Genomic DNA, 253855 nt, shown 5'->3' with positions numbered 1-253855 from the left:
GTGTTATTCTACTTAATTTAAAAATAGGTTTCTTAATTTTTTATTGTGTTTAATTTAAAATGGTTTTCTTAATTTCTTTCCTACGTACTTTGAACATTATCATAAATTGCTGATTTGCTGTATTTTTAAGATCTTTGGTGTAGTTTAGCTTTCCTTTAAAATTTATGTGGTAACCTCTTTCCTGATCTGAAAACAGAATTACATAGATGAATTCAGAAACATTATCACACTGGTTTATTTGTGTACTTTACAGGGTTAGGAAATTTATAAAAAAAAATGTTCTCACTTTACTTTTTTCCAATAAAAATTATCATTTGGAAAAATTTCATATTTAATTATATTATATTTATAGTTAATAATTCATGTAATATGAATTATTTATAGAAATAACTTATAGTAGGACTAATTATTTTCATCATTAAATTTTAGCAAGAGCTTATGTTTTTTATGGTACTCTCCTCTTAATCCGTCCATTTGAAGACATTGAATTTAGGGGAAAGTTAAGTTAAAAATGCCCCAAGGAAGAAGGAGTGCACTTCTCTTTACTTAGGTTGTCATACATAATTAAGTTGTCATATACCTATTAATTTGTATGGCCTTTGAACCATACAGTTTAAGAGGTGAATACCGTAAAAAACATAAGCTCTTGCTAAAATTTAATGAAGTTGGTTACTCAGTTTACATCACAGTTTTAACCATGTATGACAACCTAAATAAAGAGAAGTGCACTCCTTTTTCCTTGGGGAATTTTTAACTAAACTTTTACTTAAATTCCACGTCAAAAGATTAGTCCAAAATAGCTGTATTTAGCTTGATATCATTTGATTAATGCACTTTATATTTCATTGTGAGCCTCCAAGGTTTCTTGACAGTCTTCACAAGTGTACATATGGTTACAGGTAATCAGAAATTGTACAATTCTGTTCTGTTGAAACAATTTACTTTTTCAAAAGCCTCCCAGAAGAACAAAATTAAATTATTCCAGCTCATTTTTGATGAATCTAATCAAAACAATGTCACAACAGTGCTCCTGTTTGAAAGTAATACCTGTTTTCATTTTTAGAAAAATAGGTACCAGTAATTGCATGACTGGAAATTGGTACACTCTATTGTTTGCACAATCACTATACAAAGGCTTCCAAATAGTTCATTTGGTTGCTGGAAGCCTAGGAAATGTGTTTTCTGCTTGTTGATATATCCTGACAGCTGTATGTAACATTTATCAGAAACCAAATGTTTTCAAAAAAACTTTCTTTTACGTACTAGGTACTGTATCTGAGCAGAGTGGATTGGTTAGAAATGCAGAGAGAGACCCCCCCCCCAAGTGTAATTATTTTTTCTGGAGCAGAAGATGAAATTTGGAGAGTTAGGACTGAGATATGTACATTAACTGAGTGGAGAAAGCATTGGAGCACATTCACAAATGATATTTAGTAAAAGACAAATAGCCATTATTTCCATCAGTCTCAGTAGGAGGAAATAAGACTAACAGAAAAATGGCAGAACAGAGACCAGTACTCCAAACTAAGAAATGGCTGTTAAAAAATACTTTTTAATATAATCACTTAATGGCACTTAGTTGCTGTAGGATTAGAGATTACTAATATCATGGTCTACTGGTATATAGTAGAAATGCTGGATGGTGCATTTTTTTATATAGGATGTTTCAAAATTGCATGAAATAAATGTAGGAGCATATTCGTCATCTAAAAATAAGAAATATATTCCTATATTATAAGTATATGTCTTAAAAAGTCCCTATTTCCAAGATATTAATTATAAATTACAAAAGCAACTTTTTAAAATTGGCTTTAAACAGTACAAAGCATACATACCAATACCAACATGAATAACATTGTTATAGTATGTGAATCATGGTTAACTACTCAGCTATAACTAGCGTGGCAGAGTATAAACTAGCATTGTCAACATGTCCGTTACTTGAGTTTTAGGCCATGATGACTGCTATGTTATTTAAAATATGGAATTTTTTAAATCTGTTATTATGGCATTTGTTATTATGAGAGACACTACAAATCTGTTTACTTTAGCAAAGTTAACTGATATGATTTTAATTTAGGGTAAGGTTCACAAGAATTCCATAGCTGTTTGCAGATATGATAAAAAACATTTTAAATGAGTACCAAACTGTAAAACATTTGCTGCTGTGAGAGAATACCGAGAAAAACAGGTATGCTGAGACCATTATCAGTTAACGCTGGTACAGGAAGATTTCAACAAACTACAAATGTTGAGGAGCAAATACTTTGTGCTGTACAAGTATCTCCTACCTGAAGTACCAGAAAGTTGTCAGGTCATGTAAATATTTTATTTGAAAGCTTATGGAAGATATTATATGAATGTCATTTATATCCATTTCACAGTCTTGTTCTATTGATAACTAGTGCAGTCCCTCAGAGATCAGCACTGGTCCCTCCCTCATGTTGACAATCTTCCTTAATGACATTGACAATGAAGCATAGGAGAAGCTGTCAAGGTTTTCTAATGATCTGAAGGTAGGTAGGGTGGTTAACAACCAGAACCAGGTCACATTTCTTAAAAATAATAGATTGGTTGTAAATATGATCTGAAAAATGACAACTAAAGTTTAATGCCTCTAAATGTAAGGTTTATATCTAGTGAACAGAAATCCAGGAGTTACTTATAAGCTATGAAGAGAGTTAAGTTAGAACCTTTTCAAATAGGAAGCATAGTAGACTGCATTTAGAATGTTGTATTCAGATTTGGAGGCTGCACCAAAAGAAAAGACAGAACATCTATAGAGGATTCAAAGGTGGGCAATCAAATTAGTAAGGAATGATAATCAATATCTGTATAAAGAATAGCTTTAGAAGGTGCAGCCTGCAAAGCTTGGGAACTAGATTTCTTTTGTTTAAGGCCTGGCTTAGGTCTTCGAGACAGAATTTGATGATAATTTTTTGCATTAGGAGAAGTATGATCGGGAATTCCCCCCATGGCAGATGCAGGAAAAGCATGTTTCCCTGTATCATATGGTTGTAATACTAATCCAATACTCTCACAATGCAACTTCCCTTGCTGCTTCATCTCACTAACTTCATTCAGCTTTCCTGTCCATTTTGTTGACTTGGCACAATATAACTTCAGATGCTGATGCACTGTAAAACCCCTAAACAACTATCCTTTCCATTGGCATAATACTTGCATGTGACTGTGGTTGCATGCCGAAAGTAATCAGCAAGCATTTCTCACTGAACATCCTAAAAAATAGTGGCCATCACCTTGCCTGCTGACTGTAACAGAATTTCAAGGGGTGGCAGATGATGCATTTGTGCTTTAATGCTTAGACTTTGGATCAAAGCAGTGCATCTCACCCATAGATTATTATGAACCAGTAAAGGTCTCTCTAGGATTCTCATTAAATCTCTCTAAAAGGTATTTTATTTGTTATACTGTATTTATTGCTTTAGATATGCCCATACCTGAGGTGTTTTACAAATTGGGCCATGTCATTCACCTCCATATCCCTCCATTTAGATGAAATTTGTTCTTGTAAAGGAGTGGGAATTATAGTCACAATGCCTTATTATCATCAGCCTTGTAAGTAGCATGAGAGTCGTTTGGTTGTCACAATAATCTTTCTCCCTGTTAAATGCCTGAATTATGCAGTGCTGGCTTTTCAGTCTTTGGTAGTAGTGTTTTCATGATAATAATTCATTAAAATAGAGATATATTTATTGCCAAACTCAATATAATTGAGTCTTATAATAAAACTCTTTTATAAAAGATTTGATAGAATTCCATCAAGTACATGTTTTTACTGATATCTCAGATTTTATTATTATAATTTGGGGACCAACGTATAAGATACTCAGCAGTTGTTAGTAATCATTTAATTGGCTTTAAATTATAAATTTTGATTTTTTTTAAACAGTTTTATTAATTCAAATGTTTTTCCACAACTTAAATTTTACATTTTTTCTAATACCTCATTATTTTAAAGATTTAATACTCTCATAAGTATGAATGAACTTCTGATTTGTTTTTGTTTTGATATTTTATCTTCTTCTTCCTCTACTTTGTTTGCCTATGGGTCTCCATTCTGCAATATTTTTGTCCACCTGTTTTTCCCATTCTTTTTTTTTTTTTTGCTATATATCCACTTATTAATAGGCTGTATTTTACATTGTTTCCTTCCCCCCCACTTATTTTTAACTTTATCTCCTAATGTTTTATTAGTTATTTTCCTTATTGTTTCATTTCTGTTATTTTATTTATCTGTTCTATTTTTGCTGTTATACCTCTTATCTCAGCTGCATATGTTATTACTATTGTTTTTATATATTTTGAGTTTAGTATCCATATTAATGTTTGGATTGTTCCAAATTGTATTATTTAACCTCCATATATTGTTACTTGCTTTAAATGTTTGTGTTTCTACTTCTTCAGTTATTCTTAAACTGTTTATCTATATTCCTATTCATAAATAGTTAAACTTCATTACTTGTTTCTATCATTTATCCTTCTAAGTCTAATTTATCTCAGAGGTTCTTTTGTTATTGATATTTGATTAATAACTTTAAAAAAATATATAGGAACTAAACTTTTTTTTAAATTCTAGATACGTGCAGCAAATTTAATGCATTGTTCCTTTCTTGGTGCTGTTAGCATGAAAAATGCATCACCATTTGAGATCTCTGAAAGGCACGCTGTAAGTAAAATTTTCTTTTTAAGATTTAACTTTCCAGTCTTTCAGAAGGCTGTTTATTTTATAAGTGTAATTAAGTAATCTTCTAACAGTTGATGCACTACCCTTTCTTTGAAAAAAACAGGTTTTAATTACTTATTGCATTATTACTTGTAACCCCTATCAGTATATGAATAAAATACATTTAGGATTCTTTTTTAAAATTTTGTGGTTTAAAGAAAAAAGAAGTTTATATTATTATATCTTCAGGATTTAATAAATCTATCAGTGTGTAGATTATATAAACACCCTATCATCTAAATAAATAAATTAGTAGTTTATTATTTGTGATTCTCTGATTAAGTTAGTGAATTTTTTCATTACTTGGCTTTTGTAATTGCTTAAGAAACCACAGTGGACTTCTGCCACTACTTCCACTTCTGGCACATAACGGCCTTTAGCTGCCATTGCACCGTAAAACCTCCAACAACAACTTCTGCCCGCTGTCAATAAGAACGTTTGAATTTTGCTGCCATTGTTATAGTATTGATATAGGCAAAACTTGGAGGTTTTCTACATAGTTTTGTAACACTGTAATCAGTAATTAGGCACAATAGGAGTACATGCCAATCAATTCAGCCCTGGAAAGACCGTGCAAGGCTCATGGGGTAGAATTTTTCTCAGGGTGTACTTTTCTTGTTAACAGGAGAGAGAGTTTTTACAGGGATGGGATACACTTAAATAGAAGGGGTGTAAGAATATTTGCTGATGCTATCAAGACAATGTTAGATGATTAGGGAAACTCTTAGCTTGGGGGAGGGGGAAGAGGCACAGACTAATAGATTAACAGCAGCCACAGGTGAAAGTGATTCTTGCACTGCTTCTATTAGAACATGCAGCAGCCTGAAAAGCAAGGCATCTGGGATGAGACCTGCAGGTGTCCTTGGGGAACAAGCAAATACATGGGCTGTGTTAGGATTACTAAGAGTAAAAGCAGTTGCAGGTATACTGTATGTACACTAATGCTAAGAGCATAGTAAATAAATTTGATGAATTTGAAGTACTGATCAAATCATCAAATGCAGACATTGTAGATATCAGAGACATGGTGTCACTCAGATACAAGGGATTCAGAATTTTAATATGGGGAGTACATAGTGTGTGCAGTGTTAGGGTCAAGGTGCTACCTGTGGTTTCCCACATCTGCACCACATGTATGCTGTAAAGAAATACAGTACTACTGTAAATGCCGGAAAAGTGTTGTGTTGAATGTGTAGTATTGTGTTGGGTTCTGTTGTGTCCTGGCATTTGGCTGCAGGGCATGTGGTGGGACCCCACATTGCCTGAACACACCACTGGGAGGTAGCCAAGCTGCCCATAATTCTCTGGCTGGCCTCCGTCAGGGGCACTTCAGCTTTCCGAGCGGAAGCCAAATAAAAGAAAAAAAAAGCGATTAGGTAGAGTGCGGTAGTACAAGGTGCATGGAAGAGGTGGGGGAATGAAAGTAAGGGTAAAGGGACGTAGGCAGCGGCATCCCCAAGCGGTCAATGGACACTAAGTTCCATCAGGCAAAGAAAGGGGAATGGATGGGGTCGAAAGTGACTGTGCAAGGGAGCACAGATAGAATCGCCATTCTGGGCATTGTCCAATCCAGTTGTAGCTATCGAACTCCAGTGGTTGGGTAGTTGTCCGTTTAGTGGCGTGATGGTCAAGTTCATGACTGTCTAGTCTGGATGGTAGTCCATCATGGTCTCAAACCGTCTATTACCTTCCTTGGGACCGTTGTGATGCCAGTACAGGAAACTGTGGATAAGGATTTCCTTTGGCTGAAGAGCTCTTGTGCAAAATGCATAAAAGCTGTATATTTCTCCCTACTATTGAGTAGGTGTGCTTCTTGATCTTTGGATATGTAGGTGAAGGAGGTGATGAAGGTGCAGCGGAGATCCTCATACAGGGAGCAGTCGTACATGAGGTGGGACCAACTCTCAGTCCCACCACAGGTGCAAGTGGGATCATCGATGATTCCCAAGGCTGTCAGTTTGCCTTTTAATGATCCATGGCCAGTTAACAGGTATGTTAACTGGCCATGGATATAAGCCAGATGAAAACTAGGCGGGAAGCCCCGAGGGAACACCCTGTCAATGTGAGGGAAGAACTTTCTAGTGATTTCACCTTTGTTGGAGGTAGTCCATCTCGCTTGCCATACCTGCTGCAGATGTGTGAGAAGACACTTCTTTTCTGCTGTTCTGTCATATGCGAGGTCTGTTTTGAAGTAGAGGATGGTCTTGGAATGTGCTTTGGAGAGGCAGAACAGCACTCCACAGTGGGCAACCTCCAGGTCTAATGGCATGGTGCCTGCCAGGATTTGCAGAGCATGGGTACTGACAGTGCAGCAGGCTTGCCACTTCTCAGCCCATCTACCCAACTTTTCTAGATCCTATTCTAGTAGCACACTGCCATTAACAATGTGCCCATGTTGGTTGACTGTCATCAGCCTGTCTGCCTGTGGACCTGGTCCGAAGAATTAAGTTTCAGCTCTATCATGCCGATGGATGGGTGCATATTTGATGGCAAGCAGGTGAACAGCTGCAACCACATTGCAGTTGGGTGAAGAGGCTGGCAGCGGTGGTGTCATGGTTTAGGGGATGTTTTCGTGGAAATCATTGGGTTCCCCTCATCCTCTTTGAACACACCCTCAGATCCTACTTCAGCATTCTTTTGGACCAAGTTTTGTCCTACATAGTAACCATGTATCCAGATGGCACTAAACTCTTTCAGCAAGACAAATTCCCCATGTCATAAGGCCTGCATTGTGTAGGAATAATTCAAGAATCATGTCCAAGCATTTTGTGTGCTCTCCTGACCACCACATCAATCCCATTGAATATTTGTGGGATGTGCCAGAATGCACACTTGCCAGTATCTCGCTCTGTTGCCTTACTCCAGGATGCCCTTTGTTCAGGTGGTTCAGGATAACTTCCATGGGTCTCATGAAGTATGTACCCATGCTGGGTGCAAGCAGTTATCATGGCAAAAGTTGGCCTAATGTGCTATTAGGTGAGTGGTCATAATGTTTTGGTTCATGAAAGTATATCCCCTTGAGTTCAATACATGTCCACCATTTTGAGGATATAGAGAAAATGCGTGTGAGGAAAGCCAATAAATGTTTTGTCTATCCATGGCACAGTGTAATTTCATTCTTTTAATTGTCTATCTGCATGTTACCAGCCATGCCCTTGTTGATCACATGAGAAATTTTTATGATTAGAGTTTGCTTTATTTTCTTTTATTTTTATTATTTGTCACTTATGATTAAATTATTTGCTAATTTTAGGAATGTGTGAAAGCAAAAGCCCTTGCTTCCATTATTGGCATACGAAAAGATTCAGGAGATGAAGCAATTGCAGCTGTAGAGAGGGTATTCCCTAGATGCTATAATGACCTCGAACCTGTAGGCAGAAGACTACGAAGAAATTCTCCAGACATGGAAAGAGCATACCGCGAGCGGTACCATTATGGCTACTTCGATTGACAGCAGTAGTTTTTTTTTATAGGTACATATTATAATTCTTAAGTTAATTAAAGAAATTTATATTTTCAGTAGTAAGAAAACTGCTGCAGTAATAAAAAATGTGTTGTAATACTTGCAAAAGCTCATTAGTAAAACATTCTCCACGATAAAATATGATAGAATCAATTTCTTTAAATTTAAGTATTAAACAAAAATAGGAGAAAATTCTTTTGCTTGCATTTTATTGAAAAAATGCAGTACTGTTACTCTTAAATACAGAACCAAGTCCATTTTGAAAATATGTGAAGCATTCTGTGGTAAGGCCTGCTGCTTTCAGAATCATGACAGATAAAATCTGGTTGTAGTGCCAATTGAAAACAACATATATATTGGGAAATTGTGCATCTGAAGAAGATGGAGAATAATTTACTGAAAGTTATGCGTAAAATTAAGTTGGTTTTAATTGAAGCCGCACACAAGTATTTACTACATATGAGGAAGCATTGCTGATTTATATAGATCTGCCAGAGCTTGCCTCTAGTGGAAGTGGTGGCAGAACTACATATTATAACACAAGAGCATTTTCAAGCCATTTTGGATGTCTCCAAGTCACATCGAGAAAATTATATCAGTGTATGCTAAAATTTTTTCTTATAAGATTCATTATAAGAAAAACATTTTTCACATTGAAACAAAATTGATCACATGGTTTGTAATATCCTCTGGATTAATGATGAAGAGGTTCATCTAGGGTTACATATATATTGGTCAACATGAATAAAAATGCTGTTGAAGCTATCTTAACTTCATAACCCAAGTTAATTTGTGAGAGTTTTACTAAAAATAATACCTGTAAAATTGGAAATAGCCTTGAGCCAATCATTATAGTAACTGAGTTGTTTTAATGGCTCTTAATTTTGCCACCCTGTTTCATAGTCCATTGGATCTTCCCAAATAATCAAGTGGCTCAGACTGATATATAAGGAAAGTGTTAGTTGTTATCATTATGGCATGTAGAGTACATGGTTCCGATTAAGTAATACATTACATATACAGTTATGTAAAAAAAAAAAGTATATGTCGTCAAAAATAACATGCTCTATTATATATAATGTTGTTCAAAAGGATAAGTACTTTTCTGAATATATACAGTTGTAATTGTCATTGCTTCAAATAAAATTAAAATGCAAAGGGCTGATATAATATCAATAATTTTGTTTCGATAATGGCCAATTTTTTATTTCTTTTCCTTTTTAACTCTTTGTTCTTTCTAATTTTTGAGGGTACATGATAATAGTTACAAATGTAACTGTTTCAGTTTATTTTTGAAGAAATGGAACTTAAAACTTCTAACTGCTTGGTTAAAGTACTGGAAGAAAAAAGTTAAAATTCTGAATCACTTGGGGGGGAAAAAGTGCACCTTCTCCCAATGGCTTCTTTTAGAACTTCAAATCATAATAAAATCACTAAAAAGTTTTAAGAACCAATTAGTGATTTTATTATGATTTCAAGTTCTAAACAACAAACTGTTAAGAGATTTTTTTTTTTTTTTACACAAAAGGATTCAGAGTGGTAGTTATTTGGAATTTTAACTTTAATTTCTTCTGTGTAATTCTCACCTTTGTGCTTTTACTGAATTCTGTTTCTTCTAAAATTATGCTAATTATAGAATTGTCACATTCTCAGAACTTAAAATAAGCTGTGACTTTAATCAATATTAATGGGTTGTTTTTTTTTTGGCTGATGCTGTATAAGCTTGCTTTCTTGCATCATGTGCCCCTGTTAATGCTAATTATTAGCAGTCCTAGTAATTCTAGTGAAGCATTTAAAATAGCAAGAGCTAGTCATGGCATAATTTGGTGTTAACAGTTTTTATTCTCTTAGACTTCTAGTCAACACACTGAAGTTTAAAAGAGAAATAAGCTTGTCATTGGTTATTATTCCATTAATTAGAAGTACAAAATCTGATATTTTTCCATTCTGAAGTGTGTCCTCCCCAAAGTTTTTATGCCAGTCAAAGCATGTTTTTTTGTTAATGTAACATACATTTTTCACAGGACATTTTTTTATTTTCTTTATTTCTTGCAGTCTGGTGAGAACATGTCTGTCTCACTTATGTGAGAGAGATGTTCCAGTACTAGTGAAATGTGGACTTTATAGGCATGTAAGCATAGTTTGGAGCTTCTGAACTCTTCCGAGTTCAGAAGCTCCAAAATTATCAAAAGAAGCTCCATATTTCTCAAAAGATCAATTAGTAATTGATCTTTTGAGAAATCCCATTTTCTTGAATGCTGAGCCTGTTATATATTGTTTTTCAAAAGATGCAGAATTCATGAATAACAATGCATTGAGATTATTCTCTATGTAGTGTTATTGGTTTCTTTCTAGAATTAAGCTGAAACATGCAGCACTTATATAACAATAAAAAGAAATGAAGTCTAATCTGATGCAGAATTATTGCATCTCTAAAAGTTGTGCTGCTAACAAGCCAAGCATATCTCTAAGTGGTGTGCTCACTCTAAAATAATTATCTGTATACAGTTTCATTATTCTATTTATTTCAAAATCGGAGATACTTATATTAGTTTCTGGATAACTTTTTATGCATAAAATACAAACCTCTTTAGAAAGAACAGTTTCCGTAGACTAGAGAATCCTACTTTTTTTCCTTCTTTAATCTAATGACTGATGCTACTTGATTAAAAATGATAATGGTAGTTACTTTAGGTTGACCCATGAATAAACATAGTTGTTTCTAAAGTATGGTCACCAACAATAAAGACAAAAACATAATGTAGTACAGCATTATTTTCTCAAACCATTTCAGTACCTGTTTTGAAATAATACGCTGCTTCTTGATTGCTTTTCTTGTATCACTGACAAAAATGATCATATTGTTGAACTTTTTCAGTGAAGATTCCTTCGTTGAAAAAGTTCAAAGTAATTAAACAGTCGGGACCCTGGCCAGAAATTAGTTCTCTCTTAAAAATACTGGTTACTAACCTAACAGCTTTGTATTGGTTAAATGTACTATTTGTCATATCTATATTTTTGAACTGAATTTATCAGCACTGAGAGGATATAAACTCCCTCATAAAGTATAGGCATAAGGGAGTGATGCAGGGAATTCATCATTCCCCTATAACTTTGAATCAAAGGAGAATGAATGAACAAACTCATTTTTATAGGGTGGGCATTTTTTTGTATATAGGGAAAAAATGGGTGTGAACTCATTTATTTAAAATGTTTCACTGAAAAAAAAAAAAAAAAAAGGTTAACATACTCTTTGACTCTGAAAAAAGAAAAAAACACACTCATATTGTTAATTGATTAATTTATTCAGTGGCATAATAAATACAGCATAATTTAAAACATTCTATCTATAAGTTAAACTTTTTCTTTTAAATTTTTTCCTATATCAAAAAAAAAAAAAAAAAAATACATAACCTTAGGTTATGCAGAGTGTATCATGTAGATCATAATAGGAATCCAAGCAAATACATATCAAATTAATATGCATTTGTTTGTATTCATTTGGGATGAAGGACTAAAAGAATCCTTCCCCCCCCCCCCAATCTATGCAAAAGTCAGTTACTTTTTACATTCAAAACAATGAAATAATCTATACATGGCAGTCTCTAGGAATTTCAGTTCTTATTGTGCACCATTTCACTGCTGCTTATAATTTTGTTGTCTGATTTGCTACTCATGTCCTTCTGCTTCTATTAAAAGATCAGATAGCTTTATAGGATCTTATCAGTCATATGAAGCACCCCGTTGGTTGCAGTAATATCGGCATACAGAATATTAGAACCATTTACTGTTACACAGTCTGAAAAAGAAATAGATGAAAATAGGTAAATACTTGTTTATAATTAATAAAATATTATTTTAAATTAACAAAAGATAAATGAAAGAAATTTTTGTTTGGTTTCTTCACAAAATTTGAAGCTTTTTTTTATCTATGCAGTGCTTGTTATATGCTTTACAGGAAAAGAAATAATAGTAATTATTTTAACCACAGTTATACAGACATACAAGTTAGTGCAATGCATCAGTTCTGTATATAGTAAATCACTGAAGTCGGTGAAATGGCATCGTTTTCATTACATATAATATTGTGAATACTTTCATGAGTTGCCTGTCTTTGTACTACTTCAAATAAGTGACACTTCTTCATTAGAGAAAACTATTTGTTACTTATTCTCAGTGCATACCATCACCCAGATGGCCCTTCATCAGTGGGGTGGGTGTGTACCTGGTCGTATAACGACTGACACCCCAGTTATAAATTTAACTCCACAATATGAGAGATGCCAAATGGTTTACAATAGTTAGACTAAATTTTATTTTAGTCTTTAACCACAGTTATACATTATGTGAGACATAGAACTATGAAAGGCATTCTAAAATGGACAGCTGAAATATCTTTTATGAAATATACTATAATGAAAAATAAAAAGCTAACGAAGAAACAGTGCTATGTGGAACAGGAGAATTAAATAATTGGGAACAAGTATTACATCAGTGGTTGGCATCTGTAACATGCAACCACAAGTTGTTCCCAACCAGATAAGTAAATGCTAAAAAAAAAAATGGACTAAAATTTATTAAAAAAATTGAATACTTAACTGATTAAAAATAAATATTAAGATACTGGCAAATATAAAAAAATAAAATTTTACTAGAAACTATTCTTAAAAACTCACAAGAAAAAGATGAGTAATTTGATTCTTTCCACAAGCTGATGGTGCCACATTATGAGCTATGTTTATGGATGTAAATAGAATGCTGTAATTATGTATATGATATGTAGCTTATGAATTATCTTGTGCACTATGTCTATGTAGGTGTATAAAGATGGTATCCCAAGTGTATGAACTGACGTTAGGTATATCATTTTCATTCAAAAACTTTAAATATGCTAACTTGTACTGTAAAAATGGTTGCTGATCAGTGATTTATTTAAGGAGGGTAGCATTAATTAGCTACTCTTACTGATCTATCTGAGCAAAGCAGTTTAGAAAATATTGTGATTGTGTAATCCTATTACACAGATTAGTTCATACAAGTGAAATAAATAAAAGGATTAAGGATGAGCATGGATTCTATTTCTTTTTCATTGCTTGTTCAATTCTGTGAACATTAAGTAACGACAATTTTAAACACATGAAATAACAATAATATTATTAAGATACAATATTGATACCATGTTTTCTTAAGCTATGTGCAATTTTTTTTTTCTTAAAAAAAACAAAAAAAAAAAAAAAAACAGAATTTGTGTACATGACTTATTCATGAATTTAATATGAAGCTTGATTTTCTCCTTGGGCTGTGGCAGACAAGCAAATAAAAAAGGTTACTTTTCATTCACCCTTCTGCTTGTAGCTGAAAAGAAGTAGAATAAAATTTTGATTTAACAGATTATATGCAGATAAATCATGTCCATTAAACTCAAAAGAAATACATATAGTTATAAGAATGTAGTGAAAAAGTGCAGTATTGTTAAATAATAAAACATTGCATCTTGTAATACTGTATTTTACTGCACTTGTCTTGTGTAGCAGAAGAGCATAAAAAAGTTTTCTATATTGTATAGTGGCGGTAGAAACTCCAACTAAAGCTTATTGTGAGTCTGAAGAGTTCTCGCTTGAGGTCAGATGATGTCTGTTATTTCCACGAGTATGCTAAATCAAGGTCCATTAAATTGAGGGTTCATTGTATTTTGTTCATCAGTGATACAAAACAACTTGGAATGTTGTGCAACATAGGACAGATTAACTAGCCTGTAGTTACCGATTTATGTCTCTAACTACAGACTCCAATTAGTCTGACTTCAGTGGTAGGGAAAATCTTAGAGGAAATGATTAAGAGTGCAATCCAGGGACATTTAGATAGATATGGTATTCTGAAGGACACACACAACATAGTTTTGTTAAGGAAAAATCATGTTTAAATAACATAATAATAGGCTATTTTAACAAGGCATTTGACTTAGTCCCTCATGAGAGGTTACTGTATAAGCTGGGACGTGGTGGGATTACTGGAAAAATTCTAAGACAGATTGTTTGGTGGTTTCAGGGCAGAGGGTTGTGTTTAATGGATATTCTTAAGATTGGTGTACCCCAAGGATCAGTTCTTGGACCACTATTGTTTCTGATTTCATAAATGACATCGATGAAGGGATAGGGGGCATGATCTAAAAATTTTCAGACACTGTAAAGGTTGGTAGAGTCATTAATGATTAGTGCCAAGCAGCACTCCTTCAGGATGACTTGAACAGACTTCAGAATTGGTCAGAAAAGTGGCAGCTATGTTTTAATGCAGCAAAATGCTAGGTCTTACACTTGGGGGAATACCAACCCCAAAATAAATTGTACACTTGGTGAGGTTGAATTAAAAACAGTAGATGGTAGATATGAAGTTTTCTGAGCAGTATAAACAGGTGGACTTGAACAGACTTCAATAGCACGCGCACACACAAGTATTCCCATTTTAATCTGATTTCAGTTAATGGTTTCAAGTTGCTTTAGGAAAGCTGTTGTAAATTTTTAATATTTATAAACATATTTACCACATTCTCTCTATAGTATTGTCTTATTCTTTTCAATGGCACTCAGCTGGAAACTTTTTAGTACATTTTATTAAAAAAGAAAACTGTCATAGTTTTATTTTTTAGTCTTCTGCCCTGTACAAACAATCTCTGCAAAACAACATTGTTGTTTTGCAGAGATTGTTTGTACAGGGCACAGGGTGTAGGTTCCCTGTAATGAATTATAACACACATGATTTTAAATTCCTTAGGGAGCCAATTATAATTTAAAATGATATTCTCTAAGTTTAAAAAGTGTGCAGCTGAGATAAATTTAAACCAAATGAAAACTGTTTATATTTACCCTTTTATAAACAGAACCCTCAGTTTTTGGAAAATTTTCAATGAGATTAATGGATATGGAGAGAATACATTGTTGTAAATATTATTTTTTCTTTTCATTTTCATAATTTCCCTTTTCACTTGCTTGCACTTTCAATGCTGACTGTGTTGGTATACTGTCATGAGTGTGAACTTTAAATATATGAGATCAAGTCCACTGCCATAAATTAATACACAATCCATTGTTGGCTGTTGTGCTGATTTATCTGACTGAAGCAAACCTGTTATAATGAAGCTGTAAACCTCTCTGGCTGTAGTGATCATACAGTATAAATGAAATTTGTACAAGGTGTTTCATAAACATCTGGACCATACTTTCTAGATCAATTCAGAATATGAAAACAATAAAAAAAAAAAAAAAGAAGTTTATATAAATGTGTGTCTGATTCTGAACAATTATAGAGCTTTGGTTGTTTCAATTTTAAAAAATAGCTATGGAGTTTTTAATGGTAAAAAAAATCCTTTACTTAAGGTAATCTTTACTTTGGCATCATGATGTGATGCCAAAGTAAAGATTTGGCTATGATGTGACAGCATCAGAGTACTTCAGCTCCAACCTCTAAATAAACAGTGATTCCAGCCTGTTATATTCTGATGGAACATTTGTGTTGCTCACTCTGTTTGCCTGTTTTTTAGTGTACCTTCAATAATTGAGGTGTACAAGGACTTGAATGGTTTGAGCAGGCTCAATGCTGATGGGATACTTCCACTTGCTGAGATTAAAAACCTGAGGGGGCATAGATTTAAATTGAGAAAAGACAGTTGTAGAATAGATGTGTAGTTGATTGCTGAACAGACTTCCATCTGTTGTTGTGGAAGTTGATAGCTTAAATAAATTTAAGGCTGAAGTAGACAAACATTTGGAGTGACTGGATGGGTGAAATGGGAAGGTTTTTTTTTTTGGCTGATTCTCTTATAAGCTTGCTTTCTTGCATCATATGCCTCAACTAATGCTAATTCAGGAAGAACTAAAAATTTTTTTCTTTCTGGGAATTTAAACTTGCTATTGAGAGCATACATGTTGCCCCCCCCCCCCAAACATGTGTATGAAAGAACTAAATTTTTTTTTTTTTTACTGTTAAGGATTACCAAAAAAAGCTGATTTTTTTAAAAAAATTCTTTCTAAATCACTGAAGGTATGGCACAAAGCATGGAGACAAGCAAACATGAGTGACATGCATGTTCTATCAGAATTAGTGGTTCAGTTACAGGTTGGAGCTGAAGAGTTCCAATGCTTTCATAATGTGATGCTAAAGTAATGGATTACCAAAAATGATAAACAATAATAAAGACATACACCTAGTAAAATGTTGATTTGTACTAGGTATGTTTGCTTATGCTTAACCAGCTTGTTTCAGTCTTTCAGAAAGGCAAGAAATAGCCATTTTTGCTGTGCAGGACTTCAGTTCCAAGAATTAGTGGAAGGAAGGTAAGCATCCAAATAATAGTATATCACAAGAGCCACTAGCTGGCAATAAATGTGACAATATTGATGGGTTAAAAATAATATCCAGTTCACTTGAACCAGCTAAATGCATATGGGTCTGGAGGCCTCATTTTAAGAAGGATGTAGAGTTGTTGGAATGAGTACAGAGAAGGACAACAAGATTAGTGAACGAAGAAAGGCTTAAGTTTTGCAAATTACAGTGTCTGGAGACTAAGACTTGTGAGGTGATCTCATTGAGGTGTATAAAGCCTTGAATGGTTTGAGCATGCTCAATGCTAATGGGAGTCTTCCTGTTGCTCAGAATAATCGCCTGAGAGGACATAAATTCAAATTGAGGAAAGACAGTTGTAGGATAAATGCCTTTGTTGTAGGAAGTTTGCCTTTAGCCAGTGGGTGGTTGATTACTAGAACAAACTTCCATCTGTTGTTGTAGAAGTTGATAGCTTAAATAGATTCAAGGCAGAACTAGACAAACATTGGGAGCGAGTGGATGAGTGAAATGAGAAGGGTTTATTTTTTATTTTTTTGACTGATGCTATATAAGCTTGTTTTCTTGCATCATGTGCCTTTACTAATATCACCCTAAGTGATATATTATGGTGTGCTCTTTGTAGAATTTTTGAAATAAAAAAGGAGGCAAAATTATAAAGATTACGTCAAGAATGTTATAATATAAGGAATATTGTTACTTTAAATATGCAGTCTCATGTTTTCTTTACTTTCCATATCACCAGCTGAAAACCACTACTATAGAGCATGTATATGATGACATTGAAAGAGTTATCCAGATTCAGGGACTCCTGCCATTCACTGTACAGGGATTGCAAGACTTGGTTCCATGTACATGGACTATTTAGTATACTGTCAGAATGTTACTGGAACTTAGTGGAGTCTGTGCCAAGATGAATCACTGCTATGTGGTAGGCAAAAGGGAGTCCTACATAAGATTAGGTAGGTACACCTAATAAAATGGGCACTGAACATGTAATATAAACAAAACTCTTATTTCATTTCTCCAACATTTTCTATCTTCTTTTGAAGACTTTTGACTCCTCTTCGTTTATTTTTGACTCTTCTTTGTCTATTTTTTGGCGTTCCCTGGTTTTTTATTCTTTGCAGAAACCTTGTTGATGTGGTAATAGTGTGATAATCTGTTCATCATTAGATCTGTAATTAAATAAGAAGCAAGGCTTGCAACATTTGTTGTATAGTGAGCTGCTATTGTGTCCTTATCAGATATATTAAAATAATTATAAAAAAACAGATTATCCATAGTTTATCATTTTTTTCCATTTACCCACTTGTTGATACATACTTGGAAGGATATTTAATAGTAAATCACTGTCGTCTTCTGCTTTGACTACCATTTCATCTTCAACACCAGTTGTGTACAGTGCTCCTTTCATCAAGTGGCGTAAAATAAAATCTAGAGAACAAATAAAAGAATTTGATTTATAACGATATATGAATCAATTTATGTTTTGCCATTATTATATAAACAGCAATCTATTAATAATATTATCACTGACCAGAGAAACAGTTAAGGATAGTGGTCATTGCATCACATTACAAATAAATGGCAAATATATTTCTCAAAGGAGAAATGCTGTTTATTTGTAATGCATTGCAGGCAACCCAAAATGTCCTTTACTTTTTTTTCTCCTAGATTTATTCTCAGTGTATCCCAATATATAATTTATTAAATAGGCATGCCTGGCTCATTTGATAGGGTTGAGTCTTTTCTAAGTGTTATTTTGAAGTGTAAACTTCTCTCTAAATCATTAGGTTGCTAAGCACAGAACTGACAGGGTTCATAGCCTCCCTTCTATGTGTAAGACTGGTGCTGCATGAAAAATAAATAGTAATTATTCTTTCTTGAAAAGAAAGTGGTTACTTTATGGTGCAACAATGAGACAACTCATGGTGATGACATCACAATTTGCCAGAATGGTACCATAAATTTAATGCCGCTTTCACAAGGAATGGTTTGTTAAGAAATTATTATGAAAAAAAATTTTCTTTAGTTATTTGTTCCAAGACCTTGGAAATTGAAATTCTTGCTGTATAACTAAGCTATTTATCACTCTAAAAGTTAATTTTATAATGTAAATTGTATTAGTTACCAATTCAAATCACTACACTACACTTTCATCGTTATCATATGTTCTGTTATAAGAACCAGTTTTGAACGGCTTTGTGATATTTTCCTAAAGCTCATTTCTGGAAGTCACGATCATAAAACAATAAAAATAATTTGCACATTTCGGTTTATTGTGCTTTTCTGTTAGTGTAAGCAATTATAAATGGGTCGTAAACTCGATGTTATTGCATTTGTGAAAATACCGATAGCTTGAATTTTATGGGTTTTTACGTTATTAGGGTGAAACGTGTTTCCCCTTTACTGCAATCTTCAATCATATAAAAAATATAAATAAATTTTCAGAATCTTCTCTTCATTCTTTTTTTTTAAGCTTTGTAAACTTGTTACTCCCTGCGAATTGTGTTAGTTGCAATCTCACTTGCACGTATCTTGTTAGTTAGTTGCAATTTGTGCGTGCCTTTAAAAAAATACTTATGCATGCTATCGTGAAATTTATAAATAAAAGAGATTATCTTGGAAACAAATGCCTCTTGAAGCATTTCTGAAGACGACCACTCCTTGTGTAACAAACCAACAATCAACAAGTTGTCATAAATAATTTCTTTAAATTATAATTTACTTGATTTTACAGGCTATGTGTTCATTTCTTTGGATAAATCAATCACTGTTTAAACATAAACTAATTAGCTAACTAATTTCATTGTTGAGAACGTAACTCCTGTTTTTAACATTATATATATGGGAATAAATTCCCGTTTTACGAGCGCGTGCCAGGAACGAATTAACTTTAAAGTTGGGAACTACCTGTACATATAATAAAAATAAGCATTGTAACTACAGTCATTTGAAATAATTTGAAAATTGTATGCATCTCTGCATTCAATTTCTGTCTTGGGACACTCTAGCAGTGAAGGAGACTAACATTCTGACTTAAAGATGACTTCATTAGTAAATCAGATAACCTAAATGACTAATATTATTTTAATATAAATAGCATCACTAAAAATTATGGTATTATCAATTTTGGTCAAGTCACGGATGTTATCTCTAATGTAAGCAAAAGCTCTAGCCTTGAAAGTCAATTATTTCAGTCTGTGTCACTGTTTGTGTAAGGACCAGAGTCACTGCCTCCAATTTTCAAATTATTTCAGTGCCTGCATTGAAACATAATCCTGCAGCCTTTACTGCTTTGTTATGTAGAACCAATGCAGCTCATTATTAGGGGTTAAATGTACACAACTTTTGTTGTGTTTAATTCGAAGATTTTCCTCCATTCACTATGTGGGTATATATAGAAGAAAAACATTAGACTCACTACATTATTAAGATATCAGTATAAGTTTGCTAATAACAGGCTACCTGTGAAAGATTAATATATCATGATGATATCCAGAGTTTTAAATGAACAGCAGATTCACCTTTTTTTGTTTATGCTATTTATATTAAAACAATATCAATTTAGGTTGACTTGTAGATAACAGTGTTTTGTCTAATCTGGGCATAAGCCCAAGCTTTGAAAGCTGGATATTAAAGTTTAATCTCTCTGCCAATAGGGGATCATAGTGTCCCCAAAATAGAAACTGAGTGCAGATGCAGATGCAGACTACTAATGTAATTTATAAGGAATTATTTTTCATAATAACATTACAGAAAAGAAGTGTCATTGCTTATAATGAACATGCAAGTAACTTTATTTTCTTTATGGTAAAACAGCATCCACTGGTTGTGATCCTTGTTACTGGAATAATCTGACAGAGTTAGCTTACTGTGATTAGGAAGCTATAAGAATAAGAATTAATGAGTGTCAGTCTTAGGGAATATTTGGATACCTTTAGCTGCTTTAGAATCCTTCTGTAGTCTTTTATATTCTTCATTTGGTAATGTCTCAAAAGCACACTCACTTGGTGCAAAAAAAGTATATGGCCCATTACCTATTCAAGGAAAAAAAATTTAGTCAGAATGATAAATATGCATGTGGGATTTTATACTATCAAGAATTATTCACTTAATAAAGAAATCTAAGTTGCATAGAGCTCAAATAATCATTAGTAATAACTTTAATGTTGAATAAACTGATAGAAGACTTTTACTCAACTACCTAAATCATTAATAAAAATCAAAAGTTTCAGAACTGAAGCATGGTTGTTGTATAAGCTTTGCTTTGTTGCATCATGTTGTCAATACTAAAACTATAATGATTGTCTTCATTAGCATTTTTCTTTTCTGTGAATGTTTCTTATCCTGTTGAAGTTTGGACCATTCATGTTTTCCTAATTTCTTGAATATAGCATGCACCTTTTTTTACTAGAATAAAGGTCCAAAATAAAATGTGTATTATAATTAAGTGCATATTCATTTTTTTTTTTTTTTTTTTTTTTGCTTCATTAAGCAATGAAAATTATATTCAGTGCTTCCGAAAGTTTGTAAATAATGGTTGAAAAGAAAGTCTGGAATTCATTGCTAAAAGTGAATCAGAACAAAACTCAGATTTTTATAAAAAGTTTATTCTATTACATAAAGTAACCTAAACACACATACAAAAAATTAAATAAAATAAATAAAAATGTGTACAAAACTATAAACAAAAATTAATCGTTATTGCTAAATAGCCTAGAGTTCAATCTCTGTGATGACAAAATTGAACAGTTCATTTCGTGTACCTTTACTTTTATGCTACAGGTATAGTGATCACCTATACACATTATGGCATAGCACTTGGGGCACTGTTGAATGTTTATATGAGTCAGATGCAGCTAATGTGTTAATAAATACACCTGTCATAATACAGTGTAAAGGCTGAAAAACGACTGGTGGGCCAACTGAGATTTCCCAAAATAGTTGAATTTTTAGCATTTTATACTCTGAGAATCCAACACCTCCTTTTTTTCATAATGTTGCAAAGTACGTTTTTTATTTATTTTTTATATAACTATTTCTATATTTGATTTATTAATATTTCTTCTTAATAGATCTTTAATAGTAAAGTACAATTAAACATCTATTAAATGGAAAATATCCTTATATAAAAATGATTGTTTTCTAGGGCCCCTTGAGGGTCTCACAAGGTGAGGGCTATGAGCTGTTCATCACTATGTTAATGTGTGATATATTATATTAGTTAAAAAAAAATCCTACCAATGGTTTCATTTTCTTTTATACATTACATTTGCATTCATGTGTGTGTGTTTTTTTGGGAAGAGGGGGTTAAAACACTGCAAACTGTACACCACTGTGAATCAACCCTTCTTAATCAGTAGAAGATGCCCTGTGTGAACAACAACACTTATTTTTGAATACACATTTTAGGGAGGTACTGGATATTACTATTTTTTATCTTCCCAGGTTCACGTTTCAGCATTTCCAAGAGGCAACTACACATCTTAATACGGCATTTAACCAAAACTAAAAAGAAACTTCTGAAAAATATACTAACAGCGAATTCAAAATGGGAATCATTCAAAGAACTTATCTTGGAAGCTACTAGGCTTTACATACCAACTAAGAAATATTGTTCAAGGTTTAGGCCTAAATGGAGTCAGATGAACTAATGAGACACATGGCAGAGAAGAAAAATGCATGGGATACTTACAAATTAACACATGACACAGAAGCCTATGATAGATATAAGCTGGTCTGTAACCAAGTCACAAAGGAGATTAGGCAGGCAAAGGCAGATTATGAGAAATTTTTGGCAAGGGATGCAAAGAAAAACAGCAAAGAGTTCTTTACTGATGTAAACTCTAGAAGGAAGGGGATGAATCAGATTGGTCCACTTGATATTGATGGTTCAACTGTTGATGATCCTGCTCAGGTAGCTAACAAACTAAATGAATATTTTGTGTCGACATTCACACATGAGGAGTTATTCAGTGAGGGGAATGCCAGAGGTGTGTTCAACTCTGGCAGTAAGCTAGATAATCTTGTAATAACTGAGAGTAAAGTGGAGGAGAAATTGTTGAAGATAAACACAAGAAAGGCACCTGGGGGTGGATGTATATTAAAGGAGGCAGCAAAGGAAGTAAGCAAACCCTTAGCCATAATTATGAGATCTTCCTTGGACTCAGGGGAGGTACCCATAGACTGGAGATGTGCAAATATGACCCCAATTCACAAAGGAGGATTAAAAGCTGACACAAGTAATTATAGACCTGTGAGTTTAACTTCTGTTCCAGGAAAATTAATGGAGGCACTGCAGGCTCATCTAGACAATACTTCAGTTATAGCTCAGACACAGCATGGTTTTCTTAAGGGGAAGTCTTTCCTGACCAATTTGATTGGATACTATGATGCAGTCACAAAAGAACTGGATGCAGGGAATAACTTTGATATTATATACTTGGATCTTAGAAAGGCTTTTGATACTGATGTACATGGAAGACTGCTGCACAAATTGGAGTAGTGTGGCACTGGAGGCAAATTGCTGTTATGGATAAAGGGGTGGTTGAGGGGGAGAAGAAAGAGAGTGGTAATCAATGGACACTGCTCATTGTGAACTAATGTTATTAGTGGAGTCCCTCATGGTTCAATGTTGGGTCCATTATTGTTTTCTGTATTTATAAATAATATTGATGCTGGCATATCAAGCTTAATGTCCAAGTTTGCAGACGATACAAAGGTTGGCAGGGTTGTTAAGGACACTACTGACGCGATGCTGCTGCTGCTGCAACAGGATCTGGAAAGGTTGAGCAGATGGGCTGAGAAGTGGCAAATGAAGTTTAACATTGACAAATGTAAAGTACTACATATGGGGAAACAGCAACCCCAGAGCAATGTATCAACTCTGTGGTACTACACTGACAGTGGTAGAGAATGAAAAGGGCCTGGGGGTGGTTGTGCAGGCAGATATGAAGTTCTCTGAGTAGTGCAGATGGGCTGCAAGAGTAGCTCATGGTGTCTTGTCAATGATATATAGGAATTTTTCTAGCAGGGATAAGGAGGTGATTATTCCCTTGTATAAGGGAATGGTCAGGCCACACCTTGAGTACTGTATACAGGTCTGGAGGCCTCATTTCAAGAAGGATGTAGAGCTACTGGAACGAGTACAGAGAAGGGCAACAAGAGTAGTGAATGGAACGAAGGGTTGCTCTTATGAAGAAAGGCTTAAGTTTTGCAAATTACAGTGTTAGCTGGTTGGTGGAACAGACTTCCCTCCCTTGTTGTGGAAGTTGATAGCCTAAATAAATTTAAGGCTCAGCTGGATATCTATTTCGAACGAATGGAGGGGTGAAGTGGAAGTTTTTTTTGTTTTTTTTTGGCTGATGCTGCATAAGCTTGCTTTCTTGCATCATATGCCTCTACTAATGCTACTCTACCCACCTTGCTTTCTTTGATATGTTATTTGAACTCCTACCTATGACTGCAATGAAAAAATTTGTTTTTAGAACATTTTTATAAAGCAGTTAAAGATCATTCAGCAGTGCACACTAGGATTATTTTTTAAACCCAAAGTGGTGATTGAAGACAATCTATTTTTAATTTACCTCACATTTTAAAAAAAATAATATTTCATAAAATTAATTCTTTTACTTTTAAGCTCTTTCTCTAATCTTGCTGCTTTGATAAGCTCAGCCACATGCCTTAGACGGGGTGATTTTGACACGGTCAAATAGAGGTCTCCAGCTGGTGGAATTAATGTTCGATTTACAACTGTCAATGTGACCTCACCTGAATGACGAATTGCTACAATTGGAGCTCCAGAGACTGTAGTGACCTAAAAAAAAAAAAAAAAAAAAAAAAAAAAAAAAGAGGGAGAGAGAGAGAGAGAGAGAGAGAGAGAGAATGAGATATGAATTTACTCCAGTAATATTAACTGAAAATTTAATCAAAATGAAATACCAAGTACAAAACAACTCATTTTATGTTGTAAAGAGCATTTAAGCTTATGCAACTAATTTTGAAATTCCAAGTAAATTTATTCAATTTATTTTTGGTGCCAGAAATTTGAATATGAAACATTTTTGTATGTAGCAAGTATGAGCTGAGATAAATCAGATATATTTATTTTTGTCTTTCTTAATATTGTTGTTAGAAATAAATTCAGTGCAAGGCTTGTGCATGTATTTTTATGTTTAAATGGGGGTGCTAGAAGAGAGAATGCCCACATGGTCAGAGTGGACAAAAGTAATTATTGCCTTAGGGACAAAATAGTTGCTCCTTATTATAGTACCCAAAGGTCGCGGGTTCGAATCCCGCCTCGGGCTTGGATCAAAGTACTGCAAAAACCTTGGAGGTGCATTATGGCCACAGAAGCCGATGCGCCAACAACTACCAAACCTTATTATAGTACATAGTTGAAATATTGTGTATGCAGGGTGTTTCAAAATTGCATAGAGCACATTCTACAGCTAAAAGTAAGAAAATAAGTTCCTACAAAACACATATGTAAAGTATATTTTCAAGATATTAAACATTAATCATAAATTACAGAACTGTGTAAAATGGCAAAACATTTTTATGTTCAAATCTATCATAAAAATGTGACTCTGTAAAACAGGCTTTAAACAGTAAAAAATGTGTATCAACACTGACACGAATCATACCTACTCGGTTGTGAGTAAATAGTGTCCGAGTACATACTAGCAGTGTCAACTCGTCTGTTTACTTGACATGGTGACACTTTGAGTTTTAGGTTCCGCAATGACTGCCTTATTTACAGCATGGCACTTGTTAAACTGATACAATGGGAGCTACTATAAACCTGCATACTTCTACTGAGTTAACAGATATGATTTTAATTTAGGATGAAGTTCATAAGAATTCTATTGCAATGGGGGGAGAGGACTTAAGAAACGAAAATGCTGAGACCATTACAAGTAAATGCTGGTAGAGGGAGATTTCAACGAACCGCAAATGCTGAAGAGTGAATACATTGTATTGTGCAAGTATCGCCTGACAAGTTCCAGAGGGTTGATAGGTCAATTAATGTTTCATCTGTATACTATACTGCATATAAGTCATTGTTTTGAGTATGATAAAAGCTATATTTACATTTTACTTATTTGTAACTGTAAACGAACAGTTATTATTGTTCAGTGAAGGTTTTTTAAAAATGATTAAAATTTTTATAATTTTATTCAATAATTAAAATATGATATAGTTGCTGAGGCATTTGCATATTTTAACTGTGGACTTGATTCTGCTGTGTTGGCCATGTGATGCACTTTAAATGAGTATTTTGAAGTGTATCAGAAGGATTCCATTTTGAAGGCACTTAGTCAAAGCTTAACACGTGGAATTATCAAAAGGAATTAAGCCTGAATTGAAACATCAAAACAGACAAAAATGAGGATTGTTCACTCCCTGGAATTTAGTACTTGTTTTATTGTGAATTGCTTCCTTCATATTTGGTGTTGATTTTTCTTAGGGCCATCATCATTGAAAAAAAGAGGAAACTGAAACAGCCCTAGAAATCACCAGCATGACATGAACAATTCATAACTTTGTGAACACTAGTTAGATAATGAAGGAACTGAATCCTAATATTTCATTTATAGAAACTCAAAGTAATGATGTGAAAGGAAATTTATCTTTAGGCTATCAGTAATAATTTATATGTATATAAAGTAAATCTGAAATTTTGACTTAAGCATTTCAATTTTATTCTGTATTTGCTGTAGAATGGTTTAATTTTTCTGAAATATACAAAAAAGCTCTTAACTGAAGCAAAAGAAATGTTTATTTTGTTGTATAGAGTGAGTGTGTTTAACTAATTCATAAGTAGGAATTAAACACCTTCTCTACAGAGAAGTGGAGAAGGAAATTGGCAGTTTTTTGTAGAAAATGCTCTCTCAACAGATTTTCTAAATTTCATAAAACAGTTAACAGTGATACTCTGTAAATACCAAATTAATTATATGCCTTTAAACAGAAAAAAAGCATATTTAATGTGGATTATTACCATATCCTTGCTTAAATATATATTTGCCTAATATAATATATTTGCTTAAATATGAACTACACTATTTTCCTCAAAATTGCAACTTTTAAAATCAGGGTGCTACTTGATTAGTACAGGTACACGGTTCATTGTTATGATAGACAGATGACAATTTAGCTTTGATTATATGATGCACTGATGCAAACCAATACTAATGGAAGCAAATCCTGCCTATTTTTTTTTTTTTTTTATGGTAGAGCCTCTCAAAAATCCAAACATGTTTTAAGTAATGTATGGGTGAGTCAAAAAAGATTTGTATTCACCCAGAAGTAGTTGTGGTAGAAAGATAATTTTTTTTGGTTGATACCTTGAAATCCTATGCAACCGTACAAATTTTGGTTTTGATTGTCAATTCATTTTTTTTCTTTGCAGTGCCACAATGGATAAAGTGGAATACAGATCAATGATTCGGTTCCTCTTTCTGCAAGAGAAAATACCCAAAACAATCTGTGAAGAAATGGTACCTGTTTATGGAGAAGACTGCCCAGGTTACAGTGTTGTTGCACATTCATATAAACAATTCAAACGTGGAAGAACTTCAGTGTATGACAAAGAATTCCCAGGATGCTAGGCATCCTGGGATTTCAGAAGGATTTCTGTAACAGAAGAGCATGTTGCAAAAATTGAGACGACATTAATCCTGGAAGATCACTGTATTATTGTCAAAGAAATAGCTGAAGAGCTCCAAATTAGTGTAGGGTCTGTGGAGAACATCATTCATCAACAGTTGCATATGAGTAAAGGGTGTGCTAAATGGGTTCCCAGACTTCTGACCCTTTACCAGAAAGGAAAGGGCACAATGTGCATATGAAATGTTGCTAATGTGCCAGGAAAAGCGAGAGGAGTTTTTTCATGGCTAGTCATGGATGAAACTTGGATCTATCACTGATTCCCAAACTAAACAAATGTCAAAACAATGGAAGCATGCAAAATCCCACTCCCCCTGAAAGACAAAGGTGCAACCAAGCACTGGTAAGGTAATGCTGTCAGTTTTTTTTTTTGTTTTTTTTGGGATCAGCATGGTGCAATACTAACAGATTACTTTCAAATGGGGCTGTACTGTGACAGAAAAGTATTATTCCAACCTCCTTGCTACTATAAAAGAAAACAGATGAGGAAAACTGTTAAAAGGTGTGTGCCAGCTCCACGATAATGCCCCTGCACATTCCTCACATGCTGAAATGAGGTATGCCCACAAAAGTAGGTTTGACATATTGCTGCTTCCTGCTTATTCCTCCCAACCTTGCACCTTCAAATTTCTTCCCCTTCCTGCCCTCAAAGTCTTTCTTCATGGGAAACACTTTGCTGCTGATGATGAGGTGATTTCTACTGACAAGTTGTGGTTTTAAGGACAACAGAGGACTTCTGGAAGTGTATTGAGAGATGGTGAAAAAAAGTGTCATTTTGTCTGGTGACTATATTGAATAAGTGTAATACATGGTGTTTATTTCAACCTTCTATCACAACTACTTTTGGGTGAATACAAATACTTTTTGAGCCTCCCCACCTCATATGTAACTACATGGAGCAAAGTGAAACTTGCTTATTCTGAGTTGTTCTAATTGTTGCATATAGACTGTTGAACTAGAGTGTATTATAATGCAACAATATTAGTGATACTGATCACCAGAGGATATTTCAAGTATTCTAATTTATATGCCAATATTCTACATTATGGCTTTCTTGATGAGCTTGGCCTTGAAGCTAGTGGCATTATCGTTGCATTGTACATATTTTTAAAGTCAAAAATGAAGTAAATGTATAATATATATTTTTTTCAATTTCAAGACAATTTTTGGAGCGTGGCTTATATTCAAGAAAGTATGTATTATATTAAAATAATTTAATTAGACAAAGCACTCTAACAAATATGACATACTTTGTTTTTAATGAAGATAACACAGTGTACTTATTTTTCTCAGAATATTTCATTTTGAAGGTCAGTCAATTGTCACAGAGCTTAATGGAAATTAACAGGTAGAAACAGGGGATATCACTTACTGTGCCATTGTGGTACAGATTGTATCTGATGGATTTCCCATTCAATAAGGTTGGCATCAACTGCTCATTATTCACTCTGGTTACATCAATGTTTTTTGGTACTATGTGGTACTTCACTAAAGGTCTGAGACGTTTGAGATCTGTAGTGACAGCCACTCTTAATGTTGGTGTTAAGGCCTTGATAGCATCATCAGTTGGAATATAGATGGTGTACTTTCCTTGGGAACAAATAATAAAAACAAGGACTAAGTTAACGATGACTTCAGTATTAAGAGCTAGATGAGTCAAATTATTAGTTCTTGAAAAGAGAATTATTATCAAACAGAACAAAAATTGCTGAAACTGAGGCAAAAAACAAAATGATAAAACTGTAAAGTCTAATAGTATACATATGTCATTTAACCCTTTCATGTGTGGACTCTGTAGAGTGTGCACGCACATGTAGTGAATTATGTCACCAACAGAAGAACTTCAATTCTTGCCTTAAATAGGTTTCATTTTGGTGTGGGCAAGAAGAAGTTTAGGTGCTCTATCAAATATTAAAATTATTAAACATCAGCATAGTAGAACTTAAATTCTAATATGAATGTTCATCATAAAACAGTTGCCACAGCCAAACATTAATGTTTTTTGTTGTAACACTAGTCATTGAGAAAGTCATGGTCACCCTAGTTGTACCAATGTTTATTTTAACCATCCATAATGCAGAATGGAATAATGTTTTGTTATAAACATGTCCATACATAAACAGTTTTTACTTTTGATTAAAGAAATAAAGAAAAACATTACCTCCATCTTGGATCACCTTATTGAGTCCAGTTTTTACCATCCAGTTGAGAAAAGTGTTTGCACTGAGGTCCCTTCCAAGATTAACCACATTTGCATCCAGCCCAATTTGTGATGGAACTATTTGAAAAAATAAAATGTGTCATCTCTAAATTTAGTTATGTATAATATACATTTGAGACAGAGATCCAGAATTTATTTGTATAAAATGTACTGTATACCATAATCTATAGATACTCCTAAATTTCTAATCATGTTGAATCTGCTAAGGTTTATGTGGTTCCATAACACTGAAATGATATGGCAGCATTTGATGTTGCCAGTAAATTTCTGGATTAGTTGTTCTTTATGTTGATGATGAGTGAGATTTTTTTAAAATCCTTTACATGCAAATTGAAATTTAGTATTGCATGGAACATATGCATCTGCTAGAACTAAAAAATAGTTCTGAATGAACTTGAAATAATGTTTTCAACTCAACTCATACAATTTTTTAAAAGACACAAAGGTGCTGATAACTTCTGTGAAAAAAAAATTAACTTTCATCACTACATTATAAATAAATTGATTAGAATCTACTATATTTTATAGCAACTGATTTTAGTTTCATTGAATAAAACAAATTAAATAGCATAAGGTTTAATAATATATATTAAATTCATCTCCAGATTAGATTCTTTATTGCATTAGCATTTCAAGAATGAGAGTGCAAATTCCCATAATCAGAGTGATCTATTCTTATAATGGATGTAAATTTTTTCCATCAACACAAGATATATATTCTCTGTGACAGTATAGTATAGTGGGTTGTCACTTGCTTGGAGAGGTTTAAATCCTTTCAAATCCTTTTGGAGATTAGAGGAATTCTTAAGTCTTTTCAATTTGGGCTTTAGTTAGCTGATCTTAGGCAGGGGAAAGTAAAGCCTCCCTATTCAAGGCTTTTGAACCCACACATCTATACAAAACGTGAACACACTTATTACAAATGTAATGCATTATAAACCTTATGAACTAGTCAACTGTGACCAAAGTAGTTAATGAGGCAAAAAAAAAAAAAAGGTCCCAAAAACAAACTACACTTGATTAATCACTCAAAAAACAAAATATATTTTATATCTATTGACAAAACAAAGTTCTTAATGTTAAAAAAAAAACAACTAAAATCTCTTCTTAGGAACAATTTGTGGGATTTTTTTTTTTTTTTTTTTTTTGTAGGAACAATTGTAAATATTAATGTAATTATTTGCACTTAACAAGAAGTTAGCAAAATGGCTGTTACAAACTGATTTTTATCAGTTATATATAAAAATATGTGAAGAACTAATGATGCAGTTATCTAATACAATTCACAAGTTATCGAATTCAGTTCAAAAGTTCTAGCTATTGTCTTTCAGAGCCCTTGAAATGAAAATGTTCAGTTCATTACAAAATCACAAAAAAATCAGTGTGAGTTATAACATGAAATTCACAGTGCATAACATAACTTTTCCTATGATACCATTATGGAAATTTGTTATTACACAAGTAATAACACTTAAGAGACAATACAGGAGAGTTAGTACAAGGTACAAAAGAAATTAGCATAAAGATGCATATGACACTGCCATACATATCTGGCTACATTGTTTCTGCTTGCAAGTTTTGCAGTTTATACTCCTCAGCAGTGGGGCAAATCTCTGTAATGTAGGTTTTTTTTTATGTGAATATATTAGAATACAGTAAGGGGAACTGTTATGATTGATCATTTTTAATTACGTATGATTACAAAAAGTAAGAATTCTTACTTGGCTTTGGAACTGGCGGAGCAGGAAGTACTTTGTCAATGACATAGATAATTCCAGTTCCAGTAAAGATAGGTGGCGCAAGGATTTTTACTCCATTGACAAATCTTCCTTCTGTTAGGAAAAAAAAATTAAGTTTGGTATCTCCTCATTCTGCAATAATAAAATAAATTTATAGTACCTATAAAATTATCTATTTGAATGGCTGTCTTCTGCTGCACACACACATTGTTTGTTTTTTACTGTAAAATCTAGAATAGAAATTGAAATTGTTGTTCTATCCAAGTTTTTATATTATAGTTTATATAACTTTTTTATTTCCTAGTTATTTCCCAGTATAAAGAAAATTAACTTTCTACATATTTATACCAGCTAAGACCAAAGGAAACATTTGATTTACTTCAAATAATCCTGACATGGCTAATTTTTTGAATAATAATAAAAAAAAAGCACTAATCACTGATAAGGATTTGTTTCTTCAAAGAAAAATATAAAAAAAATTGATTAAGTCCTTGTATTGCATTAGGTTTCTACAATATATGCAAACCAGTTTATTCATATATAACAAAAGTTCTACCTATTAGATGTTTTTTTATTATTATTATTTTTTATGTAAACCTCAAACACGATGGGTATTAGAACCTGTAGTACTTAGTACTGTGCTTGCGTTGGAGGTTGAGAAGATGAAAGAAGATATTTGTTGACAATGGACTTGAACTTCTGTAGACTATAATTTTCAGGAAATACATATGAAGGAAAGTTCTTCCAGGAAACAGCAGTTGAATGAATAAATGAGGAAGATGAAAAGTTGGTTCTGTAAGTTTGAAGTTGGACAGTAAATGGATGTTGGTTGGTGGCGGCACGTGTTCGAACTGTTTTGAATGAGAGAGCGTGAATTATAGAAGCCAATTCAGAAGAACAGTGCCCATGGAAATATCTATAGAAGAGGCATGCAGCAGAAACAGTACGTCTATGAGACAGCTAGTGGAGAGACTCTGTTAGAGATGAATCATTAATTAACCTAACTGACCTCTTCTGAATGAAATCAAGAAGCCTGAGAGAGGTTTTGGGGGCACCACCACACCAGATGTGGGAACAATATTCCATGGTAGGGTGGATTTGCGATTTGTAAAGAGTGAACAGCTGTTTGGAAGAAAAGTAACGGCGAGAGCGAAAGAGAAAACCAAGTTTTTTAGATGCAGAGGAAGCAATATTTGTAATGTGCTTGTGCCAAGAGAGATTAGAAGTCAGGGTAATCCCCAAAAGAGATACATCATTTTTCCTAGAAATCGGAGTGTCGCCAAAGATAAGCATAGGACCAGAAGAATCCTTTTTTGCGAGATACAAGACAAGACTGAGTTTTAGAAGGATTGAAATCAACTAAGTTGTCTTTGCCCCACTGGAGAATTACCTAGAGATCGACATTTAAGGAATTGGTAGCAGATTTTCGAGAAGTTGAAGCTGATTGAGCAGGATAAGGTTTCTCAAAATGGAAAGTGGAATGCAATGTGCTATCATCAGCAAAACTATGGATAGGATTTCCAGTCAATGGAAGACGGTCATTAATATACAAGAGGAAAAAAGTGGGGGAAAGAACTGAACCTTGGGGGACACCAGCATTAGTGGAGAAGATAGAAGACAGAGCCATCTACCATCACCTTCAGTGAGCTATCAGAGAGAAAACTGGATAACAAATTACAAAAAAACAGTTGGCAAACCATAAGATTTTTTTTTTTTTTTAGTAGTTGTTGGCGCATGGGCTTCTGTGGCCATAATGCATCTCCCAAGGTTTTTGCAGTACTTTGATCCAAGCCCGAGTGCGGGATTCGAACCCGCGACCTTTGGGTTGCCAGGCAGGCATTTTACCCACCTGGGTAGCCCGGTCGGCACAAACCATAAGATGGAAGCTTGTTTAGAAGACTTATGCCAAACACGATTGAAAGCCTTTGAGATGTCAAGTGCAACTGCTTGTGTTTTACCGAACTTTTCCATTGAAATTGAATTAGTCCATAAATGGGTAACATAAGCCAGAATATCACCAGTGAATCGACACTGATGGAATCCATGCTGGTGATCGTTGATCAGATGGAAGGTTTCTAGGTAGTTTGAGTTGGCAGTTAATTGATTTCTCCATTACTTTAGAAAGAGTAGAAGTAATTGCAGTGGGACGATAATTGGATGGGAGGGATTTGTCGCCCTTTTTAGGAACTGGCTGGATATGATCAAATTTCCAAGCAGAAGGAAAAACACCTTTGGAATAAGAAAGTGAAAAAAGGGGGCAAAGAATAGGAGTAAGTTCAGGAGCACAGGTTTTGAGAACAAATGGAGAAATACTATCGGGACCTGGAGCTTTCTTAGCATGAAGATTCGCCAAAATCCTTCTGACATCCTTTTGACGTTAGACCACAGGAGGTATTGAATGGAGCATGTTGGGAATGGCGGGAGGTGTTTTACTAAGATCATTAATACATGAGTTGGAAGAAAAATGGGATGCTGGCATCCCATTTTTGGGAATTTTTATCCTTGGCTGAAGTGATAACAGAACCATCCGGTTTGGACAGAGGTGGGCAAAAGTTGCAGCCAATAGCTTTGGCAAGAGACCAGAATGCTCAGCTACCATTAGGGCAAGAAGCAAGTTTTCTACTCTTAGCCTGTTCAAACTCTAGTTTGGACTGATTAATAACTGCTTTACAATTGTTGTGAGCTTTGGTGTAGGCAGAAAATAAAACTGAAGAATTAGAAACAAGCCAATTACGATATGCAACATTCTTCCCTTGAACATTGGAAAACCAAGGTTTAGATAAAGGACGAGATTTTAAAGTGAAGTATGGGATAAAGGATTCCATTCCTGCAAGAATAATTTCACTGACACGATCTGAGCAAACAGTGACATCAGAAGTTTTGAAACAGTAATCCGACCAAGGAAAAGAAGACAAGAAATCTCGCAGGTCATCCCATTTTGCATTCTTATAATGTCAAACAATACGAGGTTGGGAATAGCCATAAGATAAAGGCTCCATTGGAGAAGAGACAATCACCAAGTTGTGATCTGAGGTGCCTAACGGGCCTCTCACTTCGACCGTGTACTTAGAAGGGTTGTTTGTGAGAAAAGATCAAGTATGTTGGCTGTATGGTTAGTATTGTCCTGTATTCTTGTAGGTAAATGAACAATCTGTGCAAGGTCATTAGTAATTGCAAAAACCTCAGCAGCTGGGTTGGTGTGACTAGAAAACAGAAGCCAGCTGGAGTTGTTAACATTAAAATCACCAAGGAAAATTACCTCACTGTTAGGAAAGTTGGACTGGAGAAAGTCAAGTTGCAAAGAGAGGAAGTCAAACAGCTCCAAGTGATTAGTGGAGTTGGGAGAACGGTAGAGACAACAAATGAATTTGACACAATGAGGTAGAGAGATTTTAAGCCAGAGAAGATCGAAAAGAGGAGATTCCAAATTACCAAATCTCTGACAGGGAATATCGGAACGGACATAATGCACAAGTACCACCTTTGAGGCGAAAGGAATCATACAGCAAATAATTTGGGCAACTGAGATGAGCAGTAGTTGAATCAACCAATAACTGAGATTCTGTCAGAAAAAGTACATGGGGACTGCAAGTGGAAATGGACATCATTGAGATTAGAATTGAGACCATGTATATTTGTGAAATGAATTAGGAAGTGTTTGGGAGGTTTACATCTTTTCACTGATAAGCTTACTCTATTAGTTTGACAATTCATGGTGTATTCAATAGTAAGAAAAAGTGGGTGGGACATGCTGTATGAAGTAATGAAATTTTTGGATATGCCATACACATGGTAAGAATATACCCAGATCCTTGACATAATGTGGCCTTGACAATGCGCCCCTTCCCCGAACACACTACTCGGTCTCCTTCCAGTCACTATCTGGCAGAGTAGAGGTAGCAAGATTATACACTAGCTGATTCGGAAGCCTCCTAGAGAGTTACCAATAGGTTCGGTCCGGTGTACTAACTAGTGGCCGGCCTGCGAACACTGTTTTAGAGCTGTACCCTCGAAATGTAAGGAAGATTGGATCTCCCTACGATGTTCATCATAACCTCAAAAGTCATCAATCATACTGCATGATGGAAAAGATCGGAAAGTGTTGACCGGAACTTAGCTCTGGAGACTAAACATGGGTTCCACCACTTCAAGCCTCCAATAAGCAAAGTGGTGGTATTGCACCGGTTGATGAGAGTCATCTACCACCTAATACTGCCTGGTAACACAAAGGGGTGGCATTCCTCCATGTGGTGTGGATGCCACATCTCAACCCCTGCTTACGTTGGTTAACACCTGGGTGGTCACCCGGGTGTTAACACCTGTGTGCTTGTGCATGGAGGTTATACCCAGGATTACTAACAGTCCCACCATCGTGAAGGTGCAAGCAGAGGATTTGGTTGTCATGGACTTTGCCAAAATTGGGTCCACTTGACTTGAGTATCACCCGAATATCAGTTCCATCAGCATTTTAGATTCCCAGGTAGCAAGTACAGCTTGTCTGGCATATATGAGAGAATGTCTATGACAACCTAAAGGAACAGGTTATTGTAAAAATATCTAAAATTTTTAGAATATAAAGACATTGACAATTGTTTTTATATTGAAAACCATTTTCAGTTTATTTCTACATAACTATTTTTATCTATATGTCATTTTGAGAATTTTAATGTAGCATGTATAATTAATGAATTTTAATTTATTTTTTATATTTTTTAAGCTAGATATTTGATGCTAGGTCAGTCCCTTAGTTCATTTTATTTATTTATTTTTTTCATATCTCAAGTCAGCCCAGTAGTTTATGACAAGGATCTTCTAATGCTAAATGCATTGGATACTTTAACCATGGAAAATACATGACAAGGATCCTCTAAAGGCACCTGAAACTTTGACCATTGAAAATACCTCTGTAAATGAGTCCTTCATTAAGGCTGTTAGAAGACTTTTGCACACACCTGGATGCAAAGAAGAAAATGCCACCTCTTTCCACTATATGAAAATAATACTGTATTCATTTTGTTGCTATTCCACTAGATGAAAAGACCCCAATGATACCATTCCTTTTGCCATCCCTGAGATCTGGTACCTGGATGATGTTGTCACTTCTAGATTTCCATTTTAACAGGCTCTGTACGTCACATCAACAGAATCAGAAGAAAAGTTACCCACCCATGGTTGTCAAAGTTTGCAGATGATACAAAGGTTAGCAGGGTTGTTAATGACAGTAATGGCAGTACACTACTGGTACAGGATATAGAACATTTGGGCAGATGGCCTGAGAAGTGGCAACTGAAGTTTAACATTGACAAATGCAAATAACCGCATATGGGTAGACGTAACCCCAGAGAAATGTACAAACTGTGTGGTACTACACTTAGGGTGGTAGAAAATGAAAAAGACCTGGGAGTAATTGTGCAGTCAGATATGAAGTTTTCTGAGCAATGCAGATAGGCTGCAAGAGCAGGTCATGGGGTTTTGTCAATGATATACAGAAATTTTGTTAGCAGGGAAAAGGAGGTGATTATCCCTTTGTATAAGGCAATGGTCAGGCCACACCTTGAGTACTGCATACAGGTCTGGAGGCCTCATTTTAGAAAGGATGTAGATTTTCTTCAGCGTGTACAGAGAGGGGCAACAAGATTGGTGAGGGGAATGAAGGATACTCTTACCAAGAAAGGCTTAAATTCTGAAAATTGCAGTGGCTGGAGACTAGGCACCTGTGAGGTGATCTGTTGAGCATGCTGAATTCTGATGGGATTCTTCAACTTACTCAGATTATGAACCTAAGGGGGCATAAATTCAAATTGAGGAAAGACAGTTGTAGAATAGATGTGCGGAAATTTGCCTTTAGCCAGCGGGTTGTTAATTGCTGAAACAAACTTCCATCTGTCGTTGTGGAAGTTGACAGCTTAAATAAATTCAAGGAGGAACTGGACAAACATTTAGAGGGAATGGTTGTGTGAATTTTTTTTTTTTTTTTTTTTAGCTGATGCTATATAAGCTGATACGCTTGCTTTATTGCATCACATGCCTCTATTACTATTACAGCACATTGATTTTGCATTGTGTTTTGCTTTCATTACAGCACAATTTTGTTCAATAGCATTCTCCAAAGCCCTATATTACATCTTAATTATGTGGCTGAAGAACTCATGTCATATTAGGTGGCAGGTACTTAACAGTGATTGCAGATAGGCTGTTCACTTGGCAATGAGAATTGCAGTTATTTACATTGGGGCTTCTGGGCTTTCTCAAAAGCCTCAGTGCTCTCAAGGAAGCTTCTCTGTGCTAGACATGGTTACTGGAAGAATGCGAATCCATTGCTTTGCCTCCCCCCCCCCCCAAACACTACATTTCTCACCTTTAAATGTAAGCATTTTATGCAGTAACAACCTAAAAATAAAAAGGCCAGCTTCATCACTATTGCAGTTGTTCTGGCCATACATCAACAAAATGTTTTTTAAATGATTCTCCTTCCATTCCTCTGTAGCTTCAGCATCAATGGTTGCACTTTTGTTGTATGCTTTTTTGACGACAGTTCATGACAAGTTGTAAAATCCTGGAACCATCCATTAGAGGACTTTTTTTTAAAGCATTATCAAATTTATTTCTTATTTTCTCTCTTGTATCTCCAGGAATGGCTGAAATTTCTAACTAAAGAACTGGAAACAACTGCCTTAGAAATTCTGATAGCTGTAGTATCCAAAGCTTCAAATTTTTTTTTTTTTTTTTCTTTAGCGAATCAGTTTTCAGATAGTCATGTGCAGCATTAAACAATGCTGCACATGACTATCTTCCCCACCTTTTCAAAACAGGCTCTGGTAGAAGTGAAAGGCCAGGTTGCATACCCCCATATGTCGGTATGCATGCAAGGACTTTTATGAAAATCTTTTTTTGCACAAGAAATAACTTTATTGACGTCAAAATTTTCACTAATTGTTTCTACAAACCTGTGTAAGCCATGAGCTAAGCAAGAATTGTGGATTAGGTTTGGAAGAAAACTTGTAATGCAGAAGCTGCTTTTATCATATATGTAGAAATGTCTATAACAAATGAAATTTTTTTTTTTTTTTGCCATAGGTTGATTCTCAGTCTGGCCATAATAACTTCAAAGACTCATTCCCAAATCTTGCAGGTGTGGTGTAATTTGTATTTTTGAGAACCTTACAAGCCATCTATAGTGAACTGTTTTGTGATTAATGATCCATGATTCTATAAATTTAGCAGCAATGATTTTTGGCATTTTGAATGAAAGCTTGAACTGCCTATTCTGTAAATTTTTTATGGCAAAACTGAACTTTTATGTTACACATTAAAAAAATATACTCTCATCCAACATTTTTGATGGCATGAGAATTAAAGTAAAACATTGTCAACAGGTTTTCCTCACTAATTGAAATCTTTTCACATGCTAATGTTATTGCAATAGTGTGATGGTTTCAATGACCGAAGTGGTCTCTGAGTGTAATGTCTGAAAAACTGAGAGAATTAATGAAATATAGAGTGTTGCTAGTAATATCATGTAATGTGCATTTATATAAATAATAAATAAATAAATTCTTTATTGCTAATAAGTACAGGACATGTACTAGAGACAATAATACTCAACACGGCGACATGGCCAGGAGTTTTACATTATAAATGAAATTATAAATAAAATTAATTGGCAAAAAGGAAAAAAATACCGTTACATGGAAATTATGAGTTACAAACATGTAAATTATAATAATGAAAAATGAGGACTAAACGTCATATGGAGGAAATTATCCCAGTTCCACAGATGGAATCCACTCGAGGAGCATGTGACGGTATTTGTAGTTGGTAGCTAATTTCTGAAGGTTGACTCCAAGACGGAGCAGTGCCTGAATTTTGGGGAGTGCCTGGGCAGGTAGGAACCAACTACACAGTTTCAACCGGTTGTATTTGAGGATTAGTGTGGGCTCTGACCTCAAGGATGGCGTAGGATTGTGCCACTGACAGAAATCCCAGATGTTTGGGACGTTTATTACTCCTGTGTACATTTTTACTGAAGTCATTAAACGCCTGCTGTCAATTAACCTCGGGAGCCTGGGTACATTTAGCTGCTCAGCCATGTCAGTTGTTCTCAATTGAGAGGGTCGGCGATGCTTATTTGTGGCCCATTTCAGGGTCCAGTATTCACACGGAGAACACCGGTTTTTTGAAGTGAAGGCGACGCAGATGCCCAAATTTCAGCAGCGTATAAAATAGCTGGATAAACAGTGGCTTGAAGATATCTGGTAGTGGTTGCGGCATCGTTGGAATGAAGTAAGTGTTGTTTCGCTTTCCAGCGTAGGGTGTTAAAACGCTTCCGGAGGTATTCTGTGTGATCATTAAATTTCAGCTTCGATCAAAATAGACCCCGAGATCTTTATGGCAGGTAACCACTGGAATTAGAGTACCTAAAACTGAAGGTTGAATTATTGTTGGTTGCTGTTTCAATGAGTAAGTCATTATTGCAGATTTTGACGGGTTAAGGTTTAATCCAAACATCTTCAAGTAAGTTGAAAGAGTGGTCAAGTTCTCTATGATGGAAGACGTGATTTCCATTGGGTTTGCAGACGGTGAGATTAAGGTAAGAAACTTTATATCGTCGGCATATATTAGAGCATCATCACGATGACTAATGAAAGGAATCAGAATTGCTGAGAAGAGAAGGCCAGACAGGACACCACCTTGTGGGACTCCTGCATTCATTTTTCTTGTAAAGTGGGTTTTCTTCAAAGTGAGGTGGACACGTCTATTCTTCAATAAGGCGGTGAGGAAAGCTAGTAGGTCTCCATTAATCCTGAAGAAGAATTGCAGGAGTCTGAGAAGGGCTGTGATGTCTAGGCTGTCAAAAGCAGCTTCAATGTCAGCGTACACTATAGCTAATTCAGATTTAGTTTCGAAGGCTTGAAGAATTGATGTCTGTGCAGCCATGAGGTTTGTTATGGTGGATCTATTTTCGACTGCGAAATGGAACAGTTTCGGCTTCTGTGGCATCAGCTGTTTGTTTAATGCTGGAAGGAGTACCTTTTCTAGAAGTTTGAGGAGGGTGGAAGAAGTTGAGATTGGTCTGAAATCTTTTAGGCTTGTTGGTGCTTTGACCTTAGGCAGTGGCCTCACAGAGTATTCATTCCACTGAGCAGGGAAAACTCGTGTGGAAAGAATAGAGTTGTAGATTGAGAGTAATGCATCTAGGATATAGGGGCTAAGGCATTTAATTATGAAATGAGGTATCTTATCACGGCCTGCGGTACTATATGGTCGCAGGGAGTTATAGCATATATCGGTTGCTGTCTTGTGATGGATATTATGGAAAGGTCATCAGTAGGAGCAAATTGGGAGTTTTGGAGAGGAATTTCGGCAGAGGCGAAATTGGTTTTGAATCTTGAAATGTAGTCCATCCAGTTATCTAAATCAAGATTTTAATTAATGCAACTGTGTCTTGATGAGTATGGCACTTTTCCTTTAGACAAGGTAGCATCAGTGTATCTCTTTAATGCTGATGCCTTGAGTCTGTTGAACATAGCTCTTGCTCTGGAGTATAGGATTCGATCTTGGGTTGTGCCAGAGATTTTCCACTGCCTGTGAAGGTACTGTTTGTTGTGGAAACTGCACGCTAGATCTTTGGTCCACCAAGCTCTAGTTCTTGGAGAAATGTGTACGGTTTTAGCTGACGCATAGAGGGTGACTGTATTTATCCACCTGGTGATTAGATCAACTGTGAGGATTGGGTCACATCCATCAAGCACATGCCATGGAATAGACTGCGCTGCCTCGAGGCACTTTTTTGGATCCAGAAAATTCGGAGAGAATATGCACTAATAATAAAAACAGCCACAATACCTATTTGCATATGTAGATAATCCAATGTTTATTTATCACTTTTACATTCTTTCATGCACTTCCAGCTCTTATTGTATTGTTCTTTCATTCATATGCTTTTATATTGTTCATATTATTCTTTCATTTATATTCTCTTACTATGAACATGGGCATCAGCTGATGCTCATTTTCATCAGTGTAACAATGCTGAATTCACTTAATTTTAAGAGAGAACAAAAACACTGACTTGTTTTCTAGATTATTTATCTATTTTATATAAAACAGATAAATAATCTGAGTAAAATACTTATTAGCTAATAAGTATTTACTCAGAACAATTAATGGCAAAACTTATAGTGTATAATAATTTTATTTCACAAAAGTTCATTATACTTCTCATTTTGAAAAATGTAAAATGTCGTTATTAAAAAACTTTAGTTGTACTATTTAAAAATAATTTATTGTCAAACAGCAACTGCATTTATTTAAAAGGGCAACACTAAACTGATCTTTACATTTTGGTAGTTGCATTTACTCATCTCTGAATAATTGATTTTTTAAAGTCACGCTAAACTTTAGAAAGTTTTACTCCTAATGCTATTTATATAGATCTTTCATTACTTCAGTATAGCTTTCTCCATTTATCTTTATGTTTACATTTCACCTTTTTGTAATAAAGAATTGGAAATGTCTTTTTGCTGGTCTCATTCAGTATTTACCAACGTGTTAAAACTTACCCTCAGACACTGTGATCCGCAGTTTTCCACCTCTTACTGAAGGTAGTACCACAGAAGGTGTTAAGGGATCAATAACATAAGCACCATCTACCACATGATTTAAAATCACTTCTGAAAAAAAAATAAATTAAATAAAATATTTTTATTACTATTAAATATGAATAACAAATAAACAACTGAAGTACAGGAAATAAAATAAGCATCATATGCAAATTTTTAATAAAAACAGACCATCTGCCATTAGACTTCATCTCTAACCATGTTAAATATTATTACCCAGCTGACAGTTTCAGCTCATTAGAACAACAGTGTATTATTATTCTGAACACCACAGCAATTAGTTGAAACAGAAGTATACAAAGAGTAATACATGTACATCATTACAGTAAGATAGATGATTATTCCATATCAGCCAATAGCCAGAAATAAAAAAATTTCCAATATAATTGTTGGATAGAATGATTAATGTGTTGGTGGACTATGCTGATTTAAATAAACAATTCTTTGTGTGAAATTTCAAGACATTTTATTAACTTTACAGAGACTGTAAAAAATTTTTTTTGAAATTCATAACTTCATACATTGCAATCTAGTTTTATGAGTCTTCCTTGGTGGGCAAACAACAAAGTTAAATGAAATAAAGGACTCAATGCAGTCGGCCTCGGTAAGTGAACCACATGCAAGTTCTCTGATTTAAAATCAGTGCCATCTGTCAATCTGCCAGCTAAAAAGTTATAGAGTATTAGAAATTCATTTATTACTTCTAACTGTTGGTTGATAGGAAATAATCATCTATCTCTATTGTACTATAATAATGTTTATATATTACAAAGTGCAGTGTATAGCTGAGGCTATGCATCTGTGATGTTTGGCCTGTGGATGGAGTGTAGAAACTCTGACTAGTTAGATTTCACTAATGCCATTCCAGCCCTAATTGTTTGCCTCAGTGCTAATTATGGCTAAGGGTTTGCTAAGCAAACCCTTAGCCATAATTATGAGAGCATCCTTGGACTCAGGGGAGGTTCCCACGGACTGGAGATGTGCAAATGTGTCCCTAATTCACAAAGGTGGATCGAAGGGTGACACGAGTAATTACAGACCAGTTAGTTTAACTTCTGTTCCGGGTAAAATAATGGAGTCGCTGGTTAAAGATGCATTGCAGGATCATCTAGACAAGACTGCAGCGATAACTCAAACACAGCATGGGTTTGTTAAGGGAAAGTCTTGTCTGACAAATTTGATTGGTTATTATGATGTGGTCACAAAGGAACTGGATGCAAAAAATAATTTTGATATCATATACTTGGATTTCAGGAAAGCTTTTGACACTGTTGCGCATGGAAGACTACTGTACAAATTGGAGCAGAATGGTATTAAGGGTAAGTTGCTACAATGGATAAAAGGATGGTTAAGTGGGAGAAGACAGAGGGTGGTAATCAATGGGTGCTGCTCTTCGTGGACTAATGTTATTAGTGGAGTCCCACAGGGTTCGGTGTTGGGTCCACTGTTGTTTTGTGTATTTATCAATGATATTGATGAAGGTATATCAGGCTTAATGTCGAAGTTTGCAGATGACACAAAGGTTGGCAGGGTTGTTAATGACAGTAATGGCAGTGTGCTACTGCAACAGGATCTAGATAATTTGGGCAGATGGGCTAAGAAGTGGCAACTGAAGTTCAACCTTGACAAATGCAAAGTACTGCATATGGGTAGAAATAACCCCAGAGAAACGTACCAACTGTGTGGTACTACACTTAAGGTGGTAGAAAATGAAAAAGACCTGGGAGTAATTGTGCAGTCAGATATGAAGTTTTCTGAGCAGTGCAGACAGGCTGCTAGGGCGGGTCATGGGGTTTTGTCAATGATATATAGGAATTTTGCTAGCAGGGAAAAGGAGGTGATTGTCCCTCTGTATAAGGCAATGGTCAGGCCACGCCTTGAGTACTGCGTACAGGTCTGGAGGCCTCATTTTAGGAAGGACGTAGATTTGCTTGAGCGTGTACAGAGAAGAGCAACACGATTGGTGAGGGGAATGAAGGGATTCTCTTACCAAGAGAGGCTTAAGTTCTGCAAATTGCAGCGGCTGGAGACTAGGCACCTGCGCGGTGATCTGATTGAGGTCTATAAGGCCTTGAATGGGTTGAGCACGCTGAATTCTGATGGGATCCTTCCACTTGTTCAGATTACCAACCTACGGGGACATAAGTTCAAATTAAGAAAGGACAGATGTAGAATAGATGTGCGGAAATTTGCCTGTAGCCAGCGGGTGGTTAATTGCTGGAACAAACTTCCATCTGTCGTTGTAGAAGTTGATAGGTTAAATAAATTTAAGGAGGAACTGGACAGGCATTTGGAGGGAATGGTGTGATTTTTTTTTTTTTTTTTTTTTTTGGCTGATGCTGCATAAGCTCCTACACTTGCTTTCTTGCATCATGTGCCACTACTACTACTACTACTACTACTACATTCTTGGGAAGAACACTAGCGAATCATTGGTAACCAAAGTTCACAACTAATAATTCAGTGCAGTTCAATCGTATTCTACGTTTCAGTTAAAAAAAATTCCCAAGAAATAAAAAATAAATAACAAAAAAAGAAGCTGCTATAGTCACAATAGTGAGCAACATTTCATCATTAGAGAAGACTCTAATGATGAAAAACATGAAAGATCAATACCATTATGGGAAAAAATCTATTTTAAATTCATGTAAACCAATGTAACTGTTCTGGGCTTGGGAAAAATTTTTTAACTTGCTTGTAGTTCATATTACTTTATATTTTCATATGCATCACAAAAGTCACAAATTTAGAGTCACATGTAATTAATAAATATGATCTTTATTGTAAGGTTCCTAGGTACACGCAGGTACCCTACCTTTACAAATCCTTCATGGCACTAAGCCAGGGGTTAGTATTCACAAAACTAAATTGTTTTGTTATTGAAGAAACAACTGAATAATTCATAAATTGGCATTGTTGTCATTATGTAGATTTTGCTCGAATTAAAAACAGCTCTGGCAAACTTTATTCTGAGGTGCCCCTGTCAGAGGGTCAACTATTGTTAGTAAGAAGTAAAGTCTACCCAATGTGATCAGGTGATGGTACCAGTCAATGGTATAACAATATAATCCATTTAGGAAGTTATATGAAGGTATTTCATTAAGTGATATCTGAATGATCTCACTGGTAATTGAAAAATCGGTTGCTTCTTAGAGAAGGATACAAGTTTTTTTTTTTTTTTTTTTGTATGCTTAAAATAGTTTTACTAGTCTCTGTAAATTTATATGAGGGGTAATAAAAAAATTTAGGGCTAATTTTACTACACAAAAGGTAGAATGATTATTAATGAAACTATGTACATTTAAACTTATTAGATTCAGTGAAAAATTTTCTTGTTTTGCACTGAATTAATAAATATCACTGAAGATATCTTAAATTGTTTCTCAAACAATGACTTCTACAAGTATTTAGAAAATGGGTGGAGAGAGATGGGGCAAGGCTGTCTGATGGAAGTTGTCTAAAAAGAATAACAACTGAAAAAATATATATATTTTTCTGTCTTTGGTCAACAGTAATTACTGAAGGTCAGCATTAAACTCAAACAAGGATTGCATATCCAACAGGAAAATAATGAATAAACAACAAGCCAGTGTGAAATTGTGTTCTACTGAATAAAACGCAATAGAAATATTAGAACTTTTGAAGAAAAAAAAAAAATGCCTACGGAGAATCTGTCACAACCAGATCCACTGCATTTAGAAGGCATATACGGTTCAAAAATAGAAGAATTGGAGGCATAGAATATGACCCTATCCCAGGATGTCAATCAACATCAATATATGATGGGATGACGTAACTTTTGGAACAGCATCTGTTGCCATCCTTGATGAATTATAGTCAGAAAACTTGCAGAGGCCTTGAGTATTAGTTATGGGGTTGCACAAACAACTTGAAAGAACATTTAGGAATGACACATATTTGTTCATGTTGGGCTTCTTGACTTCTTACTCTCAAACAAGGCAAGTTAGAATTGACATCTGTTTTTTTCTCTGAAAAACCTATTAACATCAGAAAAATGGTAGAATAATCACTGGAGATGAGGCCTGGATCTATTGTGTCAGTGAAAAACTCTTGTTTTGCTTAAAAATTAAATATTTTAAATTTAATTTGTTTCAATCTTTTTTTGATAATTTCTTGTATTTTTACTTGCCTATATAGTCAGTCCTCGTATAACACTTGTTTACACTACATGAATTCGATCATACACGATTTATCAATAGAGGAATGATATCGTATATAGCACGAACTGAATTCACTTATGCATGATTCGCCTTTGTGTTTACAAGAAACGGCAGCCGAACGCAGAATCACCCGAACTGAATGCAACACGATAGAAATGAAGAGAAGATTCTGAAAACGTATTTATGTTTTTTATATCAGTGAAGGGGAAACACATTTTTCACCACAATAACGTAAAAACCCACACAATTCCAGCTATCGGTATTATCGCAAATGCAATTAGATCGAGTTTTACTACCAGTTTATAACAGATTTCACTAGCAGAAACACTACTGGAAATTGTTTTATGGTAGTGACCTCCAGAAATGTGCTTCAGTAAAATGTGAGCTAGTGAGGTGTTAATAGTGTGTCTCTGCCTTTACTGTGTTGTTTATTTAATTGCTACATGCGCACGCAGCTTTGTTTATGTTAGACACTTTGTCTTTGTTTAGACACTAAAAATGAGTAAAATACTTAAAAGGTGTGAAAAGGAAGCGTCCTGGTGAAGACACTACAGATTCAGAGATAAAAAGAAAAGCAATATCAATAGACAGGTGGACTGGATCAAAAATTCTTACCCGGGAAAATATGTAGCAGCCTCATATTTGCATTTATGGGCAAAATCATACCAGCCTCCATCGTCTTCTGGCCTCCGGGGCCATAAGCTTTACCAGGGTTTCCCCGGTAAAGCTTATGGCCAGTCCACCTCTGTCGATAGAGAAAAAATATGAAATTGTGAAATGCTTTGAGCGAAATGAAAGAACATATGATATTGCATGTGCTACAGGCCTAAATGAGGCAACACTGAGAATTAGAAAGAATGCAGAGAAAATGAAAACAACTTTCATAGCAGGAACAACTGAAAGTGTAACAAAATCCATTAGATCAAGACACAAAGAATTGGAAGAGATGGAACAGCTGTCATCTGTTTGGATAGAAGATCAAACAAAGGACAAGTTTGCTTACGATAGAAGCAAAAGCATTAGCAATATTTTATTACATAATAGTTGTAATAAAATATGTATTTTATAACAATTATTTATTGTGTTTGGTAATGTTTTAGTTACAAATGTGTGTTCAAATCTTGGGTGGTTGGCACCTAACCCTATTTTTCCCATAGGCCTGTTATTTATATTGCACGATTTTGCATTGCACAAGGGTTTCTAGGAACACAACTATCGTGCTGTACGAGGACTGACTGTGTATATATATATATATATATATAGGCTGACCTTATATTTTCCTAAAACTTGGATTTTCTTAGAGCAAACTTCAATTTGCTTTCATCAGATACAAGTGTTCTGTTTTTATTAATTATGCCACCTGTATAATTAGTTATGTGCATTGAATTATTAAAGATTATCAAAGTGATTTTGGTCTCCTTTAATAAATATTAAAATTTCACATGCAGGTGTGAATATTAATATCATATGAAATATGATGGTGTATTAATAATTCTGTACTTGTCCATGGTTGCTATTTTATTTAATTTTTTAAAGGTTGAGATAATTTGTAAATTCCCATTATTATATATTAAGCCACTTATTGTTATTTATACATTTACTTTTTACTTGGTTAATTACAGTTAATCAAGAGATAAAAACTGCCTGTGAAAAATGTTTCTCTCCCAACTGGAATAAAGAACATTCCCTATTTTTTTTGACAAATTTAAATGAATGTTAAATTTGTGCAATCAATACCTAATACTGGTTTGTTTGTTATTTGGTTTTTAAGAGCATTAGCAACTAAGGCCATATTGCTCTGGGATATGCGGTGGTTATTCCCTGACCTTTCCGCATCCTCCGTATTTGGTGGTGACGGGCTCGAACCCCAGTCTAATCCAGAAGCGTGTGCTACGCACTGCTGCTCCTGCCCACCTGGCTATGGAGGTGCCTCACCTAATACTGGAGCTATACATTTATACATATAAAGGACAATTTCAAACTAGCTATAAGAAGATTTACTTTTAGAAAAGAAGTAACTGGTTAATGGAATCAACAGATTATCCACTAGGCATGTGCCTCGGGGCAAGAGTAGTGAGCCTTCTCCCACAGTTGATTAATATAAGAGGTATTGTTGAAAGCTAAAAGAATAAATAAAAATTCTACCAACTTATTCTAAGAAATTAAAAGAGTAATTAACGCTATAAACCTCTGCATGTAATTTTACTTTGATTTAACTCGTGCAATTCATTTGTTTCATGCACTATTTACCTGTTACTCATTTGACTTCCACTTGTGGAAGCCCAGACTTCTGCTGCCTGATGCACAGTACAAGTTTGTTTATATCATACATAATGCAATCACACATCTCATGTGGGCTGTTCACATGTCTTGGGAGGCGCACTATAGCCATATACTTGCTTCGGCAGTACATATACTAAAATTGGAACAATACAGAGAAGATTACCATGGCCCCTGCGTGCACTATAGCCATAGCAGCTTATGCGCCAATAAACAACCATAACACACACACACACACGTCTTGGGAGAGTATTAGTCCACCCCTGACTGGAATAAACTCAGAGGTAATCTTGTGTTATTTTTAAAGAAGATATTATATAAGTATTTCTTCCTCACTTCATTTTGCTATTATTAATATTGATAAGATTTTATTCATTGTTATATCAAAATATAAGAAAAAGGGAAAATTAGCATTAGCATTAGCATTAGTAGAGGCATTTGATGCAAGAAAGCAAGCTTATGCAGCATCAGCCAAAAAAAAAAAAAAAAAAAAAACCACTTCCACTTCACCCCTCTGTTTGTTCAAAATACCTGTCCAGCTGAGCCTTAAACTTATTTAGGCTATCAACCTCCACCACAAGGGATGGAAGTCTGTTCCACCAACCAACCACCCGCTGGCTAAAGGCAAATTTCCGCACGTCTATCCTACATCTGTCTTTCCTCAATTTGAATTTATGCCTTCTCAGGTGATTTTTCTGAGCTAGAGGAAGAATCCCATCAGCATTGAGCATGCTTAAACCATTCAAGGCTTTATACACCTCTATCAGATCACCTCGCTGGTGCCTAGTCTCCAGACACTGTAATTTGCAAAACTTAAGCCTTTCTTCGTAAGAGCACCCCTTTGTTCCATTCACTAATCTTGTTGCCCTTCTCTGTACTCGTTCCAGCAGCTCTACATCCTTCTTGAAATGAGGCCTCCAGACCTGTATACAGTACTCTAGGTGTGGCCTGACCATTGCCTTATACAATGGAATAATCACCTCCTTATCCCTGCTGGAAAAATTCCTGTATATCATTGACAATACTCCATGAGCTACTCTTGCAGCCCGTCTGCACTGACGGAGTGCAGAATTAATTACTACCTCTCTTATGCCATTCAGTATTTTATCCAGGAAGCATTAAAAATATTTTGAGATGTTAGTGTATGTGGAGATATATATATAATTGCATAACTGTAAAACTAAGACATACCTTGAAGTATAGATTTGTTATTGAACATCTGCAGCTGCACCAAGCCAGAAATTTTATTAAATGCTTGGTTTCTTGGAGCGAAGATAGTATATAATGTTGGCCCTGAAAAGACAAATAACTAAATTACTTTATAGATCAACTGGCTATGAGAAATACTAGCAGGTGATGCACAGCATTTCTACCCTAATCATTGAAATAACACATCCCAAAAGCAGTCCAACACTTACAGTAACTTCATGCACTATTTACCTGTTACTCATAGTTGTGGCAGTGGGGAAAGCACTACCATAACCACTGAGTTGTGCTACACATAGCACTGACTAACATAGTATACTTAAGCTACTGTGAATGCACTGCATTTTATTACAAGTTAACAATAAGTGTGTCTATCAAAAATCCTGCCAAATGTGAGATTTATTCTTTATCAGATTTTTAAATGATAAGAATGTTTGGCCTGTTGACATTCATCATCAGTTACTAGAAACTTAGAGAGAAAATGTTATGACTCACTAGAACATAGGAAAGTGGTGGTATGCATTTAAAAGAGAGGAGGACTGGTGTTCACAATCAAAAAGGAGTGGAAGGCATTCATAAAAAGGAATGGAAAACGATGATAAATAGTCTGATTCAGAGAGTTGATGAGAGAATTTGGGATGACAGGAGCCAAACAATTTAATTTCTGATTTTCATATCAGTTTCCCTGATATTTCAAGGTCATTACTTCGTGAAATTTTGAAACAGCATGTGAATTACCATAAACTGGGTGCCAAATGAGTAATGAAAATATTACTGATGTTCACAAAGCAAAATAGGTGAAAAGTACATTTCTGCACTTTTAAAGAATCATCCCTCTTTGTGTTACACAGAGGAGAGCGATTCTTTGTTAGAGAGGATAGTGACCAAAAGGTACTCTCCGAGGGCAATTTATTTCTTGTATGATAATGCAAGACCTCACTCTGCCATTTGTATGCAAAAATTGTTAATGTATTTTTGCTGCGAAATCTTTGACCATCTATAATCACATTCTTTTCATGATGAGAATCATCATAATTTGTAATAAAAAATAATAATAATAAAAAAATCATGCCACTGTAATCTTTGATGAGAATGCTGAGAAAACAAGATGGCAACCCAATAATAAAAGACTTCCCACAATTATCATGACTCCAATACAGACATAAGTTGAATTGAACTGTGAATCAGCAAGTGTTACATAAAAAAAAAAAAAAAAAAATCCTTGTTTATACTCTGGCATGACCTCCTCTGGTCAAAGGAGTTTACAATAAATCATCAATGCAATCGTTAATCATATTTAGCTGTCACGTGCTTGAACCACAGTCCACTCTGAAAAGAGTGAACTCCTCCAAAGAGTATATATATATATATTTTTAAGAAAACCCCGAACAAGCAGATTAGAACTTATAGTACTTAGTACTGTGCATAGGTTGGAGGTTGAGAAGACAAAAGAAGATATTTGTTGACATTAGACTTGAACTTCTGTAGACAGTAATTTTCAGGAAATACATATGAAGGAAAGCTGTTCCATAAAACAGCAGTTGAATGAATAACTAAGGAAGATAAAAAGTTGGTTCTGTGAGTTTGAAGTTGGACAGTAAATGGATGTTGGCTGGTGGCAGCATGTGTTCAGACTGTTTTGAAAGAGAGAGCGAGAATCATAGAAGCCAATTCAGAAGAACAGAGCCCATAGAAATATGCTACTGCACTCTCACCTACGTTAAGCTTATGTATTACTGATGTTAGCTTATGTAATTAGCTAACATAAAAGTAAATTATTATAACAGAATGAAGGGCAACTTTGGTAATACTTAATGGATGTTAAAATACTAAATATTAGTTTTTATACTTCTGACTGTTATGAAAATCCATAAATATGACTCACCTATAAAAGTGTTCCGTAAATGGGTCTGTATGATGAGTGACACCAGAGTACGAAGGTCTGGTCGAGATTGCAAGCCAGTCAGAATATCCAGTGGTGGGGGAGGCATGTAAACTTTATCAACGACAATTACTCCACCATTGGTTGCTGGTTTTATGTGTTGAATTTTGGCTCCTCCAATGAGGATGACCTGAAGAAATAGAAAATTCAAATTCAGATATTTTGACACCTCTCTTTTTTACCATGTCAGTACAAAGAATGTATTGCCAGCCCTGCTTTAGTTATTGCAGCTTTGGATTTATACTTTCCAAATGAGCAGGGTTTGAATATCTTGTATAAGGAGTAATCAAGCAGTATTTGTAGATTATTTGTGCATAAACACTGGATATTTCTTCTGGAGAGTATAACCCAACCCCTCACAGTACCCTTCCTGAATTTAGTGGCCTGTTATATTATTGAGTGTCATATATTGTGTTGGCTAGTAATGATAATCTTGAAAGTTACCAGCTAATAACTTACAGAATGTAACTTTGTATCTAGTATGCTGAGAAAACATACTAGATACTGTACTATCTAGTAGTATAATATCTACTAGATACTATACTATCTAGTAGTATAATATCTACTAGATACTATACTATCTAGTATGCTGAGAAAATGAGATTGTTAGAAAACCCTGGTGAAAAGTCCTTAAAGGCATCCTTCTAGTCAGCAATAAGATTTGAACAAACCTTTCCAAATGGATGAAAAGTAATAAAGCCATCATGCTATGGAGGCTGAGATGTAACTAATCCACATGAACAGTCCTCAGTCTGCACTTATGTTAATTTAGACTCACACTAGTCCCGAGCTCTTTCTTATTTGGTCATAATTATGGTTGAGATGAGGTACATAACTTTGATCCCAAATCCAAGTGTTAAAGTATAACTTGCAAGGACATATTGCCACCACCAACCACGAAATATTGTCCAGTCAGTGGGCAAGGGTGAGGACCTTCATTTTGTGGGATTCTTAAGAGAGTGGTGCTTCTTACATTACCTTGCACATGCAGCCATAATCACAGGCTAGTATAATGCATAATTAATAGTAAAAATTGCATGAAGCCATCAAGATGAAGCAGCAAGGGAAGTTACAGCATGATGTCCTTTTCCACCAGGACACTGCACACATTTAAGTCTCTTGCTGCAGCATTTGCTATTGTAGATACAAGGTTTGAATTGTCTTTACCCTCTTCCCATATTCTCCAGACCTGGCCCTAGTAACTGCTTCCTCTTTTTAAAATATAAAGATTGTGATCAAGTATTTTGCTCAAATGAAGAGGTGATGTGTGCAAACAGAGAGTGATGAAGTCTAGTTTCACTATTAGTTGCAGAAAACATGCACTCATGAGCCAAAACATTATGACCATCCTGTCTCCACAAGTGGATGCATCTCAAAGCACCTAGGAGTGACATCACCAAGCAGCACAGCATATATAGTGAGTTGATCAGTATGAAACCCATGCAATGGGGAAAAGAAAGGACCTGATGGAATTTAAATGGGGAATGATTTATGGCACCAGGAAGATGGGGCCAGCATCTCAGTAACCACAGGCATTGAACATCTGAGGGATGCAATGGAATGCAGTATTCACCAGTCCACGCTGGTGCTCATCCGTTGCTGAAATGCGGGATGTCCTTCTGTCCAGGATACCTGAGCACATCTTTGGCAGTCTTGTGGAGTTGATGCCACACCAGGTGCAAGCAGTTATCACAGTGAAAGGTGGCCAATAAGGTAGGCAGTCATGGTTCACATGGTACTATTGGGAAAAGCGCATCAGAGTTTAAGGGACTATGCTGAAACACTGAAATTAAAAACTTTTTGAAAGTTTGTATTTTTTTTTTATAGTCATTCTCTGTTGTAGATTTTTTTTGTAAAAATTAAAATTTCTTGAATGAGTTGTATGAAAAGTAATTTTTATTTTTGCAAATGCTGCTGGAAGTTCTGTTTAGAGTGGGATCATACTTGTGGATACAGATATGCTTGTCAAGAAAATGGTGATTTCTTCCCCCTTTGATTTTCCAGGGTATGGATGTTTTCTATAGATATTATAGGAAAGAATTTTGGATGATACTGTTTTGCAGTGTAGTGCTTGCCACCAGTTTGGAAAAATATCTGTTTGAATTCTGTGGTAGGAGGGTTTTTTTTTTTTTTTTTTTGAAACCATGTTTCAAACGTGGTTGAATTAGTTACCTCAGATTGGTTACAAAGTTTTTTTTCACTGGAAAAATCTCATCCACAAATCTCGTTAAATCTCATCACTTGGCATTTTATAAATTGTAATGTTACCAGTGGCTTAGCTACCATGTAGGCAGGCAAGGCAACTGTCTCCGAGCCTGGGCCCTTTAGGAGCCCGGCGTCTTTGGCTGTCTCCTGTTTTTGAAACTTTTATTACTTAAGTAGGGACTCGAACATGTTCTTTGCCTCTGGGCCCAAAAAAGGGTAGCTACGCTAGTGAATGTTACATACTGTGAAGTTTGTCTCTGCCAGCCAATTCACCAATTCATGTAACACTAGCTGTACAGTTACTCCAGACTATAGAATTAAATTTGAAATTAAAAGAAAAATGAAAAAATATGTTTTTTAATTGATCACTTGCTTTTAATGACATAACCCCAAAATTTCAACTGTAACGTAGATTAACATTTGTAACAGCTCTTTTAAAAAAATTATATCAACTTAACCTGCTTTTCTTAGGCTAACTTTTGAATTCCAAGTAATTCAAAAGTTAGCCTAAGTTACAGTTACAGTTGTTCTGTAAGGAAAAAAGAAACAAAACTGTGTCGTAGTTCAGAAATTTTTGAATCTACTGATGTGCAATTATGGGATTTCTAAAGAATTATCATTATAATCTACTCTGTTAAAATTAATTGTTATGTCAAATTTAATTGTGATGAAAATGGTTCATTCGGATCAAACGTAAAAATGATGCTCTTCGGAGTTCGTTATGCAATGACAATTAGACATTGCATAATGAACATTAACATCCCATGACAAGAAATTGAATAAACAAGTGAATCCTATTTATTCAATTTGGCCAAGATGATATCTGAATTCCAGAACAAAATTCCAGCTTTCCCTTGCTGTTTTACCATATCTTTTGAAGTTATAATGAATATCAGCATTCTTCACGTTCTTTAAAATGGTTCTTCTGAATTAGCTGCTCAAGAGCTTATTTTTGAGTTCCATCTAGATGAAAGGAAATTTTTGGAAGCTTTTCAAATTATGGTTGAGTTACGTATGTGAGGAAATTTTTCTCAGAAATCTCTCTCAGAAACTTGTTCTTTTCATTACACAAAACAGAAACACTGACCAACGAATTAACACCTATTTCCATATACAGTAAACCCCCGCTATTTGCAGTATCTGTATTCGCGGTCGCTGATTGAACATAAAATGAAACCTTAAAAAAATGTGAATTTTAAAGCGCCGTGAACATTTTCGCCATAAAAAAGCATGGGCATGGCTCAAATTATCTTTCCCTGTCAAAACAGCGCTCACTGTGTTGGGGGGGGGGGGTGACAAAATCGCGAGCGTGGTGTTTCTCGCTAATCCTTGTTCAATATGTGTTATGCGCTTGTCATGGAAGGTTTCGTCGTTTGCTTTTAATTTATATGCTTATAAATTGAATAAATTTATCAATTTATAAATTGATATGCTTTCAAAAGTGATAAATCTACTGTTTTGCAGTGTAAAACACACTTTTTCGAGTGTGTTAACGGAAGAAAGTGACTTTATTGTGGACAAGTTCTTTCTAACCCCTACAAAAATATGGCTACGAATAACAAGGGAAATGTGAAAAGATCAAAGAAGGTGATGACATTAGCGAATAAAATTGAGTTATTAGACAAAATTTCTAATAGTGAAAGTGTCTCCTCAGTGGCAAAACATTATAAAATCAATGAGTCAACGGTACGATCAATCAAGAAATCGGAAGAAAAAATCTGCCGTAGTGTCTGTGAAAACGCGCTAATTGTTTCAAAAATTTGCTCTGTAACTCGTGATGGTAAATTAGAAAAAATGGAAAAAGCTTTAAATCTGTGGATAGAAGACCGAACTCAAAATAAAATTCCGTTAAGTTCACTCATCATTCGTGAAAAGGCAAAACTCCTTTATCAACACTTTAGCAAAACTGGTGATAACAGTGGCAGGATAGGTTTTAGCTAGCAAAGGCGCTGGTTTGAAAGATTTGTTTGAAATTTCTAATAAACATTACATTTAATATTAAACTGTTTCTTATTTTCATTTCGATGCCAAATGCTTGCATTTCACTATGTGCTGTCTATGTACATAGTCATATTATGAAGGTACATATGATACATACATAGACAAAATTTTAGACTAGTTTTTCTTATATATTTCATACTTTGGAACGGAACCCCTTTATTACTATGGGAGCCATAACTCAGTATTTGCGTTTTCAGTATTCGCGACATTTCTCAGGAACGTAACCCCCGCGAATAGCGGGGGTTTACTGTACTGATATCATGGCTTTTGCTCAAAACAAAAAAAAAAAAAAAAAGTTAAACATTTAAATCATATACTTTAAAATGAATAAGCATATAGGTGAAAAAAAACGAGTTCCTCCAAACGTTAGTTCACCCTATGGCAAGGCTTGTTTAGGCTTTTGTTATCACTAATGACCTTGTACAAATTTTCTATTTATTAGAATAGCAGATGGTTTTGACCAGCAGTGTTACTCTATTTCTCTTTTACACAACTAGTTTGCTTTGATTATGCTTTTGTAAGCAGTAAATTATAAGAGAAATAGTTTTTTTTTTTTTTTTTTTATTTATAACAACCAATGTACACTTGATGGATTACTCCACTGATTCTTACCAAGAAATAAAGTTTTTGATTTTGAAATGTTGGAAGGAAAGGGATGAACCACATTGGTCCACTGGGTATGAATGTCATGCCTTGATCCTGTTTAGGTTGCTGACAAACTGAATAAATATTTTGCATCTACAATCACATATGAAGTTTTTAGGGATAGCAGAAGTATACCAAATTCTAACTGGAAGCTAAGTGATTTTATGACAACTGAGAGGAAAGTAAAAGAAACTGTTGGAGCTAAAAGTAATTAAGAATCTCTGGGTAGGTGAAATCTATCCAATTATATTGAAAGCAGTAGTAATAGAGGCAAGAAAACCTTGAGCCATAATCAAAAGTGAATCCTAGGATTCACGGAAAGATGGGTATACCTCCCCTGAATCCAAGACTGGAGATACATGTGCGAATGCCTTCTTATTCATAAAGCAGATCAAATGGCAAAATGAGTAGTAATTACAGTCAACTTCTTTTCCAGGGAAAATAATGGAAGAAGATGGACAAAATAATTTTAAATCATATACTTAGATTTCGCTAAACCTTTTGTTACAGTCCCACCCAAACAACCTGTACAAATTGGAACAACGTAGCATTTGAGGGGCATTACTGCTACAGATAAAGGTATGATTGAGTGGCCAGAAACAGAGTGGTTCTTCATGGACTAATGTTGTTAGTGGAGTACCTCAAAGTTTAGTGCTGGCTCCCTTACTGTCTTCAATATTTATTAATGATATGGATGAAGGAATATCAAGTTTAATGTTTTGGTTTGATGATATAAAGGTTGGCAGGGTGGTTAATGACTAACCAGTGTATGCTACTCCAACAAGATGGATAAATTAGATAGTTGGGAAAAGTGACATCAGGATCTAATAGTGATAAATGCAAAGCACTGTGTTCTGGTATTAGTAATTACAGAATATCATACCAATTGGGTGATACCACACTCAGAATAGTAACAGAAAATGAAAAAAAAAACTAGGGTTAGATCCATCATGTTGAAGCATAAAGCAATGCAGACAAGTTGCTAGGACAGCTCATGGAGCTCTGTCAATGATATACAAGAATTTTGCCAGCAGGAATAATCCCATTTTATAAAGCAATGGTCAGGCAGGCTGCATCTTTACATTGCACACACAGGCCAAAAGGACTTCAGTTCTGCAAACTGCAGTGTATGGAAACTAGGCACCTCCTCAGGGGTGCCTAGTTTCCTAATGCTGATGGCATTTTTACTCTTTCCCAGACAGCACATACATAAGGGAACATAAATTTAATTTGGTAGAGGATGATTGCAGGATAGATGTGCAAAAATTTCCTTTCAACCAGAGAGTTGGAGCTTCTATCTGGTGATGTCAAAGTGGGTAGTTTGAATAAATTGAAAGAAGGGTTAGACAAGCTATTAGAAATGATGGACAAATGAAATTGGAAGCATTTTTTGGCTGATGCTGTACAAGCTTGCTTCCTTGCATCATTTTTCCATTACAAATGTTCAACTAACACAATGTTTGCCAACACAGTTGATGTTAACTGTTTTTTTAGTACCTCGGATCATAACTTGGTAATGATATATTCTCCAGTAGAAATTCCTCATTTGTTATCAACTTTTTTTGGTATTATAGTGGTGCTAAACTGCATGATTTATTTTCTTTGGCTGGAATGTTGTTTTAAATCTTCTAATCTTAGTACATGCTCTGTTCAGTATTAAGTTCCATAACAGCTAAAGCCATGTTTTTGTTTGACAGCGAATAGATAAATGAAATGAATAGATGAAAAACCGAAATTTCTGGGAGATAAAATCATTTGATCCTCACTCAAGACTGACTGAATCAGCCAGTGTTAATATATGCCTATAAAAATTCCTGAATCCAGATATTTTCTAAAAAGTGTGAAAGAAAAATTGATTACAATCACTGTGCTAGCCATTGAGAGAAATACTTTCTGATTCCAGAAACATTAAATTTCATTTATTACCTAAACCTAGGTTTTTCCAAGAGATGTGTGAAGGCTTTTTGGAAGAAGAATACAGCATACCACAACTTTCTTATATCCAAATCTCAGCTTCATTTCTGCATATAGCTTGTACTATTTGCAAAAAAATTGTTAATAAGTGATAGATCAATCTCTAAAAGTCCAAATGGCAGTTGGAATTTCTAATGTGTTGCTAAAGCTACTATCTCAACTTCTGCCCATTCCTGTTGCCAGTTCTTTCAGTTTAATAATATCACAACCAGAAAGTCTGCAGGTTGTGACACTATTAAATATATATAGTCCACAGTTAATCCCTATTTTGTGTTACTCTTTGTACTCTCTTAATGCATTTGTGTGTTTTTTTTGTTTTTTTTTTGTGCAAGAAAGCTATTCCATTTCTCTTCAATCCTATCCAAACTAATAGCAAAAGCCATTACTTTTGATATTGATATAAATATTTATAAATACCAATAAATATTTCTTTAATTTAAATTCTGAACTGTTGCACAAATCCAACAATTCAGTTTTTAATTTTTACATTCTGTAAATCTATATGTAAATGAGAAGTAGTTCTGTACTTTCCTCTCAGCTACTGTATTTTCCTCTAGATGTTCAAGCTAGTCCTATCTGGCATCACACCAGTTTTACTCCATGTTTTTATATCGTACTTACCCTTCCTCCATACATAACATCGATAATTAGTGGTCTGCTTGACATTGGGACGACAGCAGTATTATCTTGTAATTTAATTTGCTCTAAATCCAAGTCTATCAGATGAGTCAGGATCACTTCTCGGAGGAGGCTTGGATTATTACGCAGTTGTTCAAGAATATCCTCCGGTAACTTGCAAAATGCCTCGTCAGTAGGCAGTAAAACAGTATGAGGGCCTGGCAAAAAGGTTTAAAAATTTTTTAAAAAATTCATTAATTTAACATTAAGTGTAAAATTTACTCAACATTTAATTTTATTTACATGGTTTCACAAGAATTTAGTTTTAATTTAATCCCTAAAGAAGTTTAAATTTGAATGATTAAGTAACAAGACATTTGTGATGAGATGAAATATTTAGATCTAATATAAGACTTCAGTTTCATGCTTTAAATAGTAACATACCTGGTTCTGCTATTATGATATCTGATAGGCCTGCTTTCTGAAGAAACTCTAGGAACATACTAAAACTAGCATTTGTTCCATCTGGTAGCTGTTGTCCTGTAGCACGAATGATCTGCTCAACAGTTTTTTCTCCACTTATTTGAGTTGTTTGCTGAACAGTTGATGCAATAATGGATGACTCGGTAGGTTCAAATTTTAGCTCTCTAACCTCAGTGACACCTGGGGAAGCTGAACCAACAATTGTGGTGAATGAAATACCACCAATCAGAAAAGATGTAGTTGGTTCTTCTAATTCTGCAGCTACAGTCTCTGGCATAATTTCTAGAGTTTTTGATGTCTCTTCAGAAGTTTCTGATGTAATTTCAAGTTTGGATGGCGTTTTTTGAGTACCATCAGAAATACTAGGCAATTTTGATGGCAATGCAGGAACTGCAGTTGGCTTTGTTTTAGGAGTTTCCTTGAGCATGGTTGATGTTTTTGCCTTTTCTTCAAATGTAGTTATTTTTGGCGATATAGTTATTGTGGTCATTTCTTTATGAGCAGTTTCTGTTGTTTTGGGTGTTTCTTCAAGGGCTTTTGGTGTTGTTTCTTGCATTTCTTCAGAGGTAGCTAGCGTGGTTTTTGGAGTCTCTTCAGGTGCAGCTTCTGTTGTCTTTGGTGTTTTCATAGATGTGGTTTCAATGGCTGTTGATGTTTTGGGAGAAGTTTCTTTGGGTTGAGTTGTCTTTGTTTCTTCAGGAGTTGTTGGTGTTGCCTCAGAAATAATCAGTATCGTTGCCGTTGTTTCAGGTGTCATTTCTTCTGGTGTTGTCGCCGTTGTTTTGGGTGTCGTTTCTTCAGGTGTCATCGCTGTTGTTTTAGGTGTGGTTTCTTTGGGTGTCATCGCCGTCATTTCAGGTGTTGTTTCTTCCGGTGTCGTCGCCGGCGTTTCTTCCGGTGTCGTCGCCGTCGTTTTAGGTGTCGTTTCTTCCGGTGTCGCCGCCGTCGTTTTAGGTGTCGCCGCCGTTGTTTTAGGTGTCGTTTCTTCCGGTGTCGCCGCCGTTGTTTTAGGTGTCGTTTCTTCAGTCGTCATTGCCGTTGTTTTAGGTGTCGTTTCTTCAGTCGTCATTGCCGTTGTTTTAGATGTCGTTTCTTCAGTCGTCATTGCCGTTGTTTTAGATGTCGTTTCTTCCGGTGTTGTTGCCGTTGTTTTAGGTGTCGTTTCTTCACCTGTAGTTGGTGTAGTTTTAGGTGTCGTTTCTTCAGGTGCAGTTGGTGTAGTTTTAGGTGTCGTTTCTTCAGGTGTAGTTGGTGCGGTTTTAGGTGTCGTTTCTTCAGGTGTAGTTTTAGGTGTCGTTTCTTCAGGTGTAGTTTTAGGTGTCGTTTCTTCAGGTGTCACCGTTGTTTTAGGTGTCTTTTCTTCAGGTGTAGTTGGTGCAGTTTTAGGTGTCGTTTCTTCAGGTGTAGTTTTAGGTGTCGTTTCTTCAGGTGTCACCGTTGTTTTAGGTGTCATTTCTTCCGGTGTAGTTGCCATTGTTTTAGATGTTGTTTCTTCAGTCGTGGTTGCCGTTGTTTTAGGTGTAATTTCTTCCGGTGTCGTTGCTTCTGATGTCGTTGGTCTAGTTTTAGGTGTCGCCGTTGTTTTAGGTGTCATTTTTTCCGATGTAGTTGCCGTTGTTTTAGGTGTCGTTTCTTCGGGTGTAGTTGCCGTTGTTTTAGGTGTCGTTTTTTCCGATGTAGTTGCCGTTGTTTTAGGTGTCGTTTCTTCGGGTGTAGTTGCCGTTGTTTTAGGTGTCGTTTCTTCGGGTGTAGTTGAGGTTGTTTTAGGTGTCGTTTCTTCAGGTGTAGTTTTAGGTGTCATTTCTTCTGGTGTAGGCGTTGTTTTGGGTGTCATTTCTTCTATTGTAGGTGTTGTTTCTCCAGGCGTAGTTAGTGATGTTTTAGGTGTCGTTTCTTCAGGTGTAGTTGTTTCTTCAGGTGTAGTTTTGGGTGTTGTTGTTTCAGGTGTAGTTGGGGTTTTGGGTGTTGTTTCTTCAGGTGTAGTTGGTGTTGTTCCTTCAGGTGTAGATGGGGTAGTTTTAGGTGTCGTTTCTTCTGGTGTAGGTGTTGTTTCTCCTATTGTAGTCGGTGATGTTTTAGGTGTCGTTTCTTCAGGTGTAGGCATTGTTTTAAGTGTTGTTTCTTCAGGTGTAGTTGGGGATGTTTTAGGTGTCGTTTCTTCTTCAGGTGTAGACGGCGTTGTTTTTGGTGTCATTTCTTCAGGTGCAGACGGCGTTGTTTTAGGTGTCGTTTCTTCTTCAGGTGTAGACGGCGTTGTTTTAGGTGTCATTTCTTCAGGTGCAGTTGGTGTTGTTTTAGGTGTCATTTCTTCAGGTGCAGTTGGTGTTGTTTTAGGTGTCATTTCTTCAGGTGCAGTTGGCATTGTTTTAGGTGTCGTTTCTTCAGGTGCAGTTGGAGTCGTTTTTTCTGGTGTAGTTGCCGTCGTTTTAGGTGTCGTTTCTTCTGGTGTAGTTGGTGGTGTTGTTGCTGTAGTTTTAGGTGTTTCTTCTAGTGTAGTTGGCATTTTAGGTGTCGTTTCTTCTGGTGTAGTTGGCGTCGTTTCTTCTGGTGTAGTTGGCGTCGTTTCTTCTGGTGTAGTTGGCGTCGTTTCTTCTGGTGTGGTTGGTGTTGTTTCTTCAGGTGTAGTTGGTGGTGTTGTTGCTGTAGTTTTAGGTGTTGTTTCTTCTAGTGTAGTTGGCATTTTAGGTGTCGTTTCTTCTGGTGCAGTTGGCGTTGTTTCTTCAGGTGTAGTTGGCGCTTCAGGTGTCGTTTCTTCTGGTGTAGTTGGCGTTGTTTTAGGTGTGGTTTCTTCTGGTGTAGTTGGCGTTGTTTTAGGTGTGGTTTCTTCTGGTGTAGTTGGCGTTGTTTTAGGTGTGGTTTCTTCTGGTGTAGTTGGCGTTGTTTTAGGTGTCGTTTCTTCTGGTGCAGTTGGCGTTGTTTCTTCAAGTGTAATTGGCGTTTCAGGCATTGTTTCTTCTGGTATAGTTGGCGTTTTAGGTGTCATTTCTTCTGGTATAGTTGGCGTTTTAGGTGTCATTTCTTCTGGTGTAGTTGGTGTTGTTTTAGGTGTCATTTCTTCAGATATAGTTGGTGGCTTAGGTGTCTTTTCTTTGGTCATGGTTTCTGGTGTGATTTTGGGTTTTCCTTCAGGCGTTGGTGTTTTTACTTCAGGTGCACTTGATGTTTCTGCAGGTATAGTTGGTGGGGTTGTTTCTGCTAAATACTCTGGTTCAGCATATGTAAAATGCGGCTGTTTTGGGACTTTAGGAGTGATAGAGGTACCAGGTAAGCGAGGCATACATCGGCACACATCAATAACTTCAGGAGGTATGAGCACCCTATTCAGGGCATGAATAACTCCATTCGTAACAACGATGTCTGGTCTGGTTATTGGGATTCCATTCGCAAGGATGAGGCCTAGAAAGAAAAGGAGCATGAGACAGCATCGAAATGAAACAAAACTTCTAACTGATTATATCCCATTTCCCAAAAACATTGAAATGGAAAAAATCTCCTCGGCAGAAACAGTTCACAATTTACTTATTCTCAGTAGAGAGAGCACTAGTGTGAACAATTTAAACATGGAAATTTACAATTCCTATAACTGTATAAGGGATTCGTAGATTTTAAATTTCTTTATATTTTATATGAAAAGCCAATATATTCCACTATATTCAATTAAAAGGTAGAGTCTAGCACGCTTATTTTTAGGTTTGTATTATTGGCCCTGAAATTTTTGAATTTGAACTAAGTATTTATTATTATTTAGATTTTACGATTTCTAAATATAACTTTTGCCTAATCAATTTTTCCCCTTTCCCCCCTCAGTGGGAAAACAGCCTTTCTTTAAAAATAAAAACGTCAACAGTGTACTTCTGAAACAATATAAATCTATTTTATTCAAAGAAAAAACACAACGGGTGTGTGAGAAGACGCGACACACGCTGGTCTTGTAACTGTTGTGCAGTGTATTGATGATCAAACATCGAATGAAACCACTGTGTATTCGTTTTGCTCTTTCCTTCAAATAAAGTCGGTTTATATTCATTTCAGAGGTATATCGATGATGATGTTTATAAAATAAAACGAAGACGGAGAACAACTTCTCTATTCTTAGAGGGTGGGAGAGAGATAGCTAGGAAAATTTTAAATTTAAAAGTTGCAAAACATAAACGGTAATTTTAGTATAAACACAAATTTCTAAAAAACAAATGCAGCAACTTAACACAATTAGAGATATACTTTACAAAGTGCGATTCTGCTATTTGGATACTCAGATAATCCAATATTCAAAATAAAATAAATCCATCAAAATAAGAAAAAGTGAAAAGCAACACTCACTCTCAGCAGTGCAAACAAACGGCACCCCACCCAAGGAGACACCCTCACACTCACCGGAAACATAAGTGCCACTTTCATAACAAATAAGTGCAAATTAATCAAATAAATAAATAGAAATTAAGTCCGTCTTATTTTCCATTTATTTATTATGAAAAGTGTCGCTCATGCTTTAGTGAGGAGTCGCTCATTTGCACTGCTGGAGGTGAGGATTGGATTGTTGTTTTTCTTCTCTTTATGATTTTATTTTATTTTGAATATTGGTACTCAGATAGCAAAATTATACCTTTCGATTGTTGTAGCATTCGTTTTCTCCATCTTATTCGTGGCAATTAGTATTTACTTTTTCTGTAATAGTCTAAATAGTAATACTTAGTTCAATTTTAACATAAAATTCAAAAGTTTCACCCAAAATATGAAAACCAAGTTAATTAATATACGCAGTGTGTTACATTTTAGGCGCGTTAGAAAATAGTAATAACATATGATTCATAAGAAAAAAAAATGAGCTTTTATGCGCGAACCGAGAACATTCGTTTCTGCGCATCCGCCATATTGTCTATTCATTCCTCATGAATACACAATGAAATCAAAAGTATTTTTCACCCGAATTCGCAAAACTCAATCTGTTTACGTTCAGCAAGGATAAGTATATTTTATATCCCACCTTCCTCACTAAAGTTTGACACAACTAGTTAAGTTTCAAATGAGAAAGGACTTATGTCAATTCGTTCAAATATCTTTGTCGATAAACACAGTCAAGCAATTGGTCAAATTATTTTGAAAACAATACTAAAAACGCGGAATTTATCCAAAAGATATTGATCAATATCGCGAAGTCAGACTTGCCAATTTTGGAGTTAAGACTTTTTCTGCCTTATATGTATAGAAAAATTTTCGAAATGCATAGTATTAGAGTTATATGTTCACTACTCTTATATTAATTTTATATATCATATTGATGTTAAGCATTTTATAATTACGATTTATTTGCATTTTATACATGATATAACAAATATTAAGCTAACTTTACTATATCACTTTACTTGATATATGTATAGCTTTCTTTTGTACTATATCAGTGGAAAAATCAATTCACAACTTTGTTAACAATGATGAAAGGATTCATTTTGTGCAACAGTTGAAGTAACCAAAACATGCAAGTACATTATAGTTAGTTTAAAACCTGAAAGCTTTATCCTGAAATACAAGATTGCTATTACAAGACCATTAAAGCATCCAAAATTACAAGCGGACTAATGATATCGATTATGCATATCCATATCATTAGTCGATATGCATTCATACGAACTTACCTCTTCGAGAAGTAAAAGTCAAAGGTACCCCTCCTAGAGATTTAAGCATATATCCATTCGCTAAAGCAGCACTGAAGTAAGCTCCTGGAACAATGTGGCTGAGAACAACCTCTAAAAAATGTTTCGCAATTACTCATAATAATAATAAAAACACATGAAATTTCATGACACTAGCAACACACCAAAACATTATGACCAGCGAGTCGTTAAATGCAAATCGAAGCAACTGCAGGTGAACTACAGCGCGTACGCGGATCGAGATACGGTATAAAAAACACCTGATACGGAGCTTCGTTAATCAGTATTACTCTTGTCTTCAGATGGGAAAGGCAGCGGACTTAAGCGAGTTTGACAAAGGCCAAATTTTAATGGCCTGATGACTGGGTCAGAGCATATCCGAAACGGCACGGCTGGTGGAATGCTCACGGTCAGCCGTGGTTGGTACCTACTGAAAGTGGTCTGGGGAGGGGAAACCCACGAACCGCCAGCGAGGTGTTGGCCGATCACGGTTCATTGATGCTCGAGATGAGTGAGGGCTCTCCTGGATGGTGCACGGCAACAGAAGGGCAACTGTGGCGCAACTCGCCGGTAATTGGAATGCTGGTGACGGGAGTAATGTATCACAACGCAGTACATCGAACCCTGCTGAAATGGGGCTGCGTAGCTGCAGGCTACTCCGAGTGCCCATGCTAATCATGGTTCACCGACGACAGCGCCTACAATGGGCACGTAAGCATCGAAACTGGACCTTGAGTGATTGGAAGAAGGTCGTCTGGTCCGATGAATCGTATTTCCTGTTGCACCATGTGAACAGCCGGGTACGTGAGTGTCGTTTACCTGGGGAAGTGATGGTGCCTGGATGCACCGTGGGACGAAAACAAGCCGGTGGCGACGGTGTCATGCTTTGGGCGACGTTCTGCTGGGAACTCTGACGTCTACCACCTACCGAAATCAAAGAGGTCCGTCTAAGTGTAAAGTCTATTCGTATCAAACGGCACCAGGGGTTTCCCCCATCTCCGTGTAGTTTTCATTGTGGGTGTAACAGATCACTGTCTAGGCCAGAGATTTAAAAGTGTATGGGTATGGAAGAATTGTGTTGTGTGTCGTTCCTCTGGCCATTTAGCCGCTAGACCCCTATTGAGGCCCAACGTTGCCCCACTTACGCCCAGTGGAGGCAGAACAAGCACCCAGTAAATTTTTGTATACTCTGGCAGGCCCTGTAACCTAATTTCCTGAGATTTCAGTAGCTAGGGCCTGAAAAAAAAAAAAAAGTTTTCTTTTTTTTCCCCTTTTCCGTGGGGTAGTTCGCTACCAGGATTTACGTAGAAATTGGTGCGAGATTTGGCCTTCAGAATTGGGAAGTATATTTAGATTTTGTTGTGTGGGGCATACGCTGTGTTGTATAGGAAGAGTAAGGGGGGGGGGAAGACTGAAGAGAAAGGTAGAATAGGGAAGGCGACCCCAGTTTTCAGTGTGGCATGCATGCCACACCAGAAGAGAAAGTAGGGGTGGCGGGAGAAGAGACTATGAGATAATCACCTCCACCCCGCTGAGGATTTGGAGTGAAAAAGGACCGTGCAAGGGTGCAGGTCCAGTTCGCCAATAATGCGTCAGCATCGTGACAGCTGTATGTCTGTCTGGAGGTCCTTCCTAGGACCACGTCCCTTTGTTACTCATCTAATCGTGGGTTTCCGTCATTGGTATCTTCCTTGGTGGCCTTTTGTCCCGCTCTGTTGGCCGGTTATTTATGGATTTAGTCGTGGATGTCATCTATTGGTTTGCCTCTATCAGTGGTGGTCTTTCCCTACGTTTATGTCATTGTTCGTTTGAGTTGATGTGGATGGCTATTTCGGTTCTTCTTCTGTTGAAGATGTCCTGTGCGAAGCGGCTGAGTGCAGTGTACCCTTCTTCCGAGTCTAATAGGTGCTGTTCATTGTTTTTTGGTATATATCGTATTCTGGTGATGCGTAGTGCTCATCTCCTCATAGCATTCGCGCATTACGTGATGCCATGTCTCTATATTACCGCAGGTACACGTTGGATCTTCTGTTATTCAAAGTGCATTTAGTTTAGCCTTAAACGGCCCATGGCCCGTCAGTAGAAAGGTGGTGTTTAACCCTGGGTAGAACCACTTTGGGGCAGGTTTTGTCCACTCGGGGTATAAAACGCCGTGTGATTTCTCCCTTGATTGTCTCCTGCCATCTTTCCTGCCATTTTCTTTTAAGGTATTCCACAATTCTCTGCTTTTCGTTTTTGTGGTTGTTTGTGGGGTCTAGCGTGAATGCTTCAAATGTAGTCCGTGTGCCCTTTGCTAAGAGGTACATTAATCCGCATTTAGCCACCTCGAGGTCCATGGGAAGGGCTCCCGCCAGGACCTGTAGAGCGCTGGTACTTACAGTGTTGCTTGCAAGCACTGGTGATTGTTAGGAGGATGTTGTGCTGGATTGTTTCCAAGTTTCATTTGTTCACGGTGGTTCCCGCTTTAGTAAACCATATTGGGACTCCGTATGTTACAGCAGGGACAAATATAGTTTTGTAATACAGGGATAGGGTTTTCTTGTTTAGTCCCCAATCCCTGCATACAGCGTAGTTTCTCATCTTATCCTTTAGATTTATTAAGTGCTGTTTGAAGGACAGGTTTGAGTCCAGTATGATACCTAGACATTTCATGTGTTTTGCCAGCTTGACTGTGGTATCTGCGACTTTAATTTGTGGTGGTCATCTGATGTTGAGGGCCCCTTTCAACAAGATTGAGTTGGTTTTAGTGGGGGAAATCTCTAGTGTGTGCAGTTTTGCCCAGCTTTGTAATAGCTTGATTTCCAAGAACTTCAAGTTGTGATCTAGAGTCCGCTGTTATAGTTAAGACAAGATCGTCGGCAAACGCTTGTGAGCCTACTTCACCCAGATCCAGGGCCAGGAACTCGTAGAATACGATGTTCCACAGGAGTGGCCCTAGGACGTATCCCGGCAGGCAGCCCCTGCAGACCGGTCTGGTCAGGCTTCGGAAAGGTGCTATTACTTTGATGTTTCTGTCAGAAAGGTAGGAATTCATGTAAGAGGTCCGTCTAGTGTAAAGTGTGTTTAGGGTCAAACGGCACCAGGGGTTTTCCCCATCTCCCTAGTTTACATTGTAAACTAGTGAGATGGGGAAAGCCTAGAGCCCAGAGGAGCCCTAGTTTACATTGTGGGTGAACCAGCTGACTGGAAAAGACTTTGTATATGTGTGATGCCTTGTACCGTTGTTCATCTGGTCATTTAGCCGCTGGGCCCCTACTGAGGCCCAACGTTGCCCCACTTACGCCCCGTGGAGGCAGATCAGGAATCCAGTAGTCTGTTTCACTCTGGCAGGTCCTGCCGCTTAATTTCCTGAGATTTCAGCGGCTAGGTAGCCCCAGTTTTCAGTGGGCATGCCCCTGCCCCACCAAAGTAGAAGATATGGGGTGGAAAGGAGGGGTGGACGAAAACGTTCCCCCCATGGAAGTAGATATAAAGGTGAAGGGGGCTAGAATGCCCTGTTCAGATCGCCATATGACTATTGGCAGCTACTGCTGCATTTCTATTTTCAAGTTTCTTCACTCATGGGGCAAGCTCCGTCCTTGTGCCCCTCATCTTTAGTTTCAGCCCTTACATTGTCCTGGCTGGTGTCTCAATAGTGGTACTTGATGTTAGTCATTGTAGATGGTGATTAATGTCCTTCTCCTGACGAAGAGGTCTTGTGCGAACTGAGATAATGCTCTCTATTCATCCTCAGTATCTATGAAATGGGATTCCAATCCTTTTGATAGGTATCTTATTTTTATTATAAGTACCCCTCTGAGGTCTTCATATTGTGGTTCCAGCTTTGTGGTTCCAGTATGTGTAACGTACACTATGTGGTTCCAGCTTTCTGTCTCCCCGCACGTACAGTTGCGGTCCTCAGTGAGTCCGAATCCGTGCAGCTTCTCATTGTAAGGTCCGTGTCCTGTTATTAGAGATGTCAAATGGTACCCTAAGAAGTACCAGGTCTGATTCACCACAGACCCAGCAAACTCCAAAACCGTGGAGAACAGGCGGATTTTACAACACGTGAAATCACTATGGAAAAATTGCTGGAACCTCACTAACAAAGGCTCCATTACCAAGCGGTTTATACCGGATGTCGAACAAGTTTATCCATCTCCCCGGCCTGGTTTCCGCCCAGACTCCAAACCACCTATCTATTGACTGGACATGGCTCATTCAGAAAGAGGCTATATGACTTTGGAATCTCAGCTACTCCATGGTGCTCCTGTGGACAAGAGGAGTCCTGGGAGCACCTAGTCTACGAGCGTGACCACTGCGAGGACCTCAGATGTCAACTATACACCAACATTCACTCGCTTCTTCGAAACCAGGAGGACATCGTTCTGCAAGAGGAAGAGACCTACAAAGCCTTCACACTTTTTGCACAAAATCTGTTCACAAGACAACGGATCCTACTCTTCCCTTGAGTGGAGGGACAATATCAATCACGAGACAACAGCCATCCCTCAATGGCCCAGAGTAATGGAAACACAACTAAGACTGTGACTCAACTCGGTTAGACACCACAGAAGACCAGAAGAACCTCACTTGCCTTGTTGGGCACCTGAACTAAAGGACATCCACGGTGGTCATATGACTCATCATACACTGTTTCTCTCTTGAACGGTGCTTTTTTCCCCTCCCGTGGGAAGAGGGGGGGGCTTTTCCTCCAATTGCTCCCCTTCCCCAAATCTCTTCCATCTGGTGGGGCACGGGCCTGCTCCACTGCAATCGCGGGGCCACCCTCTCTATCGGCTCCTTACTTCCTTTTCTTCTCTCCAGTTTTCAGGTCTTCCCACCCCTTTTACTGTTGACTTTCACAGCATTTCTTGCCCGACCCATTTAGGCATATAGAAAATATTATTTCAGCGTATAGCCCCTCGCAAACTTCTAAATTATTCTAACAAACGCTAATAACTAACCGCGAGCACCTTTTTTTTAGGTTCTAGTCACTTAAATCCCAAGAAAATAAGGTGGCAAGAACCGCCAGAGTACTATATAGGTAACACCTGGCCGGCCGCCCCGTGGCGACGTATGGTAACGTCGGGTCCCATTAGGGGCCCGGCGGCTAACAGGCCGTATGAACAAGGGCACAATATGTTACATATCACATGACCCATATACTTTTAAATCCTTGGCTTGTCCGATACAGTGTACATATGCGATGGGAGAAATCCCAGGAGCCGTTAGTCCCAAATATATCTATCTATACATCATTGCTGACTAGGTATACCCTTTCATGGCACTCTGGCGGGGCCGTCTTGCAGCAGGATAATGCACCACGCCACACCACCAGGATTGTTCGAGACTGGTTCGCGGAACACGAGGAAGCGTTCCAGGTATTGCCCTGGCCTCAAAATTCCCCAGACATCAATCCCATCGAGCATCTGTAGTTTGGGTTGGAACAGCAACTCCGATCTGCGGCATCTCAACCACGGACCTTACAGGACCTGCTGGTTACGATTCAAGACACATTTAGAAATCTTGTAGCGTCCACGCCTCGCCTGGTACGAGCTGTTTTGGCTCTGCACGTGGAGGACCAACATCATATTAGGTAGGTGGTCATAATGTTTTGGCTCATCGGTGTATATATTCCTAAATGTGAGGAGGAATTGAACACATGGTGTTTCCACAAATTTAGAAGTGGCACTATAGTAAATTTTAATGTGAGTAATGTGTTCAAGCATGTATCATGTTAAGCAAGCATATCCCTTATAAGAAATAACGGAAAAAGTGTGGTTACACTTTTTCTGTTTTAATATACGTTATAATCCTACCAAAAGTCATGGAAACCTTGTAGATATGAACAAGACTACTATTTCTTGATATTATTAGTGTGTCTACCGTAATGACTGCTTTAAATCGACGCAGAAGACTTTTTACTAATTTTTGTAGAAAGTTAATGGTACTCTTTTCTACTACCTCTTCAAAATATCTATCAGCTCCACAATGAAGAGCGGGGTCTTGTCTTAATTATCTGTTCCAGTTCATCCCAAAGTTGTTCAATTAGGTTCAGGCCATGGCAATGTTCCGATATTATTCTCTTCAAACCACAGTTCACATGCTTTGCTTCGTGACCTGGGATGTTGTCATGCCTAAAGGTGCTAGGGTCCTTTTATTAAATTTCCACAGCGTTGCAAATTTCTAAATTGTGTGCACACAGAACTGTCCAGAACATTGATATACGATGGTTCCATGTAGTGCCGCCTGACGACCAAGTCGATACCATAAAAACATTTCCAGATCAGGCCTCCTCAGTGGGAGCAACAAATTCACGTTGTGAGCATTTTCCAAGAATCTTCAAACGAGCGATTGTAAACTCCCCTAACATTATAATGATAAGTTTTCCCAGTAGTAAATTCTCTTAATCCTTAAACAGGCACCATGCTCTGCTGTTGTAAATTTCCCTAATTGAAAATTTCAGAACCATTTGTCCTTATCCAGAGGACCGCACGAGGAGGCGGTTCTGGTGGTCCTAATGTTTTTTTTTTTTCGTTTTGCTTTTTTTAAACAGCTTTATTTCTTGTATTTATTTTTATTTACTCTTTGTATTATTTTTTCTCTTTTCATTTTTTATTTAGTTTTTTTATTTCTCTTTATATACCCAATTTTTTGTTTTTTATCTCTATTTTTGCTTTTTTTAAACATATTTATTTCTTAAATATATTTTTTGTCTTTATTTACTTGTTTATATTTCCACATTTTTTCTTGATTTTTATTATTTTTTCTCTTCATATAATTAATTTCTTGTTTTTTTCTTTATCTCCCCCCCCCCATAACGTGGCCCGGTTAGTCGGTCTCGAACAAGGATTACATAATTTGATCTCCAGAAATTCGCACTTTTCCTGAAGCAAACCAACAGAAGAAAAAACTACTCTAGAGACAATATACTGACACCTCATAGTCTTAGTCACTTTGGTGTTTAACACACAAAAACAAGAGTTATAAATCAGGTGTGCTGCTTTGATTTTGGAAACTTCTATAGCTTATTTTTATTTTTTAATTTCCTTTTACAGGAATTTGTTTTTTACTGTTTTAATTCGATATTTGAGATAATTGAGTTAAAGTTACCTTTACACTTTTACAATTTCTAACTTTAAAATTGACTGATCATTTGCAATTTTTTGAAAGGGAAAGTTGTTCATTAAGGGAGATAGATAATGGTAAACAACAAGATATTTTACCTAAATCCTTATGAAATGAAACTGCCATTCGACAGTACAGCCAACTTTAAAGGGGCAAGGTGTCTCTTTTTTGACGAATAAATTCAGTTTGCCTTAGATTAATAGGAAAAACTACGTGCGCACAGTACTGAGATTATCCAAGAGATGCTTAAAAAAGACTTGTAAAATGATGTCCACAGAATGGATTTTGATAAGAGATTTGTAAATATCATTGCCATTTTCAGCCATACGCATATGGCTGAAAATGCCCATTAAAGCTCCTTTCGATTTGACTTTGACATAGAGGCGCTGGTCGTTGTTACTGTGCTAATAACGGGGACAGGCAGGGGCGTGTGAGAAGGGACAACGGTGCCACCTACCCGAACTCGTTATATTTGGTCGCTACCCAATGCACTTTGATTAATTTAAAAAATTATTCAAATTAATAAATTTAATTGATTAATAAATTTAAAAGAAACACCGCGCCTGCGTACAGAATTGGACTTTACTATAATAGCCGTTCGATTTAAATCGTACTTACTTCTCAGCATTGTGATATTGGAAATAAGCGTGTCCATTACTTGCTGTGGTAAGGATTGAAAGGCATCATCAGTTGGGGCAAAGATAGTGAAAGTACCACCTGGCGAAAGAAAAAAGAATTTGTTATATGCATTGTATCAAATTAATATCCATTAAAGTAACAGATATATGCATCAACAAATAATTCTAAAACAAAACTGACGATCGATAGTGTGGTTCTTAGAATGTAGAATCACCACTATCATATTATTTGCGAATGATCTGCATTTCTAATAATTTGAATTATACTTTTACATAGGTTTCGCACTACACCCATTTGCAAGTACACATACATGCGTGTGCGCTTTAAGATTTTGAGCACACTCAATTTCCGACGTCCTTGTTATTACATAATGTTGCACAGCATACCAATTCTTCCTATACAATACAATACAATAACAACATTGTCTTGTTGCACATACTTCCGCAGGGATAGTATGTGGAACATACTATCCCTGCGGAAGTATATTTTAGTACACACATCGATATCTGGAGACTGGTGATAGTGATGTGTGTAGCACAATAAAGCTCCAGGCCACAGCATCTACACCTGAAATTTGCTTCTGAAGCCTAGAGCTCGAATCTAAATTGTGCCATCTAGTTACAATCCTTGTCTTCGCTATAAAACCTCTAGTAACTGGCGTGATGGGTGTTATTGCTACGCAAAGGAAAATAAATAATCAGAAAATAAAATCAAATGAAAATAAATAATCTGAAGATTATTTATTTTCATTTGATTTTACGAAAACGTAGTTGCAGAATTGGCCCGGGTGGTATAGACTATAGAACACTGGAACATCGTTAGGATGTGGAACTCCAGATTACTGTCAACTGCTTACTACACCTAAATTAATTGAAAGTGATCCGAGAACGATCGAAGAAAGGTGCTCGAAAACCTTTGAGGGTATAATGGATATTGTACTACTTTATGGTTCTTTTCTTTTCTCAGAAGCATTAATTTCAATATAAACATCAGTAGCTATATGATACATTTGATAATTTTTTTCGAGTGTGCCAAGGCCAGTTAGTATACCTGCAGAATGAAACAAACAAGTCAAAATATCCCATATCACCATCTGAGACCGGTTTGAAAAGGCCTCGGTGTGTTGACTAAATAGAGTTATTAAAGAGTGGGGAGGAAATCAGGATCTTGGGTTGGAAGTTTTAATTTATTTTTTTTTTTAAGTAGGATAAGCTCATTTTCTTTTACCAAATAAATAAATACTCGTTCTTCTGCACTCAGAAATAATTTTTGCTGAAATAGGCATCTGAAACTATCCATCGGAAGTGATCAAAGACTATCTACCTATGACTACATATTAAGAAAAAGTCAGCATTTAAATAAGTTTTTTTGCCATTAATAACTACAAAACGCTGACATAAAAAAAGATAGAACTATTCATTCTCACAACCAACAGTCAACTCTAAACACGTCATTTTGGTCCAGAAGCACTATTTTTTTTTTTGAAAATTGTTGAACAAAGGCATAACCGCTCTGCTGTTTCAGTGGTATCCATTTCACGCAATTATATCATCGGCAAATAACTGGGAGAAAATCGATATCATATGTTATCGAACTATATTCATAACTGTTATATACTAAATATAAACAGCCTAATCAACTTGAACATTAGGAGAGATTACCATAGATTAATTAACTATAAATATCATTTAAGATTGATAAAGTTATGTCAATTTTTAAACAGGTTACCATTAGCTAATTATAAACATTAACACCCTTGTTAGTGGCAGACATGGCCCTCTGTCCTATAACTCAAGGATTATAACTATAATATAACTGTGTTTGCCGAACAAATAATGGAAACGACTGATATGGCATAGTATACGGTTCTCATCACTATATGGCGAGCATGCCAGTTGGTGCTGGTGCGCATTCGAACCTATTGAAGTCGTTCTCCTCTTTTACACCTGTATTTGACACAGCCTAGGATTGCCTTTACAATGGTCAAGAATCTTTTGCTCGCATTTTGAATCCTTACTTCAAGTCATGTGTGATATGTGAAGTGTCGTCCCGAGTTTCTCCAATTCCATACATGTGTTTGTTTCTAAATTCGTAAGTCCGATCATTCTATTTAAAATTGCTTCGTAACTTGAATTTGTTCCTCTGCGATGTTAGGAATTTTCTGACTAAAGGTTCTACATACCAGATGAAATTCCTTGTATATAAGTTAAAGCGAACCAATAACTGGGGAAGGAATTTTAATGGTACTCCATAGTGTTTTTCTGACATAACGATATGTGATTGTCAGGATTTGTTGAATTTCTGCGTGACTACAGACATCACTTGGGGCATCATCGTTAAAGCGGACTTGTCCATTACGCAACATTACATCACCAGCAGGTTATCTGGTGGCGTAAGATACCACAATCACTATTTCTTGAAAACGATAAAGCACAGCATCTTTATTTGCCTCTCAATTACTGTTTTTGTCACAGCAATGACCATGACATTGACTTGTATTCAAGGTAGGAGTGTCCATCTACTGTGTTTTTTCTAACAGTGGATTTGTCTGAATGCTTCGTGGAATATTTGTCACGATCTGTTGCTTAATAAGGGTTGTATCCGGGATGGTTTCATCGACCAATTTGACAGTACTTAGCCTTTCTTTAATGCAGGTCATTACAACATATTTCAAATATCCTGTGGGTGGAACCCATTACGGCTGTTGAAATTCCCCAGCTTTCTTTGCAGAAAAGTAATCATTACTTCAAATGGGTATGCAGCTTCGAACAGCCGACTTTCAAGAAGTCTCCTCTCGTAGATACTATGACCATAAGCTGGCAATCGCAAATAGCTCCTGTTTTGTTGAAGATAATGCAAAGGACTACTAAATCAACGCAATAATTGTACTGTCCGTTCTTTAACTATATATGCATACGACTTAAGTTGCTTTTTCAGAAGGCAACCATGATAAATGAATACTTTTCTTGAGAGTGAAAAAAAAAATGTGTCCACATTAAAAAAAAGATACTGTCGCTCTTTTGATTATAAGAACTGAGTATGATTTTATCGAGATATTCGAAAAAGTCCCGGATTTTAGTTCATAATTTTTGATAAAAAAAATCTTTTCCCGTGCTAGTAGGTGTGGCTTCTTGAGTCTACTCTGCTATTTAGAAAATGATAAATTTTATTGGACGAGTTCTCCATTTTAATTTTTCTTTATATCTTTCCAGTTATGGTGGGGTGGAGGGTGGGATTTAAGATAACTGTCAGAGATTTAAACATGATTTTTTTTTTTATATTTTCGATCTGAAGAAAGAAACTTAGTCACGACCGCTGGAGAAGCAATGCCCAATTAGGTTTATTGAACTGAGCACGGCGCATAGTAGGAGAACAATCATCTGAAGCTGTACAAGATTCACGTTTTTGGTTTGTTATTTGAGAGTGCAGTACCATTTTGATAGGGGGTCCTTTTGCTTAAATATAAACTTTGCGTTATTAGAAAGTGCTTAATTTTGCAATTAAAACTATTTAGTTAAAAACGTAATGGGAAAACAGGGAAGTATTTATGACTTTAGCAAGCTTCCCTGAGGTTTTCCTTTGGAGAAGAGTGATTAATGAGCAACCTTTGGAAAGGTCAGTCACGTTTCCCTAAGCTAAAAGTACTGTTTTTCACCCCACCTTACCTAAATTCCATCTCTTTCGCTTATATAATTACTGTTCATATTTATATGATATAATGCCATCTAACAGCGCGCGCTATTTTCTCGTTATTGTAATTATTTCCCCCACTAAAATATTTAACCCATTTCCTCTTTCCCTCCTCATAAGTATGCTCAAACATTCGCTCCCTGCCTTATGTTTACTTCCTTCTACTGTGGCGTGCCCAGGAATTTCATTTGGACTTGAGTGACTCAATTATAGAGATTAATGAAAATTCTTAGTAGAGGCACCTTCTTTTTCATACACAAGCTGTCTTTGGGAGATACTCGTAGCACTATTGAGCACTTTCACTTGTCTGCTCATTCACATTTTTTGCAGTTCATCACATTTTTGTGTAATGCTGCGAGCCTCCCAATTTATTTGCATTATATTTTGCAAATTGCATCTCGCGTTGTGAATATTTTTATTCGGAAACAAGTGAAGAAATTTCATTGGCATTTATGTTTATGGGAAGGAATTGTCGGGTTTTTTTCCATAGCGTCACGTCAAAATGTTGATATTTAGAATAAGAGGTAAGCCACGAGGTGTCATTACACTTTGTATGTAAATTATAAACATTGTGATATCACCGCTATAACCTTATATAAATATTGTGGTATATTCTTTATTGAACAAATTAAACGTAATTTTACCCGATACCTTTGTTACAAGTTAAATTTAGATGCCTTTAGCCAGCGGGTGGTTGGTTGGTGGAACAGACTTCCATCCCTTGTAGTGGAGGTTGATAGCCTAAATAAGTTTAAGTCTCAGCTGGACAGACCTTTGCGTATTGCCGACCCCACTTTTCAGAATTATAAATGCTCAAATAGACACCAGAACTTTATTAGAATCAATTAATTTCAATTGTCCTCAGAGAATCTCTCTATATATAAAAAGTTTAGGTATGCTGCCCAAATTTTCCAACTGCTAATTGTTGCCAGCACCCGTTCACCTCGCATGACCACCATACTGGGCATTCTTTATTAATTTTTGTACTAACGTTTTTCGGCTGAAGAAAGGCAACCTATGCCTGAAAGCTATCGATATCTGTTTATTTCATCTGTCTTCAATTTAAAAAACCGTTCTAAGTTTTAAGAAGTGTAAAAATGGCTGAAGAACTTTGAAGCGTGTAAGAACTTTGAGAAAATGTAGAAGAAATGCTAATGAAACATTAGAGAGATCTAATAGACTAAGAGACCTAAAGGAGACTCGACGACTATGAAGACGGACAGAAAACATTGAAGAAAGAGAAGCAAGATTGTACAGCTTCTTAATGTATTATTAGAATTTAATTTACTGTTGTTTTAATCTGCTTTGCTTATTAGTTTATCTATTTATTTCATTTGATTTTGGAACTTCTCTGTAAAGTTGAAGTAGAAAATAAAATAAATATTTAAAAAAAATTGCGTGTATTGTAAAGTCGGTTTGTCCGTTTCTCGGGATGAAAAACTGAAGTCTCTAAGAGAAAACAAAATATGCAACCATTGTGAGACACTTGCCAACTTGGATGTGGTGCGAAAAAACACTTATAAAAATCCCTTGGGATCGAAAGTGTTTGTCAACCTCAGTAAGTTCAACGCAATAAAAATTTACGTTTAAAAGATAAGGATGAAGAATGTAAAGAGTAATACATCCAGCAGAACATTACTAAATAAAAAAAACCGGTTTATTATTATATACATACAAAGGGTACTAGGAAAGTTTTGCAATATGACGCAACAATGAATCACAGGAAGCTGCTTGTTGCTGCATGTTGAGACATGTTCATACGTGCATAGTAGCCGCTGCGCCAAGTCGATGGGCTCAGTTATTCATTAGTAGTGAGAGTGTAAAGTGCTTGCGATGGCATCGTGGTCACGAAATGAGATAAGGACAGTTTTGCGGTATAATTTCGTGCGTGGTTTAACCATAGACCAGTGCTTAGAAGAAATGACTCTTGCACTAGATGATGATTGTCCACATCGTACAACGATATTCAGGTGGTATAGAGAATTCCAAAGGGGAAATTTCACTCTGGAGGATTCTGAGAGGCCGGGAAGGCCACGAACGTCAGTTACGGAGGAAAACGTTACTGCTGTGAGGAAAATGCTTGACGAAAACAGGCGAGTGACCTACCAACAGATAGAGGATACTTTGGGCCTAAATGCACCAGCAATTCGTTCGATTCTGCAAGATCATTTGCACGTGAAGAAACTTTGTTCTCTCTGGGTGCCGCATCAACTGACTGAAGAGCAGATGACACGACGTGTGACTTGGTGCCGGGAGATGTTAAAAAAGTTTGATCAGGGACAATCTCGGTATGTGAACAACATCGTGACAGGTGACGAGACTTGGCTGTACTATTACGATCTGCCGACCAAGGCTCAAAACAAAGTTTGGGTCTTTGATGATGACGACACACCCGTAATTGTCAGAAAATCCCGATCTGTAAAGAAGAAAATGATAGCTGTATTTTTCAAATCGAGTGGAATTGTGGAACGTGTCGTTTTGGACAAGCAGAAGACAGTCACAGCTAAGTGGTACACTGAACAATGCCTGCCTAAAGTCATTGGATCTATGAAGAACCTGCGGCCAAAGTCAAGAATGGACACCTGGTACCTCCATCACGATAATGCTGCAGCTCACCGCGCCAAAGCCTGCACCGAATATTTGACCACGACAGGACTGAAACTTCTCGAGCACCCTCCCTACAGTTCAGACCTTGCTCCCTGCAACTTTGCACTGTTCCCGCATGTGAAAATGAAGCTAAAAGGGAGGCGGTTTTCCAGTGATGAGGACCTTCTACGGGCTTGGGACAACGAGTGTGCTTTACTCCCTAGTGAAACTTGGCAGAACTGGTTTAAAGATTGGTTTCGGAGGATGGAGAGGTGTATTGAATGTAGAGGAAATTACTTTGAAAAAATTAAATAAACAAAGCTGTATTGCAAAACTTTCCTAGTACCCTTTGTATACTGAAAATGGCCTAACTGAGTGACTGATCAGTTCACACATGTATTATAAAAGCATCTTCATTGTACAGATCATTATAAAATCTTCATTTATGGAGCATCGACTACTTTGGTCATAGTACACCGGTTCCGATATTCGTGGCTTTTTTTTTTTATCGTACATGCGCGTTTTCACCAACAGATCTGCATGTTGTGCTGGCTGAAAAAGCTGAATAACTGAAGAGGAAACTCTACTCCCTCGGCCTGAAATCAGGAAAATAAAACTCCGATCGAAGAGGCCTTTAAGAAATTCCTTCAGTGATCGGCTGGAATAAACGTAGACCTCTCCAAACGAGTGGAAACTATCGAGTTTTGTGCTTATTTTATTCTTATTCAATCACTCATTTAATGTCTTCGTGATTTTTCTGAACAATATCTTGTCTATTCGTATACATCACCCTGCTCTTTTAATATGTTCTCACTTTTCACAGATTTCATTTTAGATGAATGGAACTAGTGATAAATTAACCTACTTATGTTTAATAAGCTTAATTCAACTTTAAAACGTCTATCCTATAAAAACTTGCCTTGCATTGTTAAGGAAAGAACGTACACAAAGGTGAGATAACCGTGATCTATGTCAGTAATATATTAACAGTAGTAGGAGTTCGAACTATTTCCTATAACTGAGTTATACGGGAAAACCTTTGTAGCAAATATTTTTAATGTATTCCCTATTTTCAACGCTTTTCCAAGTGTTGCATTCATAAAAATCCAAGCATGTGGTGCAAACAGCAGCATTCCAAAAAGTGGGAACCTGTTGAAATAACTGTACGGAAACATCTTATTACAAATAATATACAGCAAGAGTCTTTAATATTCCCAGAATCTTTCGCTATACTCTCAATACTGAAAGTTACCCACTGAACGTCAGAGGAGGACATTTGTTGGTTGCTGCTGTTTGCACCACATGCTTGGATTCTGACAACCTCTACAGAATGTCATAGACCAGATTGTAAATACCATTAACCATTGCGGATCATAGTTTTAAACGATTAAAGCTACATATGATGGATGCACAAAACGATTTTCAATGCGAGGTAACTCTCCATTGCAGCCTAGTCGGCACGATACATCACCTTTTGTCTCTCGTTTGGAGTCTATCGTCAACTGGTGGAATTTCTAAAGTTTATAATATCTTTATTGCAATCAGCGAAAATAAGTAAATTTTACATGGATGCTTGATGCAATGCCCATAACAGAAAAAATGCTAAACGCTAATAGAAACGAACTAAAACTCTAAAAACAAAACAAAAATATAATAAATAAATAAGTTTTAAACACATGAAAACAGTTTTTTTTTCACAATATCAACAAACCGATCAAGGAAAAACAGTGACAGTCACTCGGTTGAAGACGAGAGCTGCTCCCTGATGATACGTCTTCTGTAGGCTTTGTCCTCAGCATCCATATCTTGGACGTTTTGGAGCATCTCCATTGGCAGGAATCTATCGCCCTTCCTGAGCCTCCACGCCACGGACTGTAAAGAAGGGAGGGCCTTAAGGGTTTCGGGGGGATTCTCCAATTAAAAATCTGCCAAAAACTTGCCGTACTGATTTCATCCGCTATCATTTTAATGGTGACGAGTAAGTGGAGGGTGAAGATCCGTTCTGAGACTTTTCTGTAGTTTAGAAGTTTGGTCATTTCTGAAGTGTGTGAGGGGTGGAAGCTTGTGCTTGAAAAGCACCCACCAAAGAAGTCAGTACTCATCAGATGAGATGGTTTTTAGAGTGGCTTTTGCTGCCGACGCCCAGATATTGAAGGGTGAACTGAGACTCTGTGACATGAAGGAGGTGTTATTTGGCAAGCCATCTGGATCGGCAGACCTTGTTGTGAATATCTGCGACATGGTGTTTAAAGCTGAGCTTAGGGTCAAAGATGTCCCTGAGATCTCTGTGCTTGATTACTGGAGGTTCCATGGATTTTCAGGTTTAGTTGAGTTGGGTGTGATATGAGTGAGAACACAATTTGTGCAGATTTATTTGGGTTAATCTGAAGAGAGAACTGAACAAGAGTTTTTAGGCTGTTGATGATGGTGTGCTAAGTAACAAGAGTTTTTAGGCTGTTGATGATGGTGTCGGAAGCAGTCTCAGATTGGTCGGTCCCATGGATCCGATAGGGGAGCTTCAAATCATTTGCGTAGCTGAGAAAATCAGTTTCCTGGTACAGGAATGGGTGGATAGCAGCAGTAAAGAGGAGCCCAGAAAGAACTCCGCCCTGGGGAAACGCCTACACTGACTTTCCTAGCGAAGGATTTTTTATTCACCGTCAGATGAAGAGCCCTGGTTGTAAGAAGTGACTTTAAGAATTCAAGAATATTTCCTTTAATCTGGTATCCCTTCTCACATAGCTGAAGGGCTGGACGTCAATGCAGTCGAAAGCAGACTGGATATCTAGATACACAATTGCCATCTTTTCCCTGTCTTGTAGAGCCTCCAGAATGGTGTTAGTGGTTGCCAGCAGATTGGAGATAGTGGACCTGCATTTCAGTGCATAATGGATAAATTGTGGTTTACATGGGAGAACCTGGTTGGTTAAGATGGCAAGAAGGCACTTCTCCATAACTTTGAGGATGCATGACGCTTTTATAATTGGCTCGAACTGTGATACTGAGGTAGCTCCACGTGTTTTTTGAATTGCCCGAACTATATATTGGTTCCAGGCTGTTGGGAAACTTTGAGTTGTGAGAAGGAGGGAGATCTATCATTGCGTTGATAATTATTATTCGCTCCAAACGTTTGTTTCTTGAATGGTGACATATTATTACTGAGTGGGGAGGGTGACATCCTTTTCTCTTGTTTGTGAGATGGCATTCATCAGTTGTCTTATCTTCTGAGTGTGTATGATGTTGTTCCTGGGAAGAAAAAAGTTCGTCCTTGTCAGTTGAAGTAGGCTGTCGGAGACACGTAGATTGGGCCCGATGAGTGATAACGATCGGGATCTCAGCGGAATCATTTCTCCTGGGAATAGTGGAGGAAAGAACATGACCAGATTTCCTTTTACAATCAGGACAAACTAGCACATTATTAGTCTTCTCAACGTTTTTGTCTGCGCGGGTAGCACAGTGGTATCGTCACCGTCCTCCCCACACCGGGTGGAAAAGGCCTGGATTCGAATCCCGTCGATGACGCGAGGAACTTTAATGGGCTTTTTTCACTCCGTGGCTGAGTTAGTTGGTCTCAGGCGTAGATAGCAAGGTTTTTCTCCCCAGTAACTGGGGTTTTTTCGTCCAGCAAAACAGGCAAATCAACCATAGAACATACGCAATTTACAGACACAAATACGGGTTAATGTATTTAATTACGGGCAACCCTAAAATAATAATAAAATAATAAAAAATATTTTTTCTCAACGTTTTTATACATCTTAATGAGTTCCTGCGCGTTAAGAAGGTTTGAAATGTCCCTCGTATTCTCGAACTTATTCAGTTCGATCTTATTGAAGATGTAGAGAAGGATAAGCTTAATGTCTTTGTTACTCCGGTGTAGAATTGTGACATTATCTTGCAGTTCTGCAAGGTTCGCTTTCATTTTATTAGAGGCTGTAGTTAGCGGATCTCAGGCGGAGGGCGCAGGGTTTGTTCCCATGAGTTATTCCGCGTTTTTCAGCCTGCACTACATGAAAATTGGCCCGTGAACACCTTTTCTACAGGCATAATACATTTTAAGTTATCGGGGCACGCTTGGCGATTAATACCATTTAATGGCCGTTATACATATTTTTTATGCTAAGTAAAACTTTAATCCATTTTTACTTAAATTAATCAAGTTCCTTTTACTGTATCATTCCCTTCTATCTTATATGATGAGCGTTATTGAATGTCCGCTACATTCTTGACGTGCCTGTAAGGTTCTAATTCTCTTTTTGCGATGAAGAAGATAGAAATTTTCCATCAACTTTACTTAAGTGGATTTGGTAACTGCCAAAATATACGTATGAGCTATTGAAAATCTGCACATACCGTACGAGGAGCCACTCTTTTCACAAAAGATTTTGGTCTGGAGTATGGTGTCATGATACTGAACAGCTAGATAATTAAGAATGTATCTAAGGCTGATCAAACAGGATGGTACTATTTCCCGCAGCTCTACAGCTTCAATGCCGTGGTGGAATCTTATTTTCACAGATCGATAACTGGATTGGGTATTGGCCGCCAAGATTACCAGATTTACTTCAATTGCCTTCTTTCTGTGGAGAAGGTTTATGGAACACGTTAAAATAAACAATTCCAACACCCAACCGGAATTACAAGACATTGCTATGTCCGTTAGTGATTTTACTTAAGATATGTTTTTAAATGTCTAAGAATATGTGTCGCCACGTGCTTAAGCTAAGTGTCCATCCGAGGATGGGACACATTTCAGCACCTTTTGCATATTGTTTCTTCAGATAAAAGTGTAAAATATGTAGAAATCAATCTGCATAATCCTAAGTTTATTCATTTTTGGTTTATAGCGAAAATTCTGGGTGGCAGAACTAAAGAATGATCCTGTACTTGTCAAAGAGAAGCATCGTTTACTCGTGGTGCAACTCCTAGATAAGTCATGGTGTTTACCATGGATCAATGCCATTTAGGTAAACACTAGATTACTAGGGGACACATTTATAGGTAAAATACGGTCTTATTATACAGCCTTAACCAAATATTAGAAATCACATACTGAGTTATCCAATTTGGTAGCGAAGTGCATAATGTAATCAGCCAATGGCTCTGATGCGGTTTTCTTGATAATCTTTAAATTATCAAGAATAAAAAAAAAAAAATCATCCATATCCAGGATTTTAAAATAAAATTAAATTCTGGGATCGACATAAGCGTTTTATATATTACTCACTTGTTACTGACTATAATTATATTGGTACTTGCAAATTAAAACAGAAGTTATTAGTACTTACTGGATAGTTGATTAGTGACACCAATTAATGCTAATAAGCTATACAATCGGTTGTAGTTTAGTTTGGCCTGGCCGACCAGATCCAAATTTGGGTATGGATACAGCACTCTGTCCACAGGTTGGACCATTATTGGTCCAAATTGCTGAGGACGACTCTGGAACTGAGCACCTGACACGGAGATTATCTGAAACGAGAAGAAATATAAACCCGAAACATTCAATTTATATAGAATGTTACTAAATTGCATAGGATAATGTAGGAGCATATTCTACGGTGTAATATTTAATGCTAGCAAGGATAAGGAAGTGATTACTCCATTGTATAAGGCAGCGGTTAAGCCGCATCTTGAGTATTGCATAGAGGTCTGGAGGCCACATATTAGGAAGAATGTAGATCTGCTGGAAGGGGTGTAGAAAAGGGCAGAAATTGGTGAAGGAAGCGAAATGGTATTCTTAATAAGATAGGCTTCAGTTCTGCAAATTGCAGTGTCTGAAGACTAGGTACTTGCGAGGTGCTTAAGACTTTGAATAAATTGAGCAAGCTCAATGCTAATGGTATTCTTCCGCTTGCTCAGACTACACAGTGGAGGCATAAAGAAAATTGAGGAAGAATAGTTGCGGGATAGACGTGCGGATAGATGATTTTTTTTTTTTTTTTTTTAGCTGAGCTATATAAACTTGCTTTCTTGTATCAGAGTGGCATAGTGTTTGAGTAAGGCGCACAGGTGGTTTCCCACATCTGCGCCATAAGTACTCTTGTGAAGAAATACAGTACACTGTAAAAGCCAGAAAAAAGTGTGGTGTGTAGTATTCTGGCTACTTGGCCGCAGAACCCCTAGTGGGCCTATACGTTGCCCGCCACCACCGCTAGGAGGTGAGCCAGGCTGTCCACTATACCAGGCTGTACGCCAGGGTTGTCTCGCTTTCTGACGGAGAACAAACAAAAAAAATAATAATAAATAAAATAAAATAAAATAAAAATTATTATTTTTTATTTTTAAAGAGTAAACAGCGAAGAAAGGTGGGTCGAAATGAAGTTTTAAAAGGTAGTAGGTAGCAAGAAAGGGAGCCTACTAGAGTTTGAAGCTCCAAGATCCAAGAGTTATGGGAAACAGGTGCTCCCATTAGATCGTTATAAGAGATCCGTATGGCGGAATCAATCCTATCTCCCAAAGGAGTTAGCAGATAATTCTACCCCAGATTGGGTTTGCAGCTAGTCTTACTCCAAAAAGAGGTAGTATTTACGTTGTCTTAAATCAGTCTAGGTGAGGAATGTGGCTCCGTTCATCTCGCTATACGCATAATCCAATTTTAATCTGGATGTCGGAGTGTCAGTGGGCGTGCTGGCAAGTTCTTCACTCTGCTTTCATACCCGTGGTGTCGAATGTCACTGCCGATGGTTTAAAGTTAGAGGTTCTATGTTAGTTGGTAAATATAGTCATGTCCGGTGTTGGGCCTATACCAGGAGCGGATTAAGGTCGGTTGAGGCCCCGGGCGCAGAAGAAAATATTGGGCCCCTTAAAAAAAAGAGAGAGAGACAGGGAAAATAAAAATACATGTTAACCATTTTTTTAAATAAATAAAAAATATTATGTACTATTAATGTTTTATTTCCAATAAAATTTGAATATAATATATGTATAATATAATTAATAATAGCATAATAATAATCACAAAGTTTTGAACTAACATGTTCAACTAATTTGTTCGGGTTTTGCGTGGGCCCTTCAGAAAGCGGGGCCCAGGGCGCGCGCCCGGTGCGCCCGCCGTTAAATCCGCCTCTGGCCTATACTAAGACTTGTGATGGGGCTCACACAGGATGGCGTCATTCGCGTGTAGATATTCATCACAGCTTGTAAGCTTGGGATGAAGTTACTCTATGGAATATTACAGTGCAACTGCCTGAATGTTTCTCTTCTGGTTTTCACATCGGAGTTGAAACACCGACTATATGGCATATGCAATAACCATCCCGATCATCGCGTCAACCACCGGTATGGTGCTAAAGACCCCACACAAGAGCCTAGCAGCAATAGGTCTCTAGGAACACCTACAAGGAACTCCAGAATTCGCAATCCTGAACACCTGTAGGACAGTCAGGGAGTTCCTCGATCAACAGTAATAACAGCCCAACATAACCACCCTGTGTACTTGGTACCAGTACCTGTCACGGGGTGGAACCCCCCCCCCATCAGGGAGAAATAATAATAAGATCATAATAATACATGAATCGTACCAATTACTTAGTCGTGAGAAACCAGTGTTGCGAGGAATATACTAACAGTCAATGCTAATATTACTTGAATTTCAGATTTCACGTTGACCGCCTCGTTGTTTTACATTTGTTAAACTGATATTATGGGCGACTACAAATCTGTTTACATTTGACGAATTAACTGATAAATTTTTAATATATGGCGAGGTAAGAATTCCATTGCTGCTGTTTGCAGATACGCCGACAAATTTCCAACTCGACGAATAGCAAATCATAAAACTACTGTGGAAAGACGAATTAAAGAAACAAGCATGCTGAAATATGAATAAACGCTGGTAGAGGGATGAAATATTTACGCCAACAGATGTTAACGTTTCTTTTACAGGCATTACATAAACAATTGTATCAATTTTACATTAGGAAGAACTGTTTGTTTGTTTGTTATTTGGTTTTTAAAAATCATTAGCAACTAAGGCCATATTGCTCCGGGAATATGCGGTGGTCATTCCCTTGACCTTTCCGCATCCTCCGTATTTGGTGGTGACGGGCTCGAACCCCGGTCTAACCAAGAAGCGTGTGCTACGCACTGCTGCTCGTTCCCACCTGGCTACGGAGGCGCCAGGAAGAACTGTTCCCACAAGATACGATTAAACACAGAAACTTTATTAAGTAACTAATTTTACAACATACCCGTTGTCCTCAGTTTCTCAGTCACATTCTGGTTAAAGATTAATGGTGTTTTACAAGAAATGGAATTCTCAACTCTCGAAATACTCGTACCTGGGCCAAGGAAAATCGACATACGATTCACAATAGCAATATATCTTTTCCTTTTTAATGTTAGGTGTGGTGTTCTTGTGGGGGGGGGGCATTCGTACTGGTCCTTATTTTTTATCCGCAAGGCTTTCACAGAGCATACCTAAAATTTTCGCGAAACAATTTGTAAGAACTTTGAAAATTATTTAAGGATATGGTTTATGCAAATAGGATGCACAATCCAAGTTTTCGTGATATTTCTGACTTTTTAAATACGGAGTATAATTAAAAGATGGATTGGAAGGTACGGCCCTATACAATGGCCACGATGACCACCCTTGCACTACTTTGTGTGGGAGGGGTAAAGTGGAATCAATGGGTTATTCCACGCAAAACGAACTAAAAATCGCATTTTGGAAACTGTCCTGAAATGATAAGACGGCAGGGAATTGTGGATACGTCACCCTGAAAATGCTACATTGAATAAAATGTCACCTTGGGAATATCTCCCTGTTTCTATATCTATAGAAACTCTTTTTTTTTTTCTCGGTTTTAGCAGAAGAACCTACATTTGTCCCTTAGTTTTACGATTCTGAAACACTTGTATATTTTGAATTAATTTACATATATTTATAAGTGGAGAATACAAGATTATAGAATGTAATGGACACTGTATTCTTTTTAGGTAAAATGCATGTATAATATAAAAAACACATCTGTTTAGCACTATCCGATTGTTCCACATTTTCTTAATTAGCGTAATTATGAAATGTAATATTATTTAACGCCATAAGCAATAAAATTATTATAAATTAAGCTTAACCATAATGCCGTGACCGTTTATATGGGTCTCTGGCCCAGGTGGCACACTAAAGAGTCAATTAATGAACATTGTGCACCCTCGTCCCGTAAAAATAACAGTTTAAATTTATTATATTAGTAGTATTAGTATTAGAAATGGCCAAATGGTGCAAGAAAGCCTATGGCTTATGCTGCACCAGCCAAAAAATAAAAATAAAATAAATAATAATAAATAAATAATAATAATAAAATAAAATAACAAAAAAAAATAATAATAAAATCTCAAACGAGAATCTCACTGTTTTTTGTATGCATTATTATAATGTATACAAATTCATGAATAAATTAAGGATCAAACTCGGTCAAGGTTAAAAAATTTAGAAATCGTTGTATTGTCAAGGGGATGCATTTGCCGTTTATTATTTTTTAAGTGTTCACCAGCTCCCAACATTTAGTGCCCTCTTCCTGAATATTGCTGCATCATTTTCCTCAATAAGTGTAACCTCTAATTCAAGAGAAGTATTGCATCTCTAAACCAAAATCCCAGTTTTTTTAAAAAATTCCTTGAAATATGGATATTCAAGGAAATTACCGAGAATCCTGAATGTGTGGGAAATTTTTTCCAACTGTTCTCATACAACAACACATCACTGTTGATCAATAACAGGAAGATAAGTTTCTAGTGTGTGTGATTCAACATAAACCTGTATTACAAGTGTATGATGAGTACTACTTGCAACGAATTCATAGAAAAAAGATTTATCTAATAGCAACTAATCACTGGGTTTTACCTAACTAATGATAATTTACAAAAATCAATGAGTATATAATGCTAAGCCTCTTTATTTCATACACGACAATTATTTGGAAAATTGAGTGTTTGGCACAAGAATTAGGTGGTTCTTACCTGGCCATTATTATACATGTTTAGTCGAAGAGGTGAACCAAGCATGCTGGTCACCATGACATCTCTCCTCATCATAGAGGGGAGGATGTGTCCAGGCATCATGTGATTCAGTAGGAAACTACGTAACATCTGTTTGTTACTGCTGATTTGATCCACAGTGCTGCCTGGCAGCAGGGCAAAAGCCTCGTCTGTTGGGGCAAAGAGCGTCAATGGGCCTGAAAAAGTAAAAAATTTAGACATTTAATTCCACTAATAGCCATTCAAATATGGTTGGTAAGAAATCATAATGTATCAATATTTAACTGGTTCACGATAACCATTGTGCTTGCGTGTGTGGAAAGCTCTCTGCTTACATATTAACTTAGTATTATGTAGCAGAAACCCAGCAGCGGAATACCTTAGACCAGGGGTTGGCAAACCTGCGGCTCTAACTTTTAGCCCACATGAAACACAATATGAAATGGAGTTAGAGGACTTAAAAATCAAGGACATGTGTAGTGCAAGACTAAAATGCCTTAAAACTGAAATTGAAGAATTGGAGAGGCAAAAGGCTGCCCTTGCAATTCAACACAAATGGACGGCGATAGATGAGTTGAAAATACAAAACCAAGTTGTAGCTTACCGGGCATGTATACAAATTTGAAAATTTGCGTTTGGACTTCTCTCAGTTTTTGGTTTGATGAATTTCTAAAGGCAATATTTTCGAACATGAACTATATTAAAAATAAATCAAGAAACGGTCTGAACAATGCGAGTCTCTCAGCATGTTTAATGGAGATGGAGGAAATCCCCGGTGGCGTCAGACAACTAACAAACACACTTTACCCACAACACCAAATGGAAGTTTGTTCAAACAATTACTCTCTGAAAGCAAATTTCAGCCGACCGGGCTAGCCAGGTGGGTAAAGTGCCTGCCTGGCAACCCAAAGGTCGCGAGTTCGAATCCCGCCTCGGGCTTGGATCAAAGTACTGCAAAAACCTTGGGAGGTGCATTACGGCCACAGAAGCCGATGCGCCAACAACTACTAAAAAAAAAAAAAAAAAAGCAAATTTCCACATACATCCTGCAACCACACTTCAATTTAAATTTATGACCCCCTTTATATGAGTTGTCTGAGCAAGCAAAAGAAGCATGTTTAATGATGAAAATTACGGCATACTCGCCTGATGTTGAGAAACTCGTTCAAGAAGTTCAGCAGCGAAAGTCAACATTAATTTGTACCTAATTGGATGTTTACGTGTTTTCAGTAATAATATTTCAAAAAATATATATATTTAATAAAACACCTTCCCACTCTATTCCCTTATTTAAAAAAAAAAACAACTCACCCACCCCTCCCCCTCCTCGAGCTGAGGTGCGGCTCTTCGGATTCTCTCTTTTTTTTTTTTTTTTTTTAATTAGATCAAAAATGGCTCTTCAATCAAAAAAAAAGGCCGACCCCTGCCTTAACTATTTATGGTATACATGCACACCATAAAGAGTTAAGGAGGTTTTCGAATTTTATTTTATTTCGAGCAATATTCATTGAACCATTGAGGCTAATTATGCGAGCATCACTAGACTCTGGGGAGATTCCCTTGGATTGGAAAAGTGCAAATGTATCTCCCATACATAAGGGTGGCTCTAAAAGTGAAGTTGGAAATTATCGACCTGTCAGTCTGACTTCAGTAGTAGGGAAAATCATGGAGGCAATGATCAAGGGTGGAATTCAGGATCATTTGGATCGAATTGAAATTCTCAAGGATACTCAGCATGGTTTTGTAAAGGGAAAATCATGTTTAACAAATCTGGTTCGCTATTTCGAAAGGGTCACTCACGAGCTGGATTTAGGGAATAATTTCGACATTGTTTATTTAGATTTCAGCAAAGCTTTTGACTCAGTCCCACATGAGCGGTTACTTTATAAGCTGGAACAGGTTGGAATCACTGGGAAAATCCTTAGATGGATACAAGGATGGCTTCAGGGCAGGAGGCAGAGGGTTGTGATAAATGGCTATTCCTCAGATTGGGTTGATGTAAGAAGTGGGGTTCCCCAAGGATCAGTATTAGGACCACTGTTGTTTTTAATTTTCATAAACGACATTGATGAAGGGATAGAGGGCGTGATGTCTAAATTTGCAGATGATGTTAAAATTGGTAGAGTAGTTAATGATCACTGTCAAGCTGAGCTTCTTCAGAGAGACCTAGATAGACTTCAGGAATGGTCAGAAAAATGGCAGCTGTGCTTTAATCCAACAAAGTGTAAGGTATTACACCTGGGAAACAGTAATCCCAAAAAAACTTATTCACTTGGTGGAGTTCAACTAAACCCAGTACTGGAGGAAAGGGAGTTGGGTGTTACGATACGGTCAGACATGAAATTCTCTGAGCATTGTAAACAGGTTGCAAGGAAGGCCCATGTTGTCCTATCGACGATCTATCGAACTTTTGCAAGTAGAGATAGGGACGTGATAATCCCATTATATAAGGCTTTTGTCAGACCACACTTGGAATACTGTGTTCAAGTATGGAGACCGCACCTAAAGAAAGACATCGAGCTTCTTGAAAGGGTGCAAAGAAGGGTAACTCGCCTGGTGAGATCGGCAAAAGGGCGTCCTTATGAAGAAAGACTTCGAATATGTGGGTTGCAGAGTTTGGAAACTAGACACCTTAGAGGAGATTTGATTGAGGTGTTTAAGGCTCTGAGAGGCATCAGTAAAATGAATGAGGACAAAATTTTCAAGATTATAAATGATGCTAGAACTAGGGGACATAAATTCAAGTTAAGGGGGGAAATGTTTAGATTGGACTGCAGGAAGTTTTATTTTAGCCAGCGAGTTATAAATTACTGGAATAAGTTGCCTTCATGGGTGGTAGAGGCCGACAGTTTGGGGAAATTCAAAGGTCATCTGGATAGTACTTTCGGGTAAGGGAAGCGCATAGGATGATAGGTTTAATTTCCTTTTTATTTATTTTTTATTTTATATTATTATTATTTTTTTTATTTATTAATTATTATTATTTATTTATTAATTATTATTATTTATTTATTAATTATTATTATTTATTTATTTTTTATTTTTTTTATTTTTTTTTTTTGTTTTTATCATTGTTTTGTTCGGATTTTTTTTTTTTTTTTTTTTTGGCTGGTGCAGCATAAGCCATAGGCTTTCTTGCACCATGCGGCCGTTACTAATACTAATATATATATTGTTAAAAAGAACAACATCGATACACTCCATTAGGTCAGCTTAATGCTTCATGAAAGAGCCGCACTGTTAGTCGGTCTCCCCTGAGACCGACTAACTCAACCACGTTGTGATAAAGACCCATAAAAATTAAATCACGTCGAGGACGAGAGGAAACTCCGGTCTTTTCCATCCAGTGTGGAGAGGGCGTTGATTATACCCACGAGGGCACATAACATGACTGCTAGCTGAGTTTTTATGTGCTCACTATTATGGCTCATGAAATATGAATTATACTTTGCTTTCGGCTCCAAGAAATCTAAAGATCAAATTTAGTCTACATATAGTGATTTAATTTTAGAGTTTTGAAGGTGCGTTTTGTTTTGAAAGTGAGTTGAGAATTAAAATATATATCCAGATCTTTATGTACTGGAACCTTTTGAATTGGTGTTGCCAATGAGGAGAAAACTGAAGCGGAAAAGATTTCCTAATTATTGAAAGACGAGTAGACTTTTGAGGGCTTCTTCCATAGAATGCGTGATTGACCAAATCTTGAAATCATCTGCGTAGGCAATTAGGAGAAGATTATTCTGAATTAGCGGAAGGATTAAAGAGGAGAAAAGCAGGGTAGATTAGTGTAGTCCCCCCCCTCCAGAGGTATTCCTGCTTATATGGTTTTAACCGAGGTCATTTTCTCAGAGCCAAGGATAAGTTTCCTCTTAAATATGGAATTTTGAATAAACGAAAGAAGAAATGGAAGAGTAGTCGTGCTGGGAATAAACAAGTCTTTGGGAGTTAACTACACCGAAGGCAGCAGAGACATCAAGTTAGGCCACCCAAATGAGCATTACTGTTAATTGCTTGTGTAGAAAGAAAAGAAAAGTAATAGAAAGTAAATTGGGACTGTGGAGGGTTTTTTTTTTTTTTAACGTAGTGAACCTGGTCAAAGTTTAAGGACAGGATTTGGGAGGGAAGAAATATTTTCTGAAGAAGTTTTAATAAAGTGAGGAGGGAAGGAAGAAGAGTGGGAGAGGAAAAGAGGTCTCTGATCTTTGAGTTGCGTAGGATTAGGAATTTTGTTTACACAAACGATGGCGTATTAATTTCAGCAGTCAGTAAAGTATCTCTGTTCCAGGCATTCGTTAAAGAAAGCAGCAAGGGGATTCAGAGATGAAAGGGATAACAAATTTTAATATAAAATTGGATCATGTCAGTACCAAAGGTGTTGTGAACGGAAGGCTGTTAATGCCTGCCCTAAACCATTTCAGAGTTAATAAGTACAGTATTCAGGAATTTTGTTACCAAGATGACAGAAGCTCTTTTACATTCTCTAAAATCAACAGACAAAATCAAAACACTGTTTTAGGATTCTCAGGTGGCAGTGAATGGAATGCATTTTGAAGGCAGAATCTTTTTGTTGTAAGGGAGTTTAAATTAAGAATATTAGAAAATTTAACTTTTTTACCTGTACAAAGCACGCACTTGCTTGACAATATTCGTGGCATCATTGGAGAGTTTTAAGTTTGTTTTTCGCTGAAGCACTTTTTATTTTATTTTGTTTTTAGCTCAGTCGGAGAAACAGAAGAGAATTGAGAAGCGTTATTTTGCAATAATACAGCGTTTCCCAAACTGGGGTCAGAACAATACAGTAATACTCATGAGTCTGGTCTACGGACCCTGGGGGTCCACAGACCAGTTCCAGGGGTCCGCGAAACGGCGGTCGACCGTCCACAAAATTTTTTTGATTTTTGAAAGGGTCCGTAGATCTCAGTAGTTTGAGAACCATTGCAATAATAGATAGTCACACCGATAATAGTTGAGTTGCAAGTTCACTACGAGCTGATAGTTCACCATATACTTGAGAAAATGAGTGATTTTTCATACCAAGACGGAATGTGATCCGCGTCAAAGGTAATATTACTGACAACAAGGTTAAATGTCAAATGTTTTTTTAAGTTAGTGAACAGAAGCGCTAGATTTTGACTTGTCTCTAGTGGAAAAGATAATAATTTCAGACAAGGGCCTTGAACTGATTATCAATTAATTTTGGCGGTTAATCCATTAAGACATAAAGGAAGATTAGTCTCCATAGACAGGTATAGGCAGTTTTAAATTACAGGAAGAAATAATGCACATTATAAAGGCATTGCATACTTGAAGAATGTTGTTGGGAGGGAAAGCATACATTAATGAAATTGCTGCGAAACACTTCTCGCTTTGCCTAAACATAAATTTCTTCAACGCAATTAGAAGCAGAGCAGACTTTATTAAAAACAATTTACATACATTAAGCTAATAGTCTATAATAAAATATAAATTTACTTCCTTGATTATAATAATTACTAAGTGCAAATTAATTCAGACACTTTTTTTTTATTTGACCATTTGCTAGTTGTACTCATGAGTATTACTGTACTATAATAAGTAAGATTACTCATCGTAGGGAATTTTTGTTTCATATGATAACGATGTATTAACGACACCCTCCCTACAAATCTTTGATTTAGAACATGTTATAGCCTCAATCAGTTTGTAACAAGACTAACTTAATAAAAAAATAACGAGTCGTTCTTGAAAGAAAATTGAAGTAATACAGACTGCATAAAAATAGAATCATTTTAAAGATTAATAATAATCTTTACAGTGGGGAGACAAGATGCGCCGAAATTGGGCAAAATGAAGACATTTCCTTGGGTAATTCAAAAAAGAATTAGTGGTGAAGAGCAACATCACAGCTGGATAGCCCGAGGGTATTCTTCATAACACACACAACTAAGGTTTTCGGTGATCTTAACTCTGACCCACAAAACCATGTTCAAATAACTGATACAGGAGGACAAGCTTTAGGAATATATTCTGAAAGTCCAGGTGTAAACCAAAAAACAAAACAGGAACAATTTCGTATCAGAAGAGTGGAGACGAATTTTACAGCTCCCTGGTTATTTGGAGATTCCAAGATGAAGAAACTGTTCAAAGATAAGATAAGCTCAACATCTAAAGAGGTGTGTAACTAAAAAGACCTACGAGAATAGCATATAAAATGAGGCCTGCAGCAAATGCAACATAATTAATATGAAGGAAGATAATAGCTAATTGGCATATTCGCTAATAGCAGTATCGCCTACCACATCTTAAATTATCAAATGTAATAGCTAAATGTATGTATCCTGATGGAGAGCCACACGGAAAATAATTTGATGATAAAAATGTGTTACATTACAATCCGTTTTGCTTAACTTAATTATTTTGTACCTGTTAATGGTACAATTTATTTGTCTTAGTTTAATATTATTTTACACACATCCGCTTTATGGAGTTTGTAAATTAGATTCTGAAATAATAGGTTGAGTCAATTTGGTAAAGGCCTAAGTATGTAAACACTTTCTAGTCAAAAGATCTAAAAGGGGTGTAAATAATAATAACATTTTTGATGCAACTCTATTATAGATGAAACTCTTACAGAATTCAGTGCATTAGTTATTGTGGTATTACTGTTCTTTTGAACTTTTTCGGTATTAACATAATTCCGGCAATTAAACAACAGATAATACTGCCGTTTTTTCAGAATCGGGCACACGAAGTACAGAACAGCACGGTGAGTGTCATTTTGTACTTAGCACTGTGCGTGCTAAGGTTGCAATACCTTTCGTGTTTGGGGTTTTCATTAAAAAAAAAAAAAAAACATTGGGCAGAAAGATCATCCTATATTCCAACCGATTCTTTTAAATACTTGACAGATGGCGTTAGAAATATAGGGCGACGCTTTAGTCGAGCCATCCAGAATTTTTTTTTTAATAAAAATCCCAAACACGAAAGGTATTACAACCTGTAGTACGGTGCGTGGTTTGAAGGTTGAGAAGATGAAAGACGATACTTGTTGACATTAGACTTGAATTTCTGTAGACTGTAATTTTCACGAAATACGTGTGAAAAGAGGTTTTTCCAGAAAACGGAAGTTTAAGGAATAAATGAGGAAGAAGAAATGTTGATTCTGCGAGGTTGAAGTTGGACAATAAAAGGTTGCGGAACGTGTTCGGACTGGTTTGGAAAAGACAGGGGGAATTACAGAAGCCAATTCAGAAGAACAGTGCTCATGGAACTATCTACAGAAAAGGCATACAGCAGAAACAGAACGTCTATGGAACAGAGAGTGGATAGACTTTCTAAGCGATGGATCATTAATTAACCTAACTGCCCTCATTTGAATGGAGTCTAGAAGCTTGAGAGAGGTTATGGGGGCACCACCCCAGATATGTTTTAACTTCTCCACTAATGCTTTTGCTCCCCAAGGTCCAGTTCTTTTTACTACTCTTTTCCTCTTGTATATTGACTGGAAGTCCTATCCACAGTTTGCTGATGGCAGCGCAATGCATTCCACCTTCCAGTTTGAGAAACCTTGCCCTGCACAAACAGCTTCAACTTCTTTAATATATTCACTACCAATTCCTTAAATGTTGATCTCCAGGTAATTCTCCAATGGGGCAAAGATAACTTAATTAATTTCAATCCTGTCTTATATATCGCAAAAAGGATTCTTCTACTCATCTTCGATGACACTCAGATTTCTAGACAAGATCATATATCTCTATTAGGGATTACTCTGATGTCTAATTTCTCTTGGCATAAGTACATCACAAATACTGCTTCCTCTGCATCTAAAAATAACTGGGTATTCTCTTTGGCTCTCGGCGGACTTTTCTTCTAAACAGCTACCCACTCTATACAAACCTCAAATACGCCTTCCATGGAATATTGTTCCCACATGTGAGAATATTTACTCTAAATGCGAAAGTTGTACAGGGTATCCCATAAGTCTGGAACCATATGGAAAAAATAACTAATTCACGTATTTTCATCTTTGCAGCCCCAAGATGTCTTTGAGTAAGGAAGAACAAGTCCAGATAATTCTTCTTCTAGGAAATCGGGGTCAGAGAGTGGTCGCCGCACAATTTCACAGACTGAATCCAGGTCGCGAGCCAATAACAGAAAGCTGTGTTAAGAAACTTGTTGCAAAGTTTGGGAAAACAGCATCCATTGTGGATAAACCATGCAGTTAACCTTCAAGAAGTGCCACTGATGCCAAGGCCGAAAAGTCTCTGGGAAAATTATTCTCGGAGACAAAAAGCATCGAAAAGTAGCATTCACCGCGTCCATTTTTCCCTATGATTCCAGACTTCTGGGGACCCTGTAGACAGGGGAATGAGTACGTATGAGTACATTTTTTATTTCAATTTATATCAATATAAATATATAAATAAATATCAATTTATTTCCAAAGAAATGTCCCTTTATAGCTATCGAGCTAGAGGACACGAGTTACATGATAATAATGAATGAATAAATAAATATTACCATACTATTTACAATCTATGTACAGAGTACTCAAATTAATTGATACAATACATGGCCTAAAACATGGATAATATAACACCCCAGAAGTTCTTTCACCTACAGTTTGACCAGGGCACACATATCTGCCAGAGGCGGATCTGTATGTTTTGTCCTTGCAGAGCTTCTGAGAGTCAGTTAAATATTTCCATGGAATTAAATGGAAACATGTTATCCAGGGAGGTCATGGTGCGTAGCTTGGATCTGAATGGCAGTGCGCTGGCATGAGTTCTATTACGATCTGACGGTCTAGCAACGATATCCCAGATATCAGGTGAGCTTAATTTTTCGGAGAGAAGCTGGGCGAAGATAACAAAGTTCCTGAAGATTATATGATACTTCCAAGGTAGAATATTTAGATTAGAACAGAGGCGGATCTGTATGTTTTGTCCTTGCAGAGCTTCTGAGAGTCAGTTAAATATTTCCATGGAATTAAATGGAAACATGTTATCCAGGGAGGTCATGGTGCGTAGCTTGGATCTGAATGGCAGTGCGCTGGCATGAGTTCTATTACGATCTGACGGTCTAGCAACGATATCCCAGATATCAGGTGAGCTTAATTTTTCGGAGAGAAGCTGGGCGAAGATAACGAAGTTCCTGAAGATTATATGATACTTCCAAGGTAGAATATTTAGATTAGAGAGCATGACAGATTTTGAGATTGTAGGCATGCGACCTTATTCAGCCATTTTAAAATCCAGAATTCCAGGAATAGGAACCTGGTTTGGTAAGATGGAGGTGCCGAGGACCATATCGTTGAGGCATACAATGGAATTGGGGTTATACAACGGAGAATATAGTTAGTGATAAGATGTGGGTTATGGAAGTTGGAGAGCTCCTGTTTCACTGCCCATATAGAACAGCATATGTTTTTTTCCGAGTGGCATTAAAATGAGGCAAGAACGTGAGGTCTTTGTCCCAGGTGATGCCCAAATCTTTATGCTGGGTGACTTTTTCTTTTTTTAACTAGGGAGTTGCCAATCATGATGTTCACATCGTTTATATTTCTCTTTTTGGTTATAGTAAGTTGAGCAGTTTTCTCGTTGTTAATGGAGAGCCCAGTCGCGTTCAGGTAATTTTCAAGTTGTTGTACCTGTCGGTTGGCGATCACTGTGGTAGACTGAAGAGACTGTTGGCATTTTGTAACAACAAAGAACTTTATATCATCGGCATACGTGGTAAAGTTAGCATGATTTGCAAGGAATGGTTCTAACGATGCGGCAAAAGAGGGCGGCAGAGAGGACACCCCCCTTGGGGGAGCCCTCTGGAGCAGATAATTTGATGATGATGATCTCTTATCCATAGGGTTCTGGTCTGTAAGAGCTTCTTAAAGAGATCTAATAGATGGCTAGAGATTTTGAAGTAATCGCCCAGTACGGTGCACAGTGCATGGATGGACAGCTTGTCAAAAGCCGCCTTGATGTCGAGAAACACAATATCGAGTTGTTCTTTGTTGCTTAATGTATGTTCTACTCTGAAAAGTGTGTCCATGAGGTTGGTAACAGTGGATCGTCCAGGTAGAATACTATGGAGGTATGGAGGGTTGTGGCCAAACATATGATGGGTGAGAACGGGAAGGATGGCTTTTTCCTTGATTTTTGAGAAAGGTGCACCCTACAGTAATTGATCTGTAATCGTTGGGCGTTTTTGGATTAGACTTCTTTGGGATGGGAGAAATATATGTGTTCCAGATGGAAGGGTATGCTCCTGTTGCAAGGATGGAGTTGTATGCATCAAGCAGAAGGTCGATGATGTATGTGCTGCATAATTTGATCATAAAAAATAGGGAATCCATCAGGGCCAGTAGTAGACTTGTTGGGAAGACTGTTGATGACTTCAATCAGGCGTTCCTTGGAGATGGCCATTTTATCGAGTGGTATTTGGTTTGATGGTGGATTGACCTTTATTAAGGGGATGGGGGCAGGCAGGGGTTTGGTTTCGGGTGACTTGATCCACTCGAGGAAGACGTCGGTCGTCATAGGGAACTGTTGGTTCTTGTTGGTGTAGATTCTTTTCCCTAGTTTCATTCTAAAGGAGATCCAATCATTCTGTACTTTTCTCCGTATGCGTAGGAAATGTGCTCGGTGTTTTTTATAGAGTTGATAGTGGGCTGGGTCTTGCGTCTTTTTCCATTTCCGGTTGGTTTCTGTTTCTTGGTGAAGGCGCATTTCGCGTCACTGGTGAACCAGATCTTGGTCTTGGAGGACACGCGGACGGATTTGGAAGCCGTCCGCGTGTCCTCCTTTGTATGATGATATGTGGTTTTATATCCTTTATTGAGAAGATCCTCAGTTGAGTTTCTTTATGGTTATATTGTCCTAGTTGTTGGGGACAGCACAGGTTTTCGCAATCAAAGGCAATTGGAAGATGATCCGATGTGAACTTAAAAACCGACGTTGTGAGAGTGAGATTGTCCAGGTTATGCAATAGAAGGTCGAGGTTTTGATGTCATCTTGTAGGTCGCGTATGGGTCAGAGAGAGGCCTAGAGATGAGGAGTGTACGAGGTCACTCATAGCCACATCATGCCTTGGGGAGGGCATGTTAAAGTCTCCTAAAACGAAGGTGTACATGTGAGGCTTGAGGTGTGTTATAATCCAGGTAGTGAGTTCATCCCTTGTGTCTGGATGAACTGCCTTATGATCTGCAGGTAAATAAAACTCAGGTTGTGGCGTGAGGACTCAGCCACAACCTGAGTCCTCACGCCATGGACTACAAAACATGGCAGAAATGGCTTCGAATGCTGGCGAGTCACTGAGCTGTGCACTCAAAAGATGGTGGATGTCTTTGCATATATATCAATGAAGAAGGATTGGCACTACATTGTACACCTATGGGCACGTGTTGATATGCTCATAGGTGTATAATAGCGTTAACCTCAGCAGAGCGTTGTTTCGTTCTGGAGAATTATTTTAAAAGTAGTTTAAACGTGAATTTCATATAAACCCAAGAGTTAAAAAGTACATTTAGACGATGGTAAAGAAATTTAGAGAGACAAGAAGCTGGACTGACCGTCGATGTAACGGTAAACTATTCTTTCAGAGTACGTGCCGAAAACATGAAAATTCGTTTCAGGGAGTTGTCGCAAATATCTTGAAAACTAGTTTTTCCAAAGAACGGTATAAAACGAAGATAGTGAGCAAATTTAAAGAAGCTGGGAAAGGAAAGCAGTATACAACTGATTTTTTGCAACACGTCGAGCTTGGGATAGACATTCTGGACAAGACAGTTTATTATTATTATAGATGTGCTTGTTTTATCTAAGTGGATTTATCAAAATACATACACACACACAGCTTTACACATCGAAACGTCTAGGAGGAAACATATAAAAAAATATTCTTCAGAATTCATTATTAATAACAGTCACAATTCACAGCAACAATCACAAACTCCAAAAACAACCTTTAACGTTATTTAACTAATTTGAATAAGAAACAAATGCATATTTAAAACTAGTCTCACACAATTGATTAGCTGTACATTGGGCCTCATGGGGATCATCAGGCAACGAGATAAAAGTTCTGTGGGTTTAGTACGTCTCAACAGGTCAATTTGAATAAGAAACAAATGCATATTTAAAACTAGTCTCACACAATTGATTAGCTGTTGGGCCTCATGGGATCATCAGGCAACGAGATAAAAGTTCTGTGGGTTTAGTACGTCTCAACAGGGGTCGCCACAAGTTTTGGATCTTTATCTGTACATTGTGAGCGAATGTAGCTTGCTATACAGAGTTTCTTGTAATCCTTAGAGTAAAGATTCGTGTCGGTATGACCCTGGATGTCGTTGGTAGCGCTGGCGTGGGAACTTCCAGGGCTGAAGACTCGTGTACGTTTCTGTAAGCTTCTGTATGTTTCCTGTTGGTAGAATTTGTCTAGATCAACGGCCAGATTACTGATGAAATATATGTTTTCGGAACATGCATTCCCCAGCTTTCAAAGACTGCTCAAATAGGCTACTGAAAATCCGCACATGCTGCGCAAGAAGTCGCTGCATTCACAAAAGCACTGGGGTTTGCTGCATGGTGTCACGTCTCAGCATCATTAGAACTATCTTACGGTGACAATAATCTCTGCAGTCTTTAAAAAAGCCAGACAATGAAGAATGTACTGAAGTCTACTTTCAATAGGACAGTGTTTCTTCTCACACGATCAGAGTTTGGATATCAGCGGCAGAATCCATTTCCATAGATCGAGTAATTTCTAGTTGACTTTGGCCACCACACGGTCATCGGTTTTGACTTCGACTGACACCTTTCCGTGCGAACACTTGAAGCGGCTCATTCATATAAACAACCCAAAGCCGTATACCCAAAATGATACAAGAACATTAAGAGTCTGTTAATGGCATTACCCAATATATGCTCCAGCGTGCTACCAAATTTTCATAGCATACCCAGCGTTGCCAACTCTTAATAATATTTCCCGCTAGCCGCATACTCAAAATCCGCTATTTTTAGCACTTGACCCGCCAAATTTTTTAAATTTTCATTTGTTTGTACTTTGCAGCGAATAAAAACAAGCAAACAAATAGTATATATAAATAGTTATTTATTTTTCTGTTTTTAATATAAAATCAATATCTAAAAATCTAAATTAATTTCGAAATTCAATACCTCCTCATCATATGCTTCTTGTGTACCTATTTTGCGAAGCACTTCTTCAGGTAAAACATAATTTCTACAACACTTTCCAACTATTTTGAGCCCGTATCTACTGATAAGATTGCATTAACCATGCCAACACTCATTCTGTTGCGTGTTTTGTTTTTTACTAGATTTAAGTTGCTGAATATTCTTTCCACATCTGCATTGGATAATGGCAAAATTAAAATACCCAATGCAAATTCGCTAATTTCTTTAAATGGATTTTCACCGCTTGTATCTCGATATTTCGAAACTTCTGACCAAAACTTCATTGTACTGTTGAAGTTTTCCCATTTAACGAGAGTAATGTTTATATACTGTTGCTCAATTTTTTTATTTTTCTACTTCAGACAATTTTAAATTTTGTAATAAATTTATCAGTGGTTCTTTTTGTTGCTTTAGTAAATCTATAATGCTTTAATATATTGTTAACTGAGATTAATGACATTTTTTCTAATTCTTTTATGTTTTCCGGAAGGCGTTGTTTTAATTGTTGATACAAATCAATCAAGAAATTACGGCATCTCTCTCTTATTGCCATTTCATCTGTTGTTGTGATAAGTTTATTCATTATTAATTCATTTATTTTTATTTCAAATTGGTAACCTAAATATGGCTTAGGGTCTAAATAATTATTAATGTCCTCTTCTATCCTTTCAATATGTGTATTTGGTAAAAACATTTTATTGGCAATCATCGACAATAGCATGTTTAAATCATGTAGTAATAATGTAGGATCGGCAGTATTTGATTCAAAAGATTTGTTTACTCTTTGTACTTCAGATAAGATAGGTTTTAAAAATAAAAGATACGCTAAATTACTTTCATCTTTAAACATTGAATAAAGAAGTTCTGCAGTATAACATTTGTCAGTCAAACGAGTTATTTCAAAATGGGCTTTTAATTCAATATACTGTTCTAAAATTCTTGTTATAGCAACTTCAATGGATAACCACCTTGTTTGACACGAATGAACTATCTTTTTCGGATCTGCACCATCGTTTATGGCACTGTATAAATATTTGAATTGATTTTGTCAGCTAGTGGATTTACTAAACCAATTATAAGTTTCAGCGATCATGAATTCTAGACTTCTAGGGAATGTTTCGCGGGTTGCATGACATACTGCTAATTGCAAAGAATGACATACGCATTTAATTAATGCGTATGTCATTCTTTACAATTGTGAAAAAGCTAACCATTCCTTCCGAAAATTTTGGGTATATTTCGTTTTGTTTTTGTCCGCCATCCCGTAAGGTAAGGCTTATGGCCAGTCCACCTCTATCGATAGAGAAAAAAAATATGAAACTGTGAAACGCTTTGAGCGAAATGAAAGCCCATGTGATATTGCACGTGCTACAGACCTAAATGAGGCAACGCCGAGAATTACAAAGAATGCGGAGAAAATAAAAACAACTTTCATAGCAGGAACAACTCAAAGTGTAATTAAAATCCATTAGATTAAGACACAAAGAATTGGAAGAGATGGAACGGCTGTCATCTGTTTGGATAGAAAATCAAACAAAAAACAAGTTTGCTTACGATAGAAGCAAAAGCATTAGCAATATTTTATTACGACCTTTACGTAATAAAAAAATACGTAATAATCGTAATGAAATACGTAAGTATTTTATTACGATTATTTATTGTGTTTGTATGTTTTGGTTACAAATGTGTGTTCAATCTTGGGTGGTCGGCACCTAACCCAATTTTTCCCATAGGGCCTGTTGTTTATATTGCACGAGGGTTTCTAGGAATACAACTATCGTGCTATACGAGGACCTGACTATACTAAGATATTATTACACTGTGGTTATTAGAAATAATTATTACTTACTCTTATTACTTATTGCTCTGTGGTTATTAGAAACGTTGAAAGAGATGTCGGTAATTCGGATCGCATTTCTTAGAAGCCAAACAAATACGACGAAGAAAAATTATCCAATGCCATTCCTTCGCGGTTTCAAAAAAAGGCGTCATTAGAATTTTTTCCACATTTTTAGATTTGATCCAACAATTTTAAGCTATGACCCAATGATCAGGTCGTTGTTCCCTGAGCGTAACTACGTAAAATTGTTGGGGTTCTCCTCAGGGAAATCCAGAATAACATAAAACCGATTCGTCGCTTTATAAAAAAATAACTATGAAATATGATATACCTACTATTTCAATTATGAATTATTTTTATTATTAATTAAATAATTAATTGAACAATTAATTTAATATTTCTTAAATGAATATTTCTTAATTTAAATGTTACATTGCCAAAATATATAAAATGCTAAACATTTAAACTCTTCCCGCTAAAAAATCCGCTATCCGCTATTTCATATTTTTATCCGCTAAACCTGAAGCAATTCCGCTAAATCTAGCGGGAAAACCGCTAAAATGGCAACACTGAGCATACCTCGTGGGTAGCACAGTTGGTAGGATCGCCACACCGGGTGGAAAAGACCCGAGTTCGAATCCCGTCGATGACGAGAGGAATTTTATGGGTATTTTTCACAACATGGCTGAGTTTGTTGGTCTCAGGCGAGGGTAGCATGGTTTTTCCCCCGGAAACTAGGGGAAAAGTCCAGCAAACAGAAAATAGACCTCAGAACACACAATTTACAGAGAATATACATGGAGCAACATGGCCTTAATTGCCGATGCTCCTAAAACCCAACAACCAAGTGCATATGTGCTTATCTGAGGATATTTTCTTCGAATAAATGAAAATTTTCTATAAATAAAATTTCATGTTCCTATGGCTGTTCATTTCTGGTTTACAGCAAAAAAAAAAAAAAAAAAAATCATGGTGGCCCAACTAAAGAATCACCCTATATGATGACTAATATGACTCGCAGAAATTCCAACAGGCATTGAATCACTTGATAAATAAACCAGTAATTAATTATTATAGATATTACTTAAACCACTGAAGTGTAGTCAGTAGGAAATTATTTCTTGAAAGTGAGATTTAGGTCAAGGTCACACAATTAGAAATCAGGCATAACCTTAATTGCGTTAATAATCAAAGCACGGCAGATTGGAGAAGTAGCTCGGTATAGTGGTGGAATTCCGATCCTGTTAGCCAATTCCAAATATTAGTTACAATTATGTGTTGGGAAACTTAATTCTTTATAAGCACTTCCTTATTGTGATGAGCTGATCTGGGTCATATTATATTTGATCAAAGAGGAAGAACTCAGTATTTGCTGTTTGGCTTCGAGCAATAACGTTCCTTGAGACCTCGTACTGAAATCAGGCCATATTTTCAAACGAGCAGGTGTGACCTTACCTGTAAGAGTCGCAACATTCTAATCTCTTATTAAAATGGAAAGTTGTTTTTAATCCAAGAGCTATAACACTATTTTAAGGATAGGTTATGTTAGGTATGTGTGTTAGGCACCAAAGTGACTAAGGTTAGAAGATATTAGTACTGTATATTGTGTTAGTAATTGCGCTGTAACCTTCGGTCAGTTTGCTGTTGGCTACGAAAAACCCGAGTTTCCGGAATAAATAAAAAAAAAAACCACGCAACCTCACTTGGGTTCTATAAAAAGCTCATAAAAATTTTTCGCGTCGTTAACAGGATTCGAACTCAGGCTTTTTCCACCCGGTGTGGAAGGATGGTGATTCTACCGCGAGGGTTGTTTTACGGTTCTAAACGATAGGGTATTTCATTATTTATATTCCATTAATAGCATCTTTATTCGATTCGCAATATTAAAAACAAAGAGTGATTATCATTGAAGTACATCTGTATCACTTTTAGTGATGTTTTATTTCTTTTAGCAACCAGTACTTCATTGGGCTTTTACTTTCAAAGCAGTAAATAAAATGATTTCTTCTACTTTATATAGTTTTATATTTTATTTTATTAAAATCTTAGATTTTCTCGTCAGTGTTTTGACTGGTGGACAAGTTAATTGTAAGGTTATGAAATGTTTTGGATCAAAGAATTAATTTCCGAACTTCGTATGGAAAGAAGCAAAGTTGTTCCTCGTGTCATTTTAAAGTAAAAGGTGTATTCTAGCGCAGCTGCTAAACAAAAAAAAAAGTTGTATGGTGTATATATATTTTATTGCTATTGTCTCGTGTTCAGTCACTTGCTATTATGATTCCAAAATCTGTTAATATTCATATAACTCTTACTCTATCTAAGCAAACATGTCTGACATTGCAGCTAAGTCGTTTTAGGATAATCAAACAACGAGTTTAAAACAACTGACATTTCCGTTCATTATTAAAGAGTTCCAAAGCGGATTTGTGCACAAAGGCATGAAATTTGCTGTCAAGCACACGTCAATGATGGTGTCAACATAAATGATGGTGTAAGGCTAATGGTATTGCATAATTTAAACTAATCCTCCACCAGCAGCGCAATCATATTATTTTAATGAGAAAATATCGAAGGAGTGGGAATAGGGGAGAGAGACAGAAACAGGAGGGTTTAACATATTTAACTATACTTGGGTCAAAGTTGTGTATCTCTTTTGAGAGCCAGAAGTTAAATGTACAAATACGATAAGTTTTGGTACGAGGTCATTGTAGAAACTTACCGCTAGAGAGCAGCACATCCTCCAAATTGCCTAATCGCAGAAAATAGCACATCTTGTTGAGGCCTAGTCTGAGTAGATAGTTATAGAAAGGCTGGCCAGTTTGTTGTCTGACTGGCTGGGGACGACTGTTTGTCCTAGAGGGCGCCACCACAAATACGGACTGTAAATATAAAGAAACCAAAGGTCAGAGGAGAAACTTATAATTCATTTCGTTATAGTCTGTAAAGATAATTCTTATGTGAAAATAATGTAAGTGAACAGTACTCACAGCGTGTTTATTTTCAGTGGACATTAAAGTGAGACTAAAAATAAATCTCTTGTTAAGATGGTACTGTACAAAGAACTTCGGATGTTCCACATGCTCATTCATTAAACTGTCTGCCTGTTTTCTTTATTCGAGTTTTAGCATGTCCTCATTCCGACTATTATTTGTAACTAGGATTCATTTTTATTAGTGTTTCCCCGTAAAGATCTTAAAGATAACGAGGTGTTTTGTAGGATGTAAAAGCTATATGGGAAAGACTTTAATAATAAAACAACGCGCTTTACCTCAGTTGAATGCATGAGACTTGAATGCATAAGGGAAAAGTTTTGTAGGGGTAATTATGTTATAAAATCTCCCTACCATCTAGTAGAGAAACATATATGAAGTAGCGTAGATACCATTTATAATCCAGGGAGGAGCAAGTGCCTCACCTTTCGACGTCTCTTTTATGACAGCCCAGATGAAAACTCGCTGAATTAGAGACTTCCTTGTAAGAATTCCTTCAAAAGACTCAAAATGTTTATTTGGTTGCAATGTTTAGTATTTTGACAATCTGGCTGTCGGCCTTCGTGAAACTCTCCAAACACTTCAGTATATTTTGGAAATACGAACTGTAATATGATACCAATGAATTTCTCCGGCGGATATTCTTGCTATTGTACAATTTTAGGTGCAGACGATTCAAAAACTGATCCAGAAAATATGTTAGCAGAACCTAATAAGATTTCCTACCGGTCAGCTGATCACCTGCCCTCAGCAACATTGCGCGAAAAAAAGATACGGAGATCTATCCTACTGATGAACCCAATGTTCTGGATTGTCGCTCTTCGAGCGAATGTCTATCCAATCTAACATAAAAACCAGGATGCTTCCTAATATTTGATAGGAGTGGAGACAGCACTTCTCATACATCTGTCTTTTGGATCGCTACGTACATGTCGATAATGAGTCTTCAGTGTCTCGTAATGAATAAAGTACTGCACATGGGTAGCAGTAACTCCAGAGAAACGTACCAACTGTGTAGTACACTCGGGGTGGTAGAGAATGAAAAGGACCTGGGGGTTATTGTGCAGTCAGATATGAAGTTTTCTGAGCAGTGCAGACAGGCGGCCAGAGCAGGTCATGGGGTCTTGTCAATGATATACAGGAATTTCGCTAGTAGAGAAAAGGAGGTGGTTATCCCTTTGTATAAGGCAATGGTGAGGCCACGCCTTGAATACTGCGTACAGGTCTGGAGGCCTCATTTTAGGAAGGATGTAGAGTTACTAGAAAATTTTCCTTTAGTCAGTGGGTAGTTGATTGCTGGAACAAACTTCCACTGTCGTGGAAGTTGATAACTTAAATAAATTCAAGGAAGAACTGGATAAACTTTTAGAGCCAATGGATGAGTGAAATGAGATTTTTTTTTTTTTTTTTTTTTTTTTGGGCCGATGGTGTATAAGCTTGCTTTCTTGCATCATATGCCTCTATTAATGCTAATATGAAATGCACCTCAAACTTTGTAATTACGTAACACTTTTATAGATATCAATGAATTAAATAACAGAGTGCAAATATTTCTCTTGTAACTTACTGGTGGCGGACTGCTAATCCGAGAGTACGTCGGTCTGTAAAAAGGCGTTCTTCTTGGTGCTCCATCCACAACATGGATCAGAATCCTCTCTGGCGTTCTTGTCCTTCCTGAAAAATAAACATGTAAATTTTTCTGTTTATACTCAGGCACGACAACCAAGTCAGTAGAGTTTACAATAAATCGTCAATACAAATGTTTATCGTATTTAGTAGTCACGGGCTTGAACCCCGGTTCACTCAAGGAACGCGTGCTATGCACTTTCGCTCCTGACCACTGGGCTACCTCAGGCGTATCTTATTATCATCATAAAAATTACTCCAAACATGATGTTGAATTAAATGCCCTCAAGGGTAGTAAAGACACTGGTTATAATCACCAATCTCCTACACTAGGTGGAAAAGGCCTGTGTTCGAATCCCGTTAATTACACGAGAAACTTTCTTTTTTTTCAAATTGTGGCCGAGGTTTCATCCAAAAAACAAACGGGCTGACCAAACGAAGAATACATTGAAGACTCACAGCCTCAGTTGTTTTGGAAACTAATCCACACCTAACGTGATCATGAATAAGTTTTAACTAAACATTTTGCTCTGACTGGAAAATTATTCTTCTATCCAGAATAAGGAACTGCATTCGGAAGCTTTCAATTTTCCTTTTTCAAGAATACACCAGTTACATCGATATGCAAAGACTAAAATATGATTCACCCAACGTATTTTTCAGATACTATCCTGAACAATACGTGGGGCGAATCATATTTTCCTGAAAACAAAGGGTAGAAAATCTTTCCGAAACCTAATTCTCCAGTTTGGATAGTGCTGGTAAGAATAAAGGGTTTGATTAATGTAGTTGTTTACACCGGTGTTCAAAGAAAGTGCATCACCTAGAAATTTCACATTTCTAACCATTTTTCGCGATGGAATGTTACATTAATGACTAGCATCACAAATAGAAATATAAACAAAAGATATTTATTAATAGTTAAGGCAAAGCTAAGTAATATTTGACAGATGCTCTCAAAATATTCCAAAACGAGCATTTGCAACCTTCATACAACAGTTTTGGTAAACACGACAATTATGGCTAAAATGTTGTTATCAGAAGCCCTCAGTTTGCTTCAGTTTATCATTTTAAACGGAAAACAAAATTAAAAGTTCACCAGGTGCAAACTAATATTTAGTTGAACCGCCTCTGACCCTGATGACAATAGCACACCGTCGAGGCATTGACAAGTTCAATTTCTGAAGATAATCAACTGATAGTTCGTGGTTCCAAACACGAATTATGGCTTCCTGAACTTCACGAAGAGTCTTTGGTTTCTTTCTGGCAACTGCAGATTCCACACGATACCAACAGTTCTCTATAGGATTCAGGTCCGGGCTGTTTCCTGCCCAGCTAACAGTTGTAATGGACCGTTCTTCCAACCATTTTTTCACCAGTAACAAATGTAAACACATTACTGTTGAACCTCTAATGCAGAAATGAAGCTAAAGTAACTATAGAAGTGCCTACTTACACTTTTCGCCCGATGACAAGGAGCAGAGTCCTGAAAGATGCATTTACTTGGCAGGTTGAAATGGTCTCTAATGGTTGGCAGCAATTTGCCTTCCAATATAGCCAGGTATCCATTGACATTTACGGAACCTTTTATAAACTGCAGGTGACATACTCCGCGATACGAAATGCACTCCCATATCATTTGGCTGGTAGGGAATTTCACTGTAGACACCATACAGTGTGGATGGTATTATTCACCACGTCTACGGCGAATCGTTTGTCTCCCATCAGAGCCATGCAGGTTGAATTTCTTCTCATCCGAGAAAATAACTGACTTCCACTGCTCGAGGGTCCATTTGACACGCTCCTTACACCAAATTAATCGGGCCTTTTTTTTTTCATTTTTTTTTTTTTGTGTGAGGAGGGGCTTCTTCTTAGGACGACGGGTTACAAGTCTATTTTTGAAGAGACGTCTTCTGACTGTTACTGCACTTGCTACCACTCCTGTTTGATCTTCCCATTCTCTTTTCAGCTCAGATGAAGAAGCTTTACGGTTTTAATGCATAAGAGCTTCAAAACGTGGTCCTGTTTTGGCGTAGAGACTCGTTTGCGTCCGGTTCCTTTTTCCTATCAGCAGAACCAGTATTCTTGAGTTTGGAAAGAAATCTACTCACTGTCGACTGATTAGAAGACATTCTATAAGCAATATGACGGGAAGAACATCTTTCCTCACGTAAAGCAACGACAGCACTCTTTCTTCGAGGCGTCAACTGCACGTAACTCGCCATGCTGACACAAGCAAGGAATTACTGCAACTGTTGCAGAGCGTGCTTATATAGATGAAAGTAACAGCTGATGCAATATTACGTCATCACCTACGCGTGTCAATCTTATCTGATGCAAGCTGTAAGAAATATTGCCATATACAGTACTGTACTTACGTTATTCAGACGACAATTGCAACTTTAAGGGGTGATGAACTTTCTTTGAAAACCAGTGTATGTTCATAAGGAATTCCCATTTATTATCCATCTATTTCGAAGTGAATACCGTGGAAAATACAAATGCTTCTGCCAGATTAAAATATTTTAAATGACCCACTATAACAATTTTCTTATTTTTCATTTCATTCCCTGCTAGTTAACTTTAAAATGCGGCTTCTGCCACATAAAACGATTAAAACATAACCATAACAGAGAGGTTCAGATGGATTTATGACTTGTATATCTTATATGTTCTAAACTCACCGAGTTTTAAAATTATTTTAGCAAGAACCATCAGGTATGTTAATTTGGTTAAATAGATAAATCAGACGTTTTTGCCTTATTTTAATTAAATATTAATCTTGAATACTTAATTCAAATAACAATTACGCAGAAATAAATTCGTCCATCCCGCTAAGATTTATTCCAAAATTCAGTAGAATTCATGGTTAAGGTTTTTGTCCCTTTTTTTAAAACTCTCATTTTACTATAATTTCCATAACATATAACTTATGTGTTAAGAAAGATAAAACAACACACTGGTAATATATGACACATTTTTAGCTGAATAAACGATATAAATTCTAAATGACATTGACATAAATACTTGTTAAAATTAATTGTAATTATTGTAAAGTATAAGAAAGCTTCACTCAGATTTCGACACATAAAGGACCACGATATTAAGGACCTCTAAGAAAATCCATGTAATCAAGATTCAACAACCTTCGTTAGTAGGTCATCGGAACATTTGCACAATAAAGATACTAATCGAAAATTTCTGAGGCATTGAGGGAAAATAATTTGCGAGATTCGCAGATTAGGAGAGACTCCAAAGTGTTGACTGAACAAATTATGCATGAAGGACGAGAGTCTTCATGAGAGTTTCCAGTCTAGGAGGAAATTCTTTTCGCTGTTGCTAGTCAATAACCCACACATGAATACAGTGTACGCTTAGCGGGCTTTAGACAGATTTAAGAATATCATTGTGTTAAAGGAAAGCAATGAAAGATGCAAAGAAAATAAGGAAAAATAAGGCTTGAGAAAATGTATCAGGAAAGTAAATAGTAAAAAAAAAAGTGAAAATGAAATCAACCAAAAGAACAGAAAAGAATAGAACAAAAGAAAATAATAACTGATTATGAATAACCATTTGCTTCTTGGTTAATGCCCCATTACAGAAGTTAAAATTTTTCAGTTTCATAGAAAAAGGAAGCATGGAAGGTTTTATGCGGCCAATTTTAATGTCAACATCGTTAATGCTTGGGCACAAAAGATAACTATCCTGCTTGCAAGAACTTGAAACAGTTTTAATGAAAGTTTACCCGACCTATATACGTTTCTATAACTCTAGTACTAAATTATCATCGCATAGGAACTTGGAGAAAGCAGATCACTTAATGTTTGACTAATTCTTCATCTCTGGATATCGTGAGAGAAAAAATAAAGAAAGTCCTGTTGCGCATGGAAGACTACTGTACAAATTGGAGCAGAATGGTATTAAAGGTAAGTTGCTACAATGGATAAAAGGATGGTGAGCGGGAGAAGACAGAGGGTGGTAATTAATGGGTACTGCTCTTCGTGGACTAATGTTATTAGTGGAGTCCCACAGGGTTCGGTGTTGGGTCCTCTGTTGTTTTGTATATTTATCAATGATATTCATGAAGGTATATCAGGCTTAGTGTCGAAGTTTTCAGATGATACAAAGGTTGGCAGGGTTGTTAATGACAGTAATGGCAGTGTGCTACTGCAACAGGATCTAGATAATTTGGGCAGATGGGCTAAGAAGTGGCAACTGAAATTTAACCTTGACAAATGCAAAGTACTGCATATGGGTAGAAGTAACCCCAGAGAAACGTACCAACTGTGTGGTACTACACTTAAGGTGGTAGAAAATGAAAAAGACCTGGGAGTAATTGTGCAGTCAGATATGAAGTTTTCTGAGCAAAACCCCATGACATGCCCTAGCAGACAGGCTGCCAGGGCAGGTCATGGGGTTTTGTCAATGTTATATAGGAATTTTACTAGCAGGAAAAAGGAGGTGATTGTCCCTCTGTATAAAGCAATGGTCAGGGCACGCCTTGAGTACTGCGTACAGGTCTGGAGGCCTCATTTTAGGAAGGATGTAGATTTGCCTGAGCGTGTATAGAGTTGTTGTTGTTGTTGTTTATGGGGTTTTAAGTGCAATGGCTACTTAGGCCATATTGCACTTAGAAAAGTGGTTCATACTGCCTGTTTGTTTCATGTAGAAGCAATTAGAAACGGCTATACATTCCTATTTGTTTTAGGAAGGAGAAGAATTCTGCGATGTTTGATTTTTCGCCTATGATATGGCTAAGTGACAATGGTACCTTTAAGCTTGCTAGAGAACTGAATGACATTAGTCGAGCATTATGATACAGAGTACATTCTAGAAGTATGTGTTTCACTGTAAGTGGTGTATGACAATGATTACACTCAGGAGGGTCATTCCCTGAGAGGAGGAACAAATGAGTTAAATGAGTATGACCGATTCTGGCTCTGGTTAGGATTACTTCTTCTTGTCTGTTAGTAATGAGGCTAGAGGCCCATAATTTTGGTACAGGTTTAATTTGAAAAAGTTTATTATGAATTTGTGCTTGCCATTGTAGAGTCCATCGATCTTTACATATACTTCGGATCTTCATTTTATAATCAGTAAACGGTATTAAGAAATTTGTTGGGGCTGCTCTAGATGGATGTTTGGCAGCATCATCCGCAATTTCATTTCCTGGTATTCCAGTATGACCAGGTATCCAGCAGAAAATAACTTTTTGTTGGCACTCTCTCAGACGTATCAACTCTGTTCTAATGAGCTTTAATAGAGGGTGAGTAGACGGGGAATTGTTTTGCAAGGCTGATAAGGAACTCTGCGAGTCTGTGTAAATTAAGCTCTTTTGAATTGACATATGGAAAATACTTTCTATAGCAAGCTTTATGGCATATAATTCAGTTGTGTAGCTACTGCACTCTGTTGGGAGAGATAGAGAAATGGTAGCATCTGGGAGTACTACTGCTGCGCCTGATCCACTCTCAGACTTCGATCCATCTGTATAAATTTTAGCGAAGTCAGGATAACGTTGAGTATGCGCTATGTGTAGCTGCTGGATATTAATATCTGATAGAGAGTGTTTACCCCACTGGTAGAAATAATTGTCACAAGATGGTGTGATGACAGACCATGGAGGTTCAGGATCTATAGGATCTCGTAAAATTTTATTGAAGTGTACATCCCAATCTTCTGCTAGCTGTTTTAACCTAATACCAGCAGGCCGAACTGTCTGTGGTTTGTTTCTGTATAAGGTCATAAACTGTGGATTGTAGAGTATTGGCCAATTAGGATGGGTCATCTGGCTTTGGATCTTGGTTGCATAATTCAGCAGCAGCATCTTTCTCCTGATATTTAGGGGAGGTTCATGAGCTTCAACATACAAGCTTTGCACTGGAGATGTTCTGAACGCACCTAGTGCTGTTCTGAGAGCTGAATGTTGAATAGGATTGAGGCGAGATAAAGCGCTCTCCCTAGCAGAATCGAAGACAGGGGCACCGTAGTCCAGTCGAGATCTGATTATGGATCTATATATATGTAGCAGGCTTTGGCGATCTGCTCCCCATGTTGTGGCTGATAAGACTCTGAGAATGTTCAGTTTTTTTTGACAAGTAGTCCGGAGATGTTCAATGTGCTTTTGGAAATTTAACTTATTGTCAAAGAACAATCCCAGTAGACGAGTACAGTCAGTTATGGGAAGAGGATGGTTATTCAATTGCAGCTCAGGTTCAGGATGCATATTGCGTCTAGAGCAGAAGTGTATGGCAGTAGATTTCTGGCTGGATAGTCTATAACCATTTTGTGTCATCCATGTCAGGATGCGATTCATTGATATTTGAAGTTGGCGTTCAATGTAATGCATGTTTTGAGAATGACAGGAAATCGAGAGATCATCTGCGAAAAGGTATGAATCCACCGTTTTCGGAATGAGTTCAATTATATGGTTTATTCTCATTGCAAACAAGGTAGCGCTGAGAACAGATCCCTGTGGAATTCCTTCTTCTTGGATAAAGATTTTAGAGAGGGTTCCCCGATAACGAACTTGAAAGGATCTCCGTTGAAGAAAATTTTGGATAAAATATGGTAAATTACCTCTCAGGCCAAGAGAATGTAGATCCTTTAAGATTCCAAAACGCCACGTAGTGTCAAAGGCTTTCTCAACGTCAAGACAGACCATGACGAGATGTTCCTTTTTGATGAAAGCATTTCTGATATTTGACTCAGCTTTGATCATAAGATCCAAGGCGGATCGGTTTTTCCGGAATCCAAATTGTTCTTTATTTATCAAGTTTTGAGACTCGAGGAACCAGGTGAGACGGCCATGTATCATTTTCTCAAGAGTTTTGCTGAGACAGCTGGTGAGGGATATCGGTCTGTAATTTTGAGGAACCGAATGATCTTTACCGGGTTTTGCAATCGGTATTACATAAGAATGACTCCAGGAGCTGGGGAGGGTATGTTCAGAAAATATTCGATTATAAAATATGAGCAGCGAAAACAGTGATCTTTGATCCAGATTTCGGAGCATTACATAATATAACCCATCAGGGCCAGCAGCACTGTTTCTTGAGTTGGTAAGAGCTTGCTGTAGCTCGAACATGATAAATGGCTGATTATACGATAAAGCAGAATTGTCAGCGTAATTCAGTTTGGATCTCTCTGCAACGGTTTTACGTTTTTGGAATGATTGATCATAAGCATTACAAGAAGACAACAGAGAAAATACAATTCCCAGTGCATTTGATATATCTGTGGGATTAGAGAGTTCTTGTCCATTCCAGTTTAGTAGCGGGGTGGATAGAGGAGGAAATTTATTGTTTAAACATTTTATTTTTCTCCAGATTAATCTGATATCGGTATTTTTATTAACTGATGAGGCGAATTTAATCCAAGTTTCTTTTTTTGCTTTGCGTCTGATGTAGCGAGCTTTAGCTCTGAGCCGTTTATAGTTAATAAGATTGGGGGTGGTAGGATTTTTGCGGAAAAGATTCCATGCTTTGTTTTTCTCTTTTTTTGCATTATTGCAATCTTCATTCCACCAGTAATTTAATTTTCGTCTATTACTTGCTTGATATTGAGGAACTGCGACGGATGCAGCTGCCAGCATTTGATTTGTGATATGCTCAGTAACGCTATTGATGGAACCGGACTGAATGATATCGTTGTCAAATGAGATGTGCGATCTGTATTTTTCCCAATCAGCCTTTGAAAATTTCCATTTAATTGGACTTTCTATTGGGTAGGAACAGGATGTTTGAATTTTGCAGATTAATGGATAATGGTCACTACTATAAGGATCATTCAGAGGTATCCAATCTACACTTGGAAAGAGGATTGGGGAACATATGGAAAGATCTATAGCAGATATTGAGCCAGTAGGGAGATGCACATATGTAGGAGACCCAGTATTCAGTAATGTTAAATTCTGCCTATCAATCAACGTTTCGATCAGCTTACCCCGTCTGTCTGAGGTGGGGGAACCCCATAATGGGTGATGTGCATTAAAGTCTCCTAGTAAACAAAACGGTGATGGTAACTGCATAACAAGATCTTCAAGTTCCTGAATAGTATATTGATGATTGGGCGGAAGATAAATGGAAGCCAATGTCAAAGTAATACCACTAACAACACGCGTGGCAACAGCTTCTAAGGATGTTCGTAAGGGAATACGTCTGGCGGGGATGGTGGAATCCACGAGTATCGCTACTCCGCCATGAGCGTTATTAGACACAGTCCTGTCTTGCCTGAATACAGTGTAATTTTTGATTGAGACTGAGACCAGTGATGTCAAATTAGTTTCTTGTAAGCACATTGCAAGAGGTTTATAGTGATGAATTAATTCGTATATATCATCTAGGTTACTGCGAAGACCTCTACAGTTCCATTGTATAATATGTTCCATTATTTGGTTTTGTAAGAGGAAGCTGAATCTGTCTGCTTTTTATGCGTAGGTTGTTTGTGACGGTCAGATTTAGATTTTTCTTTTCTAGGAAAAGAAGGGCGTCCTGAATCATTTTTATCCTCCATGTCTCCATCTGCATATAATTCAAGAAAATCTTCTTGGTTGGGCATATCATCTGTATCCATGCTTGTTGGTTGTTTCACCTCCACACTATCTGATTTATGTACTTTTTCTGCCACTGTATTGTGGGTTAGGTTTTGAGTTGGAATTGTGAGTGGCGTATTATTACTTTGGTCCACTAACTGTGATTCAGATGTAGGCTGAGTTGATAGTACGGATCGAGCCCAGTCGGCGATCGATTTATCTGGAGAGACTGACACTTCTGTTTGACATGCTACCGATTTGTAACTATGGGCAGCCGAAGCATAAGTAGTTTTTGGAATACTTGATTTTACTTGTCTTCTAGCTTCTTGAAAAGATACTTTATTTTCTGTCTTGTATTTCTGTATTTTTTTTCCTAACTTCCAAAGATCACAATCTTTGGAGTAGGCTGGATGATTGCCCTTGCAATTAGGACACTGCGGAGTTTGTGCCTTGCATTCAGATTGAGTGTGAGTTGTGCATCCGCAGTTTGGACATGTTGCATCTCCACGGCATGCTGTCTGGGAGTGGCCAAATTTCTGACATTTGTAGCATCTCAGAGGGTTCGGGATGTAGGGCCGAACACGACAGTTTAAATAGCCTGCTTTAACCGAGGATGGTAGATTCGGCGAACTAAAGGTTAAAATTATGCTACGGGTTGGGACTAAGATGCCGTCTTTTCGTATCATGATTCTCTTGGCCTGAGTTACATTTTGATCTTTTAGTTCCTGAATTATTTCTTCCTCGGAAACGTTCAATAAGTCCCATTCACTGATCACTCCCTTGGAAGAATTCAGGGTGTTGTGTGGAGTGACTTGGATTGGAATTCCACTTAAAGATGTAAGTTTTAACAGGAGGTCAGAGTGTCTTGGAAGAGAGGTCTCTATTAGCAAGTCGCCAGATTGAAGGCGTTTCACCATTTTTGGAGATGCTGCTGCATTTACAAGGCATCGTTGTATGATGAAAGGCGAAAGCTTGCTGACAGATTGTGAAGACAGAGAATGGATGATCAGGAAAGCTGGAGCTTCCTGCTTGTTTGCATCCTTTTTTAGTCTTTTCGACAATGAAAAGTCATGATCAGTTTCGTGGTTGTCTTGTTGCGAGCTCTTTGGCTCTAATCGTGGGAAGTCATTAGTATCCATGTTTACTCCTTTTAGCCCTGGGAGAAGTACTTTCTTCTCCCAGACTACCAGCCCCGCCACGTGGAGGCAGGAGCAGTGCCACCAGTGACCAAGCGGATATTAAGGTTAGTAGAGTGTGAGTATTTAATATAAATACTAAGAAAGAAAGGTAGATTCCCTTTCTGGGTTCTTACGTAAGACTTTTTAAGTGAAGAACCGCTTTAAGTGAACAAAACAGGAGAAAATCGTACAACAAAAAATAGAACTATATCACTTTCAAAGATCACTTTATGAGTCGCAGAGAAAAATCGCTTGTCACTATCGCTTGGCACTCGGGGCCGCGTGTATAGAGAAGGGCAACAAGATTGGTGAGGGGAATGAAGGGATCCTCTTACCAAGAGAGACTTAAGTTCTGCAAATTGCAGTGGCTGGAGACTAGGCACCTGCGAGGTGATCTGATTGAGGTGTATAAGGCCTTGAATGGATTGAGCACGCTCAATTCTGATGGGATCCTTCCAGTCGTTCAGATTATGAACCTAAGGGGGCATAAATTGAAATTAAGAAAAGACAAATGTAGAATAGATGTGCGGGAATTTGCCTTTAGCCAGCGGGTGGTTAATTTCTGGAACAAACTTCCATCTGTCGTTGTGGAAGTTGATAGGTTAAATAAATTTAAGGAGGAACTGGACAGGCATTTGGAGGGAATGGTGTGGGTTTTTTTTTTTTTTTTTTGGCTTATGCTGCATAAGCTCATACACTTGCTTTCTTGCATCACATGCCACTACTACTACTAAGTCATAAACCATTAGTATACCGAACCTTTTGTTGGATGAAACACTCAGCTAACGAGGATGCTTTTTTTTTTTTTTTTATTTTTTCCTACACCACAAACTGGAGGAAGTATCTTGGATATAGCTACAACCTGGTATTCCATTTCTATACAGAGACGGTTTTGGTTGGAGTTCAACTAACAACGGCGGATTTCATTTCAAGTTGAAAGAGATATATCACTGCATCAAATAAATCTATGAATGAATAATAAATCTCTAAATGATTACATGAAAAACTTTATATATAAATGTACCATAATATAATTTTGAGAAACCCTGTTTACTAAATTACAATCATCTTCCAATAGAAAATCCTAGATATTTTATTTTACAACGGATTTCTTTTGCTATTCACTTTAGACATGCTGCTAATCTCAAATCCGTATATTTTACATTTTTAATTACATTCCACAGTTTTATAGAAAACGAAAATTATTTTGTAATCACATAAATTTAAAGAACTGCCGCCACTACTGCGCACTATGTAAGATGGAAAGAAAAAATAATCATATCTGAATCGATATTTTATGGACTTTAATTGAGGCTTTTCTAAATCTTGTACATGGCCATTTTTCAAGTTCACTAATGTGGATTCCATTGTCTGAAAAGTATTATATCAAACAATCACTGCATACTATTGTGCATGAAATCCTTAAAATTGGTATTGCATCTAAAAAAAGGTAACTAACTTCTTCAATAAAAGGTGTTATTACGAAAGAAAAGGAAGATTTAGAAAGTGAGTTTAAAAAACAGATCCTACATGCTGTTATAGCATGTAGGACCTTTTTTAAACTTCCTTTAAACTATATGCGAATTTATATGGTGCCATATAAACCCAATAACCTCTCTCCTTGTAAAAAATTTCTATTCAATGACGTGTTAATATTGGGTCATGGCTCTTCGTTTTTGAAAAGGATGGTGTAAGATTTGGTTGAACTGCTTGTAGGTCAGCCAAATAATACGGACATTATCACTCTATACAATACGCCTATTCACATTATTGGAAGGCCATAGATACCTGCAGCCAAGGGTAGCAGTAAAGTTTATTACCGTTATTCAGGAATATACCTCACACTAAATGTTGTGAACAAACAGACACTTAATAATAATTTTAAAATTTCTAAAATTGTTCTTTCGTTGTTCATTGTTTTTCCATTTTGCCCTTTCTATTTTAATTTTTTTTTTTTTTTGAAATATGAAGTCACATTTTTTAAGTCAGGTGACACGTTGATACTCAACTTGCTCTGGCTCGCGAATTCTACAATATTGTTAATATGTTTCGTTTGCTGTGCCAGCTATTAATAACAGTGACTTCGAAAGGGTGATATAACTAGCTAAAATGACAAGCGAGGACGTTAAATTTTGCTGTCAAGCTTTTGGCCACTGTATAACCTCATAACCTATCATCACTGGCGTTTTGAAATTATGAGACACAGCTAGATTTGTGTTTCTGAGCAAGATCCGTTTCACCTTAAGCCCCGTACGTCTCTTGTTTAATGGATGACATGTTGATGTATAACTACGGGGGGCTTTGTAATGGAAGCTCGATTTATCTTGGAAACGCGAGGTTGTGGGAAAAGATGAGTCATCGTGTAGATAGAAAGCTTGGAACTTTGACAGCTATATCCAGTCACTATTTCATCGCAGGAAATATCCTCGGGAACATACGTTCCCTTGTTTAAAAAGTATGTAATTACTTACACACACACACTTCGTAGGTAAACAAGAGAATCCACAAAAGGCAAATATCAAGTTTAAAAGCACAAGTGTACAGATAGGAAACAAGAATCCTGAAGACAACACAATCCATCCCGATGCAGAAATCTGTGGGCAGAGAGAAACTTAAAGAATACTGTTTATTCACGCAAAAATAATCTCGCTGTAAGTGCTCTGTTGGCTTCTGACCGGCCAGTACGTAATATTCGCTTTAGTGTACCTCTCAATTTTTTATCACACTACACTGACTGTCCCATTACGTGTATTATTTCACATTTTATGAATCAAAACTAATATGTCAACATACTATCCCAAGATTTTGTTAACGTAAATTGCAGACAGACATTGATGAGGGATGATAAAAAATTACGTCTACATGCCACGTGAATGTTAGAAATTCGTATTAGTGTTATAATGGCTAAATGACGCAAGGAACCTCACTTTTTTCAGCATCTACAAAGAAAAAGAAAAAAAATTCAATAACTAGTACCTTCCCCATTGCCAAAAATACCAAACCCTCAGCCTTGACCACGGTGACAGGCAATTCATTTCAATGATTCACAATACGCTGTCCGAAGGTAAATTTCCTGAAATCCTTCTGTTGCTTTCCAAAACTTTGTATTTGTGACTCCTAGTTCTTGTTTCTTTTAACAGCATATCTCTCTCTCTCTCTCTCTCTCTCTCTTGTTCATTTTACTGATTCTCTTCAGGGCATTAGAGACCTCAATCAGTACCCCGGAGATGTCTAGCTGCCAAGCTTTGCAGTCCCACCTACTAAGCCGTTCTTCAATGGACATCGATTAGCATTTACCGATATTTTGAGATATTTACTTGCTTCAAAACTTCGATCGTTCAGATATGGAATGCCCAAAGAAAGAGCCCGTTAAAAAAACAAAAGAAAGCCACATTTCTTCGATCGTTCAGATATGGAATGCCCAAAGAAAGAGCCCGTTAAAAACACAAAAGAAAGCCACATTAAGAAAAAGGTTAAGTAAGAAAAGTCGACAGACATATAAAACAAGTCAAGTACAGTAATGTACAGTGCTATTATTTAATCTTAAACATCACACTTTTGCTACAGAATATCATTAAAGAATATTAATCTTTATTATCATATTTTTAGTATTCTTTATAATATTAAGAATATTAAGAGCTACAGAATATTAATTTACGCACTACAGTTAACCTGTCTGCATGTAATCTCAACAAAATTATTTTATTTAGTAAAATGATATTTTACCGTACATTTTTTCGATCTTGGAAATCCCTTCCCTTCTGTAAATGCATTTTCCTATATTTTTACACAAAAAAATTACATAGAATTAAAAACTTGGGGAAAAACATGCCAATATTTCTGAATCGTGGAGATTGAAATAATACTTCCAAAAGGATGGATATGTAGGTTACACAATGTTTCCATCCATTCTGGAATCTGAAAGCACACAGATTATCAATGGCTCGTAGGGTATCACTTACATGCACCACAAGTAGAAAACAGTTAATCATTTAAACATACGGAGACCAAAATAAGATTCACTTGAAATCTAGAAACAAAACCAAGTTTACTTGCAGCAAATGAAAAGACATCTTCGTGTATCTTGGACAAGAAAATGTTGTTCAAGATGCACGAATGCATTAAAGCTAAGAATGAGCCAACCATCTGTGGTACAAATAAAATGAATTCTCACGGGTGACGAAAAGCTCAAGATGGTAAGAGCAGAGAATATAAATTGCCTTAGCCAATAAGTGTTATACCTAAAACTTAAAGAAAAATAGAACAATTGTAAAACTATCCAAATTCTAAAAAAGAAAAATACAGCATTAGTTATGTTTCTGGGGTGCACTTTGTGTGTAATCTAAAACCCAATTATCAGAACAGGAAAGAAATCGGAGAATCCCGAGGAAAACAAAGAAATAATCAAATTTGTATTTTTTTTTAGGTTGACTCATTTGAAAGTCAATATTTTTAGAGTCAACGTACAACAAACATGAATTTTTATTTGAATAAAAAATTGAAACCCACAATAACACTTTAGTTTTTCCATGGTTAATGACCTGTAATTTAAACCGGTAACTAATGCTAATCCATTGCACAATCAACATGTCAGTATGGTGTGGAAGGACAGCGATCTTAACTACCATGCTACCCGCGAGGAAAGCACATGAAAAAAGGTTGTTCCAAAGGAACTAACTTGTCTTACTGAGGGGACTCAGTAAGACAAGTTAGTTCGTTCTGTTGAGACTTAAAATGGTGCATGGATGGCAACCATCCCATCTCTCTCTCTCTCTCTCTCTCTCTCTCTCTCTCTCTCTCTCTCTCTCTCTCTGTAAGATACGCACGAGATACGTGAAATATAGTCAACTGACTCATCTGTACTAAAAAACGCAATTTACTCGGAAACCGGTTCGACGAAAAAAAAAAAAAAAAAGTGGTGCCACTAGTTTGAAGCCTGATAGAAAATGGGATGGGGGCAGGACGTAATCTGTAACAGTATGATACGCAGTAAGCGACAATCTCACTTTCTAACCAGACTAAAAGAGAAACGGAGAATGTTGTAATCGATGGAGTCAAAATGATGATAGACCAATTAATCAAACAATCACAGTTTCACAGTGACTCAATCCGGGGAGCGAAAGGTGCTTAAGACAGCACTGAAAACCTCGCAGATGGCTATTTGGAATTATATTTTACATTCCATACAACTGTTATTGACGAACTCATTGCTGAAATGAGAGAGAGAGAGAGAGATTAAAGCTAATTGTTTTGAATACAGATTGATAACTTAGTAAAGACACTGAATCTCTATATGCATGAAAAAATAGTCGATAGAACTCTTTTGCATTCAAAAAGCTTAGTAGAAATTTCTCTTTAATCAGAGTCTCGGATAACAAAAAAGAACTGCATAGTAATATCTAAGCTCCTACATGCAACAAAAGATTGTTGAATAATTTAATTACGTGTTTTTTCTTTGATAATCGCCAGTCTATAGACAAGTTGCACTGTTTCGTAATTCTATTCCGAACTCAGTGTTATTCCATCAGTTGAACTTATATCAGTAACATGAAGGAATGTTCCCTCAGGATTCTTCAATAAATGGTTGTAATGAGTGAGCACTGTTTCATAGTCCGCCAGCAGGAAGGACGCTGAGTCACTGGAGTCCAAAAGAGTTCCATGTTGATGCAAGTGCGGAGAAAATGACGGTTCCTGTTTTTTTGAATAATGATGAAATGATCCTTTCAGATTTTGTTCCCAAGGGCACTATAGTGAGTGGAAATTTGTATGAAGATCTGAAGAAAAGATGTTTCTCCCAGCGTTTCAAAAGAAACGTCCACATGGACTGAATAACATTCGATTCTACAATGACAAAACTAAGTCCCAATCGTGCTGCTAGGGCGCAGTTTTTTTTTTTTTTTTTTTAACAGAAAATAAAACTGAGGTTATCTCACACCTTCCATAGTGCCTACCGTTGCACCTAATGACTTTTAGTTATTTCCAACTATGCAGGATGCCCTTCGTGGCAGAACGTTTCTTAGACGACAAGCAGCTGCTCCGGCCATTCACCAATGGATTAAAGACAAACGCAGTGGCCTTCAACAGCTTGGAAGAAAAGGTGCGAAAAAATGTATATTCTGGGAATTATATTGAAAAATTATGTTTCATTTCTGTATCCTACGTATTTTATGAGAAATAAATTTTTAGAACTTATAACTTAAATAGCTTGTTTGTTTATATGCTTTACAGCGCAAGGGCAGCAAGGCCATAATGCGTCTTGAATAGCTTCAACTCACCTCGTAAAGCAGGTGGATAGATCTCTCTCTCTCTCTCTCTCTCTCTCTCTCTCTCTCTCTCTCTCTCTCTCTCTCTCTCTCTCTCTCTGTAAGATGCGCACTATTATATGCTGGGATATAATAATAATTATGTTTACGGTCCCAAGCGTAACATATCCGTATAAGTGTGCTCGGACCGATTTGCATGCTGTGCCACCTTGGGATAACCCACGGGGTAAAAATCCATACTATCTCCGCTTGAGATCAGCTAACTATAGCCTGAATTGAAGAAGACTTTAGAAATTCCTCAGTCGTTGACGCTAATCAACTCAGACTTCACACAAACCAGTGACAAGTGGCGAAACTACTTTCATGAAGGGCAGATATGTAAGGATGCTATATGGGTGCAATTCAGTATGAGAATCGACAAAAAGTTAAGTGACTTTGAAAGTGGCACGACAACCGATACTCAAACCAAGCGCGCAGGTATGAGTATCAAGGGAACTACAATCATTGCTACGGTTTTCGTGAAAGACCGTCTCTCGAGTGTATAGAGATTGGTCCAATAACAACTAGACAATGGCGAACCTGTCGGAAACAACTCGTTGATGCAAGAAGACAACAGAAGCTGACAAGACTGTACAAGGTAAAAGAAAAGCTATGGTCAGTCAAATGACAACCCAGTACAACAGTGGTAACGAAAGAGGCATTTCACAATGCACAACTCGTCGTACCTCGTCAGATGGAGAACCGATGACCGAACCAGGCTTTACTGTTGCCAGAAATAAACAAGAAGCTTCGGTTACAGTGGGCTCAGGAACATTAATACTTAACCGTGGAGGATGTCCAATCCTCCACTTACAGTACAAGAGCCTTGTACTGTAAGTGGAGGACTGGAAGAAAAAAGTTGCTGAATCCTGGTCCCTGCAGTGTCTCGCTGATGGAAGAAACAGAATATGGAGAAAACAGCATGAGTTTATGGAAATTATAACTATTGTTTTAGGCTCGCGATTGGGCCATTGTACATTGTCTGTAAAAGTGTGCGTTCGTGGGTCGATTTAGATGTACGTATTGATGTTTGTTTGTTTGTTTGCTATTTGGTTTTTTAGGAGCATTAGCAACTAAGACCATATTGCTTCGGGGATATGAGGTGGTCATTCCCTGACCTTTCTGCATCCTCCGTATTCGGTGGTCACGGGCTCGAACCCCGGTCTAATCAAGAAGAGTGTGCTACACACTGCTGCTCCTGCCCACCTGGCTACGGAGGCGCCGTACGGATTGAAAAACTCGGAATAACTTGCTAGAAAAATTGCTACTTCCTTCGCCTGAGATCTGCCAATTACAGAGTCGATTGAAGAGGAATTTAAAAATATCTTCAGTGTCCAGTGGAATCGAACCTAGACTTCTCCAAAAGAGTCACAGGTTGTGAAACCATTATACTGTCATGGAGGACACGAATCCGTGGACCCATCCTGCTAGTTGACAATGATGCGGAGTTGGTAGTAGCGTTGAAATGGTGTGAAGGTTTCGTGGTGTACAATGGGTCGCTTGATACCAGCAAAGGAACATTTAAATGCCACAGGTTATCTGGAAATCGTCTCAGACTAGGCGCATCCCTTCATGACTGCAGTGTATACATCTGTGAATGAGTGGTTATTCCAATCGGATAATACACCTTGTCAGCCAGAACTGTGCAGAACTGGTTCCAGGAACATGACAGTGAATTCGAGTCTACTGAGTGGCCTCCCCAGTCACATATCTCAATCCAATCCAGCACTTTATAGGATGGGGGCGGAACGAGCTCTTGTAACAAACACTTTCAACACCACCTCGATGAGTGAATTCCAAGACGGATTCAGTCTATATGACGTACTGGCTATTAGGTTAGTGTATCTAATAAATGGCCACACGGTGTATATTAAACTGCATGTTAAATTGTTATTGTATTAAGGAGATTAAGTGGACAGAAATCATGGGAAACCTACCCAGTAACGGGTAGGCCCACCTTTAGCCCGGATAAGGGCAGTGAAACGGCGAAGCACAGAGTCCACCAGTTCACGAAAGCGTTCCACAAGTATTTCCATCCATGCTTGCTGCACCGCTGTCCAAAATTCCACTGTTCAAGATCTTGGGCCTATGCAGACGATTTGATCCTTTCTGTGCCTGCCAGCTCAAGGGCTCAGCTTGAAATTTCTGCTAACCGGGGATAACCACTCTGGCTCCTTCAGGGTAGACATGTATAGTGTCTTATGTAAGGCGGCTCCCAAACTCTAGTTCAACTCCGCTGTGGTACACTGTGATGTTACAAAAACGCTACAGAAAGGCCAGAAATGTGTGTAATGCTATGTTTGTGCCGTGTATGTGTTTGTTATGTTGTTTAGTTGTTTCTGGCCGCTTTGCTATCAGGAAGCAACAAGCACCAAGGTAGTGCGCGTCCTGATACCCGTCTACGCCGCGAGGAGGCGGGGCACAAATGAGCTCGAACCGCAGCAAACCTCGAGTGTCACGTACTGAATGTCGAAATCATTCAAAGTATGAGCAAATAAAGTTAATTTTAACAATAAATTTAAAAAAAAATAATAAAATAATCAGGGCAGTGAATTAGAGTCTACGAAAGATAAAAATAAGTAAAAAAATAAATTAAATAAAAATAAAATTTAGTAAAAATACAGTAAAAATAAGTTAATAAAATGGGAAAAAATAAGTTAATAAAATGGGAAAAAATAATAATTAAAATAAAAAATAAAAAATCATCCTGCACCAGTGTAAGGATGCAGACCCCGCCTCAGGACCAACCTGAGGTTAGCAGGAAATAGAAGTTAAGAAGACAGTGACGTCGCTCGGCATCATACACGTTTGTTAACCAACTGTCCAAGTAGATGGTGGTGAAGATGGTACTTGAGCTTAAAAAAAATGGTGGTAGTGACGATGGTGGTGGTGGTATCACGAGGTGACGATTGTGGTGGTATCACGAGGTGACGGTGATAGAGATGCTGGTTTGGACTGGAGGTAGAGCTGGAATAAGAGTAGTTCCTGAAATTGGGACACTACTGATGATTTTTCCACGTCTGGCAAAGGCTTTATGTGCAAAATCTTGAAGAAGATGAAATTTTTCTTTGGAGTCCAAGAGAGAAGACTCATTGCCTGGGGAGAATGGTTGACACAGAGTAGGCAGAGGCTGACGAAGATCCAAGTAATATGGACAAGCGAAAAGAACATGCTGCCAGTCTTCTGGGCTGCCACAGTTACAGAGGGGTGAATCAGACAGGTTAAACATAGCAAGTTTAGCACGAAGGGAACAATGGCCAGTTAGAAGAAAAATAGTGCGGAGACTCGGACTGAACCATTTTAGAATAGACTTTTGTAATGCAAAGGACACAGATGGAATAAATTTCCTTGTGACCATACCTTTTGAAGAAGAAGACCACCGATCTTGCCAGAGTTGAACCAGGTGGTTCCAGCAACAGGTTTTTTCGGTTTTAGGATCGCAGTGGAGATATTAACAGTGAAGTCTAAAAAGTCAAGTGGAATGGCATGTCTAAGGTAATAGCGATAAGCGATTTGGAGATCCAGAGGTAGGCAACCGTTTAAAACCTGGAGCGCAGCTGTCGAGACAGTGCGACAGGTACGGCTCATCATTAAGAGCATACGTCTTTGGATAGAGAGTTTCTTTTGCATGCCAATCTTCTAAGTACACCAAAACCAGGCACCAGCGCCATAGGTACAAATCGGAACAAACAACACTTTGTACAAAAGACGAAGGGTATGATGGTTAATACTCCAGGATTGATGCGAAAGACGGACAAGCATAGATGTATACTTGGCTATTTTATCATGAAAGGCTCCTTCAGAGTGGGCTACCCAGCACAACCTGACAATCTCCAGCATCCTCCTGAAAGGGAACCTAAGCTCAACCAGATCACCGCAGATTAAGATCCATGCCACAACCATCAAGCACCGCACCCAGCTTAAGCACCTTGGTGTAATCCTGGACTCAAAACTATCCTTCCTCCCACACCTACAGTATATACAAAAGAAGATAAAAAATTACACAGCATTGGTGGCAAGGATCACCCGCAGGGACTGGGGTTTAAACCGACGTACCTTAGCCCTGTTTTACAAAGCAGTCTTTATTCCAGCCATCTCATATGTTACAGGGGTCTGGTATCATCGGGCAACTATTGTTATAAATCAGAAGAAATTAGCCACTATTCAAAGAGCAATACTAGTTACCATCACCAGAGCCTGCTGCACGGTGAGCACTCCTGGTCTACAAGTCCTCGCTGGAGTCCTCCCTCTAGACCTTGAAATAATTAGATGCGGCATGTTCTATCATCTATCCAACGGAATCTCTCCACTACCACCATTGGATTCATCACCAACCCAGCAATCAATCGTAAGACAAAGAAAAGGCGCCTTCTCGCTCACCTGCAGCAGGCCTGGCAGGACAGATGGATGACATCCACTAAGGGAGCAATTACAAAGAAATTCATTCCTGAAGTAACGTTCGCGTTCCCAAAAGCCCCAAGCTGGTTTTCCCCTGGCCTGTACATAACGTACTTCCTCACAGGCCATGGGTCGATACAAGAAAACTTAACGTCTCTGGGCATCACAGATGATCGCTGCCATTGTGGCACTGACGAATCTTGGCACCATATAATGTATGACTGTCCTGACTATGGAGACTCGAGATCTATTCTGATCACAAAGATTAAGTTGCCATAGGACCAAGAACATATACTAATTCATACCCATGACAATTATAAATACTTTTGCACGGGATGTCTTCAACAGACGAAGAACATTAAGGAGCCTTTTAAACCACCAAGACCAATAACTTGAGACAGATTCTGGGCACCCCTCTCCAGTAGCGTCAACCGCCAACCTCATTGAAGCTCAACTGAACTGAAATTCACTTCCTTCATTCAAGTTCCATCGGGCTGATATCTGCAACTGAATCTGCACGCAAGATCAACCGGGACCTTATCCCACACAAGACTCCAAACCCAGATATTGGAGACACCGACACCAACAGTTTCTCTGCCACAAGCCACATGTGCCGTGGTGTTAGCAATGGGACTCTGATGGGTCGGCGGCTCCCATAACCTATTGCGGCTAATGATGGTCTTGGTGGAGGCGTTTCTGGCACCTTACTCTCATTGAAGTGGCGGTGATTTGTGCCACTGTCGCTCTCTGGTTGGCTGAAACAATGCGAGACAAACGTTGACGGCCACGTTCATCCACCACCTTTCTCCGCCAACAGCGCTGTCCACGATGAGATGTATTCCGGAAATGGCGTATACCCCATACTGTCTTGATGCTGTCGAACGGGGATAGTGCAATTTCTCTACCACTTCACCGACCTGGATCGTGCAGTTCACTGCCACCAAGCCATTTTGGCGAACAAAAGCGAGCACCTGACTCGATTACTTTAAACCCAAACCCAGGCGGGAAGAGGGGAGACACCCTGTCCCCCCCTCTCTCCGCCGACCCTCCTTTTCCTTCTGGTGAGGCATGGACATGCCTCACTGACCACCTGGGGACATCTACTCTGTCGCCCCCATACTTCTACCTTTACCCCCCAGCCTTCTGCCTCTCCTCCCCCACTCTATCTGTACACGATGTAAACGCCCTACATCCTAAATTAATCAAATCAAAAATAATTTTCGCCCAGTCTCGGCCTATCATATCCACTGCCCTGCTCTTGCCGTTTGAATGCATGGACGCTATGCGCTGTATGCAAACATTCAAAAATAAATTACAACTGCATGTGTGTGTATATATATATATATATATATATATATATATATATACACACACACACACACTTATATATCTTCAATTTTTTTTTTTTTTTTTTTAGGTCCTAGCTGCCGAAATCTCAGGAAATTAGGTGGCAGGACCTGCCAGAGTAACTTAAGTCAAGTGAGTTCCTGGTCTGCCTCCACGGGGCGAAAGTGGGGCAACGTTGGGCCTCAATAGGGGTCCAGCGGCTAAATGACCAGATGAACAACGGTACACGACACCACACAAATACAATTCCCACACACTTTTAAATCTCTGGCTTTTCCAGTCAACTGGTTCACCCAGAATGTAAACTACGCGGAGATGGGGGAAACCCCTGGTGCCGTTGGACCCTAAACACACTTTCACTTTCACCACTTCCGCGATTGAGTGACTCATGTGTCGGGTACCCACTATCATCCCTCTTTCAAAGTCAGTTATCTGACGACGTTTATCCATACTGACTTCGAATTACGTGAATGCAGTGTACCTATATACCTGCCACGGGGTGGGTCCGTCCACTAGCGAGAAGGGTGACAGCGTCGCGTCGCCCAGGAACCCTATGAATTCTATCCTTTCAGTGTACAATACATAAAAGCTGAAAATATTCCATTCCTGCCCATTTCACTTTCAAAAGGTGCTTTATGAAGTTCTGGAACAGTTCATAAAATCTACATGAGTCTGTAATTTGAGGTCAAAAATTTTTGGTCGAAAGATGGAAAGTTTTTAAATCGGATATTTATAAAGTGATAGCCCATCGTATTCTCTTTCTATACATATATACACACCTTTAACTTCCTAGAGAGTTAAATCTGTTTTTAACAAACCGTACTTTTAAATATAATTATGGTTAGTATAATTAAGTAAATCTAAACAAAAACTTAATTCCGTTAAGTAATAGAAATTTTGTGATCGTTGTTACTGATGAGTTGCATATGTTCTTTAATGTATAATGAACTATTTATTAGTTAACACGCACAACTCTTTCATCATCGACCAAATTCCCTTTTCTTTCTTTGTTTTAAAGTTTTTTTTTCGTGGTAATTTCCCTGAAGGCTTTAATTTATTCGCAAAAATTTGGAAATTTTCGTAGCACGCTAAATTGAACGTCACGGCATATCCCAAATTTGGGAATTACTGCTAAAACTTTGTTTCTCAACAAAGAAGACGCAAATTTTATATTCAAAACAAACAGACTGCTGTTTTCCTTGCGTGATTTCGACTTCAGGAACAAAGACTCTCTTAAAAATGGCAAAGTTTTGTTTTCCACAACCATATGCCGTCGAGTTTTCTAGAATACTTTTGGAATTATTATTAATGATCGAAAAAGACATTCTGGTGGAAGCAGTGTACAAATGACAATTAAGAGAGGAAGAGATAAGATTACATCCGAAATATGGAAGAACTCAAATAGGAAAACAATCCGAACAAAAACTTTTTACACGTCCTTTTCGTTCAAGATGGGATACACCAGCCAGTACTACTTCAATTCCTTAACTTCCAAGTTCCTTCAATACAAGCAGAAGCCAGCATGTGTTCAATATCAACCATCCAACAGCGATAAATTCAACTTAAAAAAAAAAAAAAAAAAAAAAAGCATCATATCATTGATCTTTTTATTAAGTATCAGTTAGTCAGACGTACCGTTCATGACGTCTCTTTTAGTGTCTCTACTATAGAAAATATACAATACGAACCTTTATTCAATATCGAATCGAACAACCTTTGTTTCAATTAACACAAGTGTGCGGCGCGGCATGGATTCTATAAGGTTTAACTTTGGAAACCAGTGTGTTTCGAAATTTAAAGGCTGGAATTTAAGTTGTTTCTGTGCGTTTCTGTATTGTAACCATTCTTCCATCAAAATATTGTATAGTTGAAAAAAAGTTAAAGGACTTCGTTGCCGAATAGCTCTCTCCAGTATATCCCACATATTTTCAACAGGACTGAGATCAGATGAATGTTGGGGGTCAGGTGGAAATACTTTTGTTATTTATTTGGTTTTTTTTTTTTTAGGAGCATTAGCAACTAAGGCCATATTGCTCCGGGATATACGGTGGTCATTCCATGACCTTTCCGCATTCTCCATATTTGGTGGTGACGGGGTCGAACCCCGGTCTAATCAAGAGGTGGAAATACGTGTCATTCTCCTAACCATTCTTGCACGATGCGCTGTAAAGGTTCCATAAAGTGGCCACCACCTTCGGGATAAAAGTGTAACATTGCAGGGTGCAGTAGATCTGATACAAAATTAAGGAACTCCCTGGATGACATTAGACCTCCCACCGGTATCAAAGGACCTGGTCCGTGCCAACAAAACATTTCCCATACCGCGATACCACTTCCAGATGGGATGCTTGGGTTGTCTTAACAAGGCAAGCAGGGTCCATCGCTTCGTGAGGTTCTCGCCACGCTCTCTGCCTACGATCAGTGCGAAACTGTATTGTGATTCGTCTGCCCACATGACTTTATTCCACTGTTCCACTCTCCAATAACAACGTTCTCGGTACTACTGTAAACGGATTTTTCTGTTTTTCTTAGCAACAAGTGGCTTCCGAATAGGCAGGCGACTGCCAATACCCAATTTCTTCAATTTCCAGCACATGATACGGGCTGAAATAGAGCACTTCGGGGCTTGGTTGAATGCAGATGTTATTTTCTGCACAATGGATGTCCTATTTTCCGTCTAAGAAAGACTTCTTAGAGCACGACGACTTCTCTCTTGAAGTATTGTTCTTCTGCAACATTTACACCTTTGAGATGTGGAAAAACTGCTTGCTTTCCAGTCATTAAAAACCTTTGAGATGTGGAAAAACCGCTTGCTTTCCAGTCATTAAAAACCTTTGAGATGGATGCTTTTAAGAAATTAGTTATGTCTTTCGTTTCTTGAATCGTGGTTCCTGCTAAACGTACACCCAACGATAAGACCTTTTACAAAGTCTGATAAATTACGCGTTTTCTCCAATTCATAGTGTTCATATAAATTACTTTTCCACAATTACAGTTTTGTTTCGTTCTTTATTTTTTTTTCTTTACTTGAATATTTATTGAGACTTATAATGCTAACTGTTGAGAAAATTTTCTTTTCACATGAACTATAATAACTGGGGACATTGTGATACTTCAATATAATTTTTAGCAAATCACAACTGGTCCAATTTTCAACCAACGAGAACAAAAAAAGAAGCACTATATTTTAGTTATTCTTATTATAACGAAAACACAAATAAGAGTTCGTATACTCGTATTAAAATTTAGGCATCATCTTATAATGAGTAACTCATTTATAGCGTTCAGATACTTAGCAATAATGAAGTCATCAAAATCATGTCAAACAGCAGTTGAAAAATCGTGAAACTTCGTTCACGACCTGCTTCACGCATGCGCAGAATTCTGCAGCAGCCCCACGACCACTCGAATCCATGTTGCTAATAGCTTTTGAATTTTATATGAGGTTCCTTACCATTTTATTTTTTAAGGAAACAGATTTCCCTTCTCAAACCATACGATAAAAGTTACATATTTAAAATGCAGTGTTTCTCGATTAGCAATGGACATTTACATAGTGACAGTCCAAGTACAAAGCGAAAAAAAAAATTATCTACGAGGAAAATAACCGGATGGAAAAGAGACTACATTTAAAGGATAAAAAATAATCCGTTAAAAGGGAAAACACTTTAATAGTTTAATCGTTAAAAGGGGATGTCAGTGTTTTCTCACCAGTAATTTTATTTGACAGTTGGAAGATAGGAATACCTAAGAGTGCTGTCGCTAACCTATTTAACTTTATGACTAATTATCCCATTAGGAAACCAGTACTGGTGGAAAGTGTATATTGATCCCCTACCTCCATATCCATTGTACTCAGTGTGTCGTCACGATATACGATCTTCATGAAGGCTGCATTTCACACGAAAATTGCCGTTTATGTATGCTTCGTTAACGGGAATTAGATTTTCCTCTAGCACATTCCGAGACCGTTAGCTTCACTGCATTAAAGAATTTTGAAGGAGAATGTGTTGTGGTGGGAGGGGGAAGAGGGAAGCTTCACGATAAGAACATGATTTAATGGTTATTGTGTAAACAACTCTTCATTAATAGCGGTGTACAGAAGTAGACAGTGACAACTATCAAGGACAACCTTGGTTTGAGTCTAGCATCTTATCCCCACACTCGAATACACACACACTGGCCAAAAAAAAAAAAAAAAAAAAAAAAAAACGAACCTTTATTCAGTATCGAATCGAGCCGCCTTTCGAATAATAGCAAGTGTGCGGCGTAGCATGGATTCTATATGGTATTTTAGTGAGTTTTGTCTAATGTGACCATTCTTCCAGCAAAATCTTGCACAGTTACGACAAAGTTGGAGGAAGATGACTTCATTGCCAAATAGCTCTCTCTCCAATATATCCCACACATTCCAAACAGGACTGAGATCAGATGAATGTGGGGCCAGGTGGGAATCCGTGTCATACTCTCCGAACTATTCTTTCACGATTCTGGCGATGCGCTGTTGCATTATCATCCATAAAGTGACTATTGCCTTCGGGATAAAAGTGTAACATTGCTGGGTGCAGTAGATCTGATACAAGATTCAGTTACTCCCTGGATGACATCAACCTCTCATCGGTATCAACGGACCCAGTCTATGCCAACAAAACATTCCCCATACCATGATATCACTTCCAGATGCTTTTTTTTTTTTTTTTTTTTGGTAGTTGTTGGCGCATAGGCTTCTGTGGCCATAATGCACCTCCCAAGGTTTTTGCAGTACTTTGATCCAAGCCCGAGGCGGGAATCGAACCCGCGGCGGTGGCCAGGCAGGACTTTACCCACCCGGCTAGCCCGGTCGGCACTTCCAGATGCGATGCGTGTGTTGTGTTAACAAGGTCCATCACTTTGTGAAGTTCTCGCCACACTGTCTGCTTAGCATCAGTGTAAAACAAAGTGAATCGTGATTCGTCTGACAACATGACTTTCTTCCATTGTTCCACTGTCCAATCACGACGTTCTCGGCACCAGTGCAATCGGAGTTTTCTGGGTTTTTTTTTTTTTTTTTGTTTTTTTTTTTCTCTGAAACTAGTGGCTTCCGAACACACAGCAGCAGCATAACGAGGAGCTTGGGGTTAACTTCTTCCCGATCACTGTATTGAAGCTGAAGCCGGTCTTTGAGCCTTTATTTTAAAAATGTCTATAGAAAATGTGAAAAACAAATTTTATAACAAATAAAATCCTTTCTAAATATATATTAAAAATCATGATAGGCAGTATTACACCGGTGTGCAAAACTTCATGACCAGTCAGGTTTTCACCTGTAGCTTCTCATAGGAGTGGCCTAGATATGGAAAAAGCATACCATAGGAACTGATGAAGTACAGAAACGATGAAGGGAACAACACCGACACAACAACGGAAACAAAACGGTACAGAGGGACTTTATTCAAAAATGGTAGCACAGCACCGGCTGTCATGATACAGATGAATCACTGCCAAAGATGGAACAAAGGGAAGAGGTGATCCTTAGTAGGAGATATGGCCACCCCTAATGTCGATGCAGGCTTTGCACCGCCTGTCCATATTTAGAAGCTAATGCGCCAATAAAACCCAAATCAAACCATACTTAGAACAATGCTGTTGATAAGTTCTTGCGGTAACATCGTCCATTCCTCTGTCAGCGCCATCTTTAGATGGTGAACTTTTTCTGGTGGGTGTGGACGTGCCGCTAGGCGTATCCCCAGAGCATCCCATATGTGTTCGATGGGATTTAGATCGGTGGAACGGGAAGGCCAATCCATACGAACAATGCCTTCACTTTCCTAAAGCATATCAACAGCTACAGTACGATGGGGTGTGGCGTTATCATCCATAAACACGAACTCGGGGCTAATGGCACCTCAAAACAGATGTACATGGGGAAGGATTACCTTAGTACAGTAGCGTGCACCGGTTACAGTACCGTCTTCCAGTATCTGGAGTTGTGTACGTCCATCCAAGGCAATGCCTCACCAGATGAGAATACCTCGACTGCCATATCGATCCCTTTCAGTGATGTTTGCGGGGTGATACCGTGTGCCAACCTCTCGCCAGATTAGCTAACGTCCAGAATCGCTGCTGAGACTGAATCTACTCTCATCAGTAAGGAGTACCTTACCCCATTGCGCTGCTGTCCAGTCCTTGTGTTCGATGCACCACTGTAAACGGTGTCTCCGATGGGCAGGCGTTAAAGGGACACAGTGTACTGGCCGTCGGGCAAATAGTCCAACTTTGTGGAGTCGCCTGGCCACAATAATCCGCGATATCCTGCGTCCTGTGCAGCTGGTTTGCAATGGATCCCGCTGTCTGGTGTCGGTCCCTCTTGGCCTGTAGAAGTATACAGTGGTCACCATTGGGCGTTGTTTTTCGTGGACGACCACCACTGGTCCTTCGAACAGCTGTACCTGTCGTTCTGAAGGCTGATCACGCACGTGAAACGATGCTATGGGCGATACCGAACTCTGCAGCCACACTCCTCGCACTTCGACCTTCTCAATTATTCGACCGGGTAAAGTCATCCAGATGTTGTCTACTGGCCATTTTGTGGTCTGTAGCACTGTATGAAACCAGTCGAACGTCTGTAACAATCGTGCTCACCATTCAGTAATTTGCACATAACTGCTGAACTGCTGCTTTTATCTGTTTATGTGAATCCTCTCAATCACGATTCAAATTTTTGCATGTGTACCTGTTTTCTACTGAACGGCCACAGTTATGCAAATCCCCACAGGCTGTTTCGTTTAATTTTTTGGCTGTAACCTTTAGAAATAGTGTTGGACGAAAATGCAGCCGATCACACAAGTATGAGGGTAGGGTGATTGGGCTATTCTATGCAGTCTGCAATGAAGGTTTCTTTGAATTTTCAAATAAAACTTCGAATTTTCGGGGGGGGGGGGGGAGAAGCAGGATGCTCAGATAACTTCCAAACACACTCGCCAGGGAGAAATTCTCGAGAGAAAATTTTCACCTGTTGTTGATCCATCACCAATCACAGGATATTAGGATGCAGCAAATAACATCGATATACTAATATTCCAAAAATTCAAAAATTCCTTAGAGCAAGGATAGATAAATTACTTACTTTTCTACATATTTGAAGTGCAAAATTAAGTTTGAAAGTAACAGCTATTGCATGCTGTTAAATTTTTAAAGCGTAAAACTATACATGCTATAAAATATCGATAAGTAATAAAAGAATAACAATAAGAAATCAAAAAGTTAGTTTTATATATGATACACAGTTTACTCTATTAAGAATTCCGAGACACCCCCACCCCCCCTCTGTAATAGTCTTTTTGTTTTGAAACACATTTTTAGCGATATAGACGACCAGGGGTGCGCCGAAAAAATCTTGGAGTAGGGAGATGCAGAAAATAATACGAGGCCTCCTTGTGGGTATCTTAGAAATTTCGTTTTTTAAGTCCACTATACTTAAGGTTCGTTGTAAATAGTACCAGTATTTGAGAGGGCAAATGTTCGAATCCCCTCCACACCGAGATTCTAGTTATGCCTGCGCGCGCACACACACACACAAAACCGTTGACGATTACGTTTTCTAAGAGGGTATGTATACAGGAGTACATTTCTTGTATCCGGATGGGAACAAACACTCCTGGAACATGTTTATCCTCGTTTGCAATTAAAAATAATTTTTTTCCCTAATTTTATCTTTAAAAATCATAATGCGTCTTATAGGCCTGTTATCACAGCATATTTCAATACTTAAAGAAAGAATCTGATTTAATTTCAGAAGTCGATTACTTTTGTAGGTGGACTTATATATAACAACAAATCGTGGTATTTGCGCAAAATTTTCAGTTTGCTGACATCCAGCATCCAACTGAAAATTGTTTTACACTTGATGTCCTTGGCCCGCTCTGATCACTCGGCGACGGAGTCCTCTTGAAATTAAAACTTCCTAAATCAGGAAGTTTTAATTTCCTATCTGTGCTCATACATATTGTTTAGTAATATGTATTAATCAATATATGGTATATATACGTTTCTGTTCCTCAAGTCTGCTTTATGCAAACGTTCCCAGCAGATTATATCGACTGTATGCGCCTGGTGTTAAAACAGACTCTTCCTTGTCACATAAACCTGCCTCTTGAAAAATATTTAACGAATGACGGTTTCTAAATATGCTTTCACCTTCCATCTTAAGACAAACAGAATGTGTGGATATCAGGCAGGAATATAATTCTAAAAAAACTTGTTTTTCCAGAGCAAGCACTACGAGCCCTTGTTTACAGTGAACCCTGCTAGAACCGTGATTACTTAGGTGTTTTTGGTTGGTCTTTTACCAAATACAAATAGATACTATCATCACTGGGAATTTACAAGAACTCATTTCTTCCTTCCACTCAGCCTAACGTTTTTCATCCGAGAACTGGAAGGAAGCTGGGGAAGGTACAGCAACAGTATAATTCTTTCCCCCTTTGCATTCCTCTGAGTACATGGCACCATTCAGTTGGTGCCGTAATTCGAAACTTCAACAGGAATGGATTTCTAACACACTCTCCATCAGGACTATCACACGTTTGAGAAATAAAATTTACATGATAAACATGACTAAACTATTAGAGGATAGCATTTAAGAGTGATTAACTAAATATAAAAAATCTCTTTTAATTGCGCTGAAAATTATTTATGTTCCCGAATAGGAATGGTAAAGTTAGGAATAGACAAGCTCTGACATGGTGATGTGTATTTCTCGACAAGTTGAGTGGAGTTAGTAGTTGATATTCTTAAAATTCTCACCACGATCTCACATTCACGAAGTTGTGTGTAATGTGGACTTACAAAACTGAGACAACACTGATCCATGAACAAGTTAATGGTAAATACAATGGGAGACAAGTAAAGTAATTAGCCCGATTTTACAGTGCGGTTTTTACGGGGTGACTGGGCAATCAGACATTTCCTCACATCTTTCACTGCGCACAATATTAATACAAGGATTGTATTAGCAGATTCTAAATCAAATCTAAAAACTGGTTTCTTTACTCTCAACCATGAACTTCAATTTATTATTCTGATTAGAACAGAAAATTTTCGTTACAAATGGGTGCCTCCCAACAACTGTATGGTTGGCTTAGCCTAGTGGTAATACAAGCATTTGAATTGACTTTGTTCAAGCCCTCGGTCAACTCAAATGCGTGTAAACTCATGTGCGGATAAATATGGCGATGTTATTGTATTATCTCTGCCTTGTGGATTCCTCTGACCTCATGCAGCCATCCTGGAGTATAAACCGAAAATTTATTATATTTAACACCAATGAAAACTTGGTGTTAAATATAATAAATTTTCGGTATCTATGGTGTGCAGTCGTTGGATTAAACAATTCAAATTGGGAAGAGGATCAACTGAGGATGAACCTCAATCTCCATGAACTGAACATGGGACATCTCTAGATATTTTTCTGAAACTTCAGAAAATGATTATCTGTGACAGAAGAAAGATGAAGGTGTCTATACTAGAAGAGAATTTTCAGGCTACACGTTCCAGCCGTTTTCCATTAGAAAAAAAAAAATCCTACATGGGCAAGTTCTGCTAGTGGCGCTAGATTACAGCACTAACGCTCTTGGACGATTCGAAATTACACAGCATAATTTAAGCACCACTGAAGAAAGGTCTGAGACATTCCTTTTAAGAATTCTGATTGTAGATGAAACTTAGCATTATCATTCTTGGTACAAAGTAAAACTCAAAGGAGTGAAAACGGATGAACTCATCTAATAAGAATATAAGAATCTAATAGAAACTTAACCTAATATCGCAGAAAACAGACAACGTTGCAGTCAACTAATCCAGGAAAGTTCAAAGGCGATCGATTTAAAATGCAGCTTCAAGGAACTGAACCACCCATTGGCCTAACTCGGATTTTTTTTTTTTTTTTTTTTTTTTTCACTCCGTGGCTGACTTAGTCGGTCTCAGGCGTAAATATCAAGGTTTCCCCCGGAAAAGCCGGGGTTTTTCATCTAGAAAAGCAGGCAAATTGACAAGAGAACACGCAATTTACAGACACAATATGCATGAGTAGTAATCAATAGAATCATTGTTATATGTAAGTGAATCACCGAAATGGTGAAAATGACATCATTTTTTTATCATATCTCATATTGTGAATACCGTCACGATATATTAATAATTATTGTTTAATCAAAGCAACATTTTCACACTATTGTCCACAATCAAAAAGTGAGAAATAGACATATGAGGACAGAACGAAATAGAAAGCAGTAAAGTATGTTGGGAAGAAAAATAGCAAAAATATAATCGAACGAGGAATAGTAGGAATATAAATGCGTGTGTAAAAGTAAATATAAAAATATGATAGTTTCTTGCACTGTGGCCAAGTTGTCTGATATTGCACTACTTCGAATAAGCAACGCTTCGCCAGTGGAGAAGATTGTTGTTACGTATTCTCAGTGGGTACCACCATCACGCAGACGGCCGTTTCAAGGCTGTTTGGTCGCTCATCAGTAGATACCCTGCTGTTGCAATAAGTGACAACCCAGTTATGAAGTATAACTTCACAATATGAGTGACGCCAGTTGGTATACAGCAGTACAGGCTAAAAGAATTTGGAAGGAAAGATGCTGCCTGTCGAAGATGGTTCTCGTTGTGGCAGTCCATCAATTTCAAAAAACCAAATCACTCAATCGCTCGTTTGTGATCAGATCAAGAATGATCGACGTTTGACTACAGAAGTTACTAGGAAATTAATATTTCTTAAAACATGTCAATCAACAGTAACACAAGATGTAGGAATGCAACGCGTTTTACCAAATTTGTGCTTCGCATCCTCACTGACGATCATAGACAGGGGTGAGTTCTCGCATGTCAGGATCTTCGATAACATGCTACTGCTGCAGTTGTTGATGAAGATCCTGACATGCGAGAACACTTTGTTTCTTCCATCATTACTAGTGAGAAATCGTGGCTATGCTCCAGAAACAAAGGCCCAGTCATTTCAACTGAAGACCTCAGTCTTCTTAATTCTGTCAGCAATGGCTTATTATAGCAGCACTCACCTGGTGAGTGCTGCTATAATAAGCCATTGCTGACAGAATTAATGAGAACGTTAACAGTATGTACTTCAAGCTCTAGCTGAATAATTATATAGACATCTTCTCCAAAGCCAAGAAAAAATCAAGATAAAATGTGAACATTATGCGGATCGTATTTTTTTTTTTTTTTATTATTATTGACTCACAGGGAATTTATCATGAATTTGTCTCGCATAGTCAAACAGTGAACCAGGAGTACTACGAAACAGTTTTATGGTGATTATAGCATGTATCAGAAAATAGCGATTCAAGAAATTGGCACTTGCACCTTTACAACTCCCCTGTTCTTTACTTTTTCCATTCAAGAATTTTTTGTGAAGCATTCTATCACTGTGGTTGCTCCGTCCGCCACTCTCGCCGAAGTTAGCTCCCTGTGGTTTTTTTTTCTCAGTGGAATTTTAAGTTTCCATTGAGAAGGTACAGATTTGCAACGACTGATTAACATATTCAGAACGTGACACAGGAACTGTTATCATTCTAAAGGAAGCCTATCTGGAATGCTTTAATAGGTATCAGAATCGTTATAATCAGCGTATAAAGTGTCAAGGAAACTATTTCAATGAAAATTCATCTGCACAGATGGTGAGCTTTCTCAAAAATTTTAGAACATTTTGATCACACATCTTTTCTAGAGATTCGAGAAAGAAGCTACTCTCACAGAATCAATAAAGATCTTGGGAACCTAAAAGCTATGCTAAAAAGGGCAATTTCTATTGCTCTTATATTTTTTATGACATAAAAAATATAAGAGCAATAGAAATTTTTATTGATGACTCAGGCTTAGTTTGGATTTCAATCAAGAGAAAGCTGCTTTTGTTTTGGTAACAGGAATATTCACTAAACTTTGCATACTGAAACATAGTATCCTCTTATCCGCAGTTTTTAAGAAATTCAAAAAGAGACAAGAATTTAAAAAATGCTCCCATTAATGTAGGTCTTCCATGTGTAACATTGGCCTTTTTGTTGTTGGAGCGTTTTTTTTTTTTTTTTTTTGCGCAAGGGCTACTATGGCCAAATTGCGAATATTAGCCTTTTAATGGAATATGAGTATGTTCTGTATACTCGTATACATTCCAATATACGTAATATTCCAATTGCATCAAGCGCTCTCTGATATATACTAGTGGACACTCCATTAGGTACACTTATCTAAATGCTAGTAGATTTCTCTTTGGTTCTCAGAATAGCCTGGATTTGTCGTAGCATGGACTCGTGGCACAGAGGTGCTGATCCATGATCATTCAATCGCTTTCGACAGTTGTTGAAAATTAGATAATTGCTGATTCCTACTCCAAAGAGCTCATTCTACCTCGTCCTACAGGTATTGAGATCTGCTGACCGGGAAAGCCACCACAGCAGGCTGAATTCAATCTCACGTTCGCTGAACCAGTTCTGAACAATTCTGATCTTGTGACAATGCGCATTATCATTACTGAACGAACCTATATTTGCAGATGGATTTGTTTCTGAAAAATTGTTTCGGGAAATGCTATTTGGAAATTGTTTTCGGGAAACAATTTCCAGATAACTTGTAGCATCCAAATGTTGTTGTTGCACTGGTAAAGGGCCTAATATGCACCACGAAAACGCTATTACACCGCCAATCAGCCTGTATTGTTGATACCTAACAGCTAAAGTCCGTGGACTCGTTCTCTTATCGCGGTATTCTAGTCCTCCCGTTAGCGTGAAACATCGGGAATTAGGATTCGTCAGACCAGACAACGTTCTCCAATCATCCGCTATTCAGTGTTGGTGTTCTGAACCAGTGTAATCATACCTTTGGTTTTTTTTTTTTTTTTTTTTCTGAAAGGAACCCGGTTCGGTCGTTGGCTGCGATACTCAGTCCATGATAAGGTACGACAAGTTGTGCGTTCTGAAATGCCTTTTTGGTTACCACTGTTGTAGTGGATTGTTATATGACGAACTTTAGCCTTTATGTTACCCTCACAAGGCTTGTCAGCCTCCACAGGCCTCTCAAATCAACGAGCTATTTCAATACATTATATTCATTACATATTACATTTACTACTTTTGAAAAAACTCCTGTCAATGTATTTTAACATTATTTAGCAGGTCGCAAATCAGAGTTCTTTTATTCTTGAAGTTTACAGTTACAGACACACCCGATACAATCTCGATACACAGTATGGCAGCTTCCGAGATACTCACACTGGTGCGTCTGATGCCGACCACCTGCCATGTCTTCACCTGCATATCTGATTTATATTGCATGGTACGAACACGTTATGTGCTTACTGAAGGAGCGTTCCATTTCATGAAAACAGTGGTGTATCTAATAAAGTAGTCATTCAGTGCATGTCGTTGCTTAGATACCTGTTTAAATTGCCAACTATCAGAGGGTCGCTTTGACTGGACAATTGTATCTTATCCACCTTCTGGAGTAATAGTACAAATTAAACAAATATTGTTCAATTTGTACTATAAGTCATGTATTAGAGTTAATAAGGCGCTTTTCCATGTATTAGGGTTAGCAAGAAACTTTAAATTCCTTGTTAACCAGAAACCAAAATTTTCCTCTTTTTTAAACATGGTTAATAATGCCAGACATCTTGTTCGAATAATCGAATTCGCTTGATCTAATAAAATGAATATCGTTCGGAATACTCTACTCCGTTCTCCCTTACATAGTGTAAATTTAATTTATATCAGACTGTAACTACAAAAATCATTAGGAACACACACACAAATGATCTCATAAGACCACTTTTCATATCTGAAAGGCATGCAAAATTATTTGGTAAATAATTTTTAAAATTTTTTTAAAATTATTTACCAAATAATATTGGTAAATAATTTAATTACCAAATAATATCGTTATTTACCAAATAACGGGGCTTATTTTAAATTTCTAGCCGTCCTTAATAATTTTATGACATATCTGATGGTCACTAACTTATACTTTCATTCTATATTTTATAGAACAAATAGTTTAAATATTCTTCTCAATTATAGTTTGCAATAAACAAGAATATTAACTTGAAGCGAGTCCCAAAGGAGAGGAATAGTCAATACTTTATCCAACGTATTACTCTATCCCTATTTGATAAAGACTTCCGTTTGGCAATCGAAGTTCCTAATAGGAATATCTCAACCTTATAGAAGTCATTAGTTAAATCTAATTGCCTATTCCACAGTGGAAGAGGTTCCCAACAATGGACAGTCCTTCCTCTTCAACTTTTTGGCAACTTCATTTTATCAAACAAACTTAATTAAAATTAATTACTTTGAGCAACAGAATGATTAGTTCTAGATAGTTACATTTATAATAGTTATGTAAAGTAGCTTGAAAGTTTTAAGATGAAATGTTATAAGACTGGATAAAGCCTGAATTTTTGATGATCTCTTATGGCCAGCACACTAGCTACGTTCATTTACTGAACTCGCATAGGTCTTTTCACAACACTGTGGGATACAGATTTCTAAGCAAAAATCTAAAATCATTCTGATTTAATTCATCTTTACATGATTTTATCGACAGTTCCATTTACAGGAAAAGGGGTGGACATGACATACACACACATAGAAAAAAAAAAAAAAAAAGAAAAAAAAACAGATTTGTTCTGTTTTTTTTTTAATTTTAGCCTAGATAGCTCAGAGCAAGAGACGTCAGTGTGCACCGGATAACTGGGTTCTGATCTGAAAGGACTAAATAAGTCCGCGTCAACGGGATTCGAACTCACAAAGTCTCCAATGTAGATTATGTAAAACGTATGATGCATGGAGACAAAGAGTACAGTATTTCACGTGTGCAAAGTTAACAAGGGGTTATTTCGTATTACCATTGGATGTTTCAATTCACCAAGTGGCAATTCAATTCAATTTTCCTTATATTCTAACAAGACAGTTGAACAATAGATAATTGACGTTTTCCTGCTCTAATATGTTTCATAAGGTGATAGGTACAGAGCAAAATAAGCGTGGAATTGTTTTTAAAGGAAAGAAATTTTTATTTTTTGTTAAGACGGGTAATTTAGTCCATCCGGTGTTGCATTAGTTAATTTCCAGGATTTCGTTCAAAATTATTAACATTTCACTTGAAATTGTAAGTCATCGCAAGATTGCGTGCATCTATCCAGTTCAGTCAAAATGATTTCTTGTATTTTTATTCGTATTTTGCTTGGTAACCCCCCCCCCCCACAAATCGTGCTTTACTGATCTCCTGTTTTTCCTTGTTTCTACAGGCACTTTGTTGTATAATTTCCTGTTTTAAGGCTTCATGCTAGTTCTTAAGCTACCTTCCATCAGTCAAATCCATAGTGTGATTATAGATTTTCTGATAATAGTAATTTTAAACTCTGTAATGCACAGTATTGTTCAGTGTTGGGCGAATGAATTCTTAAATGGACGGAGTCCACTGATAACTCAAGAACCGGATAACTAAAAATATCCATGATTTCTCAATATCTTCACTACAAGCAGTCTATAATAATGGAGAACAAAAAAGCTGCTGAAGAGATTATAGATAAACGAAACTTTATCGGCAGAAACTGCACAATCCATCTCATCATGAACTGAGGATGACTATCAGCACATGAGGATAGGTTACAAGACACTGAACAAATTTATTTTAACGTATCCTCAGTTTCTTATCATCAATTGTATTCAAGGACGAATCGTGGGATTCGTTTTTTCATAAGGAAACCAGTTTATCACGATATAGTGACCAGAGCTCAGAGAAATATTCTTAATGCGAAACAGCTTAAAGGTTAGTTTGTCTCTTCTGCATTATGAAAAACTGGAGTTTATGATGTTAACACCGACTGATTCATGGTTGAGTACCTTCACGAAAATGCTCTCTATCCACATAGCATATTCAGTGGAGTGGTTCGAATTTTTCCTTGAAAACAATATTGACTTTCTGCATCATATTTCATGAACTTCCTGATCTGCTTCCGAGTGGTTCTTTCAGCTTTCCTATGAGGACAAACGAAAATAAACTTCAGGTATGCGTACGCTCTGTTTCATATATTAGTGGCACGATCAAATCGAGCACTGGTTAATACCAGTTATCAGACCCATAAGTCCGTGAAGGCAGAAACATATTTTTTAAAATATTCGTATAATTTTATTATAACTGCATTATTTTAATTGTCTGGATGACTCTAAATAACAGGTTTTAGTTTCATTACAAGAGAATGTTCGAGTATCCTTATGAAGAAAGTGCTGGTCAAACTAAGGAAGAAACGATAGGTTAAGTTAACCGATGAAAATGTAGTTGGGAAATGAATAGTTATTTTGTTGCAGATTTGAACCAAAGCGTATTTTTATCATCATTAATCGATTAGCTTCGAAAAATATAATTCAGTGAAAACTGCCACATATTGAAGAACCTAACCTAATTTAGCTACAGCACTGCGTGCAGATATATCTTAGAAGCACCAGTTTAGAGAAACGATAAGGTATGTGAGTGAATTTACTTTTAGTAACTATTAAATTAAGAAACTGAACTTGTATTTCATTATTTACAATTAATTTTAAGGGTCCTAAAACTGCGAATGCGGTAACTATAATTCTTATTATAAGGCAATTCTTCTTTGCAGTACAGTACTTCATTGCTTAATTTATCATTAATTCGTAAAAGTATCTTTTTCTCCTAATCAAGATTTTCCTGTGCTTTTTTACATTTGTGTCAAAGGTTTATTTCCCTCCTCCGACATTCGTATTGACTTTTACATTCATTCCATAAATAATTTCATTAATCATTATATGGCTTAAATTAATTTATTACTCTTTTGTTTGTTTTACTAGCATGCATGTGCCTGCTTATTCTACATTAAAAACCCGAAAAAAAAAAAGAAGAAAAACAATGGATGCGGCATGACATTAAAACTTACGCCCTGCATCTATACATAAAAATTAATTAACCACTTCTGATCGCAACAACTCTTCAAAAAAAAAAAAAAAACCCGCTGCATAAAACAAAGGCAACTGATAATAAAGTCTTAAAAGCGATGTTTAAAACGTCATTAAGTTTCAGAGGCCTTCCAAAAGTAGCGCCAGGTTAAGGTCTTTATCATGCCCTCATACCGTCACCTCCAATAAATACCGAATGTATCAGAAAATAGCGATTTCATTGAACTAATCAATATTAAACTCACCGTTTGGATACTGTTGCGCCTCTCCAAACCTGTAGAAAGGGGGTCTGCCCCAGACGTGGGGCAGTACAGCGAACACAACAAATAATAACCAACATTTAAATAACGGGATAGCGAAACCCATGGTGCCCACGGCCAGTGTGACCAGTCCACTTCTCCACTCTGCATCGGTTAGCATTCGCCATTTCATTTATAAAACTTTCCGTGATTCTGTCTTCCCCACTGTGCTTTCCCCACCCCGTGCAAGTGACGAGAGGGAGCATCTTCACGAGCTGGCCTTGAAGGTATGTGACGCCACCAGCCTACACCGATGAAGCGTGGTGTGTGTTGTGTGTGTAAGCCTGTGCGGGCTTTAGCCAGGTGAGATTGCACATTTCACATAGTCTAACTGGTGGCAACTTCGAAGAATTTTGTAGCCGTCATTTCGTTCGTCGGAAGGATTGTTAAGACTTTTTTTTTTCCTTTCTTTTTTCCCCCTCCTCCTTTTTTAAACTTTCCCTAAAGGGTTGTCAGTGGTTCAATGAGAATTTCGCTCCTCCTTGGAGCCACTTAACGCAAAGAATTTTTCAAAGAATACAATGGAGGTAAACGAACTCATCTCGAATCCACGTGAAGATTCTGTTTGCCCACTTGTGTGCGATGTCTGTATGGATGACCTACTCAAAGAGGTCATGTATGAACAAGCGACCTGGATATAAGCCGCTAAGGAAAGGGATTTGTGCATGAATACCGTATTATGTAATTGGCATAAGCGAAAGTACAAACAACCACACACCATTGTGTAATGAGAGTGGACGACAAGTGAAAGAGAGAAGCTCTGTCAGAGAAAGTGAACTGTTTTTGTGTGTACATATCTCAACAAGGAACGCGGTCGGATTTCTTCAATATCTGAAAGATGATTCTTGGCAGCGGAGGCAAAGCTAACCGACGAGGGCCTTTCTAATGAGGTGATGATTCTATGACAGGCACTTCACCAAAAATGCTCAGAGGGAAAGAGATGGAATCGATTAATTACTTGCTTTTTTATGGTTCCTTATCTGGTTAGTTTGTATTTTAAAACAACGAAATGTAACGGATTCTTTTTTAGGAAAAACAAGGCAGGAAAAACAAGGCAGGAAATAACTTCGATAGAATCGGAATGATTTAAAGCAGTAGTTTCCAAATTGTGGAGCGCGAATTTTTGAGATGTGGAGTGGGGGTGGGGGATTGCTTTACGGCATTTAGTGGTTTCCGGCTTTTTGGATTTGTCAAAACATTATTTTCAATTTTAATTGTAAAAGAGATACTAAACAAACAGAGAAAAATGACACAAAAAAAAAGCAAAAGAAAAAAAGTTGCTTTCAATATAATATGCTTTATGATATTACCTTCAAAACGAGGTAATATCCGTAAAGTCAAAATTCATGAATATTTCTCATATTATATTTCCACAAGCATTAAAACTAAAATATCTGTTTACAGTACAGGTTCCCAAACTTTCTCGGTTCACGGCACCCTTAGTGTCTCAGTAATTTTTCGGCGCCCCTAGGCCAAAAGAAATACTTAACAATTCCGTTTATTAAGTAGTTAGGTCCAAACAACTTAAGTATTTACCTATGTCCTAACAACTCAATAGCCGTTTGAAAAAAATAATACACATAAAATGAAAGGAAAAATAATATTTTTATTTCTTCTTCTTCCTGTCCAGTATTAGGCCTAGTGGCCTGTTACGGTCTCTCTCCAATCTTTGCAGGAGCCTGTCTCTCCTTCCCTGGGGTTTGTAGTTTAGTATCTCTTTCGGATAACGTCCGTTCTCCATTCTCTCTACATGCTGTATCCATCTGTTTCTGTATGAGTCAATATAATTCAGTACTGAGTAAATAAGAATAAATAATTTTATTTCGTTCTTAAATAACCACGCTCACTAACTCATTTTCCCTCCAAATTTTAAAATATCCCGCGGTTCCCCTCTGAGTTCGCTGCGGTGCACCGGGGCGCCGCGGGTTTACAGTAAACTTTGAGTTAACGAAATTCAGAAATAACGTTCAGTATGCACTGAACTAGGCTTTTCGTCCGTATACGACCGAGTAATGTCATCCAACGGTTAAAACATTTTAATGAACAATTGTTCAAATTTAATGAGTAAGCTGGCTTTACTTTCATTTATCAGCACAGTATGAGATAATCAAACAGAAAAACCGAAACCCTTCACGCAACATTTCTGTTCTCTTTTAGGACCATTGAAGTAACTTGTTGTTGAAATGCCGTATTGTGTGTGTGGGGGGGGGGGGGTTAATAAGTAACACAGAGGCAATATCAAACGAATAAATAAACAAGAATAGAAGTAGAAAGGGAAGAAAAGTGGAAGGAATAAGTATCTAAAATTTTGAAAATATTAAATATAAGGCCAATGTAGTCAAATAAATTCATATATATCTTTCCAGTTAGTAGCAGCAAACAAATGAGAGGAAGAAAGCTTATATAGTATCTGCATATAGAAAAAAAAATCTACCGACCTTATCATTCTATCCTCTCTTAACAATTTTTCTAATTCTTTCTTAAATTTATTCAAACTACCCACTTCCACAACGCCATATGGAAGCTTATCCCAGCAATCAGTTATTTACTCATGGTAAAAGTAAATTTTCCCACATCGATTGTGCATTCATCCCTTTTCAATTTATATTTATGTTCTCGTATTGTGTGTGTGTCATGTGGATTTAGTAAACATTTAGTTTACTAAATCCATTTAGTCTTAAACACTTAAATCAGGTCTCTTCTCATGTGCCAAGTTTGCAGATGCTGCAATTTGAAAGAACAGCGTACCGTTTTGTATTCCTGACTGATCTTGTCGCTCATTTCTGTATTCGTTCCAAAAGATCTATAATCTCCCTAAAACGAGGCTCCTAGTCCTGTATGCAATACTCAAGGCATGGCGTAAATTGTCTTATACAATATGATAAGCACCTCCTTGTCTGTGCAGGCAAAAATTCCTGTATAATCATTCACTGAGCCCCGTGAGCTGTGAATGATACACAGGCAACATGAACTAACAGCCTGTTTGCACTGATCAGAGAATTCATGTTGGACTGTACAATTACCCCTAGGTCTTTCACTCTCCACTACCTGAGCGTGGTACCACCCAATTCATATGTTATTCTGCTACCCTTTTGCATTTATCGATGTTAAACCAGAACTGCCACTTCTCAGCCCATCTGCCTAATTTTTTCGGATTTTGTTACAGTAACATACTGTGATTACTATAATTAACCACCCCGCAACCTTTGTATGATCTTCAAACTTAGACATTCAGCCCTCATCAATGTCATTAATAAAACAACAATGGGCCAGCACTTAATCTGGGGTGTCTCCATTAATAACATTAGTCCAAGAAGAGCAGTGCCTATTGATAACCACCTGTCTTCTCCCACTCGACCATCCATAGCAGTAACTTGCTATAATGCCACTCTGCTCAATTTATACAGCATTCTTTCATGTAGAACAGTATCAAAAGCTTCACTGAAATCTAAGTATATGATGTCAAAATTATTTTTTGCATCCGTTTCCTTTGTTACTGCAACATCATGGCTAATCAGACTGGTCAGACAAGATCTCCCCTTAACAAATCCCTTCTGTGATTGCTGTATATCTTCATTCCTCTCAAGGTGATCCTGAATTACTTTTTTAACCACCGACCCCATCATTTTCCCTAGAACAGAAGTCCAGCCTTCAGGTCTGTAATTACTAACTTCGCCCTTTGATTTTCCTTTGTGAATAGAGGCGAGATTTGCACATCTCCAATGTATAGGAACCTCCCCTGAATCCAAGGATGCTCTCATAATGGTAGCTAAAGGTTTTCTGACCTCTTTTGCTGCTGCTTTTAATATAATTGGATAGATTCCACCCGTCCCAAATGACTTATTCACTTTTAGCTTTAAAAATTTGTCTTCCACTTTCCTCTCAGTTATCATAAAATCATTTAGCTCCCAGTCATAACTTTGATGTTTCTTTCTATCACTAAAAACTTTTCGCGCTTGAATGCAAAATATTTAATGTTTGCCAGCAACCTAAACAACACCAACAAGTGATGTTGGGTGCACCTAGTGGAACAATATGGTTTATCCCTTCCTTCTAAGGTCAACATAAAGGAAAGAATTCTTTGCTATTTTTCTTCGCATTCTTAGACAAAGACTTTTCGTAATTTGATTTAGTCTGCCTATCCTCCTCCAAGTGACTTTATTACCGACTATTTTTACTAGTCTGCAATCAATTATTGTTGAACACAGAAACCTATAGTAAGTAAGTTTCTCTGTCCACTGATAATTTATAACCATCCCATGCGTTTTTCTTCTCTGCAAACTTCTAGCACTGTCCCATGAGGACTTCAGAGAAGTTCTTGTAATCATCCACGCCTTGCTTTTCTAGTTGCTACATGTCCCAATAGAAGCAATGCAAAAATCAATTTTAACTCTGCCTGCGGCTGCCGTTAAACTGGTCTTTGTTTCCCCAAACTAGTAATTTTCAGACCAACCTAACACTGCCTCGATATCATTATAACAAGCTCCTGTTAACAAGCATAGACCAATCTGAAAAAATTCTACTCTGTTCAACCTACTATTATGTCTAGGCACAATTCCAGACACTTTCAAATTTAATCCTAACCTGCGGCTCTTCTCAAAACTGCACTATACCTGATAAGTAAATCCTCAGATCTACGCAATATTATCTTTTGGGCCTTTAAAAGCTAACTGAGGCCTGACCGAGCAGTCAATGCGAGTGGGAAGGAGCGAAAGTGCAGTAACACGCGCTCTTTGAGTGCTTCAAGCTTGATATGAGAAACGAATTGTATTCATGATTTATTGTAAACTCCTCTGACCTGGTTGTCGTTCCGGAGTAAAAACAAGAACTCTTCTATAACATTATTAATTTTTAGCCCCTGACAGACATACCCTGGTTCTATTCTAGCTATTCTTTTTACACAATATATTTCCCGTTTCTCTGCGACAGAGAAACTGAGAATAGCTACTTCCTGCGAGACTAGCGTCTTCTGCCGTTGGGTATTCCGATGTATTGTCTGATGCATAAGCATACGCTCAAGTGTTGAACGGGGCAACATAAGTCCCGCGGGGACTTATGTTTTAATTCCGCCGGGGGCATCAACCCTGTTCTTCGAGCTCTTACATTTGCCTATCAGAACGATGAATTTGTGCTTAATCTCCTCACACTCTTTGCATCAGAAACACAGAAAGGCATCTTCTTTGGTTGTATCATGTCCCGCTACTGATGTTCGCCCGCATGCAGAAAGTAATGCACATTATAAAACCCCAAGACGTCAGAAAACTGCTCTCGGTAACTATCCTTCTCTTCCCTTAGCCAAAGCGGTCTCACATGTTTTGAGCTCTTTGCTTTGCTGCTCTAGTCTGGGTCATGATTTTAGCTTAAATTTAAAATACCACACTAAACTAAAAATATATATATTAAAAATACACCATAATAATAATAACAGTATACTATTCTCAGCTTATGCTACAACAGTATGTACTATATTATAAAATTACATTATGTACTATATTGTATTAAACAGTTACATTATAAAATCACGTTGGTATAGTTAAAATTTGATAGTTTATAGACATAATAAAAACAGTTCTGATATGAATTATATTCCTACAAAATTACATAAAAATAGTGTATATCGTTTTTATATCGATGCAATGAACACTAAATATGGCAGTAGAATTCTCTCCTACTGCTACTTTCGTTTTTCAGTAATTTGCAAGGCCAAGTAAGAAACAATTTCGGCTACTTTACGAGAAAAATGGAAAAAACTGCACTACTAATTTGAAACATGTTAACAGACACCAATAATTTTTAAGAAATAAAAAGTCCCACTCACTACCTAGCGCATGTGCTTTCAAAGATCAGGTCTCCAGAGTTTAATGGAAAATCGGATTTAGTCTTATCCCTATACAGTCAAATAAACCAAGTTTTTACTATATAGTGCCAATAATTAATGAAAAGGGTTCGTAATCTAAGTGGTTACGTAAATGGATTTTCACATTCGAAGTTTAATAGCCTATATATTTCATATTATTTTTTCATAAAATATTTTATATGTTTTTCATATTTCTTCATTTTGTGAAGGGAAAACACAAAAGGAAGACTGAAGAGGAAACTGCATCAAATCATGCCCCCTTCCCCAACAGGCTTGGGGGGGAGAGGGTTCATAAAGTTTAGAAACCGCCGTATTGAGTAATGAAGATAGTGACTACATTTTCGTATAAAACGATTACCGGCTTCATCCTCGAACAGGAACCAGTTTTAAAATTAATGAAGGGGCGTATTATTAATAATAATGGAACTTACTGGGGGCAGAATTAAATTGCTTTGTAAACTTTTCTTCGTCTAGGGCCATATATCATCCATGCTAACTAACTAGGTGCTTCTATTCTGATACCAATCACAAAAGCTTGGAATACAACCCCAGGGACTCGCATCTGGTGAGCATGGGCTTGGCACACCCAGGGTTCTGAGATGGAGCTGGATATCATAATTTTTCTCTTTCTTGGTGATTCCCTTCTACTTCTGACTCTTGTTCTCTCTCTCGGGCTAACTCAGTTTTTTTTTTTTTTTTTTTTTTGGCTGGTGCAGCAAAAGCCTCAGGCTTTCTTGCACCACGTATGGCTAATAATAATAATAATAACAATAATAACGTGGACGATATTCACATGTCGACGATGCCACCTGCCTCAGAAACGATCCAAGTGTACCCAGACGAGTACACTCATAGACACGACCAGGTAGCCAGGATAATACATCAGAAGCTAGCGACGAAATACCAGTTGACCAAAGAAAGTGTGCCATATTACAAGTACGAACCCCAGGCAGTACTAGAGACCCGAACCCATAACTACTGTACTGGGACCGCGCCATAATAACGGATAAGGCCATCCCGCACATAACCCTTGTGGACAAAATGGAAAAGGCTACCTACCTGATTGACATAGCGGTGCCCAACACTGGCAATGTCCAGAAAACCCATGAGAAAAAATTAGGAAGTACACGAACCTGAGACATGAGGTCAAGGAGATTTGGCATATGCAAGAAGTAACGATCATCGAGATCGTCGTGTCAACCACCGGTATAGAGCCAAAGACTCTACATAGCAGCCTAGCAGCAATAGGTCTCCCAGAGAACACCTACAAGGAACTCCAGAAAGTCCAAATCCTGAACACCTGTAGGATAGTCAGAGAGTTCCTCGACCAACAGTAACACCACACATTACAACCACCCTGTGTACTTGGTAGCAGTACCCGTCACGGAGTGGAATTCCCCAATCAGGGAGAAATAATAATAATAATAATAACTCCTGAATTTTTGTTTGTTTTTCCCAGAGGAAAAGAAAGACCTTCCCTAAGAAAGACCTAAAAATAATACTCTTGAGAAAGTAGTAGTTTATCTCCACTCTCATCATTACTCCAACCAAGAAAGGAGCATATTCTACACAGGAGATACAAATCAGGCCTAATACAAATAATGTTAACTTGAGAGTTAAATTAACATTTGCAGGGATTTTCAGAAAAGACGCTCCAGTTTTAACTTCAAGTAGTTATCAAAATACTCCTACTTGTATATGTCGTGCATCAATGTATCCTTTGAACTCAATAGCCTTCGGAAAATATACTGCCCTTTGCGGAAACGCAACAGAGTAGAATGGGTTATTAGTGACAAGATTTTTATCAAACTGCTAGAGTTATTCAAGTTCAGCAGGAGACTCAAATGCAGGAAATCTCGAAATTGGTTTGCAATAAATTGACTAGAGTAGTTAATGTTTGAACCGATTGTGTTCGTGGATGTTTTTGTCAAAAATTTGAATTAAAAGATTCATCAATGTACAAGACTGTCTGAAAAGATGTTAAACTTTTAAAAGACGTTATATGTTATAAAATATGTCTGAAAAGATGTTAAATGCCATATTAGACCTATTTAAGGCCTTGAATGGATTGAGTAAGCTGAATGTGAATGGAATTCTTCCTCTTGCCTGAGACGACACACTTGCTGCAGGATAGATGTGAGGAAATTTGCCTTCAGCCAGGGTAGTTGATTGTTGGAACAGGCTTCCATCTGTTGTTGTGGAAGTGAATGGTTTGAATAAATTCAAGGAAGATCTAGACAAATTCTTGGAAGGTATGGATGGGCGAAATATGTAGTGCCTTTTTTTTTGTTTGCAAATATAAGCTCGCTTTCTTGCATCATTTGCCACTACTACTATAACATATAATAACTGTTTCGATACAAAGTTTAGGCGCAGCAATCTCTTTTCGAGAATAGTAAAAACGGGAGAGTCGGTTTCGTATCACTTTCTGTATTTTTGAAGAATAATCGTTATTCTAACAAACAAATGGCTTACAAACGGTGCCTTTTTCGCTGAATGGCTACAATAGTAAGCAGAATTTGGACAGGCATGAGCCACAGAACACCCCAATAATGGAAACAACTGTACCTCAAGAAATTCAGTGTGGTGTGCTGTTTCATTCGTTGATTGGGCGTTAAAAACCAGTGCACACGTATAACACATTGCAGCACATGATTGTATACGGTGGCTGTACTTTTCGGAACTTCATAGCAGGTCAGTTTTTGGAATAATTTTGTTTATTCCAAAAACAAAACTACGTCACACTATATGTATTCATATAGTTTGAATACATATAGTGACGTACATTAGTTTATTTTTGTATTTATTTAAGTATTTATAAAGCTATGGCTTAATATTCAGATAGCCCTTGTTATCGATATTTTGGCGGAAATTTCGCAACTTTCGTTCGGCAGCTTTTCTCTGGTGATTAAAGTTTTGTGAAAAGTTTCATTTCTGTAATATTTTGGTAACTTAAATTCTGCAATTTATTGTAAATTTAAATTTTGTAATCTTTCTGAAGTTCAAATTTTACCTTAATAATGGTTGCTACAAGATCCACTTACAAAGTCCAACGATATCGTGACTCAGACGGAAATTCCTGCGGGCATTTTCGGTGTGAGTCATGAGTCGTCATTTGTATACCTGTGGTATGTATTCTATGGTTGGTATAGTATACGAATCTAGCTCAATTGACGATTCTTTTCTTTTCTTTACATCCGATGTAAGAAGTGCACTGATCTCAAATTAAAACTTTGTGCATTACGAGAAGAATTCGATCCCCTCAAGAAAAGAGCGCTTGCCCTAGAAACAAATGTAACTGAGAGCTCGCCAGGGATTCAAGTATCTCGTGACCTGTCAAGTGATCACCCCCAATTTGGTCCCAGAGAAGAATAGTCAAGTGCATACCACTCTGGGTAAAGGTGATCTAGTTTTATTGGGAGACTATTGTCACGGAAACGGGTAATTTTCTTGTAATAAAGATAGGTGGACCAGAACCATGGAGTGTTTGCCGGAAGCAACAATTGATGATGTTACCAACAGATTGTCAGATTTTAAGGGGAATAAAGAATTATTATTCATGGTGGGGACTAAGGATATTAAACCAACACGATCTGACCATTTGGTGGATAAATATAGGACCATAAATTTAGGTCAGAATTTGTGTCTGCAATTCTGCACAGACACGATAGGAGGGATTATATGCTGAAAGCCTTGTGAATTAACTCGAGACTTGAGGGCATCTGGAAGACTCAAGAGGTGGGGGGATATTTTTTATCGGCATAGCCCACACTTCTAGACAGAAGGAATTGTTTTGTAGGGATGGTATTCATTTGAGCAAAGGCGGTGCAGGGATTTTTGCAAGTATCATTGAAGATACCATTGAAGGGTTCAGGGAAATTGCTAGTTAGGGGAGAGAGAAGGGTAATATAGATCTGCGTTTATCTTATGATATGGGTCAAAGTAATGCTTGTACTCACCTCAAGAATTCTTATTTGTTGCCACAACAGCCCACATTGACAAGATGTTTTGAGTGTAGCAACGTTTCAAATGAACGGGATGCGAAAGCAACCATAAATAACTTCATGAGGTGTCTCAGGGTAGTAAACTATAGAAGAATACTTAATCTTAACTGTGTCTACAGTAATGTTAGGAGTTTTGTCAATAAAATGGATGAATTTGAATTCCTGGGTAGGACAACTAATACTGATATAATAGGGCTAACAAAAAAGTGGTGCCACACGGGTATTGGGGATGACGAGTTCCATTATCGTATGCATAGTGTATTTAGGGAAGATAGGAGGGGTGGTGGTGTCACAACCTTTATCAAAAGCAACCCGAGCGCGAAAGAGTGTTTGCTGAGTCTGAAGTTACGTCTGCTAGCAGAGAATCTTTGTGGTGTGAGTTAGTTGGAAGAAAAGGTATAATGAGACTAAAAGACTGTGAAGAATATTACGAGAGTCTTTACATGTATATGAAATGGGCAAGCAAGGGCGAATGTCTTATTATGGATGACTTCAATCTTTCCCAGACTGATTGGAATAAGTGGGAAGGAAACTAAAGCAAGCTACCTTGGGGAAATTTTTTTCTAAACAAATTAGATGATTATTATTTGTACTAGCATGTCAGAGATAATACTAGGAATCAAAATACTCTTGACCTCATCATTACTCGAATTAGATGACATCACAGAGCTTAAACTACAAGAACTATTGGCAGGTAGTGATCACGCAGTCGTCAGTTAGAAGATGATGAAAGATGTTGCAGTTGTTAAAGGTAAATTTCAGAAGAGAGGACTTTGACAGTTTAAGGCGCTATATGGCATCTATTAATTGAGCAGATTGCCGAGTGAGGGCGAATACACTTGAATTAGGGAATACCTTTAAAGCAAAAATCACAGACGCCATGAACGCATACATACCATTAAGAAAATACTGCAGGAGGAGGATGCCGAAATGGGTGAATGCGAAGCTGGCCGGTCAAATAGGGCGAAAAAAAAAAGCATGGGGCAGTTACAGAGCGATGAAAGGTACTGAAGCCTACAGCAGGTACAAGTCGATTTGTAATATAACCACCAGGGCCGGCCCGAGGTATATGTGCGAACCGGGGGAAGGAATTCCTGCTCCCTCTTCCAGATAGAAAAAAATTAAGGTGTTTTTATTGAGTTAATATTTTTATTTTTGATAGAGAAAAGTTAAAAAGACAAATGTAAACACAAAAAACACAACCAGAATATTTATAATGTTTTAAGACATTAATCAAAATACTAGCAGTGGGTTGCAGTTATGCTTGCCTTTAATTTTTATAATAATAGTTTCTATAATTAAATTTCTTTCGTTTTCCCCCTTCCACGAAGCATATGCGCCCTGTCAAACCTTCAACACCACCAATGTCATGCGCCTCAAAAGCGCCAGCGCCCGGGGCAACCGCCTTCCATCCCGTAGCTCGGGCCGGCCCTGAGTACCTCGGATAAGGATAGAGAAGCCAAGGCTGCATATGAGGAACCATTGGCTAAGAGAAAATAGTTGGGACATGGAATTTTTTTATGTATGTGAATACAAGGAATAAAAAAGCGAATCAGATCGGACTTTTTTGCATTGGGTGTGAGGAAAGTCTTAGGAAACCCAGCTGATGTAGCAGATGAATTGAAGAGGAAATTTCCATCTCTCTTTACTGAAGAAAGACCCTTCATGCTGAGAAGAAGCTGTGCAAGTGAGTGGGAGTCATATGAAATTAGTGATATCGAAATTGCAGACGACTGCTTATTAGAAAAAATTTCGAGCATAAAGGCAAGTAAGGCTCCTGGAGTTGATGGAATAATTTTGAGGAAGGCCACTAGGGAGGGTATTGAACTACTAAAATTAATTATGAGAGCACCTTTGGACTCGGGAGAGATTCCGTTGGATTGGAGAAGTGCGAAGTTGATAACTACAGACCAGTTAGTCTGACTTCAGTGGTAGGGAAAATCTTAGAAGCAATGATTAAGAGAGCAATCCAGGGACATTTAGATAGATATGGTATTCTGAATAACACAACATGGTTTTGTTAAGGGCAAAATCATGTTGAACTAACTTAGTAAGCAATTTTGACATAGCTATCTACTCACGGGCTGGATGTAGGAGAACAATTTCGACGTAATTTATTTGGATTTTAGTAAAGCATTCACTCAGTTCTTCATGAGAGGTTATTATATAAGCTGGAACATGTTGGGATTACTGGGAAAATTCTAAGATGGACTGCTGGGTGGCTGCAGCACAGAAGGCAGAGGGTTGAGACTAATGGATATTCTTCAGATTGGTCTAAAGTCAGAAGTAGGTTCCCCCAAGGCTCGGTTCTTGGACCACTGTTGTGTCAGATTTTCATAAGTGACATCGACGATAAGATAGAAGGTTTGATATCAAAATTTGCAGACTACGTAAAAATTGGTAGAGGAATTAATGATCAGCACCAAGCAGCGGTCTTTCAAGATGACTTGAACAGGCTGCAAGAATGGTCAGATAGTGGCTTTGTTTAAACGCCACTGAGTACCTCGGATATTAACAAATGCAAGGTTTACACTTGGGGAGTTGCAATCCCAAAGTATTTTATAAACTTGGTAGGATTTAATTAAAACATTGGAGGAAGAAAGGGGGCTGGGACTTATAATACGGGCAGATATGAAGTTTTATGAGCAGTGTAAACAGGCAGCCAGGAAAACCCATGTTGCCCTCTTGATGATTTATCGAAAATTATCCTGTAGAGATTATGGAGGTCAGAGTCTGACTGTAAGACTACATTTGAAATACTGTGTTCAAGTATGGAGACCTCATCTGAAAAAACACATCAAGCTTCTTGAAAGGGTCCAAAAACGGCCAACTCCCATGATGAGATCGGCAAAGGTGCGACTATATGAGGAAAGACTGTATATGCGGGCTACAGAACTTGGAAAACAGCACCTCAGAGGCGACCTGATTGAGATTTATAAGGCTCTGAGACAGCTTATTAAAATGAACGAAGGCGGAATTTTCACTGTTAGAGAATTGAATAACTCAGGCGCATAAATTCAAAATACAGGGTTTAAGGTTTAGACTAGATTGTATGAAGTTTTCTTCTAGCCAGCGGTCGTTGATTGCTGGGACAGGTTGCCTTCACAGGTAGTTGAGGCTGATAGTTTGAATAAATTCAAAGGTCAACTCGATAGTTATCTATGTGAGGAGAGAAGCAAATAATTTATATTTTCTTATCTACTCGTTTTTTTTTTCCCGGCCAGTGCAGTAAATGGCTGTGGCTTCTTTGCACTTTATGGCTATTACTATTATTAGCAGGACCAATTTTTATCGATGCAGATAACAGTCAATTAACATTATCTGTATCTCCTTTAAGAGCAATTTATCTCATCCCTCCAGGATAATAGTGTTAATATCGACCAAACTTTACATACATGAAAATCATTCATAAAATCCAACCGTCCTTAAGAATACACTTACGCATGATGCTGGCTCAATTCGGTTTTCTGTTTTGCGCAAGATAAAAAAAAACCATATCATCAAAGGAAACTTCCCTAAGCGCTCCAGTACTAAACATCTGCGTGCAGTGTATTTCTGAAGAATTTTAAACATTTTTTGATTTATTTCATCTTTAAAGATAATTCATAAAATAAAATTCAGTATCCATATTGGAAAAGTGCCGTAAAGAAACAGCAAAAAGGTCATTACAAGAGAAGCTGTTATTGTCGGGTTTTTAGGCGCAACAGCAGATTAGACCATATTGTGCCGTTGTGTATTATGCCTTGTACAAGGCATGTGTTCACGGACTTATCTGCACGTTTTGCGGGCTGACAAATCCTCGCGATAATTTCTCGGCGATTTCTGAATCTTTATAATTGATTAATACTCATCAATAGATTCGAATTTCCTCGAATTACTGCCGATTTTCATGTTATCTTTTGACTACTCTACGTCAGAATGCTGAATACAACATAGAGCTTTGTTGCTCAGAATGAACCACATAGTGTTTCCTAGAATGAACTGGTGGTCCAATGAAAGAAACATATTTTCAAAGATACTGTTTCACTGTTGTCAGTCAATTAATTCAAGGTCACCATTTTTCTCCATCTGTTGTACTCAGCAATCTAACTTAACGACCTTCTATCCAAGAATGCAGCTTTCTTCACATTGATGCTCAAAGTTCTAAAGCCTCTGTGAGTGGAATGAGTTTCTCACCGCAGTCTCAACAAGATATATCTAGGCCTATATCTCTTGAGTGTGCCAGAAAGATTTTAAATTTGATGTCCATACACTTAAAGAAGGCATTTCTCCAACACCTGCTGCTGTTTTCGCAATGAAGAAAAGAGCAAAGAAGAACACCCAGCCTGTTTTTGAACTGATAAGCAGTCCTTACACGGAATCTCTTTAGATGAAACAGCGAAAGCCTAAAGGAAAAACTTAAATTCCAACAGGATCCTAGAACTCCAGGGCCTACTGAAGAACAGAAAGATAATGAAAGATGGCATTGCTTTATTTGTGAAAAGCAAGAGCTGCACGATATGATCCAATGCATGTAATGTCATAAATGGGTACACGAAGAATGCGCTGGAGCTAAAAAAAGAGCAAAAGAATGTTAGCCCATTAAACAACCAAGTATGTTCTATTTTCTAAGAGTTGAGTACTGTATATTTCTATTATATTTTCCATTGTGTATAAAAAGCCGTATTTTACGACTCTAGAACAATTCAACCTCTGGTCCAATCTAAGGCACCTACTAGTCCAATCCAGGAGCCAGGTTCCAAAATTGGACCACTTCTATAATTTTAGAATATATTTATATATATTTATTTACATGCGTAATGACATTAGAATTAATTTTTAATTAATTTTAAAAAATTAATTAAAAATTAATGAGTTCAGTTGATTTTTTAATGGTTTTCAATTTATTTTTTACTGTAATCATTTTGCGTTAATGTTATATTCGTTTTAATTTCTGGAGAGTATCATACGGAAATGTTATACGTATCATATTGAGCTAAATTTCTCTTATTCTTCTACAAATATTGAAAGCAACGTAGAACGTATTGAGCACCACAGCTCTGGTTTATACTATCAATATTCATCGATAAACATGCAAGGTAAGAAATTCTTAATGTCCCCTCTAACTAAAGTCTGTTTATTCGCCAGTTAAATTTCATATAATTTGGTATTCAATGCGCCGATTGAAAAAAAAAAAAAAAAAAGAAAAGCCAGCTCCGATATTTTCTATAACCGTTTGCTAGTCTTGGAACCTATTAAAAATACTAACAAATGAATTCCAAAGGTTTCCCACCGGACATTATTTGAATTCTTTTTCAGTGTATCTTCTAAGAGTGGTAGATCGTAGTGAATCCTAACCAGTTTTGGAATCAGAGATTTAAGGCAGCATTTGTTATCCAAAGGTCTGACTAATTCATAAGTTAAGAAAAGAATACTAGAGCAGGAGTTCATTATCATTTGCCACTCTGTCAGAATATCCTAATGTCAATTGCTTGGATCCTTGATATGCACATTAATAAGGGTCACGGCTCTTACTCACCAGAAGTTTAAATTAACCAAAACAAACATTTTTTCGTTCTCGAATGATTGCAGCTTAACTAAAACTTGCTACTTGTCTATATTATCATAAAATAGGATTTACTGACGCTGTTCATCATTAAATTTTACCACACTCTGCCTAAGGCACTACAAGCCCAACTTCTCTCACCTCGCCCAATATCTTTGCTGATTTTACGAATGAACATTTCAAAGAACGTTCGGAAAGGTAGGAGAAAACCAGAAGTCTACTACGACGATATCCTGACGCACGTGAGCGGACTAAAGAGTGCTGATCAACAACACTATTTTAGGTGCCAAGGAGAAAGTGTTCTCCGAAACATTCGCACCCATTTGTGCAAAGAATAACCATTTCCTTAAGTTCTAATCCCCCGAGATTAAGAAAACGTATGTTGTGATGTCTCCCCCTCTTTCTTTCGCATAAATCTTGAATTACGTGCGGTGCTCATCACTCGTAACCCCTCCCTCATCCCTTATTTGTCGTCCGGAAGAAAATAAAAGTGTACAAGCCGCTTAGCCGAGTCGGGAGTATAAAGTGGACACCCTGCCGACACTGTAAACAGGCATCACAACTGCGCTGTCTCTTCTCGCGGTGAGTGAGGCTGCAGGTCAAGGACGGTTTTCTGACGCTCGCCAGGAGGATGGAGGATGGTTTTTGTACCGTCCGGACTTTCTCCAATCGGCCTTGAGGGTCACATAAAGCATTCGAGGTTATGATCTCTTCGTCGGAACGTAATCATTAAAAGCAAATCCTTTACATGAGAGGAAATAGCGAGGTGTTCGAAGGGGTGAGGGAGAAAGGAAGGGATGCCAGAAAGGGAAAAAAAGAAAAGCGTAGACAACAGGTAACTGAAGACGCCAGTTACGAAGATGAAACGCAGACAGCAATGCGGGATTTCAAAGAAAGAAAGCTGACTGGAGTCGTACTGGAAGGACGGTAAATTGAGAGATGAAAAAAGGGATTAGAGAATGGCAATTCTAGACAAATGTTGGATACTAAGGGAACGAGTTTTTTTATGAATATTAAAACGAGCCACGAAATCGAGTAAATCTTAATTTTGAGTAAAAATTAAACAATAAAAAATTCCGTGAACATTACATGATAAATCATGATGAATTTTGAATTACTTCCTGTATTTCCCATGATTGAAATTTGCTACAGAAACAACTAAGAATGGTCTTTTGTCAAAGAAGAACAAAGAGTAAAATGTAAATTCTCCACGGATAACAAGAGAAACACAAATTAAATAAGGGGTTTTTAAGAGGTTTTCCTTTAATTCCCTTATTAAATCTCTTTAATTCGGATTAAAGAAATAAGGGAATAAAAGAGATTTCATCACATTCCAACCTTCCCAATATATCTCTATTATAGAACTACTTTTTTTTTTTCTTTTTTTTTAAGTATTCGTTGATCACAAAAAAGTGACTCGTGAGAACGAGTCCACTTGGTTCTTTGCCTGTAGTTATTATTCATACGATTTTTTTTTTATTACATTGGCAAAGCAAATTAGGCGAGCGCAGAATCTACACAAACGATGTTTGTGTAGTTGAAGTGAGTTCCAATCGTTGCATCGAAACCATTCAAAGCAAATTGCACAGAGAACAGTAACTGCGACTTAAAGATTGTAGGAAGGAACAGTTTTTGACACCGTTGTGGATGGCGTGCCTAAAAGCTAAGGTCAACGACTTTAGCTTTTAGGCACGCTCCCGCATATATATATATATATTTTAAGAACAGATAAGTCTGATAAAGTTTGCACAGATGGAGGTGGAAAGTACACAAAGTGCCAGGGACTATATATATGTGCTTATTATCTTAACCAGGTCGAAATTTTGTATTTGGGCTTGTTAAAAATATTTGTCAAGCCAAACTAAATTTAATTTAAATGGACAAATAGAAATCCAGCAATTACTATTTCTTTTTTCTATATACTGTAATTTGTATGAAAAAAAAAAAAAAAAGGATTAAATGTAGTTATGCAATATCGTTAGCTTTAGATAGTCCATGCATGCATTGTTATGTAAAACAATACATAAAGTAGTGTCTCTTGTGAAGGATGTTGGTTTGTATTTTATTGGCGCATTAGCATCTCAGGCTATAATGCGCCAGTGTGAAGGATATATATATATATATATATATCCTGTGTATATATATATATATACACACACTGTATAAAGAAAAGACACTTGAGAAAAAGAGTACACGGAGTAATAAATATTATAGAGTTGTAATTAAACGGGACGGTTAAGTTTAGAGACCGTAAGTTGTTGTTATTTGGTTTTTAGGAGCATTAGCAACTAAGGCCATATTGCTCCGGGGATATGCGGTGATCATTTCCTGACCTTTCCGCATCTGGTAGCCACGGGCTCGAACCCCGGTCTAATCAAGAAGCGTGTGCTACGCACTGCTGCTCCTGCCCACCTGGCTACGGAGGCGCCCAGAGACCGTAAGAGTACAATTTTATTAAATGCTCTATAAAGTTATAATCTTAGTAATTAATCGATAAGGAGATAACTGTACTTTTCATTTCTATTAACCACAGAAAAAGAAAAAGAATCATTTAATTTAAGAAAAAAAAATCGAACGCTGCTGTAATGTAATGTAATGTAATGCGCTGCGTATATTAATTAACTATTTTAGATACGTTGTATGGTTTCGCATCTGCGATGAGTTGTTGAGGAATCAGTGTAAGTGCTGTTTCCAGCTGATTAGGTGTCACTAGACAATCCAATTCAAGATGCAGTGCGTCTTCCTAGGAGGTCTCAAAAGATGCTCTATGGAATTCAGGTGGGGGAGCAGCAGGTAAGCCAATCCACATTGACGATAACATCAACTTCAAGTATACTGTTCACTAGCTATACTGTTCACTAGCTACCAGTTACTAGGTCCTACCTAGTAACCGGTAGGACCACCTTTCGACTGGATAAGGGCAGTCACACAGCGAGGAGTCCACTAGTTCACGAAAACGTACCACAGGTATTTCCATCCACGCTTGCTGCGCCACTGTCCATAATTCCGTCGGATTCCTGGGTGGAGGATCCAAAGCTCGAACGGACCTTTCCACAGCATCCCAAAAATGCTCCACAGGGTTCTCGTCCGGTGAATGACGAAGCCATTCCATGGTGGTAAAATCTGCGGAATGCTCTTCGAACCATGTTCTAGCTACCATGGCTCTGTGGGAAAGCGCATTGTCCTTCTGGAAGAGTCCATTGCCCTGCGGGTGCACGATGACCATGAAGGGATGCAAATGGTCTGCAAGAATGGACACGTAACCTGGACCATTCAGAGATGCGTCTAGACGTACCAGAGGTCCCAACGTGTGCCAGTTGAACACGCCTCAGACCATTACAGACCGTCCACCTGCCTGAACAGTTCCCTGTTGACATGACGGGTGCATAGCTTCGGGCGCATCCGTAGCCAGGTGGGAAGGAGCAGCAGTGCGTAACACACGCTTCTTAATTAGACCGGGGTTCGAGCCCGTCACCATCAAATATGGAGGATGCGGAAAGGTCAGGGATTGACCACCGCATATCCTGGAGCAATATGGCCTTAGTTGCTAATGCTTCTAAAAATCCAAATAACAAACAAACAACAGCATAGCTTCGTGTGGTTTCCGCCAGATACGCATCCCCCCTGTCCGCTCGAAATAACTGGAAACGGGACTCATCGGACCTGTCTCCAATCATCCAAGGTCCAGTGCCGATGTTCTTTCGCCCAGTTGAGGCGTAGGGTCCTGTGTCGTGGTGTTAGCAATGGGAATCTTGTGGGTCGGCTCCCATAACCTATTGCGGTTAATGATCGCCTGATGGACTTGGTGGAGACGTTTCTGGCACCTCCCTCGTTGAAGTCGGCGGTGACTTTGCCACTGTCGCTCTCTGGTTGGCTGAAACAATGCGAGACAGATGTCGACGGCCACGTTCATCCACCTTTCTCCGCCCACAGCGCTGTCCACGATGAGATGTTATTCCGGAAATGGCGTATTCGCGATACACTCTTGATACTGTCGAACGAGGACAGTGCAATTTCTTTACCACTTCCGCGTCGGGCAACCACTATCATCTCTCTTTCAAAGTCGGTTAACTCACGACTTTTATGCATACTGACATCGAATTACCGTTTACGTAAATGCAGTGTACCTATATACCTGCAAAGCGGTCGGTTCGTCCACTAGCGAGAGGGGTGACAGCGTCGCGTTGCCCAGGAACCAGGTGTCCCATAAATTCTGTCGTTTCAGTGAATATTTATAATTCACTGAAATGTGCCTAATACAAAAATATAGTATATTGTACTATATTTTTTATTTATTGTATATATTTTACTGTATTTAATTTACTGTACATATTCCACTCTACTCTACTGTGTACTTTTTATTCACATGTTATTAATTATTTTTATCTGTCCATGTGCTGCCGCACCGAGGTGAAGTTCTATACTTCAAAGTAAATAAATGTAATAAAAATTCAAAGTAAATAAATGTAATAAAAATTCAAAGTAAATAAATGTAATAAACTGAAATTTTGTAACCCGATGAAAGTGTCGATGTGATCAAGGAAAACTACACTGAAATACAAAAGATGAACCTTTTAAGTATTTTTTATAAAGCACCTACGGAGACCTCAAATTTTAAATGATTTCCTAAAGAATGTTTACAAACATCCTTGTTGCCCGAGCTGTCTTCACAGATATTGTAATTGAGATTACAGCATCATCAGTCTTAGAATTCATTGCCAGAATTGTATAACTGTTTGAAATGTTCTAAAACTTAAACACAGACAATCATAATGGGGGATCTCAATATGCCACTACCAAAACATCGGCAGGCAAAAAGCGAGTTGGATGATACAATGGAAGCTTTAAATATGAACCAATTGAACACACCAGCAACAAGAGGAACTCAGCGCCTGGACCTGATATACTACGATACCCAGATATAAAGTTGAGGAATAACTATATGAAATTCACGCCTGATCACCAACCACTCACGTGTGAAGCCACTTTAAGAAGAATCCGAGACATCCGTCAAGCTGGTCCACATTCGAAAACTGAAACAAATATAATCTTCTCATCAAAATATATTAAAAATGATGTCATTCTGAAACACCTGATCGCATATAATTGGCAAAAACTATACCTTTTGGGCACTGATGATACCTTATCAGCACTCTCGCAATCACTCATGTATATGGCCCAAGAAGGAGCATCTAAGGAAATAAAAGTATCAGACAGAGCAAATCCCTGGTTCAACCCACAGTTAAAAGTAATTTTCAAAAATAAACAAAAACTGTACAGGAAATGGAAAAGAACTGGGCATCCAGAGGACCACACCAGGTACAAACATGAAAGAGCACGTTTCATGAAGGGGAAGAAACGGGCACACATAGATATGGCTAAAGCAAAACTAAAGGCAAAAGAATTGTCAGCAAAAAAAGCCTCATGCATAAAATGACGGAGGCGTCCTTTAAGGAATAGACCGAAGCCACTTTCGGAACACCTCTCAAGGAAAATCAAATTGACAGCGAAGCAAACAGCAATAGGATACAAGATATAATCAAGAAGTTTAACGAATCTATCAATAGCAATCAGATCGTAACTAACAATGAACATCTAAAGGAAATCAATATTAGCAGAGACATCTTAAAAAGAGCAATCAACAGCCTTCCAAATAAAGCAACAATTGGGCCGGATAATTTCCCACTATTTATGATTAAAATCTGTAGCTGTTACATAATCGATATACTACTATACATATTCCAGAGAATATTGATGGAGGAGAACTTTCCGAAGCTGTGGAAAAGCTATTTTGTAAAACCTATCCCCAAAATAAAAAAACCCAAAATCTGTAAAAGACGTCAGACCAATTGCTGTCGGATGCTCTCTACAAAAAATCTTCGAAAAAACAATCCTGCACACCATTATCGAACATTGCTTTAAAACAGAATACCTGCACTCAGTACTTCCACAGAGATCGACCATCACCAACCTCATGGGGATACTGCTAAGGATCCAGCAAGCACTAAACAACAAGCAGCAACTGGATGTAGTCTTTTTAGATTTGGCAGTCGCATATGATAACATATCCATCCCAGCTCTCATAGTCATTTGCGGGACTACTTTCTCATTACGGGAAATGCCCTCCATTTTTAAAAGAACACTCTTCGGCGCAGACAAATTACGGTGACAAACGAAAACACGACACAAGGTATGAGGTTGATAAAGGTGTCCCGCAAGGTGGAGTCTTGTCTGCCACAATTTTTACCATAGCCCTTGAACCCTTCTTAGCCCAGAAAAAGAAACACTTCATCACATACGCAGATGATATAAAATTTTTTTATTGCTTATTGCCTCAGATGATCAGAAATCAGCTGACTACCGCAACCAAGTGGCTAATACTAAAATAAAAGAACTTCAAGAGTATCTAGATTGAATCGGGCTGCAGTTGAATGAAAAAAATACGGCACAAATGACTTTCACAAATAAAATAAATCCAAACAAAATGGAAATATATGTAAACGGCATCCTCGTCCAAAAGGCGCAGTCACACGTTGATCTTGGACTCAAGTGGGACGAAGGCCTGAACTTCTGCCGGCACTTCGCATACATCCGTAGCAAAACATACGCGGCGCTCTGGGCAAGCAGGCAAGAGCTCACCGGTATTAGAGACCCCGGTCTGATGAAGCAATACATCAACAGATGTGTTGCTCCTATTCCCCTATACGCGGCACAAATCTGGTCTTCAGCTCCTGAAAGCAGTATCAAAGCCTTTCTAGGACTCGAATACTGGCTCTTGAGATGGCTAAATAGAATTTCAGCTAAGCCTTTTACTATCTCAAGAGCTATACTATACTCCAATTTAGAGGTCACACCCTGGAGACAAATAATCACGTCAAGAAATATAATGACGCTCGCTCAGTTTTTAACGGTACGGCTGGATACATCGAAGGCCCGAGAGTGGATAATAATAAACGGCGAAAAACAAAGACGAGTTGCAGATAAGGAACTGCAACTCAAAGCTGCATTTACGCAGTTGGATAGCCTCGGAAGATTCTTTCCAGCAAACACAATCCAGCTATTCAACAACCTCAATATCAACCCTGAAAAGCTCTGCACTTGCAAATCCTCCAGAAAGGAAGTTCTCGGAAACTCCTACTTGAAAATACAGATGTAAGGAAACAGTTTCGGCATCTTGTTCTGCCAGGCATGAGTCACTGGGCTTTAGAAGTCCGACCTCATCAAGAAATAGATGTCAAGATATGTTCCTACCCACCCCACTCTACTTCCACAGAAGAACCCGACTGCTGGAAACAGTAAATTGAACTTTCAAGTTTTTATTTTGTATTACAGTGTATTATACTGTATCACGGTCATACCTGTTGTCTCGTTGTTTCATATGCTGTACGCTGTTCGGCGCTGTAAATATTTGTGTTTATGTAAATATGGTGAAACTCCCACTTCTGTGTGTTTAAACAGAAGGTATGCTTCGAATGTCACGGTATTAAGTTCTTACCAGTTTATACTAGTTAAGTGGTAAAAGACTTAGCAGGTAATTAATAACTCAAGTATTGTATATTCCAGATAAGATGTATTTATAAATCAGATAACATGTATTTTATAATTGTATTACATTTTGTAACATAATTATATGTGTATCATCACCCTAACCCTGGCCAGTGGTTGTAACCGGGTGTCTCCTAAAAGAAATAAACTGATGATAATAATAATAATAAACGAATGAAAATATTTCACCATTTCTCCGTTCAATTCATTTGTGTTCCGGGGAAGTGGTCTATAGGGAAGGCAAAAAGGCGTTAAGTGACGTAACCCCAGTCACGAAATACCGGCCCCAGTATGAAATAACCGTTTTCAGTCGGCCCACTGTCTGCTAAGCAGACGGACAGCCTTGAAAACACCATCAGCGTAATGGTAACAGGGATGGTCACTGCAGATGGTGATAAATGAAACGAAAGGTTGGCAGGTGGCCGCGTTTAACTCTTCCCACAGCCTAAGGGAAGGTGACAACAATTTAAGAAACAGCTGAGTACTATTAATGCTTCATTATTTTTTGATCTTTCTTCATTGTGACCCTACAATTCCTAGGGTGATAAATACGTGTTCTGTTAACCCATCACAATTGTTATTTAGATGCAGCCTGATATAGAATTAAATTTTTTTCCCTTTCGCTTTTTGTCGCACTGCCAAAGAGTTTATTAAGCTAATGGTGTTGCTACCAGAAATACAAATAACATCATTAAAGAAAGCAACTGGAAACACTACTGGCTAGAAGTTTCTGTCTATCCGAATAAATGTTTTTCACATTGAAACAGTCGTTTCGCGCTTAGCGTAGTCAATAATATTTGGTTTACCGACAGACAGTCAAAATTCTTCCATTACTGAGGACAATTTATTATCTACGGGGGGGGGTGAATACATACTGCAATCGCCTAGTATAATTTCATCCAGTTATCTAACCTCACCACCAACATCTATAATATCTAACATCGTAACCAGGCCTATACGAGAGGAATAGATTAGGTCTACAGTACCTGGAGCCACAATTTTTTAAGAGGGACCGACCAGCCAAGACCATAATATTGCATTTTCGAGTAATTACATTAATTTTAATAACCAGCAAAAAAATTCTACAAACTTAACATAATAAAAATATTTATATTTTCTTAGTTTTTTTTATCTCTTTCATTTATTACACATATGTTGGAATTAACTCTTTATTTTTAACCCACATATCTATATGTAGCTACATACAAACACAAAGGGGGACAGATGGACTTCACAATGGAGCCCGCGTTACACATAGAAACACAAGGCTTTCATGTACTTTGCACTGAGGGCCCCGCTTTATCTCTCAATGACCCCGCCCTTACAATAAAATCCGAAATTAAATTCATTTTCTTGAAATATATTGTTCAAACAATAAACAAGACAGACTGAGACTAAAGAATTATATTGTGTTAAAAGCAGTGGTTCCCAAACTTGGATGACTGAAGGAAACCCTTTCATTGAAACTTTTCCACAGAACCCCAAGCTTAAAATTGTTTCGATGCTATAATTTCTTCCAGTTTTTAAATACATGGTAGGGGGGCTCCACGCCCTGCTCGCGAACCCCCGTGCACGCTTTTCTACGTAAAATGTAGAGTTATGACGGAGTACGTCAAATCTTTTCTACGTAAAAGAGACAGCTGTCGAAACGTACTGATCGAAATATAATCAGGAAATGCCCTCACCCCTACAACACAATAAAATCCGTGAAACAAATTCGAAATTAAATAAATTTTCTTGAAATTTACCTGTGCCTTTGTAGTGACGTAATTTCCCCACCCACTTGTACCACGTGACCAGCATCCCTCTTCTTACATTGGCTACCACACGACATTCTCAAGGTCGAATAAATATCATTATGCAATTATTTACCTGCGTTTACATAGGTCACTTAGGAAAAGGCCTTTTGCTTCGGATTCCATAATGCATGAGGAATATTGTCGCATCCGAAACAACAGGACTAAAATATATAACTAAAATATACACATTTTTAAAATATTTAAACAATGAAAACATCGTCCCAATATAGTTTATATATTTACAAATATACAAACTATATTGGGACGATGGGTCCCTTCATCAGCTGACATTAATATACAAAAAACGTTACAATGGAACATCAAGTGATGCCGGGCGTGGTCATGTATTAGACAGTGAAGCATGTACACAAAGTTGGTGAGCGTTATGGAGGCAGTTGTTATGGCATAAGTCCCACGTACGCGCTGTATATTGTCAACAGCAAATGTCTGATTTTGCTCAGTAACCCATTTGTGTTCCTCCCATTTAACGTCCCTATATAATAGAGGTATGATTGTAAATAATTTAGTATTTTGTAAATATTTGTATAGTTTTGTAATTATTGGTATAATAATAACATTATAACGCACTGATCGAAATCTAATCAGGAAATGACCTATGTAATTATTTACCTGCGCATTTGTAGTGACGCAATTGCCCCGCCCTCTTCTCCCATTGGCTAGGATAAACATCACTAGGAGGAAAACTTTTTTAATGTACAGATCGATAAAAAATTTCAGACGTTATTTGGGGAGCCCTCTGGAGTATCTCTAAGGACCCTGAGGGTGGTCGATCCGCGATTACAGTTTGAGAAATGCTGTCCTAGAGAATTAAACGTCCTAACAATGCTTACTGTTCCAATACAAAAAGTCAAACTCCAAAAGTCAATTGTTAGGATATTGAAAATAGACGTCTCACTGAGTGACCTATCCTTGTCCTAAGAGATCATTATTTTATGTATTCTTAATAGAATACATGAAATAACCATTACAATATCAAAAGTATTTATTTACACTTCATTAATAATTCAGAGTTAGTATGATTAAATTCTTAAAATAGTGGCCATTAGTTTTAAATGCATAACACGAGTCGTTTTGACACATTTTGGCAAACATTAATCAAGCCTTAATTTATCCAGATTTAGGGTGCTTAAGCGTAGAACCCGCGTTCTACGCTTAAACCATCAGCGACATAAAGCAGGAGCTTCTCACTGGCTATGAACACACAGAAAGCAGCTGACCAGTGCAACTTCTCGGTATGCGATGGGGTAAAGTTTTGCACTGGTCAACTGCTTTCTATTGGGTTCATAGCCAGTGAGAAGCTTCACCTGCATGTCGCTGCTAGTTCCAGGTAAGCGGTTACCTGCGTTCTACGTGTAATCACTCTAAAGGCGCTTACACGTGGAAGTTACACTGGTAAATTGTCTTCTATGTGTTCATACCGAGAAGTTGCACTGGTCAACTGCTTTGCATGTGTTTGTAGCCAGTGAGAAGCTTCCGCTTTATATTTAGATAGGGGCACTTCTAAACTTTCAAATAATACTAAATATAGCTGAAAATAGCCAAAAATACGGAGCACAGAATTCACTGTTGTCATCTCCGCCACCTAGCGGGGTTTTATGTCGCTGCTGGTTTCCTGTAAGCGGCTACCTGCGTTCTACGTGTAAAAGCCCTTATGTAATAAAACTAGACAAATATTTTAAAATGTATCAGTAATTAGTTTTAGTAGGTATACAGTGCGAAGTTTAAACTACATCTTTTAAATCAGGTCTGGCCAACATAAATCGTTCTGCAGGCCACCTTGACGAACTACAAATCTTTTAAAAAAAATCAAATGCCTTAAAAATTAATTTATTCATTCATTTTTAATATATATCTACATCAGTGAGATATTTGCTTTTCTTTGCGATCACTCAAATACTTTAAAAATCTACTTCAATATCAATACTGGTATCTGCAGACGTTAATTGGTTTGTTATTGAAGCTCGAGATTTACTTTTAATAAACTTCATTTTTGAAAAGAAAGTTTCATAAACGTATGCGGATCCGAAGGTGCTCACAATTTTTTGTGCAAAAAATCTTAATTTGGGATACTTTTCAGCTGTGACATATACGTGTTGTAAAAGTTGATTTTTGTTGTCGTGGCGTTTTAATTCGTTGTTGCACTGTAAATCAATTACTTCCATCTGCAAAGTTTTCGGTTTGAAGAAAGGACTGAATGGTGGGGATTCGAGGAAGTACAGCTAGTCTAGTATTATATTTCTTGTTATTTATCGTGCCTAATGCAGCTAGTGAATGATTTCCCACTGATGTAGTTAGCAGTATAAAAATCATCTGTCGGGCCGCAAAAAATAATGTATTTGATAATATTGATAATTTATTTATCCCTATTTTGTGTTACAATTGTTGGGAGATAACGGCAAGAAGGGAGGGAGAACACATAACCCAGAGGCTTTTTAGGGGGTTTTCCCTTTGAAAAAGATAACAATAAAACCAGATACACCATGAATCGGACATATTTCTACCTTCCATTACAGAGACTTCGTAAACCAACCACACATGTCGCGTGGTTAACAACAGTACTTATAATTACATTGTGAGTACTTTTACAATAACAAGTATGAAAGAAAAAATTATGAAATAATTGCGTAGAGTGTTACAAGCTTTTTGACAGCTATTCCTTCAACTTGTTTACATAATTTCCAAACTGGTATGCATTGTGGAAAGTTCAGGAGTTGAATGGAAGGTGATTTAGATCAGACATCCCTGGTGATGTGTTCAGTCAGGAGCTTCTTGAACTTGTTTAGTGAAATGGCATTTTTGATGTTTTCAGGAAGATTATTCCAGGTTTTTGCGCCTCTGTATTTTATATTTTTCTGACCTATGGCTTTTCTAAAAAGCGGAACCTTCAGGTTCGCTTCATTTCTTAAATTATATGTTATTCCTTCTTCTTCTATTGTTATAAAAAAGGATCTCAAGAGAGGAGGAAAGTTTGGTGTTTTCAAAGCATTGTAGACAAAGACCGCCTCAGCTTTTGTATCAGTTGGTAGATGCTTAAGAGTCTCGCTTCCTTATATCTCGAAGTCACCGATGCATTCCAGGGAAGGCCCAAAATTGAACGAACACATAGATTGACAATTGAATTGATTCTCGTAAGGTTATCTTGACTGGTCGTATCCCATGAGATGATTCCATATGTGAAGTGAGGCTGTATTAAGGAAAGGAATACTAGTCTGAGAAGTGAAGGAGGTACCGAGGCTCGGGCGAGTATTCCTGCTAGTGACGAAGTCTTCTTTCGTAAGGTGATCATTTGTTTATCCCAACTCAGCTTGTCATCTAGCCAGATTCCTAGAAACTTGGTATCATTCACCCTTTCGAGTTGTTTTCCTTTGTATGTTATTTCGAAATCAATATTTAATGGTTTATTTTTCGTCCTAAACACCATATATTTGGATTTTTCTGATTCTTTTGAAGTATCTTGCATTGAAGTTGGTTAGGATCTTTATCAGTGATTAGAATGGAAATGTCATTGGCATACGCTACTAGGTGGGAAGATGGAAGATGAGAGAGAAATTCATTAATGTAAAGAACAAATAGGATAGGTCCGAGAAGTGAGCCTTGAGGTACTCCCCTGGAGAAATAAGAAATGTCTGAAAAAGACTGGTTTGCTTTAACGACAAATGGCCTATCAGTAAGGTAGTCTTCAAGGAGAAGGTTAATTTTTCTCTCAAGCCAAGATTGTTGAGCTTGTTGAGTACGATATTATGATTTATGCAGTCAAAAGCTTTTGATAGGTCTAGAAACAGTGCCATTGCATAGTGACCCTTTTCAAGACAGTCCGTGATCCTAGAGCAGAAGTCAACAATTGCCAGGTCAGTGGATCTTTTTGAACGATAAGCGTACTGTTGTTGATGGATAAGCTGATTGACTTCCAGGAAGCCCATGAGTCTGCCGTGAAGAACTTTTTCGAATAATTTTGCAAAAACTGAGAGTAGAGCTATTGGACGAAAATTGTTGATAAAGTTACAATTTTTCCCCTTAGGAACAGGAACAAAGACTGCTTTTTTGAATTGAGACGGGAATTTACCAGATTGAAAGGAAAGATTGTAAATATACTTCAGTGGTGTTAGAATTGAGTTAAGGACCTTTTTCAGCAGAGCAGGAGATATTTCATCAAAGCCAGCGGCTCCCTTTTCTTTTAATTGATGTCCTGCTTCTAAAATCTCTTGATCTGAGAGCGGAACGAGGAAAAAAGAGCTCCTCATTGAGTGCTTGACAGATTCTCTCGTTGCATTATCTCTAGAGTCAACTTCGTCTTTAAAACGGTTATTCACACTTGAGATAAAGTGATTACGGAAGGCTGCGGCTTTTTCCTGGTCATCCGAAATGAGTACCTCGTTCTCAACTACATCTCCAACGTAACTCTGTGATTTCGTTTTTCTTCCAGGTAGTAGCTTGTCCAAGACTGTCCACTTTTCCTTGCTTGTAATGACGTCTTTAAATTTTTAAGTTGGGAACTATAATATTTCCTTTTCTCCAACCTAATACTGTCGGTGACTTTGTTTCTGTACGTTGTGTATTTGTTTTTATCCGCCTCCTTTCCTGTTTCTCTAGCAATTCTTGCAAGTTTGTCCCTTTTCTTTAGCATGTTACAAATTTTGTTTGACATAAATAGGCATAATTTCCGTCTTGGCCTAGTGGTCTCTTTATTCCCTGGGATCCTGATGTATGACGCGCATTTTTCGTAACTATTTAGGATATGCTCAAAGAAGTCGTCGCAATTTCAGGATCATCTGTAGCAATCACCCCATCCCACGAAGACTGCTGGAGATCATAACAGAGCTGATTGAGAGAGCCTGGAGTCACAGATCTGTAAGTGTGCATGATCTCTTCCACAATTTCATTTTCAATTACCATTAAGATGGGAAGATGATCAGAAATGGTTGCATCCAGTACTGCATAGGTTAGTGAGCATTCCCCAATTGCGAAGTCAAGAAGGGAATTGTGGGACTCTCCCATTCTAGTCGGGATAATTCCGTCAGTCAGAAGAGAAAAACCATTGGAAGAAATGACATCTAGGAGGTCTTGCACTTGAGAGGAAGAGCTTTGAAGTATGTTAATATTAAAGTCTCTCATCAGCAGAAGACTAAGGGATTTGCTTGTGAAGTGAGATAGAATATTGTCAAGAGTTACAAAGAAACTGTTGACTGAAGCTGAGGGAGGTCGGTATAGACACCCAATCACCAGCGAAGCAATGCGGATAAAAGTGATTTCACAAGCTTGATCAGGCAGATTTGTGATAGGAAAGGCAGAGCATCGCAGATGATTGTGAACGCGGGACCCATGTAGCCCGCGGGTTGGCCAGGCCTGTTTTAAATTATCTTACTATCATAAAAATCTGCGAAGATGAAATCTGGTGACCTGATAACTACATTCAGTGGCAAATTTATTAGATACACCTACCTAAGAGCGAGCAGGTCCCACTTTACTGCTCAAAAAGGCCTGCAATCGTCGTCGCTTTGACTCAACGAGATGTCGGTCCATGTTGACCCAAATGCTTCCTACAGGTGTTACAAATTGGATGGTTGCATGTTTACACTCAGAAGGTCTTGTTCCGTTTCATCTTACAGGTGCTCAATTCGATTGGGATCTGCTGGCAAGGGAGGTCACCACAGTAGGTTGAATTTAATATCATGTTCGCAAAACCAGTTCTGGGAAAATCCGGCCTCGTGACATAGTGGATTAATCTTTTGGAAGAACCCATTTTCAGACTGATATACTAAAGTCATGAAGGGTTGAACCAGCCAGTCAGATAAAGGGTCCCAACATACATCAAGAAAATGCTCCCCGAACCATTACACCGCCACCACTAGTTTACATTATTGGCACCTGTAGGACGAGCCCACAGACATGTTATTTTCGCCATATTCTGGCTTCTTATCAGCATGAAAGAGCAGGAACCGGAATTCATCAGATCAGGCAATACTTTTCCAATCCACTGCTGACTAGCGTTGACTAGCACTGCTGACTAACCGTACCTTCTTGCTTTCTAATGACAGAAGTGGAACCTGATTCGGTTGTCGGCTGTGATAACCCATCCGTGATATGATATGGTACGACGAATTGTGCGTTCTGAAATGCCTCGTTGGTTATCACTGTTGGACTAGGTCTTTATCTGACTGACTGTAGTCATTATGTTTCAAAGAGCTGTTTTCAATTACAGGATCGCCACATTGGCTGGATGATTATTGGAAAAATCTTGATACACTCGGGACACAGTCGTACGTGAAAACCCCAACCGTATTGCAGTTTTCGAAATACTCACACAAGCTCGTCTGGGGCAGACTACTATTCCACCGGCACATCACTTAATTCTTTCGTCTTGTTCATTCTAGCACTGAATTGCACCCTATCTGCCCACCTGCTTTTTATCGTGCGGTAAGGACTCGGGATTGGGCGCTCCAGTTCATGACAAGGAAAGACCTGATACGACATCTAAGCATTCCATCAAATCCATTTTCTACAAAACAATAACTCCAGGAGAGTTACAGTAATTTAAGTCCAGTGTTAGAATAATTTCTCCATCTTCTAATGGGACTGTCTGGGATTTTGCATATAAGTACAACGAGATGTAAATGCAAGTTGGAAGACAAGCAGAATAAGGAACTATGAGAGTGGTAAGTGCAATATATCACTAATTGCAAAAGAATAGTACTCAAATATTCGTTTGTCGCAAAGGCATAAAGATGGCCAGAACACGTACACGTGTTCTGGCTATCTTCACGAATAGCATGTACCCAACTGAAGGAGTTAGAACAGGGTCACATCATTGGGATCCCGAGACTGTATGGCCCAGATATACCGCTGTTCGTGTTTCGCAAAATCTTTACATATACACTGGTGGCATTATCAACCAGGACCGCTGGTTGATGATGCCACTAGTGAATATGTATATATGTATAATATAATATATCTCTCGTATATATGTTTCTAATGTATGGTGGCACCAGGAACAACAGTTCTCCGCCTTGATTCTCTGTGGAGACAGACTGTAAAAAAAAAAGCAAATATGTGAGTAGTCTGTGGTTTGTGTAAATTGTGTCAGGGCAACATTGTTATGCTATTTAGCCTCTTTGCCACCGGGAAGCAGCCATAACCTGGAAAGCTGCTTCGTAATGCTCGACCCCGGCATGAGGAGCCGGACCTCTACTATCGTTAACTGCCCAGAGATAACTGCCATAATACCGCACCTACTGGAAGTAGTGCTTTACCAGAGGTTGTACCAGCAGCAGAACACACTTACAAATGTCGTCCAGGTTCTGGAGAACATGGACAAACACTAGCAAGAGGTACGGATAACTCGTTATCAGACTGCCACCTAGAGATTTTCCTCTCTGAAAATGAGATTGCAGTTGATATCAATTCGTCTTTAGATAATATGGTATCAGGAAGCACTATTAAGTGACTGGCAGGACAGGTTGCATTCATATTGCATTGACTTACCCTCGCCATATCTTATCGTATACAGAAGTACAGACAAATGGATCGAAGAATAGCGATGGACTGTCTTTAGTAATGGGCCAGGATTCTGTACTGGTAGCGAGGACAGAAGGATCAGTGTATGGCAATACCTTGGTGAAAGGTGTGTTCTTTCCTGCAATCGGCAAAATCAAATACTAGAAATCATTATGTGAGGTACCACATAATGTGTGGTGGTGTTGTGGAAGATGATGGGTTGGGTGGAGTTCAACTAAACCCAGTACTGGAGGAAAGGGACTTGGGTGTTACGATACGGTCAGACATGAAATTCTCTGAGCATTGTAAACAGGTTGCAAGGAAGGCCCATGGTGTCCTATCGATGATCTATCAAACATTTGCAAGTAGAGATAGGGACGTGATAATCCCATTATATAAGGGTTTTGTTAGACCACACTTGGAATACTGTATGGAATACTTTAGGTGTGGTCTGCATACTGTTCAAGTATGGAGACAACACTAAAAGAAAGACATCGAGCTTCTTGAAAGGGTGCAAAGACGGGTAACTCGCCTGGTGAGATCGGCAAAAGGGTGTCCTTATGAAGAAAGACTTCGAATATGTGGGTTGCAGAGTTTGGAAACTAAACACCTTAGAGGAGATTTGATTGAGGTGTTTAAGGCTCTGAGAGGCATCAGTAAAATGAATGAGGACGAAATTTTCAAGATTATAAATGATGCTAGAACTAGGGGACATAAATTCAAGTTACGGGGGGAAATGTTTAGATTGGACTGCAGGAAGTTTTATTTTAGCCAGCGAGTTATAAATTACTGGAATAAGTTGCCTACATGGGTGGTAGAAACTGGTAGTTTGGGGAAATTCAAAGGTCATCTGGATAGTACCTTCGGGTGAGGGAAGCGCATAGGTTTTTCACTGGTGCAGTATAAGCTGCACCAGTGAAAAAGAGTTCGATCTGATTCGCTTTTTCCTTCCTTGTATTCACATGCATGAAAATTCCTTGTCATTCTTTGCTGTCTCAGCCAGTGCTTTCTCATATGCAGGCTGGATCTGTCTAATCTTATCTGTGGTACTATTACAAACCAACCTGTAGCTGTTGTAGATATCAGTACTATTCATCGCTCTGTAACTATGCCATGCTATATTTTTCTACTCTACTTGACCAGCCAGCTCTACTGTAATTGGTTTAGGCATCCTCCTCCTGCAATATTTTCTTAAAGGTATTTATGCGCTCATGGCTTTAAAGGTATTCCACACTTCAAGTGTACTTGCCCCTACACTGCAATCCGCCCAATTAATAGGTACCATATAGCGCTTTAAACTTTCAAAATTTCCCTCTCCTGAAATTAAAACCAATGCCTTTAGCTACTGCAACATATTTCTTGATCTTCCAACTGACGACTGCGCGATCACTACTCGCCAATGGCTTCTGTATTTTATGCCCCGTGATGTCATTTGATTTGTGAGTAATGATGAGGTCAAGAATGTGTCACAATAGCCGATGTTGGCTGAACATCTCGCCAACATCGGCTATTGTGACAACAAAGAATTTTTGAGATATTTTATGATGTATGGTATTTTATATAATTTTTCTAATCATCTTCATCTTTCTCTGCTCAGTGCACTAGGAATATAGCAAACGTACCTAATTTATATTTATATTATCTAGTCTATTATTTATAATCATCTAATTTTTTTAGAAAAAAAATTTCCCCAAGGTGAGTTTTCCTCCCACTTATTCCAATCAAATCTGGAGCATATTAAAGTCGCCCGTAATATGATATTCGCGCTTGCTTGTCCATTCCATTTGCATCTAAAGACTCGTCATATTCTTTAAAATCTTCGGGTCTGAAGATTACTCCTACTCTCATTATACCTTTGCTTCCAACTAATTCGCACCACATAGATTCTATGCTGGCAGACGTAACTTCAGACTCAGTAAAAACTCTTTTCGCGCTCAGGCTGCTTTGATTAGAAGTATGACCTCTCCACTCCTCCTATCTTTCCTAAGTACATTATACATACCATAGTGGAACTCGTCATCCCCAATTTCAGGGTTGCACCACGTTTCTGTTTGTCCTATTATGTCAGCATTAGTCGTCCTACCAAGGATGATTATGTCAGCCATTTTATTGACAACACTCCTGACATTACTGTAGACAGTTGAGACTAAGTAACTTTCTATAGTTTACTAACCTGACACACTTCTTGATGTTATTTAGACTTGTCTTCCCTATCTTTCACATCTTGCTCATTTGAAACATTGCTACACTCGGAACATCTCGCCAACATCGGCTATTGTGACAACAAAGAAGAATTGAGATATTTTATATCATTTCTCTAATCATCTTCATATTGCTCTGATCATTGCACTAGGAATATAGTGCAATGACTCCCTTCCTTCGATCAAGGTTAGCTATGTGTGTCTGACATAAGACTAACTCCAATCGTTCTGATACAATTCGTAGATCACAGTTACAACTCTAACAATTTTTTTGGAATTGAGAATATCAACAATAATGGGTGCCCTTCATAATAATGATAATTATTAACAATATCTGCTGTATAATATTGAAAAAGCGAAAGCTTGCAGACTAACTGATTGACAATGTCACAATGAATACAGTGAATGTATATATGGTATGTCAACATGATCAATAATTTTTTTAAGGACACTTCAACTGATTAACAATTGATTAGTTGTTGGGAACTGCAGTGGTAATCTTCTTACTAAATTCTTCAGGTTTCTTGGATTCTTACAACACAGGAAAAGAAATGTTACTACTGATTTCCTTCCAAGTGGGTAATTCAATCATAGGTTTTAAATAAGAGGGCAGAACAGCAGCTATCAGAACTATTATTCTGATAGAACGGATAAATGGCAAATACTTGCTGAAGTGATACAGAACACTAACTGCTCTTTGTAACAACATCAAAATCTCCAGTAAAGCAGCATACTGGATTCCTATCGCTGCTACCCTCTTCCTTCCTGCATCCTATCCTATATTCTATCCAATATCCAATGGGAAATTTTCCTTTAAGTCCTTTGAAGGGCGGGTGGGCACTGAAGGAAGTGATGGGATGGGGGCATCATTGTAGCAGGTATTTGTCCGTGAGGTCGGAGTGGAGGAAATGGTGCACTATTTGTTATTAGCGGATGTCCTTCCTTATATGGGTAATTCCATCCGAAGCTACAGTCAGGTAGTCATTTATTAAGGGTGCGTGGGTGGGCTCCGTAAGCCTTCTATTATGAGGGTACTTCTAGAGCCTACGAGTGGTCCGAAACATTTTAAATGTCTTAAACGGTGGGGGAACATTTTAAATGTCTTAAACGGTGCTCTATTAAAATATAATGAAATGATTTTATGTCTGTTATTAGCTGATTTCTTTCCTTAAATGGTAATTCGGTCCGATGCTCCACTTAGGGGTAGTCATTTATTAAGGGAGGGCAACTGAATGGTTCGGAAAACGAATGCTTTTATACGTTGTAAATCATAGTAATAATGTCATACAGACTAAGAAATATGTAAAACAGAGAAAAATTGGTGTTTGGAAATTATTAATGGAGTATAACGTATTATGTTCCATTATTATTAATTTTCAAAGCCATGAGAGCCTATTTCCCCTCTGCACTTGTATGTCGACTATTCTCAGAAAAAATATTCAAAAAGTGCAGGATCTTTGCGGCTCTATTGCAAATCTCAATTTACACTTTCAAGATTTTTCTGATAATAAGTGTATTGAATTACAAGGAAGAGTTCCAGAAGAATGAATTATTTTTCCCATTTGATTATTTCAATTTTCAGCTACCTGGTTTCACACAATTATGGCGATTAATATATCCATTTCATTTGAAAACCGCCTAAACAATTCAGTTTGGAAAACTTTTTTTCACCCGTTGCAAGAAACTTTTATAGGCCTGCTAACGTCTTCATTGCGTGCCTGGATTAATTGAGTGTATGGAGCTAGAATGACGTGCGCTTTAATATCCGTCTTATGGAGGAACTTGATATATTTAAACCCGGGGTGAGCAACCTTTATGAATGGCGGGCCAAATAAAATGTCCGTCAGGTACACGTGGGCGAATTTTTTTTTAGATTTCCACGATTTTTAGGATTATTAAAATGGCGTACAATAAAAAAATTGTCATAAACAGTTTTATGTTATTGTAATATTTATAAATACAGTTAATATTTATATACATATTATATGTAATATTTATACATTACATTGCAATATTTTATTTTTATAATATTTAATGAGAGATTTGATAGTGTTTATTTTTATCAGTAAATCGATATTTGTCGTAGCAATGCGAAGAGTATTTTCGAAATTTACTTCAGAATTCCATTAATTCAAAAATATATTTTTTGAAAACGGCCGCGGGCCTGAGGTTGCCCACTCCTGATTTAAACCATTCGAAAATCTCCGAGGCGACTTTTGCGCAATAGGAAAAATCACTCCGATAAAGAACCGCGCTAACACACGCTTGCGTTTCCCAACTACCACAAAGTAACTGAGCGTGCAATCTGGAACTTGATTAGTTCCAGATTAGACTTCATATAACCGCACACATGTTCTAATATAATTTGGGAATGACGTACACATTCTAGTATGCACAAACATGAAGGTGCTCATGGGCACTACATTTCGGCTGCCATTTTTCGATACTACGTATTATCCTGACTGCTTGTATTGCTGTATCTCTCAGAACTGTTTTCTGGTTAAGGCGCACAGAACATTCATGTCGTCCAAGTGTTGGAATAAGAATATTTTTTGAGAAATATTCTATGAAGAAAGACAACACCTGCTAGCTACTGCGAATAAACATATGAATCTTAATCAGGTATTTATAATTTTGTTTCCCAAAAATGATGTTAACGTTTTAAAACATTTCTAGAAATAGAAATGTGTTAAAATCAAAATGATAAAAAAATTTCAGGGTTTTCAAAGTTACGTAATTTCGTGATTGGTTATGTGACTGCTGAGTATCTTCCTGGTCTGTGTTCCACTAACTGGATGCATCTCCAGCGTGCTAATTCACCTCACGACTTGGCACCTTATAAATTGAAATCAATTATGCATTCTTCTAGCAGCTTTGCATACATGCATTTTAATCTACAAAAGGCTGGAGTGGTGAAAAGCCCAAGATGACGTAATCATTTCTTGGCTGGTGTCATGGAGACCGACATTGTTCACTTCACGGAGTACGTGACATGCAAGCACGCTCTTAGACAATGCATTCGGGATGGAAGTCTGCGGGAAGATGCTGAGTGTGGACAATACCCAGCGGGGTGGATAGACAGCAAAAACTGTTTACTGTGTATGCGCGCATGCTGTTAAGAAAATTATTAATTTTTATCAACAAGGATGCAGCTACACAGTTCACAGAAGAAACGGTTTTGTTAGATGAAAAGGTTTCACTCTTATTTTTAGATTTCCATGAAAACCAGTTACTCGCATACTTGGTATTCCCTGTAGTACTATGAGGACTGTTCATTTTTATGAAATAACTGAAACTTGTCCAAGGTTAGTGTTGCTGCGGTCTTTCTAAAGCAACCAGTGAGTTGTTCTTAGAAAGGGGATCGGAAAATTAACATTTGTCGATCTCCCGTGTGTGTGTGTGTTTTTTTTTTTTTTTTTTTTTTGCAGTTTAGGAACAACTTGTAAATTTGGCACGTGTTTTGCTGCTACTAAAGGACTTCCTAGTCCAATCCATATGGAATTAGGGAACTACCATCCACCTGATTTCGCTAAGTGAGTGGCCGTAGGACCACCCTCAGATAGTTAACATCTTTCCACTATGCCAGGGCTCGTTATCTCTAGTAAGTACAAGTCTATTGACGCATCCGTCAACGAGCTTTCTCTCCGGCTGCATCTCACAATACTAAGGTCAAGGTGTAAGGTCGTGAGGGAGGTGTGGGAGGTTTACCTTGTGCGGGTGTACGGACCGTAATTATAGAGTATGAATAATGATTTATCGTTTAATCAGCGTTCACCTGTCATGTTAAAGGTCTGGTAGTTCCCCAGTTCTCTTTACAGTAGTCATATATATATATCCTACTCCCCCCCCTTTCTTAATGGACATTGCACGCACTCGAACTCGTTAGGGGTGGGAGGAGATTGATTTAGTAAAGAAGACGAATCCGGAAGTAGTAGCGATCTCAGCATCCCTCTGTATATTTTGCAAGAATACACAATTTTCCAGTGAGTACTGCAAAATACCTTCCGCCCAATTTGACAACTTACTGGCATACGTTATCTAGTAAAAGGTGATGCAATTTACTTAAATAACGCCATGTCGCCCATCTGTGTCACGGTCGACGGCTTCATTGCAAGTACAGCAGAAAGATACTAGTTAACTGATTTAGCTCTATTACTTCACGATTTGATTATAAACACAACTCCTGGGTTCCGGCTGCATTATAATGTTGGGGTGTAACCTAATATATTGTTACATCACTGTAGCTATATTTATATTTTCGGATATTAAGTTAAATGTGCTAAAACTATCTGCGTAAGAAATTTCTATCTTTTCTTCTGCGTTCATTAAAGATCCCTCCCTCAATATTAGGAAATATTAACTTTAATATTTAAGTAAAATAAGATGAATCTGAACTTTGACACCCATTAAAAAGGAAGTGAAAAAGCCTGCCTTGTTGTTTAAAAACTTGAATATTTTAAAGTTTCTGGGTTCTAAAATAAAAATAAAAGAACCTTATACAGACTTTCTTCAAAGTCATTACTCGAATCTTTGAAGTATAGCAAATTTCTTACATACTGTATCATTCATGTATAATCTGAAAGATACAGTAAACGTTATGTTTACTGTACGAAAAGTTTGAAGTTAGAACTGGAAGTCTGGTAGCGTTAAATTAGGAGAACATTCAGAAGTGTGAGTAGGGGAGGTTATTCCACACCTCGATCTTATTAATCTCCCTTGAAAACTGTAAAGGAGGTTAGCATGGGCGTTTCCATGGAAATATGAGAGATGTGCTGCCTTGTTGTTAGTATACGCTGATCTTCACCTAACAGCTGATGAATGTCAGATACAATGGTTATGGTCCTTACCACCAAATATCAGCCCCATCCTATTCTAAAATTAACTCGGAGTGCCTTCTTCTTCGCACTATGTACATGATAACACATTTAATATAAATACACATTTTTTGCATTCATGTTATAAGGCGGCATCTTAGAAGCAGAGACACTAAACTTTCTAGTCTAAATTTTAAAATAAAGTTTTACCCTGCATTTCATTATTCACAATTAACCTTAAGGAATGCGAAGTCTTTTAATAATAAATCATTATATAACTAACTTTACAGTGTGTTCAGAGGCAGTGATCTGTCATTTTTTATGTCAAAGTATAAGCATCCACAAGCCAAATGTTTCTCAGTTTTTAGAATTAGGAGAAAAACATGACAACCCAAGACAATGCTATCGCAGGCTTTACAAAATAATAAATAAACAACTGTGTCGAATTTCTGTCAGTTTTATGGCCAATGTTTCATTTTTACTGAAGACACAAAATAACAGAAATATGTTGCTTTTATGACTAACATAAATTTACACAAATATGTTAGTTTTTATGACATATTTGGGACATATTTTATGACATATATATCGCATTTCCTATCCTTAGGCATTTACTGTCCTACTTGTAGGCGAGCCAAATGGAATCTAACTATATTGTGGAGGTTTATGATAGGAATCTCAGTTTAATATTTAGAAAATTAAATATTAAAAAGTAATGGGTTCCATCGTAATTTAAAACAAGTTTCAGATCAGGTATTTCCAGTCAGGTGTATATACAAAGGGTAACCCAACCGAATCGAACCCGGTTCTCATGTTAAATGCTCATTTAACATTACTACTATTCATAGCACAGGGTGATCATTTTAAACAGAACCCATGAGAAGCAAATAACTTTGAGTAAAAGAGTGCTGACCATATTAGTGACACGAAACGTTGAAAATTACCACCGTAGTTATCATGATATAATTGGCGCGATGAAGCATATTCGTAGTGTTCGAAATGTTGGACATGTTGCATTTCAATTCTTTCGGTCTGTGAGGATTACTGTTGTAGGCATTGTCTTTGAGATTGAAATTGCCTATAAAAATTACGTTCAGAAGATTTAAATGCCAGTTTTGAGGTAATGTTTCATCATGGAACATACCACAAACGTAGGATCTCTATGCTGAAGGAAAATGTATATTTTCGTTCAGCAACAACCTGTAAAACTACGAATGCTCAGTTCAATATGTAAATGAGAACATGCTCATTTACAGCTTGAACTGAGCATTCGTAGTTTTACAGGTTGTTAACATATGAAGGCAACACGCAAAGAATAAAGAATGCTACTTATAAATTTCAGGTCTCTAGTACACTTTTACTTGAGATTATTCGCATTTAAAATAATCATGTATCCTATTCATTACCTCATCAATAGACTTATAGCAAATTTATTTCAGTTCTGAACAACTTTTTTTAAGGCTTTGAGGGCAACTTTTTGAATTGAATTTCTTTCAAATTGAGTACGGAGTCCAGCTATAGCGGAAAAAAAGGGGATCATTTCCTCTAGATTCGTGTGGTTGTGGAGGAGGGAGGAATATAATTTGGCAGGAAAGATGTTCTCTCGGAAAAATTAATACTTCTTCTCCATGTGCCATTTCCTAACGGAGGTCGGCGACCGCCACAGCAAATGTCTCTCGGTTTTTGGAACTCTGATGGCTGCTCGGTGTTCAGTCCCGTCCAATTCTTGGTGTTATCTAGCCATGATATGCGTCTTCTTACCTCCATTCTTCCCCTCAATAATTATCTGTGGAATTGCGTATTTGTTGTTCCGCACCAGCTGTCCAAAATACGCCGTTTTTCTTTCCTTCACGTCTTCAGAAATTCACGGGTTTTCCCTCTTTGCAGGTCACCCTTACATTGGTCGCCCTTGCTGTCCATGGTATCGTTAACATTCTTCTGTACGTCCATATTTCAAATGCTTCTAGTTTCTTAGAGGTGTTAGTTTTCAGTGTCCAACACTAAACAACCTTAGACAGAGAATTGATATTACATAGTTCAACGCTACCTGCTTTTGTACAAAGTCACATATATTCATGGTGGTGGACCATGTTTGTGTAACTCCCTTTCCTAAGGAGCCAGTCAATCCAATCTTTCTAATCTATTCGGGCACTATGCCAGTGATTTCTGATATTTTGGAAATGTTTGCAGCAAATTAACGGTTTAAATTTTTTATGATTTATATTCTGTATATAAATCATAAAATACATTTTAATACCACATAAAAATGTAAAAAACATATCAGCTTTAATTCGAAATAGCTAGATAGTCTATTTCCTTGAACAGTAAATTGAATGTAAAAGTGTCGATTCTAATAAATTGTCACCTGAGTGCTAAAAAGTACTCAAAGTATTTCGTTTATTGCCAAGTCTAGATTTAAATGAGTATTTTTCTAAGCTCTTTGAACATAAAATAGATAACTGGACTTTTCAAAAGTTAATTCAAGGGTATAAAAGTGAATCTCCTAGAGATAAAAATTGAATCGTGGATGAATAAACCACACAGAGTACAAGAGACAGAACTACAGCTAACAAAAGCGGATGACCAGAAAAAAACTATTGAGCTGAAGAAGTAGAAAATGGATAAGACTTCGTATCCTGTTGTTATTCATACATGAGTAACAATAAAAATTAAACAAGTAAATAGTGTAATTCGATTTTACTTAGTTGGGCATCAGCGACACGATGTGATGACTTGATGTTGGGTGTATCGTTAAATAAGGTTTCTTTCATCGCTGTCTTCAAAAATATTTTTCTTGCGTGTTGATACGTTCAGCGCCATCTACAGTGCATATAAAAGTTGATCATAATGACGTTATTCTTTTAGTTTCAGTAATGAAATTTTTCACAGCCATACTAAATAATGCAAAACTAACCATCCATTTAAAGTTTTATTACTTACTTGGCTTAAGAGATTTCAGATCAGCAAACATAATCTGCCAGTTAGACAAATATGGTTTGCTCAAACTTGATGCAGATGGCGCAAGCAGTTTTGAGAAATCTTATTTTTGACCCATTCATGTAATGGTTTTCACAAATACGCGACTTACTGATATTGATGAAAACTTTGATCGGTACCGGACGAGATTTATCTTATTATTCAATTATATCTCACAAAAAAAAAAAAAAAAGACAGAAATCGGCATGCAGAATATAATAAAAAGCCGAACTTTATATTCTTAAAATTTATTTTATATATAGATGGACTCTGCTTTAAATATAAACTAAATATTTTTAAACTTGAATTATTAATATTGCCGATAGATGGCGATGCCTGTCCATTGTGCGATAATTAAAAAACGTGCATACGAGAGCAGCTTCCTTTCACTATCATACGAGGGAGATTTTTTTCCTGCTGAAATCCTATTTTCTCTTAAATCTTAGCAGCATAGCCATCCACAATGATGCAAATGTATACTTTATCTTATCTTTCTTCATGGATTAGGCGATCCGCCTGTTCTGATCTCGGTTTAATTTAAATACTGCTCTTTGTAAATTATCTTCACTATCTTGAATAATTACTTGATCATCTGCAAATAACAGTGTATTAATCCTTTTCTTTGTATTTAAATATATACCTGTATTAATTTCTTCTTTCCATTTACATATCATATCCTCGATATATATGTTAAACAGCGTTGGTGACAAGCTATATCCCTGTCTAACTCCTTGATTTATTATACTTTCTTCTGTTAATTTATTACCTGTATCTATTACTATTTTTGTTCCTTGATATAAACTCTGTATTATTTTTGTAAGATGCTTTGGATATCCCTTATTACTCAATATGACCCATAGTTTTCGTCTGTTTACTCGATCAAATGCTTTTTTCATAATCTATAAATGCTAATTTAAACTCTTTTCGTTTTTCTATTATTTGTTTTAATATAAATATATTATCTGTACGTGATCTTCCTTTTCTGAACCCTGCCTGTTCTTCTATTAATATTTCATCAGAGATAATTTTAATTCTATTATTTATTATTTTACTATACCTTTTATATATTGCATTTAATATGCTAATCCCTCTGTAATTCTTTGTATCATTTCTATTTCCTTTTTTAAATATTGAAATAATTTTTGCTATCTTCCATTCTTCTGGTATTTTATATTGTTCCCAACATTTATTAAATAAATTTCCTCCATACCTGATCAGTTCTGCATTTATACCATCCATTCCTACTGCTTTCCTATTTTTTGTAGCTTTCAATGTATATTTTTAACGCTATTTTATAATAAAAAAAAAACTAAACCCATGAGCCTGCTTGTTATAACAAACAGAAGCTTATGGATTTAGTTTTTTTTTTTACTGTTTATTCTACACAAACTTGAACAAACGAACTATTTCACGTAGAGAAATACAAGGGGCGTTTGAAAAGCTCGTGGCCTGGGTATGAAAGGGTAATGGTATAGTGTTAAAGCAGTAGTAGTAGGTTGTCGCTGTTGTTTTGGTTTTTAGGAGCATTGGCGACTAAGGCCATGTTGCTCGAGTAATATATTGTGTGTGTTCTGAGGTCGATTTTCTGTTTGCTGTACGAAAAACCCGAGTTTCCGGAAGAAACAACTGCTAAAAAATTCTGTATTGTATTTCATGTATAACACTTGAAATATTAACCTACCAAGTTTCATTCAGTTTCAATAACGTCTTTTTTTTTTTTTTTTTTTTTTAATTACAGGTCTTAATGAAAGCCATATTTGGCACAAAAAGAACTAAAATAAAAGGAAATCATGAGGATGCCCCTTTCTATTCCATGATTAAGTGGACAGCAGAATAATAACGCTTCCCAGTGGATGGATTTTAAAATCTAGTGCTCTTTGCTGTAAATTGTGAATTATTAACGTTTGATAACGCTCCTGAAATGATACTTTTTTTTTTTTTTTTTTTTTTGTAATGAACTTATATTTTGCAGTAGGTCCAAACCCCAACAATTAATTTTTGCTGAACAGCATAATTATTTGCATTTCAGACCATGGATTTTAGCTGCAGCTGAAATTAGTGCATGCAATGCATTATTTTAAGGCGCAGAACATGTCTGTTAAATAGATTACCCGCAACCCACCTTATGATGGTGATGGTAGCGCGGCTGCCCCACTAACTCCTTCCCTCAAGAGTAAAGTCCTCAGCGAAAACGCTGCGGAGTTTAGTCTCCTCGCGTCGCTAGACCTATCAAATTTTCGTGTACCCCTCGTCGCGAAGGGCGGTTTGTCTGTTGTGAGGGGAAAACCGGAGTCAATCCCGGTGAAAAGCCTCACGACCACGGTTTGAAACCGCCAAACTCAATATTGAATGGAAAACCCCTGGGAAAATTCCCATAAGGGTACCAGTTGGAATCGAAGTTCGATCAACTACTCAGCAAGCCGGCAACGTTGCCACAAGACTACCGTGACCCCGTATGCTATCGCTTTAATTTCACATCACAATTCTCACCAGTCGCATGAGTAGTGTGACGTCATTACTAAACTTCCGTTACATTCCATTTTTAGGTGCTGCTATACATATACTGTATTTCACAACAAAAGAAGTAAGCTCAAGGGCATTGGCTTTGAGAGCAAGCGGAGAAACATAATCAGGACCTGGGATTTTCTTGGCAACAAGATTGTTTGAAATTCTTCTAACATCCTTTTGACGGAAGATCACAGGAATCATTGAGCGGAGTGTACTGGAAATGGTAGGAAGTGGTTTACCAAGATTGCCAATACAAGAGTTAGAACAAACGCAGGATGCATGCTAACTAAATTGTGGAAAAAAGTTGGCTTTATCTTTAGTTGAGGTGGCAATAGATCCTTTAGGTTTTAACAGAGATTGGAGTACAGATGGACAAAAGTTGTCGCCAATAGCTTTGACAAGAGACCAGAATGCTCGACTACCATTTGGACAAGAAGCAAGTTTTCTACTCTTAGTCTGTTCAAAATCTAGTCTGGACTGGTTAATGGCTGCTTTAAAACTGTTGCGAGATTTGGTATAGGCATAAAATGAATCTGGAGTGTGGATGCAACCCAATTGCGATATGCAACATTCTTATCTTGAAAATCCATAGCAGATTTATTGGAAAACCAAGGTTTAGAGTCTTTAGACAATGGGCGAGATTTTAGGGTGGAGTGTGGAAGAAAGGATTTCATTCCTACAAGAATAATTTCACTGACATGATGTGAGCAAACATTGACATCAGAAAATTTAAAACAGTAATCAACCTAAGGAGCTAATTGTTACCTGCACCTGTAGCAAGCAGTTCACCTTACATGACTACCATGGCACGCACATGACGTTCTGTATATTTGTGCATTAACGGTCACAACTGATGAAGGACGCCCTCACGTCCGAAAGATATGTATTACTTTCCTGTATTTTTACCTGTGTTTTTTGTTCACAGTACGCATTAAACGTATTTTTACCTCCAACCTGTTATTTCCTTTCTTTCCGTTTTTCTCTGTGGCACAATACTTTATTGAATATGAATCCAGAGCTCATGGCCTTTTTGCTTATATCCAGCAGAACATCCCATTTTGTATTCTTGTAATGCTAAGCAAATAAGGCTGAGAATGGCCAAGGGAGAAAGGCGCTATTGAAGAGATTATCACAAAGTTGTGTGATCTGAGGGGACTAGAGGATCACTCATCCTCAGCGTGTACCTTGAAGGTCGCTCGTGAAAAAAAAAGATTAAGCGCGTTTGCTGTGTGATTAGGATTGTCTGGTATTCTGGTAGGTAAATGAGCAACCTAGGCGAGGTCATTAGTAATTGCAAAAGCTGGGTCCGTGTTACTAGACAAAGAAAGCCAGCTGGAGCTGTGAACATTAAAATCGCCAAGGATAATTGCCTCACTGTTAAGAAAGCTGGAATGGAGAAGGTCGAGTTTCAAAGAAAAGAAGTTAAAAAGTTCCAAGCGATTAGTGCAACTGGGAGATCAACAGATGCAACAAACGAATTTGACAGAATAGCGTATGTTGTAGTAGTAGGGTTTTAGGAGCATCAGCGACTAAGGACATATTGCTACATGTACTTTGTATATTCGATTTTCAGTTTGCTGGACGAAAAATCCCAGTTTCAGGGAGCAAAAACCATACTACCTTCACCTGAGACCGACTAACTCAGCCACATTATGAAAAAGGTCCATAAACGTTACTCGCGTCATCGAAGGGATTCGAACTCAGGTCTTTTCCACCCGGTGTGAGGAGGTAAGGCGATCCTACCAACTGTGCTACCCACGTGGACTAAGTCTATGACAGGGAATATCAGAGCGAACATATTGCACAAGGACTCAAGAAAAGAACTCTCAGCCTCTTCTACAAGGCAGTATTCCTATCCTATATGGTTCTGTAGTCAACCTAAGAAACCTTGAAACCATACACCGCTCAATCCTGCTCGCCGTCTCTCAGCGTGCTGCACTGTCAGTACGCACGATCTCCAGGTCTTAATGAGAGCCCTCCCCTGAACCTGGAGGTCGTCCGATACGCCATGCTCTACCACCTGGCAAAAGACAAATCTGTCACCTTCCTAAACTTCACCACCGATCCGACTAACAACCACTCTGTGGAGAAGCGACGACTTGCTACCTTTCTTCAACAGACCTGGCAACAACGATGGACAAGCCACAGATAAAGCGGCCGTAACCAAAAAATTCATTCCAGACATTCGGACAACCTACCCGAAGTCAACAACCTGGTTCTCCCCAGGTCTCCTGACAACCTATCTGCTGACTGGACACGGCGCCATCAGAGGAAAACATCACCCTGGGCCTCACCGACAACCCTTTCTGTTCTTGTGGCCAACTTGAATCATGGGAGCGTCTGATGTACCAGTGCCCATTATATGAGGACCTTCAGGGCATTCTAATATCAAAAATTCAATTCATCCCGAGACTCCGGGAACAATATCTCCTGGAATCATAATATCAAAAATTCAATTCATCCCGAGACTCCGGGAACAATATCTCCTGGAATCAGAGGACACCTATGCTACATTTTTCAAATTCGCCCAAGACCTCTTCGGAAGGCGTAGGACTCTCCCACCACCACAGAACCTACCTGATTTAGTCCTTCCACCAATATTCCTGGAGGGCACCTGTTCCAGGATCTATGACACCTCAGGACAAGAGTTATGACCTTCAGCTCCGCTGCCAATGCCACCTGGCGGTCTGAATAGGGTGCTCTTACCCGATTCACTTTAACTCCCTATCCCTCGGCGGAGGAGGAGACGGTTCCCCGTCTCCTCCCCCTGCCACCCCTTCTTTTCCCGCTGGTGGGCATGCCCCACTGATTCCTGGGGTTGTCTTCTCTATTGGTCCCATACTGCTGTCTTTCTCCCCAGCCTTCAGTCTCCCCTCCCCTCCCTCTCTATCTTCACTACTAGCGTCCAACAAATGTCAAAATTTACAGAGCCCAACACCCCAGGTTTTAATCTTTATATTCCTTTTAGCCAAACCCAATCCAAGTACGTTTTTTTTTTTTTTTTTTTTTAGGGCTTAGCCACCGAAATCTCAGGAAACTAGGTGGCAGAACCTGCCAGAATAAATATCTAATACTGGTGTACCTGACCTGCCTCCCAGGGGCATAGTGTGGCAAACGGTGAGCCCACCAAAGGCCCAATGGTCAAATGAACAACGGAACACAACACAACAATATCCATACACTTTTAAATCTCTGGCCTCAACAGTGTTCTGTATCACATGATAATGTGATACAGAACACTGTACGCGAAGATGGGGGACACCCCTGGTGCCGTTAGACCCTAAACACACTATACACTATGAATGAAGAGAAAGGAATTGTGCTGCGAATAATTGGGGGAACTGTGATGACAACTGGCTTAATCAACCGATAACTGGGTTTCTGTCAGAAAAATGAAGTGGGGCTTGGCTGACTGTAAGTGGAAATGGACACCATTCACACTGGAACGGATACCACGTATATTTTATTTGTGAAATGAATGAGGAAATGTTTGGGAGGTTTAGATATTTTCGTTGATAAATTTTTCTGTTAGCTTGACTATTCATGATGCCTTCAGCAGTAAAGAAAATGGGGGGGGGGGTTATTACTTTATACAACATATGGTGTACACACAGCAAGAATATGCCCAGCTCCTTGACATAAGGTGCCCTCGACAATGCCCCTGCATAAACAATACTCTGACTCCCTCCAGTCAACTATCTGGCAAAGTTTATACATTACCTGATCCGGATGCCTGCTAATGAGTTACCAATAGTTCATTCCGCGGGCTGTCTAGCGACCGGTCTGCAAATACTGTTTTAGAACTGTACCCTCGAAATGTCAGGAAGATTTTATCTCGCCATGATGCCCATCATAATCTCGAAAGTCCTTAATATCGGCAAACCACTATCTCTCCATACTGCATGGAGAGATAGGGGTTTGCCGAAGCTTTTCTGCGAAGATTAAACATGGGTTTCACTACTTCAAGCCTCCAAAAAGCAAAGTCGTTGTGTTATCTACCACCCAATGTAGTCTGCACCTCACCTGTGCTTACGTTGGTTCACACCTGGACGTCACCTTCAGCATACTATGTGCAGCATTTCAGGACTTGCACACGCGGTTTATACCCAGAGTTACTAACAGTTCCACTATAGTGAAGGTGCAAATGACTGGATTTCACCGAAATTCTGTCCACGTAACATTTGATTCAAGTGTTGCTTGAATATCAATTCCTTTAGCATTTTAGACTTCCAGTTAAGACCAGCTTGCCATACCCGAGAGAATGTCTATGACAAGCGTCAAGAAACTGCTGAGTTGCTTATATCTTTTTTGTACCGTTCACTACAATAGGAGGTGGGCCTGAATACTTTTGGCAGGCTAGTGTATATTGTTATATACGAAGTATATTTAAAAATGTCTAGCCTAGAAAGAATAAAGAAAAAAGAATAAAGCAATTTGGAAATCAATCAACAAATTCCTCTCTCAAATAAGCAACTTTTATTCATTATAGTGACTAAGGTTCGCACTTGATGCAACGTCCCTCATCTCTTCTAGATCCGTTATTGGAACGGATGTCTGTATTACCCGAGTTTTATTAAGTGGGAGCCTTATCATGTAGGAAGAGGATTCCTCTGGCGAGTTTGACGTGATGTTTGGTTTTTAATCGCTCATAAAATAATTATATTTAATGGATTTACCATTTTAAAGGTAAGTGATGAATGTAACATTCCTTTGTTCCCCAAAAAAATGAATGGCATCACCTTGGTAGCGGATGGCGCCTTTAGAAATTTCTTGTGACAAGGAGACAGGGCCGTTCAAACGAACGGGAAAAACTGATCAACAAGGGGAAAAACTAAAAGGGCGAAAAAATTTACTTTCTTTATAAACTTTCGATAATAAAAGGGCACACTTTTAAACTTACATACAGGTTTATATAACACCAGGAATGAGCCAGCGAAGGGAACCTTCATGATAGCACTCCATGGACTACTATTTGATCTTTTGTTCATCACAATGAATCCAAATTTCAAACCCACGGTCATAAACTGCTGACAAATCGTTTTAACCCTGGAATTGTCCATAGAAATTTCTGGAAGAAAATTTCAATTGTCTTTGCACAACTCGTCCTGTCCTTCTCTGCACTCAAATCTTTCTGTAGGCTCATTTCGGTGAAATTTTCATGCTAAATTCTTTGTGGATAATATTGACAGGATATGACGTTCACGGGATGTTTGTTTTTGATAGATATTCTAGATCAATTTCGCGATCTTTAAAAAAGTAAGGAACAGCGCCAGTACTTTCCGTGCTTGATATAGTTACATATTGTGTGTAATAACACCAAAGCACTAAGGCTATAGGCGTCAGTATATCTTGTCTGTAAATTGCGTGTATTCTGTGGCCGATCTGCCCGTTTGCTGGATTTTTTCATCCAGCAAAAATTTTCGTCTGGAAAAACCTGAATTTTTCCAGACGAAAAAAAAAAATAATAAAAAAAAAACATGAATCCCTCTCCTGAGAGCAGTTAACTCAGCCACTTGTGAAAAAAGCCCATAAAATTCCGATCATGGGCGGGATATGAATGCAGGCCTTTTTCATCCGGTGTGGAAGGATGATTATATCCACTATGCGCGGGGGTTCACACTTCGTCTAGATTTGGATTCACTTTACTAACCATACAACCATTTTTTGAATTCAACAAATAGTTCTCGCTAGTACTACATGATGGACAGTACGTAGTATTTACATCATATCTGTGAATATCTTTCCAAAAAAGTTCTCACTCAAAAAAAAGGGGGGGGAGTATTTTATTATTGCACCACTCTTCTTTTGCGAAATTACTGGTTTAAGTGGCCATGAAGTTTCTACCCGCAAAAATAATAATATTTAATGCCCGTCACGTAAGGACAGTAAACTATACAAATTTCTTCATTCGTGATAGTATTTTCTACAGACTTGTTATATTGTCCAATTTCATAAAATTCCATCGCTTTGGTCCGAATTTATTTGCAGTAGCTGACTGTATGGAATTGTCTGCTGTCAGGAGAAGAGCAGCAAAATCGGAGATATTAATAATGAAGTATTTAGTATTAATACTAAAGTAAAAGATATATTAATACTAATGTATAAATATCGAAAACTTTGCCTTTAGGATTTATATCGATACATATTTCATACATGTGCCTCCTCCGGTTATTCATAAAACTTGTTTATCTTCTTCGATTAGAATGCCATAAAATTTAAAAAAAATAAATAAAATGAAAAAGCAGTTACTACGACAATGCCAAATATATCATCAAGATTATGAATATCAAAATAAGAAAAAGAATAATTTAACCCCAGGGGTTCACATCTGGTGAGTATGGGCTTGACATACCCGGGGTCCTGAGCTTGATATAATCCTCATTCTTCTCTCCCTTGGTGATTCCCTTCTACTTCTGACTCTCTCTCTCTCTCTCGGTGACTCAGAATTTTTTTTTTTTTTTTTTTTGGCTGGTGCAGCAAAAGCCTCAGGCTTCCTTGCACCATATGGTTAATGATAATAATAATACAATACAAGAACAGTACATTTGCTGATTGTTAATTCATAAATGATAAAATTACTTTGTTGAATTTAGAAACCATTCCCCCATTACGTAACGCGATATTTTACCTTTGAATGCTCAACTTCCTAGTAAAGGCGTAACAAAAATTCTTTCCCCCCCCCTCCCCATCCATTATTCAGTAACGAAATTCTCTAATTGAAATCATATTATTTACGTATCTTTCATGCAACTGTCCCGCTCCTCTCATCATTCGTGGAATTCAACATATTAGCGTAATTTCATTCAAATTCTTGCAAGTAATATAATTAAATCTCTACAGTTCGCTTAGCAGCCAATTAGACATTTCTAAGCCTAACCATACATCGCCAAATTTTATTGAATTAATTAGAGATATAATAAAGTACACTCACCAGTTATTTCATTCAGCGAAAAGAGGAATCAACACTATTTTGACGAATGAATGTTTTTAAGGTTAAACATTTTTTTTTTCATTCTAAGAATTAAATAAATTGGCATAAACTCATTAACAACCGACACCACACAAACGAAGTAGTCACAACTGATCATAGCGCCCTCTTACATTCTGTATAATGTATTTAATAATTAATTCTAACATGACTGCGAAATTACTTTTAACATACCAGTATGTCAAAAAAAAAAAAAAATACGGCCCTTAATATAAGAGATATACGAATGATAACGAATCTGACATCGGTATCGTTTTCTTAAATTCATTTTGCAATACAAGATTTCTTGTTAATTTCATTTTTAATTCTCTTTAATTTTATGGTTTGAAGACTAGGCCATACCATAATGGACATTAAGACGGTATATCTTCTTCTTTGTGAGTGCACGCTTATTTTATTTATTTTTTAATTATTTTTTACGTTAAGGAAACTAAGATTATAAAACGTTTTTTGTCTATGAATTGTATTCTAGCCTGTTTGAATGTTTCTCTGGAAGAATAATCCGAATTTTTGGGGAGGGGAAAATGCGCAAAGCTATTTAAACCAAGTAACTTGGCCATTGTAAAGAAAGCTCATAAAAAATCCTCCTCTTGATATACGAACCCTGCCCTTTCCATACGGTGTAGAAGTAACCACTGTGCCACTTGTACTACATGCCTGTGTTGCCAGGATTATTAATTCCTTAAACCAGTTTAACTTTACATGGACAATATCATTTCTAACGGCCTTCAGCCCCCCCCCCCCCACACACACACATTGTTGTTGTTGTTATTTGGTTTTTAGGAGCATTAGCAACTAAGGCCATATTGCTCCGGGATATGCGGTGGTCATTCCCTGACCTTTCCGCATCATCCGTATTTGGTGGCTCACGGGCTCGAACTCCGGTCCCCACACACACACAATGCAGTAATTTACATATAAGACTACCTAAATAGATTTGGATGGACTTGCGGAGCTAATGTTAGAGCCGATGCTTATATGATCAGAAGGAAAAATCATGGAAAGCAGAATAGTAACCGTTCACCGGTCTTTCATTATCCAGTACATTGTGAGGTATGCAACCCCATAGCCCCATATGGTTCTGTGATAGGATTCTTTTAGTTCTTGACTTTTCTGCTCTCAATGAAGGTACAGGTGTACTCTTGCTCCATGACACTGAACCTTAAGGTCTTTTCTGCAATATCAGTAATGACCCTCGAAACTCCTCTTAATCCCATCAACGAATTCCATCTTCAATAAACAAGTTCTTTCTATACTGCTCGACAAAATTAACAGAACAAGTAGAAAAGCTGATGTAACTCATGCAGCTTGCGATGAAGCGGGACAAAATTTGGTATGGTGGTGTATCATAGAATAGCGATGAAATGAGGAGACAGGGAGGAACTTCGGAGAGGTATAAGGGACACTTAGAGGGGTTGTATAAGACTTACCAAAAAGGTCACATTACAGAAGTCGATACAAGATGCTCGAAAATATTTTCACGTGACATCGCTACGGCGTATGATCCTTTCAACGGCTAAAAAGGTCTGACAGCGGTGAATAATGCTCAATATAAGCGTGTCTGTATGATTATCTGGCAACAAATCTCACTCTTCTACTAGCGCAGACCTTAGCTCACCAAGTGACCGAGGAGTTGGCTGTCGGCGTGCAATGCGATGCCTAAGGGCGTCGCACACATGTTCGATTAGATTTAAGTCTCCTCATCGTGCTGGCCACGGTAGTCGTTGGATATCTTCAGTTTCAAGATATTTCTCCACCATTTGAACTCTATGTGCAGCGGCGCTTTATTGCATTAAAAGAAAATATGGGCCAACCGCACTCCTAAAAAGTTGCATATAGAGTTCGAGGATCTGCTCTCGGTACCTCTGCGCAGTTGCGGTACCCTTATCAAAAACATGAAGAGGGGTGCGGTCGTTGATCATTATTCCGTCCCACACACAAGAACACTGACTCCACTGTAAGTGTCCCTTTCTCTGATTTTGGAGCAGTGGTACTTCATTCCTCGTTGTCTCTAGATGAAATAATGTCTAGAATCTATTTGTATGCTAAAACAGGATTCGTCAGAGAACTGTACCCCATTTATCAGGCTCCAAGTCACATGTTCATGGCACCAGTGTCGACGAGCTCTGCGGTGGTTTGGGATTAATGGGATACAAACCACTGGCTTCCTTGTGTAGAGTCCACTTGAATTGAGCCTTCTTAACACAGTCCGGTTGGTAATGTTTTCACCGGTTTGCGCGGGTAGCACAGTGGTATCGTCACCGTCCTCCCCACACCGGGTGGAAAAGGCCCGGATTCGAATTCCATTGATGACGTGAGGAACTTTAATGGGCTTTTTTCACTCCGTGGCTGAGTTAGTTGGTCCCCAGAAACTGGACTGGGGTTTTCCGTCCAGCAAAACAGACAAATCGACATAGAACACACGCAATTAACAGACATAAGACACAGATCACGGCAGATGAATTTAATTATTCGGGTGGCCTAAAAATAATAGTTTGGTAATGTTTTCACCTGTGGCCGCAGCAGCGTCAAGAAACAGTTGATGACACGTCATCGTAGGGTTTCATCTTGCTATTAGAGCCAGATAGCCTGTTCTGGTTGACGTAGTCCTCAGGCTACCTTGGCCAGCTCTTCTTGTAATGTTTCCAGTCTCCTGAAACTGCTGCCATAGTGCCGAGACGATACTGCGTGTGACATAAAGCCAAGAGCCACCTCCAACTGCTTCAAATCGTCTAATGGCTCATCCTCTCAAAGAATCATCTAAATGACGATGCGATGCTTGCAATTCTGAGTACTAGATATGTGGCTGTCCCACTGAGCAAGCCAAAAACCGGGAATAAAGTGATGTGGTCGCAACTCATATTTTTATAGGCATGAATAATTTGCATAATATGCGGCTCTGTAAGGTCGTAGATCGATTTCTATTGGATACTCGGAATTTGCATGAGAGAATGTTTATTTATAGCAAATATTCGCCTTTGGTGGGACTGTTCACAATAAAATATTCATGAAAAACATTTTGTTCTGTTAATTTTGTCGAGCAGTGTATTTACTTAGGTATGCTGTGCTAGGGAAATTTTCCCTCCACCCAGGAGCCTTGCAGAGTCTATTATGTCATGAATTAATTCATAAGGCTTTCGGCATATAATTCCTCCTATCGATCCTGAGCAGAATTGAAAATACACGTACACGTGCCTTCTGACCTAATTAGTGGAATTTTCTTCAGCAATTTTTTTTCAGCAATCTTTTTTTCAACAATTTCTTTTCGGCAATCTTCGGTAATCTTCGGTAAATTATTAGAATCAGCGTTTGGAAAGGATTGATTAATTACTTAAATGTATTTTGCAGCATATCAGTCCCACTTTAAATTATCAGAAAGGTCAAATGTTAATATTAGAAATGCTGAATTGATACAAGGAAGTGTATTTTTTTTTCTGCATCCACCAAAAAAAAAAAAAAGAAAGAAAAATTCATTCATACATTGAATTCATTCAATGTATGAATATTGAATGAATGTATCAATGTAGTTCATACATTGAAATATTCATTCATTCATATCGCTATCGCCAATAAATGACCGCCTATTTTAATATTCCTGAGATTACTATACAGACAGATTTTCCAGCAAGTTTTCTTTTCATACGATTTCCATATCTCCACCACAACCTCTTAATCCACTGTTAACAACTACCGATTACACGTATCTCCTTCCCACTAATTTCCATTTACCCCTCCAATCTCTGTCACACCTTCTTCCTCGATGGCCTTATGTCCTTTAAAAATGGGAAATTTCTTGACTATTACACGACTTTCCAGTTCTTGTACATGGTTTAATTTTCTGGTAGAGCTTTCCTTGTTTATTAATTCGTTTAATTGTGAAATATTCAAATATTACTTTCTTGGTACACATCTGGAAGTTAGTTGATGAAGTAATACGTCTAATTGAAATGAAAAGGTCGAGGACGTGTACTTCTTTGTTGGATACATTGCCGTGTCATCAGAAGCTTGGGCTCTGGTGAAGCGTAATTGATTTATTCGTTAAGTAATTTTCTCATTTTTCTCTTTTCCTTTTGGGCCCACACCACTAGTTGTAAAAGCCACAATTTTTTGAGGCAGAAGAATCAAAATTTCGCAGCTTCGTCTGCTGTTTTAAGACTGCATTGTGCTGCCATCTATTAGTGTAATGTATAACTAATATAAGAATTATATGACTTCCTAATACAGTAAACTGCAGCCATTATCAACCCACTGCAGGATGGAAGCCTCCTCAATTCAGGCTGAGGGAAATAGACCATAATCTACCACGCTGGTTCAATGCGGGTTGGCAGATCGACGTATTTAGCAGTCAGGGACTTGAACCCCGGTCTACTCAAAGAGCGTGTGTTACTGCACCCTCGCTCCTGACCACTCGGCTACGGAGGCTGTCAATGTGATCCTTGAATGCCCTCGTGGGTAGCACAGTTGGTAGAATCACCATTCTACCAACTGTGGTAGAATGGTGATTCTACTAGAAAAGACCTAGTGTCGAGTCCCATCGATGACGAGAGGAATTTTTATGGGCCTTTTTCACAACGTGGCTGAATTAGTCGGTCTCAAGCGAGGGTAGCATGGTTTTTTCTCCCGAAAAATCGAGTTTTTTGTCCGGTAAACAGAAAATCAACCACAGAACACACGCAATTTACATACAGTATATACAAAGCTTTAGTCATTAATGCTCCAAAAAAAAAAACGAACGGAAAAGAAAAGAAATAGATCCCTGGGTACCCAAATGATAGTAAAATAACTACTGTTAAAAACGATAACAGTACAGTAAAGGACAAACTCGAACCAGAACCTTACTAACTGGTCGGCTAATATTTTTTCTCTTACTATACTCTTAAGATTCCGTAATTCTGAAAAGGCATGTAACAAAACTTAACCACCTTCTATTCCCCCCCCCCTAGCGTGTACACTGGAGAAAGTGTACCATACCTTTACTTCCCTCCGATAAATTAAAGAAACGCTCCCTTACATGCGCGTTTCTACTTTGCTGTAAGACAACCCTATTAGTTGGATTTAAGTGCTTTCTGTTAACTACCCTCCCTTCACTTTATAAAATATTCCATGTGATTATTTTATTAGTGGATTATCTAAGTAATGCCCGCACCTTTCTGCTGCGGGCATTACTATTTTGGCGACAGGTTTGTTTGTATTTCTTTCCTTCACTCCCTTCCTACAATATTCCTAGTGTGATTACATTAAAATGAACTGCTGCTCACTTATATATTACCAGCTATCGAGCACGATCATCCTTCCCCGGCCCCAAAATAGAATTTATAATAAGATCCTGCTGCTTATCCTCAAATTGGAAAACCGTCTATATACACAGCGTAGATGCAATTCTCAAATTTTCAAGATGGTTGATTAAAACTATACTAACATTTTGGTTAAATGAATTTAACCGAATTACTTTAGAGTCTTACATAACTAAATAATTAAAATAACTTTTCCAGAAACCGACAGAATGTTGTAGAAAGAGTAAAAACCATTGAGAGTCAAAAAAGAAAAAAATATATAAATACTGTACATATTGCGCATGCACGTACCCACACAAGTGTGTTCATTAGTTGTGCGCCATATCTTTTATTTTTAGATAGACCATTTTTTACATGTTTAAATTAGTTGACATTCTTTGCTTCCGTGTTGTCTTGGGCGCGCACACGCATACCTGCGTTGCTGATTTTACCACTAAGGTTGATTCGAAGTGTTGTTTTGATCGACTTTGTTTGCCCACGTGACAGCATTTCCTGTCATACAGCAATCACCTTGGCCTGAAAGATCCAAACTTCGACAATACCATTAATAACCTCATAGTCCTTGACAAGCAGCGCCACCTTCTACGAAATGGAACTTGTACATTACGAACATCTAAAAACATCCAACCAACTGCTTCCTTCATACTAATCTTCTCCACCTCATTCCAAAGCAAATTTTCAAGAAGGCTCAATTTGAATATGGTAAAACTCCGAGACTACTTCTGATTATCATTTTTAATTTAGCTCAATTATACTTTATATTTTCAAAAGACCCGAGAGGACCTAGTTACCTGACTCCACAGCATCTCTTTCATCCAACCCTCCCCTACACTCCAGTGCCTCCACTCACTCAGTTCTTCAAGGACTAATATGCTGTTGAGTTACTTTTATTTTCTGAGCAACATCTGATGTTTTTCCGATAAAGTTATTTTTTCAAAACGCAAACCAAATATGATTTGAAACTCCTTTGACTTTCACTAACAAATTCGAAATAACTCTAACAGAAACTGTACAGCTATTTAACTATGTATTGTAGACATTCTTAAGATAGCTAGGTATTGTAAATCTCACGAAAAATAAATCCGAACGTTACTTTTAATTAGTACCAGAAAAGTAATCACTTAAGTTGATAGTCCTCCCACTGTAATGAAAGTTCATTAGGCTTCTAATTTAACGTTTATAAGCAGATTAATTATCTTGTCTTTAAACATCAGGCGAATGTTAGGTAAACAATTTTTCTGTACCACTTTTAAAAAGAAACAAACGGGCTTAATTAAGTTGGTTTAAAAGGAGCTAATCACCTTTAATGTTGTTTATTAACTACACAAACTACATAGTGACACGAACTCCAGCTGGTTCCCTGAAGATTGGAACTCCCTCTTGCGGCAGTATTGTCTAAGTATACTCTGTTATTATCTAACGTGTTTTAAGGTTTTTCTAAATAAAAAAATAACTCGTATTTCGATTTGTGTTTTTATCGGACATCCTGTTCGAAGAAGCCCTCTTCTAAGAAACAAGAAAAAGGCCAATGAGCGTTCATTTCTTCGGCGATCTTCAAGGACGTCAAAGAAATGTCTGACTAACCTGTCTAACCATTAGCTATTCGCGATATGAAGTTGGGGAGGGTGGGAGGTCATCAGTTATACGCCACCGTATTTCACAGAGTTGAGAATAAATTTCTTCTCCTTACCTGTCGTTGGCTTTTTGTGATTAATTGCATTTCTTGGGAACCCCAGTAGATGTCGTCAGCGGCCGTGTCGTAAACACCTGGACAGGTGAAGCCATCCAACTCCCTCGTGGAGCCTCGCGCATTCGTAGCCTCAGGGAAGGGGAGGAGATTACGTATTAGCCACCTCACCGTACATATCAAAGCGTGCTCGGAGCTGAGCGGGCATTCCGAAAATCAGCATGACAACGATGAGGTGGAACCTTGCTGTGCTCTTGCTCCTGGTGGCTGGTGCCTTCGCGATACCTATCCCGAAGGAAGGAGACGTGACACAGGATGAAAAAAAGACAGAGCAGCCCTCGGAAGATGCGCCTAAGGTGCCCGAGCAGGTGAAAGGAGAAGACGTAGCAGCAGAGGAACCTACCAAAATATCACAAAATACACCAGGTAACGAGTTTTTGGGAGAATGTTGAGAGAGCGAGAGAGAGAGAGAGAGAGAGAGAGAGAGAGAGAGAGAGAGAGAGAGAGAGAGAGAGAGAGAGAGAGAGAGCTGTTTACCTTCTCCAACTGCAATTAAGGTCAAAGGTTATGACTTATTTACCAAGGTGGGAGTGCTGGTTTACCTTTATTGGTGTGCAGTATCGGATCACCTCGTGTAAAAAAGTACAGCTAATATTTGCTCAAAGAACAATCGGTCTAAGACCTCTGGGCTTGTTTACACTGCACGAGAAGAAAGAGCAAGACGGGTTGGATAATTTGTGATGTTGTTTTTAGGTTTGCTGAAATATAAAAATTGATTTAAAGATTAATTTTAGAAAATGGTTATAGTTTTTTTATCTACATTTGGGAGCTTAAGGGAATAATAATTTAGAAATTCGCTAGTAAATTTGCAATTAAGAGAAGATATGTTTATCTGATGGTATGTTATTATTTAAAATTAACAATTATAATAATCACATTTACAGTTGATGAAACTCTATTTGGAAAATTGTTGTTTTTCTTGTTCGGGCTACTTGAAGTTGTTGTTGTTGTTGTAAGAGGGTTTTAGGAGCATCAGCGACTAACGCTATATTGCTCCGTGTATATTGTCTTTAAATTGCATGTGTTCTGTGGTCATTTTCTGTTTGCTGGACGATAAACCTGAGTTTCCGGGAGAAAAAACTATGCTATCCTCGCCTGAGACCGATAACATGGCCACGTTATGAAAAGAGCCCATAAAAATTCCTCACGTCATCGACGGACTCAAACTCAGGTCTTTTCCATCCGTTGTGGGGAGGACGGCGATTATACCAACTGCGTTACCCACGAGGGAAGGCTACTTGAAAATGCAATTTATTTAAAAACAGACCCTCAAAAAACTTTCAAATACGAGTATTCCTCATTTTAGCTTCATTAAATTTTGATTCTTTGAGAATTTTTTGCCATTTTTAAGGAAGGCATAGAAGAATCACGAGATATATCCTTATTATAATCCTGACCTTGCTCAATCACACTTTCATGTTTAAAGTCCGTTAAGCAAATAATCTAGAAATCTCCAAAAGTTACATTTATTAATTTGATGATTTTATTAGAAGATTCCAAATAATGCAGAGAAAGAGAGAGAGAGAGAGAGAGAGATTCACTGTCAAACTCATCTTTAGTATAATATGAGCATAATGTTGTGCACCTCCAGAACATTTTTATTCATTTGCATTTGTCTGGGTTGATTCATGAATCAACCCAGACAAATGCAAATGAATTGAAATCCGTTATTTGGAATCCTCTGATCTCTTCCATCCACTCATAAAATACCATACAGAGGTGTGGACAACATTCATGTCGACTGTATCCATTTCACAATACTGGGATTTCCGAATCCTTCAATGAATTGTATTCAATAGTAGGCTATTATCGATGCCTTTTGTTCAGCTCAAAATACTATAACTCGAAAGATCCAAGGGGTCTACTCTTAGAGCAACCATTTTCAATTAAGTTTCTTTCTGTGGTTTTTGTCTTTCCAGTAGCAGCGGGCTGTAAGAAAATAACTTCCCAATTAACCAAACTGTACATTTATTTATATATTTATTATTTTTCTTATAGTTTGGACTGTATTATGTCTCATAAAATTTTTGTTGGTGATATTTATTTTTTTTACTTTAATTTAATTTTATTTTTTTCTAGTTATATGTTATTAGTAAAGGGCTCCATTGGTCACTATGCCATAATTTGAGGAAACCGAAAGTTTTATTATTATTATTATTGAAATATAGAGGTAGCTTGCATTAGCAAAAATCTAAAAACCAGATGAGAAAGCTCAAAGTACCTCACAGGACTGCTGGGTCATTATTTTTAGAAGAAAGCCTTTTCCAACTTATGAAAAAGTAATAGTTCAAAACGTATAGGTCGAATGGAAAAGGTTTTTTTTCCCCTGTTATCAATAGATGGGAAATTTTTTTGAGACAATAAAAATTTAGTTCGAAATTTGAAACGATTAATTAAAAAATAACATAAAGGTACAATTTTTCACCAATCTATTGACCATCTCTAATAATTTATGAAATCTTTCCTTAAATTTATTCAAACTACCGACTTCTACAACACCAGATGGCAATTTCTGCTAACAATCAACTACAGTACTCTGGCTGAAAGCAAATTTCCGAGAAAGAGCAAGGATTCTATCAGCATTTAGTTTACTCAATCCTTAAACACTTCAATCAAGACTCTTCGCAGGTGTCTAATTTCTAATCATTAAAATTTGCAGTCCTTTGTGGTAAGAATACCCTTTTCTGTAATTGGCTGACTTTGTTGTTTTTTGTTCTTTTCTAGACTCTTTAATAGATCCACATTCTTCCTAAAATGAGGCTTCCAGACCTGTATGTAGTACTCTAGATGCGGCCTAACTATTGCCTTATTCAACAGGATAATCGAATCGCCTCCTTCTCCCTGCTGAAAAATTTCTTGTATATCATTGACAGAACCACACGAGCTATTCCAGCAGCCTGCCTGCACCGCTCAGAAAACTTCACGTCAGACGGTACAAGTAGCCCTAGGTCTTTCGTTTTCCACTACGTTGAATGCGTACCAAACCAACTGGTATGTTTTACAGGGATTACTGTTGCCCAAATGCAGTATCCTTGCATTTATCAATGTTAAACGTCATTTTCCACTCCTCTCGTTTTTCTAAGTTATCAATGGGCACTGCTCTTTGAGCGGTCCCCTCTGATAACCACTCTATATCTCCTGCCACGCTGCTCTGATTTGTACAGCAGTCGTTCATGTGGAACAGCATCAATAGCCTCACTAAAATTTATGCATATGATGCCAATATGATATTTTGCATCCAGTTTCACCCTTGTACGGTTGGCACAGTTTTTATAATCACCGTCCTCCCCACACCTGGTGGAAAAGACCTGAGTTCGAATTCCGTTGATGACGCGAGGAATTTTTATGGGTTTTTTTCCACAACGTGGCTGAGTTAGTCGATCTCAGGCAAGGACAGCATGGTTTTATTTCCAGGAAACTCTGGTGTTTGTACCAGAAAACAGCAAATCGACTCCATAACACACTCAATTAAGAGATATATTATATACTGCGCAATTCATTCTAGGTGGCTGATGCATCCTAAAAACTCAACAAAACAAACAAACATGCAGTTCCTTTGTAATTAAGTCCGAATTGTTATCAGACAAACTCTCCCTTTAACAAATCTGTGCAGTGATTGCCGTATAACTGCATTCTGTCAAGGTGATTCTGCGTTATTGCTTTAACCATTATTTTCCCTGGAAGAGAAGTCAACTTTACAGGTCTGTAATTACTCATATCGTCCCTTGACTACCCCTTGTGAATATAGGCGATATTTGCACGTCTTCAGTCTCTAAAGTTTCAAGGAAACCGAGGATTCTCTTATAATTATTGGAAAAGGTTTGCTTACCTCGTTTGCTGCCTCCCATAATATAATTGGATAGATCCCATCCACTCCAGGTGCCTTTTTTACGTTTAGCTTCAATAATTTCTCTTCCACGTTCCTTTCAGTTATCACAAAATCATTAAACTCCCAGTTATAACTTAGTATACTTCTGGTATTCGCACCCCTAAAAATATGTGGTGATATCTGAAATACGATGTATTTCAGATATCACCACAACCGAAATTCTTCTGAAGTTAGGTTAGGTGACCTTGCAGGCCAAGGATGTGGAAAATGGCGACTGATAATTTTATTTTCCGTGAAGGTTCATGATGGGAACTGTTTTGCATTATTATCAATACTGGGCGTAGCACTGTTCTACTTAAAAATTATGTTTACATGTAAACCATGTTCATTTATCTACGGGATAATTTGGGTTCGCAATAGACTAGGCTATCGTGTACTGTTAATTGCGCATTTCCTTATAATGCTCGCTGTTGTTAATGCTTTCAAAAAAAAAAAAAAAAAAAAGAGAGATTAACCATAGTGTGTCATAAATACACACATACTGTAACCTTTAATGGATGAGTGCTTCCTCAAAGTACACACGAAGGTTTTCTTTGCACCAAATTCGATAATTTGTGCCACTAATCAATCAAGGTGAAAGTGTGTTTCATCCGTCTACAGGATCTTAAATAACCATTCTGAATCCAAAATAGTCTTGTGGTTTCAATCGATGCAGATGTTTAATTTTATAGGTAAACAGGGACAGGGTTACCTTTAAGGCTTTATGTACCATACCATTCACACGAGATGTATGGCGGTCACTAGATATTCTCAACAAAATCGATCTGGCTTTTTGTTACACCTCATAAATTCTTTGACTCACTTCTTTTGGTCTGACGAAGGACAACTTCTAGGCGGAGTTAGATTGTTTTTTATTATTATTATTTTTTTTCAAATACCTTACGGTGTTTAAATGCGGTTTTTCGACCAAGGAGGCCTTGAGACATTTTCTGTCTTTGATAAGCTCTAAGGGTTGCAATAAACTATCGACAGTCTTGTAACAGTGTTTTATCTTTAGGCAATTTTTCAAAACGAACTCGACTGGATTTGGTTACTTGACAAGCTTTTTATATTGACAACAAAGAATGAGATCAGGCGAGCTAACGTTGGAATTCAACGCAAAAGCTATTTGTTTATAGGAGTGAATATATATATAACTGTTATATTAGGGTTACTCGAGAACAACGTTTACCCATGTATAATCTGTCCATAAATTGCGTGTGTTATCTGGTCTGTTTGCTTGTTTTTAGAGACAAAAAAAAACCGACATTCCAGGATTAAAAAAAAAAAAAAACTTGCTATCTTTGCTTGAGGCTAACTAACTCAGCTTCGAAACGTTCGTCGCGTCATTGACAGGATTCGAACCCTGGCCTTTTCCATCCCGTGTGGGGAGAACTGGGATAAATACCGCCGCCTGAAAACAGCTAACTCAGTCCTGCTTGCGAAGACCTCAGTTAGTTCCTCTTATATTTTACCGAATTGAATATCATAATATAAATGAAACTTAATCATTATGTTATGTACATTATACTCGTATATACAGTTTACACAAATATTCATGGAACCCACATTATACGATCAGATTGGTTAGTTAATTTCTTTTGGGATGCCTCGGTACATTGAATGCTTTGGTCATAATGGGGCCATTCGTATGATACTAGATTTGACCTCTTTTATCTTGTGCTATGCCTAGAAATCGTTCACAAGCCAATTTCAGTATTTTGAACGATATATCTCAAATATTCCTGACCTCTAAGGCGAGATATTGGCGTTGTTATTTACCACACTTGGAATCGGTTTCAAGTCCGTGGTTATTGAAATTTGTATCGAGAAACCAGATTTCCCAGCTTTAATCTCATTTAGCCGGTCTCAAGCAGAAGCAAATTTCTTCCACTTTTTCAATACCACAAACACTGAATGTTACGAAAAGCTGCAGATTTATTTTTACTTGCGATCAACAAGTTTCTTGTTTTGAGGATATTAAAATTTCATCAAAGAATATATGAAATTATAGACATAATTACACCCACGTAGCCGGGTGGGTAAAGTGCCTGCCTGGCAACCCAAAGGTCGCGGGTTCGAATCCCGCCTCGGGCTTGGATCAAAGTACTGCAAAAACCTTGGGAGGTGCATTATGGCCACAGAAGCTGGCGCGCCAACAAACACCCACGCCATATAGCCTTAGTTTTTTGCCATTTAAAACAACAACAACAAAAAGCACCATTAAAAAATTTTAGATGCAAAGCTGTTGACAGCTTCATAGGGATGTTTAGCATGCTGAGGTTATTCGTCCCTGACCTTGCCACACCGTAATTTCGCAGTTCAGGTCGCAATTGAAATTGGGACTAAGGACCTTCACTAGTAATTCGATCAATCTGAATTTGTAAATGATAAATTGTTTCTTTATAATTTACTACAGTAAATTTAACAGGAAAAGTGTCAAAGATGTCTTTCTTACACATTTCTTGGTACATATTTTTAATTCTATGACTGACACAAAAAAAGCAGATGGTCATTTTGTACCCAAAATGCTCCTCGCCATTTTTTAACTTGCAATCCCACTTGTACTCCCAGGGCAGTTATTGACTCCATCGCAAGAAAACACCTTGCCTTGGTAATGGTGTACTTTGGAATGTGGGTGTTGTTGTCAGACCATTAAATATACATAATGTGCCGCTCGTGTCTGTGAGGGAAAGAGATTCATTTTCTTGCCAGTCCATGCATGTGCAGCTTTAGTGAGTGAACACCTAACCATTATCTGCGAATAGCTATAATGAAAACAAGAGTAGAACTCAAAACATACGACGTACGACAGGTGACCGTACATCGCATTCTAACCTTGTACAATAAATTATACTCAAAGGTACTTTATATTCCGAACCGGACGCCTTGGTGGGTGGCTGAACTTTGCTTTCAGGATTATAATTACCGACGTATCGCCACTTGACAAAAACCCGTTCGTCGGGCACAAAGCAACCGGAGGAGTACTGTATACTTCATACCCATTCATCCATCCATGTTTCCTCTGTCGCTGATACTGAATAGCAAATGTCAAGGGTAACGAACCTCCATTCCCCCTTTCTTACCCCATACATGCAAGGTTACTATTTCGGAATCTTTTCTCCGCACAAACAAGTTGCCAACCAATGAGATGGTAGGACAGGCGCATTTTCCCACACGCAAACCATTGCCCACATTACTGGCCTTACAAGAAGGCGTTTCAAACAGCAGGGGGCGCAGTAAAATGAATCATAGTGAGAAATGTGGTGCACTGACTAGGGCACAGTCCGATTAATATGTCTGCACATATAAAAATCAGTTCTTTGAAGCTGAAATGCAAATTGCTGAGTTCCAATAGGAATCTTCTCGCGAAATGTATATAAAATATGTCAATAAATACGAGGAATTTCAGTGTATCTTCAGGTGTTGCTGTTCTGACTGGTCTATCAGGTCGATTTTCATCCGTTACACATAAACAACTATTTATGAATAGTTCTCACAATTTTTTTTTCATCTTTTCCTTGCTAAAAATGTCGCCATATTGCTCTTACTTTCCAAGACAAACTTGGTTTAATTCTTTCGGAGAAGACAAGAAGGTTGCAACTTTCTGCTGATTGAACTAAAATTTCAAACTGTTGGGTAGAGTACTTGCTGAGGTAAAACATTAACTGGTGGAGCTATCTGAACTCTTTTGGTGCAATATTTACCACAGTCTTCTAACTTAAGCACTTCCAACAATGCATAAAACATCTTGAATAACCTAATTTATAAACGTATTTGTTAAATATTAAGAACAATACTTACATCTAGAATCTTTGAATATTTCATTACTTTGAAACAATAAAACATATTTTAATTGTGCAAATATTGTTATCCTTTAATTCTTTTTCTAGTCGTTCCTGTCGAACCGATTGTGGAACAGGATAAACCTGCTGATGATCCGGAGAAGGCATTTGTGGGAGGAGATGAGGCACCCCAAATTAAACCGCAGCATGCAGATGATGAAGTCAAAGTTGAAGAACCGCCTAAAGTAGAGGATATAGCAGTCGGTGAGGTCTCATCTGAAGTTCCTTCCGAACCACAGCCATCCAGCGAACAACCACCATCTGATCCCATTCCTCAAGAGTCCGATGACGTGTCTGTTAAAGCAGATGTTCCTGTGGATCCAGTTGTGCCCAGCGAGCCCAAAGAACCTGTAGTTCCAGATGAATCAGACGTCCAGGTTTCTCCTGTTGATTCTGTAGATCCAGCACCACAAAGTGAACATGTAGAGCCTGCAGTACCAGAGGAAGCAGTGCCAGAGCAATCCGAAGAAGTGGTACCACAAAAGCAAGACGCACCGGTAGAGAATCCCAGCTTACCTGAAGAAAACGTTCCCGAAGATCCCGTAAATGCGATTGCCGAAGTAGACATTCGAGACAGTATACCGGAAGAGCCTCAGATACCAATAGAATTACCCCTGGAAACAATAGCTGGTCCTAACCTTCCTCCAGTACCACCTCCGGTTGAAGAGATTCCAGAAGAACCCGTAGTCATTGTGGAAGAAGGGCCTCCATTTCCCATTGTCGTAATCAAGGAACCTGAGGTGATCATTCCCGTATTTGAAGAGCAACCAGGACCTCCCGTTCCCGTAGATCTGCCTAAAGTACCCGGAGAGGATACAGTTCCACAGGAGGAACCCCAGTCTGATGCTAATAGTGATATAACCAAATTATTTGAAGATTCAGAATAATGACCACCATTTTGAAACCGTTGAACTCTGGTGCTGGAGAGACATCTGGAGGCTGTTCAATAAACTAATATGTACTGTGAAGTCTGATTTATTACCGTGTGCTTCAGAGTTTTTAGTAGTTCGTTACGTTGCTTGAATGTCCACCGTACATAATCTCTCCTTCATACTGAAGAGGAACGCATTAATTTCTTAAAGGAGCTATTTTTCTGCTGTTTCGATAAACAAGACTTTTTTCAGTCATTATTAGTGTTATAAGCTTCAGTTTTTATGACTTTCGATCAGCTTCAATGATTGGACAATTCCTGTAACATAACGCTGGAAACGATTCGGGATTAGCTTTGCACGTTTTGTCGACCGTCGTGACAAGTGTTACCCATAGCAACTCATGGACACACCCGTGTCCTGCAATTATTCATTAATGGAAGTATCTCAAAAATATATAATAATAAAACACTATAATAATAAAAAAGAGGCCAGTTCTTAACTTCGGTTTCAATAACCTGAGGGAGTTTCATGAGTTTGTGAGTGGGGAGGGGGGGTTCTTTGTAAGGAAAATTCATAGAAAATGTACATGTGTCTAGTTGAAAGCTTGCAGGCGATTATTTTTCTTTTGTACGGTGATCAAATAAAGACGATTTTTTGTAATAATGGAGTCTCCATGTTATTTAGTTTTATTGTCACTGGGATTCGGATATTTTTTCTCATGCAGTGTACAGGCCATTGACATACTTATAACATAATTAATATCGATATTAAATCATTTAATTACATTTTAACAAGATAAACACAACATTCAATAAGAAATTATTTAAAAATAACATCTACAATCAATTTAATTATTTTTGTAAGATACGGAATTAAATGTATTTTTACATTTAAACACGTTAAGATTTACTCAGATCTACACAATTACTGATTAAACACGTAGATTTTATTTTAGTAACAAGGCAGGTTGGATTAAAATAAGGCAGTACGTTGGAAGGATGAAGTTCATTAAAAGACAAGCTAATCAACATAAAAAAACAAATGCTCTTAGTATCTCCGTGAGAAAGAATTAATTGATCGATGGTGGTTTCTTGTTTTTAGACCTTCTTATACAAAGGTAAGATCAATATTTAAGAGAGGCAATATCGTCCTGGAAATGATGCAGCCGAATGAAGGTAAGGGAGAGTGCTTTAGTGAAAGAAATATTCAGGAGCGTAAACCTGGACTTGCACTACCGGCTTTCTCGTTTTAAAGTAGGTTGTGTTGTTTTTTGTCCAAGCAACACATCAGTCTTCAAATGCTTGCGTTTATTTTTAGCATTAACAACTGTTAATATTATTTGTAATAACATTAACATTAGAGTTTTTACCAAACTCTAATACATCTTATTGTATTTTTAATGCTCACATTTACTTACTACGTACATTCAGGATTGTACTTATTTTAAATCTGGTAATTTTGCTATAACTAGAGAACTGATATATCAGCTGTGGATATCGGCATTGAACTTTTCTCCCGACTATGTGCCAGCCACACTACATTGAAGGGGCAATTAATAACGGAAAATGGATCCTTCAGACGAAACCTTTCCCAGCATTATCGATTTGGCTCCATCTGACCTTTGTCAAGTATCAAAATTTCCCTCAAACACAGATTTTAAGTATTTAAAGGAAGTCTAGTAGCGTATACATAAAAAAACACTAAAATCGATATCAGGTAATGGGCCCAGGGTAATGACCTTGAAGGGGACAAAAAGAAATAAATTCCTAACTTTAATTTGAACTTACAAAAATATTCCAGGATTGTTCTAGACATATCTAGCATATTTGCAGTGCCTTCTTGCGAATACGATTCATGACTAAAACAAATATTTTTAATATAATATTATTGTAAATTATTGTTGTATAAAAACGAAGAGCAAAAGGGAAGTTGGTTAAAACAGTGAAATTTGCGAAGATTTCTAGATTACAAGGTTTCTCTATTTTAAAAATAAAATCATGGCAAATGTAAGGAGTTCAGTTCTCAGGACTTTGCACTGAAGTCTTTGACTTGTACATCAGTGCGAAACCAGGACATCTGGAAAACTATTTTCACTGTCAAGAAGATAAAAAAAAATACCAAGGTTAAGATGGGCAACAATTAGGGGTTTTCGGACTATCAAAAACTCATATTTTAATAACTAATGATGAGTTCGGTTGTTTAGTATGAGTCTCAAAGCGATAAGCCCACGAGGCGTCAATATATTGCCTGTAAATTGTGTGAATGCTATGCTATGGTGAGTAGTTTATTTGCTGGAGGAAAAAAACCCAGTTCCTGAGAGCAATATCGTTGTCATTGTATGGAAGAAGGTGGTTCTTCCCATCCAGGAGGGAATCGAATTCAGGGGCCTCTAAGTTACCTTTGTAAAAGTCCTAAGCGTCATTACCTTATGAAGTCATGTGATATTAGCAGTTATATTAACAAGGTCAAATGATTCAAGGAAACGAACTTTCTTGCATCAGCCAAGAACAAACAAATAAAATAAATAATAATAATAATTGTTATTAAAATAAAACAGAATATTCATACTATTTACATTCCCACAAGGTAATCATCCAATTTGACTTTAAACTTAGCCATACTCACTGCCTCCAAAACGTTGGGAGGCAATTTTTTTAACGGTCGACAACCGCTGCCCATAGGTGAACTTCATGAGATTCAACTTCTGTTATTCCCTGAAATTTTATATTTATGTCCCCTAGTTCGTGTCTCGTCCAATAGGAAAAACAGACCTTCCTCATTCATTTTACTCAATCTTCTCAGTGCTTATGCACCTCAATTAGATTTCCCCCTAACATGTCTAGTTGTCAAACTTTAAGCCGTTCTTCATATGTGCTTTGCTTTGCGCTCCTTGCCAATCTGATTACTTTTCAGCCTTGCTCTGAATTCTCTCCAGACGTTCTATTTCTTTTTTAGGTGTGGTCTTCAGACCCGATTTCAATATTCAAAAAGAGGCTTAACCATTGCCTTGTAAAAGGTCTAATAAGGTCCTTCTCCCTACTAGAAAAGGCCCTATAAATCATAGACAGGAATACACCATGTGAATTCCTAGCCGCTTGTTTACGCTACATGGAAAATTTCATCTCAGATTGAATCATAACGCTCTTTTACCTCCTCTACCCGGGTCGCTTGATCATGAATTTAATAATTAAAGAAAATGAGAAATAGCTATAATGACAGAAATGAATTATTAGTAAAAAAAATTAAAACCTTCTAATTATACCTTCTAACAACGCCATAACGCTGCCCCTGCCTTAGCTGCCTGCTTCTATAATGACTATAATACTTTCGTTTTAATAACTGTGTTCATAACCACGCTCTATCGAAAAGTTCCTCGACATTTGTGAAGGCTAATTCCTTGTTGCAGTAAAACAGAATAATAATTTTTCCTCTGCTGATGCACTTGGCTATTGGAGACGTTGTCTACACATTCTGCTAATTGTAGAAAACTTTTATTTGCGTGTTTTTTCTTTCTACTGCAACGCGAGTATCTGAGAATGCCTTGCTTCTCAGTGACGTTCTTTATTCTTACAGTCTTTTAAATTCGCTCTCCCACAACCTCCAAATGATAAAGCGATACTTAATTAATAATTATGGCAATCAATTGAAACGTTGACGACCCGCGCTGAGTAATTTTTATTGAACAAGTTCCAAGACAAGTCACAATGATTTTTGTTCATAATCAAACATTTCAAATCCTCTCATCCGTTTAGAGCGCTTTCACAGAAGATAAACTTCAGTGGATATTGCCATGATAATTATCTCAGCAATGTCCACTTTTAGCGTATTGCCCAATTAAAATGCAATAGTTGGCTAAGAAAACATCCTCGACAACTGATTCACGTGATAAATTAACAACTTAAAAATAAATTACGAAATGCATCAAAATGCGTGTCGTTCTCACTCATTTTTCGGTATTTCGAAGTTGAAAATGTAACAGTAAATAAATATATTTTTATTCATACGTATTTTCATCGTTGGTTTTGATGCTCCTTGGGCAAGGGTCCTGCTTGCCCAGCCCTTGTTACTCCAATAATGAATTCATTAGTAGAATAGTGGATACCGTGTATTTCAACTCACATGATTACACTCCCATCTTCTCGATTATTTTTGTGATTTTCCCTAACTTTTTTGAATAATATTACTTATGGCCAATTATAGGCCAGCTATATCTAGCTACAGTATACTTATTCTTTAGCTTGTTAACGATTATCAGTTGTTATTCGAAAGCGATTTCATTTTTCTGCGTATATTTCCACATAAATGAAAACTTACACCGTAAAAAAAAATTAATGGAGAGAACTGACATCAGCGACAACAACAACACAATTTCCATTAGCTTTAATGGAAAATATGGCAAAATCCTCTAAACGTTAAGCTTAACAATGCCTGTTGATGAAAATCGATCTTACTAAGCTTGAAGATGGTAACTTCTAAGAAAAACGAAATGATGCTCGAATAACAACAGGTAATTGTGAAGAACCCATAGAATGAGTACTTAAAAAGAAGTAACGGTTTTCAAAAAGTTTTAAAAAAATCACAAAATGATCTAGACAAATAGGAAAGGGGATGAAGCATGTAAACAGTTGAGTTCAATTACACGATATCCATTATGCTAATAACGAATTATTCAGACAGTACGTAGGGAGGGGGAAAGAGGGGCACTTTCTCCAGAAGCATCAAAACCAAAGACGATACATATATCTATATATGGGCTCTTTTCGTAGACACTGGGTACTCTTCATTCCGAAGCCCCATCATATTAATTTGCCTTGCGTTAAATCTAGTTTTTCGTTTTTAAAGAAATTCGAAAACGTTTCTATAAATTTGGTTTTGAAGTTATTTCCACAACGCTTATTCAAGCAAAGCGAAATACGTACCGTGATGACGTTGTTAATGATTTTGCTAAGAAAATACTGAAGGAAGAATTTCTTAGAGATGTGTGTTTAAAAATTTGTATGTGGAATTTTATTTTTGGTGGGATAAAATCATTGAATTCTATTTGAATTATATATTTTTTTCAGGGCCCTATTTCTTTAGTAGAACGTGGGCACAGTGACATAATCGCATGAGAAAAGCGCCTATCTGAAGAACTACTGAGGCTGAGAGAGGTGTAAAGCTCCAAAGCTCCAGGAATTGATATTATACAACCAGTTCTGTTGAAGGCAGCTGGTGAATGCGTACACCTATTATAAATGTTAATACGATCATCGCTAGATTCAGGGAGTATTCTCCTGAACTGGGGAAGTGCCAGTGTTTCTCCAATCCATAAGGGAAGGGCCAAAGAAATGATAGCCAATTAAGACCAGTGGGTGAATTCTGGATTGGCAAGATTATGAAATCTATGGCTAAAGATGCACAGAAGCAATAAAGATATAATATAACCGAAATTTCTCAGCATAGTTTCGTGAAGGGACGACCATGCCTGAAAAAAGTGTGATAAATTATTATGACTGTCTAGATTTTGGTAACTTTTGATACAATTGCTCACGGTAGGTTATTGTATAAATTAGAACAGGTTAGGATAACAGGGAAGGTACATCAATGAATTATGGGTTGGTTGAAGGACAGGAGATAGAGGGTGCTCAGAAATGGGTATTCTTCACAGTGGACTGGATTAGCAAGAGGAGTCCCTGAGGGATCAGTGCTCGGACCTCTTGTTTCTTATATTCCTAAATGATATTGATGAGCGAATACAATGGAAACTGTTAAAGTTTGCTGATGACAAAGGTTGAGAAGGTGTTAACAATCGGGATAGGCTACACTGCTACACATCAAGACTGAAATTTAGGTTTAAAAATGGTAACCAAACTTTAATGCTTCCAAATACTGCACATTTGGGAAGAAATCCTGGAGTAATTTAGAGATTAGGGTGAGAGGAATTAAAGGATGCCCAGGATGAGAAAAATTTGGAGATTACGAAAAAGAAACATATGAAGTTCAACAAGCAGTGTAAGCAGGCGGCAAGAAAGGCATATGATTTTCTATAATTCATCGGAATTTTGCAAGTAGAGAGAGAGAGAGAGAGAGGAGGTCATTATCACTCTCTATAAGACAGTACTTTGACTACATTTGGAATGATGTTACCATGTCTGGAGACTGCATCTAAAGAAAGATACAAAACCTCTACAGAAGGTGTAACAAAGGGCGACTAGGTTTTTGAAGAATGCTGAGCATTATCCCTGAATAACGACTTAGAATATGCTGGTTGGTGGTGTAGGGCTTTAGGAACATCGGAAACTTAAGCCATATTGCGCCATATACAATATGCCTGTAAATTGCGTGTGTTATGTGATCTATTTTCTGTTTTCTGGAAAAAAAAAGTCAGAGTTTCAGGGAGAAAAATTTTCCTACCTTCGCTTGATACCGACTAACTCAGTCATATTGTGAAAAAGGCCCATAAAAACTCCTCGCGTCATTGGCGAGATTCGAACTCAGGTCTTTTCCTGGTGGAAAATAATTATAGCACCTGAGCAACCCCGAGGGGCTTACAAGACATAGTCTGCAAAGGTCAGCAAATGGATGCCTTAGAACGGATATGGTTGGATTTGTATAAGGCCCTGGGGACGATTGGTAAAATGAATTAAAGAGAAATATTGTCATTGGTGAGTGAGACTAGAAGGGCGCTACTATAAAATTCCAGGGAGTAATAATAATATACTCTACGAAGTATAACTTCGGGCAAATCATTGTGGAAACTTGGAATCAGTTGCCTGCATGGCCGAGGCTGAGAGTTTGGCAAAATTCAAGGAGAAATTGGAAAGGCATTTTTTGATTATGGAAATAATTTGACAGTTTTTTCTGTAGATTCAAAATAAGTTCCCTTCTTTACGTCATTATGCCATTTTAATACATTTGGAATGCTGCTAGGGGCGCTCAATTTTAATTTTTTCCCCAGTTGAAGTTAGGTAGTGTTCCTGCAACTAGCGCGAAAAATAAGTTAATTAAATTAGTTAAAAACTTAACTGAAATTAATTAAATGAGGGTTTGAATCCCGGATCTATCCAAACGATTACAAGGATAAAAGTTCACTATTACGATTTAAGACGATTTAGAAAGAAACAGTGTGACAAAGTTCAACCTGAATTAAGCGAAGTTGTTATTCATGCGAAAAAAAAAAAAAAAACAACCCACTTTTAGATTTTGTATTCTGTTAAGAAATCTTTCTTTTGCACTTTTAAAAACACCTGGCATTTGTGTTATTTCTGGGACATGTTTTATATCGCACGTGTGGGAAGAAGGCTTTCTATCCCATATTCTTTTCAACATGACAAGGCTAGAAATGAGAGTGGGTATTGCAAGGGAAACAAGCGTGGAAAACTACCTTACGTTGATGACAAACCTAAACAGGAAGAATCCACTTCAAAATGAATGCACTACGCTGCCGGAAGACGCATGTTATAATGAATGAGAACCAAGCGAGAATATAATTCACAAAGAAGGAATGTATTCAGAAACATGACGGAATCTCTAGAAACTGCTAAACAAACAATATTTTATCAGATGAAAGTGATTATAACTCTAACTGGAAATTACGTTAAGTAATCTTCTGAGTTGTATTGCATACAAAAGAGGACTGGAAACGAGGTTACGCACATGGTTTTTAACAAGAAACACAAAACTTTTTGAAAAATGGACTTCGTGAAAAGAATTAATAAAATCTTATCGCTCTGACAGAATGCATTATGCATAATAACTGAAATCGGAACGGTTTAAAAATAGCAATTAATAGAATGTTGATAAACTGACTTGTGTATTATCCAGTTACTGACTGCAGCATCCGATAAAGCATTCAACACGTTGGAGGCTAAGATATTTTAATAAATGACCTTCTGTTTCCGCTTTTGTGGGTCACTCACTGTGACTAATGAATATAAGAAATACGGGCCATTATTAAATCCTCTGAGTACGAGGATGTCCTTGAGAAAATACTTGCCTTACAATCAAAGAGTGAAATGAAAATCAGCCACTAGGACGGTTCAACAATCTTGCAGTTAGACCGAAGATGGAAAGGTTCCAATTAAGCTTTCAAGAACTTAATTAACATCGGCAGTTTTCGGTAACTGAATACATATCCCCATAAATGTCCTAATGGACAAAAAGAAAAGTTGGCACTGAAAAAGTTTAATAAAATATTTAAAAATCTCACTCAGGTTGTAATTAGAGTATTAATAAGAGAGAAGAGGAAAGAGTCCAATGAGTTTTGGTTGCTTTTTTTTTAAACAAATTAAATGATTATATAATGACAGAACGCAGTGAAAGGATTAAACTCTCCAGTGATCTTGCAGCTGTTGATGTTATTGTTGGTGTTTTAATAGGGTTTTAGGAGCATCGGCAACTTAGGCCATATTGCTCCATGTATACTGTATATAAATTGCGTGTGTTCTGTGATCGATTTTCTGTTTGCTGGATGAAAAACCCAATGCCTATATCGAGTAGAAAATGCCCGAATTGGAAGCCCATCATTGACGATAGGATAGCGAGTTCCCTAATATTTTTCACAGATGCTACTTTCAGTCGAGCTCCAACGATTACAATCCATTCGAAGTCAATGAGGTCAACTCGTGCTTTCTCATACTGAACTCTCCACGTAGCCTCTTTTCGTGTCCACGATCATGGCAAGTGACATGCCTGTGACGCCAGTCGATCACATGCGTGGCGCCTTCCTAGTTTGCATATAGGTACCGGTGCCCAAGTGTTTCATTAATTATTTCCTACCCGTATATTTTAGCACATTTCAGGAAAAGCAGTTTTTGAAATCAAGACCAAGATCCTCATCGTTCTTTGCTAAAGTAACTCCCAAACAATATTGCAGAAGGTTGGGATTCATTATGCTTTTTTTTTCATTTTTAAAATTTATTCGCAAGAGAAAACGCATATTCGAATGCATTGATACTCTAAAGAAACAAAGCAGCATTTTAGAGCTTTAGCGACAGTTTGATATCAGGAATAGAAAGAGTCCGGTGGAACCAAATCGACACAGTATGAAGGATATTACTTTTGAAGGATCTGTTTTCTCGTCAGAAATGGCTCCCAAGAAATTAATGTCAGCCAGCGCGTTTTTGCCTGCATACGTGAATTTTTATTTATGTTAATAATTTATATTATCATTTTTAACTGTCATAATGAACAAACAGTAAAACTCAGACGTTATGCTGCACGAAGTCACAAAATAAGAATGGTCGCCATTTTTCGTAGCAGATTTCATTTAAAAGTGCTGAATGAAAGTATTTCTGCTGAAGGGAACTTATTAGCTACAGAAGCAACGTTTTCTTTTCCTTGTTGAACAGGGTGTGCCTGACACGTGGAATGAAAGATTTCTTGAGAATAAGTTATCAGTGAATGTCCTTTTCTTCGAATTCAATTTCAAATCACGTAACTTAATTGCATGCGCATGAAATCCTCTTGGGAACGGTGCATTAAAGATGGTTAATTTTGGATTGTTGTTCGCAGTTATCTTGTTGGAAACCTGCCAAGCATCTATCTCACAATGAGTACATGAGATAGTCCTGTATTCAAAAAATTGCAAATTTAAATAGTAATGTTTTCAAGTATCTTGACAATAATACAACTTCCTGTTTTTCCGTGTTGTCCTGGCAAGACGTTGGACAGCCATTGCTGCTTTTTAACGCAGTGGGAAAATGGCCTAAGTTGGATTCTTGAGTTGGTCGCAGAAGCTGAGAAAAGCTCCCCATTGGAAGTATTTCTCAACTTTTCTCGGTCTAGAGGATGTTGCATGGCTTTTTTTCTCGTGGAAATTCAGATTTTTCATTCCCGAAAACAGAAAAACTAAACATCCAAACACACGCAACTTTCGAGATTATCTACTAAAGCCTCATGACCTTAATTTCTTCGGATAAAATTTCCAACCTTTTTTCACTTCTCTACTGCTTGAAGACTATATAATGTGCGAAACAGACAACGTTCTTTTTCACTTCGGCTTCTTTCCTGTTTGTAACAAAACGATCCATATTTACCATCCTAACTCTGCGTATATTTTTATTTTTTAAAACTTGTCTATTTGAACCAGTATAACGTGTCATTAAAAAGCATTTATATGCGCAAGATCGGATGAGTGCAAAATAAACTGTACTGAGTTAGTTGAAAAGCATTTATTTAGTTTCACTTCATTTTTCACTTGCCATTTTAGACAGGGACTTGGTTTTTAAACTACACAGGGCGAAAAAAAAAATTACTAACACTAAAAATTTATTAGTATAAATTGAAGTATTTTAAAAGAGTACAGTTCGCAAAGAACAGGTCAGGGAACTCTGCAGTGTCCTAAGGTGTTGCTAGTAGATATACAGTCTTAAATCATAATATTTTATGGTGCCCTACTAACAATCCTAAATTAAAGACCAGAGTGCGTCATCGTCCAAAATGCTACAGTAAGGTTTCATATTATTCTCTGCAACTCTTGCAATTAGACAAGCTAGTTCCCCCTCTAGAAAAACTGTTTCCAATCTGTCAGCCCGTCTCATTATTGGGACAATATCACTCGTAAATGAATCGTCTTTAAAAAACATCATAAGTCATTTTTACCAAATTCAGGTTAACAGAGTTTTTGAGCCTGTAATGGTTTCAAAGGAAGTCTAAAACTTAGTATTAATGCCATAAAACGTAGTTTATGAAACACAGCTTTTAACATACCCTTAAATTGATTTCAGGAAGACTTTTGGTACTGTTGTACATAAAAGACTGTTGTATAAATTGGAGCAGCGTGGCATTAAAGGTAAGTTAATGCAATAGATAAAGAGATGGTTGAGTGGGAGAAGAGAGAGAGAGTGGTTTCTATATTTATTAATGATACTGATGAAAGTATATCAGATCTAATGTCTACGTTTGCAGTGATACAAAGATTTTCAGGGTAGTTAATGAGAATAATCAAGGTATGCTGCTGTAACAAGACATAGAAAAATTAGGCAGATGGGCTGAGAAGTGGCACTTGAAATTTAACATTAATAAATGCAAGGTACTGCATATGGGTAGCAGCAATTCCAGATTAAGGTACCAGCTGTGTGGTACTACACTCAAGGTAGTGGAAAATGAGATAAGGAGGTGATTATCCTATTGTGCAGGGCAATGGTCAGGCCACATCTTGAGTACTACATACAAATTTGGAGGCCTCATTTTGGGAAGGATGTGGATTTGTTGTAAATGGAGCAGAGAATGGCTAAGAGATTGATGAAGAGAACAAAAGAGTGCTCTTACCAAGAAAGGTTTCAGTTCTGAAAATTGCAGCGTCTAGAGACTAGACACCTGCCAGGTGATCTGGTTAGGGCTTTAAGGCTTTGAATGGATCGAACAAACTCAATGTTGATGACATTCTTCCTCTTACTACGACTCTTCACATGAGTGGCATAAATTCAAATTGAGGAAGGACGGTTACAACTAGACAAACTATTGGAGGGGATGGACAGGTAATGTGGGAAGTTTTTTCTTTTTTGATTGATGTTACATAAGCTTACTTTCTTGCATCATTTGTCACTACTAATACTAATACTAAGTGTACCCTTTCAATAGATATTATATTTATTCCAACTATAGATGCAATTTTTTGGTTAAAAAAATTGTTTGTCAGTTGAATCTTACTGGAAACATTTTAAAGGAACAGAAAGTAACATTTTATTCCTCTACTTACACGAACATCAAAATTCTTTAGGCGATATTCAACAAGAAGCCCACAGCGAAGCAGAGTCAGATGGCGAATATGACTATGTACCTTAAAACAATCCATGGATTTATATGATGGTATTTGTTCCATTCGGAATAAGAAGTAGTTTTGTATTTTTTTCCCCAATAATATTAATCCTTTGTATTTTTTATGTTCTGCTACTGTGTTTCCTGAAAAAAACAAATCTATAAATATAAAAATCAATTATCGTAAACGTGTTTTAAGCAACGTTCTAGAAATTAAAATAAATATGCCAGGTATATTATCTTCTTCAAAGTAATGTAATTGGTTTTTCAGACATCTTCATTCATTCTATTTTGATCTATTCAGTTTTTATTTATGCCTGTAAACTATTTTAGCTATGTGACATGATTATTTTGAAATTACTGATTCACGCACACCGGTAATGTCCACAATCGTCCATCGGATTCAAGTACCATTCAACATCGAAGACCTATCAGCTTTCAACCTTGTAACTGACTTTTGCAAACCACTATGAAATACAGTGTATGCTATGCACCCTTTGACTATAGACTCTTCTAACGGAAAATATTATATGCAATCCAGATATAAGTTTTCCCTTTACAGAAATATCGCCCCCTAGTTCAGCAAAATAATTCCACTTAAGTTAACCAGATAATTCAAAAATTATAAAACAGTTTTATGTCATATTCAAAATAGTTTATGCGATTTAAACCCATTATTTTGTCTTCAACAAAACTACAAATAATCACTGAATATTGGAAATCACAACAGAAACCATGATATAATCTTTTAGAGTCAATAACAAACTGCCAATTGAGCAAGGCAGCAATCCAATGATATTGAGTCATCGAGGTTAAATGCAACCCATCTGCTGATTTCTTGAAGCCGCATGGGAATAATTAAGTCACGCAATCGTGTCAAACCCCTAGGTTTTATTTCTCGTATCTTCTTTCCCACAAGGTGCCACAAATTCCTGATTAGATTAAGGTCAGGGGAAATTTCCAGGCCATGGAAGAACCTGCCTCCCAAGATCAAGGAAAACTTGATTCTGTAAAGAAGGTTTTATTGTTTGGTATAGTTAAAGTAAACATTTTAATCCTACTGTAACGTACTAACATAAAAATGTCCACTGAAAATTAGCGAATAAATCTCCTGATCACACTATTTGAGGTCACCACGTTTTACCTAGAAGTTCTGTTTATAAATCATGTAAAAAAATATCAAATTAATCTGAAATACATCTTTTGATTTCAAACGCGAACCCCTCATTTCTCTTGTCTAAGATCTGGAAATGTTTTCGCTCACCCATCTGCTAAAAATTTTAATTGGAAATATAACATTTAGGGATGCGAATACCAGAAGTATACCAAGTTATAACTGGGGACTGAATGATTTTGTGAAGACTGAGAAAAAAGTAGAACAGAAATTATTGAAACTAAAATTAAATAAGGCACCCTAGGGTGATGCAATCCACCCTAATTATATTAAAAGAAGCAGCGGAACGTAAGGAAACCTTTGATCAATAATCATGAGTGTTCTTGGAGTGAGTGAAGGTGAAGGTGTGCAAATGTCTCTCCTGTTCACAAAAGGAGATGAAAGGGTGAAGTGAGTAATTACAGACCTGTCAATTTAGCTTCTATTCCAGGAGAAATAATGGAGTCAGTGGTTAAATAAGTAATGCAGACAATCTTTACAAGAATTCAGTAATGTAATACGGAAATCACAGCAGGGATTTGTTAAGAGGAGATCTTCTCTAATCATCCTAATTAGCTTCTATGATGCGGTAACAAAGGAGCTGTATGTAGAAAATAATTTTGACATCATATACTTAGATTTCAAAGAAGCTTTTGATGCTGTTCCACATGAAAGACTGCTGTTCGGAGATTGGAGCAGCTTGAAATTAGGGGAACGTTATTGCTATAGAGAAAGGGATGGTTGAGTGGCAGAAAACTGAGGGTGGTTATTAATATTTAAGAAGAGGTTCAATAGACTTTTTAAGTGGGTTCTCTTAGAGACATTGATCCAATTGAATAGCCGACTTTATTTCGAAAGTTTCAATTTTATTGAAAAGTGGTGGTTCTTGAAAATTGTTTAACTGGGTTATACAAGCATACGATTTCATTTCAAACTGAAGCTTGTAAATTTTTTATGATTGAAATTTATTGGTTATAATATTTCTCTGGTCGAAGTTAGGCACTTTTAAGACAAAAACCCATTGCTAGGACTACGTGAATCCATATTTACGATAACATTGTATTACATCGTTTCTTACCAGCTCCTATTGAATATTTCCAATTATTAGTTTCAAGTGAATCTAGCTTTCCGATTTATTTCCTCTTCAATAAACTATTTAAACTACTTCACAGCTTCTCTTTTGAGGCCCGATCATTAATATCTAATATTTTTCTGCTTTTATCTGATCCATCTTAATTAGGAAACCGATATTGTTTTTTCATTTACCATAAACAGCACCACGCATCATAAATAACCTGTGTCCCACCGAACATGTCACCACATAACGAAATGGCTTTGGAATAAAGTATTTAAACTACTTAAAGAAGGTGCAAGAATTGGGAAATCGCTACCGTGAAGGAATAAAACTCTGAAGAATGACCATCACACAGGAAAAGTTCACACAGTTAGAATAAAATATTTCTTGGTAGACAAGTTTATCAGGGTGGATCGATACAACACCTGATGATATAGCCAGAGAGCAAAATACCAGTCACGGATCTTCCTACACCACCATCCATGATAGGATGGAACGTAAGAAGAGCAGCGTGAAGTGAGTTTCCAAGTGTTTCAATGATGGACACAACATTTTGCGATTGAGGTTATATACACAACACGTAACGCGATAAAAAAAGAGGAAGGAAATTACTTCTTGGATTATGGTGGTTGTGGAGAGCATGAAACACATGGAGCATGCAGTGGAAATATCAGTCATCAGCATGGCAGAAGAAACTGCAGACTTTCGAAAGCACTGGGTAGATTATGTTCGTGCTATTCTTCGACTCACATTTCACTGTTCACATGAAATGACACTGCTCTGTAATTTCTTGTGAACAGTGAACTCACAAATTCGCGCGCGTAGTTTATCTGCGAGACCTCATCATAAAGAAAAAACCCGGAGGTTTTGATAATGGTGTCATGATTTAGCCAACAAAGCGCAGTCATGCACAGCTCAGGACACTATGGAAACCATTTAGAAACTACAACGAGAAGTGAATGAACATGCTCCATGTAGCTTGAACTTGCCTTCAGATTTTCACGTTTTTTGAAAGACGAAAAAATGATCTTACAGGAGGGTGATTCCACACGGACAAAAAGTGAAGGAAGCCGTGAAAGCAGCAATCAAAAGGCATTTATAGGTAGAGTACAAAATTCGAGGTGTTCAGGTGGATTGAGTACCTAAACTGTGGTGGAGATTTTCTTGAAAACAAAGCATCAGTTATTAGTAAAAAATAATTGCCTCTTATTTTTGACCTATATAAAATATACTCGAAATGATTAACTTAAGAAACCGTAGCCTAAAACATAGAAATATCTCTGTCATTTGAATACCATAATACTTTGCTTTAAGAAACCTTATTGGAATAATGATTTCGAATGGATGAGGCACGGTTTAAATTGTTGGGATGGAATTTCAAGAGATCACATTCCGTTTTCCTTTTACAAATCTTTATTCTGGGTTATCGTACTTTTGGTATCGTGCCATCTATACCTTTCCTAATGACGAAATACATTAAGAAACCGATGAACTATTTCAAATACAAAATGAAGAGGGGACAATATCCTTCACTCAATATATTGATGAGCAATCATTTTCTCATCCTATGAAAGTGAGAGAAAAAAAATCTCAATCGATACAGTCTTTGGAAATTTTTATGGAGGAAAAGAAAACCGAAGGGGAAAAACTACGAAACTTTCTTTAGGCCTCAAAACATTTATGTGTTGCTATGGCTACAGTCGTTATCTAATATCTGTAGCGCCAGTGGAACACGGCTACCTGTGTATGCGGTGATTCCTTATAAGGCCAGAAGTAAGGCAGATGACCTTCTATAAAACTGGAATCGAAGTGCCATCACCGAGATTCTAAGTAAGCGGCATCTTAGCAGGTATGAAGCTGGCTGCGCTACCGACCCTGATGACATTGACAGACACTTTCACTGAGGTGCCTCCCGTGGGGTTTGTCTAGTCTGCACGAAACCTGTACACAGATCATCGACGAAACATTTCCGGAATGTGGCACGTTCTTCTAGTCAGTTCTGCCCCCATTTCTGTTCCCTCGAATCACTTTCTGGTTTCCTTGACCGTCTCATGAGATTCATATCACTAGTTTAGGCTCTGCCCCCCGCTTCTATTCCCCCACAACTTATTACCTTTCGTTGCGTTCACCCTACGGTCGTAATGGTCACGGAGAGGATCTAACCTCTGACCCGTTCCCTTCTGGAGTGATGTTTTACCTACCATTTGATGTTGGGGCCATGCACGTTTCTCCAGCGATTTAGCTTGCTCTTTGCGACCCTGACCGTGCAAGAATGTTGAAGAGAAAGAAAGTGGTGCAGTGCTGTTCATCCCTCTTTGTTGGATCTTACCATTGGGCAGACATACAGTCCCGTATCTCCCGTCATTAACCCTCCCCCGCTGCAATGCCCTCATTTCTGTGAATTCAGTCCCCGATCTTTGTTGTACGCTCCCAAATCTGTTAAACAGAGAAAATAGTTGGTTATCCGCTACTACCACAATCTATTGGCGCTTCTGATTTATAATGACTTTGTTTTTCATGAGATTAGAAATGTAATGTATAAAGTACTATTTGATAACCTTGACCTTCCTCTCTAATGATTTTTTGCGAATTTCCATACATGGCTTCTCTTACCCCTTATTGTTTTTTTTTTTTTTTTAAATCTTACTAGTTATTTCCAAATATCCCTTCCAAACTGGTTTTCAGTGTTGCACGTATTCCATGAAGTGGGTTTTGCGATTTTTATTTCCCTAATTAAGGCATCATTAAAGTTCTTTATTATCTCCAGTCAAGAGTTGCCACACATTGGAAACCACTGGAAATACCTGCTTTATCTTTCTTCACAATTTCACATTGACCATATTTGAAAGGCAAATTAGCAGTGTTATTCGTGCTTGTTGACTACTTGCAGTTCAAATCCAGTAACAGATTATGCTGAAAACAACTGATAACATTTATTGCCTAAAGTACGATTGTTAATTGGCCGGATGCTTTCATAATATGCAACCGGAAGGGGAGGGGGAGGGGAGGGGAGTGTTTTGTCTCAGACTTCATAATCTTCATTATAAAGTCTAAGACAAAATCCATAAAAGTGTTTATATGGTCATCTCTGGAATTACAACGCAGCAGTTACTTCATCATGTTTTTCCAAGTATATTTTCATTTTTAACGGAAACTGAGATAACCTGCTTCTCCCCACAGTAACAGAAAAAATAAAAGTAAGCACCTCTGTATTTATTACTGATTTGTACATATCTTGTATTTATAACCGATGTTATAAATGATTACGCATTATCTGGCTACAGAAATGGATACCGATTCACTATCCAGTTCAAAAAACTTTGAAGTGGCCTATACGACCTTCACAAAACAACCTAACAAAATACAGATATGTACAATATATCTTTCCCTCGTGGGTAGCACAGTTTGTAGGATCGCCGTTCCCCCCACACCGGGTGGAAAAGACCTCAGTTCGAATCCCGTCAATGACGTGAGGAATTTTTATTGGCCTTTCTCACAACGTAGCTGAATTAGTCGGTCTCAGGCGAGAAACTCTGGTTTTTCATCCAGCAAACAGAAAATCGACCTCAAGACACAAGCTTACAGACAATATAAACGGAGCAATATGGCCTTAGTCGCCGATGCTCCTAAAATCCAATAACAACAACAATATAACTTCCTCCCTTCACATAAAATAACAGAGAGATGAACCCTTTAGTTGGCTTGCTGCGAATTTAAATCCAAATTCAGGCATAATAATTGCCGGAGATCTCGATATATTACTGCCAACACACAGTAAACCTAAGTATGAACTTGACTTGAGTTTCCATTACTCCAGATACAAGGGGAACCCAGGCTTTTTACCCGCTTTACTATGACGAATTTGGCATCAAGTTTTTTTAGCAATTACTGTAAATTCAATTTTGACCACGGCCCACTAGCTAACGAAGTATCTTTCAAACGGATAGCGTATCCAGAAAGATAGCACAAAGACAGAATAACACCGCAGGAGAATCTTCTTCGTTTGCACCAGAAATCCAACTTAAAAATCTTACTCATTATAACTGGAGTGACCAACAGTCAAAATCAACAAAAGAAGCCACTACTCTGATGGCACACAAACGACTCCAAATTGCTCTGGAAGGTGCTTCAATGGAAATTAAGTTTTCAGAGACATGCAACTATGCTACCCACTAGAACCGATATAAGGGTATCTATAAGATTCTTTTATTTTTATTTTTTACTTTTATTAATAACAAGATACACAACAGGTAACCATTAACAGTGTATCTGAGAGCAGAACTATGAACACAATTGATAACAATAATAAGAGATCCAACAGGAAGATAAACATTGATATAGATTCAAACATTAAAATCATATGTACAAAAGAGGTATGCACTGAGTTAAGTTATGGTAAAACAAATAATAAATAAATTAGTTAGAGAATAGGAGAATAATAATTAAAAATATAAAAAAGTAATAATAAACTACATAAACAAATGAGAGATAGTCATTTTGCAGTTCAAGAGAACAGGCATACATGTGGATGGAGTTCATCATTGATTGGGAGTTGTCAAAAAAGTCGATGAGAGAGTCATTTGCTGATTCTGTTCAGTGGACTGAACTTCATAAAGTCCGTGGTGGCAGAGTCAAGGCGAAACAACGTAAGGATCCTGACTTGTCTAAAAGGAGCATGGAAGTGGATTTTACTAAGGATATCAGATGCTTCATAAGTTCCAGTGAGTACATTGGCTAGAAGGGCGATGTCAGCAATAACTCTTCTGGTGCACAGAGGCCTCAGATGAAAGTAATGGCACAGCGATTCATTATACACTGAGGGATAAAATAGAGGATTACGGAACGTAAGGTAACGGACAGAATATTTTTAGACTGCTTCAATTTTGTTAATTAATGTCTTTGTATGAGGATTCCAGATGGGTGAGGCAACAAATCCCATTCTTCCACCAGTGCAGACCTTAGCTCACCAAGTGACCGAGGAGTTGGCTGGCGGCGTGCAACGCAACGCCCATTTCAAGATATTCCTCCACCACTTGAGCTTTATGTACAGTGGCGTTGTCGTGCATGAAAAGGAAATCTGGGCTAACCGCACCCCTAAAAAGTCGCACAAAGGGTTCGAAGATATGTTCTCGGTACCCCTGCGCAGTTACGGTATGCCTATCAAAAATCTGAAGAAGGCTGCGGCCATTGATCATTATTCCGCCCCACACGAGAACACCACCTCCACCGTAAGTGTTCCTTTCTCTGATGTAGGAGGGGTGGAATCGCATTCCTTGTTGTCTCCAGATGAAATAACGTCTAGAATCTATTTGTAGGCTAAAACGAGACTCATCAGAGAACAGACCAATCCATTTTTGTCCCGCTTCATTGCAAGCTGCACGAATTACACCACGTTTTCTGTGTGTTCTGTTAATTTTATCCAGCAGTGTATTAGGGTATATCTATAAAAAGAAGGCAATAAATTTTATCATTGTATTTATTTTGTTTGAATCTGATTTTACTCTTAACTTATGTCAATGAACTTTTTTTATGCGTTGTAACCTGGTGTCACCCTGTAATGTATATACTATTAAAATAAATATATTTTTAAATAAAATTTCATGTGTATTATGGAAATTGATTAAATAGATCTGCTTTACTACTGAAAAATATTCAAAATATCAGGAAGAAACTTTCCTCCCTCATTTCATGGACTCCAGAAGCAAGTACTTCTCTGCCATTCGGCAAGAGCTCATCGGTTTTTGTAATGCAAATTTAATCGTTCGTTATGTCTAGAGATGTATCGTCCCAGTCATTATGTACGCATCAGTGATTTAGTCATCTTCCCCGCCCTCCTACCTGAAACGACATCTTGAATTAGAATACCGCTACTTGCGATGGTTGAACTGGGCCACGAGGAAACCCTTCACAATCTCTATGGCAATACTCTTCTGAAACCTGAACATCCCAACGCGAAAACATTTCATCGTTAAACGAAATATTAAAACCCTTAGTCAGCTGTTTACACACACTTTTTTCTGGAATCTGGTGATGGACGGCTTCCTCAACGAAGACTTAAATGGAGTAGATGCACAAGCCTTCGCCGATGATCTGGTCCTGATGCTCAAGGCGGATAGTCGGGAACAGCTTGAGACCATTGCCAACCGAGCCATTGATATCCTCCAAACGTGGGCAAAGCAAAACCACTTAAGGATATCGCCATCCAAGACATCCTCAATACTTTTAAAAGGATCCCTCGACACCAGACACCCACCACAAATCAAAATAGAAGGAACCACAATAAAACTGACCACAGAGTTAAAATACCTAGAAATCGTCTTCGACAAAAATCTGTGTTTTACCCCAAATCTGGCATATCCCCAGAAAAAGGTTAAAAATTACTCAGCCCTTATATCAAGAGTCACACGAGAGGACTGAGACCTAAGGAAAAAGAATCTTGTCCCTCTTCTACAAGACGTCCTTTATTCCAGCCATCTCATATGCAGCTGGGATCTGCTATAAAAAAGCAACCACAGCTGTTAAAATAAGGAAGCTAGCAACGATACAGCGCAATATTTTACTCACCATCTCTAGAGCATGCTGCACGGTCAGCTCACATGCATTGCTGGCCCTCCCGGGATCCCTACTCCTGGACCTGGAGATTGTCCGTTGTGGTATGCAATACCAGCTATCAAAAGGAAAAACTGTGACTTGTATTGACTTCACCACAGACCCAACAAACAACAGAAAAGCAGTAAAGAAACGCCTAATCCAACGCCTTCAAGAAACCTAGCAGTCCCAATGGGCAGACTCAATCAAGGGCAACATAACTCGAAAATTCATTCCAGATATAACTCAAGTGTACCCACAGCAGCTGGCCTGGTTCTCACCGGGGCTGTACGCCACCTTTCTTCTTACAGGGCATGGTTCCTTTAATGCCAAGCTGTCGGCGCTCAGCATCATGGATTCTCCACTATGCCACTTGCGGAGAAAACTAAACATGATCACATTTAATGCACGATTATCCCCGTGCATTAAATGCGACCACGAGACAACCGGACGGGCCATAGTTCCTAAGAAGACATAATAAGATGGCACTTCATAACCAAATTACGTTGTAACCCGAAAGAACGCGAACACCTCATACTACAAGAGGAGGAGCACTACAAGGCTCTCTCTCGCGCTTTGCACGGGAGTTATTCTCCGGACTACGAGCAATTCCTTTTCAGGCTTGAGGCAGGTCCCAGCGGCTGGATACAACCAGAAAGAAAGAAACCACAACTACAACTCACCGGATGGGACACTGCTCCCATGAATGACACTGTCAAACGACGTCTTGTCTGTTAGTGCATGTGAACCACCCCAGGAATTCCCCTTGAATGTGATAAACACAACGGAAAATACCCATGACGACGACACAAGTGGACGGGACTTAGATCCCAAAAGTGACATCTCCCTACACCGGTTCCTGCACAAACAACAAACGTAATTTCATCCCAAGAATGACCCTTGACAACGGAAACAGTCAAATTGCGACCACGAGACAACCGGACGGGCCATAGTTCCTAAGATTGACGCCAGCAAACAGACAACTGACCACCTGAATCAGCTTCGGCAGTGATATAATCCCAGACTGGACCCCTTGGTAGAGACCACTGGACACCGATGTCGGGAGGCTGTCTCCACCTTGCTGACTGAGTCATTCGTAGCCACGCTGTGCACGCCACATTGGTGAATGCCAGTTGGAGTAGAAAAGGCCTTGTCCGGCCTTTTCTACTCCAATCCTGGCGGGCGGGGGGAGGTGACGGACCTGCTGTCTCCTCCCCTCCTCGCCAATCCCATTTTTCCTTTTTTCTGGTGGGGCATGGGCATGCCCTACTGACATCCACTGGCGTCGCCTTCTCTATTGATCTCATACTTCTATCTTTATCCCCCAGCCTTCATCCTTCCCACTCCCTACTATACCTGTATACAAGCGAGTGCCGCACACGTCAAAATTAAACCGCATCTAAATTACTATTCGTCCACTATCTTGGCCTTCCAACTCCAGCGTAATCTCCCTACGTTTTTTTTTTTTTTTTTTTTTTTTCAGAGTAAAATTCAAACTACTGGGTACCTTGTCTGCCTCCACAGGGGGAATGTGGGGCAACGTTGGACCTCAGCAAGGGTTCAGAGGAACAACAGTACAAAACATCAAATTTCCACAATCCATACACTTTTAAATCTCTTGCCTTTCCAGTGAACTGGCACACCCGCACACCCACAATGAAAGCAACGCGGAGATGGAGGAAACTCCTGGTGCCGTTAGACACTGAAAACACTTTATACATTACACTTTACTTTACACACTTTGAATGCCCCTGACATTGCCAACATCCTATTCAGCAGGAAGAGAAGAAGAGACTAAAATTACAACTTTACTGTCTACAGAAACGCACCACTTCAAAGCCTAACTGTACCCTCCAATACCATCAATGTTCCCTCCAATACCATCAATTTCTGCAACACCATTGAAATAGATCTAAGTAAAATATGTTTTGAAAAGAAATACAGAATATAAATCCTGGCTGAAATCTTCTCCGTGGTTATTTTGACGCAGCCCGAGCGATTAGAGAAGAGACCATCACCAAGGTGCCTAGAGGATCACTCAACTCGACCGCGTACTTAGAAGGGTTGTTTGTTAGAAAAGGATCAAGCGTGTTGGCTGGTAGTTATGATGGTATTCTGAAAGACAAATGAACAATCTGTGTGAGGTCAATAGCAATTGCAAAAGCCTCAACATTTCGATCATAGTGTGCATAGTGTGCATAGTGTTAGGGTCGGGCGCCACCTGTGGTTTCCCACATCTGCGCCATATGTACACTGTGAAGAAATACAGAACACTGTAAATGCCAGAAAAAGTGTAGTGTGTTGAATGTGTAGTTTTGTGTTGGGTTCTGTTGTGTGTCCTGGCATTTGGCTGCAGGGCCCCTGGTGGAACCCCCACGCTGCTCGCACACACCACTAGGAGGTAGCCAGGCTGCCCATTATTCTCTGGCAGGTCTCCGTCAGGGTCGCCTGAGCTTCCTGAACGGAGACCAATAAAAAATAATAATAATAAATTAATTAAAAAAATAATAATAATAAAATAAAATAAAAAGTAATAAATAAATAAAATAAAATAAAATAAAAATAAATAAATAAATAAAATTAAAAAAATAATAATAAAAAATAATAAATAAATAAAAAATAAAATAAAATAAATAATAAAAATAAATAAAAAATAAAATAAAATAAATAATAAAAATAAATAAAAAATAAAATAAATAATAAAAATAAATAAAAAATAAGGTAGAGTGCGGCAGTACAGGGTGTACGGAAGAAGATGGGGGATGAAAGTAAGAGTAAGGGGATGTAGGTAAGGGCATCCCGTAAATTGACAGTGGAGCATATGCCCCACCAGGAGAAAATGGGGAGGGGATAACTCCAGAAGGGTAGAAAAACCACTCAGCGAGAGTGCTGAGTGTGACATATTTTGCGGTGGAGTGGTCAAGACCACTGGAGCCTACCAAACCATATGGAAAGTTAGCAGGTAATCCTACTTTGGATGTTCCAGGGTTAGCAAGTCGATGCTGGTAAAACAGTCAAGTACAGATTTTTTATTTCAAGTTTGAGTAAGTCCTTTACAGGTTTCTATCCCTGGCTTGAGTTGGTTCTAGAGTCCTGCGCCTAGAAAAGAGGTTCTGTGCGTACTCCGTTAATGATTTATAATATTGTTCTTCAGAAATTAGCAGGTGCTCCTGTCCTTGAGGTATGTGTTGTAGCCTGGTGTACAGTGTTCCTCGAAAATCGTTATAAATTGGGCAGTTATAAAGAAGATGGTCTCAATCTTCAATTTCTCCACATGTACAGTAGGGGTTATTGATGATTCCCAAGGTAGTCAACTTATGATTTATAGAGCCGTGTCCAGTTATAATATATGTACAGTAGAGGCCAGGAGAGAACCAAGGCGGCGACTTTGGATACACTAGTTTGACATCCGGGATGAATTTCTTAGTTATCAGGCCCTTGTCCGTCTCCTCCCATCTTGTCTGCCAGATTTGTAGTAGCATGGCAGCTAGTTTTTTCTTTTCTTGCTTACAGTCAGTGCGGGTGTCGATGGTATGTCCAAAGATGGTAGCTGGGATTCCCCGCAACAGGCAGTAGTGCAATCCTCGACGGATAACCTCCAAGTCAAGGGGGAGGACACCTGCAAGAACCTGTAGGGCCGGAGAACTTACTGTGCAACAGGCCCTGGTAATGGCAAGCAGTATACTTCGCTGAATTGTTTCCAGTTTGCATTTATTGCGAACAATTATTGCTCTATGGTACCAAATCCCGGATCCGTATGTAATAACAGGGAGGAATATGGCGTTATACAGGAGTTTGAGTGTTCTCCGGTTCAGACCGCAGTCACACCTGCTTACTCGGACGATTAAGGCTGCATAATTTCTGATTTTTACTTGAAGGTATGAGAGGTGCGGCAAGAAGGAGAGCTTTGAATCCAGGATGATACCCAGGTGTTTTAGGGAAGTTACCAGCTTGATGGTTTTTCCTTGTACCTTGATCTGAGGTGGCCTTGATATTTGTAGGGTGCCTTTGAGAAGTATGGATTGTGTCTTCTGTGGAGAAATCCGGAGCTTGTGTAGAGTTGCCCAGTCCTGTAAGATCTGTAGTGCCTGATTTCCAGCGGCCTCGAGAGCTGCTCTGGTGTCCGCTGCGATGGAGATGGTAATATCAACTGCGAATGCTTGGATAGTAACAGGGCCCAGATCCAGACCAAGTAACTCATCAAGGACGATGTTCCAGAGGAACGGGCCGAGGACCGAACCCTGTGGGCCGCCTCTGTAGATAGATTTGGTGAGCTTCTGGTATGGTGAGGAGATGGTGATCTTCCTGTTGGAAAGGTAACTTTCTATACACCTGTATAAGTTGGCTGGTATGCGTGCCAATCTTAGCCTGCGAAGAATGCTTGGCCACCAGAGCATGTCAAAGGCCCCGGCAAAGTCAATGGTTATGAGGAGAAAGTACTTGTAATTAGTGTTGGCTGCAGCTTGGGTTATTTGGTAGAGAGCATCCTCTGTGCAGCGTCCTGGGCGAAATCCATACTGTGAATTGGATTGTAGGCCAGCTTCTGTGTAGTGTGTTAGGAGTCTGGTATGGAGGAGGCGCTCAAGTAGTTTGCTCAATGTGGACAAGAGGGCAATGGGTCGGTATGAGTTAGGCTGTTCTGGAGGCTTCGATGGATTTTTCAGTATTAACTTTAATTCAGCTATTTTCCAGCTTTCTGGGAAGGATCCCTGGGTTAGGCATTTATTGAGCAAGTTAAACAGAAATTGGGGATTTACCTGGGCGACCTTTTTTAGTATTTCTGGTTCAATGCGATCCAGTCCTGGGGATTTTTTATCCTTCATTTTGCCAAGGGCTTGCTGCAGTTCTTCAGTGTTAAATTCTTCCTCCACAGAGTCAATGTGGTAATTGTCATTATCTAGGCAAATTTGCTGTTGTTGTGTTGTGAGATGATCGGCGTCGCTGATAAAGAGAGTATCCAAGATATTCATCATGGATTGCTCCCATGACGTTGTCATGATTCCTTGTGGTGTTATTGTGGAATGGACTACTTCTCCTCTTGGCAATTTGTTGGTAGTAACTCGGTACACCACTCCCCAAGGGTCCGAGTTACCAGTGATGGTAACCAGCCGCTCCCATGTAGTTCTTTTTCGCTGCCTGATCATGGAAGTGTATTGGTTCCTGGTCCTCTTGTAGTCTTCACGAAGGGCTTCCACGTCAGTAGCTGGCCAAGAGGTGCGAGCTCTCTGAAAAGCTTTCCTCTTGTTATGAACAGTCCAGCGTAGACGTTCGAGTTCCTGAGACCACCATGGTACAGCACTTGGAAGAGGTTTTTTCTTGGGCATAGATTGATTGCAGGAGAGGGTGATGATGTTAGTTACAAGCTTTTGATGCTGCTCGGGATTCAGGGAGTGGATATCAGAAGGATGATCCATGATTGTTGACTGGAGAGAAGTGGTGAACAGCTCCCAATTGGCTTTGCTAATGGCATAGCGGTTGATATCGTAGTGCGGAGTAGGAGTTGATTCTATATTTCTTGTGAGGCTGTATGTAATTGCTCAATGGTCGGAGGTGGTCCAGGCTTCATTTACCTGCCACCCCGACACCTTACTTGAGATTGATCTTGTAGCAATTGTTATGTCTATTGTAGACTCCCACATAGTACTGGAGAATGTTGGGAGGTTATTGGGCCTGTTTATTATATTAAATGGTGAGGTGGCTAGAAAGTCTTCAGCTTGTCCCTTGTTACTGGAAAATGGAAGCCAGCTGAAGTTGTAAACATTAAAATCACAAAGAAAAATTGCCTCATTGTTAGGAACGCTGGACTGGAGGAAGTCAAAGAGTTCCAAGTGATTAGTGGAGTTAGGAGAACGATAAAGGCAACAGATGAATTGGACAGAATGTGTCAAAGAGATTTTTAGATAGAGAAAATTGAAAAGAGGATATTACAAATTACTAATTCTCAGACAGGGAATATCAGAACGGACATATGCACAAGTACCACCTTTGAGGCGAAAGGAATCATACAGCGAATAACTCAGGCAACTGAGATGAGCAGATAACTGGGATTCTGTCAGAAAAAGTACATGAGGTTTAGTAGACTGTAGCAAGCCCGAATCAATATGGCTTCAAACTTGGAACCTCAACAATCGAGGCGCTCAAAAGGCTCACTGACGTTGTGCTGACATGTGAGAAGAAATACTTCTTAGTAATATCTATTGACTTTGCGGAGTTGTTCAACACCATCTGGTGGCCTTGCGTCCTCGCAAGACTCAGACAGGCATCCATACCTGGAAACCTATATAACATCATGAAGTTTTACCTCTGTGGAAAGAAAATCACAGTGAAAACGTCATATAGAAGCCTCACTAGACCCGTCTACAGGGGCTGCCCCCAGGACCCAGTTCTGTTGCCGCTCCTGTGGAACATGGTCATGGATTAATTCCTAACTCTCAACTTGAGTGAAGCCCGCTCCCAGGCCTTCGCGGACGATCTCATCATCACGATAATGGCTGACTCTAGAAACTTGAAGCTATCGCAAACCCAGCACTGACAAAACTCCAGGAATGGGCTTCGCCCCATTTTTTAAAAATCTCTTCTGCAGAAACTAGCACAATCCTTTTGAAGGGCAAATTACAACTACGAAGACCACCACAAATCAAGATTGGACTAACCACCTTGAAACTCACCACGCAACTCAAATATCTAGGAGTTGTAATGGACACAAACCTGTTTTTTCTACCACACCTCCAGTATATAAGAAGTAGAATTCGGCACTAGTTGCCAAAAAAAAAACCCAAACTATTATTTTTAGCCCACCCTAAAGAGAATAATTAAATTCATCTTCCTTGCTATGTGTCTTATGTCTGTTAATTGCGTGTGTTCTATGATCGATTTGTCTGTTTTTCTGGACGAAAAACCCCAGTTTCTGAGTAAAACCTTGTTATCTACGCCTGAGACCGACTAACTCAGCCACGGAGTGAAAAAAGCCCATTAAAGTTCCTCGCGTCGTCGACGGGATTCGAACCCGGGCCTTTTCCACCCGGTGTAGGGAGGACGGTGACGATACTGCTGTGCTATCTGCGCAGACCATTATCTGGCGGATTACAGTCATCGAGATTATACACTAGCTGATCCGGAAGCCTCCTAGAAAGTTACCAATAGGTTCGTTCCGGTGAACTATCTAGCGGCCGGCCTGCGAACGCCGTTTTAGAGCTGTACCCTCGAAATGTAAGGAATATTGGATCTCACCATGATATCCATCATAGCGTCAAAAGACAGCAATCATGCTGCATGATGGAAGAGATGGGGAAGGGTTTGCCGGAGATTTGTTCTGGACACTAAACATTAGGACAACATCCTTCCGTGTGGTGTGGGCGCCACACTTCGATCCTGTTTACGTTGGTTCGCACCTGGGTAGTCACTTACAGTATGCTAGCGCCGTATTTCAGGATTTGCATATGGGAGTTTTACCCCAGGGTCCCACCATCGCGAAGGTACAAGCAGATGATTTGGCTGTGACAGACCGACCGGACTTTGCCGAAATTGAGGTCCGTTTGACTTGAGGTTCACCCGAATATTAGTTTCATCAGTGTTTTAGACTCCCAGGTTGCAAGCCCAGCTTGGCATACCTGAGAAAATGTCTGTGACAGTCTGAGGGACTCGGACTTGGAAATCTGGCGAGGAGGTCAAATTTATAGTTCCGCCTCTGCAATTATTCAATTCGTAAAATGGAAGGGTTCACAACTTTCTATTTCTTTCTGTTTTTTTTTTTTTTTTGTTTTGTTTTTTTGTGAAATAGGAGAATAATTTCAGATTCGCCCCAATGGTCACGCTTTCTACATCATTTCATAGTCAAAAGAATGAATGTGGCACATGAATAAATTTTAAATTATTTGAACTACTAAACTGAGAACCATAAAATCGAAGACAATTTAATATGAAATTTCATTTTTTTATTTCTAAGGAAAAACCCTGACAAAGTCAATTATTTTGAGACGCAGGCACGAAGGAGGACGAGAACGAAGGGGAAGGAGGACATGTCCTCCTTTAGTTGGACATCTGGTAACCCTACTGTCTCCCAATTTCCGTGTGCGTAGTGTACCAGTTTTGTGACCTGCATGGAAATCCAGTTATTTGGCAAAAAAAAAAGATCTCTAATTATATCTGTGAATTTATCTAACGAATTAACTTCCCTTGAAATGTGACCTGCCTGTAATAATTCAAAGCCGTTACGTCTAATTTAAATTATTTGCCAGCAACCAATATTGCTGAATTATGGCACTGTTCCTTTTCTTTAAACTGTTGTAATTTCCTAAAGAAAATTTTCGACCTCTGCGTCAGACTCATCTCAGAATATTCTTGTAAACATTCGTAGCCTACAAGGCATTGACCCTCATCACATTGAGTAAATCTCACTGGATTCCATCCCAACCTCAATTTTTAGTTCTATTTTTAACCCCTCCACCACCTTTTCATCTCTTTTTTTTCTTTCCCATTTCTTCGTATTCTCGGGAATATTTTTTTTACTCGAACTTTAATTACAATTTTAAATAAAACCGATGTTATTATGGTACTGCCACGCCAGTTGGTTATTTTAGTTCAGTGACTTAACTTATATGTATTTCTTTTATAATTATTTATTAATTCTTGCTCAAAACTTGAATGCCATTCACTTTCATTTACTACAAAGCCGACGCTAACGTCCCCCATTCGTGGACAATTTATTACCACTGTAATAGCTGCAGGGGCTAGCTGCTCCTGCATATATTACAGTAGTTATAAAGCTGCCCTTCAACGTTGTGTGGAAAAAGAAAAACTGGGTTCAATCCATCACAAATTTCGTGAGGTGAAAAACACGTCTTTTCCAAGCTTTTCATCCCACAGACCAGGTGGAACCAATCAACCATACATTGCACGTAACTTGTAGGCTCAGTTTATTAACGCCTCGTTCAGTTCAAATCCTGGCTGTACCACACTTATTAAAGGCATTCTGGTAAACTTCTGTTTCCTGAGGTTATGTAACTTTTTTAAATTATTTTTTCATATATTTAAATAATTTATTCCAATGGTTTTGCTGCATAGATTACATTAGACCTTGAACTAACAAACCATAACAACAACAACAAATCTGAAGGAGCAAGGTCCAGGCTATAAACCAGATGAGGAATTTCTTTGTGTGCGTGTGTGGGGGGGGGGGGCTTTCATTATCGTGGACCAATAACCTTCTAACCTCTAAGAAGGATCTCTTAATTTTTACGGATCATTGAAGTTTTCGTAAAGATAAATGTATCTTATTTTGTGTATAGTGATTTCTTTCTCGAAGAAATCTACCTGGAAATCCTGTTTCTTCTGTATTGGTACAATTGAGTCCATTTTTCGGGTCCATTCTATGGAGTGCCGTTTTATTTTAGGACTGATTACATAGCCATGCTTCATCGCAAGTTAACTCTTCAAAATAGTTTCCACTTCTTTGTTGAAAGTTCACCCAAGCAAATCGGCAAAGTTCTTCATCCTTAATGTTTTCGTTTCAGTGCGAGATGCTTTCAGATCAGCCGAGAACAGCTTTTCTTGTAACGTGACGTGTCTACAATCTTCAGTAGCATTCATTCCTTTTGATATTCCAAAAATATTGATTATCTGGGAGGTTATTGTACATCAGTTAGATTTGATCACTTCGCCAATGATCTCCTCATTTTCAGTGATGCATACTGAGGTTGTTCTTCTCAAACTCGTCTTTCTGAAACTTTCTAACTATGTATGGACTCCTGCTAACTGTGTCTTCCATATTTATTCAGTTGGACATCATAATCTCACCCCTGGACAACAAAGTGCTAGTTTACATTACTGACAAGTCAGTAAATTAATTCTCTAAAAATGAAGAGAAATTAATCAATGCGAGTAGTGGGAGAAAGTCTGAGGTGCATTTTGAACTCCATCATAAAAAGTGGTCATTGGCACATTCCAGGAAGAAAAAAGCATTCCGAATTGGCCCTGTCAGCAGACAACGTGGGGTTTCTGGTTTGTAGAGCTAATCAACCATGGATTACAGATCACAACTTGATGGTGGTCTCTTCTCTAATGGAGCCTTTCTGTCGTGGCCATTCTCAACCTCATGTTGTTTGGCATTACAAGAATACAAAATGGGATGATAAGAAAAATTTCTTTTCTTCCTTTCAAATCTGATATCAATTTTTGCGTAGATCGCCTAAGCGAAATTATTCTTGTAGGCATGAAATCCTTTATTCCACATTCCATCTTAAAATCTCATCCTTTATCTAAACCTTAGTTTTCCAATAAATGCGCTAAGGCTGTTCAAGTTAAGAACATTGAATATCGCAATTTACTTGTATCCAAATCTTCAGGTTCATTCTTCTTCAGGTTCTGTCTACACCAAATATTTAGGTTCATTCATTCTTCGAGTTTTGCCTATGCTAAATCTTCAGATTCTGCCTACACCAAAGCTCGCAACAATTTTAAAGCAGTTATTAATCAGTCCAAACTAGATTTCCACAGGCTGAGTAGAAAACTTGCTTCTTTTCCAAATGGCAGTCGAGCATTCTGGTCTCTTCCAAAAGCTATTGGCCGCAACTTTTGCTCATCTCTGTTCATACCTCTGTAAAAACCAAATGGTTCTATTGCCACTTCAGTCAAAGATAAAGCTCACCTGCTGGCATCCTACTCTTCTTCCCACTAATAATAATAATAATAATTTATTTATCCTTATTTTATGTTACACTTTTTGGGAGATAACAGCAGAAAGGGAGAGAGAGTACATAAGCCAATGGCTTTTAGGGGGTGTTCCCTTAAAACAACGATGAATATATAAATATACAATTGAAAAATATACATAAATAGACACAAATAGATTGGAGATTTTTATACATTTCTTTACAGAAGACTTCGAAAAGCATCACTACTTATAATATCATTGTGAACATTTTTACAATTAAATGAGGAAAGAAAAGAAAAATGATGAGATGTCTGCACAGAAATTTACCAACTATTTGCCAATTGCTTCCTTTAACATTTGTACATTATTTCCATGTTGGTGTTTTTAAAAGCCAGGAGTTGAGTGGAAAGTAATTTGAATCAGACATCCCTGGTGATGTGTTCGATTAGTAGTTACTGGAATCGATTTAGTGAAGTGACATATTTAATTTTTCCAGGAAGTTTGTTCCAGGTTTTAGCACCTCTGTATTTTATACTTTTTTGAACTGTGGCTTTTCTGAAAAGCGGAATCTTCAGATTGGCTTCATTTCTTAGATTGTATGATATTTTTTCTCCTTCTATGGTTATGAAAAAAGATTTGAAGAGAGGGGAAAATACTGGTGTCTTCAGTGAATTGTAAACAAAGATCGCCTCGGCTTTCTGTAGCAGTTGGTAGATGCTGAGGTGTCTCACTTCCTTGTAATGTATTGATTATTTGGGTAAACCACTTCCGGCGATTTTTAGTACTCTCCATTCGTCTGCGCGAATAGCACAGTGACATTGTCACTGTCCTTCCCACATCGGGTGGAAAAGGTCCAGGTTCGAATCCCTTCAATGATGCAAGGAACCATTTGCGCTCTTTTCACTCCATAGCTGAGTAAGTCGATCTCAGGCGTAAATAGCAAGTTTTTCCCCACAGGAAACTCGGTTTTGTTGTCCTGCAAATAGATCAGAGAACACACACAAATGCAAAACACTTAGGCAGATGAAAGCATATTCCGGGTGGCCCTAGTGTGACATTTTTTTTTTTTTTAGTACACTTCATTCGGTGCCTCCTGTGGTCTTCAGCCAAAAGAAAAAAGAACGTCAGAAAGATTTTGGACAATCTTACTGATAAGAAAGCTCCAGTTCCTGGTGGTATTTCATCACTTGTTCTCAAAACCTGAGCTCCTGAATTTACTCCTGTTCTGTTTCGCCTTTTATCACTTTCTTTTTCCAAAGGTGTTTTTCCTTCTGCTTAGAAATTTGCTCGTATCCAGCCAGTTTCTAAAAAAAGGTGACAAATCCCTCCATCCAATTATCATCCCATTGTAATCACCTCTACTCTTTCCAAAGTAATGGAGAAATCAATTAACCGCCAACTGTTTAAACTATCTACAAACCTTCCAGGATCAACGATCACCAGTATGGATTCCGTTACTGTCGATCTATTGGTGATGTTCTGGCGTATGTTACTTATGTATGGACAAATTCAGTGGAAAAGTCCGGAGCAATATGGCCTTAGTTGCTAATGCTCCTAAAAACCAAATAACAAACAACAAACAAACAGTGGAAAAGTCTGGTGAAATAACTCTGGGCGTTACTTTTCTTCCAAACAGCTGCTCACTCTGTATAAATGCAAATCCGCCCTGCCATGGAATATTGTTCCCACATCTGGGACGGTGCCCCCAAAACCTCTCTCAGGCTTCTGGATTCCATTCAGAAGAGGGCAGTTAGGTTAATTAATGACTCATCTCTAACAGAGTCTTTCCACTCGCTGTCTTATAGACGTATTGTTTCTGCTGCATGCCTTTTCTACAGATACTTCCATGGGCACTGTTCTTCTGAATTGGCTTCTATAATTCTCTCTCTCTCTCTCTCTCTCTCTCTCTCTCTCTCTCTCTCTCTCTCTCTCTCTCTCTCTCTCTCTCTCTCTCTTCCAAAGCAGTCCGAGCACTTGCCGCAACCAGTCAACATCCTTTTATCGTCCAATTTCACAGAACCAACTTTTCTTCTTCCTCATTTATCCCTTCAGCTTCCGCTTTCTGGAACAACTAACTTTCTACAGAAATTCAAGTTAATATCAACAAGTATCTTCTTTCATCTTCTCAGCCTTCAGCCCATGCACAGTGCTAAGTACTATAGGTTCTAATACCTCTCGTGTTTTAGGTTTTCATAAATAAATAAAGAAAAAAAAAAAAACAGCAATCAGGTGATTTTTAACAATCATAGCAAGCAAGCTGTCTGAACCTCCTGACTCAATGGGCCACACTCCGTGGTGGCAGACCTGACAGTTTGATAGTCTCGCCATTGATTACTTATAGGAAAAACATAATGATGAATTGGCCTTTAATTAGCTGGAGAACTACCTGTCCTGTGCTTTCTTATACTATGAACTAAGAAACCGTAGGGGTTCACTTTTAGGATTTTAGGTGCTAACATAAAACTTGTCCCTCAAGCAGTTTTGCGTTGGCTTTGATGGCACCCGATCGTACTTCTATGTTAACATTAAAAACAAAAACAAACAATAGTTCATTTCATCATTTTAAAGTCTGAAATTTTATCTACATGTGGGCCTACCTAATGTTCGTGCTCCCAAAACAGTCTATTATTTTTTTGATTTTATTCTTCGAATACTAAGTTCCAATCCTGCTTAAATATACGTATCCTTATTAGGGCCACCAAATATGTCCGAAATTTTATGCTCATGTATATTATATCCATAAATTTCCGATTTTTCTCTGGTTGATTTACCTTACTGTTCACTCCTGAAACCGACTAACTCAGCAACGCAGTGAAAAAAAATCCATAAATGGCGTTATTGACGGGATTTGAACTCAGTTCTTTTCCATCCGGTGTAAGGAGGACGATGATTATAACCTCGATAATACCCGTGCAAACTCAATCCTGCTTAGCTAATTTTACACGTGATCTCGAGTTATTTTGCATATTTTTCCAATATAATTCAACGTGTTTTACCTCAACTGAAAATTTGGCTCTCGTCTAAAAGATATTCAATTATGTCAGGAAGCAGTTTGGACAAGTCTTTAAAAGATAATTACGAACATAAGGATATTGACAGCTGCTGCACCACGCTGAAACCAGATGACGTAGCTTATTTTCGATTCTAACTCTGGTGAAATAATTATTCTCTCTCTGAGTCACAAAAAATTCAGAGCCCACTGGGTTAATCTTGATTCTAAGGTATCGCCTGCCACTGGCAGTTACAATGAAGATATAAACTTCTCTAGATTCTGTGAGGCTGTGTTAGAGTATAAAGAGAAGATTCATTGCAGCAATTTATTGAGAAACACTCAGTCAAGATGCCTTTGAGTTAAAAATTAGGGGTTACACTTTTTGAGAGGATTAAGGTGTGACCTCTAAAGAGAAGCTTTTCGAAGAAGTACTGGTAGGCTACAAACAGTATATGAAGTCGTATTTGAGGAGATGGAGAAGGATGCAGGAAAGTGAATATTATCGTCGAAAATCTGGTCAAAAGAAGAGTGTTCTCCTTAGGATTAGTCAGGTCTCCGATGATAATATAATAATCTGGACAACCGAAATGGTTTGGAATTGGCTAAATCAGAGAAAAAAATTGTAGAATTTGGTTAAAGGAGAGCAATTATGAAATGTTAGCCGAAGGCGAAAATACAGCAATATGGAAGTTTTCGTACACAATGTCAATCACCTGACTGTGCAAAAGAATGAGGAAACCCCTCTTGTGACACTAAGCTGTTACGAGTGCACAAGTTTCGGAAACAACGTCAAAAATTTATAGGCCAAACCAGGCAATCCAACAACTAATACAACGCACAAACCCTGGAGAAGGCGTGGAAGGTAAAGAGGGGGAGGTTTTACCCACAGAGATTAGGGAAGGTAGAAGGCACTGAAGTGAGGGTGTTGAAACGAGGATACGTAACGACCGAAGGCTAAACAGAGATTTTTCTTGTAAGAGATCGGCAATCAGCAATGATAAGAGTGGATTAGAAGCACGTATGAGAATGGTGGCAGAGAAAATTGAAGGGGAAAGTCAAATAATGTTGGGGTCACAATCAATTTGATAGCGGATAAGGTGAAAGGTGAAGTCTTGTAAATGAAAGTTGCATAAGAAAAGTTGAGAAAGATCGAGAAAGGGGGGTATGCGATAAGCATTAATCAGGGAATCAAAACAGAGAGTATAAGATAGAGTATGTAAGGAAAAAGAAATGTACTGAAGCGAAATCAGGTTCATAATCACACTAAGAAGAAGAAGAAGAAGAAGAAGAAAAGAACCAAAATTCAAAAACGTCATTCCAGGTATTACTTCAACGGAATGGACGAAAATTAGAAAGATGAAGCCAATGAGAAAGTGTTCACAGAAACAGAAAGTAAATTAAGGAGACAATATAGAATTCATCAGATGCACATCGAAAGATTTTCCTGAAGATTATGCATTTCTAAGGATAGACAGAATATAAATTTTAGATTTGCATGTAGTCACTATTGTTTCCACCCATGCTTTTGTCTATTACATACTAATGGTTCAAATGGACCTTTAAAAGATGAAGTATACTTATTAGCATCTCACTCTTTTTCTAAATCTTGCATTAATCTTAGTAACTCTTCTACTACCATACTGAATATCATTGAATGTCTCCTTTGGTTTACCATCAGAAAGTCATTAGAATAATCTGAAAACCTTGTGTTGCTTTTAATACTTTCTTATTCACTGGTGTTCTTCCTTCTGCTTGGAAATCTGTGCATATCCATCCAATTCCTAAAAGGGCGATAATCTCTCCCTTCCAATTATCGTCCCATTGCATTTACCACAACTCTATCGAAATAAATGGAAAAATACAACTTCCAGTCCTTCTACTTCCTTGAAACCATCTGATGAATGATCGCCAATATCGATTCCATCAATGCCGTTCCGCCGGTGATATCCCGGCTTACGTTACTCATCTTTCGACAAATTTGGTGGAAAAGTTGGATGAAAATCAAGCAGTTCTTTTTGCATTTTGAAGGCTTTCTATCATGTTTGACAGAATGCCCCTCTAAGAAGGCTTCCACCTTATGGTTTGCCTTCTGATTTTTGCAACCAGATATCTGGTTATCTGAATGTTTCACTGTCTTCTATCTTCTCAACCGGGACTCAAAAATTTAAGAAACAAGATAGTTCATAAAATATCTTATTTTTAATAATACAGAATGTACGTGACATCATCGGTTTGTGTGACCAACTGGAACAGCATTCCGATTCACTCCGATCTACTCCGAATCCTGTTCTCAATTAATACTGGAGTTTCCCAGAGCTCAGTTCTTTCTGTTACACTTTCATCTTGTATATTCACGAATTTATTCCTCTGAATAAATCCCGTCCATAGTTTTGCTGATGACAGCACACTACTTCCACCTTCCATTTCAACAAACCCTGCTTTGCGCAAACAGTTACAACTACTCAAATTCCCACAACCCGTTCCTTAAATAGACTTCAGGTAATTCTCCAGTTGGAGGAAGAAAATTTAACTTTAGTAGCTCTTCTAAAACTCAGTCCATCTTATTTCTTGCAAAGAAATCTTCTGCTCACGCTCTCTCAATTCTAACAAAACTCAGATTTGTGGACAAGGGCACATCTCATTACTTGAATACCCTTGATTTTTAATATTTTTTGGTATAATTGTTACCGGCAAAGAGTAGAATCCAGGCATTGTGTATAATGCCTAGCAAAGTATGGAATAAACTTTTCTTTATTGTCCTATGATACCATCATTAAGCGAATCACACTTCCAACTTTCATGCAAAGACATACTGGGGGAAGGATACGGTTCCTCATATTTCGCTATTAAAATGAATATAGTTTTAATGTTTATAACGAATTTTTTGAATTTTCTCTAATCTTTTTGTATATTTATATTGTACATTAATTTTGTGCCTTACTGTATTTTGTATAAAAGTGTTACAATAAACTTTTACATCCACAATATCCCTATTTTATTTCTCAATTTTTTTACATAAATACGGTTCTATTTTCATCCATAATATGGTCTTCTTTGAATTTTGTAGACAGATAATTTAGTAAAATTAATTCCTTCGATTCACTTTTCTGGCCCAACAAGACTTTCCGGATTAAATACAGTATTAATAACAATTAATTAAAATATAATTAATAAATAAATCATTGATTCCCGGTTCTTATCCACGAACACTTTATTTCTCGTGTGAAGGCAGTGCTGTCCAGACTATTGCAACCCTGCTGTACGTATGTGAAGATACTAACCCTGCAAAACAGATCAATGCAGTTGTGACTATGTCTGTGCAATGTAATCTTGGGATGTGTTGTGGTTGTGATCGGCTTTCTTAGCCTAGTGGGTAGCAGAGTGTGCCACCCACTGGTTTCTGCCCTTGTACCGTGGAGGCAGGCCGGACGGAAACCAATGTGTGGGTAGAAGTTCCAAATGTATCACGTACTGATAAATCCCACTCTGTTATCCATGGAACAAGATCATAACAGGGTCATTAGAAGAAGGTCAGCTGAAGTCAAAGACTACACAAGATTGATGTTAACAGTATTCAACTAGGGACTTATTTTATACTATTAATTTTTAATTTTTTTTACTTTTATTTGGTTTTTAAATTTTGATTCTTGGAATAGGATTCAGGCTCATGAAGTCTATGTTATAAGAAATTGCAATTAAGACAATGAGTTTTAGATCGTTAATGATATATTTAATAATGGTATCATAGGACAATAAAGTAAAGTTCATTTCATACTTTGCCAGGCATTCTATACAATGCCTGGATTCTACATTTTGCTGGTAATATAAACATGTCACAAATATCGCTTCTTCTGCGTCAAAAAAGCGCTCTCGTGGGGTAGAACAGTTGGTAGAATCGCCGTCCTCCCAGCACCGGGTGGAAAAGATTTGAGTTCGATCCCCTTGGTAAGGTGTGGAATCTTTATGGGCTGATTTAGTCGGTCTCAGGCGAGGTTATCTTGGTTTTTTCTCCCGAAAGTTCGAATTTTTCTAGAAAACAGAAAATCGACCGCAGAACACATCAACTTTTACAGACAGTATATATGGAGCAATATGGCTTTACTCACTCATGCTCCTAAAACCCTTCTACAACAACAGCATCGAATAGGTACGTTTTTTGATGTTGTTGTTGTTTGCTAGCTAATAATCCCTCTCTTACGAACCCATTCTTTAACAGTTGCGTGCCTTTTTTACAGATATCTCCAACGGTATTGTTCTTCTGAACTGGCATCTGTAATTCCACCACCTTTCTTCCAAGCCAGTTAGAATATCCATCAGTAACATCTATTAACAGTTCGATTCCACACTCTTCAAACCAATTTTTTCCACAAAACCCTACGTTCATATTAAGGCATGCCATTAACGATATATAAATTAGAGTTATTAATTTTCGTTATGTAAATTTATTCTTACCAAATTCTTTGTTCATCAAAAAGGGGTTACTATAAAATTTTGAGAAGGAATTAAAATGCCTTTTACACGAATAAAGATGCTTAAATATATTTTAATATTTAAGAGATGATTTATGGATGATTGATCGAATAACTTGAAGGGACGTGGTTATCAGCAAGAAATCTTACAACA

At 37.7% G+C, this 253855-nt stretch overlaps 3 protein-coding genes and 1 pseudogene across 3 annotated transcripts in view; 3 read left to right on the top strand and 1 right to left on the bottom strand.

Moving 5' to 3' along the window:
* LOC150078177 (mitochondrial inner membrane protease ATP23 homolog) overlaps nt 1-8209 on the top strand; it is a 23133-nt gene extending 14924 nt beyond the window's left edge. Inside the window, exons 4-5 of the mRNA XM_090384837.1 lie at nt 4601-4690; nt 8001-8209. Coding sequence (XP_090240963.1) covers nt 4601-4690; nt 8001-8198 — 288 coding nt within the window. The 3' untranslated portion in view covers nt 8199-8209. The remainder of the gene's footprint in view (nt 1-4600; nt 4691-8000) is intronic.
* Nucleotides 8210-11640: 3431 nt separating this feature from the next.
* On the bottom strand, nt 11641-147756 carry LOC150078175 (uncharacterized). The gene is made up of 19 exons (XM_090384693.1): nt 147606-147756; nt 108571-108677; nt 106733-106892; nt 88984-89198; nt 84306-84489; nt 72721-72819; nt 64975-65085; nt 59303-62737; nt 58862-59076; nt 51359-51545; nt 49459-49560; nt 41747-41857; nt 31167-31277; nt 29386-29502; nt 28597-28814; nt 24186-24369; nt 20489-20590; nt 17874-17984; nt 11641-12009 (listed from the first exon to the last, which is right to left on the bottom strand). The coding sequence occupies exons 1-19, from the start codon at nt 147724-147726 to the stop codon at nt 11921-11923; spliced, it is 5979 nt and encodes a 1992-aa protein (XP_090240819.1). The 5' UTR covers nt 147727-147756; the 3' UTR covers nt 11641-11920.
* Nucleotides 48380-48447, top strand: LOC150078176 (U6 spliceosomal RNA; annotated as a pseudogene).
* Nucleotides 147757-206515: 58759 nt separating the features above from the next.
* On the top strand, nt 206516-215697 carry LOC150078174 (uncharacterized). The gene is made up of 2 exons (XM_090385087.1): nt 206516-206815; nt 214211-215697. The coding sequence occupies exons 1-2, from the start codon at nt 206611-206613 to the stop codon at nt 215047-215049; spliced, it is 1044 nt and encodes a 347-aa protein (XP_090241213.1). The 5' UTR covers nt 206516-206610; the 3' UTR covers nt 215050-215697.
* Nucleotides 215698-253855: the final 38158 nt, after the last annotated feature.

Source organism: Mastigoproctus giganteus, chromosome 11 (assembly GCF_048544385.1).
Source record: "Mastigoproctus giganteus isolate SK-2022 chromosome 11, ASM4854438v1, whole genome shotgun sequence".
NCBI classification, from domain to species: domain Eukaryota; kingdom Metazoa; phylum Arthropoda; class Arachnida; order Uropygi; family Thelyphonidae; genus Mastigoproctus; species Mastigoproctus giganteus.
Note: the sequence above shows the minus strand (reverse complement) of the source record. Positions and strands in the feature narration are given on the sequence as shown.

Bases quoted from the DNA above. Each gene is read 5' to 3' on its own strand.
- LOC150078175 (XM_090384693.1), bottom strand. From the start codon at position 147,726: ATGGGTTTCGCTATCCCGTTATTTAAATGTTGGTTATTATTTGTTGTG. The intron at 108,678-147,605 runs GTGAGTTTAATA...TTTATTTTTCAG, and splicing joins GGCGCAACAGTATCCAAACG to GAAGGACAAGAACGCCAGAG. The intron at 28,815-29,385 runs GTAATGTTTTTC...TTTGTTCCCAAG, and splicing joins TAAGGTGATCCAAGATGGAG to GAAAGTACACCATCTATATT.
- LOC150078174 (XM_090385087.1), top strand. From the start codon at position 206,611: ATGACAACGATGAGGTGGAACCTTGCTGTGCTCTTGCTCCTGGTGGCT. The intron at 206,816-214,210 runs GTAACGAGTTTT...TTCTTTTTCTAG, and splicing joins AATATCACAAAATACACCAG to TCGTTCCTGTCGAACCGATT.